This window comes from Plecotus auritus (genome assembly GCF_963455305.1).
Source record: "Plecotus auritus genome assembly, chromosome: 4".
In the NCBI taxonomy this organism is placed as follows: Eukaryota; Metazoa; Chordata; class Mammalia; order Chiroptera; family Vespertilionidae; genus Plecotus; species Plecotus auritus.
In genome coordinates this window covers 85,430,553-85,718,910 of record NC_137775.1, presented here as the reverse complement: position 1 = coordinate 85,718,910, position 288,358 = coordinate 85,430,553, and the positions used below count along the sequence as shown (strand labels likewise).

Here is a 288,358-nt window from a genome sequence, read left to right as displayed (position 1 = left end):
TCACATAGTCATATCAATTGACACAGAAAAAGTGTCAAATTGTCAAAATCCAATACCCTTTCTTGATAAAAACTCGCAGCATGGTGGGAATAGAAGGATCATACCTCAATATCATAAAAGCCATATATGATAAACCCACAGCCAACATAATACTAAATGGGCACAAACTAAAACCATTTCCCCTAAGAACAGGAACAAGACAGGGATGCCCTCTCTCACCACTCCTGTTCGACATAGTACTGGAAGTATTAGCCATTGCAATTAGACAAGAAGAAGAAAGAAAAGGCATCCAAATTGGAAAAGAAGAAGTAAAATTGTCCTTATTTGCAGACAACATGATACTTTACATAGAAAAACCCTAAAGACTCCATCAAAAAATTATTAGACTTAATAAATGAATTCGGCAAGGTAGCAGGATACAAAACTAACTCCAAGAAATCTATGGCATTTCAATACACCAATAGTGAACTTAGAGAAAGAGAGACTAAAAAAGCAATTCCATTTACCATTGTACCAAAAAAAATTAAGATACCTAGGAATAAACTTAACTAAAGAGGTAAAAGACCTATATGCAAAAAACTACAGGATACTGAAATAAGAGATAGAGGAAGATATAAACAGATGGAAGAACACACTGTGTTCATGGATTGGTAGAATCAACATCATTAAAATCTCCAAAATACCCAAAGCAATCTATAGATTCAATGCACTCCCCATTAAAATACCAACAGCATATTTCACAGACCTAGAAAGAACTCTCCAAAAATTCATCTGGAATAAAAAAAGACCCCAAATAGCCACAGCAATCCTGAGAAAGAAGAACAAAGTAGGTGGGATCTCAATATCAGATTTCAAGCTGTATTACAAAGGCACTGGTGTCAAAACAGCCTGGTACTGGTACAAGAACAGACATATAGACCAATGGAATAGAATAGAGAATCCAGATATCAACCCAAACCACTATGCTCAATTAATATTTGACAAAAGGAGGCATGAACATACAATGGAGTCAAGACAGTCTCTTCAATAAATGGTGTTGTGAAAATTGGACAGATACATGCAAAAAAATGAAACTAGACCACCAGCTTATACCATACACAAAAATAAACTCAAAATGGATACAGGACTTAAACATAAGATGGGAAACCATAAAAATACTAGAGGAATCCACAGGCAGAGAAATCTCAGACATATGCCAAAGCAATTTCTTCACCAATACCGCTCCTAGGGCAATGGAAGCTAAAGAGAAAATAAACAAATGGGACTACATCAAAATAAAAAGCTTTTGCACAGCAAAAGAAACCATCAACAAAACAACAAGAAAGCCCACTGCATGGGAGAACATATTTGCAAATGTTATCACTGATAAAGGTTTAATCTCCAACATCTACAGGCAACTTATACAACTTAATAAAAAAAAGGTAAGTGATCCAATAAAAAAATGGCAACGGACCTAAATAGAAACTTATCGAAAGAAGACAGAAGGAAGGCCAAGAGACATATGAAAACATGCTCAAAGTCACTAATTATCCAAGAGATGCAAAGCAAAACGACAATGCGGTACCATCTCACACCTGTCAGAATGGCAATCATCAACAAATCAACAAATGACAAGTGCTGGTGAAGATGTGGAGAAAAATGAACCCTTGTGCACTGCTGGTGGGAATGCAGACTGGTGCAGTCACTGTGGAGAACAGTATGGAGTTTCCTCAAAAAACTAAAAATGGAGCTCCCATTTGACCCAGTAATCCCACTTCTAGGAATATATCCCAAGAAACTAGAAACACCAGTCAGAAAGGATATATGCACCCCTATGTTCATAGCAGCACAATTTACCATAGCTAATATTTGGAAACAGCCTAGGTGCCCGTCAGCAGATGACTGGATCAGAAAACTATGGTACATCTACACAATGGAATACTAAACTGCTATAAAAAAGAAGGAATTCTTTCCATTTGCAGCAGCATGGATGGACCTGAAGAGCTTTATGTTCATTGAAATAAGCCAGGCAATGAAAGAAAAATACCACATGATCTCATTCTTTTATGGAAAATAAAAAACATTATAACCTGATGAATAAAAAGATAGATACAGAGGCAGTAAAGCACCGAACAGACTGTCAAATTACAGCAGGAAGGTTGGGGAGTGTTGGTGAGGGAGGGAAATAGATCAACCAAAGTACTTCTATGCATGCATATAAGCACAACCAATGGACACAAGACCCTGGGGGGTGGGATGAGGGCATGTGACAGGGGGTAGGGGAGGCTGGGGGAAGGTCAATGGGGGATAAAAGGAGATATATGTACTAATATATGTAATACTTTAAACAATAAAAAATATTTTAAAAAATAAAATTAAAAAATGGTCAAAAAAGAGAAAATCAACCAATATAATATACTATAGTAAAAGACAAAATTAGTAAACATTTTGATAAATCATTAGATTAATGAAGAAAAGGCATTTGACAAAATTCAACATTAATTTATAATAAAAACACTCAACAAATAGGAATAAAATGAAGTTACATTAACACAATCAAGGCCATGTAGGAAAAACCTCCAACCAATATCATAATCAATGATGAAAATTTAAAAGCATTCCCTCCAAGATCAGTATAAAGACAATGATGCCCACCTTTGCCACTTGTATTAAACATTGTACTGGACGTCTTAGTCATAGTAATCAGGCAAGAAAAAGAAATAAAAGCATCAAAATAGGAAAGGAAGAAGTGAAATTTATCTGTTTACAAATGACATGAATTCTTATGTAGAAAACCCTAACAACCCCACAAAAAACTTCTAGAATTAATAAACAAATTCACTAAAGTTAAAGGATACAAAATTAACACCCCCAAATCAGTTATATTTCTATAAACTAACAATAAACAATTAAAAATTAAGAAAATAATTCCATTTATAATGTCATCATAAAAAATAAAATACTTAGGAATAAATTTAACCATTGCATTGTTAAGACTTGTACACTAACAAATCCAAAGTATTTCTGAAATTAAGACATAAATAAATGGGAATACATACCATGCTCAGTAATTGGGAAACATACCATGCTACCCAAAGTGATCTACAGATTCAATTCAATCTTTATTAAAATCCTAATGGTAATTTTTTTCAGAAGTAGAAAAGAAACCCTAAAATTTACATGGAATATCAAAGGACTCAATAGTTCACACAATGTTAAGAAAGAAAAACAAAGCTAGAGGCTTCTTACTTCCTGGTTTCAAAAAATGTTACAAAGCTATGCAATCAAAGCAGTATAGACCAATGGAACAGAATAGAGAACACAGAAATAAATGCTCACATACGTTTTCAAATAATCATCTGCAAAGATGTCAAGGATGCATACTCTGCAAAAAATGGTGCTGTTTTCCACTTCTGGGGATATACCCAAAAGAAATGAAAACAGGATTTTGATGAGATATATGCACTCACATTATTATCACAGAATTATTTACATAGCCAAGATATGAAAAAATCTAATTGGCCATCAACAAATGAATGCATTAAAAAGATGTGGTAAATATACACAATGAAATATAATTCAACCATAAGAAGGGAAGGTATTTTCCTATTTGGAGCAACACAGATGGACCTTGAGCACTTTATACTAAGTGAAATAAGTCAAACAGATCCAGAAAAGTACTGTATGATATCGCTTATATGTGAAATATAAAAATGTGAACCATGTAACAATGGTGGTTAACAGCGTATAGAGAGAAGATAAGATTGATAGTGTTTAAGGGTAGAAACTTGTAACAAGCACTAAATAAATAGGCCATAAAGATCTAATGCACAGTATAATAAATATACACAATAATATTATGCTACCCATATATATAAAAGCCTAAGCAACCAAACGACCAGACGACCAGATGACTGGATGACTGGCCAGTAGCTATGATGTGCACTGAACCCCTGGGGGCAGATGCTCAATGCAGAAGCTGCCCCATAGTGGTCCGTGCACTCCCACAGTGGGAGCGCCGCTCAGCTGACCAATGGACACCAGACACCAGGCTCATGGCTGGCAAGTGCCACTGCAGCTGCGTGAGCCTCTCCCTCCTCCGTGGCAGCACTACCAAGCAAAGGCAGTGGCAGGTGCAGTGGGGCTGGGATGAGTGGGAGTGGTGCAGCATCCAGCCTGGGCTTGAGCTCCTCCCCAGCCACCTGCTGCTTTGTGCAATACTACATCCCTCATGGATGTTAGACTGCCAGTTTTGGGCCAAAACCAGCAGTCCAACATCCCCCGGGGATTTTTGGATTGCAAGAGGTTGCAGACCAGGCTGAGGGACCCCACAGGTGCACAAATCCGTGCACCAGGCCTCTAGTAATTATATAATGTGATAAATATTGCTACCTTGGCAAACATATTTCAATATATAAATCTATCAAAGTATTAAACTTACACAATGTTACATGTCAAAATTTTTAAATAAAAAAATGGTGCTGGGAAAACAGAATATATACATGCAAATGAATAAAGTGGAACTTATACCATATACAGAAATTAACTCAGAGTGAATTAAAGACAGACACACAAGATCTAAAGCTATAAAACTGCTAGAAGAAAACACAAGGGAAATATTAATGACATTGGATTGTCAATGATTTCTTGGATACCACAACCAAAGTACATACAACAAAATTTAAAAATAGACAAATGGGACTACATTGAATTTTAAAAGTTTTGCACATCAAAAAGAAAACAATCAACAGAGTGAAAACCCAATCTACAGAATGGGAGACATGTTGGCAAACCCTATATTTGATAAGGTGTTAACATCCAGAATATATATAAAGAAACTCATCAACAACAACAAAAAATAAACAATCCAATTTAAGGCCTACAGGGCAGTAGGGGCAGAGGGGGTCAATGGTGAAAAAAAAGGAGGACATCTGTAATACTTTCAACAATAATGATAACTTAAATTAAAAAAAATAAAAATGGGCAAAGTCTTAAGTAGAAAAATATTAAATAAAATATACAAATGGCCAAGAAGCATAAGAAAAGATACTCAACATCACTAATTATAAAGAAATTCCAATCAAAACCACACTGAGGTATATCACTTCCCCTGACTAGAATGGCTGTTATCAAAAAGCAAAAAATAACAAAGGAAAGGATGTGAAGAAATTGAACCCCTTGTGTACTATTGGTGGGATGTAAAATTATACCCTCCTTGGAAAACAGTATGGAAATTCCTCAAAACATTGAAAATATAACTATTTATTATACAGGGTATCCAAAAAAATGTATACACACTTTAGTAGCTTATAGCTCAATTTTGAAAATGAAATGTATTTTAATAAACACTGCCTTTATAATTATTCGAAGTGCATGCATACAATTTTTAAGACACCCTATATAATAGTTATATTTTTATGTGCTATTCTAGAGGCCTGGTGCACAAAATTTGTGCACAGAGGGGGGTGTCCCTCAACCTGGCCTGCACCCTCTCCAATCTGGGACCCCTCAGGGGATGTCCAACTGCCGGCAGTCAGCCATCCATCCCTCTCACAATCTGGGACTACTGGCTCCTAACCACTCACCTGTCTGCCTGCCTGATTGCCCCTAACCGCTCCCCAGTTGGCCTGATAGATTCCTAACTGCTCCCCTGCCAGCCCGATCGCCCCCAACTGCCCTCCCCTGCTGGCCTGATCGCCCCCAACTGCCCTCCCTGATGGACTGATCTCACCCCCAACTGCCCTCCCCTGCTGGACTGATCTCACCCCTAACTGCCCTCCCCTACTGGACTGATCTCGCCCCCAACTGCCCTCCCCTGATGGCCTGGTCACCCCCAACTGCCCTTCCCTGCCGGCCTGATCACCCACAACTGCCCTCCCCTGCCGACCAACTTGTGGTGATCATCTTGTGATGACATCACGTGAAGGCATTACGCAAGGTCATGACACCACCTAGGCTTTTATTATATAGGATAATAATATGCTAATATGCTAAGTGTCTGGTCAGCCGGTCGGCTGTTCAACCAAAGCGTAATATGCTAATGATATGCTAAGACTGCTCAGCCACTCACTATGACATGCACTGACCACCAGGGGGCAGATGCTCCAACTGGTAGGTTAGCTTGCTGCTGGGGTCTGGCCAATTGGGACTGAGTGAAAAGGCTCGGACACGCCCTAGAGGCCTCCCGCAGTCCCTCACCAGCTGGCCAACTTCCCACATCTCTCCTCGGCCTGCCAGCCCTGATTGGGACTTGGCAAGATGGCCCTGATTGGCCCTAAACAGGACTGGGTGAGACGGGGCCAGATACACCCTGGAGCCCTCCCGTGGTCCCTCCCCAACCCCAATCATGCACCGGTGTGGTCCCTCTGCCTGGCCTGATCCCTCTCGCAATCTGGGACCCCTTGGGTGATGTCAGAGAGCCAGTTTCAGCCTGATCCCGCAGACCAGGCTGAGGGACCTTACTGGTGCATGAATTCATGCACCGGGCCTCTAGTATTATATAATCCAACATTCCCACTTGTACATATAGAATCAAAAGAACTGAAAGCAGAATCTGGAAGAGATATTTGCAAACACATTTAATGGTGTGTTGTGTTTATTGCAGCATTATGTAAAAGAGCCAAGAGGATGAACCATATTAAATGTCTGTCAGCATCTGAATGGATTAAAAAAAAAAAAAAAGTAGTATATATAAAAAGTGAAACATTTTTCAGCCTTAAAAAAAAAAAAGAAAAAGAAATGCTGTCACATGTTAAAACATGGATGAATCTTGAGGACACTATACTAAGTAAAATAAGCCAATCACAAAAAGAGAAATGCTTTATGATTCCACTTATATGAGGTCTCTAAAATAGTCAAACCCTTAGAAACAAAAAGTAGAAAGGCGGTTGTTTGCCAAGTGCTAGGAAGAGGAGAAAAAGAAAAATGAATATTCAATGGATATATAGATCTTCAGTTCTGCAAGATGAAAGAGTTCTAGAGAGCTGTTGCACATTAATGTGGATCTAGTTAACATTACTGTACTGTACATTTAAAAAATGGTTAAGATGATACATTTAATCTTTGTATTCTAACCTCAGTAAAAAATATAAATGAAAATAAGAGCATGGGGAGCACAACGATATGTTGATATATTTACTTTTTTAGAAGTTAGTTTATATGACTCAGCTTAAAATTTGCATGGGAACTAGCTTCCTGCAAAGGAGTCAATGAAATAGGAATACTAATTTTTTTTTGAGCAAACATCATAAAAATTTATTGCATTTTTACTGGTAGATGCAATCATCCTATCTAATAAAGAGGGAATATGCTAATTGACCATCTCTCCGTCACAAAGATGGATGCACCCACAGCTGAGGCCAAGTTCTCATAAGGAGCCTTAATGAGCAATCATCAGGGACCTGAGGCTACGCCCTCCCCCGCCCCTGTGGGGCTTGACAGGGGACCTCAGGCCATGCCCCCCGCCCCAGCACCAGGACGGGGACCTTGATGGGGGACCTCAAGGTGTCTTCCCATCCTGGTGCTGGTCTAGGGGACCTCAGGCTGCTCCCCCCACCCCAGCGCCAGGCCAAGGGACCTCAGGCCACACCCCCCATCAGGTGGGCTTGACAGGGGACTTCAGGCCGTGCCTAGCACCAGGCCGGGGGACCTCAGACTGTACCCCCTGCCCCAGCACCGGTCCAGGGGACCTAAGGCTGCACTCCCCTGCCTGGCTGGGATTGACAGGGGACCTCAGGCATGCCCCCCACCCAGTGGGTCTTGACAGGGGACCTCAAGGTGTACCCCCAGTGCTGGGTCAGGGGAACTCAGGCCATGTCCCCCATCCTGGTGCTGGGCCAGGGGACCTGAGGTTACGCCCCCTGCCCAGCAGGGCTTGACAAGGGTGGGACTGGCTGGGTCTGGATCTAGCCCAATGAGGGGGGTGGGGCAGCTGGGTCTGAGTCTAACACGATTTTGAGGCACATGTGGGTGGGCGGGGACTTGACCCTGGGTCCCGTGGTGAGTCCCAGACTCTGACAGGAGGAAGTTTTTCATATACATTTTACTAATTTTCTTTCATCTCTGACACTTCTATTATAGATAAAGGGCAAATAGCAATATAAATTATTTCCTCTAATGAAACCCCTTTTAATGTGCACGGATTTCATGCACCGGGCCACTAGTAAAAAATAAAACAATAAGCTGCTTCAAGTTTGGACTTTTTAGTTCAAGATGTCCAATAAAAATATATTCTAGCAACTTTTAGACATTTAAAGCTAGAATGTAGGTCAGGGCTAGAGATCATCCATACACAGAGGTCAGAAGAAAGCTTTGGGAGTGAAGGATATAAATAGAGAAGAGCAGAGGGCTAAGGAACCAGACTTGGGAGACATTCAGAACTTGTGGCTCTAATAAAATAAAAGGTAGAGCTAAAAAAAAAGAAAGTTAAAAGGTCACAACATATACTCAGTCACAGCCTTCGCTAAAAGATCATGAGTATTTTCCAAGAAGCATTGAAGGAAAAAAAATTTTTTTCCCACTAAAACAAGTGGCTTTGGTGTCTTGTATTATCTTATTTTAGTCTAAAATAGTACTCAGTTCATTTACAGGGGTCCTCAAACTATGGCCCTCGGGCCACATGCAGCCTGCCGGGTGCCGCTGCCTGTCCTGCTTAGCAGCTGACTCGTCCCGGGCCCACAGTGCGCATAGGAATTTGTTCATAGTTTTTTTTTAAACTATAGTCCGGCCCTCCAACGGTCTGAGGGACAGTGAACTGGCCCCCTGTTTAAAAAGTTTGAGGACCCCTGATAGGACATATTTTCTTCTATATTTTATAAAGCATCATTGATGTTCCACAAATAATACCTTGGGCGGCGGCGGGGGAGGGGGTGTTGGTACCTAAATCCAATTCTAAAGCACAGCTTAATGCAAGTGTTAGAGAATTCTTTTTAAACACGCAATTAAAAAGAACTGATTATTAAAAATCACACAAGACATGAAAAATAAACTATGGAAAATATATTTGGAAAGTTGAACAGATATTAATGCTTTTTAAAAAGTTAGAGTCAATTTCCATCTAATTGTTGTATGGTCAGTTTGCCAAAAGTGACAATTTGCACGTTTAATTTAAAAGAAAACAGCAAGCAGCATCTGAATGCAAATGAGCATTTGGGGTTGTTTCTTTTAATGAGCAGGAAAAACAGTTGCACAGAAGCAAACATTGAGCACAGCGACAGGAACTATCAGTGTTCAATGTAATATTTAGCCAATAATTGTTATAGCAGCCCATAAATATAGATATAAATACTTTGTCAAAAGCAATGCAAACTATCATGAGTAGGAGAGAATGAAAATTTAAGGATGCTAATTTAAAAGCCATAATGGTCCTATTCTCAACTGTTTAGTGAAGATATGATTGATATGCCCATTATTAAGGCTTTAGTGTTAAGTTGTAATATTAAAAGAAAAAAAAAAAGGCTGAATCTGAAGTAGGGATAAGGAACTCTCCCAAAATGATTAAGGCTGGGTGTGGAGTGGATAATTGCTAAAAAAAAAATTTAATTTAGAGACAAGTTAGAAACTTTTTTACTCTGCCTCCCCTCCCCCATCCTGATCTCTTTTTCTAATATTGTTAGGATGCTACAATTACTCTGCCAAGTGGGAACTGGGGAAGTGAAAACACTTTTATTGACATGTGGAGATGCAAGTATAAAATGGCTAAAAATGAACAGATGGAACTGGGATTGAAGGACATTTATTTGGTCTCTGCTCCTTTGCACAAGTTCACATTCCTCTAGCCTTATTCTGTCACCTCGACATTCGTGGGTAAGGAAGCAGCAGCCAGGTGTGACAGAGGTTGGACTCTACCCAACTTAGAGGCGGCAGCCATGCAATGAGGTGGGCCAGTTGCACAATCTGCCACTTCAGTAATCCTGATTGTGGTAGCACCAGCCACAACCTGGCACGATCAGGGGTCCCAGCCTCGTCCTTGCAGCTATCCAACATGTCATGTCCTGTGGCCTCAGCCACCTTGCCCTTCTAACTGGATTGATTACCTTTAACATCACATACAGCTGCTTTCCATAGAATTTGCAAGAAGTAAACCTGTAGGAAATGAGTGTTACAGAAGTGAATCCTTACCAGGAAGGAATCACAGAAGTGAAGGGAAATTTGATTCGGACACCAAGGGCGGGGAAAAAGTCATTTAAGGAAAAAACACACCCCTATGTTTGGAAGCTTATTCCAAAATAAGAAAAAGAGGAATTGAATACTCTGCTGAGAATGACACAGCTGTAAGTGATGAATCAGGATTTAAGGCCAGTGGCCTGACTCTGGTACCTGCTTCTTTAACTGTGAAATTGGACAGCAAGTCCAGGAAGGGACATTTCATGCTCTCTGGGCCCACCTCTGCCATGCCCTTGTCACACATTATTTCCTTATTTATATTTCCTGCTAAAGAGAAAGCTCCTAAAGACAGAGATTGTTTTATCTTTTCATCCAGTCTAGTAATAAGTAACTCTATTTTGTTGTTGTTGTTGTTAATCCTCAAGCTAAGATAATTTTCCATTGATTTTTAGAAAGAGTGGAAGGGAGAGGAAGAGACACACAGAGAGAAATATAGATGTGAGAGAGACACATTGGTTGGTTGCCTTCCGCACAAGCCCCGATCAGGGCCCGGAATCTAGCCTGCAGCCGAGGTACGTGCCCTTGACCAGAATTAAACCCGAAACTCTTCAGTCCACAGGCCTGTGCTCTATCCACTGAGTAAAAACAGCAAGGGCAGGAACTCATTTTTTTTTAAACTAAGTTACTTGTTTTTACCTATTCTTTCCTCAGTCTGGGAAGTTCTAGGACAGCTTTTTCTATTCCCAGCCATGTCCATTTTGGAAATAAATAGTTTTTAGCTATCAAACAGCCTTAAAGCCCATACCAGTGACATGATCCTCCAATTAAAAGAAAAACTATCCTTTACCCATTGCCTAACATATGACTATATTATAAGAACTCAAGATCATTATATTTTATTGTCATAGTCCATATGCCCCGTATATTTTAAAATCACATGGTATTTTTAAAGTTAATGTGCACATATCAATTACTATGTGCTAAGCTTTATTAATTTATATCATGCCCCTGTATTTTAAAATCACATGGTATTTTTAAAGTTAATATGCACATATCAATTACTATGTACTAAGCTTTATTAATTTATATCATTCACACTTATCCTTCACATCAGGTACCATTATTAACACCCTATTATACAGAGGGGAAAACTGAGACAAAGGGGCAGCTGGCAGAGGTGGCATTTCAATCCAGATTACCAACCCCCAGAGTTTTTGCTCTCAACCCTCAACTCGAGCACTATATCCCTTCACTCAGATAAACTCCAGCTGCCAATTTTCACTGAAGAGGCTACAGTGAATTTGAGTTAAACAGTGGCTTTGAGACTGAAGATAAAGTACTCTGGCACAAAATTACTCTGTGAATTTTGATGAGTCACTTAGACTTTCTGGGTTGATTATAATATGTGAGGATTTCCAAGAGGTTTTCTTCTATATATTTACAGCACAATGAGATGCTCTCCACAAAGTATGTAGTACATTTGAGGACCTCAGTAAATGTTAGGTTTTCCAGACTCAAAAATTCTATGACATAGAAATATTGCATCATCCTCATAGACTAAAGAGTTCAGGGGCAAAATAAAATATCCAGTTAAATACAAGTTTCCTAGTTAATACAACATTTTGGGTTCCTGGATCCAGTTTCATTCAACTTGTAGGTTGGGGCTTATAAGGGGTGGGGGTTGCTTCCCATGAAACAAACACCAAGTAGTTCTCAGACACCAGCACGGTGTCTGAGAATTGAACTCAGTTCTGACACTATCTACCTGGATACACACCACATTCCACAGGCTAAAGGCTCAGTCCTACAAGAGGGCCCCACCTGCCCACTTCAGATGCCAGTCACATGTGCAGGTTATATATTACCTGGGCTTCTGACTGAAGGTTCCAATGACTCCCTCCAACTCAGGATACTATTCAAAGTTGAGGTTGTTTCCTGTACTTCTGACCACCTGGCTACAAATAAGAGAGGTTCTCAGGACCACAGGTTTGATTAATTTTCTGGAACAGGGACTAAGTACCAGATTGAATCAAAGAAACCTGTGTTAGATTTATGGCTGTACTTACACACATAGTTTCAGGTTCTGCCATTTGCCAGCTTCGTGTCTTCATCAAGTTAACATCTCTGAACCTCAGTTCACTCCTTTGTAAAATGTAGGTGATAATAGCCCACAGCATTTTTGTAAATATTATACTGATGTATTACAAGTTTTCAGTAGGCACCTTGCAACACAACCCCCTTCACAGAAAGCAGCTACAGAGATTGTCAGATGATCTATTCTCAATTCCACTTCATTCAGTGATTTAATATTTTATTTAATGTTATTATTTCCTAAAGCAAATATGTCTGCTGTCCTTATCAATGAAGGAAATACCTTAAGTGTAACCCTTTTAGAAATCTTGCATCTCACTGTGACTGCTACATTGGGACAATAAACAATCAGTGTGCAGAGAAGACTGACTAGAATCTAGTACCAGCCGTGGGCAAACTACGGCCTGCGGGCCGGATCCGGCTGTTCTATCTGGTTCTCTTGCTCTCCCCTCCGCTCCTTTACTTTGAACTTATATTAGTTCACACAAACACTCCATCCATGCTTTTGTTCCGACCCTCCGGTCCAGTTTAAGAACCCATTGTGGCCCTCGAGTCAAAAAGTTTGCCCACCCCTGACACTAGATGGTGAAAAATAGGAAACCTGGATGTAAATGGAGTGGCTGAAGAACCAAAGAATAGTCAGGTTGAAAAAGTGAAAATGCAGGATGGAGCTGGACATAAAGGCGGCTATGTTCAAATTCTTGAAGGGATGTCATGCAGAAAAGTGAGTCTATTGCTGTAAAGGGCAGAAGTAAGAAAAAAGAGTGAGAGTTACCAAGGGACTGCTTTGAATTTACTATGAAGAGGGATTATTTACTCTAAATAAGAATTTAGAGCTGACAAACAGGGATGAAATGACAATTTGTCAGATGTCCTACAGAGATGTGTTTGCATGGAGCTGGAGGTGACAGTGTTCATTTCTTATACACCATATGTGAATATACATGTATGAAAGTAATTCATTTCCAATTATAAGACTGTGACAGCTACATTGGAACAATAGCTATCATTTCAATGAGTCTATTATTCTATACTAGTGGCCCAGTGCACAAAATTTGTGCACGGCGCTGCGGGGGGGAGTTCCCTCAGTCTAACCTGCACCCTCTCCAATCAAGGACCCCTTGGGGGATGTCTGACTGCCTGTGGGATCGGGCTTAAACCGGCAGTCAGATATCCCTCTCTCAATCTGGGACCACTGGTTCCTAACCACTCTCCTGCCTGCCTGCCTGCCTGATTGCCCCTAACCCCTCTGCCTGCCTGCCTGATTGCCCCTAACTGCCCTCCCCTGCAGGCCTGGTCTCACCCTCAACTGCTCTCCCCTACTGGCCTGATCTCGCTCCCAACTTCCCTCCCCTGCAAGCCTGATCTCGCCCCCAACTGCCCTCCCCTGCCGGCCTGATCTCACCCTCAACTGCCCTCCCCTGCTGGCCTGATCACCCCTAACTGCCTCTGCCTTGGCCCCCAGCATCATGGCTTTGTTTGGAAGGAAGTTAGATGTCCGGAAGATGGCTGGTCTATCTGATCTAATTAGCATATTACCCTTTTATTAGTATAGATAGATGAAAAAGAGATTTTTTTTGAAACTTGCAAAAAAGAAATAATTGAAGGCAATCATAGAATCTCTTTGAATAAATTGAAATACATACTGGTAAATGATATAGCTACTACCACCATTGCTCTCACCTCTAAATAACAGGACCCTAGCCCTCTATCACTGTCTCCAAGCCTTATCTAAGAGTAACTAATAGCAAGCTGCACTTATATTCAATCAGCCACAGATACCACCAGTTTTGTATTATGCTTACTCTCCTGATTTGGCTCACTTGTATGCACATCTACTGAGAAAGCCGGAGTAATCTCACAGTAGTCATCGAAAGTCAGGGAACACCATGTCCAGCCATGAATGGTACCTCTGGAGCTAGCAGAAACAAGACCAGTTTTTACCTCTCTAGGCCATTCTTTGTCTTTTGGGTTCTGCAATCTCTTGGAGTCCCAATTTAATGACATCAGCTTCAGCCTCTGCTACATTATCCCTACTCTATTAGTTCAAGACCAAGCCAAAGGGCCAATTTGGAATATGCTCCACATCTCCATCTCTTTTCTCTATCCTTTCCTTCTTCCTTTTTAACCCCCTGCTCCTGCACAACCCACCCAAGACTAAATCTGTTTTTAGTTTGAAGTAGCTAAATGAAAGTATCAGTGTATGAAACCAGTGGGTTTATATTGGGAATGGAAGAAGGCAGTATGTCAGTAGTAGTATTCAGAAGGAGGGAAATTATTTTTTATTTTAGCAGCAGCTAGCCCAAATGCCTTGTTCCATATTTTTTAAAGGGGAAGGCAGATTGTAAACACTTTTAATATGACTTTAAATACACTAACATTATAAATCCACAAAGAGTTTTCTTTTATACACTACTAGAGGCCAGTGCACAAAATTCATGCATGGTGGGTTCTCTCAGCCCTGCCTGCACCCTCTCCAATCTGGGACCCCTTGGGGGATGTCCAACTGCCGGTTTAGGCCCCATCCCGGGGATCGGGCCTAAATTGGCATCAGACATTCCTCTCACAATCCTGGACTGCTGGCTCCTAATCGCTCCCCTGCCTGCCTGCCTGCCTGGTCGCCCCTAACTGCTCCCCCCCCCCCCGCTTGCCTGGTTGCCCCCAACTGTCCCCCCCTGCTGGCCTGGTCACCCCACGCAGCCTGCTGTTTAGTCGTTTGGTTGGCCCTCACTAACCCCTCTGCTGGCCTGGTCGTAGGCAGCCATCTTTTGAGGGTGTGAGAGTCAATTTACATATTACCTCTTTATTATATAGGATAGTAGAGGCCCAGAGCATGAGTTCATGCATGGGCAGGGTCTGGCCAGCCTGGCCCTGATGGGGGCAGATTGGGGCTGGGCTTGTTGGGGGGAAGGGCCACGGGCAGTTGGCTGGTGGGCCCCACCTGCAGTTGGTGTGTGGGGGCCCATCAGGGGCAGAGCTGGCTGGGGGGAGGGGCCATAGGCCTATTGAGGTGGTTGGGGCTGATCTGGGGTAGGGCCAATTGTGGGGAGTGGTTGTGGGTGGTGGGCCGGCCGGCCCTGCCCCTGAATGGGGTGGGGGGCCAATCAGAGCCAAAGGCCTGGAGGTGGGGCCGTGGGCTGATCGGGGTGGTGGGGGCCCATCAGGGGTGGACTGGCTGGGGCAAAGGTTGCGGGGGTGGGGGGGTGGATGGCCATCCCCACCCCTGATTGGGTCGGTTTGCTGGCTGCAGTGGGTGTCATAGTGATTGGTTGTCCTGGTTGTTACGGCCTTATGGTCTCTGGCTTTTTATATATATAAATAACTAGGACACTAATTAACATGTCTAAAGAATTTCTTAGTAATTGCTTTCTTTAAACATGATTAGTATGGTCAGCCCATGTAACTATAAGAAAAAGGAGGACAAAGTGAATGATCTGATTTTATTTCAATTGTGTATTAGAGAGAAGCAAAGAAGTCTCTTTTAACAGCTATCCCTATATTTTAATCTGGCTTTATAATGTGAAAGTGCAAATTGCATTGACCCTTTCTTAAAGCCTTGATCAGCTTGGTCTCAGGGTGTGGTGGTGTTCTGGTCTTAAATAGAGACTGAAATAAATGTCTCCTGAGAAGAAAGACCTAGAGGTAATATAATTAATATTTCTGTAACAAAGGTATATTACATCCCAGAAATATTACATATTTTCTAATGGCAGCTCTGCTAAGTGCAGATTCTTTAGTGAGATTCCCCATTTGATCAAATTCCTCATGTCCCATCCATAATGTTTAAGTCCTTGAATTGGCTTTAGCAAGACTCTTGGTACATCAGTTTAGTAAGAATCTCCCTACCCTTGATGTCTCCTCTGAGTAGTTTTCCATCCCTGCACCCCTTCAATCTGCTTGTTTGCTATAAATCCCAGCTGTCTTTGCTATTTTCAGAGTTAACCTGATCTAGCTCCCTATTACAATACTCCTATTGCAATAGTCTTGAATAAAGTTTTTCTTGCATTTTAACAATTATCAGAATTTTTCTTTAACATTACTATGTTTGAAGAATCAATGTAAAAAGCTTAAAATATCCGCAGTAAATAGAAAACTCAGGAAAGTGTCATAGTGAATTTGAAAAACAAGAGCTAAAGAGACTCTTGAGCAATGACAAATCAAAGTCACCATAGTCATTTGATTTACCTGTATATGTGTGTCAGGATCCACAAAGCAAATAAAAAATTAATATAACAATGAATTACAGCATGATTATATTACTTGAACCAAATTAGCTGAGTTATCATTGCTTCTTTACAAATCCTTACTAACCATTAACAGCAGGAATCAGAGAGAATTGGAGCAACAGCTGCAGCATGTCAGTTAGAAATGGCCTGCTTCAAGGGTCTCAATAAAAAAAGCGTTTCTCGAAGTATAGTTTAATTCATGGTGTATATAAACTTCTTTGTGATTGTTTCCTTTATTTTTTTTTTAAGTAAAGGTGACTTCACTAAAGAGAGCTCCCACTCATCAATGCACTTGAAGGAAAAGCAGAGGGCATTGTGAGTCAATGAAAGCCAAGCAACAGCTATTGAGAAAACATTAGCATCAGAAAAATCATTTGCCTTCTTATGTGGGTAACAACATAATGTGCTCATAAAACATTTTGTCTTTTCTATACCCATTGCAATATTTGTAGACATTTAGTTCAGGTTGCATCATAATAATAAGTACCATTTATAGAGTGCTTCTAGGTGGCTGTTACTACAGTAGGCATGTTTAAATATATGATTTTTAAAAATCACAAATAGGTAGATGTCATTAACTCTATTAGAAGATAGAGAAACGTAGGCCCAAAGTCACACTTCTAGTTAGTAAAAAATCTGGGATTAAAATTCTGGTATGTTTGACTTCAAAGTACATTCTCATAATCATTATGTTCTCATTTTATTTTTAATTTGCCCCCTTTTATTTTTTTTAAGAAACTATAGGTGCTACACCTGAAAATCATTTTAAAATATGCTGCAGTAATATTTATCAGTCATATTTATTAAGCAGTGAGCTATTTCTATACATTACCCTAATTTTAAAAAATAATAATTTATAGTTCATTAATAATTCATCAATTGATTTCAACATATCAGTCAAATTTCCTTCACTGGTTTCGGTAAGTATGTGGCTAAATTGATTTTTTTAAAAATAGAGATTACTACTTAAAAATATTTCATATTAGAAAGATCATAAATACTGCCAGCATTGATTTATTGGTACTTACTTTAAAAAAAAATAAGCTTTTATTGATTTGAGAGAGAGAGAAACATCGATGAGGAAGAAATATCCATTGGCTGCCTCCTGAATGACACCTACTGGGGATTGAGGCCCAAACCCAAGCATGTGCCCTGACTGGGAATCCAAGTGGCAAACTCTTGGTACATGGGACAACACTCAACCAACTGAGCCACACCAGCTAGGGCTGGTACTTACTTTTAAAAGTTTGAAAATTTAAGCTTGCACTACTAATGTGGAAATCTGAAGAGTCTGTGATTGCCATTTTTGTCCTTGTGCTTCTTCACCTGCCATCATCACTGACAATCGAGTTTCCCACTTCAGGTCGAAGCCTAGAGTAGAGGGATGTATTTGGAGCAGGTCTTGAGAAATTGGGAGGATAATGATCACTTCTTTCCTTTGCCTTCTATTTATGAAATAAAATAAAATAAGAACATTTAATAAATTTGAAAAATTGTGACACCTTGGGAAAAACACTTTTATGAACAGTCCTCATATGAAAAAAAATTCACAAAATTGATTTAGAAGGCAGGGATTTGGATCTCTGAGCATAATTCCCCACTTGACAGAAATTGTTAATGTATGTTGAGCTCCCTAGAGCAGCCTTCAACCTATGTGTAACCCAATGCTATGGAATTTAGAGGTATGAAGTTCCCATACCATGTTGGGGTAGAGATGGGGATGCCTGTTTGAGATTTAAACCAGCTCCCAGGCATCCTCATGATTATAAAGACTCCTAGGTGTTTTTTAAATTAGATTTATTGGGGTGACAATGGTTAATACAATTATATAGGTGTGAGGGATCAGTACTGGGAAAGCCAAGCAGGCAAGTAGAAGAATTGTTTGAAAAGCTCTGGTCGCATTGTCTGAAGAGTTGTCAAAAGGTTCCAGCATTGAGACAAGTCCATTACGAAGTTTGGAATTATCCAACTGCCATGTGTTCATCAGACACCTTAAGTCTGATGAACAGTCAGAACTCAAGAAGACAGTAAATGCCACAGAGGAGACAGGCAAAATTTCAGGGATTATTCTAAACAGCAGATGCCTCCTTTGTGATAGGAGGGTCTTTGCTGAGAGTCTTCTTGTGCACAAGAGCCAGGTTGAACTAATGGACAGGGGTTGACATCACCCTGCTGAGAGAAGAAAGGAATCTGTGAGGTGGTACAGGGTCTCACTACAGCTGTCTCTATGCCTGTCATGACTCCCTCTCACTCTGTCATCACAGACTCTAACAGAAGGAACCTTGGTGTTTTGTTTTCTAACTTCTCTCTCTTTAGTAACAACATTCACACATGGTCTTACAGTCTGATTTAGAATGCTTTTAGAGATGAGAAAGACATTGCTGCTCAATGTGTATCTTTAGCTCATTCATTCATTCTCCCTCAACAAACATTTAGTTATCACCTTGATGTTTAAAGATGCTATGAGATATAAAGACAAAAGAGCATCCCATTCTTTAACAAGTTCACATAACCATATCAAGAATAAGACATAAACCAAAATAATTAAATCTCAGTTAAAGGTTATACTATTTATGGGCTGAATCGTGTCCCTCCAAAATTCCTAACCTTTAGTATTTCATAATGAGATTGTATTTGGAGATAGGGTCATGTAAGAGATAAAATGAGGTCATTAGCATGGGCCATAGTCCAGTATGACTGAAGTCCTTATAAGAAGAGATTAGGACCCTAGATGGTTTGCCTCACTGGATAGGATGTTGGCCCTCAGACAGAAGGATCCTGGGTTTGATCCCAGATGGTTGCAGGCTCAATCAATATGTCCCTCTTACATCGATGTTTCTCTCTCTCTCTCTGTCTCTCCCCCTCCCTTCCACTCTGTCTAAAAATCAATAAAAAAAAATATCTTCAAGTGAGTCATAAGAAAAAAAGAAAAAGAAGTGATTAGGACACAGACAAATAGAGGGAAGACCATGTGAGGACACTAGATGAAGAAGCCCATTTCACATTGAGGAGCAAAGCCCTCAGAATAAGCCAACCCTGCTGAGCTGGGAGGAAATACATCTCTGTTGTTGAAAGTACCCAGCCTACAGTACTTTGTTATGGAAGCCCTAGCAAACCAGTATCTCTACATAAGTAATATACTGACTGAATTAGAAAAGGATAAAAGATACATACACGCACTCACAAACACACATACGATTAAGGTCTAGTGAGTCTTCAGAATCAGCATCTCATTTTAAAACGTTGGAACATTGGTTCACCTCCTTAAACTTCTCTGATTCAGAAAGATTGTCAATGGTGTTCTTGATCACATTTAAAAATTCTTTTCACTACACTAGAATGATCTTTTGGTATGTGAAAACGAAATGCTATTTAAAGGGTCACTGTATTCACTTTATAACTTCTCTCATGTATTGAGTTTCATTTCCCTCTGACACCTTTTTTAAAAAAATAATTTCCTTGTTAAAGAAAAAAAAAATCATTGACTATGTGTGGTGTTTCTGTCAGGGTAACAAAACTGTGCATCTTTCCTAAACAGTTCCTTTCTTGTTCAGCTGATGTTCTTGTCTGCTTTTAGAAAAAAATAATTGTGTTGATCTTCTTTTCATAGATCTCAACACAGTCTGAGCTTTGGGTTATCCTGACCATATTGCTGCAGGCCTCCCTGATCCATGTAAGGCACTCCATCACACTATCAGGTCAGTGATCCTAATGATCACCATGTACCACTTCTTATTTTTTCTTACGTGTTCTTTCAAATGCTGATCTCAGAGCGCTCTGTGTGTAGTCAAGTTGTTCTCTTCTTTTTCTCTTCCATGGAATTATCAAAATTTTGTTAGATCCTATGATTCTTTTGTGTCAAATTTTATTTAAATTTGCCTGGCTGGTGTTGCTTAGTTGACCTATGAACCAGGAGGTCACGGTTTGATTCCCAGTCAGGGCACATTCCTGGGTTGTGGGCTAGATCCCCAGTGTGGGGCATGTAGGAGGCAGCCAATCAATAATTCTCTCTCATCATTGATGTTTCTATCTTTCTCTCCCTCCCCCTTCCTCTCTGAAATCAATAAAAGTATATAGTAAAAATTTTATTTAAATTTGTTTACATAATTAGAAAATAAAATATGGGCTTACTGTAAAACTGTTTTTCAATGATGCAGAAGTTTATAGAACAGAAATATAAACTTCTGCAATGCCTATGCCAATTTCAATCCCATACTTGGATATAGTTGCCACTCATACTTTGATCCAATTATTTTCTAGGAATTTACTGTAGGAGGTCAGCAAAAGGGTGTGCCCTCCAGCTGGCCTGACAGTTCGACCTTCTAGACAGGCTCCTCACCCTCTCCCCTGACCTTGGAATGTAGGTTCCACCCACCATTCCTACACTAGGAGCTGTTTCAAGGACACAGCCTTGAAAGTGTAATGTGTTATTGAGACCATCTGGACTGAATATATGACTTAATCATGACTGAACTTCCAACATTCTGGTAGGCAGGTATGGAGATCTACTCATCCTAAAGTTACCCAAGACAAACTTGGATGTTAGTTCCCTTGCTTACAAAAACTGCCCTCCTCTCCCAATCTAAAGTGGCATGCCTCATTCTTTGGTATCTCCTCGCCCTCTGCATTTCAAATTTTACCTGTGAAAGTCCTGAGTTGTTGAATCAACAGCATTTAAATATGGTAGAAAATATCTGAATGTCTAAACACTGGAAGTTTTTAAGACTTTATCCTCTGTTCTCTGATCATCACTTTATAAACAGAAGTGCCATAAAAGTTGAAGGAATGACAGTGCATGATGCTATTGTGTCAGATTGTGAATGATGGTTGGGGCTGGTACTGCAAATAGGATTCTTGCCATAGAATCTTCTTTCTTTGTGGTACAGCCAGAGGGTGTGGCACCTAAGGAAGGGGTTGCATCAATGTCCCTGTATTACTGCTGGAATGGCATAAGTTGTTTAGGATTTACAGTCGCTTAAGTATTTGAATAGTTAAAGCTCTTTTGAAACCAACGAACTGTCCACATGTGTATTAGATGGTCAGTTGTTTTTCTATTATAGTGTCCTATGGATTTGAAGTATCTACATGTCAGAAACAGCATTAAACCGAAACATAGCAAATCTTGATTGTGGATAAATTATATATGGGTATCTTTTCTTGGTCTTTTTAAAATTTAACATATCCATTGTGGAATCCTATCTAATAAAAGAGTAATATGCAAATTGACCATCACTCTGCTATACCCACAAGCCACGCCCACAAGCCAATCAGGAGCGAATATGCAAATAAACCCAACCAAGATGGCTACAGGCACAGAGAGCAGGAGGGAGGCTTGGGTTTCCCCGGCGATGGAGGAAGCCAAGCTTTCCGCCTGCCCTTGCCGGCCTAGGCCTCCACTCAAGGCTACAAAGTTTCAATGATAGAAGATACATAAATCCAAACAGAAATGGCGGCAACCACGGAACTGGAAAGAGCAGGAGGCTTGGGTTGCCCCTGGCGATGGAGGAAGCCAAGCTTTCCACACACCCTGGCTGGCCCAGGTATCTGCTTAAGGCTACAAAGTTTCAATTATAGAAGATACATAAATCCCAATAGAAATGGCTGCTGCCATGGAGCAAGCAGAAGGCTTGGCTCCGCTCCAGGCTACAAAGTTTCAATTGTAGAAGATAAATAAACCCCAGATACCAGGGCCTCCACTTGGGTCGCCAGGGGGCGTGGCCGGCCTGCACACTACCACAGGCCCCTCGCCCAGGCCGCTTCATGCCCCAAGGGAACCCCCAACCTGATCTGGGATGCCCTTCAGGGCAAACCAGCTGGCCCCCACCCGTGCACCAGGCCTCTATCCTATCTAATAAAAGAGTAATATGCAGATTGACCATCACTCCAACACACAAGATGGCTGCCCCCATGTGGTCAAAGATCCTGCCCCCAAGATGGCCACCACAAGATGGCCAGCAGGGGAGGGCAGTTATGGGCAATCAGGCCAGCAGGGGAGAGCAGTTGGGTGGGACCAGGCCTGCAGGGAAAGGCAGTTGGGGGGGACCCAGGCCTGCAGGGGAGAGCAGTTGGGGGGGACCCAGGCCTGCAGGGGAGAGCAGTTGGGGGGGACCAGGCCTGCAGGGGAGGGCAGTTAGGGGTGACCAGGCCTGCAGGGGAGGGCAGTTAGGGGCAAACAGGCTGGCAGGGGAGCAGTTAGGCATCAAACAGGCTGGCAGGGAAGTGGTTAGGGGGTGATCAGGCTGGCAGGCAGAAGCAGTTAGGGGCAATCAGGAAGGCAGGCAGGTGAGCAGTTGGGAGCCAGCAGTCCTGGATTGTGAGAGGGATGTCCCACTGCCTGTTTAAGCCCAATCCCGGTGGGATCAGACCTCAACAGGCAGTTGGACTTCCCTTGAGGAGTCCCAGATTGTAGAGGGTGCAGGCTGGGCTGAGGGACACACACACCCGTGCATGAATTTCATGCACCGGGCCTCTAGTTGTTTTCATATCAGTGCATCTATTTCTCCTTCACCCCATTTAATATTTGCAGGGCATTGCATAGCTTCTATAACAGTTGTGGTCCCAAAAAGAAACATGAGTGGGCAGAATTAAGGGAAATAGCAGAGGATGCTGAAGTATCACAGGTTTTGTTTTATGTTTTGCATTTTTATTTTTTTACATGTATTTATTTATTTATTATTATTTTTTAAATCTTTATTGTTCAGATTATTACAGTTGTTCCTCTTTTTTCCCCCCATAGCTCCCCTCCACCCAGTTCCCACCCCACCCCATCCCCTTACCCTCCCCCCCCCACTGTCCTGATCCATAGGTGTATGATTTTTGTACAGTCTCTTCCCGCACCCCCCACACCCTTTTCCCCTCCAGGATTGTCAGTCCACTCCCTTTCTATACCCGATTCTATTATATTCACCAGATTATTCTGTTCATCAGATTGTTAATTCACTTGATTTTTAGATTCACTTGTTGATAGATATGTATTTGTTGTTCATAATTTTTATCTTTACCTTTTTCTTCTTCCTCCTCTTCTTAAAGAATACCTTTCAGCATTTCATAAAATACTGGTTTGGCGGTGATGAACTCCTTTAGCTTTTTCTTATCTGTGAAGCTCTTTGTCTGACCTTCAATTCTGAATGATAGCTTTGCTGGGTAGAGTGATCTTGGTTGTAGGTTCTTGCTATTCATCACTTTGAATATTTCCTGCTACTCCCGTCCTGCCTGCATAGTTTCTGTTGAGAAATCAGCTGACAATCGTATGGGTGCTCCATTGTAGGTAACTAACTATTTTTCTATTGCTGCTTTTAATATTCTCTCTTTGTCTTTTGCTCTTGGCATTTTAATTATGATGTGTCTTGGTATGGTCCTCTTTGGATTCCTTTTGTTTGGGGTTCTCTGCATTTCCTGGACTTGTAAGTCTATTTCTTTCACCAGGTGGGGAAATTTTCAGTCATTATTTCTTCAAATAGGTTTTCAGATTCTTGCTCTCTCTCTTCTTCTGGCACCCCCATAATTCTGATGTTGGTATGCTTGAAGTTGTCCCAGAGGCTCCTTACACTATCTTCATATTTTTGGATTCTTTTTTCTGTTTGCTTTTCCGGTTGGGTGTTTTTTGCTTCTTCATATTTCAAATCTTTGACTTGATTCTTGCGATCCTCTAGTCTGCTATTAGATCTCTATATATTATTTTTTTATTTCAGCCAGTGTATGCTTAATTTCTAGTTGGTCCTTTTTCATATCCTCAAGGGTCTCACTAAATTTATCAGCCTTTTCTAGAAAATTCTTTTAAAACCTTGTAACTGTGGTTTTGAACTCTATATACAGTAGTTTGCTTTCCTCCATTTCTTTCATTTGTGATCTGTTTCTTTGTTTCTGCATTTTGGCTGCTTCCCTGAGTTGATAGAGTGGCCTTGTGTGGTAGGTGTCCTATAGGGCCCAGTGGCTCAGCCTCCCCAGTTACCTGAGGTGGACACTCTTGGTGCACCCCTTTGTGGGCTGTGTGCACAGCCTTGTTGTAGTTAAGCCTTGATTTTTGTTGGTATCACTGGGAGGAATTGACCTCCAGGCCAATTGGTTGTGAGGATCAGCTGTGTCTATGGTGGGAGAACTTCTGTGCTAGAGACACCCTTATGGGGCAAGACTTGCTTCAGTGGGGCTTTGGTGCTCACTGAGTCTGCCCCCTGAATGTGTCCCTTATGGATGTGAGGATTTGTAATCTAGATGGTCCTACTCTGACTCCTGGATACACTGGCTCTTGGATCTCCAAGGAGGTGCTAATTTAGTCTCTGCCTGAGGCCACCCAGCAGGAGCTATGGAGAGATCTGCAGATTCCTCTTCTTTGGGTTTTGGAGGAGCCCAGATGAGGCCCAGCTGTGGAGCAATGCAAGCTGCTGTGGGGCCTTAGGCCTTCTTTTGGATGTTCTGGGTCTTTCTGACTCAGCTGCAGTTTGTTAGGTAAGTTTATATTTCAAAGGACCAGGCCATTCATATGCAAAAGCCTCTGTGCACAGTTTGGATGGGGTGGAGTCTCAGGGCGGAGCAAACAGCAATGGCTTCCCATCAGCCCTGCCCTTAGAGGCCCCTGGGTCTCAGTGTCCCTTGATAGTTGCTGCAAGCATCTCTGAGAGAAAGCCGCCCTCGAGTTCTGCCCACTGCCAGACAGTTCAGTTTCTCCCCGTATGAGTCTGGGACCCCAGAGTCTCATCCGGAACTGGAGTTCAGAGCAGTTGGAAGCTTATGTCTCCCTCCCACTTGATAAAGACAGCCGTGTACTCAGTTGCCAGCCCTCTCCACACACGTGCCTCCATATCTCTGCCTTCCATAGTTCCTCTGAGTCTCAGTGTGCTTTTCTCTTCCCTCCTAGTTGTAGAATTTCCACTTAGCCAGCCTTCCTGTGGTTCTGAATGATGTCCGTTTTGTCTTTTAGTTGTAGTTTTGAAGTGGTTGTGCATGGCAGCAAGTTCAGGTGTTTACCTGTGCTGCCATCTTGGATTCTCCATCCCAGGTTTTATTAACAGAAGAAAGTAGCTACCACCTTAAGACCTGAGGAAACAGAGCGAGAATGTTCTTTGTTACTTAAATCAGGAAGAACTGTATCCATGGAGGAGGGTTGTCCAGACTTCCCCACTGGAATGTCTGGCCATAGGTAGTGGGATTCAGTCACTATCAACCACAGTACTGCAGAGAAGTAGCAGAGAGAACTACCAGATATCCCCTCTCACTGTCCAATCCTGTTGCCTGCTTGGGCTGATACAAACTAAAAGCCAGGGGAGAGAGTAAGGTAGCCCCAGGTAAGCTTCCCAGGAATCAGAGCAGGGCAGAGAATGAATAGAGAGGAGCAATCACAGCATGAAGAGCATTCCATATATACAAGACTCATTCTAAGAATACTAACTGAGGACCTGCTTTGTGTCAGGCATTGTTCCAGGAGCAAGGGATACAATAGTGAATGGAACTGACAAATACACTGCTTTCAATGAGCTTACAATTCCAGGATGGGGCGGGAAATAAAACTAACGCATCTAGCTACAAACTGTTTATCAAGCCCCAGCCATTGTTCTAAGTACTTTCCATATGTCACCTACATAAATACATTTGTAGTATACACTTTAGAATATTTCTTTAATGATGGAACATTGTAGGTTGTATCCCATTTTCTTAATTACAAAAATGCCAAGATAAATTGTTTTGAGCATCCTTCCTTGTGACAGACGTGACTCATTGACTCCATGTCCTAAGCCAGTGGTCAGCAAACTCATTAGTCAACAGAGCCAAATATCAACAGTACAACGATTGAAACTTCTTTTGAGAGCCAAATTTTTTAAACTTTAACTTCTTCTAACACCACTTCTTCAAAATAGACTCGCTCAGGCCGTGGTATTTTGTGGAAGAGCCACACTCAAGGGGCCAAAGAGCCGTATGTGGCTCGCGAGCCGCAGTTTGCCAACCACGGTCCTAAGCTCATGTCATAATTATTTCCCTTGGCTGTGAATCTATAAGTGCATTGCTTGGATTATACTAATGAAAACATGGCTAGAGTCAGTGGATTGCTCTTGGATTCTGGGATAACCAGTAGAGACTGTGCTTGTGATTTGTTTTTCACATCTCCTCTCCAGGGTTTTCCTTGTCAGCTAACCTACCCCTCTTTAAATTTTATTTTTTAATGTATTTTTATTGATTTCAGAGAGGAAGAAAGAGGGAGAGAGAGAGATAGAAACATCAATGATGAGAGAGAATCATTGACCAGCCCCTCACTGGGGATCAAGCAACTCAGGCATGTGCCCTTGACCGGAATCAAACCTGGGACCCGTCAGTCTGCAGGCCTATGCTCTATCCACCGAGCCAAACTGGCTAGGACTAACCTATCCTTCTTAAGTATCCCACATTGTTGTTATCCTATTAAATTGGTGCCCTGGACCCAGGATATCATGGAGGGGGAAAAAAGCAAACAGGGTTGAGTCACCTCTGTGACATAGAAAATGCAAACAGTCATGATGCCAAGTTCCAGAAGAGTAGAACTATCAAAGGTGCCATGAAGGCCTGCTTCTATGAGCCTACATGCCCAACCATACTAGTGCCTCCTGGTGCTGGAAGCAGGTGTCCGTTTAAGGAGTGGAAAGATGCAGACTGGTGACCACTATCCAGAGATTCTGAAGTTTGCAAAGCCCTCTCCCAGTGTCCATTAGAAATCTGGATCAGGTCTGCGTCAACTCTGCCAACCTCATTACTGCCAGGAAGGAAGCAGCTTCTCAAATGCAAAAAAGATAAAGAAGCTTCTTTTTCATACCAATTACAGACAAAAGTAGCTGAAATGCTAATTAATATGGAGCAAACTGCTGTGGAGGTCCAGAGCTTGTTTGCAAAAAGAACATGAGATACAATATGCTCTTTACTGAGCATCTCCAATGACTGCACGTTTATAGTGTGATACATCATTTTACTTTCAATTTTTAGTTCTATCATAGAGTGGATGGTAATTCTCATTTCTATTATTTGAACCTTCCTTTTCCTGTAGTCACTCAAGTAAGATAAGGACAGTCTAGAGTTTCTCCAAACCTAGAAAGGATTGGTATTAAAAAGATTACTCTCTTTGTGTGAGCACCAGGGGGTAATAGATAGTATCAAACATAAGTGTGATTTTGCCGAGGGAGGCATCAATTTCATAAATATGAAATTATAGTTACTTATACATTTAGCCTGTACTTATTTCACTTTGAAGCTAAAGTAACTCCTATGTTTGCTTTTTTTTTTCCTTTGCCTCAAAATTGCAGTTCTTCTTGCTGCAATTGTTTTGCAGTGGAAGATGTGACCTTAATGATACTAGAAGATGTTCTCAGTGGTTACTTGCTCCTGGGCTTTTCCTGATGTCTGAGAATGTCAGTTTGGGAGAATGTGGCTGGAAGCCTTAAAAAGGGGTACTGGCCATGCTTACCAAGGTTGTAAGACCGGACTGCTCTGATATGACAGAGAATGTACAGGGACTCGGCTGCTAACCAAGAACTTACATGACTAATGTAACCTCTTCTCTGCTTGCACTGTCTGGTTCTTCTAAAATCAATGTTAAGAGATACCTTCTCCTTCCTGCTTAAGAACTTGGCCAGACTCATCCTGTTTTACATATACCTGCAAAGATGAATTGTTATTATTTGCAGATGGACTAAGCTTCTGTATTTATGATCTCTGATTTCTCCTTCTCCCAGCAAACCTAGATTGTACCATGTACCTCAGTTCAATTTATAATAGCTTCCCATTAAGGGCTTATCTTCCTGGCTGAATTATAAACACTTAGAGGGCAGGATCTCTGTCCTGCTCATCTTATATGCTCTAAGGTTCTGGTCACAAAGTAAGTGCTCATTGAAAACTTGTTGAATTGAACAATTCAAGGACCTAAGGTAGACTTTATAGGAGCAGGTTACATGATACCTTAGAATATTTCTTACTCTGTTATTGGTATTTTCATTAATGGTTTATTAATTGCAAAGGAATGAGCATAATATCTGGAGTTGATAGATTTAAGTTTAAATTCCAAAACTATCATTTATCTATGGCATTATTTAAACTTCTTGAATTTCCATTTCCTTGTGTTTCAAATAGGATAAATGATGCCTTTCATAAGTTTTTTAATAAAAATTAGGTAGGTATAAAACTCCTAATGATTATATTTGTTACATATATGAATTTCCTATCCTAACAAGAAATAAAATTATTTAAATCTTTAGCATGATTGTATTTATGGAAGGTTTTGGATTTAGATCTTATAACAGTCAAAAACAATTGCAAAATTATAGAACAAAATTATAAACCCTAGTAGTTTTCAAACTTACATTGTTGTGGGACACTTTGTTCAAGAAATGTCCTTCTAAAAATCTTACCTTTTGCAACAGCAGGGATGGACCTGGAGAGTATTATGTTAAGTGAAGTATGCCAGCCAGATAAAGACAAATACCATATGATCTCAGTTATATGTTGAATCTAATAAACAAAATAAAATAACAAAAAAAATAGACTCATAAATACAGAGAACAGACTGACAGCTGTCAGAGGGGAGGAGGGTTGGAGGTCTGAGTGAAAAAGGTGAAGGGATCAAGCAAAGCAAAAAACAAACAAACAAACAAACAAAAAAAAAAAACCACACCCAAAGCTCATAGACGCAGACAACATTATGCCGATTACCAGAAGGAAAGGGAAGTAAGGGGAGGTAGAAGATGGGAAGGGGAAGGGGGGATAAATGGTGATGGAAGGAGACTTGACTTTGGGCAGTGAACACACAATACAATATACAGATGACTATTAAAAAAAGAAAATTGTCTCAAAAAACAAAAACTATCCTTCTAAGTGGTCCAAAACTAAACATTAATTAGGATGTTCTGTTTGAAGCAAAGGTAGAGAGAGTTGAGTCTCATCTCTTCAGCTCCCCCCTTTCTCCTACTGGATGAGCATCAGTTAAGGAAATCCAGAATTTCTAGGATTCCTCAAATGCATTTTTGAAACCCCATGCATGGTCTAGAAGTCCCTTTATTTTATAGATGAAAAAAATGTAAGAGTAAGAGGCATCATGGTACACCACCAAGGTCACACAGCTCATTGATATCAGAGTGGTGGCAAGAGCCAGGTTTCCTGGCTTCCAAGGTGGTGCTTTTCCACTCACCATAGGGCTGCATGAGTATTCAGTGCAAAAAGGGCAATTGGTCCCATATTTATCTTTCAGACCAATATACCCAGATAGCACCAACAATAACATTAAAAACATCTAATTTTTATTGAAGGTTTACTGTATATCAAACACTATGCTATGAATTTTAGAATCACTCTTCCATCTAACAATTGCAACAACTCTGTGATTTGAATATTGTTATATCCCCATGTGACAATTGAGAAATTGAGTATCAGAGTGGTTAAATAACTTGCTTAAAGTTACCCAGCAAGAAACTCTCATGGTCTAAGGCTTAATCACAAGGAACAACAACAGCCTGTAATTATTGGAATCGAGAGTCTAAGCTAAACTCAAATCTCAGCATCAAAATCCACATTGAAACAACACTGTACTTATGATACTAAGAAACTAGATATAAATATTGAATAGATCAGTAATCTTTGAAAATGTCAGCCAAACAAAGGCATTATCTGACTCCAGTCAGGGAAAAACATTCATCTAAATACAAGTCTTCCACTCCATGCAACTGAAAAATATCTGATAATTACTCTGCTTTTCTTAAACAAGCAATTTTCTTGATTAAAATCCTTTAATAATCATTACTTTTTAAACTGGTCTTGCATTTCTCAAGCACTTTTAAATTTTACAAGGTTTTATTTCCCAAGAGGAAGCTACATTTAGTCAATTTTTTTTCTAAAAAAGTCTTTGATCTATGGTAATACACTAATATTAAGACTTTAAATTAAATAACAAAGAAATATAATCATGACTTAGCTAATTGCTATAAATTAATATAGATTTACATTACAAAAAAGTAATTTTAACAGGAAAAAATTAGGCACCTTTTTGGTTGCACTCCTGTATCAATTTTTCTTGATATTACTCCAAAATTATTCATTGTAAAGGTCAAATATTTAACCAGTGAATTATATTTTCATTGATTATTTTATTATATTCATTTATTTTTCTTGTCTAGTGCAATGTACATTTATACCAATTTTATATTAATTATATACTTTCATGCTTAAAAATTCTAGTGGTTCCATTATATATAGATTCTTCAGGACAGCATACAAGGCCCATCCCAATATAGCCCCAAACTATTTTCAGATCCATCTTTCAACATTCTCCCACATTTGCTCTCTTCACCAAGCACAACACATTTTAAGCCATCTTCCAAGTACTAGGTCCACTTAGGTCTGTATGCTTTTGCACATGTGTCTTCCATCTTCAATCTTTATACTTTCTTTTCTGCTGAACTTTTTCTTCAAGAACAATTAAAATGTTGCTTCCTCTACTCTCAGGTAATTAGCTGCTTCCTTTTCTGTACTTCTGCTATACTCTGTTCATACATTATTATAAATTTTAAAGTATTTTATGATTGATTTTCATGTCTATCTATTTATCTACCTATATTTCTTTCATTCTTTCTATCTACATACCTATAGGGAGAGAATACAACCCTCAAGAGAAAAAGTATATCTTCTTTATCTTTGTATCTCCATAGCTTTGCACATACCAAAAAAAAAAAAAAAAAAAAAAAAAAAATTCTAAATATTTCTAAATAATTTCATCTTTTGTAAGTAAAGTGTGGCATAGATATGTTATATTCTATTTTGCATGTAATTAAGGTGAGGTTAAGTTTCAAAATCATAGAGTAAACCAAAGCCACTGTTGGCACAAGTAGCAGTCATCCTGACAAGAGGTCCCGGGCCTTTTCTGCTCTACCAGTGAACTACAAAAATACTCTATTTTCCATAGCTATAATAGTTACATTTCTTTTTAAAAATAACTATAAAGTAAGTTTCCCTGTTCCATGAGAAGGGATATCTTGTGTCAGAGGCACATATACTTAGGTGTTACCCAAATTTGCCAAGATTATTATAGACTAGAGGCATGGTGCACGAAATTCGTGCATGAGGGTGGGTGTCCCCTCTGCCCAGTCTGTACCCTCTCCAATCTGGGACCCTCAGGGGATGTCCGACTGCTGGTTTAGGCCCGATCCTGGGGAACAGGCAGTCGGACATCCCTCTCACAATCCGGGACCACTCGCTCCTAACTGCTCACCTGCCTGCCTGCCTGATTGCCCCTAACTGCTCCCCCTGCCAGCCTGATCACCCCTAACCACCTCTGCCTGCCAGCCTGATTGCCCCTAACTGGCCCCTTCCCCATCGGCCTGGTCACCCCTTACTGACCCCCCAGCTGGCCTGGTTGCCCCCAACTTCCCCCCCACCAGTCTGGTTGCCCTTACTGCCCCCCTGGCTGCTGGCTGCCTGGTCACCCCCTACTGCCTCCCTCTGCTGGCCTGGTCACCCCAAGCAGCCTGCTGTTCAGTCATTAGGTCGTCCCTCACTAACCCCCCTGCCAGCCTGGTTGCCCCACACAGACTGCTGTTCAGTTGTTTGGTCATCCCTCACTAACCCCCCCTGCTGGCCTGATCGCCCCATGCACCCTGCTGTTCAGTTGTTTGGTTGTCCCTCACTAACCGCCCTGCCGGCCTGGTCACCCCACACAGCCTGCTATTCGGTCATCCGTCTGGTTGTTCCAGTTGTGACAGCCCCTGGCTTTTTATATATTAGGATTCTCGGTGCAAATAGATCTTCTGTCATTCATGTTATTTTTAAGCTATTTTAATGAAGTTTAATTGGCACACATGAAAATGTACATGTATAAAGTGTACAATTTGATAAGTTTTGTCCTATAAAACTATGTATCAAAATAGTGAACATATCCATAATTTCCCAATGTTTCATTATGCCCCTTTATAATCTACCCTACCCTGCCCCTAGTCCAAGCATCTACTAATCCATTTCTTGGCCCTATAGATTAGTTTGCTTTTTCTAGAGATTTATGTATAAAACCATACAGTATGTGCCGTTTGGGGGCAGAGATGGGGAGCCTGGCATCTTTCACTCAATATAAGTAAATTAAGACTCATCTATGATGTTATATATATCAATAATAAACCCTAAGGTCACTAGTTGTTCTAATCTGCTATAGTTTCAAGGAAGAAAAACCACACTTATCTGTTATATTAAAATATTGCCGTTGTCTACTTACATTTACCATATGACCCTAACTAACTCTTCCTTATTTTCTTAGGCCATCAATCAGAGTTTTTTATTGTGTCTTTTGAGAAAAACATATAGATTCAATCATGTCTCTTGGGGGGAAAAAAGGCTTGAAAGAGCTAGCCCCAAGAATTTAGAGAAGAAAAATCATTTTATGATTTGGTCAAATCCATATATCTTCTAATACTCTGTCAATGATGTTCTTAGTTGATTGTGTTACCCAGCATTCAATGGGGCTTTTGCAGACTTTCTTGTCTTCTAATTTATCTCAATATTTCTCCATTCTCTGTATAACCCTATCTCCCCTTTCTTTACTTTATCCATCAGTCAGCAGTAAATACTCCCAAAATGCTATAAGTTCTCTCAAGTGAAATCTTGTAGTTACCACTAATCATGATTCATATTTTCATTTTATTGCATTATTTTTTTCACAAGTTAGTCCTTTGGCTGCATTCCCTGGGACCTTTTTTCGATTTTTTTTTTGTCTTTTAGGGAAAGAAAAAAAATGATGCTTATGGTAAAATACATTCCTATTTATTTGGAATGCCCTTTCCCAACAACCTCATTTTGCTAACCACTTTGAATTCTTCCCCCAGTCTTCCCAAGTCCATACATTTTGAATTCATATCTATGTCTATGCTCTCCCATAAGTACTTTATTTGCACTATTACACATTTAGTCCCATTAATATTATGGTAGGGTAAAGTATGCTGCCTGTGAACTCTCAAACGGCATCCTTGAATCTTTGAAAATGCTTTGTACCGATGAGATAAATACTATTATCTCAGGAGCTTCTGTGCCATTCTCCTTTCTCTGAACAAATGCAAAAGGTTCCATGATGATCTTCCCACATCTCTCCTTATGGACCAGTAGGTATCTTCATGCTCAATTTCTTTCTTCTCCTTCCCAGCTCCTTGTTTTTTTGTGTGTGTATGTGTGTGTGTGTGTTTTTTTTTCAAATGACAGATGAATCATATAGGGAGGTAGGAAATGTGGGTGACAAAGTAGTAACAGGTGATTGGATGCATCTAGAATTAAAGATGGAAAGAGAGCTTGTCAAATTTGATACAAAGAGATTCATTTCTGGCAATTTCTCCCATCCCATACCTTCAAATTAGGTGAGGAGAAATACCATTGTTTCTTCTAATCACTGGCACACTATATTGTCACTCATTGACATATCAATTTATTATGTAATCTCTGTCCATTTTCCCACTCCTTAGGTCTACCTTCAAAAAGATAGAATGACTTCTTCTCAAGGCTAGTAAGTGCAATTTAAAGTTTAATTTCTACAGTAATTAAGAATGCATTCTCTGCTGTGGCATGGAATTATTCACCTGTTTTGAATTACCATTTTTAAAGAGAGAACTGCTTAGGCAAGTCACTTCACCTTTTGAGATTTCAATTTTTTCACTTGAAAAATCATGATGTGATTTGAAGTGGATGATCTCTGAAGTCCCTTATACCTTTAAGTCTCTATGAATCTTTGGCTCTATAATGTGTGCCTTGCAGAAATTCTATGAGAATTAATGTCTGTAAAGTAATTTAAGATGGAAGGGTGAATGGTTTTATGCTAGGGCCCCAAACTATTTTTATTAAATGAAGCACATCAGGGAAGCCTGCTGTGCCTGAGGATGGCTGCTGTCAGTGTCCCCAACACTGCTTGTGCCCAACACAGCCTTCGAAAGGGTAAGAGGGAACAAGAATTCCACTATTGAAGCCAGAAATCATGGTGAGTGGAGAACACAAATATTCCTAAAATTCAAATCAGGAATTAAGAACCTGTACATGAAGACTAACACTTATGGAAGAAAGTAGTCCATGAAAGGATGTTGCCTTGGTGGCTATACTGAGGCCCATTCACATGCCAGGGAAGAGGCTTGGTGGTATCTCTGTACACCTGCTTACACAACGATCCCCAATAAGATCTCTTCATGCTGAACCTTGCTTTGCCCAACTCCTTGTGCCCCATCAAAGCAAACCCATTTGATGACCCCAGTTTGGCCATATAAGTTAACTGAAGTGATTGGGTGGGAATTCAGGATAACTTAAAATTATTAATTCAAAAATTTTTACATTTCTTATATAAAAAACAGAGCGTCAGAGCAGTCAGTAGCCTATCAAAAATCACAATTAATGTATAGTTATACCAGGGCTGAATAGCAGACTTGCGTCTCATAACCAATGTTTCTTTGACCACAGCTTATGATCTTTTAAATGGATTATAGTCTCCATACTGACTGAGGGAGATGTAAGAGATTCCCTAGCTGCACGTTGACCAAATTTTTAATACTTTAACACAGAAGATTAAATGAAGTAAGTGGATAATCTAACACTTGTCAAGGCCAGTTGAAGAGATATTATACACCACCACTGGAAAAGCTGGCACAAACTCCACCACACCATCTAGGGATAATAAAGGAACCATGGTCAATAGGCTTAGCCCATCAGTGGGTTCCTATTTCAATTCCTCTCTAGGTTTTATTTTCTGTATATACAGAATGGCAAGGTTAGAATTAAAAAGATCAAATTCAGAGAGTCATTTTTGTTTACAACAGATGAGCATCAGCAATTTTAGGACAAGAGACAGACGTAGGGAATAAATTGAAGGTAGTTGTCCAATGAGATCTTTTCCAGGTCTTTGTTTAGTGTGTGCACTACTAGCAGGGGATCTTATCAAATATAATTCCTGCTTCTATAGGCTGGAGTGTGGTCCGCGTTTCTGCACTCAGCTAATGCTGAGGCTACCAGCTGGAGGACCTCGTGTTGAGTAGCAGTGCTCTCTAAAACAGTCTCCTCAAACTTGAGCAGGCAGCAGAATCACCTATGGGGCTTGATTAAACACTGATTGCACAGCCCTACCCCAGCATCTACGCAGAGTTTCTGATTCAGTAGGTCTAGGATGCAGTCTAAGAATTTGCACATATAGCAAACACCCCCGGTAAAGCATGGCAGAATGCTTGAAGGCCATATATTGAGTACCACTGCTCTACACTCTGCCACATGACTTATTCAGTTTTATGATTACTGACACTGGATGTTGAATAATGAAAAATTAATAATGCTTTTGTTTTAGTAAAAGCTACAAAGGTATTAAATGAGCAAAGTAACTAAAATGTGCTAAGATATAAATATTTTGTTTATTCATATTTTCACCTCACTTATCCCAAATTATGTTAATTTTGCCCACATTTATTTTGCTGTTGGATATGATCAACCCAGAAGGATATGATAAGCTTTTCTAATAACATAATCTCCAGAAATTGCTTGATGAGGAATTTTCAGGGAAATTATAATAGAAAAAGTGGTTATGCTAGACACTTTATATAATAAGTTACCAACTGAAAAGTTTGGTGTGAATTAAAGCTGTTAAAAAATAACCATATTTAAGCACCATGATTGCTTCAAAGTTAAGACTGAAGTGGGGCAGTTGATAAATATATCCATGACTTGTTTTAGTGATTGGAACACTTAGGGATTCCACCTAGTTCCTTGTGCTCATTCTACAATATGAGTTATTGTCTGCATTACTGTGTGGCCAGCCCCATGCATAGAGTAATGACAAGTTATAGGGATTCTGCAGCTCTTGGCAGCCTGACTTTCTTATGGAATAATTATATTTTCTTTTTCTGAGATGTTTTTGCTGTCTAGTGTATAAAAATCATAGGTTTTTGAATCAAGCAACCCTCAGTTCAGATCCTAGCATAGATAATATTAACAGGATGACCTTTATGAGCCTGCTCTGAAGAAATGACACTAGAAATGCCTGTTTGGCAGGTTAGTGGTGAGGATTAGAGGCAATATAATTTAAGTAGCCTGCAAAGTGCCCAGCAGATAGCAGCTATTTCCTATGGAGGAGCCATATTTTTATAAACTTCCTGGGAATGACTTTCTCTCCAGTCAAATATCCAATGATCATGTGAAAATGACCCTTGTTAACTTATAGTGATACAAAAGATAGATTATTTAGAACAGTGGTTCTCACCTTTCTAATGCTGCGACCCACCCTTCCAAAGGTACACACAAAAATTCTATCAATGAAGAGCTCTAAAAATACAAACAGTATTTGTTTTGTGTTTTATCAGATGAGCCCAATACTGGATGTTTCCCTGTAAAATTTCTTATAAGAAATGACAAGGAATCTATGATACTGTGTTTCCTTTTGATAGCCTTGTGACCTAACATGCCACCTCAAAAAGTAATTTTTATTTTGAAATAAATATAATTATTAGTTATACTCTCAACTTATTGCAGCCTACTGAGTTATATATCACACAATAAAATTAATATTTTAACCTAGAAGTTATTTTTTTTAATAAATCTTTAATCAGATTATTACAATTGTTTCTCCTTTTTCCCCCCTTAGCTCCCCTCCACCCGGTTCCCACCCCACCTTCTGCCCTTACCTCCCCCCCACTGTCCTCATTCATGGGTGTATGATTTTTGTCCAGTCTCTTCCTGAACCCCCCCATACCCCTTTCCCCCTGAGAATTATCAGTCCACTCCCTTTCTATGCCCCTGATTCTATTATATTCACCAGATTATTCTGTTCCTCAGGTTTTTAATTCACTTGATTTTTAGGTTCACTTGTTGATAGATATGTATTTGTTGTTCATAATTTTTATCTTTACTTTTTTCTTCTTCCTCTTCTTTAAGAATACCTTTCAGCATTTCATATAATACTGGTTTAGTGGTGATGAACTCCTTTAGCTTTTTCTTATCTGTGAAGCTCTTTATCTGCCCTTCAATTCTGAATGATAGCTTTGCTGGGTAGAGTAATCTTGGTTGTAGGTTCTTGCTATTCATCACTTTGAATATTTCTTGCCACTCCCGTTTGGCCTGCATAGTTTCTGTTGAGAAATCCGCTGACAGTCGTATGGGTGCTCCCTTGTAGGTAACTGTTTTTCTCTTGCTGCTTTTAATATTCTCTCTTTGTCTTTTGCTCTTGGCATTTTAATTATGATGTGTCTTGGTGTGGTCCTCTTTGGATTCCTTTTGTTTGGGGTTCTGTGCGCTTCCTGGACTTGTAAGTCTATTTCTTTCACCAGGTGGGGGAAGTTTTTGGTCATTATTTCTTCAAATAGGTTTTCAGATTCTTGCTCTCTCTCTTCTTCTGGCACCCCCATAATTCTGATGTTGGTACGCTTGAAGTTGTCCCAGAGTCTCCTTACACTATCTTCAACTTTTTGGCTTTTTTTTCTTTTTGCTCTTTCGGTTGAGTGTTTTTTGCTTCTTTGTATTTCAGTTCTTTGACTTGATTCTTGTGTTCCTCTAGTCTGTTGTTGGGTCTCTGTATAATATTTTTTATTTCAGTCAGTGTATGTTTAATTTCTAGTTGGTCCTTTTTCATATCTTCGAGGGTCTCGTTATATTTATCGGCCTTTTCTAGGATATTCTTGAAAAGCCTTATAACCGTGGTTTTGAATTCTATATCCAGTTGTTTGTTTTCCACCATTTCTTTCATTTGTGATCTGTTTCTTTGACACCACATTTTCACTGCTTCCCTGAGTTGGTAGGGTAGATTTGTGTGCTAGGTTTCCTATATGGCCCAGTGGGTTGGCCTCCCAGTTAACCTGACGTGGACACTCTTGGTGCACCGCTTTGTGGACTGTGTGTACAGCCTTGTTGTAGTTAAGTCTTGATTGTTGTTGGTATCACTGGGAGGAATTGACCTCCAGGCCAGTTGGCTGTAAGGATCAGCTGTGTCTATGCTGGGAGAAGTTCGGTGCTGGAGACAGCCTTATAGGATTAGACTTGCCAAATTGCAATAGCCTCTGTGCTCAGCTTGGATGGGGTGGAGTCTCAGGGCGGAGCAGACAGTCTTGGCTGTCAGTCAGCCTTGCCCTTGCGCACGTGCGCGCCTGCAGACCTCTGCCTTCCCCGGCTCCCGAGTCTCCGCCCGAGAGTCCAGATTCCCCCCACAAGAGTGTGGGTCCCCAGGGGCTCGCCTGGAACTGGGGTTCAGTGCAGTCAGAACTGGGGCTCAGTGCAGTCAGGAGCTTCTGACTCCCTTCCACTAGGGAAAGCCTGTGGCAACCTCTGCAGCCTTTGTGCACACTGGCATGTGCGAGCCTGCAGACCTCTGCCTTCCCTGCTCCCCAGTCTCTGCCCGAGAGTCCAGATTCCCCCCCGTAAGAGCGTGGGTCCCCAGGGGCTTGCCTGGAACTGGGGTTCACTGCAGTCAGAATTGGGGTTCAGTGCAGTCAGGAGCTTCGGACTCCCTTCTGCTAGGGAAAGCCTGTGGCAACCTCCGCAGCCTTTGTGCACACAGGCGTGCGCGCCTCCAGAACCCTGCCTGCCGGGGCTCCCCCGGGTCTCCCCTGGGTCTCCGAGTCTCCGGGTGCATTTCTTTCTACCTGACAGTCCAGATTCCCCCTGTATGAGCCTGGGTCCATGGGGTTTCGCCCGGAACTGGGGCTCAGTGCAGTCAGAACTGGGGTTCAGTGCGGTCGGGGTCTTCCATCCCCATTCTGTCAGAGAAAGTCAGCCAGGCTCTCAGCCACCCTTCCTCTCTGTGCGCACAAAGACCCTTTGCTGTACCTCCAGTTCTCTGTGAGCTTTTCTCTTTCCTTCTAGTTGTAGAATTTTCACCCAGCCAGCTTTCCTGTGGTTCTGGATGGTGTCCATTCTGTCTTTTAGTTGTAGTTTTGAAATTGTTGTGCGAAGCAGCAGTTTAGGTGCTTACCTATGCCACCATCTTGGTTTCTCCCCTAGAAGTTGTTTTTTTATCAATATGTTCTGTATACCATACACTTTATCTGAGTTAAAATTCTTAAGAGGCTACCATATGGTAATTCCATTGAGCATAGAGATACATAGACGTTATAATTGACCCTGGACTTTGCTGCCTAACTCATTAATTAATAATTGAGAGCTGAATGAAATGATAGATCACACAACAGTAAGCTAATTCTTTTTAATAGTTACAACTTTTTCATTTGCCTTTCTCTCTTAAAAAAATATTTATTGTTGAAAGTATTACATATGTCCCCTTTTTCCTCCCATTGATCCCTTATAGCCCACCCCACCTCCGCCCCAGGCCTTCACCATCCTATTGTCTGTGTCCATGGGTTATGCATATATGCATACAAGTTCTTTGGTTGACCTCTTTTCACCCACCCCCACTCCCACCATCAATACATAGACTTTGGAACAAGACAGATCTGGATTTGAATCCAGGGTCTGCCATCTAGTGGTTATGAGATCTTAAAGTTATTTATCTTGGAGCCTCAATTAATTCCTCTAGAACCCTGTGGCAATTAATACTACTTAGCCAGGACTTTTGTGAGGATTAAATAAAAGTGTAGGCAAAGTTCCCGACTTCAATAAGAGTGCCATAAATGTTAATTATTATGATTAACATCACTGTCAAATTGCTTTATTAATAAATGGTATTATCATAGCACAACTTGTGGCATGTAAAAATTCTAATGTTTGTGTCTATAATTAAAGTTTTATTAGGACACAGCCACACTCATTTTTTTTTTATGCACTGTCTATGGCTGCTTTCATGCTCCAACAGCACAGCTGAGCAGTTGTGACCCAGAGCATATGTTACATACAGTCTCATTACTTCGCACTGCTCTTGGTTCACTACAAAGCACAGTGACAGTTATAATTCTACAACATTTCTGGTGCCATGCATATCACTATACAATAACATTTGTTTTATTTTGTTGCATGTTATGTCAAAATAATAAAAAAGCAAAAAAGTGGAGTTTGAATATTGCAATTGTAGTACACTGGTGAATTATTTTGTTATCAATTTAGGTGGCCAAATATCTTTATTATTATTATTAAGCAATGACACTAGAGCAGCCGTGGGCAAACTACGGCCCGTGGGCCAGATCCGGCCCATTCAGCTGTTCTATCCAGCCAGCGGAGCCGAAAGTGATGAGGGTTCTCTTGCTCTCCCCTCCGCTCTTTCACCAGCAGTAGTGTTAACATGGCAACGTCGGGAAACACGGCCGCAGCTCCTTCTTTTGAGTGGGCGGATTTATATCCGCCCGTTCAGTAGAAGGAACAACCTCTCAATCTTCCAGAGGCTCCTTGTAATGCCCACGGACACGTCTCCCGACATCACCCTGGGAATGCGGAGACATGTTATCGTGGTGATGTAGGGAGACACGCCCCTGGAGAGCACAGTATCAGAGCATTAGCTAAAAAGGAGACCAACAACACTGTTCCCACTGACGTTGATGTTTTAAAGACCAAAAACCTTTCAATCCCGTCTACATTGCCATCTACATCTACATCCCGGGCATAATTTGGAAGTTGCACTAAAGAAAATGTTTAATTTACTGTTTACACATTTTGTTCTTTTCTATTTGTTTTAGTTTTAAATTATTTTATTATATTTAAGTTTAATTTGAAAGGCTTTTGTACCTTTCCTTTGTTAGGCAATTTTATTTTGCCTTTGTCATCTTCAATATAAGGTATGTTATTGTGCTATGATTCCTCCATTTTTTGAAGTTTCAAATTATAATAATTAGTGTTTACATTCTTCTTGTTAAAATGTTTGAAATGAATAAAAAAAAAAAGACCGTACCCTTTTATGTAATGATGTTTACTTTGAATTTATATTAGTTCACACAAACACTCCATCCAAGCTTTTGTTCCGGCCCTCCGGTCCAGTTTAAGAACCCATTGTGGCCCTCAAGTCAAAAAGTTTGCCCACCCCGGCACTAGAGCAATGCCACATAAAAGTTATTACCAGACTATTGCACTGTTTACATCTCCAACTCATAAGAAAACAACAATCAGAAAGGTAGTAAAATTTAAGTAAAATATCACAAAAAGTATTTCTTCACAAAAATAAAAGACAAAAATGAGGCTGCAACTAAACTTCTCAGAAGCTCATTTATTAGCCAAGCAAGAAAATCCATTTACCAATGTTAATTTAGCAATTGAAGAAAAGTGGGCAGGGGAAGTAATTAAAATTATCAACTTCTTGAAAAGAACAGTTTCTCAAAGAGTTGAAAATATCAGAAGCAACATCAATAGTCAATTTAAAAACAATGAACTCCAGGCCCACTCAAGTTGTCCCAAAGGGTAAAATTTCCTTCTTTTTTACAGCTAAGAAGTATTCCAGTGTATAAGTGTACCACAGCTTTTGTATCCACTCATTTACTGATGGACACTTGGGCTTCTTCCAAATCTTGGCTGTTGTAAATAATGCTGCAATGAACATAAGGGTGCATATATTTTTACAAATTAGTGTTTTGGGATTCTTCAGACAAATTCCCAGAAGTGGAATCTTTGTGTCAAAAAGCAATTCCATTTTTAATTTTTCATACCTCTTTTCATATGTGGAACCTAATGAATAAAGTGAACTAACAAGCAAAATAGAGACAGACTCTTAGAGAGCAGGCTGACAGCTGTTGGGGGGTTGTGCTACAGCTGGGTGGGAGGATGGAGGGGTTGGACAAAAAAAGAGGAAAAAAAGAAAGAACTCATAGACTGGGACAACAGTGTGAGGATTGCTGAGGGGAGGTGGGATGGTGGGAAGTGAAGGTAGGTATAAGGGGAATAAATGATGATGAACAGAGACTTGACTTGCAGTGGTGAACACACAATACAGTGTACAGATGATGTTGGAGAATTGTGCACCTGGAACCTTATAATTTTGTGCCACCCCAATAAATTCAATAATAAGGAATAAATAAATAAACACAATGCAAATGATCTTGAGTGTCTTTCCTTGGTTATTGGTAAGTCAAAGGATGTTACCATTACTAGTCAGTTGTTGCTTATTAGAAAAGGTAATGATGAGTTTGAAGTGACTGGAAATTTATCTATGAATAGTCTGTGTGGAACAAATACAGGTGAGAATAATTTCAAAGAAGTTGAGAAAACACTTGAAGTGGAATCTGCTAAGATGTGTTATGACTAATAGTCATAAAAATATGTGTAGAGCAAAAAAGGGTTTAGTTTTTCAAAAATTCATGAAGCTCGTGAAGATGTAAAGTATTTTAAGCCTAAGGTCACTTGCTGTATTAGTCATTAGAAGGTGCTCTGCAGAAGTTACTGATAGAGTCATGTCAACAGTATACTTCATGCACTCTTACGGATTTAACTGTTGTTGGCTGGTAGATTTTGAACTCAAGACCAAGAATGAAATTTTCCTGAATTAGAACTCCTCTCAACCACTACTATCAAATACTGAGCACCTTTTGAAATTAGCTTTTGCTGTGGACTTAATAATGTTCTTTAATGAACATTAAAAAAGGCAGAAGAGTGTTTAATATGTGAAGTGTATACTTCAGTATAGTAATTTCCACAACTGCTATTGTTTGAATCACAAGTAATATATTTTTACAAGGTTTATACTGTCAAAAGTTAAAACAATAAGCTACATCTCCATTTTTAAACAAATTGGTAATGGGCTGAACTATAGTTCTGAGATAAAACTGCAGGTACAGTAGCATTATTCTGATCTTGAAGAAAATGTAAGGGAAACTTTTATATTTTAAAGTTTATTTAACCGTGCAACTGAAGAGCTTCCATCTTACCTTCAATTGGAAGTGATTAATCTGCTATGTAATGATGTGTTAAAAGGCAAATATCAAAAAGAGATTCCAAAGGAAATACATAAATTCCTTCCTAGAGATGAATATATTCAATTAAAATCATATGTCTGTGAATTTCTTCAAGATTTGACAGTGCCAGTGTATGTGAAAAGACATTTCATAGATGAAATATACAAAATCTCATTTCAGCTCAACATTAACAGATGAACATTTGCAACCACTTTTGATGACAGAGAACATTAAATCTGAAAGCCCATGTGTGAGTTTTCTATCACTGCTACAACAATTTACTACAATGTAGTGGCTTAAAACAATACCCATTTAGACTACAACCTCACAGATTGTAAGTCAGAAGTCTGTGTTACAGAAAACCTCAACTGAATTTTCTTAAAGTCTCACAAGGCCAAAATCAAGGTGTCAGCAAAGCAGTGTTTCTCTCTGGAGGGTTTGGAAAAGATCCCACTTTTTAAAAAATATATATTTTATTGATTTTTTTACAGAGAAGAAGGGAGAGGGATAGAGAGTTAGAAACATCGGTGAGAGAGAAACATCAATCAGCTGCCTCCTGCACACTCTCCACTGGGGATGTGCCCGCAACCAAGGTACATGCCCTTGACCTGAATTGAACCTGGGACCCTTGAGCCTGCAGGCTAAGGCTCTATCCACTGAGTCAAACCGGTTAGGGCTGATCCCACTTTTAAGCTCATTCAGGTTATTGAACAAATTTAGTTCCTTTTAGTTATAGAACTGAGGCCCTCATTTCCTGGCTGACTGCCAGTCAGGGGCTGATCATTGCTCCTAAATACTCTCTACATTCTTTCTCATGCCTTCCTTGTGGCCCCTCCACCAACTGTAGGACAAGTCCTTTCATGCTTCTCATCTCTGCAACTTTTCCTTCTGCTGCATCTCTCTAACTTCAGCCTGAGAGCATCCTCTTTACCTTTAAGAGCTCATTTGATTAGACCTGTCCCACTTGGATTAATATATTCTAACCTTCCTATTTTCACATCCACAATCTCAATCATATCTACAACTTCTTTTTTGCTATAAACATATCCAAAGCTCAGAATGTGGGCATATTTGTGGAGGCATATTCTGCCACCAATCCAAGCAAGCAAACTGGTATTCCTCAAAAGAATTCCATTCTTACTAACAGATCTGTGCTACAAAATTAAATTTATTATTATTATTATATTTTGATATTTGTTAAGTAAAATGCATGAAAAGGTATGTTTTATTCTTGTTATATAAATAGCTTTCTAGTTTCTTCAATTTTTCCATTTTGCACATAAATCTAAAATATTTGTTACCTGTCCATTACAGAAAAAGTTCATTAAACCCTGTTTTTGCAGAAATATTAATTGGTGCAGACTCTCTGGAAGGAAATTTAACAATAGATTTCAAAAAAAACACAAACAAACAAAAAATTTGCCAGACATTATATTACTTAGAATTTTTTCTATTACACAAAGTATGTGTGTACTCAAATTTAGCATTAGTTTTTGTTTATTCAGCATCATTTATAAAGGCAGAAACAAGTATGCACCACAAAAGGGATGGTTAAATAAATTAGAGTAAATCCATTCGGTACTAAAATTATATTATAATAACTATAAATACTATTTTTATTGTCATTAATTACATGTATTCTAATGTTTTAAAATAATGCATATTTATTACATTTCAAAGAGATAACTATAATTAAAGTTATTTTTATAAAACTAATTGACTTAATTTTGTGGAAACATTAAGAAAGCAATAAAAAAAGACTTTGGTCTCCAGTGGTTAATCCTGAAGCAGACCTCTATAAATATTGCTTAGCGATATGGAAAAATATTCAATAAGAAAGGGCTAAAAATGATGAATGTTCTTCCTCAGGAGTGGGGCTGAAAGTGAGAAGTGGAGCAGGGATTCTTGCTTTTCATTATAAGGCCAAGGTAGCATTTGACTGAAATATAGTGTTGCGGGGAGCTCTATGGATATACTACCACTAGAAAGAGGAACAAAGGGGTCTTAGAGCAAATTAAGCCTGAACATTACTGGAGGCAAAAATGACAACAAAATTGAAGCTGTCCTACTAAGACCAATTATGAGATGGATTGACTGCATAAAAGAAGCCATAGGCATGAGTCTACAGGAGCTGAGCATCACTGTTAAGGACAGGACACTGTGAATACAGCTCATTCATAGATTTACCCAGAATCAAAGATGACTCAATGGCACATAACACACAGATGCATACACACACACTACTTGATTTTACTTTAATAAAAACAAAAACATATGGAATTGTATATACACATGTGTGTACAATTTATTCTTTTAAGAAATCTATGGTGGAAGCTAACCTTTCTTCAGGAAATCAATATACACCAAAAAACAGAAATGACTAAGGAATTCAGAGTAGAGCTGATTATTAAGGTTACTCCCTATGTTTTATTCATTTAAACTCTGGTAAATGAACCAGAGTTTAAATGAATAAAACATAAATTGAATGAAATCTCACAGGACTTGAAAACAATATTCTGTAGCTCACATTTTTCCTTTTGATTTTCCTCTGTACTCATTTCTTAAAGAGAAGACTTCCAGATTCTGCTGGCTGTAGAAATCCCTCCCTTCCCACCAAGAGAAGGGGAATCTTAAGCAAAGGTCTTAAGGGCAAACCCAACACAAGCAGTAATATTTTTGCTGGATCCATGAGTAGGCAAAGTTAAAAAAAAAAAAAGTCAATAAATAGACAATGCTTCTAAATAAGGGCATATCCAAGATATGCTAAGAACACAGAAAATTCTTCTACTCAGCAGCATGAATACTGGGATGAGCAGGGGTTTTGGGGTCCTCCAGTAATTCTGAGCCCTCTGAACCTCAGTTCTCATCTCTGTAGTGGTAAGTGATATTATGTCACAGTGTTTAAAAATAATTAAACAGTAAATGCAACTAGCAAAATATTTAGTGTAAGATTAAACATAACTAAGCTTTTCTTCCTTTAATTGTATACTTCTCTCACCAAACCATCTTTTTTAGTGTCTACAATTATATACTATTGAAACAGGAATTTTAGGGGTAAAATAGGACAGGTTTAGAAAATTTTAGAAATTTTGGAAATTAAGGGGACCATGGTGGAAGCACAGGGCTGCAGAGCAGCAGAAGGTATATTTCCATAGACTAGGGGAGCTGAAAAGCTGCAACAAATACATTTCCATGGAATGAGGCAGCTGGGAACAGCAAAGGGTCTATATTTACAAAATAAAGAGAAGGAAGCCCTTCATACAGAAGGAGAGGAAGAAAGCACAAAGGGAATAGAAAAACAATAAGGAAGGGGGGGGGGGGGGGCTTTGAGCCCAGGAGTTACTATAGTAACCAGTCTAAGTACTAGTGACCAATCAGAGGGGATATCAAGGCACCAGGATCTGCAGCCTTTAGGGAAGCCATAGGGAAAAGGAACTCAGTGGGACCCTTTACCCCTCCCTACTTGGGAGTCCATTCTGGGGGAGGGACTCTTTCCCTCTCCCCATGTGAGAGTTTGTACTTATTCCTCAATGAATCTCCACCTTTGCTATACCACTTTCTGTCTGTGGATTCATTCTTCGATTCCGGTGGACAAAGAATCCGGGTTCCAGTCCAAAAATTCTGTCTCACTATCTAACGTATCTTTATATGCTTAGGTATAACTATTAAATATATGGAAATTAATTTAATTATATGCTTTACTTTCAAGCAATGATGTATTTCCTTTTATATTTGATAAGTATTTTGAAGGCAAGAACACATCTAATAATTCTTGTCTAACGCCATATAATATGCATCCTATTTCTATTAATGTATTTGAATATTTTCATTCAATATTCCACTTAATCCACACGAAAACTAATGGAGTGTGAGCTTTTATTATCTCACTGTTACAGATGGGAAGGCTAAAGCTTAGAGTGGTTAAATAACCTGTCCAAGGTAACACCTTGGTGACAGAAGAGGGATTTAAGGAATTTGAAACTGGATGTGTCTATGTCATAGGAGACATAAAAACTGGATGTGACTATGTCCAGAGCCTAGACATCTGCGATGTTGTATTGCCCTCACCCATAGAACAGAGTGGGAATGTTACTGTAATAGTTTTTATGCTTATCTTCGTAAGTGCATTCAGGAGGTACACTATCTGTTTTCAGTGTACACATCCACACATAACCCTTCACCAGCTTATACCTATTTTAACTTGTAAACAATTTACAAAGATTCTCATTCCCCGCCATCTCTGCCCTTATTAGCCTGGTTCAAGCTGCTCTTGGCATGGTTCAAACTCTTTTAGCCTCCCAAAGGATCACCCAGTTTTCATTCTCTACACTGGAGCAGTGCTGCAGTCTAAAACCCAGTGTGCTCTTGTAACAATTCATAGCTCCACGTGCTCTCACTCTTTAACTCCCCTTCCAGTGAAAACTCTATGAAAGTAGCAACCCTTTCCAGATTGCAAGGGAGGGTCTTGCACATACTGGTTAATCACTAAGCCTTTGGTCAGTGTGTTGAATGAAGCTTGTTTCCAAGCTTCTTTATATTCTTGCGCCAGTTCATTCCTTCAGGCTCATCTTTTCCTACTCCTGCCATTGATTTACACTCTAGCTATGAAGCATCCATCTTATATAAAAACTGCTGTTTGAAATTTTAACCCTGCTATTTGGCTTCTGTAAATGCTTGCTTAAATAATGAGGAAAATAAGACTACTCCAGAGAGGCCATAAACCTTCCCCAGACGAAGTTGTCAGTGCTGGTGCCAGGCCAAGCCTTTGGCTGAGGTCTCAAAGCCCCAGCACATAGGGCTCTTTAAGAACTTGCAAAGGTGACCAGAAACACCCCATATTTGGGAGACAGAGAAGGTAAAAACATATGAATAGGGAAAGTTCCTCCATGTTGGGGCCCAGAATTTGAGAGACATTTTCCTCTGGGCACGTGCCTAATATTAATAATAAATGTAACTCCATCTCTTTAAGCGTTGCTTGGTTCTTCTCCGGTTTTCTATAACAGCTATAATGAAATTTGTTTAGATCCTGAAAATTGCCAACAAGAGAAACAGTTATTGGAAACACACAGCACTGAAAATGAAGAAGGTGAACTCCAAGATCCAGACAATCTGATACCAGGAGAGCTGGGCCTGGTAGCAGAGTAACTAGGAGGGCCAAACAAAGAGACCCTTGGGAATAAAAGGAAAATGGGGAATGGACACAAAGCAAAGAGGAGTACAGACCCAGGTCACAGCCACAAGGACTAAACCTCTGGTTTAAAAATAGCTTGTTGGGTCTTATCCTTAGTGACATGTATACTTTTCTTACCTTCCTTAGTTACCGTCCTTAGTTTCTTTCATATTTCTCTTACTTTGGGAGAGCCATTCTGGAACGAGTTAAGTAGCTATTGTACTATTATGTGGTTATTAAGTGCCAGGCATCCTGCTAGCACTGAGGGTACAAGGCCGGAGGGTAATAGCCATTGCTCTCATGCAGATTGCAGTCTATGTAGGAGGGAGACACATTTCAACACAATAGAACAAAGACTGAGCTACATTTTACAGCTGCTCAGCAAAGGAGGGGCGCTTGCCAAAGATGAGGGCTCTCTGCTAAAACCAATGAGGAACCAAGATCAGCCTTGAAAATTCCTGGAACAGACAAACCAGTTTAGTTATACAAATAAAACTTAGTTTATTTTGCAAGACTAATTATGGGATTCAGGACAAGTCTCCTCCACATATGCCACTGTATATTGAATTTTGTATGTATAAATATAATTCATATATATACATATATATGTTTATAATTTTGAATTAAAGTTACTTAAGAAACAGCTGGGATAAGAAAAACACTCTCATCCTTCTTTACTTCCTGAAAGCAGGAAATAAATTTTCCATGTGAAAGGTCCCCTCCTTGTACCAAAAGAAAGAGGCATCCTTATCACCAGAGATAGGAAATTCAGGGCCAAGAAGGCAGCAAAAATAAATTTTTGTCCCTTCTTCAATAATTTGCTACTCCAAGCCAGAACTCTTTTGACAATTTTTTCAGGAATAATTGTTTCTCTGTTTAAAAGACATAAAAGTTGCCTAATTTGGTCACTTTTTAAAGCCTCATTCTAAATTTTGATTTCAGTCCTACCAGTTTGCAAACCAGACTTCTGGTGTATGCAAAGTAAATTTTACTCATTACCACTTTAATGATTCATTGGTTTGACTTTTGCTGTTTATGAACCTTTGACACATTGCAGTTTCTTGAATTGTCTATTGATGTTGCCGTGACCACATAACTGAATTTGCAGATGTAGCATCTACATGGATTCTGGAGATGTGTTGTTGTTTATGTATAATAGGTGAATGGTCATAGGAAACTTTCTCATTTTTCCATTTGGACGTCAACTTTGTTTACATTGCTTTTCCTGGCTAAAAGGCTGAACATTTCCCAAAGGTCACAGTGCGATTCCTCACCTTGACAGCCTGAAGAACAAATTTGTTTTGAAGAACAAATTTTTGAATGTCAAATACACTTTTAAACAGTCCGAGTTTGTCTGTTGTCTAATGGCATTTCACTTATGTATCTTCTGTGTTTTCCCCAGCATGAAAACTCAATCTGAAATCAAGCCATAAGCAGGCTGTGCTGCTCCAGGAGTCAGGTTCTTCCATGTCCTTCCACTCCAAGTCTAGACCACTGTGAGGAAAGAAGTCATCTTAAGGGGCAGGGATTATAATCACACGAGGAGAACAATTGCATCTTTCATATTGTGATCCCAGATTGACTGTAAGGCCACCCACATCTTTTCAGCAATATGCAGTACTGCATATGCAAAATGGGAAGTTACTCAGAAATCACACTTGCAACTTCTGGGGGCAGTAAAAGACCAAAGAGAGGTACAGGGGAGGGAGCATGGCGGTGGGAATGCCCCACTGCAGGTATAGGCAATTATAGCATTGGCTGTTGAAAATTTAAACAAACGATAAAACTGATTAAAATCTGATTTTCTTTTAATTGTCACCATATATTGTCAACTCTCTCCCCCAAAAGTCCTCTTCTCAGTACTTATGTCTCTCTTTCTTCATGACCCTACTGAACAAGACCTGCTATTAACAGAGAGAGGGAGTATTGTTATCTTCCATTACTGTTTATAATGATATCAATATGATATCTATGATGCAACAATAAATGTGCAGCTCTAATAAGCTTCCCCATGGCTTCCCCATTTCAGTAGCTCTTCCATGGTGAATCTGATGCTCACATCCACTCCACAGGCAGCTCCATACAATTCTTTATTTTGGGGGGATCTGATTGGGAAAATTGCCTTGTCAGGGAGTAGGATACATATTCATGGTCATGCTTGAAATTAATGAAACCCATCTTTTAGGAGCAGACTTATCTCTGAATGCAGTAACACCACCAAAACCCAGTTTGGTAACCAACAACCCAGTTTGAATATGAACACAAGCTTTTGAAAAATGTATAACTTTGTGACAAATGATATGAAAGCTGTATACCACTGAGCTCATTCAGAAGAAAGAGTATATATCATTTGAAGAAGACCTTGATAGGAACATTTCAGAAAAATGAATTGCTATTGGAAGGAAGGAAAGAAGTAAAGGAGAGAGGAAAGGAAAAAACAATGTAGGCAATCCTTCCACACTTGGATGTAAGAAGAGGAAATGAAATTAAATTAAAAGATGATTTCTTATAAAAGTATGGTCTACTTCTTCTCAAATTCAAAAATGTTTATTTAAATGCTTGAAAATCAAATGTGTCCAGCGCAACATGTCATCTCTATGAGACTCTGTCTGCACTGTGCTGTATTTTGGCAGGCAGTATTTCATCTTCAGTCCAGCTATTCCCCTGTGGCCTCAATATTCCAAGTATCTTTCCAGCCTCTCTTTTTTCCCAGACTAATACCAAAGCTTGCATCTCCTGAGTGCTGGGCCAATCCCAAAGCTCAGTGACTGCGTTTGACACTGTATGAACAGTAACCAGCAAAGGGAGGCTGAGACTTGAGTAGGGAATCAGAGGTTGTTCTTGGTAAATGTAGCAAACTGAGCAAATGAACCCCATTAACTCAAGTTCCAGAAGATCATGAAATAATAGCTGGAGGAAGAGTTAATGATCACTTACTTCAATTCTATTACTTTGTGTTAGTTTACAGGTATACATCTAAGGCAAGTGAGTAAGCAGAAAGATAAACTAACAGAGCAATTAAGCAGAATCCTAATTGTCTGAAATCTCTAGAACTTGCACCATGTTCCACCAGAGGAAAATACTAGTTTTGGCAGAAATTAAGTATTGATGATTCATTTATAAATGGTAGCAATTTATAAATGTACACACTATTGTGTGCCTTTTAAAAATATATACTGTGGATATTTTACTATTAGAATGCTAAAATTCTAATGGTACTTATTTTAGGTTTTAAGCATACAGGATACAACAATATGGTGATGAGACTGAACTGATGAGCCAAATTTGATGCACAACCTTATATAGGATGAATTTAAGTTATCAATCAATGCAAAGACTAACCTAAACTTTTCATAACTTTTATTAAGTCAAGATGACTGCATAAACTCCTCAGGTCAGTCATTTCCACCCCATATGGATATGGTGATCAGTGATAGTAAACTTGTCACAAGAATAATGCTTACATATTTGTATGCTATTGAAATAAAGGTAATTTAAAAAATATCAAATATCATTTTACTTCTTTTGTGTATTGTTGTAAAGCTTTTAGTCTAAAGGAATCACAAATTAGAAAATCAACCCCTCTGTCCAATTATACCTTTATTTTTCATTCAGAAAGCATGGTCTCAATAAATTAATTTGCTTCATACAAAAAGTTCAGCACCAAGGGTAGTGTCAGCTGTCCAATATCCAAACATTCCCACCATCACACCATGTTTCTTCCTAAGGGAACTTGTTTAAAACAAAACACACTAACAAAATAAACCCCACAAAATCCCCCACATGCTCAGAAAGGAGGCTGGCCCCATGTTCTGCCCCCACGTGAGCCCAGATTGGTCTAAGCTGGTTACTGTGTCATCATTCCTCTCACCAGTGATTGGTTTAGACTTAGGCCTGGGGAATGACACTCAAGAACAAGTTTGTTGGGGGTCTTCTGGGAAAAGCTTCTCCACTCTTGGAAGAGATGCACAGAAAAATGCAGCTTCTTCTTCCTCAGGGCCTTGCTTTGCCTGGATGTGTTCCCCACACAAGTATAAAGTGTCTGGTCCCAAATGGGCAAATGAGGATGAGGACCCGGATTTTTAATGACACCCTTGAAGCTCTAAATTGACCAGTTCTATAAATGCTGTTCTCTGGACATCTTATTATGTGAGGTAAGAAATGTCTTTACTATATAACCCGGTTGCAGCTGGAAACATACAAAATGTTAAAGAGCAAAATTGTCTCTAAAACTTTCTCAGATGTGCCCTTCCTGGATACAAGTCTGACCAAGAGCTGTGCAAGTCTGACCAAGAGCTGTGGGTGATCCAATGAGCTATCCTTAAAGCTATCACAAAATGAGCTCCAAGAGCATTTTCTTAAAGCCCAAAAGCCAGCATTGTGCAAATGGCAGTTGCTGAATGAGTGCTGTGTGGAATGAAAAAAGGGCATCTGATGTTCACCTTGAACATATAATAGGGATTTTGGGTAAACAAGGCAAGAAAATGCAAAAAGGGGGTGAGGGATTTTGCCAGCTGATCAGTGAATCCATCCCCTCTTCTCTCTAGGCACATGCCTAAGCTGCATTATTCAGCCTCTGTTTGACTAAGTTCTAATCAGAAGAGGTAAGAGGAACTGACGCATACCACTTTCCAGACCGAGACATAAAAACCTCCCAGGTGTACTCCAGGTTTCCCTCCGTTTCAGCTGGCTAGCTAGGAAATGACCTCAGGAGTGACCTTGGAAACCATGAGATGAAGGTGGATAAATGATTTGTGGAACTGAAGCTTCTGTGTCCTACCTTTATCTGCGAGCAGGAATATGTAAGATGGGCTGTTAACCTTGAACAAGATATACACTTTTATTGTGGTGCCAAGTTTTAGAGGTTTGTTTGTTGCAATTGCTAGTAATACAGCATTAGATGATACAGTAGAGTTAGAGTTCTGGTGAATAGTGATACGAGTGAATTAACAAGTGAATCCAAGTTTATAAATAAGGACACTGTGGATCAGAAAGAGTTGGGTATCTCACCCAAAGCACCAAGGAAGCAACTTCCGGAGCTTTCCTAGAACCCAGCTGCTCTGTATCCGAGCTCATGCTCTTCTGGTGTCCTGTCCTGCAAAAGGACAAGCAGATAAATTCCAACTTGGTTCCAAGTGCTGAGAATGACATTGACCAATATATGTCAGAGAAGGCAAATCCTGTATGAATCAAACACTACAGGTTTTTGTGTTGTTACTGATTGGCCCCTAAATGCATGGCTTTCAGCTTTATATTAAGCTTTTTAAAAAATCTGATTTACTAGAATTATGTGATTGGTATGAACTCCTTGGAGTTTGATTTTAAATGTTGTTAACATTTTACTTCTTTTAAGCATACAATTTATCTTTCTAATGAATGCATAATACTGCTTAGTATTATCCATGTACAATATCAAAATTAAGGATCCGTTTTTTTCTTCTTGCTCTTAAACATTTTTTTCTAATAAAAAATTACTGTTTTTATTATAGAATAGCGATTTAAACATCACCCACTGAGCCAAGTTTTCACCTTTGGAGTGGGAGGTTAAAGGTAAGTAAGGGGAAGAGACGATAATAATCCATGTTGCAATAGATTAGAGTTAGAGACATAAATATAACCTCATATTTAGTTAATAAAGATACAGAGTTATATAAAGAACTATTTACGGATACACATGTACACAGATTAGTATAACCTATTTCCTTGCTTTCAGCTGAGAGGACTTAGAAGCAATAATACCCCTGCAACAAGAAGCACATAAGGGCCCTAACTGGTTTGGCTCAGTGGATAGAGCGTCGGCTTGCGGACTGAAGGGTCCCAGGTTCGATTCCGTTCAAGGGCATGAACCTTGGTTGTGGGTACATCCCCAGTAGGGAGTGTGTAAGAGGCAGCTGAATCGATGTTTCTAACTCTCTATACCTCTCCTTCCCTCTCTGTAAAATATCAATTAAATGTATTAAAAAAATAAAAAAAGCAGCACATAAGGCACCCAGATCTTTGTTTCTAATACCTTTTCCTAATAAACACAAACTAGGGCTCCTTAGAGAAGTGGCTGATTCTAGGACTGGAGCAGGAAAGATACAGATGAGCCTCGTGCAACAAAATAGGGAACAATTTCTTTCAAGTATCCAGCAATAATGGTATATGTCAAAAGGATAGAGGAGCCAATGGGAAGAGCTCCCAATAATAGCCAAAGCTGGAAAAATTTGAGCCACAAAGAAGTATTGAAGTATAACCCCAAATATAAGAAAATGCTTAGAAATGTCCTTGAGTCAGTACTGATATAAATAAAAGACTGAAAGGATGAAACAGAATAGAATAAAACAGAGCGGAATGGAATAGAATAGAAGAGAACGGAGTAGAATAGAATAGGACATATCTCCCATGTCAAAGAATCCCACATAACTTATGTAGACTCCATCTTCAAGGAAGGAGGAGGTGGAGCATGGCTCCCACTCCTTAAGTGTGGGCTCCCATTGTGACTGCCTTCCTTCCAAAGAGGACCCTCTGGAAAGCAGAGTAGAAGAGTAATTGTACAGCGGAGAAAGTTGACAAACACTACTTCAGGCGGGTCATGCAATAGTGATAGACATGTTGCTAGAATGTATCCTTAATATGATATAATAAAAATGGCACTTTACCTCTGTGCTATTCCTCCAGAACTCCTAACCCCAATCTAATAAGACAAGCATCAAACAATTCCCAATTGAGGGGCATTCTTCAAAATACCTGACCATTCCTCCTCAGAGGGGTGGGCCTGGTCCAGTGTTGCCAGGGAAAACAAGAGATCTGAACACTGGTATTAGCTTTGCAAATAACTTGAAGTATATTTAATTTCACTGAACCTTCACAGTTCTTAGTGTCCTTATCTATAAAATCAATCGTCCATTCCTAAAATATAATGATATATATTTTGCAAAAAGACCATTTTTAAGACAATTTTATGTATAAGATATGACCAAACATACTTAACATAATAAAGAGGGTGTAGAAAATAGATGACAGATACATTTTCTCTTTGCTGTGTAGTCAAAAACAATATCCATCATGTTGCACTAATGGAAAACATTATGTGAAATGACATGAAGATCTAACAGTTATGCAAAGGGGACTCTTCCCACTGAAGGAGAGGGAGGACTAGCCTATAAATGCTGCAAGGAGATTGAATTCAGCTAAAAGCAAAGAAGGGGGTGTCTAAAATAGAATGGGCTTTCTAGAAAAATGAGTGGGTTCTTGTATGTGAAGAATTTTGCAGCAAGAGCTTGATGGAGAATCATCAGGGATATTCTGAAGCAATACCTTCCCTTGGTAGGAATTCAAACTGATGGCCTCCAAGTTCACTTTCAATTTTAAAAGGCTAAAATTTTTCTTTAATTTTAGGTACAACACTACCCTTTAGACTATTGCCTGCAAGTACTGCCCCTGATTCTGAGCTCTCTGCTGTCTCTTTGGTCTCTAGATAACGGAAGAATAGATTCCACTAGCAAAAATAAAAAGCATCGAATTATTAAAAGGATGGGTCCTTTGCTTTGTTTGTACACATGGATGGGTACCTCTCTAAGCAGCCAATGAAGAACAAGTCTTTCACTGTTGTTAAGAAGGTGTGAAGAAATCAGCTCTTGAAACTCAATCTTCTATATGAAGTCAAGGCAAAGAGAAGAGAAGCTTTGGAAAGCAGGTCTCCAGTTCACAATCAGACTTTAGAATTTGTCCTCAAGATTTCTTCCAATGCTTTCCAGAATATGAACTTGTGAAAGCCCTGATAGGTAAGAAATCACACACACACACACACACACACACACACACACACACACACACACACACAAGCTTATTAATATGCAAGTTTTTGATGTTGATTTGATGCAGGTGAGAGTTCCTCACCTTCACACTTTCGTGTACTGAGGGAGTTTTGTTTCCTAAATGGTGAAGGTGACTCACTGTTTTACACAGCAAAGGACTCCAATGTACTTCCCCCTACCATCTAGCCCATCAAGCAAAAACTATGTGAGGAATGTCCCAAAATGTGTGCCCCCCCCCGCCCCCGCCCGGAATTCTACTCACAGGAGAAAATTAGATAGCCTCTCATTCGCCCTCATCTCAGCATAAATCAGATGGCTAGAAACCGGTTGGTTTCAGAAATGCGAGGTGAAAGAGAAAATGGGGGAAGAGGGCTGAAACCAGCTTTTAACAACTTTTTCTCCTAAACTTCAAAAGTGCAGAATGGGAACGTAATATTTTATGAGAAACCACATATTGCATGTAGATCTTCACTTCCAACACACACACACACACACACACACACACACACACACACACACACGGCTGCTCTTGGCAATTGTGTCCTCTCCCATCACCAGAGCCAGGAAGGGATTCCTAGAGCCCAAACACCGCCTGCAGGATGGGGTCTCTGGCAGCCCTCGCTGCAGCTGATAATCTGTGGACTGACAGCGTGGTGTTGCAAGGAATCCTTTGCATGCTTTGTGGTATGCTAAAAAATGCAGCATCATCATCTCTGTTCCTTTTCTTCTGCCAAAAAAAAAACAGAATTCGAGGGCAAGGGAACCCGGAGGGGCAAAACTGGCCGCCTGCCTCCAGGAGCTCCCTCCCTGCACCTCCTCCCCGCCTGGCTCGGGCTCTAATTGCCTCCGCTCCAATGGGTCAGCAGCGCCTTCTCCCATTTCCTCTTCCATTCACTCCAGCGGGGAGGAAAGAGGGAAAACAAAACTCTAAAAATAACTGTCAGCATCTTAAGAAAGGAAAAGCTTAGCTGCTCCCCGCTCTCGCCCTTCTACTCCCCTCCAAGCCCCCTCCCGCACCACCCCTCCTCCTCCCTGTTTATGGGGCACATGTCTGCTTCTTACAACACCGAGGCACATGGTTCCCGTTCGGCGCCAAACCCCACCAGGACGGAGAGGAAATCCACATCTGTGGGACGCTCCGCACGGAACCGCCTCCAGCGAGGGAGGCCGGGGGACTGCAGCAGCGAGATGAAGGGCTAGTCCGCGGGATCGCAGCTCGTGCGGTGAGAGGGGGCGCGGAGGCGGGAGGGCGCTGGTAGGCAGGGGAGGGGGTGGGCCCCGCGGTGCCCCCGCAGCGCGCGGTCGCTATTTGCCCGCCTTACTGCAACTTGCTGCAGTGTTTGAAAGAGTAGTGGAGCGCATGGAGGTGGGGCCGGGGAAAGACCGGGCGGAGTGGTCCAGGGTGAGCGCGGAGGGGGCGGGGAGGCGGCGGCGGTGGGAAGGGGGTTTGGTCCCGAGGGGGCGGGATGCGGGAGACTGGGGTAGCCTGGCGCTTACACGTGTCACATGTGCTTTTTAAGACGGCCGGGAGCGCCTGCAAGCTGGATCTGGTGGAGGATGCTGCTGCGGCAGGTGCTTCGCAGAGGGCTCCAGTCGTTCTGCCACAGGCTGGGCTTGTGCGTGAGCCGGCACCCGGTCTTTTTCCTCACCGTGCCCGCCGTCCTGACCATCACCTTCGGCCTCAGCGCGCTCAACCACTTCCAGCCCGAGAGCGACCTGGAGCGCCTGGTCGCTCCCAGCCACAGCCTGGCCAAGATCGAGCGCAGCCTGGCCAGCAGCCTTTTCCCCCTGGACCAGTCCAAAAGCCAGCTCTATTCGGACTTACACACCCCTGGGAGGTATGGCAGGGTGATCCTCCTCTCCCCACCCGGGGACAATATTTTGCTCCATGCTGAGGGGATCCTGCAGACCCACCGAGCCGTGCTGGAAATGAAGGTGAACCACAAGGGCTATAATTATACTTTTTCCCATCTGTGTGTGTTGAGAAATCAGGATAAGAAATGCGTGCTGGATGATATTATTTCAGTGCTAGAGGATCTCAGGCAGGCTGCCGTCTCCAATAAGACAACAGCCAGGGTGCAAGTGAGGTATCCCAACACTAAATTAAAGGTATGCTCCTCCTGCATGCTTCTGCCAGTTAAAGAGGCAGCACTTCATTTCTTGCCCTAAACAAGCAAAGAAAATGCAGAGGTCTCACTCATCCTTAAGACTCAGAAGCTGATGCTTCTTTCATTTGGGGGGAGGGGGGGGAAGATGGGCAACTGAGTGAAGAAAACAGGCAATGAATGGTATGACTAGATATTAAGAATATTCAAAGTCAAACAAAACAAATGCCAAAAAATGAAAAAAAAGGAAAAAAATATTTCTGAGACCCTGCAATTACATCTTTGTTCAGGGTTAATAAATCAGTGAATGGAAGGGGGAGGGGGAATTCTGAACAATTTGGGGGATTTCTTTTCATTATGGGGCTCAATGTATTTCTTATTACTGATTACACATCCACCTGGCGCCATATCCACCTATTTGCATCTTCAGCCTGGCTTGATTTTGACATGCAGGGAGTTTGTGTCTCAGTGCCCGGTGTGAGTCTGTCTGAGAGCAGTGGGTATGAATGCAGTTGGGATTCTAGGAATTGTGTGTATGTGTGTTTGCATTGCAAAAGGAGCAGGGATTTTCTCTGTGTGAAAATGGGAACGTGCAGCTAACTGATGTACTAGTTTACTGAGCCCTGTTATCTTCTTCCCATGAAAATATCCAAACCAAGGCAAGATTATTATAATAGCAAAAGAAAAGAAAAAAGTCCACAATCAGCAAAAATTGCAAAGGATGGTTATTTTAGCACTAAAAATATTGTGCTGTTTAAACGCTCAATTCAAATTGTGTTGCTCCAATGAGATTTCTAAACTCATCCTACACTGTCAGGATTGAGCTGCTGCAGGCAATGAGGCATGCAGTCTCCAGGTGACTGAAGTTTCAGGGACAAATATGACTTCCCAAGAGTCACTGCACCATTTGTATGCTCGACCCTATGCCAGCTCAGAAGCTACACAACCAAGTATTCCTGAGACAGGTGTTTCCCCAGAAGAAGGAATTTTCTTTCTTCTAATGTGTGTGATGATGTGTGTGTGTGTTTCCATAGGGATGATGGAATAGGAGGAACCCCAGGTTCAATAAATGGATGGCCTAAATATAGGAAATTGCTAATATTTCTGTTTATCTGATATAGTCAGCATCTATACACACAAAGTAATTTTCTCATGATTTTTGAGATCAAAAGCCTCTTTTTCCTGAACTGAAGGAGGATTTAATGCACTTAGAAACTAGGGATTCATCAGGAAACCATCACCTGCCTCCTTTTAACATGCTGTCCTTATTTAAGTGCATCCTGAGGCTGGCAGGGTTTCAGCCCCTTGTTTAGTTGAACAGCCCCTTGAGCTTTAGTGAAACTGGGCAGATGATTCATCAGCTTGAAATCTAGGTAAGGGCTTGTCTGCTTCACACTTATTGAAGGGAGTATGATGAATATATGTGGTTGGGCAGCATGCTTTTCATTTTCTGAATCCTTTACATCAGCATTATTGCTTGCTAAACAAAAAGGAGAGTGATCTTTCCAGCTATAGCCTTTTAACTGAGTTCTTTTCTATGGCAACATCTAGTGTAAAGAAAGGTTTGAAACTTCAGTTAGTTTTCCCTATTGAGGCTAGTTTGCAGTTTATTGATATGCTTTCTTAGTTGGGTCCCTGATTTCCTTTATTCAGCAGTATTCTGTAGGTGTAAGAGCTTTGTCCAGTCAGCCACTGTGTATATTTTGTTTATCTGATAATATCATTATGACATTTATAGTACAGACGCCTGAGGCCTTTAATTCACTTATTTAATAATTGTTAGTTGTGCTTCTACGATTTACCAGGTGGTCCTCTCAACACGTGAGATGGAGTTTGAGGTACGAAAGTCAGGGTTCTTACCCTCGTAGGGCTTAAAAGCAGTAGATGTCCGTGTTCCCACCCAGAGTTACCTGTAAGCAGGGACTCTGCAATTTTTGGGTCCATCATTAAGCCAACTCCAATGCTAGGCCTATAAGAGGGGCTCCATCTAAACTTGTTGCCTGATTGGTTGGTTGATCTACGTTTTGGTAGAAGTCAGAAGATAATCATAAAGGAATGGAGTAATAGATTACGAAGGTCAATGTGGTAAAAGTAGAATTATCCACTAACCATAAAAATAACTGAATTATATATTGGTTCTATAAACTGTAAAGCCCTTATTCTGCTATATTCCAATGTCAATGTCTCCTCAAATGTGTTGGCTTGACTCTCCCTGCAGACATCAGTGGTGTCCTTAAGCTTTGTTTGGGTAAATGAATCCTTTAAGAATCTTCTGAGAACAATGGGCCCTCTCAATCATCCAAATGTAATCTCATACAAGCTAATGATATATAAAATATAATTTGTGGAGTACCGTGGATACTTAGAATCCTATCAAAGAGCCTCCGATGACTTTCAGGTTAAGAACTGCCTGGCACACAGCAAAGGGATATGGCCTTTTATTTCAATTGCATGTTATTTGGAAATAATTTTTTAAGTCATGTGTGGCAGTGATATTCAAAGAGTGTCTCTATGATGCTGACACATGCTAAAGTTAGAGACTTTCTGGCCTATGAGGTTGGAGGGAAAATTTTTATATGTACATTTTGTGACCCTCTAATTCATTTGCTTTCTTCTCTCATATTTGGATCACCAATCTTTCCAACTCTGGACAATATGGAAAATTTTAGTGCTGGAAGATATTCTTGGTGGGCAGGGAACCAGAAGTTGAAGAAAAATGCCAAATAAATAGCAGTGGCTGGATAATATGACTAGGAATTGGCATTTTCCTGACATGATATAGCTTAGAGGTAGTCTAAAGATGTCTAAACACTGATTGACAGAATGGAGTGGTCAAACACCTTAGTTATGACAACCATAAGGGCATCTTCCAAATATTATTAATACACCCAAGTAGTCCCGAACACAGAAAGGTTTAGGACTTCTGATAAACATGATTATCTTGACAAGGTGATCCAGACAAGCAGGGACACAGAAAGTTGCTAGTATAGAATTCTAAACAGAGGCTCAGATAAAGCTGGCATGAAAAAAGCAGCAGTCAGCTTAGAATAATACTACAGAAGAAATGAAATATACACATTTTTGAAAGCTGTGTAGACAAGAGGCCAAAATCTGAAATCCCTACACCTATATAATGTGAACTCCATCATTGTGCCTATCATTATAATCTTTATGTTGTTATATCTCTGATTAGGTGCAAAGGCCATGTCTTATATTCCTTCTATATTATTCATATTCCTCCAGCCCAACCTTGTCTGGGTCTATGTAGATAGTAGTCACATCATTGATTAGTAGGTTGATTAATTTGTACATTTATGCTGTATTATCACAAAATCATCATTACTTTTCAAACTTCTGTGACACGCTTTTTTTTTCTTTAAAAAATAGCCATTATCTACATTTTCCTGATTTCTATAAAGTATTTTTGACCCAAATAATTTGGGGGTCTTTTTTTTTTCAACTTTCAAAACATCCATTTTGAAAATTTCAGTTAAATACCTACTTATTGTTGAAACTAGTCTCGTGATTAAAATGAGACTGGCACTCAGAGTCATTAAGCAAGGACTACTCTGAACTTCAAAATGTGTTCTCATTATAATTCAAGGGGCTCAGGTGTTGTAGGTAATATTTTTCTGCCTCTTAGGTAGGCCATCATGACTGCACTTTTCCATCTGGCTAGTTCCAAGAAAGGAAACAATTCCCATATGTCCCCTGTTCTTTATTTTGGCCACAGTGAAAAAACAAATAAAGAAGAAACAGACAAATGTGCTCCATGGCAAATGGTGAGAAAGGAATGACACAGATTTGATTCCCCTGCAGCCTGTTCTTCCAATTAAGTTCCATTAATACCATATCTCTGGACACGTGTTTAAGTGGAGTGTATATTCTTCAATGTACCATATTTAGGAATAGGAACACTTTCTGCTTTTTAATAAAACATAATGTTTCCTTGGATACATATGGAATACATCTTCCCGGTTGTGGAAAATGTTGCCATTAGTTTTTTAGTTCCTATCTCAATGGAAGGACAACTTAAGCCAACATGGAAATTGAACAATAACAATATTTTTAGAGATTGCAAGAAAAGTTATTCCATAGACTTCTTTCCCTAATTCTTTCTGAAACCTCTTAAGACATCCATGTCAGGATCTTCTCTGATTTAGGAAAAAACATGGCTTCCTTACTGAATATTCAGGTTGTGTCCTAAGTGATGTCGGCATTTTATATACAGTCTGTCATGTTTACAAGTCTGAGCCAGAGGGAGTCTTTATTTCCATTTTAGAGGTAAGGAGACTAAAGACCAGGAGATTAAGCGATGTTGAAGTCCCAAGTTAGGGCATTTTGAAGCTGGAACTTAAATCCAGATCTGTCTATACTGACCTTCATATTCTTTTTAAAAGAAAATATTTTTATTGATTTCAGAGAGGACGGGAGAGGGAGAGAGAGATAGAGACATCAATGATGAGAGAGAGTCATTGATTGGCTGCCTCTTGCACGCCCACACTGGAGATTGAGCCCGCAACCCAGGCATATGTCCTGACTGGAAATTAAACTGTGACCTCCTGGTTCATAGGTCTGCACTCAACCATTGAACCATGCTGGCTGGCCCTGACCTTCATATTCTTAACCACAGTGCTATGTTAGGTACTAGTACTTTCTGCATCATTCTCTGTAGCAACAGCCCTTTGTACTAAGGAAGAATCAGGGCTGTAAATCCCAAGCCATGTGAAATCCATGTTAAAAGATCACTAATGCTCTTTTACAGCAGCCCCCCTGCTAAGTCAGAAAGACCAGCCCTGAGGAAGATGAAGTGAGGCTGATCTGCCCATAAGGGAGTAAAGCTTGCAGTCTGGGCCTGGCCGCTTCACGCATCTGCCTTCAGAGTCCCCCAGTCCCCTTAGTCCCCCAGCCTCCCAGGGCCAGCCCGAGGTGCAGGCAAGCCTCGGATGTTGGCTGTCCAGTCACCCAGGGCGGGCCCGAGGGTACAGGCAAGCCGCAGATGGCGGCTGCCCATCTGCCCAGGGCCGCCTGAGACTCAGGTAACCAGGGCCAGCCAAGGCTTGCGCTGCTGGCAGTGGCAGCAGCAGAGGTGTGATGGGGGCATCACCTTCCCCTGATTGCCCGGTCACCTCTCGCCCCTGAGGGCTCCCGGACTGTGAGAGGGGGCAGGCCGGGCTGAGGGAATCCCCTCCAGTGCATGAATTTCCATGCACCGGGCCTCTAGTTATAGTATATTTGGGGATATATTCTAAAATATTTTTCCTTTAGAGTGATGATTTTTCTTGATTAGATTAGAACTATGCTGTTGAATGGTGTTACTCACAGTGTCCTAACTAAATTGTTGCACATATATTTCCTAGTCATTGTAACAGGGTGAGTTTGTTTATGAAATTTTTTAGAGACCAAAGTAGGCAAAAGACTTGCTTGGTATCGGGACTAGATGCTGCTCCTTGGTTTCAACAAAAACTTACTTTAAATGAAATTAAAAATAATTTTTGGAAGTATTTATGTTTCCATTTTTGAAATTCAAGAGTTAAGAGAGGGTTTTAAAAAACAGAACATAAAAAATTCTCTCCATTTTTCTCATTTCCTTACCATCAGCTGAGCTGATGGTGGTTTCCTCAGTGGCTGGTGACCACCAAGGACTTGGGAGTAGGGTAGGGAGAAGGCAAAGACATACAGCATGGTGGAAGTGTGGAAGAGACTAAGGCCACTCCAACTCTCTCCGCCTCCAAACCCCAAAAAAGAAAAGAAAACCACTCCTTTGCCTCTCCTGCTGTGTTAAGCAAGAATTAAAAGTGTGGTTTTTTCCTTTATTGGTTCTACTGTAAACATTATTATAAATGAAACAAGCTGGGATGTGCTTTTCAAAATATACTGTTGGAAGAATATTTTTTATTTTAACCCATTAGCTGTTATACCACGATTGGACCACATTGCTTTTAATACAGTTTCAGAGTTGATCAGCATATGTCCACACTTATTCCAGATATGTCCAGACATTTCTACATATGCTTAATATCAACATTGTTAAAGAGGATGTCTGGAAATTCCAGGATTCTAGATTTACATAAGATAGCTCTAGATGGACAGCAGGTCCATTTCTTCCCTAACTCACCCCAGGGTGGAATCATGGGAGTGACTCATTTCTGTGATCGTTTCTGACCCTGCGAGGTGGATAGAGTTACATTCATCACAGCCCTGGCAAATGGAAACATTTAGGCAATACTTCCGACTTAAAAGCGTGCCAACTTGAATTGCAAGACAAAACTAATTTGCCACAAAACTAATTTTGTTGTGTTCTCTAAGACCATGCTTCTCGTAGTGCTGTGTATGGACCAGCAGCAGCTGCGCCCAGCAGCTTGTTAGAAATGAAAACTCCCCAGGTCTCAGCGCAGACCTATGGACCAGAAACTCATTTTAACAAGCTCCCAAGGAGTTTGAGAAGCTCAGGTCTAAAACAAAGGTTGACCTTGGTATTGCTCATTCACGGCTTGAGTTTTGTTTTGTCTTTTTTAAAAAAATATATTTTTAATGATTTCAAAAAGGAAGAGAGAGGGAAAGAGAGCTAGAAACATCAATGCTGAGACAGAATCATTGATTGGCTGCTTTCTGCATGTTTCCAGCTGGGGTTTGTGCCCCAAATCCGGGCATATGCCTTGACCTGAAATCGAACCATGACCTCCTGGTTCATAGGTTGATGCTCAACCACTGAGCCACACTGGCTGGGCCGTGGCTTGAGTTTAAAATAACAAAAACACCATAAGAAAAAAAAATGAGTAATTGAGCTCATAGCCGTTGAGAGACATTGAAGAAACCCCTGAAGAATTATTAAGCAGCTGTTCCACAGTGAGAAACCTTCATCTCTATCATCTGTAACTGGGCCTGTCACCTGCTTAAACTTAACGCTGATTGCTGTTGTTCAATATTTCCCAAAAATGTTGAAATTAAATCTGTCTCTTTAAGAGAAAAATTAGCAGCATTTTTCTCAAGCCTCTTTGCAGTTATGTCACAATAGTAGCAACATTAAACCGAGTTAGACTAATTATGTTAATATTATGAGAACACAAAGTATGGGAACTATACGTAGGAGCAGGAGTATTTGGGGGAAATGAAACACACAATTACAGTGGTGGGTCTTTTGAAAGGAGCCTTGCAATCCATGCTTTCCTCAGACAGGATTGTTGTGATTATTATGGCGAGCCATTCACTGAAATCAAAGTTATTCTCTGCCATTCAGGGGAATTCATGGCCTCTGAAAGCTACCTGATGAGCAGCACTCAAAATGAATGGACTGTGTTTAGTTACGGGATTTCTGTTAGAACAGCCAGTGTTTTCCTTCCAGAACTACCCTCCCAACATGGAGAGGCCACACTTGGGCCACTCTCCCTTTGCAGTCTCAGAGGCAGAAGGCACAGTACAGGCGCTGGGTTTTGAAAAGCAGAAACATGTTTAAAGGGTTCTCATAGTTTCAGAAGGTCTGAACGCAGCTCCAGGTGTTCCTGGCAGATGGAGGCTTGACGGGCTATTTAGGGTTCAGCCTCAAAGACTACACTTCCCTTTGAATGTTCAGTCTGTTCTCTCACCTCACCGGGTCTCTTGATTACATGGAGGGAGAGAATGTTCAGTTCCGATTGTCACTGCAGGTCATACTAATGTGGGCAAGACATTCATATACACATCTGTTTGGGTAACTATTTTAAGTATCTGTTCAAGATTCAGCAAGGAACAAAGCAGATGTGGTGCTTGCCCTCCAGGAGCTGAAGTCTAGGGAAAAAGACAAAAATCTCATAGGTAAACCCATAACTACAGGTTATCATGGAGGAAAAGTACATGGTGCTGTGAGAGTAGGATATGAAGACTTGGGGGTGTTAGAAATCACTTTCCTGAGGAAGTGACTGTGAGCTGAGACCTGAAGGGAGTCACATTCCTCAAGAGCGGGTTAGATGGTAGAAGCAAGAGTGCAATGGGGAGGACATGGTCACTTAGATGCCTGGAGCAAAAGCCACTGTGGGTGGATGTTAAAGAGTGATGATGGTCAGGGTGCCAAGGGCTATGGTAAGACTCTCTTGCCAGGTGGTGTAACACAAGTTAGAAGAGAGTCTATGAATCTAGATTTTCTAGGTTTATATCTTTCTCCACTGCATTAGCTCTATGACTTTGCACAGTATTTTAACTTTGTAATTTAGTTCCTTCATCATAGCCCCTACCCCTTAGCATTGAGTGGATTAGTGAGCTCATGATACCGAAGCAGTGCTTCTCAAACTCTGTCAGCTGGTGATTCTGAGGCCTCTGGTCCATGAGCCACCCTCTGAGTAAGAAGGGTACATAGCACTTAGAACAGCACCTGGTTCATTGTAAATTCTTACATGCTAGTGGTTTCATTCATTAAGCACTGACACTGTGCCCTTATTCGGAATTGATTAATTGACTTTCTTGTGAACTCATAATTATATGAAGAACCCTTTTTTTCTTCAACCCTCAGAGTTGAAAATCTATGATGTGGTAGTTATTGCTATTTTCTTAGTAAGTGCAACATGAGGGACATAGAGCTCTCTTCTTTTGCACTAAAAAGCTTGAGCTTCCTCCAGGGTTACCGTTATGAATGTGAGGTCTGTTTGCTAAGGACAGTAAAAGGCATATAAGGCAAGTATGGGACCTAGGTTTCGATGGTTACTGGATTTGGAAGTGTCATAGAGGTTGGATTTTTGTGGTAGTCTCAACAGAGCTAGTCTGGACCACTTTCTCTCGGCTTCTGTGACATTTGGTTTTCCTTGTATGTCTCTGATTGTGGCTCACTGCCCTTGTTATTCTCATATTTATAATTATTCCCATGAAACAATCTTTTTCAATGTCTGTTGTCTCAAAATTCTCATTCAAGCCAAACATCTATTTTCTTCCATGTCTAAAACACTTTTAATGGCATCTCTATTCTGTCATGTTCTCAGGCTCAGAATCTGTTACCTGTGATTAACTCCTCCTTTTTTTCCAACCCAGCCAATATATATATACACAAGGTATATCTAATTAACTACCAGGCCCTGATCACTCTGCATCAGACCTTCTCAAAGTGGGGTCCATGTACCAATAGCATCCCCATCACCTGGGAACTTGGTAGACATGTAAATTACCAGAGCTCATTCCAGATCTGTTGAATCTCTGGGGGTGGGGTCCAACAAGCCCTCTAGACTATTCTGATTCCTGCTGGAGTGTGCGAACCACAGTTCTATAGTTTTAGTGCTCCATCGTGGCTGAGGTCAAAGGGAGCTTTGAGAAGACTGATTGCATGAGTCTCATCTCCAGAGATTCTGATTTAATTAGTCTGGAAGTGGCATAGACATGGGGAATTTTTAAACCTCCTCTTTTGATTATAATGGATTACCAAGGTCTCCTTTTCAAATTTATTTTCCTTTAAGCCTTCATTATCTGTTTTATTTATGTGATGATCTAACCTCTCTCATAGTTGGAACCTAGCCTATGTAACAGGATCCTCTGCATTTCTTGGTTATATTTTCCACTAATCAAATCTTTCAAGGGCTTCCCATGGCCTGGAGAAAAAAATTACACACTTTTGACCATGACCACTGAGAACTTTCCTTGGCCAGGCCCCCAATTTTATTTGTAGTTTTAGGTTGCAGTACACCACCTGCTGCAACCAAACCTAAAATAAAATCACCCTGAACTTACTTTTTTCCTCATCTCCATTTATACTTTTCATTTTGCTTGGAATCTCTTTTACACTGTCAAACTCACACACATCTCTTAAAAGCTGAGGCCCCTAAACCACTTCATGTTTCCATGAAGCTTTTGTAAGTGCTTCCCAAGAAAGAAAACATTTCCATACACTTTGGAGGTACTTTGAAGGCAGTGCCCCTAATCATAGTATTATTTGTATTTTGAATTTGCCACAAGTCTTTGCTGAGATATAACTGCATGTGCCTAAGAAACCAATAGGCTGGTAGCCAATAGATTTGCCTGGTAGATGCTAACCAATAAGGAGGAGGTCTGTAGGGCACGCCTTTGGGGAAGTTTCAGGGGAACAGGAAGAAAGCCCATCCCAGTCTCAGTGTGACATTCTCAGGCTGTGCCTGAACCTGAATAAGAGATGTCCACAGAAAGATATTAAAACTATTTTCATGAGTGGTTCTGAGATACCTGAGGCACAAGCAACAAAACTTTGTTCTTAGAGACAAAGAGCCAGCAGAAGCGGCGGGGGGGAAGAGAGAGAGAGAGAGAGAGAGAGACACTTCCCTACAGTACACATGTGACTTCATCTCAGGTGAGGCTGCAGGGAACATAACATGGTTTGGGCATTTGGTAGGGCTGACAGATGTAGCAAATAAAAATACAAGACACCTAATTAAATTTGAATTTTGGATAAGCAAAGAATACTTTTTTAGTACAAGTATGCCCTAAATATTGCATTATTTACCTAAAAGTTAGATTTAATTTGGTGTCCCATATTTTATCAGGCAGCTGAGCACTCTGGGAGTTCAGAGAATCACATCTGACGACCCCAGCAGACTTCAAAGCATCATAGGGATCCACTCCAGTTGTAATTCATAGTGATGGTCATTGGTCAGGGGGCTGGAAGGAAGACCATGAAAGCTCCAGTTGGGAAATAGTAAGGATATTCTAAGGACTCCCAGAAATGAGTGGGTGAGAGTTTGCAGGGGCCAGAGTTCTTGTCTTATTCAAGTGGGGATGCAAGCGAGTGAAATTGAAGTTCCTTTTAATATGTCCTCATGTCTATCCTCTGGCCTTGGGAAGCCCGGGGTACATTATGGTTTTAATAGTTTCAAGTGATTATTTGCGAGTAAAATGAAAATTGAATGAATGAATGGGAAAATTTATCCGAAGAGTACATTCGATCAAGATGCCATTTAACAGAAATGTCTTTGGTTTTATAACTTATCTATGAGAATGTGAAAAATATTTATATACCACAACAATTTAATTAAATAAATTAAGTTGTAGAAAAAATAAGTCCTGAGGAATATAATGTACAACATGGTAATTATAGTTAACAACACTGTATTATATATTTTAAAGTTGTTAAGAGAGAGGTTAACTAAACTTAGTGTTGTCATCATTTCATATTATATACATGCATCAAATAATTATGTTGCACACCTAAAACAATTTTATTTCAATTTGAAAAATTTTAAAAGAAACTGTCCATATTAGGCAGAACTATATCTATATTAAAACAGCCATTTAATGTAAATTAATTAATTTAGGTCAACGCTGTGTGTCTAGAAGTTTTTTTCTTGTATAAGAAAGGATCTATCAGTATTCAGATTTAATAATCATTAGATTGGGGAGAGGGTAGTTTATTTAACTGACCATTGGAATAAGGTAGGATTGAGAATTTCATAAGCAAAACTGAGAGAGGTTATGAAATGTAAAGGAAATTATTTTACTATTTTCATTGAAAATAGATTGAAATTAATTTCTTAAAACACAGAATTGTATAAAGAACAAGAGAACTCCTGCTCCCTATTAAAAAAGGAAGGAAGGAGAAAAGAAGGAAAGAAGGAAGGAAGGGCGGGAGGGAGGGAAGGAGGAAGGGAGGGAGGGAGGTGATGGGTGCAAATTAGTGGAAATTTTTAGGCTGCAAATAGTAGCCAGCTGATATCTGAACCCACAGTGTCTACAGGCTCGGTTCCCCTTCCCATGAATGAAATGTTGCATTGAAACAAAGATGCAGCATGCCAGTAAATAATTGTACAACAGTACCAATAAAAGAGACATGCTATTGAGAACTCATCTTATATTCCTTCAAGATTACAAAGTTTTAAGGGTGTGGATCATATCTTGGTCACATTTCAAGCTTAAAAGAAATGTGGGATAAGTCAAGCCTGTCATTTCTCCCTTCCCAGGAATGAGCCCTTCCTGGGCTCCTACACAAGCCAATTGGGAGGGATTATCTGTGTGAGGCCCATTCCTGGGTGGGTGAGGCAGAGCCTGGGCAAGGCAGCATGAGGACAGCAATAGTGGGGTGCCAGTGAGTGTCCCAGGAGACAGACATGCACCCTGCTAGAGCTCCCAGGGCTGGGAGGGGTGTGAGAAGCTCAAGGTCTGAACTAGTTTATGACCCCTTTTCATAGCTAGAACATGCGTCTCTAAGGGAATAGCACATAAAACTGGCATCAGCAACTTGACTTTTATTTTCATTTCATTCTTTTCAACCATCTTTCCTTTGGGGATTATTTTTTAAGGAATTGGGTTTTTTCTAGACTGAGAAACTTGTGACATTTTTTTTAAACTAACCACATCTTATCAGCATGTCTCTCACTAAACAGTATTCAAGTTTATAATTTAGTTAACATATCTCAAAAATTGTTTATAAACTAATGTGATTCTACTTGTCTTCTTCCTGTTGGAAAAATATTTTGATAATTGACAACTAAATTGACAAGAGATCCTCACTTCTCATCTTTCCCTCAGTTCAGTATCCTGAAACCTTATTGATGTTAAAATTATAAGCATTGACAAGCTGGCCCATTTAGCCTAAAGCAATAAATGTTTTTATTGTGGTGGGGGGTTTAATTTCTTAATGGATTGAGATAGAGGAACTACTTATTGATTGAGTTTCTCTTTTAAAATTTGTAAATAATGGCCCTGGCCAGTAGCTCATTTGGTGAGAGCATTGGCCCAATTGGCCAAGGTTGCGGGTTTGATCCCCAGTCAGGGTACATACAAGAAGCAACTAACCAATGAATGCATACATAAGTGGAACAACAAATCGATGTGCATCTCTCTCTCTCCTTCTCCCTCTCTCTCTCGCTAAAATCAATCAATAAAAATAATAAAGTAAAATTTGTAAATAGTGAAGAAGAGAGTACTAAAAAGGAAACAGACAAACCTATGTTTGAATTTAATTTCTTCATTTACTAGCTGCAGGACTTTAGACATGTTACTTAATGCCTTTGTCCCTGCTTTTTATATGTTAAGAAATGCTATTATTAATATCAATTCTGCTGATTTTTAAAATTTCTGGCACTTTGTAGTTTCTTAATAAATTGTAGCTATTCTTTATATAAACCCAGCATCATAACAACACCAAGGAATGATTAGAATGTCAAGTGAAAAATCACTTACAATCCCACCACCCATTCTATAAACAATTTGTTTTCATCTTTCACTATAAAATACAGTGTATGCCTTTTTTGATCCTGTTTGTTTTCACTTTTTCATAAGCATTTCCAAAATTATTTTATTCCTTGCTCAAAATTCTGGCAAGTGACTCTGGCAGAATTTACTTCACTGTTTATCTTTGGAGTATTTCTGGGGTGGTGTTTTTGAACAATCTTTAACAGGCATAAGGAAGAAAGCAAAATATTCTGGCATGTCAACAGAAGTGGTAGGAAAAGAGCATTTCCTTGTGTGATTTAAATGCCACTTTGGTAAGTATGTGCCCTTATGAAAGCAAGATACAAATATAGGTCAACAAGTTCCAGGGGAGTAGGTGCCCGCAGAAAGGGCTTGGGTAAAAATTAGAAAGACCTGATTTATTTATAGACCCACTCCTACATGCTCTAAATTGCTGTGTGAAGGACCACATCCAAGATTAAGCTTCTAAGAGTACCTTGTGGCTTATCCTACTGCAAAGTAATTTTTCCCTCTTTCCACTTGCTATAGCTCAGTGATTCTCATAAGAAACACTTCAGGAACTTTCCAATTATATGGTGCCTGGGGCCCCTCCACAGACCAAGTGACACATATTCTATGGGGAAAGGATCCAAGAAGTGACATTTCTGAAGCTTCTCATACGATTCCAGTAGATATCCTGATTGAGAAACACTGAAAGCGATCCCCCATCTTACCACCCACTTTGCAGGTGTGTAGGTTGAGAGGATAGGGAATAATCTGCTTTCCCTGAGCCTCAGCTTCAGGCTTAGTCCGGGGTCTCAAAGGGGAGAGCATTTGCCCTGACCACAATCAGTATCACCCGACTAGGTAAACTGCCTCCATGGGAATTCTGTGGCTAAAATCAACAGCTTCATCGTCTTCTGTGATTCCCTAATCTGGGACTGACTGGCCAGAAATATGATATCTTAATCAATTTGCTGTGCTTCAAAGATGTCCTAGATTGCTAGTCATTGGGAAGATATATCCCTTGACACTTTAACAGGCATCATTGCTTAATACATTTCTGCAAGGAGATTAATAAAGGAAACCTTAGGCCCATAGTAAATATTTATTATTATGGTTATAGAGCCAAAGGTAATAAATCTTGGTAACTCCAAGAAGTATAACACTAGGATTTGAAATAGACTCAATTTTTATTAAGCTGTTATTAAGTCCTCAATTTCCAGCAGGATACCTAAATTCTTTCATATACTGAGGTGGTCAGTGTTTGCTAATTTGTAACCAGTTTGTTAATGCTAACCTTAGTTAGCCCATCCTTTTTTTTTAAAGCCTTACCTAAGGATATTTTTCCTATTGATTTTTAGAGAGAGTGGAAGGGAAGGGGAGAGACAGAGAGAAACATCGATGTGAGAGAGACACATTGATTGGTTGCCTTCCACATGCGCCCCAATAGGGGCTGGGGATGGAGCCTGCAACCGAGGTATGTGCCCTTGACTGTAATCGAACCCATGACCATTCAGTCCATGGGCCCATGCGAAAAACCAGCAAGGGCTGTTAGCCCATCCTTTTTGTTTTGTTTTGTTTTTATTGTTTAAAGTATTACATATATTAGTACATATATCTCCTTTTTTTCCCCATTGACCTTCCCCCAGCCTCCCCTAGCCCCTCACATGCCCTCATCCCACCCCCCTAGTGTCTTGTGTCCATTGGTGTGCTTATATGCATGCATACAAGTCCTTTGGTTGATCTATTTCCCCCCTCTCCCCAACACTCCCCAGCTTCCTGCTGTAATTTGACAGTCTGTTCGGTGCTTTACTGCCTCTGTATCTATCTTTTTATTCATCGGGTTATAATGTTCTTTATTTTTTATAAATGAGTGAGATCATGTGGTATTTTTATTTCGTTGACTGCCTTATTTCACTTAACATAATGCTCTCCAGGTCCATCCATGCTGCTGCAAATGGTAAGAATTCCTTCTTTTTTATAGCAGTGTAGTATTCCATTGTGTAGATGTACCATAGTTTTCTAATCCACTCATCTGCTGATGGGCATTTAGGCTGTTTCCAAATCTTAGCTATGGTGAATTGTGCTGTTATGAACATAGGGGTGCATATATCCTTTCTGATTGGTGTTTCTAGTTTCTTGGGATATATTCCTAGAAGTGGGATTATTGGGTCAAATGGGAGCTTCATTTTTAATTTTTTGAGGAAACTCCATACTGTTCTCCACAGTGGCTGCACCAGTCTGCATTCCCACCAGCAGTGCACGAGGGTTCATTTTTCTCCACATCCTCACCAGCACTTGTCCTTTGTTGATGATTGCCATTCTGACAGTGTGAGATGGTACCACATTGTCGTTTTGATTTGCGTCTCTCAGATAATTAGTGACTTTGAGCATGTTTTCTTGTGTCTCTTGGCTTTCTTTCTGTCTTCTTTTGAAAAGATTCTGTTTAGGTCGGTTGCCCATTTTTTTATTGGATCATTTATCTTCCTTTTATTAAGTTGTATAAGTTCCCTGTAGATGTTGGAGATTAAACCTTTATCAGTGATAACATTTGCAAATATGTTCTCCCATATAGTGGGCTTTCTTGTTCTTTTGCTGTGCAAAAGCTTTTTATTTTGATGTAGTCCCATTTGTTTATTTTCTCTTTAGCTTCCATTGCCCTAGGAGCGGTATCGGTGAAGAAATTGCTTCGGCATATGTCTGAGATTTCTCTACCTGTGGATTCCCCTAGTATTTTTATGGTTTCCCGTCTTATGTTTAAGTCCTTTATCCATTTTGAGTTTATTTTTGTGTATGGTGTAAGTTGGTGGTCTAGTTTCATTTTTTTGCATGTATCTGTCCAATTTTCCCAACACCATTTATTGAAGGGACTATCTTGACTCCATTGTATGTTCATGCCTCCTTTGTCAAATATTAATTGAGCATAGTGGCTTGGATCGATATCTGGATTCTCTATTCCATTCCATTTGTCTATATGTCTGTTCTTGTGCCAGTACCAGGCTGTTTTGAGAACAGTGGCTTTGTAATACAGCTTGAAATCTGATATTGAGATCCCACCTACTTTGTTCTTCTTTCTCAAAATTGCTGTGGCTATTCGGGGTCTTTTTTTATTCCAGATGAATTTTTGGAGAGTTCTTTCTAGGTCTGTGAAATATGCCGTTGGTATTTTAATGGGGAGTGCATTGAAGCTTTAGATTGCTTTGGGTAGTATGGACATTTTGATGATGTTGATTCTCCCAATCCATGAACATGGTATGTTCTTCCATCTGTTTACATCTTCCTCTATCTCTTTTTTCAGTGTCCTATAGTTTTCCACGTATAGGTCTTTTACCTCCTTGGTTAAGTTTATTCCTAGGTATCTTAATTTTTTTGGTGCGATGGTAAATGGGATTGCTTTTTTAGTCTCTCTTTCTGTAAATTCACTATTAGTGTATAGAAATGCCATAGATTTCTTGGAGTTAATTTTATATCCTCCTACATTGCCAAATTCATTTATTAAGTCTATTAGTTTTTTGATGGAGTCTTTTGGTTTTTTTATGTACAATATCATGTCATCTGCAAATAGGGACAGCTTTACTTCTTTTCCAATTTGGATGCCTTTTATTTCTTCTTCTTGTCTAATTGCAATGGCTAATACTTCCAGTACTATGTAGAACAGGAGTGGTGAGAGTGGGCATCCCTGTCTTTTTTCTGTTCTTAGGGGAAATGGTTTGAGTTTTTGCCCATTGAGTATGATGTTAGCTGTGGGTTTATCATATATAGCTTTTATTATGTTGAGGTATGATCCTTCTATTCCCACCTTGTTGAGAGTTTTTATCAAGAAAGGGTGTTGGATTTTGTCAAATGCTTTTTCTGCATCAATTGATATGACTATGTGATTTTTATCTCTCAATTTGTTTATGTGATGTATCACATTTATTGATTTGCAGATATTGTACCTTCCTGGCATCCCTGGGATAAATCCTTCTTGGTCATGGTGTATGATCTTTCTGATGTTCTGCTGGATTGATTTGCTAGAATTTTGTTGAGGATTTTGGCATCTATGTTCATGAGGGATATTGGCCTGTAATTCTCTTTCATTGTGTTGTCTTTATCTGTTTTTGGTACTAGGGTGGTGCGGGCTTCATAGAAGGAGCTTGGAAGTGTTCTTTCCTCTTGAATTTTTTGGAATAGTCTGAGGAGGATAAGTTTTAGTTCTTCCTTGAATGTTTGGTAAAACTCCCCTGTGAAGCCATCTGGCCCAGGGCTTTTGTTTGCTGGAAGCTTTTTGATGACTGCTTCAATTTCTTCCATAGTTATTGGCCTATTGAGATGTTTAAATTCTTCCTGATTGAGTTTTGAAAGGTTATATTTTTCTAGGAATATGTCCATTTCCTCCAAGTTGTCCAGTTTGTTGGAATAGAGTTGTTCATAGTATTTTTTAACAATCCTTTGTATTTCGGTGGGGTCTGTTGTTATTTTACCTCTTTCATTTCTGATTTTGTTTATCTGGGTCCTCTCTCTTTGCTTCTTGGTGAGCCTTGCTAGAGGTTCATCAATCATGTTTATCCTTTCAAAGAACCAGCTCTTGGTTTTGTTGATCTTTTGTATTTTTTTTTTTTTTTTGGTCTCAGTGTCGTTTATCTCCTCTCTGATCTTTATTATTTCCTTTCTTCTGCTTACACTGGGCTTTTCTTGTTGCTCTCTTTCTAACTCTTTGAGTTATAGGGTTAGGTAATTTATTACCATTGTTCCTTGTTTTTTGCAGTAGGCTTGTAGAGCTATGAACTTCCCTCTCAAGACTGCTTTCACTGTGTCCCATAGATTTTGGATTGTTGTGTTTTCATTGTCATTTGTTGCCATGATGTTTTTTTATTTCTTCCTTGATTTCTCTGGTAACCCAGTCATTGTTTTAATAGCATGCTGTTTAGTCTCCATGTGTTTGATTTTTCTTGGATTGTTTTTATTGTTGTTGATTTCCAATTTTATGCCACTGTGATCTGAGAATATGCATGATATGATTTCTATCTCCTTGAATTTGAAGATACTTTGCCTATGACCCAACATATGGTCTATCTTTGAAAATGACCCATGTGTACTTGAGAAGAATGTATATCTGTGGCTTTGGGGTGAAATGTTCTGAAGATGTCAATTAATTCCATCTGGTCTAGTGAGTCATTTAGGATTGATGTTTCTTGGCTGATTTTTTCTTTAGAGGATTTGTCCAATGGTGATAGTGAGGTATTAAAGTCTCCTACTATGATTGTATTGCTGTCAATCTCTCCCTTGATATCCTGCAGGAGTTTTTTTATGTATTTGGATGCTCCTGGTTTGGTTGCATATATTTTTACCAGAGTTATTTCTTCTTGTTGCATTGCTCCCTTTAGTATTATGAAGTGGCCTTCCTTATCTCTTGTTATGTCCTTCACTTTGAGATCTAATTTGTCAGCTATAAGTATTGCTACCCCAGCTTTGTTTTCATTTCCATTCGCCTGAAAAACCTTTTTCCATCCCTTTACCCTCAGTCTGGGTGCGTCTTTTTTTCTGAGGTGGGTTTTTGTAGACAGCAGATATATGGGTCATGTTTTCTTATCCAATCCGTTACCCTGTGTCTTTTGATTGGGGCATTTAATCCATTTACATTTAAAGTTATTATTGATAGGTACTTACTTGTCGCCATTTTTTAAAAAATATATTTTATTGATTTTTCACAGAGAGGAAGAGAGAGGGATAGAAATTTAGAAACATCGATGAGAGAGAGACACCGATCAGCTGCCTCCTGCATGCCCCCCACTGGGGATGTGCCCGCAACCCAGGTACATGCCCTTGACCGGAATCGAACCTGGGACCCTTCATTCTGCAGGCCGACGCTCTGTCCACTGAGCCAAACCGGTTAGGGCACTTGTCGCCATTTTTATTCTTTACCCTTGTGTTCCTTCTTCGCTTCCTATTTCTTTTTTTTACAGCAGACCCTTTAGCATTTCTTCCATTGCTGGTTTGGTGGTAATAAATTCCCTTAGTCTTTTTTTGTCTGTGAAGCTCCTGATTTCACCTTCAATTTTGATTGATAGCCTTGCTGGGTATAGTGTTCTTGGATTCAGATCCTTCCTTTGCATGACTTTGTATATATCATTCCATTGCCTTCTGGCCTGATGAGTTTATATTGAGAAATCAGTCGCTAGTCTGATGGGGGTTCCTTTGTATGTAACTTTCTGTCTCTCTCTTGCCGCTTTTAAGATTCTTATTTTGTCATTGGTGTTTGCCAATTTAATTATAATGTGTCTTGGTGTCGGTCTTTTGGGGTTCATTTTGGTTGGGACTCTGTGAGCTTCTTGGATTTGTGTGGGTGTTTTCTTCCCTATATCTGGGAACTTTTCTGTCATTATTTCTTCAAACAGGTTTTCTATTCCTTGCTCCGTTTCCTTTCCTTCTGGAACCCCTATTATGCGGATGTTGTTTTGTTTCGTGTTGTCCCAAAGTTTCCTTAGGCTCTCCTCTAGCTTTTTAATTTTTTTTTCTAGATTCTACTCTACTTGGGTATTTTTTTCTACCTTGTCTTCTAGCTCACTGATGTGGTCCTCTGCTTCTTCTAGTCTACTCTTGATGCTTTCTATTGAGTTCTTTACAGCAGCAATGTCATTTTTCATTTCTTCTTGGTTCTTCTTCATTTCCACTTGGTTCTTACTCATACTGTCGAATTTGTCTTTCATTCTTTTCATCCACCTTATGACCATTTCTCTGAATTCTTTCTATGACAGGTTGCTTGCCTCCATTTCATTTACTTCCTTTTCTGGTGATGCCTGCTTTTCTTTCATATGCGGGCTGTGTCTTTGTCTCCCCATGGTCTCTCTTCTCCGGGTGTCTGGTTATGTAGTTCTCTCTCTCCTGTGTTGATTTAAAGGCACAACATACAACACAACAAGGTACAACACACAATGCACTGAACAAAAATGTATTCACGATATTAATAACCCCAAATAAAGGTGACCACCAGAGAAAGGCAAATTAGGGGATAGGAGAGAATGAGGAAGAGAAAAGAAAAATAAAAAGAAAGGAGTGCCAGAATGTAATTGGGAAAGGGAAAAAAGAAAGTAAGAGAGAAGAGAAAGAGAATAAGAAAGAAAAGAGGAACAAACTATATATATGGGGAGAAAACTCCAGTAGAACAGCCACTAATCCCAACAAATGCCAGCAACGTGTACCTGGAGATGAATACAAACTACAAACAACAACTAATATCGAGCGAGGCAAGGGAAAACAGAAGCAAAAAACAAACAAAAACAAAGCAAACAAATAAAACAAAACAAAAAGAATAAGCAAAACAATCTCACAAACAAGCATAAAAAATCGATATTATCAACCTTCAAGCAAACAACAACAAAAGGACAGAGAGAAGAACAATTTTTTGGATAGTGAAGACAGAGAAGAGAGAGGTGTGTATGGACTTGGAGCAGGGGATTGGAAATTAGATATATAAGTAGGGTGAAATTTTAATAGGGGGTAAAAAGAAATAATAGGGAAAATCTAAAGCAGGAAAAGTGTAAGAGAAACAGGACAACAAAAGGGGAAAAGTTAGGAAGAAAGTGATGGCATAAAGGTAAAGTTGAGATAGAGTAAATTGATGCTAAAGGAAAGAGGAAAATAGAATGTAGAACACTAATTCCAAAGTAAAATGAAGAGAAAATAAAATGACACTTTTTTAAAAGAAAGGTAAAATAGTAGTAGTAATAATACTTATTGAAAATAAAAATGTAATAATTAAAAAGGTAAAATCAATTGAGGAAAAAAGAAAAAAATTAGTTTCTTAAGTAAAAGATGAAAAAGAAAATTAAAAAAATTAAAAAATAAAATAAAATGTGCAGTAGTGAAGATCATTCACTTCCTCTATTGTTCTGTTTGGCATGCCTGTTTCCCAGTCAGGACAGTATTACAGTTCCCTGAGTTCCACTGCTCCTCAGTATTGTAAGCCAGTCCTGATTTTTAAGCAGGCAGTGTGTCTTAATTCTTGTATTCCTTTATTTGTGATTACGCAAGAGTCAATTTGTGATTCAGCCCCTGGGTAGCAGTGTTTCTGGATTGACCTCCAGGTCTATAGGTCCTCTCTAGCCAGTGCTTAGATCCTGCTTTCCCTGTGGCACTCAATACCAGTCTGTGGGAGTGGGTTGCCCCAGAGCTGGTTCTCTGATGGTTATTCCCCACTCTGATCCCCAGGTTCCAGAAAAACACATTTCCCCTGCAGTCTCCTAGGGTGTCCCCAACTGGGTGATCCTATGTATTGGGCTTAGTAATCAGAAGCAAAGATTTAAAGAGGAAAAAGCACAAGTGTGCGAACTCCAGGGCTGTGCGCAAGTCTGTGCAGTCCTTTCTTTTATTTCCCCCCTTGTGTCCAAGCAGCTGGCACACTTTGAAAATTTTTAGGCTGTCCTTCTGCCTCAGATCAAAATGGGTTGCTTTTTAGAGTTCCCCTCTGTTAGCAGATCTGAGGACCCTCTTCCACATTCATGGATCACGCCAGCCCCAACAGGCACAGATTTTCCTAGGTGCAGACTACCCCCGGTCCTCCAGCTCGCGCAGTGCGTGCGCTTCTCTGTCCTGCCGGGACCAGAGACCTCACCTTATCCCAGGCGAAATCTGACCTTTTCCTGGTGGAGTGTAGAGCTCCTCTGAATTTGCGTGTTTGCGCCAATTGAGGACCGGTGTTCTGGGGTTCGCAGCTGTTCGGTGGGTGCCGCAGTTGTAGATTTTCAGGCTTCCAATAACATCCACTTTACCCTTCAAGATGGCGTGGTCTCAGAGTCCGAGCCGGTGGCTCCTAGCCCATCCTTTTGATAAGCACATAGGAGATAAGGAAATACATGCTGAATAAATGGCTTTTAAATTGTCGCATTTTGAGTATTAAAAGTGTGGCATTAAAGAATTCAAAAATACTCCCAGCCTTAGCTTAGCCAAAATTCACTCACTCTATAGCCAACTCCTACATCTCTATCTTTTCACCTGTAAAAATAATATTAACTTCTTTTTTAGGCATATGAGTTCGGGGAAGGTTAAGTACTAATTTTGGCAAGGTTGTGACTTCTAACTCATTCATATAGTAATCCTGGCTTCCCCACATCAGTGTGGCAAGTCAATCCATATTAAAACAGTATTAACACAATGTCTAATTAAAGGAAAAGTATGTTCATTAAAGTGCAATAAATATTTAAAGTAATTTCAGCTACATAGGAGCTATAACAATCTAAGTGCCCTTCTTGGGTCAGCAGAAAGCTTTTCCATTAGCATCCCAGTGGGTTCACAAATCTTATACTCACTCTCTTATTATTTTTAAATGGCAATTATAAATCATGGATACAGTGAGGTGAAAGGATGTGCCCCTAGTCAATGTGAATGATGTGATGTGCACCACTGGCTGCTGGTAACTGGACATCATGCTTTACACAGTGAAAGCCACTTATTTGTTTCCCCAGTACCACCTTTATATTAAATACCTTATTTTGGCAAAAAGTAAAAGCATTTTACAAAGTTGAATCCATACTCGCCTTCTGTTTTGCAGAGCCACACAAAATAGGGAATTGGTTCCTCTTTTATTTACATGTAAAAATCCTATTAAGTAATTGTGACATATCTTAAATGTGTTTGACATAAGCATCATATTATGTGCATATATTTTCACAAGGTGTCAACGAGACAGATTTGGGAAGGTTATCTGATCTACACACTTCAGAAAGCCCTGTTATATATATATTTCATCCATACCTACTCACTGGTGTCTCTCTAGAAGAAAATGATTCTTTTAATCTTTTTAAAACAGGTATTTGATTTGTTCTTTATTTGGTAAAGGGGAACCCTGGTCATTAGCGTCATTTTTGAACCATCCCCTACCTGTGACTTTGGAGATGGTCATTATATTCCCGTGGCTTTCTCTTCTCTGGCTGCATACTCTGCCACACACAGACCTTGTCCTCTCACAGGCCTTCTTGGTTTTAGCCAACATTTAAGGTTGGGAAATTGATATGTCTCCTGAATCTTAAGCACATATGTTCTGTTCTTTATAAAGATATACAGGTATCTTCCCTGCTCCAAACCTCCCCTTCCGGGTGTTTGCCTTATCTCAAGTGAATAGCTTTTCTTAATAGAGATGGGTTCCATGCTTACATTGTTTCAGACCACGGTCTAGGCACTGGAGTTACAGAGATACGTTACAGACCGTCTTTTTCAGCCTACAGTTTAGTGAGGAAGACAAGGAAATGAAAAATTAATACAGCATGTGGACTTGAATCTTAAAATCTCCAACTCTTAATAACCCAGAGTTGGTGCTACATCAAATCCAGCCTCCTTGGGGGCTCTATCATAAAAACCATCACTCTTTACTGGTGGGAGAAGTCTTTCAGAGACATTGATTTTAATCGGTAATAAATGTTTTCTTTTTCCAAAATATACTCATTAAAATTGAGGTCAGTGGAGAGCTGCTCTCCATAAGCAGAGAAATATTTTGCTATGATCAATTACTGTGAAGGTTATGAAGTCAGCATAAAATCCCAATAATGCTATAGACTTAAAAAATGAACACAAAGCAAGAAAATTTTATGGTTATGGACCAAGAAATATCAAGATGAAAAAACATGAGGGTTATAAATTATCCATAAGACCTGGCTAGAAAATTGTTGGATAGTGGAACTTTCCATGACCCCAAATCATCCTACCCTCAGGTCTTTTCTCCCTAGTGTGTAGTAACTGTTAGGATAATTGTGGGATTACCAGCAAAAATGCGGCATATATACAATTATAAAGCATATTTTATAAATTGTGAAGCAACCACAGCTATGAGTCTGAACATTTTTAATAAGAACAAATAATAAAGAGTTATTTCCTACTTTTGTTTACAGCAATGTCTGGTTTCATAAACTCTAATTTAGTGCCCACTTGTGTGATAGATCAACATTTTTATTTCCATTAAACAAATTAGTTTATATCTTTAACAACAGTTCACAATAAATCTATTCTAGAACTGGATGTGTAATTACATTATAATCAACAAAACATATCTCATATCTTTACCGATAGAATGGATGTTTGATGTATGCTTCTGGGCATTAATGTTTATGTAGAAATTGTAGGACTCTAAGTCTCTGTGTTAAGAAACATAAAATGGAAATATCCCTTTTTCTTTTTTTCATAAGGATTATCTATACCAGCAAAGTGAAGTGCAGCATTGAATAATTGCCCAGTGTTTTCAATCATCACAAATAGAAAATCTAGTTATTGTTATCTGTCTTATGGTACCACTTTTATTTTGCTTTTCTTATCTCAGTAATTGTTTCAGTTCTCTTGTTGTTGTTTTCTTTGTTGTTGTTATATGTTTTAATTTAGACATTGTACGACAGCAAGTTAGGAAGTCTCTTTCTTCTAATTTTTTAGAGGCAAGTACAGATGATTGTGCGCCAGATATGGGTCCACAGGAGAAGTTCTACCACAAATGGGGATGTACACTGACACACACTGAGTATTCTGTGTTATTTGGAGCAGGCACTGTTCCAATAAGATACAGGAACTCATCTGGTCCTCACCAATAAGCCAGTGAGCACTACCTTATATTAGCTTTATTTTTACAATGAGGAATCTGAGGCACCGAAGGTTAAGCAACTTGTCAAAGCCCACTTAGACTGGAGTGAAGCCATTATTCTTACTGAAGCACCTACATTTAACTGCTGAACCATTGACCACACATTGACCACATAGGTCATTTGATCTTTAGTTTGGTTGTATGTAATATTTCCAAAGTTATTCCTGATGGTTTCAAGATTAAAAGTGGAAAAGGATTCGCTGTATCATCAAAGTCACCCTTACCCAGGACTAATAAAAGTATAGTCCCTGTAGCATCTTTTTCCAAAGCAATTTAGGCAGTTTTATTAAGTACAATTTATGTGCACCTCATTTAATTGATTGAATTTCTGCCTCTTTTCTTGGAATACTCCTCTCATGCCTAATAAACCTAACTAATATAACGGCACTTCTCTATTATAAAACTATTTCTCTTTATTATGGTATTCTATTATTACTTTTTCTATTAACAACATAGAATGACCCTAAATAATTCTTCTTTTTCTAATAAGTCATGCTGATACCTCGTTCTTATGAAGGCCAGAAATCAAAGTCGTCATCCTGGCTTTGTAGAATAAGAACCACTGTAAATAGAAACGTATTTGATGTAATTTTAAGATGACCTCTTCCTGCCCCAAATTTAGACTGGGGAAAACTGGCAGCCAAAGGCCTTCTAATTTTATTTAATAACCACCAGTCTGAGGGTTCCCAGAATGTATGAAGATGATGAATAAACATTTATAGAGTTTCCACTATGTGCAAGATAATAATTGATTGAGTGTCTCTGAAGCAGTATGAAATACTATGGCTACCAGCAAGGAATTTACAACTCAGTTGATGTGCCACATATATACAGTGAGCATATAAGGCAGTAAGCTCCCAGTGAGGGATGCAGACTCTACTTTCCATGTAAAGGATTTTGGGATGAAGTAGGATTTGAGATAGTTCTAAAAACAAGTGTTGCAATCCATTGGGAAAGTACAGGGACAACACTTGAGACAAAAGAACAACCAGTCTTTAGAGTCTCCCCGTTTGGGTGGTAAATCACCGTTTTTATTGTCATTGAACACACGTGGAGAATTTTTTTATTTCCTAAAACTGACCCAGGTAGGCTAATTAGAGTAATAGAAAGCCCTCTTAAAAGAGTTAATTATAAGGCCCCCCCCCCGCCCCCCCCCCCAGTATGCCAACATTGAAGAGAATTCAAAGTATTTGTAAATTCTCTAGGTCAGGTTTCTTAATCTTAGCACTATTGACATTTTGGGCCTGATAAGTTTCTCTTGCTGTCTTGTGCACTATAGGATGTTTAGCAGCAGCCTGCTCTCTAAGGACACTCATCTTTGTACCTAACCTAAGTCCCGCATATTGCATGCTGTAGCCCCCTTTTGTGTGGCCTCGGGGTGTGTGCTTTTCATGTCGGGAGTACTCAGACCACTTGGCAGGACACGGGGCCACAATCCCTGGAGAATTTCCAGGATGCACAGCAAAAGCCATTAAGAAATGCTCACTAATATCTCTCCTCCATTGGGGAAAAACTCTCTAGTCTTGTTCACTTGTCAAAATCATAGTCCTTTGTAGATTAGAAACCTATTTCACTTGTAAATCCCATTGGTAGGGAAAGCTCAGTGTTTAGGGGAGAGCAGAGCTGGTGCTTCCTGGATGTTAAATAATTTATCTTCCTCATTTTGGAGAGTCAGAGACAGCCGAGCTGAGATGCTAAATCCTGAAGGTAGTATTGCTAAACCTAGTCCCTGGCACTAAGGAGGGAAAGGGCCTACTAAATCACAGGAGCTACCCTGCATAGATGTAGGGGAAGCCGTGGAGAGAATACTGTCGGTTAACTTGATCATTTGCCATTTTGGTAACATGGGGAAGGTAGGCTGCCCTCAGAGAATGTTATGAAACTATGTTACGCACAATCAGCCTTTCTACACATTATATATTACATGCCTATGTCACTCATACATATAGTTCATTTTTCATGTAAAATGCTTTGACCTTTCTGAAAAATACTATTCCCAGAGTTAGAAGATAGTCATGGAACTGGGGAACCACCTTCTCAATTGCAGTTTATAGAAAATAGATGACATTTGGGCAACTGCTTGATGATAAATATTTCTCATAAATATTTTTCACACTTGTCATTTTTTTTAAAGATTTGTTTTAGAGAGAGAAGAATGAGAGGGGGAGAGAGAGAGATACAATGATGTGAGAGTGAAACATTGATCGTCTGCCTCCTTCACTGGGGATCAAGCCCACAGCCTGGGCATGTGCCCTGAGAGGGAATTGAACTGGCCACCTTTCAGTGCATGGGATGACATCCAACCAACTGAGCCACACCGGCCAGGACTACACTTGCCAATTTATTGTATAATCTATTTTAGTCCAAATTGTCCTAGTACCGGTCTCAAGCTCATCTTGGGTTTTCACATGACCATTGAAGCTGCAGTAAATCCTCAGGAATGCATAGCTCCTACAGCAGGGATCCCAAGTAGTTCATTAACACTCTTTCAGGTAGCAATCATCTTAGACCTTTTATTTCTGTGCCCTGAGAGAAGTAACTTTCTTACCAGAATGCCCATTTTTTATCTTAATGATACAATATCTTTTTTTCATATATGACAGGGTCCAAATGCATGCTCCTACACTGTATGCTCAGTTCCACAAAATTTCATTGATTGTGGGGCTCTAATGAGAATTTATAATGCTCAGGGATTGCAGAGAGCTTTATGTTTTAATCTGTGCTGCTAGAGTGGTTGACTCTATGTGATATAAAAATTCAAAACTACCAAACTTCAAATTTTTCCATGAGTCAGGCTCTGCTGTTTTGAGTTTAGCTCCACTGAGAGTAATTGTAGACAGAGGTAAAGCCAATGGAGAAGCCTGCATGCAACCATTGCAATTATCAGACGATACACATTTCTAAATGATAATTTGGTTCTTTACCCATGGGGGTTTCTCAGGGTACATAAAAAGAAAAATATTGAATTCCCCATGAAAACTGGCCTGCTGTGATTTGACATGGGCCTGTTCTATTGAAAAAGATGTAGTCATTAGAACAAGAAAGAAGGGAAGAACAGGAGAGTTCTAATAAACAAAATCTCATTTGGGGTTCATTTATTAAAGACTTTCCTCATCTCATAAGAACAAAGAAGAAAACCATCCTGGTGATCGGGCCCTTGAGTCAGGCAACCCAATATTCATACTCTGACAATGAGTCCAAGAATTCCAACCAATATTCAGCTTATGACATTGGTGCCAGGGGAGGTATTTAGAGCATCCACACATTTTTCCCCCTTCATGACATTTTCTTTGGAAGTTAGCAATGTAGCCTGAGCTATTGTAGTTTCTTAATAACCTCTTACATTAATACCCCAAAGAGGGACATTTACTTCAAGCCAGTCTCCATTTTATTATGTTCCAAAGATGTCTTCCTTGGGAAACCTCATTTTATTTCATTTGAAAATTGACAAGTTGTATCATAAATTGGATGTTATACTACATAAGATATGTATAATTAAATAAGGTGTAGGACCTTTAAAAGTCAGAACAATTGAGAAAGCTGTTGCAATATAGTATCAGGAAGTTTGGAAGCATACAATGGAAGGAAAATAGAAATTACTGGTGTTCACAATGAGGCTTCCTAAAAATAATACAGTTAACACATTTAAACTACTGGCTTATAATAGTAAAAGGCAGACAAAAATCAGCCCATCTTATCAATTAAATGTATACTTGCTTAATTTAAAAATGAAATCATGGTGCTGGGAATATCACAGACAATTTTAAATCTGTCTGAATCCCATTCAGAAGAGACTGGGAGAGTTCATTCAAAATGCTTTGTAGGACTGGGGCTACAACAGAGCTACTTGCATCTTGAATTCTTTTATTTCTAGAAAGGAACAACTCCAATAAGAATGAGATAAACAAATTTAAACATAGGCATGTATCTGAGAATCAACAATATGGGATGAGAATGCCTTAATTATGAGGGAAGACATTGGGAAACTAAAGTAAACTAGTGTTGTGATGGCAAGTTTTAGAGTTATTTTCTCATTTATTCTCCCAAAATAATATATTTATTTGTTCACTGGTATTATTTAATTTGTCAGTGTGAGTATTCCCTTTCTAATTTTTCATTTTCTCTGAATATCTGACTGAGTTGCTCAAACAAATTGTGAAATGGTCAGACTAGCTCAGTCACAGCTAAACCAAGACATAGCAATTGCTAAGGAGATAGCTAACATTTTTACATAGCCTTTAAAACCCTTGTCTAAAATTTGTTTAGCTATTTACTCATTGAACATACATTTTTAGTGAGACTCTCCTACATGGTAGAATGTGTGCTGGACACTGGAGAAACAAAGAGGCAATAAACCCAACCCCTGCCCTCGGAGCTGCAGAGATCAGAGGCAAAAACCCCATCTCTGCGGTCAGCCTGATCTATGATTGCATCCTGACCTTGTCAGGAGCTACGCCATATTGGATAAATGACTAGTTCCTTAAGCCTTGGCTTCTTCAATTTAAAATGGGATAATGATGAAAACCATCTTTTAGGTCACTGGAAAGATTGAAATGAGAAGCACTTTTCAGTGACTTTCAAAATAAGTGATGAGTAGATGTTAGGGTTTATACTCTAAAGGGTAGAAATACATTTTTAAAAAATAAACACAAAAATTAAATTGTAGGAGATCTCTAAAGTGGGGACACCGAGGACCTTTTGGCATCTCAAGAGTAGGAAAAATGTAAATGCACCATTCTATGTGGGTGGAGACATTGCTGGAATAATCAAAAGCACTTTAAATTTGGAAATATGACAACTGAAACATTTTAAAATAATATCAAGGAATTACTCTATTCCTCATCTCTACTGAGTTAGAGGAGGGAATAGAATCAAACTAGAGTAAAAGATAAGGGCTAAGGAAAACTTTCTGATTCTAAAGGTTGTTAGTAAAATGTATCACCCTCACACATGTATTTTTAGAAATACGCCATCCAGCTGCCTTCCCGGGATGATTTGCATGCAGGGTGGACTCGAGCCGGAGAGGAAATCTTTAGGATCTTTCTCCTCCAATGATTGATGTAGGGCTGATGTGCTGAGTTAACAACAGACAATAAACCACTGAGGCAGAGATAGAAACGAGGTGGTAAAAGGTCAGGAGAAATAGGTGGCAGTTACATTTTTCATAAGGAATGGAACATAATCTGCAATGTGTGGAATGGCATGCAAAGTCTTTTGAAAATTTGATGTGGATACACCAACATATAAATTCTGTTTGCAAATTCTGCTTAGAATTGCAGCCTCCAGATTTTATGCTATTGCATGGAAACCTGACAGCATTTCATTTAATAAGTTGCTATTTGACAGGATTTTGAGGACGTTGTCATTTGGAATGCATGTCAAAAATATTTGAAAATTTAAGCCTCAAAATTCCTATGTTCCTTCATTTTCAAAGTTCATATTACTAATTTCAATGAAAAAGGATTCTAAGCACAATAAACTATGGGAGAAAGTAAAATCGTAACATACAGATAACCTGTTTTGCATGCTGTAGAGCAGGTGACTATAAACCTTTCTGTAAAGTGCCAGACAATGCATAAACCAATGTGTGTGTCTACATACCAGTAAAACTTTATTTACAAAACCTGGCAAAGGCCAAATTTGGTTGGTGGTCTATAGTTTGCCAACTCCCAGTTTAAATTTTTTTCAAGCCTATTTTGTTTGTTTTGTGTTTATTTGTTAATTGTCATCTGAGGATGTTTTCCCATTGATTTTTAGAGAGAGTGAAAGGGAAGGGGAGAGACAGAGAGAGAAACATTGATGTGAGAGAGACATATCCATTCATTGCCTCACACTGGCACCCTGACTGGTGCCCTGGGGACTGAGCCTGGGACTGAAGTATGAGCCCTTGTCTGGAATTGAACCTCAACCCTTCATTCCACGGGCCGATGCTCTATCCACTGAGCCAAACTGGCTAGGGCTCAAGCCTTTTTAAAAAAATGAATAATAAAGTTTTCCTCTGCTGAGTATCAGACACCCCCACATCAAATTTGTCTTGTATATCTATAGTCCCCCAATCTTTACATTGGAGTATCTAGAACTGCACTTAGACTAGGAAGACTCAAATATACAAAGGAAATTTGACAAATGTGTCACAAGTTTGTATTACAAACTTGCACTCGATTTAGAAAGAATTTGAAGACACTAAAAGACTGGGTGACAAGGATATAGTTCCTGACGGCATGAGAACATCTTCCTGGTGTGTTAAACTTTCCGGTAGCAGGGAGAAGAAACTGTCATGTTATTTCTCTTCCATGGCTAAAATTGTTCCCTTCATGAAAATGCCTCAGGATGCAAGTACAAAAATTAAAATATTAATGAAAACACATACAACAGCAGCATTAAACTCTCCTTGGGAAAGGCCTCATAAAATGAGACATACTGAGCCCTGCAATCGGGTTCAATCAGGATTAATGAGGTTTTCTTTCCCTTTCGCTGCTTCACCTCAAACCCCTGAGTTTTTGCATTTAATTCTTACATATTAGAGACAGTTTTACTTTAGATTTTGGATCAAGGTTCTGAGCCTGAAAACTAGCTCTACTTGTGCCTCCGGGTTAAATAGCTTCTCTTCTGTGGAGCTGCTAACAATGCATCTGATAAGCTGTATCCCCGAGGAGGCAGACAGCCTCACTATTATAAACACTTGGCATCGGGAAGCACCATTTTCATTTTTGAACATTGTTATGAGCTTGGCACCTATTTTTGGTGGCATTCTTAGAGACATGGTACGTAGTGAGAATAGCAAGCACAGGCATTTGAATTTAAGGAGTGATAACATTTGGAGTTTGAAATCATGTCAATGGTTGGCATGATAGAGCATGCTTTATAGCAAACCTGCGATGTAAGTTATCATGAAATGACTTAATCTAAAAATGAAGAAATGTACAGAAAGTGCCTGTATGTTTGAGACAAAACTTTGAGACTAAGGTGAAAAAAGTGAGGAAATAGAACCTTGACATTCTCAGTCGTAGTCTTTTGATTTGGGACAACAGAAAATGCTGCTTCTTCGCTTGGAAAAAATAATTTAATACTTTTATAGGGAATGAATAATATTTCCCTAGCAGTTCTGTGAGATGTTTGCCTCAGGCATCTGGACATTACTATTATTGTTATAGATATTGGAAAGAACAGTTTGGATTGCAAAATTATAATTATTGCAAAACCACTCTGGGAAAGCTTGGGATTGACATGGAAATTTATTGAAACAAAAGAAAAATTGAAGACCAAAACTGTTGCTTTAGCTGGTTTGGTTCAGTGGATAGAGCATCAGCCTGCAGACTGAAGGGTCTGGGTTTGGATTCCAGTCAAGGGCACATGCCCAGGTTGTGGGCTCGATCCCCCGTAGGGTGCGTGCAGGAGGCAGCCAATCAATGATTCTCTCTCATCACTGATGTTTCTATCTCTCTCTCCCTCTCCCTTCCTCTCTGAAATCAATAAAAATATATTTTATAAAAGACAAAAAAGTGTTTATGCATTTTTATCTAGATAAAAGGCATGTTCATAATGTGAATAGTGAATACATTTAATGTATGTTTGCTTATACTATGAGGTCTTTTTAAAAATGTACTTGTGTTTCCCTAACTTGCTCCAGCTCTAACATTTGTTCCCTCATATTTTCAACTTAGTCCCTAATACTTTCTTATAGTTCAGTACACAATAGAAACTCAACAAATACGTTTGATGCATTAGCGAAGGAAGTAGACCCAACACCACTGACATTCATCAGAAATCAGGGTAGACAGCAAACTGGCAGCCTTTCTCTCTGGCCACTATTCCTTGGGTAAAAATGAAGCAAACGAGAAAATACAGGCAAATGTTTGTGGCGCAGAATTTTGTTGGCAGTTGTTTCTGATTAATTACTGCATTGATTGATGTAATATTTATTAAGTTTTCCATGGTGTCAGATGTCTGCCTGTGTTTTGACTAAGAAACTACAGAAGAGAACTGCAGGGTAGAAAAATAGGGAGGAAGAAACTGCAATGCAGTGGCCTGGAGAAGTCCCTGCAAACAGCAGGCAGAAAAACAAGACAGGGGAGGTGACTGGGTGGGAAAGGGCAGCAGTTCTCATCCTAGTCAGTTTCCATTTCTCTGTCAGAGTACTGAGCTGATATTTCTATCTCACCGTTCAGGGTCAGCCGCTCTGAAAAACTTGTTTTATAAGGCGCAGGGGGCTCTCTAGCCCAGATGTAGTTTTCTATTGGATTGGATTGCATTTACATTTATTTATATTCACGTCTTCAGATCAAATAACTAAGTTTCCTGGAATGAAGTGATTTCTCCAAAGATACAAAACTAGGAGAGAGTGAACTCAAACACAAAACTTATGACTCCCAAGTTCATGGCATTTGCCTTTCTGCACACTGCCTGATAGAAAGCTATGTGGAGCCATTCCTACTCCCAAATAGCAAGCCCCTGTTTATGGGCTTAAGTTTGAGTTAAAAATTACTCAACATGGGTGGTGATAGTAAACACAAAGAATAAAGAAAGAGTGGGGGGTGGTAAGTTTTCTTTTTCTTGAATTTAATTAACGAGAAGAGAAGGAAGTGTTTATCCCTAACCACATATCATTGGCCTCTTGTTAATATCCGTACCATCCACAGACTGTGAACCTTAAGAGCAGACCAGTCTGTTTGGTTCCTACAGTTCTGACCTTGAGCACCAAGATTCTAATCAATCCATCAATATGTTTCTGGGCATGTCTTAAACTATACCAATCAGCAAAGGAATTTTACAGTGCGTTGCCCTTTCTTCCAGCAATCTGAACACTTTGAAATATTTTACTACTTTTAAAAATATTCACAAATAATTTCAGGTGGCTTTTAACAAGATAAGGGAAACAGAATAAAAGAAGAAGATAAAAATGTTTCTACACGTATGCTAGTAATTGTGGTCAAATGGTTCCTAAGCTTCAGCTTCAAATTCCGATCAGTTTTCTGGATGCTAGAAGATATAACTTAAAAAAGCATGACCTGTTCAACAAGGATATGATTCTACTAGTCTATCCTATCACTGAATCTTAAAGGGTTGATATACTAGACCTTACTCCCAGTGACATTTTTGGTAAGCATAGAGGGAAATTGTATGTAGTTGTGACTTTCAGTAAGAGCATAGTGCTAAATATTTTAATGATGGCAGTTCTGTGAGAGAGCTAAACTAAGAGGGCTAGGTCTGTAGACCTCTCCTGTTCTAATGGGTACCAAGGAGAGATTTTAACAAATCTGACAGAGGCAATGGGCAATGAGTCCCTTAGACAATCTCTACCAAGTGTTACTTTATTTAGCTAAACATTTCATAAGAGTTGGATTTCAGAGTGTTTGTAGTCACATGCTTTGACTGGGAACTGAAAAGCTGATGGTCCTACATTACAATATTGGCAGAGTAAACACTTTTGATTACCAGAGGAGATAGTAGCAGGGATGATATTCTATTATGAAAATTGAGGCTCTAATCAGATTATCAACTGGAGAGAGGCCCTCTTCATCGCTATTCTTTATCAATCAGGTTACTCACTAAATTGAATTTGTCCCTAGTAACCAGTTTTTTAAAAAAAACTTACCTCATTGTAATCCAAAGGAGTGGGTAATTTACATGTAAGGGGGTGATATTTGATACTGTATTTTGAATAGGTATTTGCCATAATCATTAACATGGATTTTTATATACAACAAAGATGCAATTTTTAGATATTTCTAAATAACCTAAAATGCATGGTACTTCTCATCCACGCTTCTCCAAGATAATATTTTGCCTCTCTCTAGGAGCTACAAGTAAGGCAGTAAAAGCAGCCAAAAGGGGCACTGTCTTGGATTATAATCTTGACTCCATCCTTTATGAGATTGTTACTTTGGGCAAGCCACTTGCTTTCTTTCTGTAAAATGTAAATAATAATAGTACCCATGCCATAGAGTTATTGATGGAATTAAAGCATAGGAAAGCACCTACCAATGTATCTGGTATATAGCACAAACTTAATAAATAGATTTTATATTTTTTGGTCCTTACTCTAAACCCATTCTTTTCCATGCTATAAATTTGTTCATAAAACACTCATTGGTCATAATTTAGAACTACCCTGTCGGTCCTCAAATTTATAATTGATCATTATGAGAACTAGAAAGCAAGACATGCTTGATTTTTTTCCTTCCTTCTTGACTCCTCTGAGACAAAAGCTAACTTACACTATGGGTGCCAGTAATGAAGGGACCATGTGGCTATGATGCTACTCCATGTGTTATAAGAAAAATGTTAGGATGAATGTTTACCAGGACCCTATTGTTACATTCCAAAATGGATGAAAATAGAATCTTCATAAGTAAAGACGGAAAATGTAAATAACAATGTAAGAGAGAATATGGAAAAAGAGGATGCTTGAATTGACAAACCATCCTCATCACCTTGTGAGTGGCATGGCCTCAATAGCAGGAAATTGACTCATGCATGTACTTAAATTAAGAATTAGAGTTGCCCTGACCTGTTTGGCTCAGTGGATAGAATGTTGGTCTGCAGACTGAAAGTTCTGGGTTTGATTGTGGTCAAGGTCATGTACCTTGGTTGTGGGCTCATTTTCCAGTAGGGGGCGTGCAGAAGGCAGCTGATGGATGTTTATCTCTCATCGATGTTCATACTCTCTAAATATATTTTTAAAAAGATATGCCCAGCCGGTGTAACTCAGTTGAGCATTATCTCATGCACCAAGAGGTCACGGTTGGATTCCCAGTCCTATCATATGGCCAGCTTTCGGGTTTGATCCCCAGTGTGGGGCATATAGGAGGCATCAGATCTGTTTTTTTCTCTTTCTCTCTAAAACCAATAAAGACATATTTTTTTAAAAAAGAGTCATAGCATCATTAAATCTTAGGATTGAGAAGGACTTTAAAAATTGCCTAATTCTTGCTGTTCAAAGTGACATCACTGATCCATAGCAGCTTTATCAGTTGGAACGTGTGAGAAATGCAGAATCTCAGACCCCATGTCAGACATTTTTAATCAAAATCTGCATTTCTTCAAGATTCCCATGTGGTTTCTATGCACACAATAGTTTGGGAAACACCATTCCATTTTCTTGTAAATTTCAAATTTCATATGTATAGCTTGTATTTTCACCGGAGTCTCTGATGAAAAGTGCTCATTGAAACAATGAACAGGATGAAGAACCCTTCACCACACCTCTGAAAAACTCACCCAAACCTAGTCTCAAATCAGTGATTATGTCGTTATCTTGCTCAGTAATACAAATTCACCTAATTAAATATTGTCACCGAAAATATTTCCCTTTTTCTTCTTCACAGTAATATCATGAGAGACATGTTCTCTAGCATTCTAATCGTCTAATATGCCAGACATACAGAAAAACATATGTATATGTTTTAAAAGATATACAGGGTGGGGCAAAAGTAGGTTTACAGTTGAGAGTGTGTGAGAGTTTATTCTTGTATTATTATTTACTAATTACTGTATTATTTTCCATATAGACAACTATAACCCTACATTTTCCCCACCTTGTATGTATAGTTTAAAGGATAATTAACAAGTAAATACCATATAAACACTACCAGGGTTAAAACATAAATCATTGTCAGTAGTTCAGCATTCCTACGGGAGATATCCCCTTTCTCTCCTCTAATGATAATCACCACTAATAGTATGACTGCTATGATAACCACTTTGCCTTGCCTTTATAGCTTTTCCATCTAAGTATACATTCTTAAGTCATATGATTCTGTTCCACCTGTTTTTGACAATTATATAAATAGAGTTAGTTCTATGCTATGCGTTCCTTGCTGACCTCACTTAATTTTATATTTGTGTGGTTAGTGGATTAGTTGTGCTCTAGTTAGTTCCTTTCCTTTTCTATTATGTCATTGAGCACTAATTCACAATGTATTCTAGTGTGCATGAGCTTCTATGTGGTTTGCTATTTGGGGCCATTATGGACAAAGCTTCAATGAATATCTGTGCACCTGTCTCCCAGTATTGGTGCAAAATCTGTCCAGGCTCCCTAGCTAAGAAACCAATCCCAGAGTCTCTGCGTCTTCAGCTTGACTAGATAATGCTGAGGGGTTTCCAAAGTGCTTCTGTTAGTTTACTTCCTACCCAGAAGAATAAAAGAATCCTGTCACTGCCCATAAAAGACTTTTTTAGATGCTGCCTTGATGGAGTCCAGGTACACTAGATCCTCTGTAACTCTTTAATATTACTGTCTGTGACCCTTATTTTTTTAAAGGCCTTTTTATCTTAATTGCTCACCCACCACTGCCTGAAATAGCAGTTCTCACATCAACATCACTCTTTCAGTAGATGCATGTGAGAAAATGCCTTTTTAAACCCAGATTTCATTTGCCCCCGCCCAGGTTTCTGATCCCCCTCTCTTCACTGTGGCTGCACCAGCAGCATCACTGTTGGCAGCTCAGGCTCCTTCTCAGGATCTCTTAGAGCAGTGGGCGGTGGTTAACCCAGTCAGAACACATAATTTAAAGGCATCATTCAACACTGTTTTCGTTATCTTTTATTCTTTCCTCAGCATCCATTCCTTTTCTCCTATGTTTTTAGATAGATAGATAGATAGATAGATAGATAGATAGATAGATAGATTTCAGAGAGGAAGAGTGAGGGAGAGAGAGAGAGATCAGCTGCCTCCTGTCACCCCACAATGGGGATTGAGCCCACAGCCCAGGCATTTGCCCTGACCTGGAATCAAACCATGACCTCCTGGTTCATAGATCGATGCTCAATCACTCAGCGATGCCAGCTGGGCTCTCCTATATTCTTTCCACCCTTCCATTCTCACGGAAAGAGAAGAAAGAAATAAAGTAGCAGCTGTCTTCATTTTTTCTTATTGATCAGCCACCAAGAATTACATTATGAGCCCAAAACAGTGGGCCTATTTCTTCTTTGATCTTCTTGATCCAAAGAAAAACAAGTCAAGTCAAACATAATCTACAACAAACAAAAAGAACTTTTTCTTACATTCAGCATTTGGTGGCTTATTTTAAATTTAGCCTGTAAACACTATTTTTTATACATTGATGTTCTTTTAAATTGTCTTGTTTTTTTTTTAAAAAAAATATTATTATGTAAACTTATCCTTTTAAATGTTAAATGCATTGGAGAAGATTCTGTGCCACCTCATTTTCTGTAGGTTTCTCCCTTTTTTCTTCCTCATTGAAATTACAATTTGTGTAGTACAGTATTTTTAAGACTTTACCCAACTTTGAGCTTGCTTTCTCTGTTATGGAGTTACAAGTCAAAGATTCTGTCAACTTTTCCTTTTATAACTTTGAAGTCTTCCTTTCTGAAGTTCACAGTGCATGTCTGATTAAGCCCCAGCTTGATCAGAATACTTTTTAAACAGAAGAAAAGAAAAAGACACAAATATGTGTATACTTCCTTTCTGATAAAAGACTTCTCGACTTCTTGAAGTTTGTGGACCTCTCCATCTCTTCAGTACAATGTGCCATCTTTAAGTACTTTCTTACTTCTTCCCTTTTTCTCCTGGCTATTCGTGAGCCTCAGTCTGCCTTGTCAGGAAAACCTTTCTCCCTAAACTATATCTCTCATGGTTTTCTACTTTTAACCATCCTTCTGCTGACATACACATACTTAATTTCTTGCAAACAACAACAACTAAAGTTAGACTTCTTACCATGTTTCTGGTGTGAAATTTGACTCATCACCATTAAGCTGACATTTTAAGCACAGAAGTTCTCTGAAGGCAGCGGTTCTCAGACTTGAGCATGCACCAGGTTCACCTGGAGGCTTACTAAAATGCACATTGCTGAGCCCTACTCTGAAGTTTTATTCAAAGAATTGGAATTCAGAGAACTTGCATTTCTACCAAGTTTCCAGGTGAAGTTGATGCTGCTGGTGCAGGGGACACGCTATGAAAACCACTGCGCTAGAGTGAAATATTAGAATTTTCTGAGCTGAATTTTTCTAATTAAGGGTAACCCAACTCATCCTCAGACTTTGTTACTATATTAATGACAGAGTTTGAGCTGTTAGTGTGGATTCACGTGTTTGCCATCTTCTAAGTAAGGGTTTCAGTGGTGTATTATATGTATGAGGAAAAATCATGACATTTCAATGATTTTACCTCTGCAAAATGAAGAGATCATTATTTATCTACCATGGGGATGGTAAGAAAAAGATGACTTTTAAAAGAAAAGAAGTGGTTACAGTTTGCATTTCATATACATTTTCATATACAAGAATAGTGGAGCATCATGAAGAAGAGGTTCAACTCTTTGAGGATTCTGTCTTCCCCTTTTTTAGGTGGGGGAGGGGATGCAGAATGTGTGTAATGGCTATTCCAGAATGGAAGGGAAGTACTTCTCTGTCCCTCATAAGGTAGCTCACTGCCCAGATACCTTAGATCAGCATTTAATCATTAGTCAGCTAGAGGCCCAGTGCACAAATTCATGCATGGGTGGGGTCCTTTGGCCTGGCCAGCTATCGGGGCCAATCTGGGCCGTCACCCAGTCCCAATTGGACTGATGGACTTGGCTGGCTGGGGGGGAGGGGCGGGCAGGGGAGAGGGACCACAGGAGGTTGGAATGGGAGTGCACTGACCACCAGGGGGCAGCTCCTGCATTGAGCATCTGCCCCCTGGTGGTCAGTGCGCATCATAGCTACTGGCTGGTCGTCCGCTTAGGCTTTTATATATATAGATAATTCAAGACATTTTGTCTTCTAATCACTATTTGGGGAATGAGAGGATTAGAGAGCCCAAAGCAACATTTCCATCCACTACAGAGGGAGAATACTCTGATAAGAGATGGTGCCTTCAGTAAATACTAGTAGGTCTGGAGTGATGAACCTGCTGAGGGATCTGGAGAAGTGCACCATATGCCACAGCTCAGAGTGAAGGAGGCAGCACAGGAATAGAGAACAATTAGTCTGAGGACACACTTTCTCCCACTCCAACACTATCCCTCTTATACCTTTCAAGTATTTTTAATATTCCAAACCTCCACTCAAATACTATTATCATCTGAAATCATAAAAATATGAATTTTTATTTTTTAATATTTATTATATGTCCTCCTTTCCCCCCATTGACCCCTTCTATCCCACCCCACCCCCACCCCAGACCTTCACTGCCACATTGTCTTGTGTCCATGGGTTATGTATATATGCATACAAGTTCATTGGTTAATCACTTCCCACTCTCCCTTCCCCTTTCCCTCTGAGATTTGCCAGTCTGTCCCATGCTTTTATGTCTCTGAATCTATTTTATTCATCAGTTTATTTTGTTCATTAGATTCCACATATAAGTGAGATCATGTGATATTTTCCTTTCTCTTACTGGCTTATTTCTCTTAGCATAATACTCTTGAGGTGCCTCTATGCTGTCTCAAAGGGTATGAGATCCTTCTTTTTTACAACTTCATAGTATTCCGTGGTATAAATGTTCCACAGCTTTTTTATCCACTCATTTACTGATGGGCATTTGGGCTGTTTCCAGATCTTAGCCATTGTAAATAGTGCTCCTATAAATATAAGGGTGCATATATTCTTTCTGATTGGTGTTTCACAATTCTTAAGATATATTCCAAGAAATGGATCACTGGGTCAAATGGCATTTTCATTTTTAATTTTTTGAGGAACCTCCATACTGTTTCCACAGAGGCTGCATCAGCCTGTATTCTCACCAGCAGTGTACTAGGGTTCCCTTTTCTCCACAACCTTGCCAACACTTGCCCTTTATTGATTTTAGTCATTCTGGCAGATGTGAGGTCATAACTCATTGATGTCTTAATTTGCATCTCTCTGATGACTAAGACAGTGCAATAGAGGCAACTGCTAATCTTTACTTCTAGGCCCTAATTCTGATCTCTTTTTATTAGGGACTAGGGGCCCAGTGCACGAATTCGTGCACCTTGAAAGAAACTGTGGGCCACAAGGCTGTGGTAGGCACAGGGCCAGGTCTCGGCTCATCCTCTGTGCCCTCGCCCAGCCCCTCCTGCCATGGCCCCCAGTCCCCTGTCTGCCAGCAGCCCCATCCTGCCACTGCTGTTTGGGGCCAGCACCAGCAGCGGGTACAAGCGGCAGCTGCTGGCCCCTATATCCCCTTAGGAGCAGGGGGAGATGGAGAAGCCCTGAGGGGCAATTGCGGCCAGCAGCTGCCATTCACACCCAAGCAATTGGGTGTGAGTGGGACTGGTGCCAGCAGCAGGTGCAAGCGCCAGGCAGGGCTGCAGTGCATGGGAGCAAAGAATTTTCAATAACCACCAGAGGCTTGCCCCGATGGCAGCGACTGGTGCTCCGCCTTGGTCTAATGTCCCCTCTCACCTGCTCCACTATCCCACCATGGACGACACCCACCATGTTCCATGCACACCCCCTGGTGGTCAGCACACGTCATAGTGACCGATTGTAATTTGCATTTTAGCTTTTTATTATATAGGATTAGAATTTCAGGTTCTACCTTGTCAACAGCAACTAGTCACCTAATGACTGTCCTTAGACATCTCTCCTTATTCAAATATGCCATCATTAAGGTCTAAATCTGCTTACTTAAAACTTGCCATTTTAGGTCATTTGTGGAGATTTTTTTGTTTGTTTTCTTTGTTTTTATAAAATAACAATAACTATTACATGTACCACACAACCAGAATTCCTCAGCTAATTTTATTCAAAAGCACAAGCTATCTCATAAATGTAATATCTCCGAGGGCCCACAATTTCTCAAGGGACACCTCATGTGTGACTCCTCAAAGACTGTTTATTTAATGGATCATTCTTTCAGGCCCTTGCTCTGTGCTTTCCAAGGTAACAGAGTTTTGCTCTGAGCTGACCTGCTAGTAAGAAAGAAATAACACTCAAGCTAATCGTTCCCATCCAGATCATTATTCTTAAGAGCGATGTTTGGGGGAATTTTGTCCCCACTTCCTTTGCTGTGTAACACATGAAGTAGTAAGAATTTCAGGCCCAAATAAGTGAAAACAAAGCTATGGCAGTCAATGGGAAAGATATTTGAGAGAAGGCAAAAACCACATGTAAATAGTAAGTACTGCTCCAGCTACCATTTTGACATACAGAGAAAAATATGAATTATCTGGATTCCTTTCATCTGCCTGCTACTTTAATATCTTGCCCTTCTCTAGTGTCATGATCTGGTGTTACAAGTCTCCACACAATTCAAAAAAGAAAAGTTTTTAGCTAAGGTACATATCACTTTGTTAAATGATTTTTGAGAAGATACTATAACTTAGGCAATTGCAAACAAAACAAGCAAACAAACAAAAAAGCACTTAGTCTGACTCCAAGGAGTTCCCAGTAAGGAAAGGGATAAACAAACCTAATGAAAATACCATATAATAGTTATAAATGTCATAGAAGCAATCCAGAAAATATCACACTTCAGAGGAAAGAGCTTTCTCCCAGTTTAAGGTTCTTGAACAATTTTTGTCAGTTTTAACTTTTTACCACAGAAAAAAATTTCTCTTGCAAATGTGTTGACTTATCTCAGATAATTCTGAAATTTCCTCAGAAATGCTGAGTCTTCAATGGTCATTTTGAAAATTTGTCTATTTTACTATTTTATTATATTCAGGAAAATGTATTAAGTTATTAATTTTAATGCAATATGCCATTGCTTCAAAAATTGATCATTTTTGTTAATTCTTTACTATTTAACTTAACTTCTGTCTATTCAAGGCATTACTATGTCAAAATAAATTAGAATTTTGGACCTCCTCTCCTTCCCCTCTCCCCCACAGCTATTCCCTGCTTTAAATATACTGCTGACTCATGTGTCCCTAAATGATCAAATTCCTCTTCGCAAATAATTCTTAATTCAGTGACCTAATCTAACATGACTCTTTCCATGACTAGTTTTGTCTGCACAGATGCCTGTCTTGAAACAGGAAACTCATGAGGTCACCTCTAAGGATATTCTTTACATTATACCCAGCAAAAGGGAGTATTTTTTTTTTCATACTCACTTTCTTTTAACTATGCTTATTTTTTCAATGTCTGAGATAAATTTTCTGGATTGTGCCATTATATGCTGAGCACATGATCCAAAAACGTCTCCCCTTCTATAGAGAATAACCAAGTCAAGGACATAGGGTACATCATTATAATGAAATGCAAATTTCTCATTAAAAGGCAAATCCTTCATCTCAAAAGGTTGAACAGGATGCTACTTCACTTGACTTAATTTCCTATTAAGGCACTGAAAAAAGATTCCAACTACAGACTATTCTTTTGGATCTGAACCACTTTCATTTCAATGAATTGAAACATTTGAGTGTGTTATAAGTCCATATCCTACAAAATTAAACCATGTCAGCAAATGGGTTGTCATATGTTATAATTCTTCCTTTGTTTACTATATTTTTCCCATCAGGGATGGGGAAATGTTTCATCAATATAGACTCTCCAGGAAGTGCTGCTGTTTTTCTGCATTGCTTTGCCTTTTTATGGATTTTCCTGACCTATTTTCCTTATTCCTCTGGATTCCCCTCACAGCTTCTAGTCTTCTCACATTATTCACTTTGTCTGGACAAGTATGGCCTTAGCCACAGTCCATTGGCTGTGTAATACTTTGGATATCTCTAGCTTCTGTCTTAAGCAATCTATTCATAATCTTACTCATTTGTAAGTATCCCCACCTTGATATTTTTCAGGTATCTAAAACTCAATACACAGAGCTCAATTCCAGTTCCCCTAACCCCACACAAATGTGATTTTCATCTCATTGAGTGCCACTATTGACCTTCAGGTTCCTAAGCAACAACTATGGAGTTGTCATCTACTTGTCCTTTCTTGCCTTCATCTCTCACATTCAGTCTGTCACCAAGTTCTATTCTTATACTACTTACACATTCCTTTATTAACTCATTTTCTCTTCTCTCTATTACCACGTGCTCAATTTAGGGATTCATTATCTCTCACCTGGATGTTTAATGGAATCTACTCATCTATTGCTCTGTCAACATTGTCACAAAATCTCAACACACACACATCTCAGACCATTCTTCATAATGCCAGCAGAGGGAACTTCAAACACATATACCTCATCAGGTTACTTCTTGTTTTAGTGATTTTCAATGGCAACTATCTCACTTTCTTTTGGATGATACACAGTCCCTTTTGATGCCTCTCTCGTTCTTCTTTTCTGTTCTGGATGAGCAATAACAAACACCATTGCTCAGACTGCTCTTGGAGGGTGTGGTGGGACTCACTGCCCCTTCACAACAGGAAGAGGCCTTTGTTATTCCAAATTGGCTAGCTCAGTTCTGAGGGCCAGTGCACTCCTTTAGACCCTTACTAGGTATTTCCCTGTAAACAGATCCAATGCTGCCAATCCATTCTAAGATAGTGTTGTTTTCATGTTTGTGTTGCTCTTGATGTTTTCAATAGTGCATTGACATAACGATATGCATATGAAAAGTCTCCCATAATACCTGCTTATATAACTGATTGCAGTGGCTTCACATAGCGCTGATCTTTCCATTGAAGCAGACACCCGCTTAACTAAGTGAATCATGCTTCCACAAAATACCTCCATGTAAACGAAGGATGTCAGGTTGTTTTCTTTACATAAGCCCTGTAAAAAAAAAGAGAGCCTCTCACCTATTCATAAGGGATAGGCATGACATAGTCACCTCCAATTCTCTGACTACTACAAAATTATGCGGAATTAATCTGTGCTGCAGTAAGAGAGTGACAGTGAATGTTCTTAAGGACAATGGGCCAACCTTTTATATTTTTGTGCTTATATTTTGTAAAATAGCCTGTTTGTAGCAGGTGCTCTAAAAAACTAGTTCTTTATTGAGTGTGTAAAGTTGGAAATAATGTCTGTGTGTACTGTTTTAGTATTTCCAATTCTAACTGTATTTTCCCCTTCACTTTAATATAACCAAGTCATTTGGTTGAAGGTATTTGCTATCAATGGGGAAGATGAAATACATCGAATTCATATTAACACTGTGCTAGAAAAAGTATTCTTGCCATTCTTTAGCAAACTTCAGCGATGTCTGTAACATGTTACAGAATAAGAGAACATTTAATATCTATAACAAGCATGAAATATGGTACTGAAACAAATATATTGAAATCAAAGCTTTCTGTAAGTTATTTTGATTACGTTGATTTCCTCTGAACCATCCAGCTGGGTGATCAGATGATGGATCAGAAAATACACGATGAAACCATCTGAGTTTAGAATAACCTCATTTGGCTTTAGCATGCTGCCATTTTATATTTGAAATTAGGCAGGTACATAACCAGGAAGCTAGTGAGGCTCCTTTGTGATTTCTCCAGGTGATTTTAGTTAGAGGACCTTTCCAGGGTAGGGCGGGGGGCGGGTTCTGTACTATGGAATATGCAGGCTTGATTCTCACTTCCATCATTTCCTGGCTGCAGAGAATGCCACAAAGCCACAGGTCCTCTTTCTACCATGAAATTTATCACAACTGGAAGCCCCATCTTTTTGGTACCTAGAATAAAAGCAGATGACAGTGATGCCATACAGGCCTGACTCAATTCCTGAACCCCGTGAGTCCTGGGAAGCCTACAGTGAAGGAGGGTAACCCCAAGAACTCAATTGTCCCAGAAATTGGCTCTGTTATGATATGCACTGTTTTCCAGGTTAGAGAAAGCCCATGTCCAGGTGGTCATTTAAAGGGAAATTTGAATCAGCAATTTTAGATTCCCTCTAAATATACCAGATACAACCTGTCTCCTAAAACTGCATTAAGTTGGGAGCAAGCTTTAGGTTGTATAGAGAGTGGTCCCCCAGGACTGGGACAGGGTGTTAGCACCTTTTGTCCTCCCTTTTAGCTAAATATACCCTAATTAGGAGCCCTGGACCCTTTTTGTATTTGTGGTATAGGTGAGAGTTGATGGAATGTTTTCAGTGCCAAGGGCCATGGCCTGAGTTTATTTCATTTTAAGATAACTGAATTACTCAATCATTATTTTGTTAACTAGAGGCCCAATGCACACAATTGTGCAAGGGCCTTGGCCCTGGCCCCCACCTGCTGCCATTATGGCCGGGGGCCTCTGCCACCTCTGCTGCGGCCCCCACCCACGGCTTTGTCTGGAAGGAAGGACGTCCAGAAGGATGTCCGGTCTAATTAGCATATTATGCTTTTATTATAGATTAGATAATAACTGTTAGTAGAGCCCTTACAAAGTAACACACAGGGTGCCATCCCTCTTCAAATATCATCAAACATTTCTTATAATAAAGCTTATGATCTAGACAGTCCCATTCATGATTAAAGAAAGAAGCTCGGAAGTCTAAGCAACTTTCCAAAAGTCACAGCAGTAATAAGTGATCAAATTACCATTAAAGCCCAAGTTCTCCAAACTTTAAAGCAAACTGCTATTGCCAGCCATATGGCCTGTGATGCTAACGTGGTTTTGCCATCATCACTGTGGTAACCAGGTCCTTTGACTAAGCACTGTAGGTCTTTCCTCTGAAGAATGGGGAGATCTCCATCCATTTCTTTTTTTTTTTTTAATATATTTTATTGATTTTTTACAGAGAGGAAGGGAGAGGGATAGAGGGGATAGAGAGTTAGAAACATCGATGAGAGGGAAACATCGACCAGCTGCCTCCTGCACACTCCCCAGTGGGGATGTGCCCGCAACCAAGGTACATGCCCTTGACCGGAATCGAACCTGGGACCCTCCAATCTGCAGGCCGACGCTCTATCCACTAAGCCAAACCAGTTAGGGCTCCATCCATTTCTTAATACTTCTTAAGAACAGGTTGGATAGAATTCTCTATAGGCTAAAGTTTTGTCCTTTGAAAATAAAGATAGTGACTTAAAAAAAGTCAATTGACTGTCAAAATTATGAGAAATGGGGCTGCTGAATCTTGGCACTATTTTGAAATATTCAGAAGTAAATTGTAACCAACCTGAAACAAGGAGTTCAATTTTGATTAGCAGCATTACCTCCAAACTCCATGAAATAGGGCTAGGTGATATCAGACTGACAGAGCTGAGCGGGATAATTATGTGTGGCTGGAAGTAGCAACAATCATGTTTATGTAGTGGAAGCAATCAAATTCCCAAAGGCTTTAATGTGTGTTGACCCTCTGAAAATTGGCCTGATTCAGAATAGTAAATTCACAGTGATGGTTGCTTTTATCATAATGTGACTCTCTGTCTTAATATTTTTCCCTATTGCATAAAAATCTAAGTAAATCAATCGCCAAAACCTTTTGGGATGATTCATCAATTTTGCTTTTACTCACTGTGACTTATTACCACCTAACTTATTAAGGTTACCATATGTTCCAAACCAAAAATGGATATATGTGGTCAAATGAAAGATTTTAATTAATAAATATTACTAGTTAAAAAAGCTCACATAGATATAAACTAAGAACATTTGTATATAAGTGTTCTATGAATTGTTCTTATTTAAATAATAAGAAAACATGAAATTTAACCTGCCTTACTAAAATAAAAGTCCACAGTTATTCATTACCTTTAATACTAACTTAGCTTTATATTAGCTTCAAACAAAAACAACTTGTATCTTCGCTTTAAAGAAAGATACCAGGCCGGCAATTTTTTTGCTCTCAAGAAACAGACACAAAATTATTTTCTAAATCTTTAAAGATTTATGGAAAATCTTTTGCGGTAAGTTTTAAACTATCATGCAAAAAAAGGTATTTTGCTTATGAGTTAATTTTTCATTTGGGTATATTTTAAAAGTTTTATTAATTTTTAAAAGTTTACCTTCCAAAGGCATCCAGATGTTCCTTCACTAGACACGCAAGAACATATAGTTTAATTCAAAGATGAGCTAATGCACTTACTAAACCATGCCACATCAACACAGAACATGTTAACACACTTGCAAAGGTGAACCTTTCCATCCCCATCTCCTGTGCTGAGAGAAGCAGTATTTAACTCCCACATGGAGCCGCGAGATAGGAGAGTAGTTATTTTCTTGGCTTTATCAAGAGGCTTTCAATTATTTTTATATCTTTGAGGCTGAATATCTTAGTGGTAGTACAGAACAATTGCAGGGGTCTCATTAGAATGTGTATCACACACGATACTTTCAAAGCATGTTTGTCCTTTCAGGGATTAAAAAGAAAAGGTAATTTAGTAAAGATAAAATGGACTTAAGCTCACGTTGGGTTCTTTATCTGGCATTTTACTGACATAGTTCAATAATATTCCTCCCTGTGACTTCAAGGTAGTTGTCTTTCAAATAAAGGAAGGACAGAAAAAGGAGGGGGAAGAGAAGGAGACTGGAGAGAGATCACAGGGGTGGGGGAGATAGGAAAGAAAAGAGAAAGAGCCGGAGAAACTGCTAGGCAGGAAGAGTAGGGGGGCAATGAGGTGGAGCCAGGAAGAGACAGGGAGGTTGTTCATATAAGAATGAGAAACTAAGATCTGATTCATCTTCAGTAGAGATATAAGGGTGCCACTTTGGTTCATCAAAGGGTTAAGATTCTAACGTCATCCACAACTGCATATGAATGCTGCACTTTTGCTCTTGTTTTCACATTCTTTCACAGTGTGTTCCTTCTTGTACGCTTCCCTGAATTATGTGCCCCAAAGTATTTCATTTAGCTTGGGAAAGGTACAGCCTTCATTTCCTACCTTTAGTGAAGCTCTAAGTCTAGTTGGAATGATAAAGCAGATAGCAATGGCAAAGGACAACGTGTATTCATATCAGAAGAGGCCCCTTTGAATGAAAACAAGGTTATAATCTTGGAAATCAAAGCAAAATAGAAATTAGAAAAATGGAGTTCATAAATGGCAGCATTATCTGCAAGCTACACAGATTAATAGCTTATTTCCTGAAAGTTTTAATCAACCTCATAATCTAGACCTTTGCAATTACAATTATCTGGATAATTTAAGAAAGAAATAAACCAGCTTTTACTTAAAATGATGCTTTATGCATACCCTAAATTTTTTTCATTGGGTCAAATAATTTGTCCTTTGTTTTCAAATTAAAGAAAAATAATGCATGGGAAAGAAGGATACAAAGACAAAAATGAAAAAGAACCCCATGAAGGCCAGTGTGGAATTCAAGTTCAATACAAGAAAAGCGATACTGAGCTACCATGGTCCTCAGAATCTTTTATTTGAAAAGAAAACACATAGCCAAGTGCAAGGTCAGATCAGCTCCAGACTTAAGTGTGTGTTAGCATTGTACAATATCCTAGAACCCAAGAATCTGCTGTGGACTAACCTATAACTTCAAGTTCATTCTTCATTACATCTTAATGGACCAAATCACAGTCCTTAATGAAGAATGAACCATCATATCTCAAGTTCACTAAGATGCCACAAGGCAGATTGCTTATTACATAAGCCTGGAAATAAGGGAGTCCTGATTCTTGGCCCTCTCTCATCTCCCAACTGCAGAAGTGACATTTGATTAGTAGTTGTATCTAATTTATCCCTCCCATTCCTCTCTACCCTTTATTCAGTTCCCTTAACACATTTGTTATTTTTTTGTGGATGAGTACCTACGTTTTAAAAAATATATGTAATATAAAATAGCCCAACTAACCACGAAAATAGACACAACCTATAATTTTATACAAAATAAGAGCCAATGTTAAAATGTTGATGATTTCCTTTGAATATTTATATGTGTATATTTATTTTTACATGGCTGAGATCATGCCATATGTAAATAATTCTTGCAGCTCTCAGCAATTATCTTGATTCTTCGGTGATGTCTTCTGTGTTATAATGCTCTATGCTGCTTCATTTTCTTTGCCCTATTATTTCTGTGATTTGTTTCTATAACAAAATTATAAACTCTTCCAGGAGAGAGACTTTATCTTTCATTTATTTGCCCTTCTCTTGTTTTCTACACATAGACTAACAATTCACCTTCCCAAGCTCTCAACACAGATATTGTTTAAATTTATTAGATTTATGGGAATCATTAGAAGAAGTAGACCACTTCCAAATATCCCTGCATGTAAACTGTTCTTCAAGAATTCACCAGCATCCCAGAAGACATGCTGCTTCTGGGTATGGGGAAAATTTATTTTCAGAATAGTGTGCATTCCATAAGATCTGAAAAGTCTTTTTTTTTTTTTTTTTTTGATGCTCATACAATCAGCTAGGTAAGTCTTGGTGTAGACAAAGCTATGAGGAGGGCAAAAAATGACCTCATGCCCCCTATCTAGTGCCCATCTCTATCCTCAATACACACCAAAAGTTTATTCTTCACACTGCTGGTAAAGAGAGCATTTAAATAAGCAAATCTCCATACTCACTACCAGTACCCATCTCCATATCACTGCTTCTCGGTAGCCCCCATTGTATATTTCAGTTACTCTCAAAGTTCCAGGAACTCAACATGCTTACTCTCCTTTCTACACCTTTGCACATATTTTTCCTTCTGTCTGGAAGAAGACCATTCCTCCCCAAGTCCACCAACCAAATTTCCATGTGCACTTGGATAATTGTCACTCATGCTTCAAGTCCCAGCTAATTTGCCACCTTCTTTGGAAAGTCTTCTTAGTCCTTACTAGGCCGGGAATCATTCTTAGTACTACCTTACCATCTTGTGTTAACCAGTACCATACTGTAAATATATATATGATTTTTTAAATGCCTGTCTGCTTATTTATCTTCCCCAATCCCCCACTCCACCCAGAGCCATAGGCTCTTTGAAGGTAAGAACTATAGCTGTTCACCATTCTGTCCTTCATAGCTGGCTGACACAGAGACACAGAGCATGCACTCACTGAATATTTCTTGAGTAAAGGAATACCTTTGCTCTTCTTGCCTGTTTCCATCTGTGTGTCATGTCCTAGGAACTCCAGGAACTCACCACATTAGTGCCTCATGTATATACCTGCAGTGTCTATACCTGTGATTTGCCTTAACTTTCCCATTTCTGTGAGGATGTTTTGAGCTCTGTTCTGAGGTTTGCCTCTATAGGTTGTTAGTCTGATCTACTTTTCCACTCAGAGGCACTGATGGCCCTGATGTCACAGGCCTTAGAGAGTATGTGGTTGTCAATTAGAGTCTTTGTTGGAGAACTTTCTTAACCCACAAGGAAGGCTGTCCTGGAGGAGGAGACTTTCAATCCCTCTATTTAGGGCCTTTCTGCATTCCTGAAATGCTCCCACAAGAGGGATGTATAGTCTTCCTTTATGTAACCAGCATCAGAGTTAAAGGTTCTTAGATATGGACTACTTGCCCATGAATGGTTGCGATTCAGTTATCAGTAGAAATGGAGATCTTGGGGTGTTGTGAAGAAAAGAATTTCCTGAGGTCCCCATGGGAGCATGGGGTTTCCTGGAAAGCTTTATTGGTGATGTAAAATTAGGGGAGCTCCCCTCCAAGGTCCCATCTCTGTTCCTCCCACCATGGAAGAAGTTCAATCTTGTCTTCAGCAGGCCAGAATTAAGGCCACTGCCCATAGTTTCTGTGTCATATTAAAGTCCAGTCCAGTTCAGCATCTGGCTAGCTTAGCTTGTAGTCCATTGCATGTGGGGTCCGCATGGCCTTGCTTAAGGTCACATGTCTACGAAGAGAGAATACCTGAATTCATGGGTGAGTGCTAGTCATGGAGCAAGAGAGAAAAAGGAACAGGAAGAGTGGGAATTCTTTGGGAATTTTAACTTTCCAAGACTTCACTCATTTCTGATGGGGTCTACCCCCTAGCCCCCAGGCTAGACTAATAGCCTAGCACTTTCACTGTATCAGCTCCACTTCACTACACATGTGCCTACCTCCCCCTTCTTCTCCCAACAATCCAACACCAGATTGGGGAAGGGAGGGGAGTTAATCCCCTTGGAGGAATAATGCTGTGTGAAGCTGTAGCTTCCTAGTGAAGCTTCCCAGATGACCCCTTATAATGTCTGGCCTTCCCTATGCTCTCTTCCTTTTATTAATCTTAATATACTAGCTAATTAAATGATAACAATTCCTTTGTGAAAGACACATAAAATAGTAATATTGCTTCTTATGGAAATTTTTGGGATAGAGTCACAGATATGAGGTACAAAGAAACAAAATGTTCACTGTTATATGCCTCACATTTAATGTAAACTCTAGCTCTACTTCCACACATTGTTTCTGAATTTGTGTAAATATTTTACCTAAGTAAGGAGAAATTATAAATATTTATCCTAAGTAAAATCAATACAGGGGAGATGATACTCATAAAATAGAGAACTGAAGCTAAAATGAATTTTACTAAGAAATAAATTAATTCATCTGGGCTACTGAGAGATGATTTACATCTAGGCAAAATGGGGCAAATTCTTGATCTTTTTCTGTTTGATAAGAATTCTCCCTGGAAACTATTCAAAGAAAGAGGGAAAAAAAGCTATTGGGTCCAGATTTAAAGAGAAGAAAACCTTGTTTCTATGGAAATGAACATGGGTCATTCAGTGTTTCTCCTTCCTTCTTATTTCTTTTTTTCTCCCCCTCAGGGCAGATTTCTCCAGCCTACTTTGCAGTGTCTAATGACTTTGCCACAGATGAATCATTAAATACAGAGCTAATAAGACCTTTAGAGAGAATGTAAGCCAAAGCTTTTATTTTGGAGATGAGGGAGTTGGCATTCAGAGAAGTCAACAGCATGTCCCCTGTCGCCCTGATGTAAAGTAGTAGAACTGGAACTTACAACCAGGTGTCCTATTTCAGTCATTTGCTGACAAATGTGGAATAATCTTAGATGGCTAAGTGAATAGACAGTCTCACTCAAATATTTAATTCATGATATATACTAATAAGAATAACACCCAATACTTTCTGAGCACTATTCTAAATGTTTTATGTGTACATGCTTGACCCTCACAATCCCTTAGGATTCTTATGTTAACCAATAATAAACCTGAAGTCCAGAGAGTTTGAGAGAGTTCCACAGTTGTCAGTGTGGACGCTGGGACTCTAAGCAAGACCATTGAACTCTTGAGTCTGTGTGCATAAGTGCTATATGCTTCCTTTTATTCAAGTATATCTATAAATTATTCAAACATATGTTCAGTGGAGTTAAGAGCATGAGCATTGGGAGTCAGAGGAATCAAGTGACCAGCTGTGTCATTTAGGAGCTGTATGACTTCACTCACATTGTTTTCTCTTACTTGGCCCTTGTGGGGGAAGTAGGAGGGAAATACCACCCCCTTTCCCTCATGGTTCTTATGGCTAGTCAAATAATTAAAATGACATAAGGCAGATTAACAAGAGAAACTAAAATTTAATATGTACACATGGGGAACTCACGTAAGCATGAAAATTCCAAAGACAGTAAGGCAAAATGAGGTACATTAAGTCCCTGCTTAACAGTTGATTTTTGGAAAATGTGACTTTAAGTGAAATGATATATAATGAGACCAACTTTACTATAGGCTAATTGATATAAACAAGAATTAGGTTCCTACAGCATATTTCTGTCCACAAAAACATCACCAAACTTTTAAATTAGACCCCAAACATTTCTGATATTAAACATTAAATTATATGTGAGCAATACAACCCTGACAAGCATTGCACACTGGTTAGAACGTTGTCCCTAGCACCAAGGATAGCAAGTTTGATCCCTGTTCAACGGCAGGTACATGGGTTGCAGGTTCTATACCCAGCCCCAGTCAGGGTTGTGCAGGGGACAACCAATCAATGTGTCTCTCTCACATTGATGTTTCTCTCTCTCTCTCCTTCCCTCTCCCCTTTCTCTCTCTTCCCTCCTCCACTCCCATCCACTCTCTCTAAAAATCAATGGAAAAAGTATCCTTGGGTGAAGATTAACAAAAACAAAACAAATAACTGAGAGTAATACATATATTTAAGAAACATTTAAAAAATAAGATAATGATTTTCCTACCCACTTATTCTGGTTCAGAGTCATGGGTGTCTGGAGACCATCTCAGCAGCTCAGGGAGAAAAGTTGGACCCACCCTGGACAGGATGCACTTCCATCGCAGGGCCACTCACACCCACACTCACTCAGACTGGGACAATTTAGACAAGTCCACTCACCTCACTTGCACATCTATGGGATGTGGAAGGAAACCCGAATCCCTGGAGAAAACCCACATAGACATGGGGAGAATGTGCTGACTCCATACAGACAGTGGCCCCAGCTAGGAATTACTTTTTTTTTTTTCATCAATGATATATTGAAATGGCATTGACTAAAATGACATTATTCAAGGACTATTATATATGTGTAACATTCTGGACTAAGGAGAGGAGGTAGGGGTCTGGGACTTCCAAGGAAAATAAGGCAATTCATCTCACCTGGGAGATGAAAATCGTTGCTTAGTAAACAAATGTTTGCTGGAACATCTTGAGACAGTGTGACATAGAAAGGACTTTGATTGAAGGGCCTGGCTAGTTCCCAGACTAAACTATAGTTATCTATGGTGCTAGATCCTCTCTGGACCAGATCTTCTACCTTAAATTTTTTAAGGCAGTTAGAGGTAAGGTCAAAGGTTCTTCCTGAACCTTCTGGACCTTATAAATAACCAACTTAAAATAATCCATATCTCAAAGAGGCATATTTGGGGTGGCAAACTCTGCCCCCTCTTCAGCCTCTGTGTCTTCATTGGTGACTAACCCCTCTGCCTGCCTGCCTGATCACCCCTAACTGCCCTCCCCTGCCAACCTGATTGCCCTTAACTGCTCTCCCCTGCTGGCCTGATCACCCCTAACCACCTCTGCCTCAGCCCCTGCCACCGTGGCTTTGTCTAGAAAGAAGGCAGGACGACCAGAAGATGTCCAGTTGACCTGGTCTAATTAGTATATTACCCTTTTATTAGTATAGATTTCATTTCAGCAACACAGAAACCTTATTTTTTAACCTTCCTCTTTGAATAAAAAAAAAAACACAAAAAATATATGATTGCACTCTCCTAGCTTAATAATATGCATAAGAATTTAATTTATTCTTTATCAGAGCATTTTAATGCCTTAAAGCCTTCATTTTGAACATGACTCTTGATTTTTCTTTTTAACTAAAGATCCTCTAGGAACTTGCTTTCTCCATATTCTCTGTGTTTCTACTAAACATGAAGCTCTAGAGACAAAATTCAAGATGGTTGATGATTTTATTTAATCCCACTTTATGTGTATACTTGATACTGAGAATAAATCAGAGGATAAATTAAGAAATACACACGAGGAAAAATCTTGTTTAAACAAACAAGCAAACAAAAAAGCACACACAAAAAAAACCCATACAATTCCTTTAGAAATATCACTATCTACCATACGTAGGAAGGTATTCTTGTCAACAATAAAGGCAACTGACCATCTAAAAGTTTCTAACACCATTACAGGGTCTACCTCATCAAATATTAATGAAATTTGAATTACAATTGCCTTGGACAGGAGCTGAGTTTCCAAATTGTCTTATAGTCATAGCGAGTATTTTAATGTAAAGTTAGCACATACATTGAGCAGATATGACACTTACTCCCTATAATTTCAAAGCATCACCAAGTAATTTATTTTCTGCACAATTTTTATAGCATTAATGTCTCTTTCCTCTTGTATCTCTTTAAGAATTTATTCTTTGATTATATCTCTGGGAGTTTAATTTTCTTTTCCACTCTGGAAGTGTAGCTTGCATGGGAGTAATTTTAAGAGCTACAAAGTAGTAACTATAAACTAAAAGTAGTAACTATAAACTAAAAAAGACCTAAAGAGCCCAAGATATATTTTTCCCCTGGCATTACTGCTCCTAGAGAGATAATGTGATGAGATGCTTCATGGCGTGAGACAGCATTGTGACCTGTACTTCCACTGATTCACCTTGGGACAATTTACCTACCAGGGACTGACTCAGCTGACATTTTATTCATGCTGCATCAAGAACCAGAAATACTGCAGAGACCTTCTGACTGAGCTCTTTCCTTTAGAGTCATCTGACTCCCTAAATCATGTTCCACAGTGTAAAAGAGTGAGAACTCCCAAAAAGTAAAGCATGCTATACCCCCTGCTTAAAACTCACCAGTGGCTTCCTACCACAGGACAATGAAGTCCAACTCAATATGTCTCCCATGTCCCTTACAGAAAAGACCCTGCTTTCCTCTCTCGTCTCAAATCCCATCATTTCCTTCAGTTCCTTGAACATCTCATGCTGTTCTTTGTCCCAACCATAATGCATACAAATCCTTTTTCTGGCTACTCACTAAGTCCCCCTGTCCATTGAGAAGCTTACTGCACATTATTAATGTGCAGAGGAAGTAGAAGAGGAAAAATATTTAGGGGAAATATTTCACTAAACTAAGCAGATTGAAAAAAAAAGGATAAAGTTTGTTTTCTTCTGTATCATCTCTAATTTCTATGCATACCTCTCTTCATCTGAGGTCCTACTGTCCCCAGATACTTTGAGCTGTCTCTTACTTCTCCAGTTCTTAGCAAAGTAGTATCTAAAAAGTAATATTACCACACCTCTGAGTGAACTCACTGAGTTAAATATTATGACGTGTTTACTATACATCAGCTTTGTTCTAGGCCCAGGGAGATTATCGGTGAGCAAGATAGGAAACATGCCAGCTTTCAATGAGCACACATTCTCCTGGAAGAGACAGAAAAGGAATGATTAAATGATCACAGAAAGGTCACTTCAGGTAGAAATGGTTAGTAGGAAGGAAATAAAATAGGACCATGTGAGGGAATGATTGGTGGGAAGGAGGTGTCTAGTTTATACTACATGATTCAAATAGTTTATTAGAAGCTGAGCTCTCCATGAGGAAGTAGCCATAAGAATAGAGAAAAGCATTCCAGGCGGAGGGGATGGTTGGTGCAAAGGCCATGAAGTGAGAATTAACTTCAAGGAATAGGTGAAAAGGCAGAAAAGCTGGTGCAGAATTCAAGAGTGGAAGAGTAGGAGAAGAGGTCTGTGGGCTCAACCAGCAATGAGCCATGCAGGGCCTTGCAGGCCTGGTAAGCGGTTCTTATTTTATTCCTGGTTCAAGTGGGAGCTATTAGAAGATTTTAAGTGAAGAAATTATGTGATTTCATTTAGAACTGGGGAAATATGTTCCACCTTTAATATGGAAAACATATTGAGGAGGAGTGGAAGTGGTCACAGGATATGACTTGGGGACTCCAATTTATCTCATCCTAATAATGACAGTTCAATTCAGTGAAACACTGAAAAAGGAGAGCATATGAAAGTAATATGCTACCATCTTGTCATATTTTTATTTTAAGATTTATCTTCATTGAGACATAAAAGTGATTCTGCACTCTAAGGAATTTCAGAATTTGTGTAGGAGGTTTCACTGGGAAAGGAGGAAAATGAATCACCATGTGTTAAATGGTTGGCTGTTGGTTTAATGGAGAGGAAAATATTGGGGAAAGGGGATCTTCATGTAAGATAGTTTTAATAATAAAGAACATTTAGTGGAGAATGGGATCCAGCCTGATTTCCCTGAAATCACCCCATAGAACTCTGGAAAGTGCTGGAATTGAGGTTGTCTCAGTTGAGTTGGAACCTTGTATTCATCCCTGTGACTGGCAGATTTGTCTTCTCAGAGCCTCTAGTTGATTATTTAATTAAACAAAACAGTTCTACCCAATGGGTGGAGTAGAATGTAAAAATAATCAATTTATGGCTCTATTAGTTGTAATGATATCATTCTGACATTTAGATCTCTTCAAAGTAGCTTTCTGGACAGTATTTTCATAGAATAACTAGAGGCCTGGTGCACGAAATTCATGTACGATTAGGGTCTCTAGGCTTGGCTGGTGATCAGGGCCAATCAGGTTCCCCGCCTCCCTGCCTTCTCCTTCCCTTGCTCCCTCAGCGCCCCGCTGCCATGTTCCACGCCACCCCCTGGTGGTCAGCCCATGTCATAGTGAGCGATCTAACTCCTGGTCTCATGGTCAAACTCCCTAGGGAGTTTGCATATTAGCCTTCTATATATATGGATAGAGCTGAAAATGTCTTCAGTATCATAAACATTTACTCATATGCTCATATCCACTCACTTTATAAATATGAAAATGGAACGCTAGGAGGGGAAATGAACCAGATAAGGGTTTTTTTTTTTTTTTTATCCAATTAGAATGAGATGCACAGAGTGGTCCAGAGCACATGACTCCTGATTATGTGTTCTCTCTATTAAGCCTACCTACCTTCTTACATGTCCAGAAGATAATTACAACATATGTGATATTCTTTCCTTTTTTCTCCTACATAGAGGCACCTATGAACTGGTTAGTTTAGGAAACTGAATAACTCTTCTGCCACCCCTTACAAAATAATAGAATTCCCTTTACAAATAATGTATAAAAGTATATTTCTCAAGACTGTACTGAGTACGATGATGGCACCAATGGCTTGTCTCCAATGTGAACCATTCAATAGAGCTTTCAATTCAAGGACATCCAAAGACCTTGCTTATTTTGTTCTTGTTCATGGGGTAAAGCAAATTAAGAGAGAGAAACTCATTCTATTTGTTGCTTTGATTTGAATATAATGGAATGAAACCATATTTTTTATGAACTAAAAAAAATGAAAATTAGACCACCTCAAAAGAAGTGTGAACTGTTAGCCAAAGCCAATGAAGATTAGTTATTTAATAATCTGTATTTGCCTTCTTTAAATTTTTACTTTTGTCCAGTTACATTACCTGCACCTTCTTTGATCCACTGTAATCTCCAAATGAGGCCTAAGGGATGAATAAATCTTTGTTCTGCAGCTAAAGATCCCTCAGAAATATTTTTGGTTATGGAAATGAGTAAAGATACATGGAACTGTACATTCTCAAGTGAATACGTACAGCTTTTTTTAAAAAATACATTTTATTGATTTTTTACAGAGAGGAAGGGAGAGGGATAGAGAGTTAGAAACATCAATGAGAGAGAGACATCGATCAGCTGCCTCCTGCACACCCCCCACTGGGGATGTGCCCGCAACCAAGGTATATGCCCTTGACCTGAATCGAACTTGGGACTCTTCAGTCCGCAGGCCGACGCTCTATCCACTGAGCCAAACCGGTTAGGGCAGTACGTACAGCTTTTAAAATAATCTTTCAAATAATCAAAAGCACAACTCAACATCACAGATGGGATTTCAAAGAAGTAGAAACCAAGACTGGAACTTAAAATTATACCAAGCTGAAAACAAAAGTAAACAAGCCTAATTAAGGATCTATGTTTCCTGGACTGAAAGACAGGAAACTATATTTCACAATCTCTCAGTGTGAGTCAGGATTCTCATGCCTTTCTCAAAGCTTTTCCACTTTTTACTGACAGCTCATTGAAGAACACACAGGATTTCATGGAGATAGAGCTTTGTGAACCTACAGCTGGAATTTTAGTTTGATATTTATAAGGAAAAAAGATGACTGGAAGTAAGAGATAAACCAAGCAAAGGAAAAATAAAACTAAATCAAATTCTTATTTAGAAATATATTGTTCATTTACAGCTGGCCAGATTGAGTTAAACAGAAAGATTATTTCTATTGAACATGTGGGGAAAATACGGGTATGTGGAATGACTATGAAATTTTTTTCTCTTAATTCGGGATGATGCTACTAACAACATTTATACTCTCTGTAAATTTCTCAAACTTTTGTGTTGCTTTTGGTGCATGTTAAAAATACAAATACAAACAAGAACATCAGATATAGGTGTCTGTACTAAACAAGTCCATAATAATAGTTTGGTGAAAATAACGATGGTTATGACATTGTTGGTTTATTGCCCTTCTGTACTATCCTTCTAGAAAGATTTGTTTTCTGCTCTGAATCTACTCTTTTATATCCTCATGAGATAAATGGCTTGCCTGATCTAACAGAAACAGTCTATGGCATAAATTGGCCTTCATACATGTGTCCCACTCAGTACCTGAAGCCCATTTTCAATGTTATATTTCATCTTGCAACCAGCTATTGGGTTCAATATTTCATCTGACAGCCATTGGCATTAGAGTAAATGACAATGTGGCAAAAACAAGACAAAACATAGAAAACAAAAACTAACTACTTAAAATGTAATAATGGCTGTCATGAATTTTGTTCTAAGTGGTAAGGGAATCAGTGTCTGCCTCACGAGTACCTGGAACAGGAGGGATAAATATCCTACTCTTATGATCTTGTCTATTCTACCTTATGTGAAATTCTGAAGTTGTGATGATTTTTAACAAACGCACCTAAAATGTTAGTAGTCTCATTTAGGGGGGTTGTCCACTGTATTCTATGGAAAAGAGGTCAACCTACGATAAAACTGAAGCATGTGTTTGGAGGGAAAATTATAATGAGTGAGTAGGTGTTCATATCAGATTTCAAAAAAACATTTCAACACTATAAAATTAATTATAAAAAAACAATATTTACTTCTACTTGTTCTGTGATATGTAGTTGTATTCCCAGAATATAAAGGATGAGTATGGGTATTTGTGTAAAGTTTGTGTGTCTATATGTGTGTGGTGTAGGTGTGTGTGTTAACCCTAAAAAGTTTAGCATATATTTATTAAATGAATAATTAGTTTAACTTTTGAAATATTAACTCATACCATGCTTCATTTTTTGGCTGAAACTGAATCATAAAACTTGATCCTCATTAAGGAATTACAATGGGTTGTTACAGAAGGAAATGGTGGGAATGAGGATATGGATGAGATCAAAATAATAGTTATACACATTTCCTATGCATGTGGCAAGACTTGAAGAGCTTCATAATACTCTTTGCATCTTTTCTAATCCTGATCATCTTGCATGGTATCCCATGTGGCTCCAAAAGGTTAAACATAAAATCTAACATGTCACTCCACCCACATCAGTTCCACAATTGCTAAGGCCCATCTCTGCCTTCTTTGTTCTCCTTCACTTAGAATAAGAAGCTGTTCTCTGGAAAATGCATCTCTCTTGTAACTTATGTCTCCCTTTTTTTCTGTTTTCAAGGATGGGAGGAACAGTTTTATTGGACACCAACTGGGCGGGGTAGTAGAAGTGCCAAACAGCAAGGACCAACGGGTCAAGTCAGCCAGAGCCATTCAAATCACCTACTACCTCCAGACCTATGGCTCTGCCACCCAGGACCTCATAGGGGAGAAGTGGGAGAATGAGTTCTGTAAGCTTATGAGGAAGCTCCAGGAAGAGCACCAGGAACTCCAGCTCTACTCTTTAGCATCCTTTAGCCTCTGGAGAGACTTTCATAAGACCAGCATCCTGGCCAGGAGCAAGGTCCTGGTGAGCCTTGTGCTGATCTTGACTACAGCCACCCTCTCCAGCTCCATGAAGGACTGTTTGCGCAGCAAGCCCTTCCTAGGCCTCCTGGGGGTGCTCACAGTGTGCATCTCCATCGTCACAGCAGCAGGGATCTTCTTCATCACGGATGGGAAGTACAACTCCACCCTGCTGGGAATCCCCTTCTTCGCCATGGGTAACTATCCATCCTTGTGGTAATCGGATTCTTACCTGTTTGGGGCAAGGTAGTACATTTCTTGAATTCTCAGGTGGAAGTCGGATTTAATTTTGTATTGGTGTGTCTGCATGATTCTGTACGATTTTACGTAGGGTGGGTCTGCTTCTCCTTATTGTGCCTCTCAGGAAATTATGGGCTGACCATTTTTCCATTTAGGTTGAAGAACTGAATGCTGTCAAATATTTTAAGTTGCACAATACTGTCATTTTCTACTCAACGTCTTCGAAAATTATAGATCACAGATTATGGAGTACAGATTTAAGGAGACCCAAACCCTTCAATATTTTCAAACAAATTTTTGTAGTTTATATTTATGGGCATTCTCAAGTTGTTGATGATAAAATTTTCATAGGATGGAAATTTTGAGCACTACTGTTATGTTCTCATCTCAAAGAACTTCTTTATTAAATATTAAGTCATTTCAATTTTTTTGTTGGCAATATAATCCATTTCCCTACATCTGTATAAAGAAAACCTTCCAGTTGACACTTAAAAATATGTTCATCTCTGATGAAAAAATTAATCCTTAGTTAAGATTATCCCTTCTTGCAAGTTTTCTGCCAGGGATACATAAATGGTCTAGAAAATGGTGTGTGTGTGTGTGTGTGTGTGTGTGTGTGTGTGTGTGTGTGTTTGCAAAAGACAAGATCAAGTCTTAGAAGAAAAGTGAGTGATGGTTCAGCAACAAAACTGATGGAGCTTATCAGAAAAGAGATGATAATGGGGATAACTATGGTGCTGCAAAAGAGTCCTGTCAGATGTGATATAATTCCCTACATGTAGTGATTTGGAGGATAAGCTGTAAAAATGGCCTCTAGGTGGTGAACTGACATGAGCAAGAGAGCATCAACTCTAAAGTAATTGCTTTTCACTCCCCAGGTTAAAATCAGCTCTAAATTACATTTCTGTTGTTAGATGAAAAAGACACAGGAGTGTGGTCACAAAGTCCTCTAGGTGACTTGGGCCCTTTTTGTTTTCACTTCACATGTGTTTTCAATAACAACGCTGAAAAGTGGATTCATACTGTAGGTACTGAGACCAAACTTCTTCATCTGGAAACCCAACTTCGTTGTGGTCCTATTACGTTAGTCCATCTAATTGAGCCTCAGTAAAATAAGAATAATTATTGTAACATCTTTAAAGATTTGTTTTTTGAGCTTAATAGGCTATACCTAAAGCTAGTAGCGCATAGTAAACATTCAATAAGTATCACTAAATTTTAGTGGTTAAGCTGGTGTGTTAAGTGTAGAGAATTCAGTGATGAATAGGAAACAGCCTTTGGCTTAAATTTAAGTCTTCCTGTATTTTGCATATCATCTTTAAATGCATGTTCATCTTGTTAATAAAAGGGTTTTTCTTTTTCCCAAAGAACTATACAAAAAGAAATTTCGCCAGTGACAAGGATGAGTCTAGATTTGAACCATTTAATACTTGTTACGTTTTTTGAGCTCGGTCTCTTTACTTGAAATAATAATATCAGATTCATAAGAATCATGCAGCATGAATCACAAATGAAATGTGACTCATTCCATATGATTTCACTCATATTTGGGATATACTAGTAAAACTGAAACTTACAGACACAGACAACAGTCTGGTGGTTACCAGATAGAAGAGGACTTGGGGGTGGTAAAAGGTGCCAAATGCATGGTGATGGAAGATGACTTTAGGTGATGGGCACATAATGCAATATACAAATTATGCATCATAGAAATGCATACTTGAAACCTATATGATCCTATTAACAAATGTCACCCAAATACATTTAATTAAAAAAATAAAAATAAATAAATAAATTACTCATTCAAGATTGGAAAATTTGATACCTTAGAGCCTACTATGGCTTTTTTCTAAAACTGGTAGTAATAAAGTAGGCAATGGAAAAGTTTATCAGAAAAGTCTATAATACATCAAAATTTAAATTTCATACAAATAAGAAGAAAGCTTGTTTCTTGTGATGCTGAATTGCAACATAGGCTCTACAAAATCAGAGTGGTGTTTCCATCTCTTAAAGAAATAATAAAAACACTGAAAGCCATGATGAGGGAAAAGGCCTGACATTGCAACACACACTTCTCATGCTCTTTTTCTCTCAGTGACCTGTATGTGAAGAATTTAGGAAGCCTTTCAGTATTTCTGCAGTTTAAACCCTTAAAATATACCAAAAGAAGCTTTTTGTGCTCTGTTCTGAAACATAACAATAGACATGCAAATATATACTTATTTAAATTATTTGCTCTGTCAAGGAGAAGGTTGTTTTGTTGTGTTTTATTTGTTTATAAAGTAAAGATACTAAGATTGAGAACTAGTGAAATGAAAGGAATAACACCCAGCTCCCAGCGCTAGGAAATCTGGGTTTTCATCTCAGCTTTTCCACTATCTTCATATGTTTTATTGCTCAAGTTAGTATAGTCTTTTGCCACTTTGTCTGAGTTCTTCATATATTAAAAGAAAGATTTTGAAGATCCTACAATATTATTCATTTCATTCTTTAACTGAGGTTAGAATTTTATCATTCCTTTATAAAAACATTTAAGGTATATATTATCCTTAAATATATAATCTCCATTCTCCTTTGTTGACTGCTAGTGTGCGTGTTTTGGGGCAGGCACGCATGCAAAGCCTTAGACACACAAAGCTGTGAGACACAAAAAGCACACCTCGATGAAGGTGGTGAGGCTGAATGTGATTTGAGCATCAATAAGTTGAGTTTGGCAGATCTGTAACTTCCAGCGGTACACACAGCATTGGTTAAACTAGTCTTTTAAAGGATTACAGTTAACAAGGTATCAAAACTGCATAATCCAAAATCAGTTATTTGTAAAGGAAAGAAGTCCAATTCCTTTGGTAAGCCTCTATTTCTATTCCCATTTTCCTACAAGGATTTCTTTGAGGCCATGATCATTTGCTCTATTACTAGTATGTTCCAGGATTCCAACCATTCATCCTCATTAGAACTTATTCCTGTAGCTGAATAAATATGTCACTGTTCGGTCATCTTATTTTTGATGACCTCACTTCCTTCTGTACTGCATTTGCTTGTTCTTTTTTGTGATCATTCATCCACTTAATATGCCCAAGGTCACTTCAGAGTCATATATACTGTACCTCTATTTCCTGCATTTTTTAAAGCCTGTATCAATTTTTATATTTTGTCCTAGTGTCCCCATAAGTAAATTTATGTTTGTATAATTGTATATTAGAGATGTAGGTCTAGAAAAGATTATTTTAGGCATATGTATTTTCTCTAGAAAAGATATCAGAAAGAGAAATCCAGGCTTATAGTAATTTTTTGGAACCACCTTAAATTGTCCCATTTAACTACAGCCTAAGGTCCTTTCCCTATATAAGCATAAACTAATGAGGAGAATGCCACTAATTTAATTTATAACCAGTTGTCAGCATTTGTTTTAACCACATTTGCTTCATGTGGATGTGTTTTTTCTTTATGCAAGGAGAAATATGGGCTAATATTGCACACAAATGCCAAGCTGGTTCCTGCTTTATCTTGTTGGTCTTCTGTGGCTAGTTGCCAAGGATATTGGTAGCCTTGGTTCACTTATATTTTTGCTGCCCATCCTGAGTTTGTTTTATATTCTAGGAGCCTTACTTTAGTCAATTTGATGCCTCTGGATGCATGCAGATGACTTGTTTTCTCACATGAACTCAAAGTTTCCAGATATGAGACATATTCATCATCTAAAACTGAGTTTCATATTCATTTATTTATTCAAATATTTATTGAGCACCTACTACCAGTATGTTCCAGATATTTTGGGTTCTATAATAAAAGGCATCAAATAGAACTCATCAAGTTGTTGCCTGTATGGATTTTACGTTCTAGGCCTGCACAAGGCAGGCATCAGACAATAAACACATTTAATATAAACTACTAGAGGCCCGGTGCATGAAATTCATGCACTCAGGGGGTAAGGGGATCCCTCAGCTCAGCCTGTGCCCTCTTGCAGTCCAGGAGACCTTAGAGGATATCCAACTGATGGCTTAGGTCCACAGGCCTAAGCTGTTCGTCAGACATCCTTAGCACTGCTGTGGAGGTGGAAGAGGCTCCCTGGCTCAGGGCTTCTGACTGAGCAGTGCTCCTCCTGTGGGAGTGCACTGACCACCAGGGGGCAGCTCCTGCATTGAGCATCTGCCCCCTGGTGGTCAGTGCGCATCACAGCGACCAGTTGTTCCGCCGTTTGGTCTATCTGCATATTGGCCTTTTATTATATAGGATTTATGTTATTGATAAGTGATACAAAAATAAAACAGGATAATGGATCAAGAGCACAGGTGGCCAGAGAAAAGCTTTTTTTTAAAAAAAAAGATGAACTTGAAGCAGAGAGCTAAATGAAATGAGGAAAGGGCCACATGGCAACCTCAGAAGAGAGTTTCCCTAACATAGAGAGCTATACATGCAAAAACTTTGAGATGAACCTTGCATGGTAAAGTTAAGAAAGAGAAATAAAGGGATTGTGGCTGGAGCAGAGTGGGCAATTGTCTGAGTGTTATGAGAAGGGGTTGGGGGGGTACTGTATAGCCAGGTTATATAGGGCACTTAGTACTTTAGATGGAAAGTTATCTGAAGCATTTGAGACAAGAGAGTGTGATCTGACTTAGACTTTAAAGCATCTTTGAGCCACACATTGTAGCTATTATGTTATAGCATCTTCCACTACAATATGGAAATTAGTCTGTAATAGAACAAGAATGGTTATAGGGAAACTGTAAAAGGTTACTGGAAAATCTTCATGGGATATAATGGTGGCTTGTAATAGTGTGGGAGCTGTGACAGTTGTTAAAAGGGATTAGACTCAGGATACATATTTGAAAATAGAATTGACAGGATTGGCTAAAGGACTGGATATGATGTGTTAGAAAAAGAAGAGTCAAGAATGACCCCAAGTTTTGAGGACTGAATATCTAGTAGAAAGAAATTGCCACTTACTGTCATAGGGAGATTGTGGGAGGAATAAATTGTAGAAAAAAATATCAAGAGTTTAGTTTTGCTTCTGCTAAGATAGAGATGCCTATTAAGCATCCAAGTGGGAAAATGTGGGGTTAGCTATATAAGACAGTATGGAGATCGGGTTCAGAAGTAAAATCTGTGAAAATATAAATTTTGGATTCATCATGGCACAGCTAAAAATGAAAGACATGGATTCTAATGAGATCAACTAGAAAGATAAATACAAATGGAAAATCAAAGACTGAAATCTGATCCTGGGACCATTCTAATGCTTAGAGATTGGGAACATGAGCATGATTCAGAAAAAGACACTAAGAACAACCAGGCAGTGAGATAGCAAAAGAACCAAAACACCAAAAAGCAAAAAAGAACATCGTTCCAGCAGCCAAGGAAGAGTGTGTTTCTAGAAGGAGCACAGGATCAATTGTTCCAAAAGCTGTTAAGAAATTGTGTCCAGTGAGAAATGAGAATTTGTTTTTTATGTGGCAATTTGAAGGTCATTAGTGACTTTGACAATATCTGCTTTGGCAGAGTGCTGAGGGTAATTTCAAGGGATTTGATAACACTTGGCATATATCAAGTGAAGATGATGAATAAAGATAATATATTTCAAGGAGTTTTGCAATAAAGAAAGCTACCAATGATTGCATGGTGATGGGAATGTGCAGTAAAGAAAGAAAGCTTCATAGGAATGCAGAGAGAGAAGGAAAGGAATATCATTGAGTAGGAGAGATGGGACTAGATTCAGAGCTCAAGTAGAGTCATTGGCTTTATATAAGAGCATGGACAGCTCAGCTACAATTAAGAAATGGAAGGCAAAATATATGGACAGATCCAGATAGATTGGCACGTGTGGAAATTTTTTTTCTGTGGTTTCAACTTTGTCAGTAAAATGTTAAGCAAGTCATCAGCTGAGAATAAATTTGGGGAAGGAGGTGTTGATTTGAAGAACGTGAAGGGAGTTTGAAAGAATCATTTTGGAAAATTGGAGAGTGAATTAAAGAAGAAAAATTAAGAGAATAACTAAGAAGCACTAAGGGTCCATTTGAAGTCTGTGTACATGAAATAAAAAAAGAAATCAGTTACCATGGTTGCTTAGTCCCTTCCCCTTTCCACCCAGCCTTATAGTATAGCTGTATCAGGGAAGAGTTGAGTAGGCATTGAGATGAATTTGATGAGGAAAAAAAAAGAGAGGGTTTATAGTGTATGCAGAGTGACTATATTAGAAGATTATGAAAATTATACTGGTTAGGGTTAGCTATACTACCTAGACTATGTTGCAATAACAAGTAATGGCTTTGATTTACATAGCCTAACACAACAAAGATTTATTTCTTGTTCATATTGGAGTTTGGAGTGGGTCAGGAAGCTCTCTTGAGCACCTCTTTATGCCAGGAAGTCAGGGATCCAAGATACCTCCATCTTGCAATTCTGTCTCCTCAGTTTGTGCTCCTAGTCCAAAAGAGAAAAGTTAGAGGAATCATACCTATTTGTAACTGCACCCAAAGTTACATCTCATCATATTTTATTAGCCAGAACTGGACAATAGCCATCACCTAACTTCATGAATGAGTAGAAAAGGTGGAGAGCAAATGGATTATTTTATGAGCATCAATTGCCCCCTTTCATAGAAACTAAACCAAGCAATAAAAGCAAGGAGAATTCATCCTTTATCATCATCATCATAGTAAAAAGCTGATTGGGTCAAAATATTCTCATTTATTGGGGGTCAGAAAATTGCTTTAAGTTGGAGTCTGCACTATCTATTGCTGTAAAACAATCATGAAACTTTGTCATGTAAAACAACAACCATTTCATTATGCTCATGCATTCTGTCGTCAATAATTTGGTAAGGCCACAGTGGTGTCAGCTCTCCCCACCTCTAGGATGTCTAGAGTATCAGCTGATATGGTTTAAATAGCTGAGGGTGACTTGAATGTTGAGGGCTGGGTTAATGGACTAGACCACCCCCTTCCAAGATGGATTCTTTGTTACGTGGTTACCATATCTAGGATTTCTGAAGGACAATCTTGGCTGGAACTGTTGAATACTGCCATCTGAACATGGCATTTTCAACATGGTGTTCTCAGGGTAGTCGGACTTCTTTTATGGTGGCTTCAAGTATGTTTCCAATACTTCAAATAGTACTTGACCTAGGGTAGACAATAAATATATTAGGAATGAATAGATAAATGGTCTCATAGTGTTTCTCAAGTGGGTTATGATCTATTAGAGCAGTGGTTCTCAACCTTTCTAATGCCGCGACCCTTTAATACAGTTCCTCATGTTGTGGTGACCCCCAACCGTAAAATTATTTTTGTTGCTACTTCATAACTGTAATTTTGCTATTGTTAATGAATCGTAATGTAAAAATCTGTGTTTTCCGATGGTCTTGGGCTCTACAGCAGCGGTTCGCCTAAGACCATCGGAAAACACAGATATTTACATTACAATTCATAACAGTAGCAAAATTACAGTTATGAAGTAGCAACAAAAATAATTTTACGTTTGGGGGTCACCACAACCTGAGGAACTGTATTAAAGGTTCGCGGCATTAGAAAGGTTGAGAACCACTGTATTAGAGAGTCATTAAAGTAAATTAATGTATTATAATCCACATTTATATTTTACTTCAAGAATGAAGAATAAAAAGGAATAGGAAATATTAGGGTTGAAGTAATATAGTATTTTTGTGTCAAACTTTTATTTCAACTTAACATATACGTGTATAATGGATCATGATATAAGTTGTATTTCCTAATGTGAGCCACAATAAGTTTTAGAAAAATTACTGTAGAATCTTCTTTGGACTGATGTCTTAAGCAGATTATGCAGATAAGTGGAGATTCATTGATAGGGAGAACTCATCAGAAGCAGGTAGCAGCTCCACTTGGTTCTGCTGGAGGCAGTATCTCAATTTAGAAAGGGACAGGGTAACCAGAGACCAAAGGTGGCTCTTTTGGGGCACTTCTATTCCCAGGTGTGAGCCAAGAAAATAGCATATTGTGGGTCCTCTAAGTCTTGATGGTTAGCTGAAGTTCTTTAATGATTATGTTATAGCATTGGAAATGTTTCTCAACAAATTAATTTTGCCACAGGACCTATTTTAGTTAGGGTCCTTAAACTCATCAAACTCTACCTAAAATAACCCTATTGCTGGAACAGAAATGACCTTATTATGATATCAAGAATGTTCAATTAGAGCTGTTACACAGCCCATTAATTGCAGCCACCTAGCTTTTGGTGATAAAGCTATTTCTTTTGGTGATAAAGTCATTTCCTTTAGAAAAGAGTCCACCAATGATGTGAAAATCCCTGTTTAGAGACTTAGAGTCAGAAGAGTTGGAGTCCAGTTCAGTCCCTTCCTTTTACCTACCAGTGATTTATTCTTTCTGAGTCTACCATGTTTTCTCTTGCAGAAGATGAGGAAGTCGGACTGATTGTTCTTTAACATCTCTTCTACCTTTACTCTTTAATCAGCGAATCATTTATTTGAAGCTTACGCTATATGTCACCTCATCTAGATTTTGGCTCCTTGGGGCCTGGAACTGGTCTACGTGGAATCTTTTCCAGTGTCTAGTCCAAAGTGTGCATGGTATGCATTTTGCAAAACATTGACTTATGGATGGCTTTGTCCTGTTCTTATAACCAGAAAAGTCTAAACTTTTGGTTGTTTCTAGCTTGGATATCTTAATATCCATTTTTTTATGTTATTCTTTAGTTTTAATTTTTTATATTGGTCAGTTCTTCTATTGTGTATGTGAAATGGACCTCCTGAATCAAACATTTTTAATTAGTTAAGACATTGGCTCACTAACTGGTTTCTGTGGACTTTGAAGGAAGTGGGAAGGGAACTGATCTTGGCATAACAAATAAGAAGTTGAATTTTATTTCAAGCATTTGAGGTTGAATTGACTATTATGTAGTTTTTATTGTGTAGCACTGTCCAACATGAGTAGTAATTATATCCTGCCTCCTTAATACTCTGCATTTTCTTTGGAATTAACCTTCATTTTTGTACTTTTTACTGCTAATGAGAGTCTTCCAGTGGTAGCTGGAATTTAGGAATGAGGAAGAGAACTGTTACATAATACAGTTTGACTCAGAGTGAGAGGCATATGGACCCATTTTGGTGATCTTTTTTTATCTCAGGAGTAGTTGATATGCTAGTTTAGACTTTTAAAATGGAAAGATTGATAAATAAGCCATATGCTGCCTAATATGTTCTGCCCTTGCTTCTTACCTCGTAAAATCAGATAATAAATTAGGCTTGAATATTTAAGCAGATGGGGAAATGAGAAAGACATCAATTTATCCAGCACATGGTAGAACTGTTATTTGCTAGGTACTACCACCTCTCTAGCATGGACATCTCAGCCTTCCTCGAATACATGCCTATCACAAGCAAACTTAACTATTCTCATTAATCGGAGTTGACTTGTCACATCAGAACATGCCAAGAAAAACTATTACCAATGCACGGAGCTGCAGTTGCCAATCAGAATGGGATTCTCTGAGGTGCTCCATCAAGGCAAATACTGCATCAAGGAAAATGCTGCAATTTAAGCTCTTGAAACTTGAAGGGTGAAAAGCACCAAGGCTTATGCCATTGCTTTTTTTGAGAAAAGTAAAGTCTCATCTAGATTTTAAAAAAAAGTATTTAAAAACTGGAGACTTACTTCTTAGATTCAGTTATTTTTCAAGACCATATTTTCATACCCAGATATTTAATGAAAAGGAAAATTTGCAGAGAAACATAATACAAATCCTTTGCTAGTTTAAAGATCATAGAGGCCAGCCTTAAGCTTCTGAGAACTGAAGAATCCCTGTGCACCAATTCCCACCTGTCTTCCTGGAACACTATGTTTTACGTACCATACGCATCAAATAACCATACGTCATACAGCTTTTTGTCCAGACCACGGAAAAACTCTATTACTTAAACCTTGGCTTATAGATTTTATGTACTCTGAGAGTTCAACTTAATAGAAAGAAGATGCTGCTATTATTCCTACCGCTTCCCCACATTGACTTGGCCTAAATGAGAATAAGAATATATCCTGGCCAGTGATTGTTTCCATTGTAAGTATAACATCCTCAGCTAAATATTATATTTAGTAATATAAAACAGTCAAGTATTAGTTAATAATATTTACTAATAGTATTTTAAATAATTTAAATAAAATGCATAGAATATAACCATAATAGTAGATGTTATAATGAAGGAAAGGAAATACTTTTATCAGAGAGAACTAGGTATAAGATTAAGTTAAACTACTTTTTAGCAAAAAAACAAAACAAAACAAAAAAACAAAAAAAAACACAAACAAAAACACGAAAAAACAAAGCGGGGAGAGGAGGAAACAGGTTAGATGGCTCATTTCATTGAATATTACCTAGTCAAGATGGCACACGGAAAAGAGAGACTGATGAAAGCTTCCTAACGTGTAGATTTTGGGTGAGTCTGTGAGGAACATAGTGATGACTCATCATAATACTTAACAGTGAATCAACAAATTCACTCTATAATTTTACCACTCTCACTTTTCTTTCCTCTGTCCTGGTTAAGCAAGGAGGCAACTTTATATATTTAACTGTGTTGGCACAATATTTCATGAATAACAAGTGTTCAATACTTATTACTTGAATAAATTACTTGTAGTTTCACTAGGTCACAGCAAAGATAAAGGTTATTTTTTTTATAAATGAATATAAATATGTTATATGAAATTATGTATGTTCTTTTAAAAAATCTAGAACAATGGGTTTTACAGAAAGCCATTGAAAGTGATGATACAATGAGGGGGTTTCGGATTTCCAAATATGAGAATTTATCCTAAACATTGAATCTTTTGTTTGGTGCTTCATGCAACTTCAGAGTATTCCCAGGGCCATTTTATCATAAAACTTGCTTCCTTATTTGTCCAGAAGTAATGAGGGCAACTGCTTCTGTTAAATCAGGAAATAAAGTCACTAGATATTGATGCCCTGAATGGCAAGCTGGGACTCTCCTCACAGGTTCTTGTCCTGCAAAGTTTGAAGAATAAAATTCTTGGACTAAAATATTTTAAGCAAAAGTGTGGAAGTTTATTGCAAGTGTATACAAACTCCTCCTGGCGAGGGGTCCCCTCTCTCTAAAATGGGAAAAGAAAAGAAACCTAAAACTCAGTTCCATGAGTCTCTTTGTCTATGGGTTTATAAACACTCATAGTTTCTTTGCTTGTTCATTCCACTTTCTAATTGGACCTTTCCTTATGTTATGTCTCCCGTTCTTGGCTACTTTCCCCTTTTCCCTGCCTGGTATCAGTTTCAAAGCTTCAAAGCTCACCCAATGGCCCCCTCTTCTTCTCCTTATCTTGTTACCTTCTTATAAACAAGCTGGTAGCTTGGATCTGTATGCATTCATCTCCCATCCCTCCTCCCCCCCCTTTCCCTAACTGCCTCTTTTGTCTCTAAAATCCTTTCAACATGCTGCAGGCATTCTGGGAATCTAGGGAACCGGGTTTGAAACCCACTATGGGTTCTTAACTTTGCACCGGAAAGAATTCAAATGCCAGCCAGCGTAGAGTGTAAAGTGAAAGTGAGTTTATTAGTGAAACAGTGAGACAGAGAGCTAATCCACAGACAGAACAGCCCCCCTTTAGCAGAATTTGCTTCCTTTTTTGAGGTTCCTTTAATTTAATCGGAGGTCGGGTATTCAAGAAGCGGGAGGGCTATTCAGGATCTTCACAGAAGTGGCAGAGATTTCTCAGTGGAGTTTTGTGGACCATTTTGTGTCTTTATACGGGTTTCCCTTCGAAGAAAAAATCAAAAGGAGCCTTCTCACTATATGCTATCCAGAATATGCAGGCTCGAACACATATGAAGAGGCAGCTGTATACATGCAATGTCAGTTTGAAGACCTCAATAAGAGAAAGGACACAAAGGAAATAGACACCCGCTTCACATGCGCCACAGATACTAAGAATGTGCAGGTTGTTTTTTTTTTGTTTTTTTTTTTTTAAAATAAATCTTTATTCAGATTATTACAATTATTTCTCCTTTTTCCCCCCATAGCTCCCCTCCATCCATTTCCCACCCCACCTTCTGCCCTTACCTCCCCCACACTGTCCTCATCCATAGGTGTATGATTTTTGTCCATTCTCTTCATGAACCCCCCATGCCCCTTTCCCCCTGAGAATTATCAGTCCACTCCCTTTCTATGCCCCTGATTCTATTATATTCACCAGATTATTCTGTTCCTCAGGTTTTTAATTCACTTGATTTTTAGGTTCGCTTGTTGATAGATATGTATTTGTTGTTCATAATTTTTCTCTTTACTTTTTTCTTCTTCCTCTTCTTTAAGAATACCTTTCAGCATTTCATATAATACTGGTTTGGTGGTGATGAACTCCTTCAGCTTTTTCTTATCTGTGAAGCTCTTTATCTGCCCTTCAATTCTGAATGATAGCTTTGCTGGGTAGAGTAATCTTGGTTGTAGGTTCTTGCTATTCATCACATTGAAAATTTCTTGCCACTCCCGGCTGGCCTGCATAGTTTCTGTTGAGAAGTCAGCTGACAGTCGTATGGGTGCTCCCTTGTAGGTAATTAACTGTTTTTCTCTTGCTGCTTTTAATATTCTCTCTTTGTCTTTTGCTCTTGGCATTTTAATGATGATGTGTCTTGGTGTGGTCCTCTTTGGATTCCTTTTGTTTGGGGTTCTGTGGGCTTCCTGGACTTGTAAGTCTATTTCTTTCACCAGGTGGGGGAAGTTTTTGGTCATTATTTCTTCAAATAGGTTTTTAGTATCTTGCTCTCTCTCTTCTTCTGGCACCCCCATAATTCTGATGTTGGTACGCTTGAAGTTGTCCCAGAGTCTTCTTACATTATCTTCAACTTTTTGGATTTTTTTTTTTTTGCTTTTTGCTTTTTCGGTTGAGTGTTTTTTGCTTCTTTGTATTTCAATTCTTTGACTTGATTCTTGTGTTCCTCTATTCTGTTTCTGGGTCTCTGTATAATATTTTTTATTTCAGTCAGTGTATGTTTAATTTCTAGTTGGTCCTTTTTCATTTCTTCGAGGGTCTCATTATATTTATCGGCCTTTTCTAGGATATTCTTAAAAAGTCTTATAACCGTGGTTTTGAATTCTATATCCAGTCGTTTGTTTTCCTCCATTTCTTTCGTTTGTGATCTGATTCTTTGACCCCGCATTTTCACTGATTCCCTGAGTTGGTAAGGTAGATATTTGTGCTAGGTTTCCAATATGGCCCAGTGGGTCTGCTTCCCCAGTTAACCTGAGGTGGACACTCTTGGTGCACCCCTTTGTGGACTGTGTGTACACCCTTGTTGTAATTAAGTCTTTATTGTTGTTGGTATCACTGGGAAGAATTGACCTCCGGGCCAGTTGGCTGTAAGGATCAGCAGTGTCTATGCTGGGAGAAGTTCGGTGCTGGAGACAGCCCTATAGGATTAGACTTGCCAAATTGCAATAGCCTCTGTGCTCAGCTTGGATGGGGTGGAGTCCCAGTCTTGGCTTCCTGTCAGCCTTGCCCTTGCGCGCATGTGCGCTTTCAGTCCTCCGCCTTCCCCAGCTCGAGTCTCCGCCTGAGAGTCCAGACTCCCCCCACAAGAGCGTGGGTCCCCAGGGGCTCGCCAGGAACTGGGGTTCACTGCAGTCAGAACTGGGGCTCAGTGCAGTCAGAATCCTCTGACTCCCTTCCACTAGGGAAAGCCTGTGGCAACCTCCACAGCCTTTGTGCGCACTGGCCCGCGTGCGCCTTCAGACTTCTGCCTTTCCCAGCTCGAGTCTCCGCCCGAGAGTCCAGACTCCCCCCGTAAGAGCGTGGGTCCCCAGGGGTTCGCCCGGAACTGGGGTTCAGTGCAGTCAGCACTGGGGTTCAGTGCGGTCGGAGGCTTCCTTCCCCCTTCCGCCAGAGAAAGTCAGCCAGGCTCTCAGCCGCCCTTCCTCTCTGCGTGCACAAAGCCCCTTTGCCGTACCTCCAATTCTCTGTGAGCCTTTCTCTTTCCTTCTAGTTGTAGAATTTTCACTCAGCCAGCTTTCCTGTGGTTCTGGATGGTGTCCGTTCTGTCTTTTAGTTGTAGTTTTGAAACTGTTGTGCGAGGCAGCAGTTTAGGTGTTTACCTATGCTGCCATCTTGGTTTCTCCTGCAGGTTGTTTTTGATGCCGTAACAGATGTCATCATAAAAAATAATCTAAAAGACTGAGTTCTCTTCTAAATTTTGCCGTGAATGGTTGAAACACATCCTCAAACCAAATGAGTACTTATATGTGGATCTCTCTAGACTAGAGTCTTGCAGCAACACAGAATGTAGCACATGGCAAACACATCTGGACCTGACCAAAGTTGCTCTGTTTTGTTTTTTAACCTAAAAAATGTGAAAGGTGGCCTTGCAGTGTGAACCTAAGGGCAGTGTTAAAGCTGGGCTCTAGTGCATTGATGATTTCTGTGTAAGTGCACCTATGCAAATGTATGTATACATGTATTTATAACTTTTGTTTTCCATAATACTTTTAGGTTTTAAGAGTCACAACATATAATGAGGCTAAGGGTTACCCTTAGGTGAAATTAGTTCATGTTGGATCAAGCTGGTCTCTGTTCAGTTTTAAGCCATAAATTCATTTTATCATGAAACTTGCTTCCTTATTTGTCCAGAGGTAATGAGGGCAGCTGCTTCTGTTAAATAAGGAAATAAAGTCACTCGATATTGATTCCCTGAATGGCAAGCTGGGACTCCCCTCAAGGTTCTTGTCCTGTGGGTGAGGGTAGTCTTATTTCCTTGTTAAAGGTTTCTGTAGCTTTTATTGATTACAGCTGTTTCACCACATACCCTATTCTCAAGCATCCACAGAGCCAAGGTAGAAACCTGTATCACGATTTTCCCTCCCAGGTTCCTTGATTCTGTGAGCTGATCTCAACTTGAGCCTGGCGCTCCTTGGGATGCGCTGCGGAACTACAAGCCGTGGTGGAAAGAATTGAGCCAGCAGACCCCTGGCTGTTCCTTCCTGCTTCTGACCATGCACTTCATATTTTTACATGACAATTTTCATAAAGATTTAGTTTGAGGAAAAATTCCGGAGGCTTAAAAAATGTTGAAAACTGCTAGTTCTCTACCATTTTATAGTGCCTCCTTCATAATTTAATGGAAAGTAAAAACTAAACTTGAGATAAACTAAGTTTATTTTACAGCCTGGGTGGCTGTACTTTGTTCGACGGTTATATCCACATACTTCCTGTCATCATTTTACTAAAGTGTTTCTAGAGGTGTGATTTTCCACTTAGGACCTTAAGTTTCTCTGTAGACAAGCCAACCTATTTTTAAGATGCAGAAAATCTAAAGGAATGGAGGCAATGACATCGCAAGGTTGGCAGGGGAAACTGAGTGAGGCTGCCAAGAGACTCCAAAGGGTAGAATTATTTATAATTTTACTGTTTCCAGGTTGGAATGTCTGTCTTACAGGTCAGGAAATTGTCTTGTAAAGGTATAGTGGTAGACCTGGTTTCTCAATGAAAGAAGCCCATTAATTAAGTTGACAAGAGATAATATATTAGTCAAAAATCTCTCTTTTGGTAACCTTTTCAAAAAGTGGTTTACATATATCCCCTAACTAGTTTTTCTCTCTTGATATATATAAAAAAGACCAAGTATTACTCAGAAGGCTATGTGATGAGCATGAATTAGAAAACAGTGATGTCTGATGTTTCCTTGTTCTTCTTAAAGAATGCTGCCAACATGCCTACCCATGACTCCCAGATTCAGTGTAATTCTCCCCTGGAAAGTTCTGCATACACAATACAGTTGTTCACATGCTATACCCTACCATTCTATGTTGGGCATCTTCTTTTGTTGATAAACTTCTAAGATGAGTCAATATCACTATGTTAGTAAATGAACTAAGTAAATAGTGTTTCTGATGGTTCTTCTCTTCCCTCTGTGAGTTTTTGATGATATTTTTCTTTTTGGTTATGTTATTTATTCCAGTCTGTTTATCCCTTGGCCCATTCTGCTAATTCTTCATAATCTTATCCTGAGGGATAAAACCCCTAAAACAGCAGCATGTTGTATGAGCATTTCTGTATTCCCCCACCCTACCCAACCACTACTACCAATGTGCCATCTACTCACTCAGATCAGCACTGCTGTGTTCCTAGAGCAGTCTGTCCAAAGGAGACCCTTCGGATTAGTTGCTGTGTAGCTTCTAATTCCAATTAACCTCACATTCTATACTTGGACCAAACTGCTATATGCCCAAATACACAAGACTGCTTCATCTCTCATGTTTCCCCCCACCCCAACTCCCTGCTTCACATATTTCCTTCTGTCTCTCCATTGTTTTGATTTTCAAGCCTTAAATGTCTTTTGCTCTATGGTGTTTCTTTACCAACTTCCAAACCCAAGAATGACTGATTTCTTGTTTTGTCTTTCCTTCTTTATATTCTTGCCTAGCTTCTATACTGAGCTATAACTCCTTCATTAGAAAGGAGTTACTCTTTTTGTATCCTTAGCAACTAGTAGAGGGGCTGGCCCAATATAGGAAGGGTTTTAAAATTATTTTGGGGTTGACTGAACGAAGGACAGCTCTGACATATTGGCCCACTTTGCATTACTGGCCTCACCTTTGGTTCCTTGTATAACACTTGAGCAGGTTACTCTAGTAATACTGATTACACTAATAGATTTTCTTCTCTACCCTCTCTTCCCTGATTTTTGCACTAAAAAGCTAATTTTTATGGTCTCCATCACCCAGACTCCCTTGGCCTCTAGTTTTTTTCCTGCCCTTTTCCTCCTTATTTTGACACTATTTTTATGGCAACTTCAGCCTCTGACAGGCAGCCACTTCTCCATACCTACAGTTCTTACTGAACCCTGTTGATACTGTTTCCTTCCTTTCTTCCTTTAGACTTAAAGTGCTAACAGCTTCCTGCTCTTGACAGTATGTGTGCACCTCAACATTCCTTGTTGTTGTGCTGGTGGTGGTGGTGTTATTTTAATGGCTCTGCCCATACCTCAGTAAGTAATCTCTCAATTAGGTATTTTTATTTATACTATCTGAAGGATATCTATATCCTATTAATCCTCTCTATCTCTTACAAGATATGATACAGCACCCCAATATCTTGTTGGATTTGATATCCTTCCCTAAAGTCCATCTGCTCGCCTTAAGTTCTGGCCTAACTCTTACCAACCAACCATCTTTCAGGACACGGGTTCCTACTCTCCACCAACCCAACTCCTGGCCCTCCCTAGACCTAGGAGCAGGCTGCATTTGCTTATCTGAATTTGATTATTAACTGACACCTCGATCCCTGCTGCCATATTCTGCTTAACATATCGGACTCCTTCAGTTTACAATATCCTTTGGACATTGTGCATTGTATCAACTTTTAAAGGCGAGCCTTGTGTCAGGATTCATTTCTCCCACTTTTATAATGTCTGCCTTTTCTTTTCCTTTTAATATATTTTATTGATTTTTTACAGAGAGGAAGGGAGAAGGAGAGAGGGTCAGAAACATCGATGGGAGAGAAACATCGATCAGCTGCCTCCTGCACACCTCCTACTGGGGATGTGCCCGCAACCAAGGTACATGCCCTTGACTGGAATTGAACATGGGACCTTTCAGTCCTCAGGCCGACGCTCTATCCTCTGAGCCAAACCAGTTAGGGCTGCACTTTTCTTTCTCAATAAGTTGAACTCTTGAAGGCATGCAAACTTCCTATATAGACTTATTTTTGCATCACGTATGACTACTGTGATATGTCTTTTTTGCGAGAGATAAAAATGTAAATATCCATGTTTTTACCATTACCCTGATAAAACTTGAGGCTGCCATTAATAGAGGCTAAGCACTTTACAAAACCAGAAAGAGAAATTATCCCACTGGAGAATTCCATATTGCCATAATGATTTTTAGGTCATGGTGGCTATTTTCTTCCTTGTACCTAGTTTAAGCTAAAACTAGTTTGCTATATAATTGTTGCCTTACAGTCAGGTTTTCCAAATATATATATATAAAAAGAGGCTGCCTGTCCTTGTTTTGTGCCATGGTGTCTGTGCTTTTGCAACTATAAATAACATTGGCTCTCATTTCTGGCACATAACACTGCAAGCTTCTATCTAATTTGCTGTCCATCCTCACCCTGAAGTCATTTTCAGCATTGCTGCTTTCCAAGTATTTTCTTCTCATTGAGTATCTATGTCTCACTTTCCATAAAGCTATTCATTTTCCATTTTAAGGTTGACACATATCCTTCTACTGAATCCTTTATTCTCTCTAGAAACCCAATTTTCTATTCCTGAGTGGTGGTATTTTTAAATTTTATTTTTCCATTATTACACAAATAATACATATCATAGGAAACAATTGAAAGAAAAAGAATGTATAAAACCACCATCCAGAGATAGTTGTTGATAAAAATTTAATGTATATCTTTGACTACAGCTATAGGTAGATAAATATGTAGATACTACAGGCCCAGTGCACGAATTCATGCACTGGTGGGGTCCCTAGGTCTGGCCTGTGCCCTCTCGCAATCTGGGACCCCCTGGGGGATGTCAGAGAGCTGGTTTCAGCCCAATCACTGCAGGCAGAGGCAGTTATCTTATTTATATTATTATGCAGCATTCCTTTTTATTGAATAACTCAAGAATTTCCATACATACAGAAAACGTTAAAAAACAGTATTATATTATTTTAATAGATATATGATAAAACTTGTGTGAATACTGCTCAGATTAAGAAATAGAACATCACCAGCATTCCAAAAATCTTTGAATATCTCTTTCTATTCACACTCCCCTCCTTTGCAATAAACATTATTTGGACTTTTAAGATAATCAGCTCTTCGTTTTTCTTTATAGTTTTACTACCTATGTTATAATGTGCATACAAGTATATGTTATTATATCTTCTTGAACTAAATATTTTATCAGAATAAACTGATTTTCTATCTCCAGAAATGCTTTTAGCTTTAAAGTTTATTTTCTATTAATTTAGCTTCATCAAAATATTTTCTTCATATTTAAGTATATGCTTTTGCATTCTTTTAGTATCAACCTTTTGGTTTTCTTAGATTTTCTACGTGTCTTGTATATTGTATACATAGTTGAATGTGAAAAATTTTCCAGTATGATGGGAAAATTTTTGTCTTTTAGCTGAACAACTTAGCCCCTTTAATGTAATTTCACATGTCTTTAGATTTAAATCTACCGTTTTATTTTGTGCTTTCTATTTGTTTCACATGTCCCACATATATTACTATCTATATGTTTTTTTCACTCTCTTTTTGGTCATCTTTTGGATTGACTTAATATTTTTTATACCTTTTTTCCCTTTTGCATGTTTCCGATTTATGTGTTTGCTTCTAATTTTGTGATTGATCTAGGGGAATTATAATAATCATACTTATCAAAGTCTGAAATTTATTAAAACTTTCATTTTTCTTCTTATATAATAAAGAAGTTAGATCATTTAATCTTTATTTAGACCCCCTTGTAACTTATATTTTATTTCTGTTTATCATTTTAATTCTAGTGTTTCTATTTAATATCACTAGACATTTTTAAAAAAAAATGTATAGTTCATGGTCTTTTTCATTTACTCACATACTACTTTTTTGATTATCATTTTTTCTTGAATCTCAAATTTTTGGAGGTGGGGCCATTGGAGGTGATTAAGCCATGAGATTGCAGCCTTCATGATTAGGATTAGTGTTCTTATAAAGAGAGCGCAGAGAGCTAGCTCCTCTTCTCTTCCACATGATGAACACAATAAAAAGGGGTCATCTATTTAAATATACCATATTACAAGGTGAAGGAAATACATCATTCTTTTTGTTTAAATATTACCCATATGGTACTGTCACAAATTTACATAGGAACTGGGTAAAAATGCCATTTGGTTCACTGCCAAATGTTTGATATTTCTGATTCATTGTATTTCATAAATGCAAAACTAAAATTACCCTTTTTTACTAGGTCCTAAGATTAGAATGACATGTTAGCCTAGATTATCATAATATTTAGAAGTTCATTTTTTTTTAATTTGAACTTCATAAGCCTTTAAGCTGTAAGCATAGCTAACTAACTTAATTGGTAACTTGCTACATTCTTTATTTTTTCTTAATATGGTAAAATATCTTTAGGCATTTACCAAAATTTTATCCTATTACACTCAAAGACTGAATTTTGATATATGGTCGCACTATAAAAAAAAACTAAATTTAGAAATTCCAGTTATTTACCCTTCAAATCTTGAAATACCAAATGTACCTTCCCAAATATAAAAAATATATATATTTTTATAAAACTTTTATTTTTTTAATTTTTTTAATAAATCTTTATTGTTCAATTACAATTGTTTCTCCTTTTTCCCCCCATAGCTCCCCTCCACCCGGTTCCCACCCCACCCTCTGCCCTTACCTCCCACCACATTGTCCTCATCCATAGGTGTACAATTTCTGTCCAGTCTCTTCTTGCACCCCCCTCATACCCCTTTCCCCCTGAGAATTATCAGTCCACTCCCTTTCTATGCCCCTGATTCTATTATATTCACCAGTTTATTCTGTTCCTCAGATTTTTAATTCACTTGATTTTTAGGTTCACTTGTTGATAGATATGTATTTGTTGTTCATAATTTTTTTCTTTACTTTTTTCTTCTTCCTCTTCTTTAAGAATACCTTTCAGCATTTCATAAAATACTGGTTTGGTGGTGATGAACTCCTTTAGCTTTTTCTTATCTATGAAGCTCTTTATCTGCCCTTCAATTCTGAATAACAGCTTTACTGGGTAGAGTAGTCTTCGTTGTAGGTTCTTGCTGTTCATCACTTTGAATATTTCTTGCCACTCCCGTCTGGCCTGCATAGTTTCTGTTGAGACATCAGCTGACAATTGTATGGGTGCTCCCTTGTAGGTAATTAACTGTTTTTCTCTTGCTGCTTTTAATATTCTCTCTTTGTCTTTTGCTCTTGGCATTTTAATTATGATGTGTCTTGGTGTGGTTCTCTTTGGATTCCTTTTGTTTGGGGTTCTGTGGGCTTCCTGGACTTGTAAGTCTATTTCTTTCACCAGGTGGGGGAAGTTTTCAGTCATTATTTCTTCAAATAGGTTTTTAGTATCTTGCTCTCTCTCTTCTTCTGGCACCCCCATAATTCGGATGTTGGCACGCTTGAAGTTGTCCCAGAGGCTTCTTACACTGTCTTCAACTTTTTGGATTCTTTTTTCTTTTTTTTTGCTTTTTCGGTTGAGTGTTTTTTGCTTCTTTGTATTTCAAATCTTTGACTTGATTCTTGCGTTCTTCTAGTCTGCTGTTGGGTCTCTGTATAATATTTTTTATTTCAGACAGTGTATGTTTAATTTCTAGTTGGTCCTTTTTCATATCTTCGAGGGTCTCGTTATATTTATCAGCCTTTTCTAGGATATTCTTGAAGAGCCTTATAACCGTGGTTTTGAATTCTATATACAGTCATTTGTTTTCCTCCATTTCTTTCGTTTGTGATCTGTTTTTCCGTCTCCCCATTTTTCACTGCTTTGCTGAGTAGCTTTGGTAGAGTAGCTTTGTGTGATAGGTTTCTTATATGGCCCAGTGGGTTGGCCTCCCCAGTTAACCTGAGGTGGACACTCTTGGTGCACCCCTTTGTGGACTGTGTGTACAGCCTTGTTGTAGTTAAGTCTTGATTGTTGTTGGTATCACTGGGAGGAATTGACCTCCAGGCCAGTTGGCTGTGAGGATTAGCTGTGTCTACACTGGGAGATTTTCAGTGCTGGAGACAGCCTTATAGGATTAGCCTTGCCCGATTGCAAAATCCTCTGTGCTCAGCTTGGAAGGGGTGGAGTCTCAGGGCGGGGCAGACAGTCTTGGCTTCCCGTCAGCCCTGCCCTTGCGCGCGAGTCTCCAGACCTCCGCTCTCCGCGGTTCCCGAGTTTCCACCTTACAGTCCAGACTTCCCCGGTAAGAGCATGGGTCCCCAGGGGCTCGCCCGGAACTGTGGTTCAGTGCAGTCGGAACTGGCGTTTAGTGCAGTCAGGAGCCCCCGACTCCCTTCCACCAGGGACAGCCTGTGGTAACCTCCGCAGTCAGTCCCTGTGCACACTTGCGCCTCCAGACCCCTGCCGCCACGGCTCCCCTGAGTCTCCAAGTTTCCGAGTCTCCGGGTGCCTTTCTCTCTACCTGACAGTCCAAACTTTCCCTGTGTGAGCCTGGGTCCACAGGGTTTCGCCCGGAACTGAGGTTCAGTGCAGTCGGACTGGGGTTCAGTGCAGTCGGGGGCTTCTTTCCCACTCCCGCCAGAGAAAGCCAGCCAGGCACTCCACCGCCCTTCCTCTATGCGTGCGCGTCTCCGTACCTCAGCTCTCCTTCTGCATGAGATTTCCTCTTTCCTTCTAGTTGTAGAATTTCCACTCAGCCAGCTTTCCTGTGGTTCTGGATGGTGTCCGTTCTATCTTTTGGTTGTAGTTTTAAAATTGTTGTGCGGGGCAGCAGTTTAGGTGCTTACCTATGCCGCCATCTTGGTTTCTCTATATAAAACTGTTTTAATGTCATGCTTTTATACTACTTTCAGGATGCCTGTCTGGGCTATAGGAAAACTAAATATTCAAACTGCTGAAAATTAAACTTTTCTGAAATTCAAAAACATTTTCATAAATCCAACATTGGCATTATAAGACAGAATGAGAATAACTTCCTTTAGTCTTCTTCTTTTATTATGCTAAAACTAATTTTTCTGTTGCAGAAACAAGCAAAAAATAAAAATAATTCACAAACTTTAGTATCCAAACAACTTTTTACCTTCCTCCATTTTACCTCTTACATAATTCTTTTGCTTTTGTATGTTATTTATTTTACTTAAAAAAAAGATTTTTATTGATTTCAGAGAGAAGAAGGGAAAGGGAGATAGACACATCAATGATGAGAGAGAATCACCAATTAGCCGCCTCCCGAACACCCACTACTGGGGATGGAGCCTGCAACCTGGGCATGCGCCCTGACTGGAAATTGAACCATGACCTCCTGGTTTTTGGGTTGATGCTCAATCACTGAGTCACACTGGCTGGGCTATTTTACTTTTGTTGTCTACATTATTTTATTTTAACTTTTATAAATATGTAATCTATATAAGTATTCTTCCAAATGTACCTCTATATTTAATTATTTTAATTTACTTTAATTTAATTACATTTAATTTTTAATTCAATTCCATTATCAAGGAATTAAGGGCTTATTTACTCTCGGCTGCCATGTACATAATATATATTATTTTATAGTCCTTGTAAAACATTTTCAAAATTACTTACCTTGCTAGGCTTTGGATTCCCTCAAATATAATATAATCTTGTTTGAAAGTAAGTTTATACAACATTCATGAGTTAATTCATTATTTCATTCCATATTTTTATTGAGCATGTATTATCTGCTAGGGATTATGCTATGTAGTGGGGGGAAAGTGGTAGCAAGACTGATGTGATCCCTTCATTCACTGAGATTGAGTTTTCATTTTTATACATATGGAAAAAAAATCAGGACTGATTTAGGATACAATCTGATATATTTTGCAGAGATAAAATAGTAAGCACCAAAAAAGGGGCCATACAGGAGAAAGATCAAATTGTGATTCATTTATTGAAGAAAATTCAAGGGGAGGTGGGACTTCATATCAGTTTCATAGATAGACAAAGCTTCTAATTAGAGATGCTGATACAGACATTTTTAATAGCTTCCCTGCCTTACCAACCACCGAAAGCAACCAAAGAGTCACAACCCCAAGCCATAAATTGAGAATATCTGCTATATTGGAATAAATTGAGAGAGAATGAAAGATTTAACCTGTATCCAGCTCCTTGGTTTTAAGATTCCTTGACTGCTACATGTCATAATTCTGAGGAGAGCTCAAACCATCTTTCTAATATTAGAATGACATGTAGAAGCTGAGGCTGGCCTTGGGAGAGTCCGAGCAATGCCCCATAAGAACTCAGTTTAATGTAAAATGTTAGGAAAGTGGAGCAAAGGAAAGAGTATTCTTTCTTGGTGAAGGAAGGCCTAGGTGAGGACTGGAGGGGGCCATGTGGACTATCCCTCACCGAGGGAGCCCATCCTTTCAGGAGGGTCTCAGCAAGCCATTGGACCTCCTGAGTGCCAAAAGCTAAACGAAGATGCTGGACCAGGATAGAGGACACAGAGAATTTAGTGAGGGAGGTTCTAAGATGTATAGCTCAAACTGAACCTTGAAGATGACAACTGTCACTTCTGCTGACACCCTCTCCAGTTGCCCTAATAGAATCGTCTCCCTTCTGTAACCAGAGAGGTGCCAGGTCATAGAATGAAGGAGAAAAGAATATAAGCAAGATGCAGATTATGGAATTCTACCAGAGGAGTCATTTATCACAGAAAATGAGAAATCTCAAAGCATACTCCATAGAAAATACAGTGATTACAAAAAATGTGAAAAATAGACAAAAGAAAACAGAAAAACTGAAGAGACAGCAAAAAAGAAGAAAAGCAAGCTGGCAGAGCTTGTGGGGGGAATAATGGAAGGAAATAATTAAAACTATTATTGGAACAAAATACAAAATAAAGAAGAGTGAAAATACAGAAACACAGCGCAAACTTGAGAATATCACACAAAATGAAATAAAAAAGAACAAAAATAGAAAAGCAATTAGAGAGATGATTAAGATAGAGACAAAGGGATCAACATAGTGATAAGCTGTAATTCGGAAGAAAAAACGTAGAACTATGGATCAAATAAAATATTCATAATTATCTCAATTTTCTTTCAAGCATTAATATTAAAGATAGATGATCTCTGGTGACTAGCTCAGGGAATAGAGCTAACATGACCTTTTCTTGAAATAGAAGCTCCTTTATAAAATTATCATTAAAAAAGAATCTAAATATAAAGAACTCAGAATTCAGAAACCATGATAAAACTATTTAAATATAGAACCAAAGATACAAATTCCTATAATTACAGATATAGAATTGAATGCAACTATATAAATCTCAAAATTGTAAAACATAGGGTATCCCCAAAAATGTACACACACTTTGAATAAAGGCAGTGTTTATTATAATACATTTCATTTTCAAAATTGAGCTATAAGCTATTAAAGTGCATACACATTTTGGGGGACATCTTCTGTATAATAAACTGGGAAGGAGGAAAGAATTGTGTGTACCTCTTGCCTTTCACAATGGGGAATATACAGATAGTGCTTAGTGTTGAAATATGAAATTTTATAAATGAGCTGATATATTAACTTTTCATAACTTTTTATCATTTTTACTTAGAAGAATTATTTAGAAACTTTATAATTATAAGCATGTCATATGAAGTTTAGCAATTTATTTTGAGGAACATATTTAAAGACAAAATGTGATATTCCATTAAGTTACCAAATCATTCAGCATATGTCATTGATGGCTTAATCATCATCCTATCTAATAAAGAGTGAATATGCTAATTGACCCTCATACCGTCGCAAAGATGGCAGCACCCACAGCCAATAAGGAGGGAATATGCTAATTGACTGCCCTTCCCTCAATGATGGCAACGCCCACAGCCATAAGATGGTAGCGCCCAGTCCCCTTAGTCCCCCAGCCGCCCAGGGCCGGCCCAAGGTGCAGGCAAGCCTCGGATGGCGGCTGCCCAGGGCCGCCCGAGACTCAGGTAACCAGGGCCGGCCGAGGCTTGCGCTGCCAGCAGTGGCAGTAGCAGAGGTGTGTTGGTGCATTGCTTTCCCTTGATTGTCGGGTTGCCTCCCACCCCTGAGGGCTTCCCAACTGTGAGAGGGGGCAGGCCAGGCTGAGGGACCCCCTCCCCCCCCGCCCACCCAGTGCATGAATTTTCATGCACTGGGCCTCCAGTTAGCATAATAATATCCATTTCATAGGGTTACTTTGAGGGATAAATGAGAAAACATATATAAAGTGTTTAACATAATGCAAGGAATATAGGATGGTTGAAATAACTAATAGCTATTATTATCAGTCATTAATATGGATAAGTAATCACAATAAATGTTAACATTTATTAAACTTTGACATGCCACTGTTCTAGGTAAATTAAGTCCTTTAATATTCAAATAAACTATGAAGTAGACACTGTTATTGTCCTCATTTTTACATGAAAGGAATTGAGTTATAAGAGCTTAAGTTACTTTTTCAGATTATACACTAAGTGAATAGAACAAGGTTTCACACTAAAGTAGAATTTTCTTGACCACTAGGTCATACTGCCTCATAGTAGGTTAGTAGTGCTCTGCAGTAAACAGGTGTGAGAGTGGTAGTAGAGTAAGAATTGTGAGTAGCAGTAATAGCAGTAGTGATGGGTTATATTTGGAGAAATGGAAAGAAGCATAAGGGCATCAAATATCTGAGTGGATTAATGAGGAGACTCTACAAAACATGGCAAACTCAAAAGAAGAAAAAGAAGGAGGAGGAGGAGGAGAAGAGGGAAAGGAAGAGGAAGCTGAAAGGGAAGAGGAAGAGGAGAAGGAGGGAGAAGAAAGTGACAAGGCCAACTTTAATCATTTCCTAATTTCCCTATTTCTAGTTATATTAGTAAATTAAGAACTTAAAGAAAAGTGTAATTTTGGAAGTTCCCCAGGCCACACAATACAACTGTTCTGTAGCTGACAGGCCAAAGCAACTTTACCCTCATTGGCTTCATTATGTTAGTTGAACGAGAATAGAAGTTCTAAAATTATCAATTAAAAGATACACGTTTGGTTAAGCTATCTTTCCTTTTCCTTCTGTTTCAGTATGTTTTTATTGTATAAACAAAGTATGCTATTTATAGAAAAACTTCAAAGTAAGAATGAAGCAAAGTTTAAAAGAAGTCATTCTCATTTTCTTAATTATATTGTCTGAAGATAATGCTGTATAAGCCAGCCAGAGAAATACAAATACCATATGATCTCACCTAAATGTGGAATTTAATGAACCAAATTAATGGGCAAACAAAATAGGACCAGAGGAATGAATACATGGAACAGACAGACAAACATCAGAGGAGACGGGGGAGGGAAGGACTGGATGAAAGAAGGTGAAGGGATTAGCCAAAGAGCATTTATGGATGACCCATAGATACAACAGTGTGGTGAGGGCCAGAGGGAAGGTTGGCAGGGACTGCGTGGAGAAGGACAAAGGTGGGGGTGGGGGAATGGGGACATCTGTAATAGTGTCAATAATAACAATAATATTAAAAAAAAATCAGTAAGTATGTTTTAATTATCTCCTGCTGCCTACCTCAAGACTTAACAATTTAAAATAACAACTGTAATCTACAGTTTCTGGGTATGGCTTAGCTGGATCTTCTGTTTCAGGATCTCTTATTAGGCTGGAATTAACTTTTAAACAGGGCAGGATTCCTCCCAAGCTCACTCAGTGATTGTTGTTAAGGTTCAGTTCCTTACAGACTGTTGCTCTGAGGGTCATAGGTCCTCATTAACACTTGGCCAGACTTTCTCGGTTCCTTGTTACATGGAATTCTTCAACACAGCAGCATGCTTCATGCAGTCTGTGAGCGAGATGGAAGCCATTGAACTTCGTAACGTAATAACACAAGTGACATTCCATCACTTTTATTCTAGTTTTACTATTATTATTATTATTATTATTATTATTATTATTTATTATTATTACAAAGCAAATCCCTAAGTCCAGATCATACTCAAAGGTGATAGATTATAAAGGAATGTAAATAGCAGGAGGTGGGATCACTGGGAGTCGCCTTAGAAGTCTGCCTACCACAATAGATACACCCAAAACTTAACAAAACTGATAATAGTCCATAGTACTTGTTTTTCTAACCTATTTTATTCACTCAAAAATATGTTGTGGATATTTTCCAATGCAATCATATATTTAAAAATTTCAAGCCTGTATAACATTTCATCCTATGGATGTGTGATAATGCTATTATCCCCCTATTCTTAGTGACTATGAATAAAGAATCTCGAGCTGGGTTGACTAGATTGGAATCCTGGTTCCACCATTTAGAATCTGTGAGTCTTTGGGCACTTACTTAACTTCTTTATAGCTTAGTTTCTTTATTGATAAAATGGAGCTAATAATAGTAATACCTACCTCATAAAGTTAAGAACAGTGCCTGACCATAGTAAGCACTCAATGAGTGTTATTATTATTGTCATCATCATTATCACTATTATTTCAGTTACTAAAATGCTGATGTGACCATATTGTACATACAATTTTATTCACCTCTCTAATTATTTTCTTATGATAAATTCCTAAAAGTGAAATTGCTAAGTCAAAGGGTATGTGCACTTTTAATAACACTGGCAAATTACTTTTTAACAAGGTTAAGTTAATTATTCTTCTCAGCAGAGCATGACAGTCAATGTCTGTTTCTTCCAATTCTCAGCAATTCTCGATAATTTCATTTTAATAACTGATGAGAACTTAAATAGCAAGAAATGCTATTACAGTTTCATTTTAACTTTTTTTTAAATTATTGAGTTGAACTTTTAAAAAGTAAGGTATAACTGACATAGAACATTGTATTAATTTCAGATGTACAACATAATGATTTGATATTTGTATATGTTGAGAAATGGTACCACAATAAGTCTAGTTAATATCCATCAGAATACTTAGCTATACAGAATATCTTATGAGAATTTTAAAAAATATTTTTATTGATTTCAGAGAGGAAGGGAGAAGGAGAGATAGATAGAAACATCAATGATGAGTGAGAATCATTGATGTGCTGCTTTCTGTAAGCCCCACACTGGGGATAGAGCCCACAACCCCGGGCATGAGCCCTGACCTGGAATTGAACCGTGACTTCCTGATTCATAGGTTGACACTCAACCGTGGAGCCACGCTGCCTGGGCTTGATGAGAATTTTTAAGATTTCTCTCTTAGCAACCTTCAAATATGTAATATAGTATTATTAACTATAGTTGCTATGCTGTACATTATTTCAACATGACTTATTTGTTTTATAACTGGAGGTTTGTACCTTTTAACTCTCTTCACCTATTTAGCTCACTCCTCTATTACTTGTCTCTAGCAACCACCAATATGTTCTCTGTATCTATGACCTTGGGTGTTTTTTGTTGGTTTTTTTTTGTGTTTTTTTTTTCTTTATTTATTTATTCATTCCTTCTTTCCTTCCTTCCTTCTTTCCTTTCTTTTTTCCTTCCTTCCTTCCTTCCTTCCTTCCTTCCTTCCTTCCTTCCTTCCTTCCTTCCTTCCTTCCTTCCTTCCTTTCTTTTTAAAGATTCCACATATAAACAAGATCATGGAGTATTTGTCTTTATCTGTCTGACTTAGTTCACTTAGCATAATCCTTCTAGATCTATCCTACTGCAAAGGGAAAATTACATTCTTTTTTTATGTTGAATAATCTTTCATTGTATATATCTGTACCACATTTTCTTTGCCCAGTCATTCATCTGTGAACATTTAGGTTGTTTCCATATCATGGCTATTGTAAATAATACTGCAATGACCTTGGGTACATTTAACTTTTTTAACTAGTGTTGTTTTGTTGTGTGTTTTTTTTTCATTGCCTTTGGGTAAATAGCCAAAAGTGAAATTGCTAGATCAGATGCTGAACTTTTTAAATCTCCTTATTGGATATTTATATTCTTTGCCATCTTGAAGTGGGACATATTAATTGAACTATTAATTTGTAATGATCCACTTTTATAATATAAATGCCTCTGGAAGTATTGATGCATTGAGACATGAGCAGCCTTGCAGCCAGACAGAATTCACTTCTCACCTGGGAGCAGGAAGCTGAGAAGGCTCTGAGGAAGTTGCCATTTCTCTCTGGGGAGGTAGGATTGTGTGTTCGCTCTTAGAAGATAGACAGGAAAGATTTTATTTTCTAGGTGCTGAACCATACATATTAAGGGCTTTTTAAGGTTGTGGGGACTCCAGCTATAAGCTGAGTGAAGTGTGTAAAATGGCATTGTTTCAGGAAGAGCTTTATCAAGATAAATAACAATAAACTGGAGAGTGATGTCTCTTGTAAAAATCCCAAAATGGTATTGCCAAGTTGGAAGGAAGACAGACAAGACATCTGGGAGATGAATGATGACTTAAAGGGGACAAACAAGAGATCAGACAACAGAGAAGTTGAAGGCTTGTTTGGGGACCAATCTAAAAAATATGATCTATCCCTTCTGGTACCCATCTTGTGTATGAATGACCCAGGATGTCTGTGTAAAATTGAAGTACTATTTGACTCACTATGCACTTTCCAAGAGTATGAGTTTCCCTGTTTATCTTTGTATGCAGAATGCTAAGATTATGCCAAATTCATAACAGGGACATAAGAAATATTACAAGTTTAACTAAAAAAATAGATGTAGTATAACAGTTAGCAAAAGGCCTAGGAAGGTATAGCAATGATGCATGGATGTTTGGAAAAAAAGAGGAATGGAGCTCTTTGCCACATCTACTGTGAGGATGAGAAAATGAGACCGTCGACATCCCAGAAAATGTGGACATCAGTCTGAAGGGACACACAGTTATTGTGAAGGGCGCCAGAGGCACCCTGTGGAAGGACTTCAACCATATCAATGTAGAGCTCAGTCTTGTTGGAAAGAAAAAGAAGAGGCTCCAGGTTGACAAATAGGGAAAGAGAAAGGAACTGGCCATGGTTCTCACTATCTGCAATCATGTACAGAACAGGATCAAAGGTGTTATACTAGGCTTTTGTTAGAAGATGAGGTCTGTGTTCGCTCACTTCCCCATCAACATCGTTATTCAGGAGAATGGCTCTCTTGTTGAAATCAGAAATTACTGCCAAAACCGGTTTGGCTCAGTGGATAGAGCGTCAGCCTGCGGACTGAAAGGTCCCGGGTTCGATTCCGGTCAAGGGCATGTAACTTGGTTGCGGGCACATCCCCAGTAGGAGGTGTGCAAGAGGCAGCTGATCGATGTTTCTCTCTCATCGATGTTTCTGACTATCTATCCCTCTTCCTTCCTCTCTGTAAAAAATCAATAAAATATATTAAAAAAAAAAAAGAAATTACTTGGGTGAAAAATACATCTGCAGAGTTCAGATAAGTTCAGGCTTTGCTTGTTCAGTATCTCAAGCCCACAAAGATGAGTTGGTTCTTGAAGGAAATTACATTGAACTTGTATCAAATTCAGCGGCTTTGATTCAGCAAGCCACAACAGTTAAAAACAAGGATATCAGAAAATTTTTGGATGGGATCTGTTTCTGAAAAAGGAACAGTTCAGCAAGCTGATGAATAGGATATAAGTTGTCCAGCTATAGAAATAGCAAGATGCTGAATGATTTGTCACACTTACTTGCAATATTCTAAAGATGCAATAAAAGTCTTGTATTGAAAAAAAATAGGAATGGAAAGCAATAATTGGGGATGGAATATGGTTATCAAGGTCAACCTCACCAAATAAAAAGGATACACCAAAGGCAAGGCAAGTTTAATAGATAGGCTTAAGAATTGAGAAATCGATGCAAACCAAGAAGATTGGGAATACAGACATTAGAAAACAGCAAAGGGGTATCTTGATATTAGGATGGACATCTGCCTCATATGTGCATCTATATTAGAATCTATAACAAGATACATTTTCCAAGTGGATCAGTCATTCATTTACTTACTCAGTAACTATACATTGAGCACGCATCAAGTGACAGAATATGCTACTCACTGGGCAGATGATGATGAACAAGGTACATTCTATAACTTCAAAAAGCAAACAATTACAACACTATAAGGCTATGATGAGACTATGGATTTTTAAATGAGTTTCTATGGAAAAGCCTAACCCAGCCATGGAGATGATGCAGGCTTCCCAGAGGAGATGAGAAAATAGGGCTATTGTGATAAATGACTAGTTGAGCTGAGGGAGGAGAGTTAGAGAGTAAAGTCCCAAAAGGGGCAGCAGAATGCACCACAATATGGAGTTGAGAAAGATTTGGAGGATTCAGTAGGAAACCTCATGCATTTTGGTGTGCATAAAGCCTGGAGCCTGCACAAGAAGCAGGCATATAACTGATAGGATTTTTAAATTTTTCACCACCAATTGTATCCTTAGTGGCATGACTTAAAATAAGTACAATTCTTAAATATTAGTTTAGAATTGTTGTAAGCACAGTGAGACATAAAAGTCACATTGGCTAGAACATGTTGAGAATGTTTACATTTTACTGGAATATTTGTGTGCAGCCACAGAAATGTAAGTTCCATGACAGGCCAAACTCAACTATTATTTTTTGCCATTGAATCCCCAATTTCTGGAATTATGCCTAGAAAATAAATATTTGTTGATGGAAAGTAAAGGAATGAATGATGCTGCCACAACTTGACAGAATGTTTAACATGAAATGCTTTAAATTCCAGATTGTTTTCTGGCTGATATTTTTGCATTTATTGGCCTACTTCCCTGTTCACCAATAATTTGTGGTCAGCAAATAAAAATCAATGTTAATATTAGCCTACATTAAACACAATTAGCAAGGAAAATCTTCAAGAAATAAAAAACATCATGCCTTCTAAAATCAAATATTTTTCTTAGATTATTTCAGTGTTCTCCACCAGGGACAATATCCCCCTCCCCACCCAACATACACACACACACACACACACACACACACACACACACATACACACACACACACACGTGATATTCAGCAATGTCTGAAGACATTTTTATTGTCAGGACAGGAAGAATGCTACTGGCATCTGGAGGGTAGAAACAGGGATGCTCATAAACATTCTACAATGCACAGGATGGCCCCCACAACAAAAAAAAATATCCATTCCAAAATATCAAAAATGCTAATGTTGAGAACTCTTGGATATTTTATTTTATTTTTTTTAGCAGTCTCAATTTTATTTTATTTCTCTGGCAAATATTTTAATTTAATATTAGTTGAGTAATTTAATATTTTAGGGTTTTTTTGCAGTATGTGTGTACTTTTTAAAAAAATTTCTTTATTGGTTAAGGTATTACATATTTGTCCTCATCTCCTCATTACCTTCTCACCACCCCCCACTCCTGCCCTCACCCCCCTGTTGTCTGTGTCCACCCTTTAAGCTTATATGCATGCATACAAGTCCTTTTGTTGATCTCTCCCCGCTTACCCCCACCCTCCCCTACCTTCCCTCTGAGGTTTGATGCTTCCCTATCTCTAGATCTGTTTTTGATCATTAGTTTATATTGTTCATTATTTCCCATAGATGAGTGAGATCATGTGGTGTTTATCTTTCTCTCACTGGCTTATTTCACTTAGCATAATGCTCTCCAGTTCCATACATGTTGTTGCAAATGGTAAGAATTCCTTCTTTTTTAGTGCAGCATAGTATTCCATCGTGTAGATGTACCACAGTTTTTCAATCCACTCATCTGCTGATGGGCACTTAGGCTGTTTCCAAATCTTAGCTATGGTGAATTGTGCTGCTCTGAACATAGGGGTGCATATATCCTTTCTGATTCGTGTTTCTAGCTTCTTGGGATATATTCCTAGAATTGGAATTACTGGGTCAAATGGGAGATCCATTTTTAGTTTTTTGAGGAAACTCCATACTGTTCTTCACAGTGGCTGCACCAATCTGCATTCCCACCAGCAGTGCACGAGAGTTCCCCTTTCTCCGCATCCTCGCCAGCACTTGTAGTCTGTTGATTTGTTGATGATAGCCATTCTGACAGGTGTGAGATGATACTGCATTGTCATTTTGATTTGCATCTCTCAGATAATTAGTGATTTTGAGCATGTTTTCATATCTCTCTTGGCCTTCTGTCTTCTTTCAAAAAGTTTCTATTTAGGTTCGTTGCCCATTTCTTGATTGGGTTGTTTATCTTCCTTTTGTTGAGTTGTATGAGTTCCCTGTAAATGTTGTAGATTGAACCTTTGTCAGTGATAACATTGGCAAATATGTTCTCCCATGTAGTGGTCTTTCTTGTTGTTTTGTTGATGGTTTCTTTCGCTGTGCAAAAGCTTTTTATTTTGATGTAGTCCCATTTGTTTATTTTCTCTTTCGTTTCCATTGCCCTAGGAGCAGTATCAGTGAAGAAGTTCCTTCGGCATATGTCTGAGATTTTGCTGCCTGTGGATTCCTCTAGTATTTTTATGGTTTCCCATCTTATGTTTAAGCCCTTTATCCATTTTGAGTTTATTTTTGTGTATGTTGTAAGTTGGTGGTCTAGTTTCATTTTTTTGCATGTATCTGTCCATTTTTCCCAACACCATTTATTATAGACACTGTCTTGATTCCATTGTATGTTCATGCCTCTTTTGTCGAATATTAATTGGGCATAGTGGTTTGGGTTGATTTCTGGGTTCTCTATTCTATTCCATTGATATATATGTCTGTTCTAAGGACAGTGGCTTTGTCATACAGCTTGATATCTGGTATTGAGGTCCCACCTACTTTGTTCTTCTTTCTCAGGATTGCTTTAGCTATTCGGGGTCTTTTTTTATTCCAGATGAATTTTTGGAGAGTTCTTTCTAGGTCTGTGAAATATGCCATTGGTATTTTAATGGGGAGTGCATTGAATCTATAGATTGCTTTGGGTAGTATGGACATTTTGATGATGTTGATTCTACCAATCCATGAACAAGGTATGTTCTTCTATCTGTTTATATCTTCCTCTATCTCTTTTTTCAGTGTCCTGTAGTTTTTTGCATATAGGTCTTTTACCTCTTTAGTTAAGTTTATTCCTAGGTATCTTAATTTTTTTAGTACTATGGTAAATGGGATTGCTTTTTTAGTCTCTCTTTCTGTAAGTTCACTACTGGTGTATAGAAATGCCATAGATTTCTTGGCGTTAATTTTGTATCCTGCTACCTTGCCAAATTCATTTATTAAGTCTAATAATTTTTTGATGGAGTCTTTAGGGTTTTCTATGTACAGTATCATGTCGTCTGCAAATAAGTACAGTTTTACTTCTTCTTTTCCTTGGATGCCTTTTATTTCTTCTTCTTGTCTGATAGCAATGGCTAGTACTTCCAGTACTATGTGGAACAGGAGTGGTGAGAGTGGGCATCCCTGTCTTGTTTCTGTTCTTAGGGGAAATGGCTTTAGTTTTTGTCCATTGAGTGTGATGCTGGCTGTGGATTTGTCATATATGGCTTTTATGATGTTGAGGTATGATCCTTCTATTCCCACCTAGCTGAGAGTTTTTAATCAAGAAAGGGTGTTGGATTTTGTCAAATGCTTTTTCTGCATCAATTGATATGACTATGTGATTTTTATCTTTCAATTTGTTTATGTGATGTATCACATTTATTGATTTGCAGATATTGTACCATCCTTGCATTCCTGGGATGAATCCTGCTTGGTCATAGTGTATGATCTTTCTGATGTTCTGCTGGATCGATTTGCTAGAATTTTGTTGAGGATTTTGGCCAATATCCCTCTATGTTCATGAGGGATATTGGCCTGTAATTATCTTTCATTGTGTTGTCTTTATCTGGTTTTGGTATTAGGGTGATGCTGGCTTCATAGAATGAGTTTGGAAGTGTTCCTTCCTCTTGAATTTTTTGGAATAGTCTGAGGAGGATAGGTTTTAGTTCTTCCTTGAATGTTTGGTATAACTCTCCTGTGAAGCCGTCTAGCCCTGGGCTTTTGCTGGCTGGAAGCTTTTTGATGACTGCTTCAATTTCTTCCATAGTTATCGGCCTATTGAGATTTTAGAATCTTCCTGATTGAGTTTTGGAAGGTTATATTTTTCTAGGAATATGTCCATTTCCTCCAGGTTGTCAAGTTTGTTGGAATAGAGTTGTTGATAATATTTTTTAACAATCCTTTGTATTTCTGTGGGGTCTGTTGTTATTTCACCTCTATCAGTTCTGATTTTGTTTACTTGAGTCCTCTCTCTTTGCTTCTTGGTGAGCCTGGCTAGAGGTTCATTAATCTTGTTTATCCTTTCAAAGAACCAGTTCTTGGTTTCATTGATCTTTTTAATTGTTTTTTTTTTTTTGGTCTCAATGTCATTTATTTCTGCTCTGATCTTTATTATCTCCTTCTTTATGCTCACTCTGGGCTTTTCTTGTTGGTCTCTTTCTAATTCTTTGAGTTGTAGCATTAGATGATTTACTACCATTTTTTCTTTTTTTGAGGTAGGGCTGTGGAGCTATAAACTTCCCTCTCAGGACTGCTTTCATTGTGTCCCATAGGTTTTGTATTGTTGTGTTTTTATATTCATTAGTTTCCAGGATGTTTTTAATTTCTTCTTTGATCTCATTGGTAACCCAATCAATATTTAATAACATGCTATTCAGCTTCCAAGTGTTTGAGTGTTTTGGATTGTTTTTATTCTAGTTTATTTCTAATATTATGCCATTGTGGTCTGATATGATGCCTGGTATGATTTCAATCTTCTTGAATTTGGGGAGACATTGCTTGTGACCCAGTATGTGGTCTATTTTTGAAAATGTTCCATGTGCACTTGAGAAGAACGTATATTCTGCAACTTTGGGATGAAATGTTCTGAAGATTTCAATTAAGTCCATCTGATCTAGTGAGTTTTTTATGATTGCTGTTTCTTTGCTGATTTTTTGTTTAGAGCAGTGGTCAGCAAACTCATTAGTCAACAGAGCCAAATATCAACAGTACAATGATTGAAATTTATTTTGAGAGTCAAATTTTTTAAACTTAAACTTCTTCTAATGCCACTTCTTCAAAATAGACTCGCCCAGGCCGTGGTATTTTGTGGAAGAGCCACACTCAAGGAGCCAAAGAGCCTCATGTGGCTCGTGAGCTGCAGTTTGCAGACCACTGGTCTAGAGGATTTATCCATTGATGTCAGTGGTGTATTAAAGTCCTCTACTATGATTGTATTGTTGTCGATCTCTCCTTTGATATCTTCTAGGAGATTTTTTATGTATTTGGGTGCTCCTGCATTGTGTGCATATATATTTTTCAGGGTTATATCCTCTTGTTGTATCGATCCCTTTAGTATTATGAAGTGGCCTTCCTTATCTCTTGTTATGGCCTTCACTTTGAGGTCTATTTTGTCAGATGTAAGTATTCCTACCCCAGCTTTTTTTTCATTTCCATTTGCCTTAAAGATATTTTTCCATCCCTTCACTTTCAGTCTGTGTGAGTCCCTTGTTCTGAGGTGGCACTCTTGTACACAGCATGTATATGGGTCATGTTTTTTTAGCCATTCAGCCACTTGATGTCTTTTGATTGGAGCATTTAGTCCGTTTGCATTTAAAGTTATTATTGAAAGGTACTTGTTTGCAGCCATTTTTATTTTTTGAGGCTATGTTCCTTCTTACCTTTTTGTTTCTTCTTTTTACAGCATTCCCTTTAGCATTTCTTGCATTGCTGGCTTGGTAGTGATAAACTCCCTTAGCCTTTTTTTTTTTTTGTCTGCGAATCTCCTGATTTCCCCTTCAATTTTGATTGGTAGTCTTACTGGATAGAGTATTCTTGGATTCATTCCCTTGCTTTGCATCACTTTGTATATCTCCTTCCATTCTCTTCTAGCTTGATGTGTTTCTGTTGAGAAATCATTTGATAATCTGATGGTAGATCCTTTGTAGGTAACTCTATGTCTCTCTCTTGCAGCCTTTAAGATTCTCTCTTTGTCGATAACATTTGCCATTGTAATTATGGCGTGTCTTGGTGTGGGTCTTTTGGGATTCATCTTGCTTGGGACTCTCTGTACTTGAGTAACTTTTTTCTTCCTCATATCAGGGAAGTTTTCTGTCATTATTTCTTCAAATAGATTTTCTAATTCTTGCTGCTCTTCTTGTCCTTCTGGCAGACCTATTATATGTATGTTATTTCGTTTTGCATTGTCCCAAATCTCCCTTAGGCTCTCCTCCTGCTTTTTAATTTTTTCTCTAGTTGCTGTTCAGATTGGGCTTGTTTCTGTACCTGATCTTCTAACTCGCTGACTTGGTCCTCTGCTTCTTCTAGTCTACTGTTGAAGCCTTCCATGGTGTTTTTGATTGTAGCTATATCATTTTTCATTTCTTCCTGATTTTTGCATAGGTTGTTGATTTTTCTCGTCTATCCGGTGTATGAACAGTATGACCATTACTCTGAATTCTTTTTCTGTCATGTTGCATTCTTCCGTTTCACTTATTTCCTTACTTGGCAATTCCTCCTTTTCTTTCCTCTGGGGATTGCTTCGTTGTCTCCCCATTCTGGCTATCACCAGAAGGTTCAAATGTCAAGTTGCGGGTGCCTGGGCTGTGTGCAGTGGGAGTTTTGCACCCCCCAAGTGTCACTGAAGAGCTCTGACACCAAGACGTGCGGTTGCTGTGGGTTGGTGGGAGCCACACTCGCCCTGGGTCAGAGTCACAGGCGCTTAGTGTGGCCTCATGTGTGCACCTGGAATCAGGGACCCTGCCTGCGCCACGTTGAAACAGAGAACCCACTGATGTGTGCCAAATATCAAAGTCCCCTATCGCGTGTCAGGAGTCAGAGGCTCCCTGTGTCCATGCAGAGAATCGAGTATCAGAGTCTCTGTTGCTTGGTGCTACCTCGCACTGAGAATCAGGGTCCCTATGTGCATATGTGCCAAGAATTGGAGTCACTGGCTCTTAGTGTGAATGTACTAGGAATCAGGGATTCCAGGCGTACGCAATGAGGAACAGGGTCTAGTCACTGGTGCTCTTTGCTGCCTCTTGCGGGGAGACTCAGGGTCCCCGATCTGCTTGGGAGACCAGGTTGCTCAGTCACACTGTGTTGGCAGGAGGTCCACTTCTGCCCTGTGGTAAATAGCCTTCTGTGTGCACTTGCCCTGAATCAAAGTCAGGTGGCACTGCCACTTAGTGTGGGTGTGGGGTCTGGTCACATGGGTGTGCACTGTGGAAAACAAACTCCCCGTGTCCATGCACCCAGGCTCAAATTCAGCGCTGCCTTCCTGTGTGGGCACAGGGTCTGGTCATGGGGAACAAACTCCCTGAGTCCGCACATCCAGGTTCAAATTCAGCGCAGCTTCTCTGCTAAGGAGCAGTGTCTGGTCATGGGAAACAAACTCCCCAGGTTTGCACCCCTAGGCTCAAATTCAGTGCTATCTCCCTGCATGGGCGCAAGATCTGGTCACAGAAAACAATCTCCCCAAGGTCGTGCGCCTATGCTCAAATTCAGGACTGCCTCCCTGCCTGGGCGTGGAGACTAGTTGTGGGAAACAAATTCCCCGAGTTCGCAAGTCCGGGCTCAAGTTCAGTGTTGTCTCCCTGCCCTGTGTGGGTGCGGGATCTGGTCAAAGAAAAATACCTCCCTAGGGATGAGCAGCTAGGCTCAGATTCAACTCAGTCTCCCTGCCTGGGCACGGAGCCTAGTTGCGGGGAAGCAAACTTCCTGTGTCCGACACCAAGGCTCAAAGTCAGGCAGAGTTGCCACTGCTTTGTGTGTGCAGAAAGCCTTATTGTGCAGCTGGGGTCTGATAGTTTCTATGTCACGGCTGCGGGGGCGGCAGGGGAGGGGGATTGGATTTGTGACTCACAGAAATCTGTGGCCAGGTGCCTGGAGTCTTGGTGTCCCTGGGTCTGCAGCTGTGGTGGCAGGTCTTCTACCAGAGTGGCTGTAGGGCCCTGGTTTGCTTTTGAGACCAGACTGGGTGTTGGCGAGGCTAGGATTCTAGTCTCAAGCAGTTCTGTTCTTCAAGATAGCATGGTTTCTGTGCTGCCGGTGTCCTCCCCAGAGTGTTTGTGGCAGCAGCGGGGTTTTGCCGTCTAAGACTTCTGGGATTGGCAGCCCCCTGGAAGAACTGCAGGGTCTAACTGTCCCTATTTCACTCACACACACACCCACACACATCCACAAACACCTCTTTTGCTCCCTCACTCTCTCACACACCCTCCCTGCCTTCCTGCCAGTCGCCATCTTGGTCTCCATTCTTAGATATTTTAAATCAGGGTCTCTACTTATTTGGCACAAATCATCAGTGGTGGTTTTACTTTTATTGCTTAGCACTCTTCTAGCTCTTAAAGTCTGTGTTTTTATTACAGAAAATGCTTTTGACTCTTTAACCTAACAAAATATAGTAGAAGGCATAGATGAGAAAATGGATTTTGGCTCTTGAACAAACTGTGCATGGAAGAGTTAGCTATTTGCCTGCTGCTAAAATGAGATAAAATATTGGAGCCAATTTTTTTCTTGTTTTCTTTCCAGAAAAACAAGATCACTGTATTTTCCATTTTTTAAAGGAAAGATGGTAATACTTTGCCCACAGTTGTTGATAAATAATGGTGAGATTTCAAGCACTGACTTACTAGAGCTCTTTAAAACACATCTTTCACTTTTCCTTTGTTCTTTAAGATTGAATTTTTATATAAACTCTACCTCTGTAAGTATAAGAATTTATAACCAAGGTTGGTCTTCATTTTTGGCTATAGTACCAACAGTAGTTAACCATTGGTAGTTGATAAACTACTAAAACAATTTCTACATCATAGACATAGAGCTTCTGCTCTAAGCCTCCTCACTATTATCCCCAGTGACACAGCCCCATTCCAGACCCTTCTCCATCACCCCACACTTCAGCAATTACAGGGTTAATTAATACCTGCCCCAGTAAGTGCCTCTCAGCTCCAATAGCTTCTGTTCTGATTGGCTGATTCCAACAGCAGTCCCAGCCTCCCCTAGTTGTTAAATACTTTGAATAGTGTTTTGATTATATCACCAGCTACAACCTTGGTCAAGTAGTTTTGTCATTATTATTGGTGGAGGTGGTGCTTATCTTCTTAAATGCCAATAAGTGAAAGTAGGTGAAAAGCTTCTTTTCCTTGATATCTAGGTATCTGTTTAAATGTTTTCAAGGAAAACAGAAAACCTCATATCTGAACCAAAATTTGGTCTTCCACAATATCTTCCTTTAAGTTCCAGGAAATATATCTATATCATTTGGCAAATAAATTATGGTAAAAAAATTCATGGCAAAAATGTGACTATTCTGTTCAGGTTCATTTCAAATGTGCAATACATAGAGAATTATAAATAATAGTATAAATGAAGAACAATTTCTAACTCATAAGAATTAAAAAAGTGACAATGATGTTTGCATGGAGAAAAAAATAGTGAGGAAATGAGCAACATGAAACAAATGGTTTAATTATAGAGTACTAAATCCATATAATGAGAGATTAAATATACAAGCATGATAAAAAGGGAATGACATCATTCAATTTTCAGGCACTAAAATTCATGAAAAGAGATCTCTTCAATTTTAAAATTAAAGATATTTCAATATTAATGTCATTATTATTTTTATAAGTTTAATTAATACAAAAAGTACAAAGACAAAAGTAAAAAATAAGTCTAAGTCTCACCACTCAGAACAATTATCATTAACAACTGGTGAACCTTGATCTACATGTTGCTTAATGTACTTAGGCAGACATGATGGATGGATGGATGGATGTTTATATAGAAAGATAGGTAGATAGATTGAAAAACAAAGTGATATTATACTATGTTTTATTACAAACAATTACATTTTACTTATTCGGAATTTTTAAAAAGCAAAATAATTTTTGGAGTTGAAATTTTTTTCTGAACTTTACACAGAGTTCAAAAATGATAAGAGATAGTCCTTTCTAGAATTTTTATGGATAAGAGAAAAATGCAAAACATTAAGAATTGACATTTTTTAAATATTTGTTTCTCTTTTTAAGGCCATCCTTATATTTTCCTTAATAGGAAACATTTGAAATTAGCAGACTTTCTTATAGCATCCTCTTTCCCAGCTCCTGAACTTTATTACTTATTAATAATTTATTCTAATATAGTCATTATTCCCCAAGTTATTTAGGTTTAGTTCTGCATTTAAATAGAGTCCAGGCTCATCATCAGCCTTTTCACTGAATCCATACATGATGTTTCCATTGTTTCGTGATTGATTTGAGAGTTGTACGTTATCTACCTTCTTTTTATGGAATATGAGGATTTAGCCCATTTATATCAGCTCTGACACACATGTTTGCTCTTCACATTCTCTCATTGTGGTTATATCATCATTTTTATTAAATCAATGGTCAGTGATTATATTAATATGACTACAAAACATTTTTGGAGTTGAGCCATGATTAAATTTCAATCCATACAGATTTTTCCACAAATTAGTGTTTGCTTTGCTTTTCTATGTTAATATTGCTAATTCTTTCTAAACTTAGTATTATTTTCCACATGTCACAATGCTTTAAGTAATGGGTTAGGTTAGGTCAATTGTCTCCTCTCAAAGATGTTGCTTCTAAGGAGCCTTCTGTTCTCCTGAGCCAGTTAACTGACTTCTCTCTAAGGCTGCAGCAACCTTGCCACCTTTGGTTGGATGTGACCCCTTTCTTATATGTCCTATGATTTTGGTCCTATTTCCCAAATCTCTTCTTCTTGTCTACATGGAGCACATTTTGAGTAAAGAGAGCTTGGAGGTAAACATTTGAAACCTTGCATATCTGAAAATGTGGGTTTTTTTTTCATCTTTATTGTTGAAAGTATTACATATGTCCCCATTTTTCCCCCATCAACCCGCTCCAGCCCTCATCTTATGCATTGAAAGGTTGCCAGTTTGATTCCTGGTCAGGTCACGCCTGGGTTATGGGTTTGATCCCCAGTCCCCAATCAAGGCACAACAGAAGGCACCTACTGAAGTCTCTCTCTCTCTCTCTCTCTCTCTCTCTCTCTCTCTCTCTCTCTCTCTCTCTCTCCCCCTTCTCTCTAAGCATGACCTCGAGTGAGGATTAAAAATAATAATAATAAAATAAACAAAAGAAGTTGTGTATCAACTTTCTCAGCTTCTTCTTTTGTTTTATCCTTGACAGTATTTAAGTCACAATTAATACTTGAGTTGCAGCTATCTTCTTGTTTCATTGAGGATAAAGAGTGTTTCCATAATTTTAATTTTCTGTTAATACTGGTAAATTTCAAGGAAGGAGATTGGATTAGAAAATTGTATTCTTCCATCTTCAACTGAAATTCCAGTTACTGAGAATTTTAAATACCTTGAAATTTTATGTAAACTAGCTTGAGATAAAATAAAAATTCTTCAAGATTCCTGAAAATAATCTCTTTCTAATGGCTATGCAATTTTATTATATTTTTAAAAAATATGTTTTTATTGGTTTTAGAGAGAGAGGAAGGGATTGAAAGAGAGAGAGAAAGAATATTAACAAGAGAGAAACATCAGCATCCATCCATGTCCTGCACATGGGCACCTTGGAGAGGCAGGAGAATGCTCTGGGTAAGGTGCCCTCAGGGGAGCTGCTCCTCAGATTAACCTTCCTGAGGCTCTTACCCTCAGAGGCTGGGTGTCCCCGGTGGGGATTGAGCCTGGAACCTGGGCATGTGCCCTGACTGGTAATTGAACCAGTGACCTCCTGGTGCATGGGTCAACATTCAACCACTGAGCAACACTAGCCAGGCTTAATTTATGTTTGTTTGTTTTTTAAATTTTATTCTGGCAAAATTTAATCTTAAATATTTACTGTATAACTTTATCTTTACTAATTCTTGAGCTTTAGAATATTTCAACTTTACATAAAACTATCTATGATAGGTAATGAGTGTAAATTTTTAAAAATATTTTTAAGGATAAGTCAATAATGATACAACATATATTTCCTCAGACTTTTTGCTGTGATGCCTGATAGTATAAGATGTATGACCACTGTTTGTTTGTTATTTTCTTACATTTATTTTTGTAGTTAAAATCATCAAGGCCCTATTAAAACAGTGGTCTTTCCCTGTCTGTAATATTTTGGGCTATTATGAGACCTTTATAAGGACAGTAATATGGAAATACTTCTTTCTCCAGATCCTTTAAAACAGTGGTTCTCAACCTTTCTAATGCTGCAACCCTTTAATACAGTTCCTCATGTTGTGGTGACCCCCAACCATAAAGTTATTTTCGTTGCTACTTCATAACTGTAATTTTGCTACTGTTAATGAACCGTAATGTAAATATCTGTGTTTTCCAATGGTCTTAGGCTCTACAGCAGCAGTTCTCAACCTGTGGATCACGACTCACAGGTTGAGAACCGCTAGCAGGGTTGCCTAAGACCATCGGGAAACACATTACAATTCATAACAGTATCAAAATTACAGTTATGAAGTAGCAACGAAAATAACTGTATGTTTGGGGGTCACCACAACATGAGGAACTGTATTAAAGGGTCGCTGCATTAGAAAGGTTGAGAACCACTACAAAGGTACAAGTTTGCTTTTAAGACTTCTAGAACCACAGTGTTATAAAGTGTAATTCAAAGCCTGCATACCTACAAATGACATCTTGCTTTTGTAACTGCTCTTCATGAAAAATTATTTATCCTTAAATATATTCTAACTAGAGGCCCAATGCATGAAATTCATGCAAGAGTAGGCCTTCCTTCCCCCGGCCGCCGGCACTGGCTTCGCTCTGGCACCTGGGACCCGGGCTTCCCTTGCAGCCCTGGCTTCGTCCAGAAGGATGTCTGGTCTAATTAGCATATTATGCTTTTATTATTATAGATATTTTCTCATTAGTACCACATTTAAAAGGCCTGGAGGAATAATGCTGAGTAGAGGCAGTAATGATGGCCAGGTATTTTCCATCTAATGACTGGCAGGAACTCTATCAGAAATAGAAATGTGTAACAACAGTTATCAACATTATACTATCATACTCCAGAAGAGTTCATTGCAAGTGAGATGCACATTGTTATTTTTAAATCTTCATAATACTGTGCAACATGGCAATGGCGTACTGCATAGCAGAAAAAAAATGTCCTTTCAAACTAAACTTTAGTGTTGGAGTATATTTTGCTAATTATTGCAATGTTATTACAGGTCTCAAACAACCAAACTCTTAAACACAAATGTGGAATGTATAGTGTGGGAAGACTGTATTCGGATTAAACCATTATTTCCAAGGTGAAACTGCTTTAAAAGCAGTGTTGTAGGTATCAAAAGTTAGATAACATATACATAAATGTGGAAATATAGTTGATAATCTAGAACTGTCAGTCTGCATTTTTTCCAAACGGAAAAAAAATAATCTTTCAATAGCAACATGGGATATATTATTGTTAGTCTATGGCAGAGAAACTTATGCTCACCACGCAATTTTCAGCCCCCAATAGTTAAGATCTATGTGAGTAGTTCTGGCTAATTAACTCTCAAAAGGGTTCTGTGTGTCACTTCTGGGCTAAGCCTATGGATACCCATATTTGATTTTTCAGTATTGCTCTTGTTTTGCTGCAGCAGACATGGAGTTCCTAGTGTCTTAATCTCAGAGCTTCAATAGCCTGAGTGCCTGAGTGAAGGAGTGGAGCAAAGTCCCACTAATCTGCAAAGGACATACAGTATGAATAGGAAGGAAACCTTGGCTGTGTTAAGTCACTGGAATTTTGTTGGTACTTGTATCTTTCAACAAACATGTTTATTTCATATAAATTATCTGATTCATTGGCATGAAAATTTTAATAATATTATCATTTCAGTATCTGTAGAATCTGTGGTGATATAACCCCTCTCGCTCCTGAGAATGGTTCATTTTTGTCTTCTCTCCTGTTATATCTAGCTAGAGGTTAATTTATCTGTTTGGTCTTCTCTACAAACAATATTTTGTTTCTATTGATTTTTCTACCTGTTTTAAGTTTTCTACTTAATTGATTTGTACTCTCATGTGCTGTTTTTCTTTTGCTTACTATAGATTGAATTTCATCTTTCTCTAGTTTCTTACAGTAGAAACTGAGATCATTGATTTGAGATCTTTCTTCTTTTCTGACATAAGTGTTTAGTTAATGCTGTGGTCGGCAAACTGTGGCTCGCGAGCCACATGGGGCTCGCAAGCCGTGGTTTGCTGCTCTGTTGACTAATGAGTTTGCCGACCACTGAGTTAGTGCAATAAATCTTCCCCTAAGTATTGATTCAGTGGCACATAGTTTGGTAGTGTGTTTTAATTTTTATTCAGGTCAAAATACTTTCTAATTTTTTTTCTTTGATCCATGGGTTACATATATCACTTAGTTTCCAAGTTTTTAGGGTACCCCAGAGATTCTTATACTATTGCTTTCTAATTTAATTACATTTTGGTTAGAAAACACACTTTGCATGACTTGAAGTCTTTCAAATTTATTGAGACTTGTTTGATGGCCCAGAACATGGTCTATATTGATAAAGATTCCCTGTGCATTCTGCAGTTGGTGCTGCTCCATAAATTTTAGCTGGTTGATAGCATTCTTCCAGTCATCTATCAGCTTACTGATTTTTTAATCTACTTGTTCCAGCAATTATTGAGAGAGGGTTACTGAAATCTGACTGTAATTATGGATCTGACTCTCTTTTTGCAGTTCAATTCTTAAAGCCTTATCATTAGGTACATGAACATTTAGGATTATTATGAACCTCTGATGTACTAACCCAGGAATAATTATGAAATGATCTTCGTTATCCCTGGTAGTATTGTTTATAATGAAATTTGCATTGTTAGATATTAATATAGTCACTCCAGCTTTCATTAGGTTACTGTCAACATGATATGTCTTTCTCTGTTCCTCTTTTAATTGATCTATGTGTTTCCATTTTAAGTGAGTTTCTTGTAGATGCTAAAAATTGGATCCTGCTTTTTTTACTCCCATATGACAATCACTTTTAATTTGGGCATGCAGTGCATTTATATTTCATGTCATCTTGAGGATTCAAGTTAGGTCTATCATTTGCTTATCTATCCTTTGTTGTTGTTTTTTTTTTATTTTCTATCTTCCTTTGGTGTTTTTTATTGGGTGGTTTTTGTTATTCCATCTTATCTCCTTGAGTAACTTATTAGCTATAACTCTTTGAGTTTTTTTATTATTATTTAAATGGTTGCTCTAGAGGTTATAGCATACAGCCTTTTTATTTATCCTTATCCAAGGATATGTTTTACTGATTTGAAAGAGAGAGAGAGAGAGAGAGAGAGAGAGAGAGAGAGAGAGAGACACTCTTATGTGACAGAAACATTGACCAGCTGTCTCTTGCACACACCCAACCAGGGACCAAACCTGCAACCCAGGCAAATGCCCCAACCAGGAATAGAACCCCTGACCCTTCAGTGTACAAGACAATGCTCCAACCAAGTGAGCCACACCAGCCAGGGTTATAGTAAACATCTTGAACATCACAGTTTGCTTTTAAGGGATATTATACCACTGTACAAATAGAATAAGAACTTTATAGTAGTACTAGAGGCCCGGTGCATGAAATTCGTGCATGGGTAGGGTCCTTAGGATCAGGGCCGACCAGGGCCTTCCTTCCTCCAGCTGCAGGCTACCAGCTGGGGCCTTCCTTCATTCCGTGCTGCCCCCTGGTGGTCAGCGCATGTCATAGTGAGCATTCAAACTCCCGGTCAGTCAAACTCCTGAGGGGACAATTTTCATATTTACCTTTTATTATATAGGATACTTCCATTTCTCCCTCTCAGCCTTTTCATTGTTATATATTATTGTTGTCATGTGTTTTACATATGTTACAAACCCTATGCTACATTGTTATTATTTTTAAATAATTAACTTGTAAAATATTTAAATAAGAAAAAAATGTATATTTTCCCATATAACGACAATTTACATTGTCTTTTGTTCTAATATATAGATCCTTATTTCCATCTGTTATCATGTTTTTTCCTTTGAAGGATTTCCTTTAATAATTCTTTAAAAGTGTTTATTTTGCCTTCATTTCTGAAAGGTATTTTTTCTAAATAATAGATTTCTAGATTGGCAGTTTTTTTTTCTTTTTTTTTTTTAATCCTCACCAAGAATAAGTTCTTTTGTTGTTGTTGTTTAATTGATTTTAGAGAGAGAAGAATGGACAGAGAGGGAGAGAGGGACAGAGGGAGAGGAACATCAATGGGCCTCCCATACACCCCTCAATCGGGGATCTAATCTGTGGCCTAGGTATGTGCCCTGACTGGGAATTGAACCTGAACCTTTTGGTGTATGGGATGATGCTCAAACACACTGAGAACCCAGCCAGGGCTTCTTTCAATATTTTAAGATGTTGCTCCATTATCTTTTTGCTTGCATTTTTTCCTCCAATATGACACTTCCTGTCATCTTTATCTTTGTTCCTTTGTATATATCATTTTACTCAGGCTGCTCTTAAAATTTTCTTTTTAAAAAATCTGGTTTTGAACAAAACCTCTTTTTTTACAATTTGATGGTGATGTGCCTTAATGTAGTTTTTGTCATGTTTCTCGCAGTAAGCTTCTTGAGTCTTGGATTTATTTTTTCAACAAATTTGGAAAAAATCTGTCCATTTCTTCAATTATTTTGTCCTTATTCCCCACTTAGGGACTCCAATTCCATATATATCCTACAGATTGCAGTTGCCCCACTGCTCACTGATACTCTGTTCATTTTTTAAACTTTTTTTCTCAATTGAGTTCATTGTAGATTGTTGCTATTCTGGGTCTTAAATTTACTAACCTTTTCTTCTGCAATGTCTAACTGCTATTAATCCCATACAATATATTTTTCATTTCAGAAATCATGGTTTTTATGTCTAGAATTTAGAGTTTGGTCATTTTTACATTCCATATCCCTACTTAAATTTGTGCCCATTTACCAGGGATAACTGTCTTTAACTGTCTCTTATATACTAGTGGCCTGATGCACGAAATTCGTGCAAGGGGCTCAGCCCTTGCAGCCCCAGCTGCCTCAAACCCCGGCTGCCTCGTAGTCCCGTGGCCCCGCCCCTGCCCACTGGTCGTTCTGGAAGTTCATTCTGCCATCTGGTCTAATTAGCATATCAGACCTTTATTAAATAGGATTGTTTTGAAACTATTTAATACCATTTGTCCAGTGCTTTTGGTTGTTTCAGGTTGTGGAGAGATGATAAATAAGGTTGCTGCAATTCTATCTTGTCTAAAGTTAAAGTCTAAGCCACTGGTATTTTGAGATTAATTTGTTACCACAACATACTCTAGTCTATCCTGACTAATATACTGCATATACATTATTACCAAATTAGAAAGACTATTATCAAAGTGGCAGTTAATTTTAAATAAAAACAAAATCCACAGTGATTTAAGACATCTTTAACTTTCTTGTTATATAAGGACATCAGATTTTCTATTAGTAGAAAGAGGACTCTTTCAAAGAGTTAGAATTCTATACAATACACTTTTGGAAAACAATGTCGATTGGGTTCTCTCCAGCTCCCAATGGACAGCATTGCTTAGCATTGGAGTATATAAAGTATGTGGATCTAGTCTTAAACTTAAATAGTGGAAATACATTTACAACATTTCTTGCGATGGAGGGAGTGGGGAGGAAACATTAACTAATTCAGATTAAACTTTATAAGAGATACACCATATGTTACATGGTCTGAAAATTCATAACAGGAATAGAACACACAGCTTTAGCAATAATATTTCTGCATTGTCTCATAAATAATGGAAATTTGACCTGCAATAACAGATGTAGCTTAAGTAATGGCTCAAAGTGGGCTTTGAGAATTCACATCCTATGCAATAACTTATCTTTGTTGAATGAAACTATGCTTGCTTTTTACTCTTAGCTATTAAGTTATTTAAATTTTGTTTTCTTCTCTCTGTTTAAAAGTCATTTAATCCATCGCAATTTAAAAAAATGATAAAAAGTATTCATATTCTCACTATCCTAAAATAATCATTTAAAAATACTTTTATTATCTTTCAATTCTTACGTGTGTGTGTGTGTGTGTGTGTGTGTGTGAGTGTGTAACAGTTTAAATCAAAAGTACATAGCTTAGCATAGTATATGGCATTGTAAGAAATCTCTGGCTTCAAATCCTTGCCCTGCCACTGTCTAGCTCTTTGATTCTGGCCAAATTATTTATATCTCTGTGCCTTTTCCGTGTAATGTGAAAAAACATTACCTACCTCATGAGGATGTTTTGAGGATCGAATGGAATAATATATCTTGAAATACTTAAAATAGAGACTGGCACATACTAAGCCCTCTCTTAATATTAGCTATTGTTATAGATACATGTTTCTATAGTTTCTTCATAATTTTTTTAGGACCACATTTTATCATCTTTTACTAGTAAGTCTGCAATTTACTGAATTAATTCCTAATTTTTATTCAAGTCATTTTTGTGTCATAATAGATAAGGCTACAAAGAAATCTTCACATACATATCTCCAATTCTGTTGAATTATATATCAGAGTAGGGTAATTGTGTGGTATTGTTTGCATGTGATACTCTTTTCCAAAAGGTCTGTACCAAAATACAGTTGGTTTCTTGAATTAGTAATTCTTTTTAAAAAAGAATTGGCATTTTTTTGTAATGATCAACCTAAAGCAGATGGTAGATTGGAAAATCACTTAAAAATCTTAAGTTCTTGAATGCTTCTGTTATAGATTGACAAGCTCTCTATCCACCCATGTGTAACAATATTCTGTCTTGATGAAAAGAATATATCCTTTTGCTGCACTTATTCATCCAGAAACAACATGAATTGGAGCAGAAGTAACATAAAAAGAAGAGCTAAATATACATTCTCACATGTCAGCTAATATATAATGAAACTAACATATAATAAAACTTCATTTTATTGTAATTAAAATACATATCTTTCCTCAAAAAGACACATGCTTCATAAAATATTTAAACAAATGTTTAATTTAGATAAAAGGTGTGAGAAAGTGGGAGATAGTCCTCACACTGTAGGAGTGGCAAGGATCTGGAAGCACATGTAGGACCAGAAATGGTACTGTGGTCATTTTGAGCTATCTACCACATTAATACTTTAGCAATGCAACTAATGCTGGAAAACACTAGTCCTGCCATTTACTGAAAGTATATCAATACTAATACTGCAATGCTTAACATATGCCTTTGGTGGTAACTGCATCACTTGAGTGTGTTCTCTGATTTTCTTTTTCATTGGACACAGGCTGCCTGAAAACAGGATTTGTGTCTTAATCATATTTTATTTCAAAACATAGCACAAGACTTAGTGCAGAACAGGCTCTTAATAGCATGTTTACTGCATGAGTGGAAAGTTTGAATCATCACAACTAAAAATTACAACATAATGTCTTTCTAAAACAATTCTAATTCATTAGTAAACTAGTTACCCTTCAATAGCAAAGTGAAAAAGATTATGTCAAAACTAGAGGCCCGGTGCATGAATTCATGCACCAGTCAGGTCCTTTGGCCTGGCCTGATGGATTGAGCTGAAACCAGCTTTCCAACATTCCCCCCAGGGGTCCTGGATTGCAAGATGGCACAGGCCAGGACGAGGGACCCCACCAGTGCACAATTGAGCCCAGGGAGGGACACGGGAGGTTGTCCAGCTGGAAAGGGACCATGGGAGGGCTCCAGGGTGTGTCCGGCCCATCTCGCTCAGTCCCGATCAGCCAGACCCCAGCAGCAAGCTAACCTACCAGTTAGAGCATCTGCCCCCTGATGGTCAGTGTGTGTCATAGCGACCAGTCGACCAGTTGACTGTCTGCCCCCTAGTGGTCATTGCACGTCATGAGCAGTTGAATGGCCTTAGCATATCATTAGCATATTACACTATATTACACTTTGATTGATTGAACGGACGACCGGACACTTAGCATATTAGGCTTTTATTATATAGGATAGGAAACACAAGGTTTAAAAAAGAAGAACTCTTCTTAAATATTGAATTAGGATGAAAAATCTTTCCCTCAGGAAGTACTAGTGAGGAAATTATACATTTAGAAGATACTATGGTGCTTGGCTTCTGCTCCTGCAATCCATTTTGGTAGACAGCATTCAAAATTGAAGGAAGGTTCCAATTTAGACCAGAGAGTATATATTGCATAATGATATCATTTAAGCAGTCAGTGTTTTCCTGGGAAATTATTTCATAGTCCTTAGTTACATCAATATATCACTCAAATATTCTTTTCTTAATGGAATATTTTTACATGCAAAGCACTTTGGACAAGATTTATGTGGCCTCATTCTATTTCTCCTTTAATGTATTTTATGTGCTTTATGCTTTATATTCTGATTCCAATATTTCAATGACCACCCTGATTTTAATCAAAATCGATATTATGCCATTTTGTATTTATACTAGAATATTTCCTGTAGGGATATCTCAGAGCATTTAACCTGGTGGAATTCTTTTTGAGATGTATAGTACAGGAGTGATTTTATTTATATTCCAATTAAGGTAACAAAGAGTAAAAAAAATATTTATTAAATAAAATATCATCCCAACTTAAATCTCACACTAGCATCCAAGTAGAACATTTTTTCTTAATGATTTTCCCCACATGGCAGAATTATTAACTTTTTTTTTGGTTCCGGACCATTGGAAATGTTGACGAAAGGTAAGGACCTCAGAGTAAAAACAAACAGATCCATACACATAGCTACTCACTATACTAATAATAGCCTAGGTGGTCGTCATGCCCTCACGCATCACGCCCTAATGTCATCACAAGATGGCCGTCACAAGATGGCCACATGCACAAAGGAGGCGGGGCCCGGCAGAGGAGGCAGGGCCCGGCAGAGGAGGTAGGTCACGGCAGGGGAGGGCAGTTGTGGGCGATCAGGCCAGCAGGGGAAGGCAGTTGGGGGCCATCAGGCTGTCAGGGGAGGGCAGTTGGGGGTGATCAGGCCAGCAGAGGAAGGCAGTTGGGGTTGATCAGGTTGGCAGGCAGAAGCGGTTAGGGACAATCAGGCAGGCAGGCAGGCAAGCGGTTAGGAGCCAGCAGTCACGGATTATGAGAGGGATGTCTGGTTTAGGCCCTATCCCTGCAGTCGGACATTCACTGAGGGGTCCCAGATTGGAGAGGGTGCAGGCTGATCTGAGGGACACCCCCCCCCCCGTGCATGAATTTTGTGCACTGGGCCTCTAGTGTATATATATTTTTGCATACAGTTGCCAAAGGTGTCACAACTTTCAGCAGAACATCCATTATCCAGAAGTTAAGATGTGGACTCCTTTTCTAGAAGGTATATTTTATCATTGACATTTTAAATCATCATCATTATCATCATCATCACCACCATCATTATATGTTGTTTCTATAGTAGTTCAGAATGTTCAATGTATGTGAATCTATATTTTTTTTAATTAAACCAGCCAAAGGCAAGCCCATCTTGTCACCCCGAAACCCTTAACCTCTGAATTGTCATCATACAATTTTCTTGATCTAAGAAACAGAGTTACTTGTTTATTTGGTTATTTATTTTCCTAACTTGTTTGTTGTCTGTCTCCCTGGCCAGAATTTGATTTCCAAGTAACTCCAAGAAGGTATTTGGCCTGTTAATTTACTACTGATTTCTAGAGCTTTGAAGTGTAGACTCAATAATTTTTTGTTAAATACATGAACTGCAATGAATTCAATGAGTATGGAGTGAGTTAAAGAAGGGATAGTGGCTGGGCCAGGCATGATTCAGTGGTTGAGCATTGACCTATGAACCAGGAGGTCACGGTTCAATTCTTGGTCAGGACATATGCCCGGGTTGCAGGATCAATCCCCAGTGTGGCACATGCAGGAGGCAGACAATCAATGATTCTCTCATTATTGATGTTTCTATTTATATCTCTCTCTTCCTTCCTCTCCAAAATTTATATATATATTAAAGGAAGAGTGGTGAGATATGCAGTTAGAGAAAGATAAAGTTTTAGGAATAAGCAAGGCAAGGCCTTGGGTGTGGACTTAATCCCCAGGGATATGTGGAGCCATTGAAACTATAATAGCAGAGCCACTCCTTATTTAGATATATAAGGTTGAGAGATCATCAGAACTGCAGTGTAGAGAATGGATTAAAGGGAAGCCAGATTGAAAGCAAGAGACTGGTTAGGAGAATTTAAAGAAATCCAGGCAAAAGACAAAGGAATGGAAAGAGCTCCCTCTCTTGATGCTTTCTGTTTCCCATTTTAAAGTTAAAATTTGCATAAACAGATATAGGAGTAAAACAGAAGAAAACAAATTAATACCACATTTGTAGTAGACAAATTCTACAGTAACCCCCACGTTACCCAACTCTGAATATCCATGCTTTTGTGTTATCCTTCCCCTTCAGGGTGATTACTGGATGTGTGGCTTATTTTAAACCAATGGAATTCAACAAGAATAATGGATGCACAACCATGTATATGTTACATAGGTGTGTGTCCTGTCTAATAAAGAGACTCTCTCCCTTGCTGGCTGAGTCTTAATTCTACAACCACAAAGAACTGAATCTGGTCAACAATGATGTGATGTTAGAAGTGGACCCTTCCCCAGTTCAGCCTTCAGATGAGACCTCAAACCCAGCCAACACCTTGACTGTAACCTCAGGAGTTTCTGAAGTAGAGAAGCCAAGCTATGCCATGCCTAGACTCATGACCCACAGAAACGGTGATGTAATTAATGAGTGATGTTTTAAGCCATTGCATTTCTTGTGGTATAAATATATAGCAATAGATAATTAACACAGCATATTAAAAGAAAAAAGATAAGAAGAAGACCATAGAGACTAAGCATGAAAACTATCTCAGAAGTGGACAATACCCTATGAGTGAATTAAAATAATGGCAAAAGGCTAGCAAGGGCCTGATATTTCTACCCGCAGATTTGGAGTTCATTTTCTTTTATAGTGCTTATCATAATTATAATAAAATCTGGTTTTCCAGTATTTGCTGGATTCCTATCTCTTCCAAAGAGACTTCAAGCTTCCTAATACCGAGGATAGGGGTAACACTTCTTTTGTTTCACACTGTGTCCCAGGATTAGCACAGCCTAGCAGAGTGTTGCCACTCAAAAATACATCTATTTAAAATATTTGATGGGTGAGTGAAAGCGGAAACTGCAGCAAGTTCCTGAGACCTAAGATCTCTGGTCCAAAGTTGTATTTTAAAGACAGCTGACAGAGAGCCCTGAGAATCTGGCTATAGGAGACACATTGACAATTATTTCTTAGAGAAAAGCTGTTCTTATCAACCTAGGCAGATCCTGATGAACTCCAGTCAGTTGCAATTGAAAGACAGCTCACCTGTGACTTTTTTATCTTCTTTTTATCCTTTTCCAGATTTTGCTCCTTTCTGATTTGAGAATCCTTTGTTCACTCCACCCCACCTGTCTTCCAATCCAACATGCATTTTCTCCAAGGATATCATCTTCTGTCTTATAATGTCGAAAAGAAAAAGAAAAAAGTAAAGCATAAAACAGTGCTTCATTAATCATTCCTCACACTCCTTGCTCTGGTGGCAGATGTGTGATCTGCCTTCTGAGGAAGTCCAGTGGCTCTTCAGGTCCCAAAGCAGATTTCCCCATCAAAGCTCTAGGTAAATTGGCACCAGATCTGCAGAGTCAGCCTTTTGCTTCTGCTTATTTCCAAACCCCCAAATGCAACCTTTTTACATCATTTTCTCTCCCAGAGTTTATTCTAAGAATTCTCAGTGTTCAACACCCTGATTTTACCTCTTTGATATTATCTTTTGTCTCTTTTGTCACTTTGATTTTATGCATCTGAGAACATTTACTTTGTTTTTAATTGCCAAAGATGCCATCTACAGCAGTAAGTTTGAAGTTTATTTTATACAACTACTGTTAGGAAATTCAGAGCAAATTTAGTGTTTGTTTAAAATAACCTTCCCCCCCTTTATTACCAAAGCAACATGTAGTCAAAATATGTAGATAAATAACATAGATAAGAAGAAAAGTCTAACGTAAGCAGTAATCACTGTTAGCATCATAGTAATTTTCTTCAGATATTGCTCTGTGGTGGGTAGGAAAGAAAATTGTATTAATCCATTTCTTTTATTCAGAAATATGGCATTTTAGATATTCAAGAAAACATGCAGCACCAACACCTAATAATCCTGTATAATAAAGAGGTAATATGCAAATTGCCCATCACTCCAACACACAAGATGACCGCTCCTATGTGGACACAAGATTGCTGCCACAAGATGGCCGGCAGGGGAGGGCAGTTGTGGGCGATCAGGCCATCGGGGGGGGGGGGCAGTTGGGAGGGACCAGGCCTGCAGGGGAGGGCAGTTAGGGGTGACCAGGCCTGCAGGGGAGGGCAGTTAGGGGCAATCGGGCTGGTAGCAGAGCAGTTAGGCATCAATCAGGCTGGCAGGGGAGTGATTTGGGGGTGATCAGGCTGGCAGGCAGGCGAGCAGTTGCGAGCCAGCAGTCCTGGATTGTGAGAGGGGTCCCAGATTGGAGAGGGTGCAGGCTGGGCTGAGGGACACTCCCCCCATGCACGAATTTCATGCACTGGGCCTCTAGTATTAGATAAACCATTTTGTAAAACTATTTCTTTATAGCAGAGCTGACCTGGCAGTAAAGTAAGGGAAAGAATCAGAGGTTACAAATGACAGGGAAGCTCAAATCCAGAGATGTAACTGTGCCTTGAAATTAGTGTTTGCCCTAAGGGAAACTAGTGGCCCCATGATCAAGGCTTCGGTTTCAATGGGTGAGGCTTGAGTAAGACAGGAGGAAAAGCCTGCAAGTGAGTGGAGTAAGAGACAGAATTTGGATCTCACATATGAGGTGATTTTTTTTAGGTTGAACTGGGAAAAACTGAATCTGCAAGAGTACACGTCTCTTGCTCTTGGTGCCAGGTGAAATGGAAAAAAAGAAAAGAGAGAGAGGGAATTCCTATTTCTAATTCTATGCTCAGAAACAAACATAGATGTTCTTTTAAAAATATATACTTTAGCCGAAACCGGTTTGGCTCAGTGGATAGAGCGTCGGCCTGCGGACTGAAGGGTCCCGGGTTCGATTCCGGTCAAGGGCATATACCTTGGTTGCGGGCACATCCCCAGTGGGAGGTGTGCAGGAGGCAGCTGATCGATGTTTCTAGCTATCTATCCTTCTCCCTTCCTCTCTGTAAAATATCAATAAAATATGTTTAAAATATATATATATATATATATATATATATATATATATATATATACATATATATATATACTTTAGCCCTAGCCGGTTTGGCTCACTGGATAGAGCGTCGGCCTGGGGACTGAAGGGTCCCGTGTTCGATTCTGGTCAAGGGCATGTACCTTGGTTGCAGGCACATCCCCAGTGGGGGGTGTGCAGGAGGCAGCTGATCGATGTTTCTCTCTCATCGATATTTCTAACTCTCTATCTCTCCCCCTTCCTCTCTGTAAAAAAATCAATAAAAAATATATTTAAAAAATATATATACGTTAAGTGCTATCTTCAAATAATTCCAGAAAATAAAGTTTCATATAAAACTCATGATTACAAACAATGATGGACAAGATACAGAGAAAGACAAATATCACATGATCTCACTTATATATGGAATTCCAATGAACAAAATAAGCTGACAAACAAAACAAAAGTAGAGGCATGGATGCATGGCACAGACTGATAGCTGTCAGAGGGGAGCGGAGAGGGGACTGGAAAAAAGAAGGTGAAGGGATTAGCCAAAGAGCATATATGCATAACCCCTAGACACAGACAATGGTGTGATGATGGCCAGAGAGAAGATGGGGAGGGGGCTGGGTAGAAGTGGGCAAATGGGTGGAAAATGGGGATATCTGTAATAGTTTCAACAATATAAAAAAATAAGAAACCGGAGGGGGAAAAAGAGTTACAGAAGGAGAAAACTGTAGAATCAGACTTCAGAGATTACAGATCTTTGTATTATTCAGTATAATAAATAAACTAGGCATATTACACATGTTTCAAAAAGTAAAAAGAGGAGGTTAAAAGAATGATCAAGGGTTTCAAGATTTTCAAAATTGAAAAGCCAGATTTAAGAAAGAACAAATAGAGCTTCTAGAAATAAAAAAAATCAATATAATGATTAAATTTTAAATTCTGTGGGTGAGACCTAGAAAGAAGGCAAACTGGAATACAGAGGTGAATAAATTGCAGAATGCTGCACTTAGAGACAGAGACAAAAATTATGAAAAAACTTTATTCTATACAGGATAGAATGAGAAGATTTAACACACATTTAATCATATTGCCAGAAAAAAAATCCATCAGCAGTTGGTTGAATCTGGGCATGCAAAGTAGCAACTATAGAGTAAAATAGTTCTATGCAGATTTTGGACTGTGCAGTTTCAGCGCCCCTAAAAGTCAACTTTTCTCACTGCCTTGAAGAAGTAAACTAATTCCATCACCTTCGGATTTGTCATTTTATTTGTTTTACCTGCTTATCATTTACTTGTCATAATTATTTCTACTGGATACATGACCCTACAATCACCACATTCTCAAATGTCTCCTGGGTCAATTTCCTTTTTCAGACTTTGAGCAGACGTAAACAAGAAAGGGTGGAAAGACAAGAGCAGGGAAGGAGCAGAGAAAAGTCAGCAAATTCCCACTTCTCTTCAGTTCTGAGGTGACTTACCAGGAAGGACTCTGACACCCTAGCTTAGACCAAGACAGAGCTGCCTGGCATGTTCTTGTAGGATTCTACATTCCCCCACACTCACTACCACGTCATATTTTATTGCAATTGTTCAATGCCTCTCTTCACCCACTTAGGCACCATGAAATGAGGAGCAAGTTTGCCTTATTCTCTATTGTATTTCCTGCTCAGAACTCAGTGCTTGGCAAAAAGTACGATTTCAATAAATGTTTTCTGGATGACAGGAAAGGACAGAGGCTCCCAGTATTCACTAGCAGGCAGTAATGTAATTACAGCAGGCTAAAGAAGAACCAGAGGACTATTCTCCTCTGCCTCCCTCTCCCGCCTCTCTTCTAAATTAGAACTCTACTCTTCTCTGCTCTACTCATTAGTGAAATGCAAGTCCTCCAGCCCTTTCTCAAAAGCCTACATTAAAACTAACCACATGTCTTGATGGGTCATTAAGGCAAGGTAATTTGTAGAAGTAATTCTTGCTATCAGATCTGCTGTTGATTTTTTCTTTCATTCCTCAAGGGCATTTTTTTACCTCATATTCACCTGGTAGAATCTAATGTATGTCAGAGATGGATTGGGAATACTACCACATTATTTTCATTGATTTTTTGAAAGATTTTTGAATAATATATTGTTGGCTGGGGGTTACCCTTAATGTTGCCAGATAAATTCGGGAGACTTGGGTTTTAATGGTGCATTTGCAGTCAGGTTTGTCTCCATCCTTAATTGATTTCCATAAACCATGCTGTGGGTTGGCTCCAGCTGCAGTGCTCTGCTTAATTTTAACCCATGAAATTGTTATTATAGACACATAGAGCCATGGGATATTGGAATTGAAAGGTTTTTTTTGAGATAATTTAATCCCATTCTCTCATTTTATTTATGGCTACCCAGCTCTGTCATTCCCTTTATGAACTGACCAGAGGCCCGTTGCACGAAGATTCGTGCAATAGGCCTTCCTTCCCCTGGCTGCCGGCACTGGTTTTCCTCTGGCACCTGCAGGACCCGGGCCTTCTCTCTGGCTGCCGCCTTCAGTCTTCTCTCTAGCCGGAGCACCGCTCCTGTAGCTCCATCTCCCCTCCCCCTTCCCCCATAGCAGGCGTCCTGCCCCTCTGGGCTGCTCCGCACCGACATGCGTGCTTCCCAGAGGCCCAGAGCGGCTGGGGGGCGGGGCCGCTTACATCTTTGTCCAGTTAATTTGCATACTCACTCCTGATTGGTGTAGTTGAAGTGATGGTCAATTTGCATATTTCTCTTTTATTAGTGTAGATAATATGCAAAAGTAGAATTTGTTTCTGAAGGTTGATCATTTCTGGGTTGGAGATTTTTAGTCTAACCTCGCAAACATTTTTTAAAAAGAAATTTATAGACAATATTTACTACTAATAAATATAAATTTGTTGAAAGCACTTTAAGATACTTATGATTGTCAAAGTTTGATAGGATGAGGTTAAAGGGGTGGTGTTCAGACACCTGATCTACCACTATAAATAATCTAAACCAGTGGGAGGCAAACTTCTCTTAAGGATCAAATTGTGAATATTTTAGGTTTTGCAACTCCTCTCTTTAGCAAGTACTTAGTTCTGTCTTTGTCCTAGAAAGTAACCATAAACAACACATAAATGAATGAGCTTGTCTGCATTCCAATAAAATTTCATTTACAAAAACAAGCAGCACACTGGATTTGGCCAGAAGCCTGATAAGTTGATAAGCCTACCCCTATATCTGTATTCAGCTGGATTGCAATGGACTAATTAACTAGATCATTTCTCTCAGGAAACTCTACCTTCAAAAGCTCAATCCACAAGCAAGTTGCAAGCCGCTGTTTCAGGCTCCAGTATAACCACAGAAAGCTTTCATTCTGGGTTAATGTAAACACCTGAAGAAGTTATTTTTCAGGTGATCTGACATGTTCTTGCTGAATTTCTCAACTGATTACTGAAACACTAAGGAACCAGAGGGAAACTATTTGCACCTATGAGAAAAACCAGACAAATTATTTTGTCCTGTTTCTCCCCTGGCTGGCATCTGCCAGCAACAAAAAGCGTGTCTCAACTTTGCAAAACTGAACAATGTCTGCCAGGAAAAGCATACAAGGGCAAACACTGGTTTACCAGGAAATAGGAGTCCTGCTTTTTGAAATCACATTTTCCCCAAATGGAACTTTTAACTATAAGTCTGCCTAACAGGGCAGTCTTGGCAACCTTCACCAGCTGCCAACAAGAGCAACAGAGAAAGGCCATCACGACCCTGTAGCTTATATTTTCTGTCCTTGAAGCTGTTTTGTGTTATTATTTTGTGTTTCTTTTATTACTGCTGTTGTGTCGTGTTTTGCTATTCTCTATTCTCATGGAAAACCCTGAAAATTTATGAAGGACAACCATCACATACTCATGGGTTTATTATAAAGCAGAAAAATGATTTTTCTTTAAATATATCAGCCAAAGAGTTCTGTCCTTTTCAAGCTATTCTCAGAGGCTACAAGCTTGGGCTAAAGGCAGTGCCATTGTCCAGGTTGCATTTGCAGCTGCTCAGTTGGATCCCTCCAGAGTTTCGGCAACATTGTTTTGAACGCCTTTGAGGGTAGCAATGCTTCATCCTTTGGGAGTGCACTTGAATTTGTATGAACAGTCCTCAGTTATTCAGAACTAAAGTACACGAGCAAGGTGAATCACCAAGTTACATAACACAGTTTGTCAGCCCAAACTGAAAAGGACTTTAGAGATACTGGGGCTTGGGAGTGCCCTACACTGCGAAGCAGAATAGGTCAGTGTCAGAAATTACAGTTTCTCAGGGTGTCACCACAATTTCCAAAAAGTCCTCATTCCAGGAATGTTTGGAGCACTGGAATTAGTGTCTCACTTCCCGAGAAGACTGCTTTTAAGGAAATATCTATGTGTGTATTTTTATTTTTTAAAATATATTTTATTGATTTTTTACAGAGAGGAAGGGAGAGGTATAGAGAGTTAGAAACATCGATCAGCCGCCTCCTGCACACCCCCCAACTGGGGACGTGCCCACAACCAAGGTACATGCCCTTGACCGGAATCAAACCCGGGACCCTTCAGTCCTCAGGCCAATGCTCTATCCACTGAACCAAACCGGCTAGGGCTATGTGTGTATTTTTAAATTCACCGTTCGTTTAACAAAAATCATATGGCGCTAACCATGTGCCATTCCCCGTCCTATGAATTTTGCAAATACTAATGCACTAACATATATAATCCTATGAGGTAGTTAATGCCATTAATTACATTTTACAGATGAGAAAACTTAGGTAATAATTTATACAAAATCATACAGCTAGTTGGTGTTGTGTTTTAATTGTCTCCCACTCAGTATGTTTCTACATGGCCTTAGTTCTACTACTTTATGGCCATGTGTCTATTAGACTTGCCTACAGAGCGTGGATTCCTGTGGTGAACCTCCATCTCTCAATTTCTCTCCTTTCTCCAGTCTGAGTATATCAATAGGTTCCATCAAGAAAATGGGTATTTCAAGCCAGAGGAGATTTACTACAGGGAATCAGGAGCTTCAAAATCCTTAGAAGGGCTAGAGGAAGTAGGACAAGGAAGGGTTTCACAAGCTTCCAGGAGATCAGAACCTGCAGGGCTAGTAGTGTTCTGTCTCCACAATGGATATATCACATCTGACAAAGCGCATGGGTCTTACTTTAGCCGAAGAACACAAGTGTATCTTTTATTCTTCTTTTACCTCCCAGGTATCTTGAAAATCTCTCTGATTGATAGACTCCACTCAGCGAAGTAACCCTGCTAATATAGATTCTGAAAAACATAGTTCCCATGTGTGTACCTCCTGCCTTTCAAGGAGAGAAGAAAATGTGGACCATGGTGACCCTTAAGTTGTCAACAGGCACACTGGAAGTCAGGGAAGGTTTGTTCCCAAACAACTGGTATTGTGTTTCACTAGGAAGATTAGTTAATAAAGGTCTATACATTGGACTCAGTGTCAGAGAATCAATATTTACCAGTTATCTGTTGTGGACCAGTAATGGAATGGATACTATGAGAGATGTTAGACTTACAACTACCTTTTATATTTTAGTATTGATTTGACCATTAGCTTGGGATGGCCAATTTCTTTCTCTTTAATTGGATAGAGAATCATAGAAGGAATGAATAAATAGAAGGGAAAGAAAAATGGAAACATGTAAATTATTTTTTCTCTTCCCTTGTTCTCTGTGTGACTTCTTTTATGCCATATTTTTTCAAAGTGTTCTTTCTCATATAAATAAACACATTGAAGTGGTGAAGAGAAATGACTGTTTTCATCAGCTTTTAAAAAGTATGGAAGTGAAAGCTTTAGGTATTTATGTTTTAATCTAAGGCTCAGATGGCTCAGATGCAATACAGTGACCTAGAAAGGCTAATGCTTTATGGTATACAGTTTGAAAAATATTCAGCTGAATGTCTCTGGGGAACTCCCTTTGGAGATGAAAAAAAATAATTTGTTAAATTGCTACTTTCACTCTCTCTTTCTCTCTCCCTCTCTCCCTCTTTCTCTCCTTTCTCTCATATATTTTATTTTTAAAAAGCATCCACTGGGGGAAAGTACATGAGCAACATGGACCCCAAGCTTACTGAGCAGACACCTAATACTTCTTCCTAAATACATTGCATGGAGCATTATGCAGGAAACATGATATGGGTAATTTAAACTCAATATACAGATAGTTACAGTTGTTACATTGTCCACTGAGATTATATAATGACTTTATAGGTGGTGTTGAAATGTTTCTATATGTTTCTGAATAATTTTATTTGTGATTTTCTTTGTGGTCACCCATGGGATCCAAGACAAAAAGATCCCAAAAGACCTGTGGTCAAATCTATTTCTACACTTGGTGAAAGACCTTTACAGAAAAAAAATTATTATTATAATTGTAGATTATGTCTGTATAATGACAGTGCTTTCATTCTGTGCCAACATCCTTTACATTCCCAGTTCAAAGGAATGAATGTCTAAATCACCAAGTTTCATTTGTTATAGGGAGTCAGCTTTTTAAATGCCAAATAATATTAAGGAAAGTATAGAGTTCTACATCAAACCAGGGCAAAAGATCAGTTTCAGAGCAAGATAGGGGATTTCAGGAGAGCTCATTTAAACAAAGAACATGAAGAAAGGAAGAAATAACAGGTACAATTGTGTTGAATTTGTGATCACCATGAATCACTACTGACTTAGGTGCTAGAACATTTATTAACTCGTTTATTCTCCCAACAACCTTAATGGGTAGGTTTGTTTATTTATTTATTTATTTATTTATTTATTTATTTATTTATTTATTTATACTTTATAGAAGAGGAAACACAGATATAAAGAGGTAATCAACTGGTCCAAGGTCACAGAGCTAATAAAAAGCCAGCCTGACTCTAGAAACCTCAGTTGGAATCACTGATAAAGAGCAGAATGAGAAGAATAAACAAACATTTGCACTGCATGGTAGTCAGATCATTGAGACTGTTTACTGTCAACCTTTGGGTCCTTCTCCTTCCCCTGGTCTGGGCAGTGTTAGCTCCAGACTCAGTGTTGCTCTTTCCCGTATTATTTTTCCCTTAATTCTTGATTTCAATGTACATGTAGGGCATATTTTCTGAATGTAGTGCCCCAACCATTGATATCAACACCACCTAATTCTCAGGCTCCATCCCAGATCAACTGAACTAAAATGTATGAGAGTGGGGCCTAATACTCTGAGTTTTAATGACCCCCTCATAGGATTCTGTTTCAGCTAAAACTTGAGAAGCACTGCTGTGGTGATCCACACCTTGGTCTCAGTTCCCTGAACTCCTCTTCTCAGGGAGCTCCTTCAGCCAACCTCCAGCACTGTCCTGTGGCCACCACCTAGGTCTCTGCCAGTGCACTTCCCTATGATCTCATTCTCTGAACACCACCTACATCTTTCCATCTCACTCCTTCTTATAGAACTCTCTTTCTATCCCGGGGCCTCTAATACATTGATTCTACTAGCTTTCACCATCCCTCATCCTCTTCTTTCTTTACCTTGCTTAAATTACATGGTTACTTATTATAATCACTCTCTTGGGAAGATGCTGAACTCCCTGGCCCTCTCTCATTTTGCTGGCATCACCTGCAAAACTATAATCATAGTTAAATCTAATTCTGCCTACTCTGCACCTGTACCTGTGTAGCAGAACATGCTCAAAGAAAAACACACAAGCACACTGACAATTCTCACTTTAAATTCATTTGCGAACAACTGAAGTTGGCACTAATGCTGCCTGGCAACCATGGTAGTCACCCCCAGTCCATTCACTGCCCCACTCACCTAGATGACTGTGTTACATACACCTTCTCCTCTCTGCTCAAATACTCAACACTTCCTTCCCCATCCATGTTTTCAGCAAATGGCCTTATTTTATATTTCAATGAAAAAATAGAAACACTCAGAAGGAATTTCCTCCAGTTCATTAAAATTCCAAACAATATTAAGGAATGTATAGAGTTCTACATCAAACTAGAAGCAAAAAATCCATTTTTGGAGTGTCCTATGTAATCCAGGATATAGTCATCCTATATCAAATCCTGTTGGATTTACCTTTAAAATATATATCTAAACTCACATGATTCTTATCACCACTATCCTAATTCAAGCCATTATCTTTTTTTTTTTAACCTGGTCACTGCAATAGCCTCCTGTCTTGTCCTGTTGTTCTCTTTAAGGTGTCTTCCCCAGATCACCCTGCATGATGCTATTAAAGGTAAATTAGATAGTCACTCCTCTGCTTCAAATGATCCAGGGGTTTTGCCTCTCACTCATGACAAGACCTCAACTACTTAGTATGGCCTACATGATACATTACATTTCTGACCTTCTCTTCTATGACTTCACTGAAACACCACTGAAGCTCCTGTCTGTTCCTCCAATGATCCAAGCATGCTCCTACCTCAGGGCCTTTGCATTTATTATTTCTTCTCCTGAAATTCCCTTCCCCTTCATATTCACAGGTCTCAATGCCCCTTGCCTCTCTGCTTAAATGTCACTTTATTACCCATATAATAAGATGGCAAGTCCTCCCTCTGAATCACAGTGCCACTAGCACTTTTAGCTCTCCTTATCTGCTTTATTAGCTTTCTTTTTCTCCATAACATTTGTTACTACCTAACATTATATACATATTATTTGTCTGTCTCCCTCATTTAAATGTAATATCAATAAGAATTAGAACTCTTCTTTTTCTGTTGTTATAACCCAGAACCTAAAACCATCTCTGGCACCTAATCAGCAATCTAAGTATTTGTTGAATAAATTAATGGATGAAAGAAATTCATAGTAAAGGCATGATTAAATGCAAGTCTGATATAAGTCAACCAACAATAAAAACCAAGCTAGAATATGCAAATGCATTGGTTGTGATGAATCCCTCTCAAAATGGTTTTTCAGTGTTTGAGGCCTCCCTTGATGTGGTTTTGTATGTGAGGAAGAAAATATTAGGACATTGTTGGAGGTAATATAAACGAAAGGTGACAGAAAGCATAGGGTGTGCCAGCTGATGTTACTCCACTTGAGTTCATGCAGACATCCGAAGAATAAAAAGTGCCCCATAGCAAAGTCTCCTTTTAATAGCATCCAACATATTAATTCCTTCCCTAAATTAGACACACCATAAGAATTAATCTCTAAATACAATTTAAAACTACAAATGAAGAGAAGCATAGGGATGATATACTTCACAGTTGATTTCATAGTTTATGTATTTAACGTAAGAGCAGCCTCACTCTGTAAGGCTGTGTGTGTGCAAGGCATGAGAACAACATAAAAATGAATGGCTTTAATTCTATGACACAAGATTCATTTAAGGATCTGAAATCATCCAGGCCAGTGTGGCTCAGTTGGTTGGGTGTCATCCCATACACCGAAATGTTGCCAGTTTGATTCCCAGTCTGGGCACATGCCTGGGTTTCCAGCTCAGTCATCAATGGGGGGTTAGCAGGAGGCAGACAATCGATGTTTTGCTTTCACATTGATGTTTCTCTCTTTCTCCCTCTCCCTACCTTTCTCTCTAAAATAGCAATCTTTAAAAAAAGATCTGGTATTTAAATCTCTGACACTACCACACAAAAACAACTTGCTAGAAATGAAATATTCACTATAAACAATAATAAATAAGCAGTTATATGATATTTTCAACTGGATTTACTTTGCTACATGAACACAGTCTTCTTTAATTTTAGACTATTAGGTTATTTTTAGAATTAGAATATTAGGATAATTTTAGAATTTTAGAATATTAGGATATTTAGGATATGCACAGTATTATTAACCATGATTCTACATATTCATTTAGAATACTGTGCATATCCAATAATTTCAACTGTTTTATTAAGCCTTAGATATATGAAAATTTATTTAAAATCTCTCTTCTCAAAATTGATATAGGTTTTAGAATTAAGAGCAAACAATATCCACCACCAGAAGATGAAGATAAAAGAGTCAAAATGGGTAAGGGAGGAAATGAATGAAAGTGTAAATTTGGGGGTTTGCGGGGAGTATGGAATGAAGGGCCACCATTCCATTTCAATTCATTCCCAAATGCTTTATGAAGAAGTACAGTTTTAGAAAGAATTCAAGGAAAATATTTTAAAATTAATAATTTTGAAAAGGGAACTAAAGGTCATACTGGTCAAGTTTAATCATTCATATGTGCTGTAGCAAACTAAGTCACCCATGTATTTTTATACTACTAGGTTAAATTACTAGATTAGATCTGTAAAATGTGTTGGAAATCAAACATTCTATTAATCTTTCTTTTTTCTTGGCTTAATTCCCAGAAAGTTTGCTTAAGTAATAGCATTCAATGCAATAATTTTATGAGGACTTTGATTACATGGATATACATGTACATGATGTACACATGAATATTTTTGGTTATGACCAGATGACCATGTTATTCTACAAAGAATTTATAAAGACAACAACCTAAGTGTTTATTGCAATAATCAAATGAAGCATACCAATTTAATCTTTTGACATATCTTATGAATGCATCATCATTTGTTTTATAATGCATGATAATAAAATAAATGGTAAATGGTTCAGGAAAATAATATAATTATAAAGTTAATATTTGTTCAAAACAGAGAAGAAAGGAAGTCCCATTATTTTTGTATTTATTGATAGGGCATTTTCCCTCATAAAGGAGGATCAGTCTCAATAAATAACTGATACTGATGAGTTTTAAAAGAATGAATTTTTATTACTTCTCAAATGCTAAAACCATGATTTTCCAACATTTGATTGACTTGTATCTTACTGCCCTAGATAGCAAGCCAAAACTCAGCTAACTAGAGGGAGATAGCTGAATCCAGTTTACCTTGCAGGATTCGTTAGGAATTTGCAAGCACTTAAAATGCTTTCTAGTTTCTTATTGATATACTAGAGGCCCGATGTACGAAATTTGTGCAAGAGTAGGCCTTCCTTCCCCCAGCTGCCGGCACCGGTTTTCCTCTGGCAACTGGGACCCGGGCTTCCCTCCCAGCCCCAGCTTCGTCCTGAAGGTCGTTTGGAAGGACTTCTGGTCTAATTAGTGTATTATGCTTTTATTATTATAGATACAGTCAGATGGTTAAATATTTATACTCACATTGAAAATTTTCCAAACCAAAATTAGTTAGGCCCATTTCCCTCTATTGCACAGAGCCCAGGCCCTTGAAGATCTGTGTGTATTTTAGTGGACACAGAACTCTTTCCTGAGAAACATTTGGATTCCTCCACAGGTAACCCTGCGTGCTCACAGTGAAGGGATGGCCTTGCATTCACCATGTGCTCAGTTGGGCTCTTGATCTTACATTACAGATGTCAGTTCTGCCTTCTACTTAGTGGATTATCAGGGAATATGGTTCTTCTTTTAATCAACCTTATGAAATTTCTGCAGGCTAAGTTCTTGTCAGAAAGTGTAATCTCAAACTCTCACCTCCTAACTGTGATCCTAAATACCACAGCAAACATGGCATTTATTGTGAGGATCTTAAATTGTGTATAGTCTACCTTCCAGATATTTTAATTTTTTATTTGATTAATAATAACTTAAGCTTTGTGCCAAGGTGCTATTTTCAGGCCTTTACACATATCATCTAATTTAATCCTCGGGAAAAACAACAACAACACAAAACCTTTGAGCTAGATTATATAATTATACCTACTTACTAGATGACTACACTGAACCAGAGAGATAATTTATTCAATGACACATAGCCATAAAGTGGTAAAGTTGAATTCCAAACTTTGGTAATTTGTTTCCAGAGCCCATGTCCTTAACCTTTACATTATACCATGCACAGCTAGCCATGCACCTGTACCACAGCACATCAGCCCCTAAAACTGTGCCTTTCTTTAGCTTTGATTTGGCATTTTCTCTTGTATGGAAGGGCATCTTAAGAAGTAGCCTTATAAAACTCATCATTGAACTTATTCAAAAATATTGCTCTGGACATAGTTCAATCCATCACACCACATACCCTTTAAAAAAAGACATTTTTCTCAGGTGTCAGGACAAATGAACCAAAAACAGTTGTTCTTTTATCATGTAAATATCATTAAATTTATTCTCATAACTTACTGTGGAATCCTCCCCACTATCCCCAGAGTGGCTTTGATTATAATCCCATTTTACAGATGAGGAAATGAAGATTAAGAGAGAATAAGTCACTTGTGGAGGTCTCACAGCTAGCAAGGAGCAGAAAGGCCCTTCACACTCAGTCAGCCTGGCTCCAGAGATGATCTTCTAAACCACCATCACTCACACCTTCCACAATAGAGAATTAGGAGGAAAAAGCTGTGATGGTGGGAAGCAAGAGAGTGTTTCTTGGAGAGAGATTCAGTGTAGAGGTCAATGCCAGAGGGCTAGATGGGAGCGGTTCCCGTGCTGCATGGAATTTAAGGCCCTCTGTTGGGTTTTGTGGCATTACATGGACTTCTACAGTGTCCAGTGGCTCCCTGAGAAGCCCGTTAGGCCCCTCAATTTCCCCATCAATAAATTAGTATGACACTGACTGCCCTTTATCTTCCTCCCAGAGACCTTGGGAGGATTCATGAAGCACCACCTAGGAAAATTCCCTGGCCCCTTAGACATAAGCATTATTATTATTACTAGAGGCCCGGTACACAAAATTCGTGCATGGGCGGGGGTGTCCCTCAATCCAGCCTGCACCCTTTCCAATCTGGGACCCCTCAAGGGATGTCCGACTGCCCGTTTAGGCCCGATCCTACCGGGCCTAAACGGGCAGTCGGACATCCCTCTCACAATCCAGGATTGCTGGCTCCCAACTGCTCGCCTGCCTGCCTTCCTGATTGCTCCTAACCGATTCTGCCTGCCATCCTGATCACCTCCTAACCATTTCCCTGCCAGCCTGATTGATGCCTAACTGCTCCCCTGCCAGCCTGTTTGCCCTAAAAGCCCTCCCCTGCAGGCCTGTGTGCCCCTAACTGCCCTCCACTGCAGGCCTGGTCACCCCTAACTGCCCTCCCCTGCAGACCTGGTCCCCCCTAACTGCTCTCCCCTGCAGGCCTGGGTCCCCCCCAACTGCCCTTCCCTGCAGGCCCATTCGCCCCCAACTTCCCTCCTCTGCCGGCCCGGTGACCCCTAACTGCCCTCCCCTGCATGCTTGATTGCCCCCAACTGCCCTCCCTTGCAGGCCTGGTTCCTCCCAACTGCCCTCCCCTGCTGGCCATCTTGTGATGGCCATCTTGTGTCCACATGGGGGTGGCCATCTTTGACCACATGGGGGCGGCCATTTTGTGTGTTGGAGTGATGGTCAATTTGCATATTACTCTTTTATTAGATAGGATTCCTGCTATTGTTATGCCGGTATTATGCTAATGATGATTTTTATCAGCTTCAGGCCAAAGAAGAATCTGTATGTTTATACAAACCTAAATTAAAATGAGAATGTATTGTTTCTTCATATCCTACTTGACGTATATGCTTAATGACCCAGCAATCCCATTTCTGGGAATATATCCCAAGAAACCTGAAACACTAATTTGAAAGAATAGCATTACTTACAATAGCCAAGATTTGGAAGCATTCCATGTGCCTATCATAGAAGAATTGATTAAAAAACAAACAAACAAACAAAAAAACTGTGGTACATTTACTCAGCTGTAAAAAACAAAGAAATCTTATTTGCTAAAGCATGGATGGACCTAGAGAGTATTATGCTAAGTGAAATAAGCCAGTCAGAGAAAGAAAAATACCATACAATTTTACTTACATGTGGAATCTAATGACAAAATAAACTAACAAACAAAATAGAAGCCGACTCATAGATATAGGGAACAGACTGATAGCTGTCATAGGAGGAGGGTTGGGGGGCTAGTTGAAAAATGCAAAGGGATTAGAAAAAACAAACCACAAAACACTCATAGACACAGACAACAGTGTACTGATTGCCAGAGGAAAAGAAAAAGGGGATGGGGAAGTGGAAGAGGGCAAAGGAGGGATAAATGGTGGCGGAAAGAGATGACATTGGGTGGTGTATAAACATGCATGTTTGTATAACCATGCAAGGCAGTATGCAGATGATGTGTTATAGAGTTATACACTTGAAACCTGTATGGTTTTATTAACCGATGTCATCCCAATAAATTCAATTTAAAAAAAAAAAAAAAAAGTGAATAGCATGTTCACTATATAAGTAAAGGAGGCATTTCATCACTCTTCAAGCAGTAATGATTACACAATTACCTGTTTTTTTCCACTATGAATGTGCTCATTTATTGATGCATTTAATTGGTTGCCTTTCAGCTGCCATTTAAAAGGCTTGGCTTTAACCATGCATCTTCAACACCATGTTCGTCCATCTAGAAACAATTATCTTTCCAAATAAAGAAAAACTCATCAAAGAGAAAGTGCCAAGTGCACATATATCACTTTCCCTGGACCCTGGTGATATTTGCATGCATGATGGTAAGACCAAAAAGCCACTGAGTGACTGGGAACAGGGTGGCTGGTGAATAGAGAGGACTAAGCAGGACACTGTCAGATCTCACATTTAGGAACCTCAGGAGTTGATTAATGAATCTTGTGGGAGAGACAATGTCTTATATAAAGTCAGTGTCAAACCAGAATACACTTCATAAATCATGCAAAGTCAGGATGCTGCCATTTCCAGTAGCCTGACAAAAATCCCATGATGCTCATCAGCTGTCTGTCCTGCTGAATCGAAGAGAAACAAGGACTGCCCGGGGAAAAGTCATCAGATATTACAGTTCTTTCTCTCTCCAGTGCGTGGGCTGACGCTCTATCCATTGAGCCAAACCTGGTAGGGCAGGAGTATAAGTTTTGATAGGACTCTGCATACCTTCTAAGCATACATGGCTCTGATGAATGTTTCATTTTGGGTTTTCTGCAAAGAAAATCTCTTAAAAATATATTTTTTAAATGTATAACATGGATTCCTGAGAATATGTGCCTGGAAATACACAAATATAATAATAGACAGTGATGGCTTATGGGATGCTTTAAGGAGCGATGTTGTGGAGATAAGAAAGAACCTTATTTTGGGCAATTCTACTTTATAAATCCATGTCCCTATTACTGACTTTCTGTCAGATGCCAAACATCTGTGTGCAAAGCAAAATGTTTGTCCAGGTACCTGGATGTGCTTGAAATGGCACTTCAGAATTCTTCTTTAATAGAGGTAGAAAATATGGGTTTATGTCTGGGAAGCATCTGCTCTTTTTTGCTCTTTCGAAGAGTGTCATTGTGCTCAGGACCAAGTGCTGCCTCTCTTCCCACTCACTTCTTTTTTCTGTTTTCCTTCTTTTCTGTCCACCTGAGAAAAATCCTACTGTTTTCTGACAACTGATTAAAGGATGCTGACCCAGCTTCCACCACAGGGCATGGAGCTGGATGAAGCCATTCAAAACAAGGTCCTTACCTAGGACTACACATTCTGTCCCAGAAAAAGCAAACCCAAGAAGGTGTAGCGAAGCTGCCAAACAAAGAGCAGGAGGCATTGCTTCTGTTGGGCTTAGCCTCCCAGTCACTGATCTGTAAGGAGTGTGGGGTGTTTCAGACAGTGTAAAATGAAAAGTGGACCAGAAAGGGGCCACACTCAGCTGCACACAAACACCTGGCAGCGAGCAGGACTGTCACGGTGCTTCCGTTGGCATACGGCTGTACACTCCAAATGTCCATACATCATCTGGGAAATTGCACCAGTGTGTGCAGGACCCCATTTCCCAGGCAATGATTCAAACCCCTTATAGCAGCCTGGAGTTCCTTTCTGGAAATTCACAGTTTTACTTCTATGGCACCGGGGCATCATAAATGAAAATGCAGTTGCGATTTGTCAGAGTTTACAACTCTTTACCTACTGCAAAATGAAAAGGAACAATGTTAGGTTTTCCTCAAAATGGGCAGGGACTCAAAATGCTGGCAAGTTCCATGGAGCGAGAATTAACAATAAATCGCTACAGAATCGTTCCTTTAGGCTTATCAGATACTCTTTCTATTCCGGTTTTATTAATTATAAATGTAAAGAACATAAGTAATGACTTACCACCTGGGTGCAGGTAGGTTCTTGATAATCAGTGACATATTTGAATGTTGTTATTGTTGTTTTTAAATATCTGTTTTACTTCTGTTTAATCTTCTTCCTGAGTTCAACTCCTTAGTTCAAATGAGCATTTTCATTTTGATATGTAAAGTGTCTTTTCTATGTGGACTACTTCACTTACTTTGCCAGCTTTTTTTCATTTTGTACTGTTTATAAAGATGTTGCATATCAAGGTGCTTACAAAGCAGGCACTAGGAATCGACATTAAAATTGTAGAGCTTCAGCTTGTGGACTGAAGGGTCCCAGGTTCGATTCTGGTCAAGGGCATGTACCTTGGTTGCAGGCACATCCCCAATAGGGGGTGGGCAGGAGGCAGCTGATCGATGTTTCTAACTCTCTATCCCTCTCCCTTCCTCTCTGTAAAAAAATCAATTAAATATTTTTTAAAAAATAAAATAAAATAAAATTGTCTAGCTAGCTCTAGCCAGTTTGGCTCAGTGGATAGAGTGTCAGACTGTAGACTGAAGGGTCCTGGGTTCAATTCCGGTCAAGGGCACATACCAGAGTTGCAGGCTCGATCCCCAACAGGGGTTGTGCAGGAGGCAGCCAATCAATGATTCTCTCTCAGCTTTGATGTTTCTATCCCTCTCTCCCTCTTCCTTCCTATTTGAATCAATAAAAATATCTAAAAAAGTAAAATAAATAAATCTGTCTAGCTATTAGAATCAAGTGTTTGGTACCAATTCATAATTTTAACAAGAGCATCATTCTAAATGCATCTTTATTTAGAGCTCTCCTATTTAAAAACACTCTCTATACCCCAGATGTGACTAGATTCAGCTCAAGTCTTATTTTCACTTAGACATTTCCACTCTAAAGTGAAAAGCCCATGATTGCTTGTAGTACTTCTCCCTTCAAGCACCATTATGCATTCCTTATATTAGTACATTACACATTAATTCACTCATTCAGCATTCGAAGCACATGCATTATCAACGGCAACAAGAACTGCCTGAGCCTCTGGAAGGACAAAAATGATTAAGACATGATCCCCGTCTTCAAGGAACTCACAATCAGGTAGAGTAAGCGGAAATGCCAATAGTAATTGGTATGCAATAGGATAGATGCTATGAGGTAATATATGACTTTACATAATAGCATATACCGGTAGTTATATACACAGTAGAGTGCTATACCGAAGATAAAAAAGATTGGTTCTTCATGATTGTGTGAGAATAAACAAGTAATCTTTTGTGTCAAAGAACAGTTTACACAGCCACCATTTTGGACTGCATCATTTGGCAGCCATCATTTTGGCCATATGACTTGCAGCTCCCCTGGGGGCCACCATCTTGAAATGGCAAAGACCAACCCCTCCCTTTGAATTAGCCAATCCAGAAAGACTGTGCACCTGAGCTCCAATCAAGAGTGAGGAACAGGTCACTTGCGTCAGGATTAAAAAGCCGAGCAGACCGCCTGCTCAGTGTGCATGTGCTTCCAGACCACGTGCTGCGTACCCTCCTGCAGGAGTGAAGGTTTTTGCTTTGCTGCCTGGCTCCCCAGTATGTTTTGTGTTCTACCAGGATCCCTGAATTTGGGGGCTCGCCTTATTTTTAACAATTGAGAGTACACAGGGACATCATATTGTTCAGGGTGAATTCTTAAAAGGGGAGATATTAATTAAATGGTAGACCTGTTACTCATTGGTATGATTTAATCCACATCAATGAAGACTAAAGAAAATGCTAAAATGACCTTTAGCCCATTTTCCTCAGTAGTTTAGAAAGACCTTTGTGGAATTTCATTAGGATGAAATTAGAAGTGCTAATTAGAAATGCTAATTCAGCATTTCTTTAGATTTGTTTCTTTCTCACTGACTTTCCTATTTATGAAAATAATTGTCAAAGCCAGTAGTAGAAACTATTCCTTGGTAAACTTGGAATGTAAATATTTTGGACTTTGTTTTTCTTTTTCTTTTTTTTACTGCCATGGGAGCAGTTCTTTAAAACTCAGTCACCTGGAAATATTCACGTGTGTGTGCTTGAGTAAGGCCATGTCCTGGAAAAACAGAGCCACTGAGTGAGGGATTCCCCCTAACTTTACATAGAATATAAATTGTTTATATGAAGAATGGGGAGGAGGCAGGAGTGGGATAAGAGGGGCAATGGGCCTGGGGGAGAAGGGACATCTGTAATACTTTCAATAATAAAGATCAATTTAAAAAATAAAAGAATGGCAGACAATGCAAAACCAAGAAAAGATTAGAAACTTTTTAATTAAAGTGGTATAAGATTTTATGATAGGAAAGATGATGAAATCTATAAATTTTCACAGAAATCTTCAGATTTTTTCATTTCAATGCATATGAGATTTTAAAAATCATCAACTTTTGAAGTGGAAATATCACTTAATCTAGTATTCTTTGCTGTTGTTGTTAATCCTCACCTGAGGATTTTTTTCCATTGCATTTTTACAGAGAGTGGAAGGGAGGGAGAGAGACAGAGAGAGAAACATTCTCTTGACAGGGAATCAAACTTGGACTCTTCAGTCCACAGGCCAATGCTCTAACTACTGATCAAAACAGGCCAGGGCCATTTCAGACATTTCTATAGTATACAGATACAGCAAAAAACTAAAGTCTTTTCCTTCATGAAGACACTGGTGAAGCAGATCACCACTACCAGTAACAAATATCATACACCGCAGGTCCTCCAATAATGTTGTTTTCTTTATAACATTGATGAAAAAAATCAATTCCGGGCTAGGGCCACTGTCTGTGTAAGTTTACATGTTCTCCTCATGCCTGGGTGGGTTTTCTCCAGAGACTCCAGTTTCCTCCCACATCTCCAAAATGTGCTGCGAATTGGCATGTGTATGTTGCCCCAGCCTGAGTGAGTGTGGGTGTGTGTGAGTGGCCCTGCGGTGGAAGGGCATCCTGTCCAGGGTGGGTTCCCACCTGGCACCCTGAGCTGCCAGATGGGCTCTGGTGGCCCATGACCCTGCTCTAAATTAAACAAGTCAGAAAATAATTTTCTCATTTGTTTCTATTCATCTTTCTTAGATATATGTATAGCTCACATTTATTTCAATATTTAATATTAGAAGTGTTTGGGGTCTTTACAGAGAAGTTGGTGATGTTTTTGTGACCAGCAATATGCTGTAGGAACTTAACTCTTGTGTCTATCCATTAGCCTGTGGTAAAATTAGTTTTGTTATATGCCATTTCCTTAAACTCGCAGTATCCAAGAACCTATTGAAAATGTTAAAGTGAGGAACTACTGTATATGATATAATATCTGGTTACAAGTGATATAAAGAAAAACAAATCAAGAGGAAAGAAACTGATGGGAAGTGCCATTTTATAGGAGGTCATCAGAGAGTTTTCTCTAAGGGGGCAACATTTGAGCAGAGGTTTGAATTAAATGAGTAAAGGAAAATAAAAAAAAATACTTAGAGGCAAAGGACTGTATGTGTGCTCTGTACTTGAAAACATATAACAATCTGTTCTCAGCTGCTTTTGAACAAAACCTCAATGAAAATTCCTAGGAGCCCAAGACTGGGGTTTTTGAACCTGTGGGTGAGTGTGAAAGGCATTTAAAATGTCAAGATGCCAATTACAGAATGCATTCCAAGGACCAGGCACTATTGTAAGTGGATCACGGACATTATCTCCTGTAATCCTAACAAGTCTCTAAGGCAGATACCATAATCATTTTAAAAATAAGGTAACTGAGACACGTGGGGTTAAGAAACCAGCCCAAGGTACTCAAAAGCAAGTGTATGCCAGGAGTCATGCCTGGGTTCACCTACTGGACTTATCCTACACCAGCCTCCCTCTTTTTGAAGGCCTCTATGCCACTGAGTTTTAGGTCATCTTAATCTTCATTTTGGTAATAAGCTGAAACAGCCAATTAGACATCTTTTCCTTTGTCCTCCTCCTTTTCTCTCTGGGCTTTTCTAGATAGTCAGGACTCCATCATAATGGGCATCAGAGGCCACTACTGACCAGGAGTGGCCTGGACCAACCGTTTGGCTGAGCAGGTGAGATAGCAGCTCAGGGGCAGGGCAAGGCTCAGAGGACAGGCTTAGTGACAATGACCAAGAGATTGAATTCCATGTAGAAATCACTCAGGGATTAAAAGATTCGGTGGGATGCAGAGCTTAGGTGGGTAGAAATAGAAATATTTAGGGCAGTGTAAATCAACACTGGAAATGCCAGGGAGAGAGCTAACCATCCAAAGATAGATTTTTGCTCTCCATTCACTTAGTGATGCTAGCCTTTGTCCCAGCACTGTGAAGTGTCGCTCAGAAGCCAGGGGACTGTGTTAGATCACTGCCCTTGGCTGGCACAGGGAGCGTGTGCCAAGAATACTGAGGTGACATTATTCCCCTGAGCAAACTCCAGGGAACCTCTTTAACTTTGCAATCAAGCATTCTTACTTGATCAAACTCAAATTTTTTTCATCCAGCAAACAAAAGTAAAGACAAGAAAAACCTAGCAAGGAGCCTATACCATTTACAATGGTTTTGTGGTCACCATTATCTTTAATGTGAAGCATCAATCTCAAACTTGACATCATGTATGTTCTTTGCATTTAGAGCAAGAAAAGAAGCAAGTGAAGGATACAGAAATAATACTGCATGGTTATGCCAAGTGGGGAAATAATAGTAGCATGAGTTCCATTGTTAACAACAAGGGCATCTGGTTGGAAATGACAGAGAGGTCTAGCTTTGGTTTTGTTTTAGATTATGTTCTGTGCTAGCAAAGCTTAAATTTATATGTGAGCACTCTGGAAAAAGAATGCATAAAAAGTCTTGAGGCTATAACTTGGTTAATGACAAGAGGTCTCTGGTTATGTTGGTAAGGAGAGTAGTATGACAATTAGAATTGCTAATAAAATATAGTGTATACTATACTACCAAGTCCCAGAAATTGGAAGGAAAAAAGCTTATAAAGAAAATGAAGCTGCACCCCCTAAAGTACATAGAGAAATCCTGGTATTGAATATTTCAATTTTTCTTCCTTACAGTTTAAATGTGAAGAATGTTTTTAAGGCTCATTTCTGTGATGAAAATATTTTACTAATGGTTAATGGAATAGTCGGCCAACTTAATTAATTTTCCAGTTAATTTTGTTGGTATCTGTTTCCCTGGCCAACACTCGTCTATAAGACATCAGCACAAAAGGAAGATGAGAGTAGAGATGGTAAGAACCAAATATATACTTAGGGCTCAGAAAAACAAAATAAATAACCAGATAAGCCATCACAGGTCATAGGAGCTACCAGAAAACAGTGTCAGTAAGTAGAGATATATGCAGGCAACAAATGAATCTCAGTAGGACTCTGGACTAAAACCAAATAAGGTAAGCAAAGAGAGGCCTTTTTAGGCCTGGAAAACCAATAACAAGAATGACACTTGATGTTGAATCCAAGTGACTGTGCTGTGAACTATGGGGACTCTCATATACTTCTTCACATCAGAGTTGTAGATGAACTGAGCCTGCTAATAAAGGACCGCCCGGCTGCAAACATAGGCATATAGTTCATTGCACAAGGGCACCCAGCCAAGTGAGTGAATAGGGATTGAAATCCAGCCCGGGTTCTGCGTGCCAAACCATATGCTCCGTGTGGGGATGGATCCACCTGGAAGAAGGGATACCTTTTTCAGATTCCTACAATCGGCCTTCTTGCCAGGTTACGAGCTAGTGGAATTGCAGCCTCTCTGAGGATGGCCTCTTTCTAGTTCCTTCAAAGGGGCCAGTTGGGCTAGAAGGAAAGCAGGCACAGACATCCAGAACAGGAAAGTGGTGTTGAGGAAAGAGAAGAATGGGGAGGGGTAGGATGGAAAAAGAAGAGTCAGAGGGAAAAGATCAGGCCAAGATATTCAATCTGGAATTTTTTTCAAATAAGTTTATTTTATCATTTCTTCCGACAACTACCTTGTATGCAAGGAGTCTCTCGAACCTAACATTTATTTTTTTTTAAAAAGTTGAATTTAGTGCCTATATTAAGATCAGGCTTAGTTATGAGGGACAGAAATCTGTAAAATAGCAACTTAAACATAATGAAATCTGTTCTTGTCTCACTTAAAAGTTTGGAGGTAGACAGTCCAGGGCTGGCATAATGACTGTCCTGCCATCTGGAACCCAATGTGCTTCTTGGCAGCCAGTTATAGAGGGTGCCCTTGGTCTTGTGGTCCAAGATGGAGATTCATGCACCATATCCATGTCTTGAGCATCGGAATGGAAGAAGTGGGTAAAGAGTCCATACAACTGTCTCTTGAAGAAATTTGCCTAGCATTTAGTCGCATGGCCATGCTTAGCTATAGTGGAGGCTGAGAAATGTCTGATTTCAAGTGACCGTAAGCATAGCTAAAAATGAGGGGTTCTAAGAGGGAAAATGGACATTTAGATAGGAAAATAGTAGTCTTTAACACAGACACAAAGGTTGGTATTTGAAAACAAAGCCCAAGGATATGCCCAGTTAGTTACAACAGCTCAATATAACTGGGTAGGGTAGCAAATAGGAGGGTAAATGTGTAATGTACTATTATTTACAGGAGTGAAAATTAGGGCAGAGAGGTGGCACTTTCTCTTACCAACTTAACCCCCAAAAAGAGATAAAATTTGCTGAATAGTTTATAGAAAAGTATAAGCATTAACAATAGTTATGTTGGAACAGTGGAACTACAAATGTTTGTGTGTGTTTTTTAAAATAGCTTGTCTTAAATTTAGATAGTGACAATAATAATCTTTTCTTCAGTGTTAGCCAGTTGTTGTTTTTGTTTCTGTTTATGCCTCTTGGTTTAACTTTTGCAGCTAACTTAATTCTTTCTCAGTGACCTAAACCGACAGTGTGGTAAATGGAATTATACTTCAGTGGTCATTTTTTCTTCTTTCTTCTTCTTACAATCTCACAAACAATCTGGACAATCTATTTAGCTGTACTTAAGAGATTTCCAGTTCTCTTGTCTTGTTCTTTTCTTTGACACTTGGGTGGTAGCCATTATTCTCTTAGGAATAGAATTTTAGATGAAAATCCATGTGTCTGTCCATGGCCTAATTCTTCATACTATGTTAACTTGCTTGTCCAAGCTCACTTCTTTCTAATGCTTCTCTCTAATATGATTGCGTGTATGTGTAACTTTATCAGTAGTAAATGAATCTTTATAAGACATTGGTGAGGAGTAGACATGCTTATGAGAAACAGTCTGTTCTGTACTGTGAATGTACATGTTGGTCAATTCAGATCATCTATTGGGTGATGATACCAAAATTTGTCTTTAGCCCTTCCTGCTCTTCTAAGATCAGATTTACACACCCAACATTTTTATTTCAGTGTCTAAGTATCTAAAAATGTATACTAGTCTGGCTAGTGTTGCTCAGTGGTTGAGCATTGACCTATGAACCAGGAGGTCATGGTTGGATTCCTAGTCAGGGCATGTGCCAGTGTTGCGGGCTCGATCCCCAGTAGGTGGGTGTGCAGGAGGCAGCTGATCAATGATTCTCTTTCATCATTGATGTTTCTATCTCTCCCTCTCTCATAATAAATAAATAAAATTACATTTAAGGTAATATCTCATACACATACACACACAGACGTGTGTGTGTGTAAATGTATCATAGGCGTAATAGAAAGCTTAATTCCCCCCATCCTGCAGACAATTGCCCCTTCCCAAGTCTTCTCACCCAACCCCCATGCTTAATAAAATCACAAGCCAAACAATTGTTCAGATTAGAATCCTAAAGAGCCACTTTTTATTTTGTTCATATTCTTGTTATCTCTATCCTGTCCATCAGTATGTCCCATTTGCTCCAATTTCTAATTATGTCCCAAACCCAATCACTTCACAATATCTCCAGTGCTACCTCTTGGTCCAAGCCACTATCACTTCTTGTTCACACTAGCATATTAGCAGTCTGTGTCAATCAGGTTAGGCTGACTGCTTCAGCAAACAATACTCAAACTTTAGTGACTTACCATAATAAAGGATTATTTCTACCAGGAAGGCTCTGCTCCATGCAGTCATTCTGGGTCTCAGTTTCTTAGAGTAGTGGCTCCACCATCACCTAATTCCTCAAAGTGCAGCATCCAACCAGCAGCTGAGGAAAGAGAGGAGTCAAGGAGATTTAAAGGAGACATTTTAGTGTTTTGGTCTTAAAGAAGCCTATATCATTTCCACTCACATCCCACTGGCCAGAAGTTGGTCACGTGGCCACACCTACCTGCAAGGGTTACTGTATAATATAGACTTCATATATGGCCAAGAGGGGAAAAAATATTGTGTTTTGGTAAACTCATAGCATTATTTATTGTTTTTTCACACTTATTTCCTGCTTCTACAACAGTTGAATGATCTTTTCAAATAGATTAAAAATCAGAAAGTATCACCATTCTCTTTGAAACTTTTTAATAGCTCCCCACTGTAATTACATGAAAATGTAAACTTCTTATCCTGTTTGCAAAATCATGTATGATCAAATACCTGTGTGTCTCTCTGACCTGAGATTTTCTTACAGGTCCTTTTGCTTATTATCTTCTTTAAAAAATACATTTTTATTGATTTCAGAGAGGGAAAAGGAGAGAGAGATAGAAACATCAATGATGAGAGAAAATCATTGATCAGCTGCCTCCTGCATGTTCCCCACTGGGATTCAAACCTGCAACCCAGGCATGTCCCCTGACCGCAGATCGAACCATGACCTCCTGGTTCAGAAGTCGATGCTCAACCATTGAGCCATGCTAGCCAGGCTGTTTATTATTTTCTGACTCCCTTTAGCAACTCTAAGCTCACTCTTAGCTTGAGGCTTGGCATATGCTGGCCTCTCTGCTGGAACACTCTTCTTCCATGTATTTTAATATTTAAATCCTTGTTATCATTCTGACCTTATCTTGTCACCTCCTCACAGAAGCTGCTATAATTAACTCATTAAAAGTAGCCCCCTACACACCTAATACCTCACTAGTAGATTACTTTGAGCTATTTTGGTTATAACATTTGTAGTTGTGAGATATTACCTTAAATGTAATTTTAATTATGTATTACCTGATATCCCTCACTCTATTAAGATCAAGGACCTGGTATATTTTGTTCACTGTCAAATCTATCATTAGACTGATATAGAATATGTATAAAATATCAATTTGTTGAGTGAATGAATGAACAAATAACCCATTTCAGTTGGATATGAGTTTGGGTTTAGCTGCTGTAAAAGGGACCCAAAATAACTGTTTAAATCTAATTAAAGTTTATTTCTCTCATAAGTAAATAATCTCTATTATAAAAACCCCTTGGCCGTAACGACCAAAGACTGGTCACCAGGAGGCTGTGTGTGCAGCGAGGTTCGTGCGTGCGGGTGGGCGGGGACTCGACTCTGGGTCCCAGGGCATGGCGGGACTTGATTCTGGGTCTTGGGGCGCAGTGAGAGTCAGTCTGGGTCCCGTGTCACGCCGGCATGGTGGGTCTGGGTCTCACTCGATATTGCGTGCTGAGCCTCTAGTTTTGATATAAGCAGCTCAGATTTAAGCATACCAAGGCTAGTATATCAGCTTCACAATGTCAAAGCATCAGATCCCTTCTTCCTTGTTCTCTGGAAATACTAAGGACTTGCCCTGATTGGTTTACCATGACTCATACCTCATCTACAATCCAGGCAGCAAGTGGGAGGAAAATAGGGTCCAAACTTTTATATCCGGAACTCTTATATTCCATATTCTACTTCCTCTTACATTCCATCTCCCAGAACCTAGTAATGTAATTGTAAGAGTGGATGAAAAATTCAAGCTTAGTCTATGTAGCTATGTGCCAAGATTAAAAATCAGGGTGCTCTTATTATACAAGTAGAGATGATATACCGAGAAAAAAAAATTTTAGCATAATAATTTTTTTTTTTTTTTTTTTTTAGAGAATACTATGGACCAGGGGTCCTCAAACTTTTTTTTTATTATTATTGATATTTTTTACAGAGAGGAAGGGAGAGGGATAGAGAGCTAGAAACATCGATGAGAGAGACACATCTATCAGCTGCCTCCTGCACACCTCCCACTGGGGATGTGCCCGCAACCAAGGTACATGCCCTTGACCGGAATCGAACCCAGGACCCTTCAGTCCGCAGGCCGACGCTCTATCCACTGAGCCAAACCAGTTTCGGCTAGCATAATAATTGAAGTGATTTTTTTTTTCCAATTAGAATTTTATAATGAAAGAAACTCCACTGAAAAGCCCTGAAGCTTCAGTATGGAATGACCTCTATTGTATTTACAGCCATTAATTTAAGTATATTTATAGCAAGCCAATTACAACACCAGAAACTATTCTAGCATTAACTACCAATCCCTTTTCATTTACTTATCTGTGATATCAGCAAAAATAGTATAGGACCATCTCCGTCTTAGTTCGGATTCAACATCTTTGGCATTTGATTGCCCTGGTTCTTGACTCTTACTCATTTCTATATCCCATACTGAGTGATTTCCCCAGGCTGATCTGGATTCTTTCTGGTTTAGAGATACTAGACTAATTGCAAAGAACTCTGATTTCAGGTTTGATCTTTAAAATGCAAAGATATTGCCCTGGCCGGTTTGGCTCAGTGGATAAAAGCATCAGCCTGTGGACTGAAGGTTTCCAGGTTTGATTCCAGCCAAGGGCACATGCCCAGGTTGTGGGCTCGATCCCCAGTAGGGGGCGTGCAGGAGACAGCTGATCAATGATTCTCTCTCATCATTGATGTTTCTGTCTCTCTTCCTCGCTGAAATCAATTAAGAAATATATTTTAAAAAGAATAAAATAAAATGCAAAGATATTGTGTCTTTATTACCTTGACTTTGTCAATGGTCTTTCCATTGCTTTAGCTAGTTCTTTTCTCCTTAGAAAATGTGCTAATTTGTGCAAGTTGAAACTTTGAAAGAGTGGCTTTCTGATGCAAATATGAACTTTCTGGTCCCCAATGTCTGTGAAAGCCCTCTGCAGCTGGGATTGGAGAGCATTGAAGAGGCTTCCCTGGACTTTGTATGGAAAGGTGAATTCTAGTTGGAGTCTAGGCTAGGAAAGGTATACTGAGTTTTTCCTGTCTCTTCTTGGCAAATCATCTCTTTAGTCCCAGCCATCCCCATTCACCATTTATCTTTACTGCTTCAGCAACTTAAGTGAACAGTTATTCCTTGAGATACAATTCTGCTTAACTAGGATTTTAATTTTTCTATTTCATGTACATCTTTAACTGTTAACCATTTAAATGTCTTACCATCTTGCTACTTGGATTTACTTTTAATTTTTAATTTTTCTGTAAGTGCCCTCAGCACTATCAGATAGAAATACATTTTCAGCCACGTCTATCTCCAAAAAAGTAATGAGATCCCTGGAGATAAATTTTTCAAATTTCCAATAACTCTAAACATTCAAAGCATGCACACTGTACATTCATTTGGCAATGTGGGCCTTTAAATCCCTTTCTCCATCAAATGTCTCAACATATTTTAGTTTGAGAAAATTTATAAAAGAATATGTACATAGTAAAATAGAGTCTTTTCTTCAATATTGGTTGATAATGTAAAAGAGTTTTGGCATTCTAAGGATGGAAGGCTAAAAAGAAAAACTTTTAAGCCCAGCACACTGCTGTTTATAGAGTCCAGGTATACATTTGCCTACTTGATTATACGATAATTGAGTATCAGAGTCTTTGTCTGTTTCACTGATACATTTTCATCAGCCTGGCTTTTGTTATTTGAACTGCTGCATAAGCTAAACTGAGCTTAAAACATGACCTTGAGCAATTTTCTTAATTTCTTTGTGGCATAAGAATTTGGAAGGAATGACTAATTCTTTTATTCTGATTCTTTGAAAACATAGTACTCTCTTTACACAAATGTTGTATTATTGAAAAAAAAACTAGTATAAATTAAATTATGAAAAATATCATGCTTTAAAGGCAGAATTGCTCACTCTACATTACTTTATATTATAGTTTTAGTTCAGAGAGTCATTATGAGACAAATAACTGGAGTTTATTTAAATTTTTTAAACCAGAGAATTTCTTTAAATATGTTGAGGGATACAAATGAAACAGGATTTAAATACAGAGTAGTTTTATTTTTCTCCAGTTACTGCCTTCAACATGAGCCTTAACGAATTCCATAATTTCAGGTCAATTCTAGGTATTACAACTCAGCCTCTTTCACTCTAAATGTTTAATTTCCTCTCCTATTAGTCATCAATTAACCCCTTTCCTCCTGAGCCCTTGGAGAGTAGTGTGTGTATGTGGTGATGAGGGTAGGAAGTTTTGGTTCAGAAATACCTGCTTCTGCTCCCTCTTCTAGGTCCACCAGTACCTCTTCTAAAATTGGGAATGGAGAAGAGGAGATGGGGAGGGCAGATCTTCTTAAGCAATTGATTACACATAGGTGGTAGGGAGGAAGACTACTTCTTTGGTTCAAAGTGGTCCCACATGCTGCTGGAGGCATCTATGGTTGTGGTGCTCCCCACATGCATGATGAGGGTGGTTTGGGGAGGATCACCCCAAAGGGGGTTTATAGGGGCTCTCTTCCATTTCGCAGCATGTAGGTTCCTGTTTGGGGTATAATCTTTGTTGGCCCGTTTACGCTCTGCTTGCCTATGTGCTGCCTCCTTTATTAACCTTCCTGCCCCTTCAGTGGACCTAAAGGACCTGCTGAGGTCTTCTTTCACCCATTGGGAGAACCACAAAGACACCGAGGAGGACACCACTACCCTTTCCTCTCAAGCCTCCCTGCTCATTTTGCTGATGTGAGCAACTCCGCCCCCCTTCCAGCACTTTCTGGAATTGGCAGACCAGAAGCAGCCACTAATCTCTTTGTTCACTCTCCCAACTTTGGGACATACACACACATCACACTCCTAGGAAACTCTCCCCACGCACTAGGTGATAGCACACGCATGTGCTTCAAACTGTGCAGCTCAGAAATCTGCCAGCTGCCTTGTGTAAAGGATTATCTTAGAGCATCTCCAGCCAGCCCTGCCTCCAAATCTCTGGCTTTCTTTTTTGTTTTTTTTACATTTCGACACTCAAAACTTTCTTTTAGATTGTGTGACTGATTTTGTGCCGGTTAAGGATCTTCACAAGAACTTTGTGCTTCTTCCCAGTACAGGGCAATTCTGAGGCAACGGGAAAAGTCCCAGTCATTGTTTCTAAGGAACATCATAATTATTAATGCCAACCACTACAGTTTATTACCAAATTCATTACAAATAGAACGGCATCATGAGTAGCCAACTTCTACCTTTTAGTTTTCACTTCTTTTAGCTTAATTTTTCTTATATGCAAAACTTCTGGAAACTTTTTACAACTTTAGTTCCAAAATGATGTAGCTATTATGCCCCTATGAAAGCTGCTTAGGACTTTCAAAGCCAACAGATTATTCTCCTGTATAACTAGGCATTTTCATCATTACAAAGTGATCTCTGTAAAGAACTTTACTCTATTTTGGCATATATTTGAATTCTGACTATGCCTCAATAACAGTAAATATTCCAATATAAACCTAATACATAAATCAATATACCTAATAATGTAAAGAAATGCCAGTGGACTAAATATGTAATTTTTTTAAATAAATAAGAGATAAAAGATTTAACATCAGTTTTTACAATCCATATTGACAAGCAATCTTGGAGATCCTGAGGCAACCCTCTTCATGGCTTTACTTTTTAAGCAGAGAGGTAGCAAAAGGTCTATGACATTTAATTAGGTTTCTTTTTCCTGGAATTACCATTGGAGACCTTTAAATGTGGACAGTTAATCACTACCTTAGGCAGACATAGTTTATTGGCCCAAATTTGAAATGAATTTTAATAAAGGTTTAAGAAGTAACTTTGGGGCATTTTGACAAGGTTGGAGGAAGAGGAGAGGAAAAAGAACTGCATGGTAAATAATGAATCATCTCCATGTTCTCATTAGATAGATTTCTGCTACTCCTTTCTTTCCCTTGTTGATTTACATGACTGCATTAGTCAGGGTTCACTAGCGAAACAGAACCAATGTACCTATAGGAAATAACAAGGAATTGTTTCATGTGATTATGAAGACTAAGATGTCCCACTGTATGCAAGCTGGAAACCCAGGGGAGCTGGGGTGTGGTTCCAGTTCAAGTCTCTATGCCTGAAAACCAGATAAGCCAAAGGTCTAAGCTCCTGTCTAAATGCAGAAGATGTGTTCCAGCTTGGAAATGGTCAGGCAGAGAGGGAACATTCCCTTTTGTCAGGCCTCCACCCACATTGGGAAGAGCAATCAATTGTACTCAGTTTAAGGACTTAAATGTTAATCTCATCCAGAATCATTCTTATAGACACTCTGAATAATGTTTACCAAATATCTTGGCACCCCATGTGATGGTACACATAAAATGAACCATCAGAATGACACTAAGGAGCCCAGGCTGGTTTGGCTCAGTGGATAGAGTGTCAGCCTGTGGACTCAAGGGTCCCAGGTTCGATTCCAGTCAAGGGCACATGCCCGGGTTGCAGGCTCAATCCCCAGTAGGGGGCGTGCAGGAGGCAGATGATCAATGATTCTCTCTCATGATTGATGTTTCTCTCTCCCTTCCTCTCTGAAATCAATAAAAACATATATATATATATATATATATATATATATATATATATATATATATATTAAAAAAAAGAATGACACTAAGGATATATTCTGATGGCCTCTGAATCAAACATGGGACGTACAAATGAAGAAAGAGAAAAAGATTTATCATCCATACAGATATTTTGTGTACACAATACCAAACATTCAGATATTTGAATGTATTTAGAAAATTAACTAAATTTTTTTGTCATTATCCATATTTTGTCCCATGCATCAACAAATAGGAGAGAAAAAAATCAATATCATGTTAACACTTGCAAATATGGGATAATCTGAAATAATCAGAGACCAGCACTCTAGGTACAGAGCATTTGAAAATCTGATCCAGACATGGCCTGCATCAGAATTGCAGAGGTACTTGTTGCAAGTAGAAGTTTCTGAACTCCAAGGCAATCTATAGAAAAATGCCTGGGAAAGGGCATTAAGAGCTACATCTTAACAACTTCTGCAGCATCAGCCGACTGGAGCATGCTACAGTTTGAATCTCTGCTCCTAGACTTTTAAAATAATAATCTCAAGTAACTGGAGCCTAAAAATGGGAAGTGGTGCAGAAGGAATTGGGGTGCTTTTTGTTCTTGAAATCTGGGCCCACTACTGATGGGGAAAGTACTTTACAAAGGGGTGTCTTCTATTTTTACCTTCCCCAGTCTGGTCCAGGATTTTCAATATTCCCCACAATGAGTTCATGATTTCATGCTATCAAGCATCAGTTCACCATGAACGTGTAAAGCTTTTTTCTCGATTCTTCTCTTTCTCTGATTTTTCACTAGAGTGGGGGGAAAATTTGTAACAAAAAAAGAGCAGAATATTGTTTCAGTTTTTGGAAATGAGAATTGAGATTACAGGTCACCCAGACTGAAAAGAAATTAGTGTGAGATACTTGTCCTCATTAGAAGAATGAATAAGATTTTTCTTGGTGGGGAAAGTCATAAGAAATAGTATCTCCGTGGGGAGCACCATAAAAATGAAGTTCACAGAACATGATACCACCAGGATCCTCCACTAATAATAAAGTCTCCTGGTGCCAAGTAGAAGAAAGGAATCTTAAGGAAACAGACAGGAGCTGAGTTAATTATTGCTTCCTGTGAAGTCATTGTTTTGCAAAATTGTGCTTGCTGAGTTGGGTTTAGCTCACTGCTGGGCAAAACTATTGGCCTTTCTCTTGAAAATTTGTGGGACACAGACATCCCAAATTATACCAACTGATACTAAAATCTAAGAGTTTAAATATAACCAAAGGTCATACCCGCAAATTCTTGGTAAACATGAGCAATATTTTCTGAATAGAAACATGTTATTGCATTTGAGGCCTTTCCCATTCATATCACCTCCAATACAACCTATGTAAATATCTCAAACAGGGATTTTAATGTATAAGATTCCATACACAGATGCTGGGAGAATTAGAAGATAAAAAGCAGAAGGAAGGCCCTGGCCTGTATGGCTTAATTGGTTGGGCATCGTCCTGTGCATCAAAAAGTTGCCATTTAATTCCAGGTCAGGCATATGCCAGGGTTGCAGACTTGATTCCCAGTAGGAGGTGTGTGCAGGAGGCAGCTGATGATGTCTGGCTCTCACATTGCTGTTTCTCTTTATCTCCTCTCCCTCCCTATCTAAATAATAATAATAATAATAATAATAATAATAATAACAATAATAATAATAATAATAAAATTAAAAAAGCAGAAGGAAGATCAGTGACTTTGAGTCATCTTTTCATATGTCTGAGTCATCTCTATGTCCTCTTTGGAAAAGTGTCTACTCAGGTCCTCTTCCCATTTATTAATTGGATTGTTTTTTTGTTTTTTTTTGGTGTTGAGTTTTATAAGTTCTTTATGAATTTTGGATATTAACCCCTTATCAGATGTGTTGTTGCGAATAGGTTCTCCATTCAGTGTATTTTTTTTATTTTGTTGATGAACTGCTTTGCTGTGCAAAAATATTCGCGTTTGATGTAGTGCCACCTGTTTATTTTTTTCTTTTGTTTCCATTGCTCAGGTGATACATCAGGAAAAAAAATTCTATGAAAAATGTTCAAGATTTTACTGCCTGTTTTCTTCTAAGATTCTTATGACTTCGAGTGGAATATTTAAGTCTTCAATCCATTTTGAGTTTATACTTGTGCATGGTGTAAAAAGGTGGTCTAATCTAATTTCGCATGTATCTGTCTAAATTTCCCAACACCATTTATTGAATGTGATACCGGACTGGCCTGCAAGAATTCTTCTGTGGGTCGTGTCTCATGGAATCAAAGAATGAAACTGAGGACCAGAGGAGTTCAAATGAGGCAGGAGTTTATTGCAAACACAGGTTCCTGCTCTGGGAGGGAATGCAAATGGATTGCCACCAAAGCATTCTGCTCTTCCCCTTAAATCTCCTAAGGGCTGCTCTTTGTCTATCTGTGCCACTTTCTGATTGGTTCCTGGCTTTTTTGCAACAATTTACTTTGTACTTGCAAGAAAAACATCCTTGTTTGAAGACACCCTGTTTTTCTGCTATCCTGTTTTCTGCAAAACATTTTGTGGTTTCAGCTAGCTCCATAATTCCTCCTTCCACCCCTTACCTTATCTAACTAATTGTGCTTTAACTCCTTTCAAATAGACTATCTGTAGCCCATTGTATGTTTTTACCTCCTTTGTCAAATATTAATTGACAATAAAAGTGTGGGTTTATTTCTGGGCCCTCTATTCTGTCCCATTAATCAATATATCTGTTTTTATGCCAATACCATGCTGTTTCGATTACTGTGGCCTTGTAGTATAGTTTCATATCAGGTAGCGCGATTTCTCCAACTTTGCTCTTTTTTCTCAAGATGGCTGAGGCAATTGTGGTTCCATATACATTTTTAGAATTTTTTTTAGTTCTATGAAATATATGCCATTGGTATTTAAAAAAAAAAAAACATTAATTTTTAGAGAGAGAAAGGGAGAGGGTCAGAGAGAGAAACATCAAAATAAGAGGAAGACATCAATTGGCTGCCTCCTGCATGCCCCCTACAAGGCATCCAGCCTGCAAACCGGGCATGTCCCTGATTGGCAACCTTTCAGTACATGGGACAATGCCCAACCAACTGAGCCAACAAGCCAGGGCTGCCACTGATATCTTGATGTGGATTGTGTTGAATTTATAGATTGATTTGGTTAGTATGGACATTTTAATGATGTTAATTCTTCCTATCCACGAACAAGGTATATGCTTTCAATTATTTGTAACTTCTTCAATTTCTTTTCTTCAGTGTCTTATAATTTTCTAAGTACAGGTCTTTTACATTCTTGGATAAATTTATTCCTAGGAATTCTATTATTTTTGAAGCAATTGTGGATGTGATTGTTTTCTTAGTTTCCTTTTATGATCGTTTATTATTGGTGTATAAAAATGCAACTGATTTCTGGATACTTATTTTGTATCCTGCTACTTTACTGAATTCATTTATCCGTTCTAGTAGGGTTTTTGTTGCTAGAATCTTTAGGATTCTCTATATATAGTATCATGTCACCTGCAAATAATGACAGTTTTACTTCTTCCTTTTCAATCTGGATGCCTTTTATTTCTTCTCATCTGATTGCTGTGATGTGATGCTGCATAAGACTGGTGAAAGTGGACGTCCCTGTTTTGCTCCCAGTATTAGAGGAAATGCTTATAGTTTTTGTCCATTGAGTATGATGTTGTCTGTGGGTTTGTCATATATGGCTTTTATTGTGTTGAGGTACGTTCCTACTATTCCCACTTTGCTGAGAGTTTTTATCATAAATGGGCTGACCTTAGTTAATAAAATTATATAGGTTTCAGGTGTACAATTCTATAATACATCATCTGTATATTGTATTGTGTGTTCACCACCCCAAAACAAATCTCCTTCCATCACCCTTCATTCCCCCTTCCTCCTCTTCTACCTCCCCTCACCCTTCCCTCTGATAATCACCATACTGTTGTCTGTGAACTTTTTGGATGCCACATTCTTCTAATTTGTCCCCTAATTTGGCTGCTTCTTCTCAGTCTATTTTGTTGGATTTTTCTTCAATGTTTGACTTAGAACATTGAATTGCCATCATGATTTTGTTCAAAAGACTCTTTGGTATTTTTCTGCATTTATCCTCTAGATCTCATCCAGTCCCTTGACCTTCCTCTATATCTTAGTGGTTCCTAGAACTCATTTCTAGTCCAGTTTCTCTCCATAACTTTAGATGCACATTTTCAAATGTCTACCTGGCATCTGGATTTAGATGTCTATTAGGCATCTAGAATTTAACCTGTCTGAAATCAACATCTCAATTCCTGCCCATCCATGTAACCCCCTTCATGATCGCTCCTCATCAGGTCTTCTCCACCTTACTCAATGTCATCACTATGCATGTGGTTGATAAGCCTCAAAACCTTGAAGTCATCCTTGGCTTCTTTTTTTCACAATCTATATCCAATCTATGAGCACATTTTCTTGGTTCTACCATCAAGATATACCCTATACGTCCTGTGTCTTGCCATCTCTACCTCCCTCAAATTCCATGTGGGTGTACTGCTGCCTGGGCCTCCTAATTGGTCTTTTCATGCACACTTTTCCCAGAGTCATCAGTTCAATTTACTTTTCTCTCTAATTATTCTGATTAGTTTTATCAGATCTACATGATCTGACATTTCCTTATAGCTCTTTCTTTTCATATTAGGCTTTCATAACACTGGTCTTTTTGCTGTTACTTCTACATGCAAAGCATGTTCCCATCTCAAGTCCTGTACAACTTCAATGTCCTCAGCCCAGAACATTTTCCCCTGAGACATAATCATGGCTAATATCTTCATTTTATCAGAGTGTCTGCCCCAAAGCTATTTTCCCTGATAGGCCTTTCCCAACCACAAAAACAGCATCCTCTACCTGGCCAGCATTGCTTAGTGGTTGAGTGTCAACCTCTGAACTAGTAGATCATGGTTCAATTCCCAGTCAGGGCACATGCCCCAGTGGCGGGCTAAAATCCCAGTATGGGGCATGCAGGAGGCAGCCAATCAGTGATTCTCCCTTATCATTGATGTTTCTTTCTGCCTCTCCCTTTCTCTCTGAAATCAATAAAAATATTTAAAAAACAAAAACAACATCCCCTTCCCTCCTTTTGACCAAAACTAGCTGGAAACCAGAGGACACAGAAATCTTGGAAATACATTTTCTAGAAGGAAGGGCTAAAATGGATCCAAGAGCACTGAGCAAGTTATCACCACAAGTACCAAGCACTAATCACTTTATTTGTACATTCAGAGACTCTTTGGTGTTGTTGCTATTGTTAAAAGTCTGTCTCCCCCATTAGAACATAAACATATATATGCTTTCAGAGAGGAAGGGAGAGGGAGTGAGAGATAGAAATGTCAACAATGAGAGAGAATAATCGATTGGCTGACTCCTGCACATCCCAAACTGGGGATCAAGCCCACATATGCCCAACCAGGAATAGAACTGCAACTCCTGGCTCATAGTTCAATGCTCAACCACTGAGCAACACTGGCCAGGCAAAGATATAAGCTTCTTAAGGAGAAGTACTTGTGCCTTTAACAGTGCCTGGGTGCTGCACTATGTGCGGTTCTTTTTAACTCCCAACGTTTATAACATGCCCCTCTATCCAAAAACTCAATAAGGATCTTATCTTTCTGCAAAACCACTTAACATCTCCAAGCATATAATTATCTCTGACCAAAAGCGTAGACTGCATGTCTCTTTGAATAAAGGCTATTTAGGAAAGGGATGCTCAGCATTGGGAGTGAGAACTGTGAATAAAGTCAAAGTAGAAAAGGTGTGGACTGGTGGTGAGCTTACAGTTCACAAGGGAAATCTTGATTTAGAGAACAAGAGGAGTTTCTAGCACAGCTAAAAGAATGTATTTTTAACACATTCTCATTATTTTATTGAAACATGTAGGAATAGGAAATGAACTTAGACTGAAAAGCTTTTTCTAAAGGTGTCTTTTTTTCAAGTAAAAAGCTTGATTTCAATTACTTATGGAGAAATAGGAAAGAACATAAACACAGATGAAAAATAAAGTTTTGCTTTAAGACCCCAAAGATTCACAAGCAATGTGTCCTGCTGTGTGCTGTGGTTGACCACACTATGAAGGCTGGCCAATACAGGTTTCAACTGATCTGTTCACCATCCTGAGGAAGGAGCTTTGAGTAGCGGCTGATGGCTGCAGACATGTGGGTCAGAAAGGCAGGAAGTATAGTGTCTCTTCTGCTGGCCCACAATATTATCCTTTCTAATAAAAGAAAAACATGCAAATTGACCGTACCTCTGCCACGCCCACGAGCCAATCAGGAGCGAGTATGCAAATTAACCCAATCAAGATGGCAGTTAATTTGCATATCCAGGAGCAGAGCAAAGACTGAAGACAGCGTAGAAGGAAGCCAAGCCTTGCAGAAGGGAGCGAAGCTGCAGAGAAGCAAGCAAGCAGGGTGGCAGAAAAGGGAGGGAAGCAGGCGGGGTGACGGAGAAGGGAGGAAAGCAGACCGCCACAGGAAGCCCTATTGCAGGAATCTTCCTGCAATGGGCCTCTAGTAAAGTGAATAAACAATAAAGGGAAAACACCAAAACATGAGTTAATTGGGCAAGATGACATACTACCAAAGTCTGCAACCAGGGAAGTCCTAGACACAATGGAGGTGCTTTACACATTCCAGAAAGAGCAACAACAATAGTGACAAGACCTTAATGGTCCCACAGTCAGGGCTCTTCACTTCTCACCAGATTTCACAAATATTGATTAGCTATTAATGAGCTTCTGAAAGCAGCAAGATACAAAGCATTTATTTAAATTTTAATTTAACTTATTCAGAGTGCCCTCCCAAAACATTGGAGACATAAACTTAAGATACTGAACGTGACATTTCCCAAGCCACATCAGAGCCAGGGGCTGTACATGTGAATTAGTGTTCCAGAGAAACAGAACTATAGGGTATATACAGATATAGGGGTTGGATGAATGGATAGATAGATAATAGGTGTAAGAGAGCCAATAGAATATTTCAGAGAATTATTACAGGAATTGGCTGATGTCATTATGGAGGCTGAGAAGTTCCACGATCTGCCCTCTGAAAGCTGGAGACCCAGGAAATCTGGTGGTGTGATTGAGTCCTAGTCCAAAGGCCCTACAATTGAAGGGCCAACTGTATAAATTTCTGTCCTGAGTCAAATGTCCCCAAATCCCAGAGCTTAGATGCTGAAAGAAGAGGAAGATGGTTGTCTTAGTTCAAGCAGAGAAAGGGAACTTGCCTTTCTTTGTGTTCTAGTCGAGCCCTCAGTGATCAGATGGTGCCCAGCTGCAGTGGTGAAGGCGATCTTGTTTACTCAGTCAAATGCTAATGTCTTTTGGAATTATCCTCACAGACACACCCAGAAATCATATTTTCCTGGCTATCAGGGTATCCTTTTATCCCAGTCAAGTTGACACATATATTATTTACCACAACATATAATATCCTAATGCCATGCATTAGAAGAGAAGGAAGAAACAGAGGGAAGAAAGTAGAGAAAGAAAGAACAATATTTGCCAAGAAAATATAAAAATGTCAAAACCAAGACAAAAATAAAATTGGGAAGAGATGGAAGAATGAAGTGGATTGCAGAGAGAAATCAGAACAATGGAGAAAGAAGAAAATGGGATTGAGATGTTTGAGTTCACCTGCCCTTGGTTGATGGTGTGGGAGGTAGAATGACTGGTTGTGCCTTTTCTGCTTAAGTCCTTAAACACAGTGACTGAATGTAGGTGTGACAGAATGAGTTTGTCACTGTTAACTCCTGTTGTTTCTAATCCAAGGAAAGCTAGGAATGAGTCCACATGCTTCTGTTTTTGTTTGTTTGTTGTTATTGTTGTTTTCTGAGGTGACCACAGAACAGCCCATCCTAAAGAAAAAGATGTCACAAATGTGCTGTTCATTAATCTTTGTCCTCAGTTTCCAGGACAAAGAAGACATGCTTTGATGGAAAGACAAAGAGACAGTTTACAAATAAATGAAAACCTGACTAACATAAAAAGCAAAACAGCTCTTTTAAACAAACCAGAACATATACCTCTCCCACCCAAATTCTAAGTGACTTACAAAAATTTGGAATGAGTGTGTGTGCATGTATATACATCCATTTGTGCAAAGTGCACTAGACCCCACCCTGACTTTTCAGCTACCCTTCTAGCCACATTGTCAAGGTCTCAATTGGTCCTTCCATTGAATGGAAGAGACCCTCAGAACAAAGAAAGCTGTTGTCTTCTGAGGCTATTTTGGAGATTTTAATACCAGATGTGTTCTTATGCAAAATTCTCAATGTGAACAAAAAGTTCAATCTCACTTGGCCAGAAAGGGGTAGAGCAATTTTTCCTAGTGGAGGAGGATGGCTCACCTCTTATATTCTGAAGAACCATTTCTATTTTTGTTCTGATGTGACACATGTGCAAGGCTCGCCAGTGTTGAAGGGTTGCATGCACCAGATTCTAGTAGGGGTAAGATTTACAGAGTCTAATTACTCATTTATATCTCCATTGCTAACCTTTTGGCCCAATCAGTTAATTGCTAGTGCTTGTTATTCATCTGTAAAAGAAGGGAATTATACTACTGACTCACTTCAAAGAGTCCTAGAGGTGAAATAATAAAGAGTAAAAATGGCAGAGCAATTGAGTTTGAACTATAAGCTAAAATATCATCATTAGACAGATGCTTGAGGCTAACAAAAATATTTGTCATTTGACTTATAGTAAATATTTTCTTCGTTTTAAAACCTTGAACTCTAAACGAAGAATACCATCCTATCCAATAGAGAGGAAATATGCTAATTGACCTTTACACCATCGCAAAAGATGGTGGTGCCCACAGCCAATAAGGAGGGAATATGCTAATTGACTGCCCCGCCCTCAAAGATGGTGGCACCCACAGCTAAAAAGGAGGGAATGTGCTAATTGACTGCCACGCCCTCAAAGATGACGACGCCCACAGCCACAAGATGGTGGCACCCAGCCCCCTCAGCCCCGCTGGGGTGGCAGGCATGCAGCAAGGCTGGGTCCGCATGGCTGCCTCTGGAGTCCCCCAGTTCCCTCAGCGCTCCCAGCCGCCCAGGGCCAGCCCGAGGCTCAGGCAAGCTTTAGATGGCAGCTGCCCAGCTGCCCAGGGCTGCCTGAGGCTCAAGTAACCAGGGCTGGCTGAGGCTTGTGCTGCCTGCAGTGGCAGCAGCAGAGGTGTGATGGGGTATCGCCTTCCCCTGATTGCCGGGTCGCCTCCCACCCCTGAGGGCTCCCGGACTGTGAGAGGGGAAAGGCCAGGCTGAGGCCCCCAGCTCCAGTGCATGAATTTTCATGCACCGGGCCTCTAGTATTTTAATAATAGAAAATATTAAAATCTTTAGTTATATGTAATATTAATATTTTCAACATATGATTATTGTCTTTAATGTAAACATGTTAAGGAAATGTGCCTTTAATTCTTAAGTACAATAGTATCATGTAAGCAAACCTTTTTCATCTCCCTATTAGGTAAGCATTTGATACCACTTAGATGATGTGAACAAAGGTAGTCAAGGAAATGTTTCCCTGAGATTATGGAACTGGGATGGCTTTGCAACACCTGTGTTTTTAAGTGTCTGATATGTATTCTCTCTGATATTTAAGCGTCACAAGGTCACCATCTCAAACTACAATGATAATTTCTAATCTCAAGATTATAGTTTGCTTCTAGATTTCTTTGGCAATCATGATTAAAGTACCATTTGAACTATCCATTAGTGTGAATAAATCATTCAAAACATAATGAAATGTTTTAATTTCAGTAAATATTTATAGTACCACTGTGTATACTAGGCACTCTGCTGGATAGTTTGACACTCAATTCATGTTGCAATCCTGAGAGAGATTTTGAAAATAAGGAAACCATTAGGTCTCAAAAGCATGGGTTATTGAAGAGGTATAGTAATTCCAGCCCAGAATGGGTTGGCAAAGAGTATCATCAGGGTAATGGACCCAGCTTTAGAACACCATTGGGCATATGTCCAAAGAGCCCTCCCCTCCCACCCACACCCACCCCAAAATGGGGCAGCATTATATTTTTATTCAATTGACCCATTCACATAGTTTATTCACTGCTGGGAACATGTGGAACAGAATCAGCTACCGCTTCTGGGAATGTTAGTCAATGTCCTAGAGGCTACAGTTGGAATCAGGGCTCTGAGCTCTAGGCAGGAAAAGAAAGACAAAACTCAAACTCATAGATCATATCAAATGAGCAAGAGCTAAGGCGTACGGGGAATGCGGAGAACTTGCTCATGGCCATTGGAGTGTCCAGGGATTACTCCAGTAACAATAACCAGATATTTGGGGCATCATGTTATCAGATTCTGGATCCTATGCTTCTCATAGCAGAGTTTCTCTTTAAGATCATCATACAGGTCCTGGCCTACTTTTGTGGGATGTGGTTCTGATGACAACTTAGTCTTCACAGCCTGTGCAGTGATGTTCTAGTCCGCTTTCTATGTGGCTACTCAGAGGCCAATATAAAAACTAGAACAGCCCTGGCCAGTTGGTTAAACATAGTCCAGTGCTCCAAGAGGTCACCAGTGTGATTCATGGTTGTGGGCTCAATCCCCAGTAGGGGGCATGCAGGAGGCAACCGATCCTTGTTTCTTGCTCATATCCATGTTTCTCTCTCTCTGAAATCAACAACAACAACAAATATATATATATATATATATATATATATATATATATATATATATATATACTCTGACACTGTATTCTACACTGTATTTATGTCTTAAACATTTTGCAGTGTGATTCTAATCAGTTGCATGTGTGGGTTATTAAAAATGTGCCCAATAAAGTTTTAAAGAAGTCCTTTTTCCAGCTCCCTCCTTTTCAATTTCCCCCCACATTCCTCCTGTCTCTCTAATTGGTAGGGAAAGGAGTGGAGCTTGGGGTGATGTCAGGGAGTCCAGGTTTCCTCCACAGTCTCTGCTGCTCTCCACTTAGCCTCTGCCAGCACCACAGGGGAGTGAGGGAAGAAGGCATGGTCCCCGCCCTCCCCCCCCCACACACACACACATACGATGTTTGGCTGAAGTAGGGTGAATATTTTCAAAAACATTGCCATCCAGTTGGACCACTCATTTCTGGTCTCTTGGTTTAAGAGAGCAGACTATGGAGGGATTTTTTTTTTTTGCGGGGGGGGGGGGCGTGGGGCTATGTCTTCTGGTACCTCCAAGTTAAGGGCTTCTACAGCTCCCAGCCTAGGACGTTAAAAGAAAGTGTAGGGAACTCATCCCGTCTTGATAAAGTCCCAAGGTCTCTAGTTTGTATAGCCATCTTCATTCTACCTTTCAGAGTCTACTTACATTTGTCTTTTGAATAGTGTTCATGGGGTTTATAATTACATTTATCAGGAGGTAGAACAAAAAATGAGTCTTCTCCATCTTGTCCAAATCCAGAACTCTCACTTTAATGACAACATTAATTATTATAATCATTGACAAGAAACATTTTTTCCTGTGGCTGTGCTTTTGGAAACTCAAACTAATGCAAAGTAAGAGCAAGATCATTTTAGTGACAAAATCTTAGGCAATTTTATTGACACATAGGAAAGCAAAGAGACCTCTACTGAGAAAAGTTTCTTAATTCTATCATACAGTTGTTTCCAAAATCCCTTCCCACTGGTTCTATTTGGCTACTACAGGCCTGTAACTACATTCTAGATTTGAAAGTGCATTTGTTTCAAGGGGTATTCTATGTGGAAAGAATAAAATACAGGCATTATATCAAAGCATGCCATTCAAAGTGGCCATGTTTTAGAAAACAAAAATGGGAGGAAATATGTGAGAGTTGAAATTTTTTGTCTTTTTTCTAGACTGACTTATGATTATCAGGTTTCTGCATGAGAAATAATATCATAGCACAATAAACAATAATAGAGTAAATACCACCATAATTCTATAGGTAAAGCCCCAAAATGTCAAGGGCACACTGCTGCAATGTTAATTGAAGTGATGAGGATGAGCCTACCATCGGAAGCTGCCAATCTCCTTATATCCAAAATGTCCACAATGATCCTCATCACCACAGAAATTTAACAACAGCTACCATTTATCCAACACTGGTTTCATGTCAAGATTTATAATAAGGGTTTTATCCTGTTTGGAAGATTTCTTCTTCTATAAATGAAGAAATTAGGATTCATAGCAGATAAGAAATTTGCCCAGTTATATAGCCGGAATATAGAAGAAAAAATGAGCAAATCTAGGCTCCAAATACTTGACTTTAATCAATAGTTTGTCCTGTCTCCTGGAGAGCCATATTCTATGGCCCCAGGCCTAATTCAGGCTCCAACTCTTGGTGAGATGAAGGTTTACAGTATACTCTCTGCCTGAGTTGGCTCATGATGTGTGAGACAGATCCCATAAGTGGAAGTGAGCCTAGCCTGGAGGGCCAGGGAAGAATGGGTTTGGCAGACTCTCATTAGCAGCAGGAAAACACTCTGGAATCTTCTTCACTCTGTGGAATGACTGCTATGAACTGGCTTAACTGAAACTTAATCATAGCTTACTTTGTATTTTTTGATTTGACTAATGTGTGCAAGATGAGAGGTGTAGGACCCTACAGCCCTCATGTAGATCCAAAATGAATCAAATAACTCTGGACCACAATACAAGATAAGCTTATTGGATCCTGGACTTCTGTGAACTAGTTTAACTTTATTTGGCATATTCACTTCTTATTCTTGGCTCCCTTTCACACTGTGAAGCTAGACACAACCAACTGGTTTTGGGCAGAATAAAGGCAAGCAAGCTGTTAGCTCGAGGAGGGGCATAGTTGTCCTGGAAGGATGTCTGATTGTGGCATAAAGTCTGGTGCCAAGGAACAGGCCAATTGATAGCATGCTTGGAAACAATGAACAAGACAAGAGTCCACACATATGATTCATGTCATTCTCCTAATATTTCTCGAGTCTCTATGATGTGTGAGGTACTGAGATACTGTACTTATCATTGGAATACAATGGAGACTAAGTTTTTTCACCAATTAAGCCAGTAGAAATTTTCATTACCTTGGACTCCAATGGTACTCTTTAAGCCATCCAACAGAATTTAGAATTTATCATAGTTGACTACATATAAAAATATTTGCATAATTTTCTTATGCTTTAGAGTTGTATGTCTATTAAAAGCAGAAACAGTCTCCCATTTACCTTTGCTCTACCAACATAGAGCCAAGAGTATTATTTTCATTATGATAAAAATACAATAATTGTCTGTTGAATTAAACTATACACAGAAACTTAGTGTAAGCCACATCATCATTTTTCTCCTGAGTCACTGCAACTCATTTCCTAACTTGTTGCCGGACTTCAATCTATACTCCTCCGACTCACTATAACTTTTTTTGCCTTACATTCTTCAATGGCTCCCCGTTGAACTTACAATAAAATCAAAACTCCTTTAATTGATCTACAAAGCTCAGTATTTTTCAATCCAGACTGTATGTCCAACCCATTCTATGATCTTTTCCTCCAGCCATGATGTCCAGCCATTCATGGGTGTGCATGTACATGGGGTATGTGTGTGTCTGTGTACCTGTGTTTTCTTCCAGATTCTTCCAATTCCATTCTACCACCTTTTTACATCTTGTTCTTGTACATAAAATGCTTCCTCTATCTTTCACTCCCACTCATCCTTCAATCCTTCAGGTCTCAATACAAGTGGTATTTCCATTGACCGCCCCTCATAGAAAATTGTTCTATCCATTAAACCTGATGCTTTCCCTCATGGCACTTGGTGCTTTTGTAATTACTAGTATATATTTACTTGTGTGCTTATTTGATGTATCTCCAGCTCATTAAATTTTGTGATTGCTAAATGTCATTTTTGAAGAATATTTCTTGATTGACTGAATGAATGATAGTCTTTGTTATCTCTTATTGAAAAGCTAATCTTATTTCCATACTGTTCCATTCACTAAAACCCAGATATAATTTTCTCCATCTTCTGCAAAGTGCAAAGACTATATAGAATCATAATGAAGAAAAACAATAGTTGTGCCTATGCTGCTTTGCATATCCGGGGGGCAGTTTTACCACCATAATCCCCCTTCCAGGATATTATAAATCAGAGGTGGGCAGAATTTTTCTGAAAAAGGCCAAATACTAAATATTTTTGACTTTGATAGCCATATGGTCTCATCTGTTGTAGGGGGAGAGCAGCCATATGCAATATGTAAATGAATGAGTGTGTCTGGGTTCCAATAAAGTTTATTCCCAAAACAAGCAGCAAGCTGATTTGAGCCTAGAGGCTATAATTTGCCAACCCCTGCTCCACGTGATCAGAGACATAGCTTTAGATAACACATTTATATTGCCTGCATTATTGCAAAAGCCTCCTTACTGGTTCTGGTGATTTGTCATTTGCACCCCTGCCTTCTGCTTTCATTATAGCAACCAAGGTGAATCTTGTCCAGTGGCCTCCCATCTTACTCGACATGAGAGCCGAAGTCCTCACTGTGATGTACCAGGCTCTCTCTGTTTCTCACCATTTTTTCCCTGAGCTCATCTCCTATCAATCTTCCCTTTCAGTCCCCTCCAGCCATACTGGCCTTGGATGCTCCTTGAACGTGTCAAGCAGGTTCCTGCCTCAGTGCCTTTGCACTTAAGATTTCCTCTGCCTGGAATACTCTTCTTCTGAAGGTCAGAGCTAGCTTTTTCACTTCCTTCTGGACAGCTCTCCAGTCAATTTTAGCCACACGACTTAAAATCTTCCACCCCAAATACTTCTAACCTTTCTTTTCTGCTTAAGTTTTTCCTAATTCACCAGTACACAACACATTATATATTGTGCTTATTTATCTTATTTATTATTTGTCTTCTTCACTAGAAAGTCTATCCTATGAGGGACCTCCTCTGACTTTATCACTGCTGTGTTCCTATTGGCTATAATAGTACTGAACACATAGTACACACTCTGTAAATATGTCTTAGATGAAAGGATAAGTAGATAAGTCCTCTCCCTTTCTGTGCCTGAACCAAGATACCATCACAGGTAATCTTTCATTTTCCTCTTAGTATGCAAGAAAGCTAGTCAAGGTTTTAACTGAAAAAGTCTGTACACATTGTGCTCATCTTTGTGCTCCAATAAAAAATCCTTAATAGTTGCATCTTAGCCACATCTTTTCTTCTGAGCTGACTCTCTCCATTGATGGGATGGAACTAGAAGGAGGAAAATTAAGTTGCAAAACTCAAAAAGATGTACCTTGTTTCCTAATTAGATGCATGCATAGAAACTGGTTATTGAGAAGTTTCTCTTAAATTCTCTGGGTATTCGTGAATGTGCTGACCAGACCTGAAGTCCATGGGTCAAAAAAATGCCAGAAAAACTTTTCTTAGACATCTCTAAGAATGATAATTCATTCTCATAACTTTAAATGGAAAGCGCTATGTGAATATAGGTTTCCTTTGTACTTTAGAACAAAGGAAAACATGAAGTTCTTTTAAGATTCATAAGTATACGTGGATTACTTATGAGTATATGAAATTGGCTCAAGGGAAGATATCTTTAACAATTATCCCATTAAAAGAGAAGAGAAAGATTATAATTTGGGTTTATTTATATGTGATTAAAAGGAAATCAGAGTCAGAAAAATCAGTTGACAGTTTTTAAATTGGCTGCTTTGTTTGAAATGGAAGGGAAACTATTGCTAATTAATCTTCATGTGAAATCATTTTCAATGCCTCCCATTTCTTTAGCAATCCATATTCTCATCTTTCTGAGTCCAGCATCACTTCCTTCATTTCAACTTTCCCATTTGTGTGTTACCCTCAGCTCTTACAGTTTCACTACTAAGAGATATGCAGTGCCTTGAACACCTTAGATAAATAGCAAATGCCTGTTCCCCAGGATTAAAATATTAGGGATTCTTAGTTAAGTATTTCTTAAATACACGTGTTCTCTCAATGAGACTGTAAACCTCTCAAAATAAAAAGCATTTGAACTTCCCTTCCTCTCTAATCCCTAATACCCAGAACATACTAGTTACTGAATAAATACCTGTTGAACTCAGTTATTTTAAAGAAAATTTGATGTATATCTGATATTTAGATATTAAAGGATTATAATTTTACAGCATTTAAAATAAAGTGTTTCAGTAAAGCCTAGTGTTGTGAGGGGAACCAGAAGGTGTTAATTCATCCAGAATCTGGCAGGTTATTCTCTTGTTGCTATTTTTATTGTTGTTTTTATTTTTAAAACATTTAATTCTTCAGTGTTTCACAATCATGAATCAGAAATACAAGTTAAGAAAGTAACATGTACTCTTAATTTTAGTCACAGACTTGATCCTTTTCTTTTTAAGCTATCAATGAATTATTCCCACTTCATTTACCTCAAGCTAGAAGAAAATTTACTTGTAAAAAAAGAAAGGATGGAAGGTGGGGAAAGAAGGTAGGGGGAAGGAGGGAGGGATGAATGGAGGGAGGAAGGGAAGGAGGGAAAAATATCTGGTGGGAAAGAGGGGAAAAAAAGAATATTTGAAAGATTAAACATGAAGAATCCTTTCCTAGAGTCTAAAAGGTAGGGTACAATATCATCATCATCATCATCAGAATGATCTATGAAATACTGAGGTTTTATTCTGGTCTAAAAACCTAGCTCTCTGCTCCACAGAGGTTTTGTGTCCCAGGCCTTCCTTCCCTCCTGTGTTTAACTGCTGCAGTTCTGCAACACACACCATCTGTCTTTTATCTCCCACCTGACTTCTCTCACGGGAAAACTAAATGAGTTTAAATCATGTGGGAGCATTATAAATACTGTTTGGTGATGAGAATAAATTGGTTCAAATCACATGGGTACTTTCCTAAGTACTGACTGATGAGGAAGTTTAGATACGTGTATTTATAAATAAAATGAAGGAGTTTACCTGGCAAGATATGAGAAGTAGGAACAGTTTTTATATTTAATAAATTGAAAACATAGAGAAGGAACACTTTCCAAATCATTCTTTGAGGCCAATATTATCCAGATTCCAAAACTAGACAAAAACAGCATAAGCAAACTATAGACCAATATTTCTTATGAAAATAAATACAAAAAAATCCTTGATAAAATATTAGGAAACCATATTCAACAATATATAAAAACATTATACATTATGATAAAGTGGAGATTATCCTATAAATGCAAAGGTGGTTTAACATCTAAAAATAATGTAACACACCATATCGATTGACTAAAGATAAAAAACTACATGATTATCTCATAGATACAGAAAAAGCACTTGACAGACTTTGACACCCTTTTATAATAATAAAAAAAAATGCTTAACAAACTAGGAATAGATGAGAACTTTCTTAACCTGATAAAAAGCAGGTCTAAAAAACAAAAAGCTAACATCATACTTAATGGTGAATGCATTTTCCCTAAGATCAGGAACAATAAGGATGTCTGCCCTCACCACTTCTCCTCAACATTGTACTGGAACTTCCAACTATAACAATTAGGCAACAAAATGAAATAAAAGACATTCATATTGCAAGGATAAAGCAAAATATCTCTATTTGGAGGTGATAGATCTTACTATAGAAAATCCTAAGATTCACCAAATAATGGTAAGAACTAATAAACAAGTTCAGCAAGGTTACAGGAGGCAAGATCAATATGTAAAAATCAATTATACAAAACTAAGAGAACAATTCTATTGACATTAGTATTAAAAATAATAAAATCCTAAGGAATGAATATTTCAGAATAAGTGTAAAATTGTAGTCTGAAAACTACACAACACTGTGGAAAAAAAACCTTTAAAAGACCTAAGTAAATAGAAAGACGTTCTATGTTCACAGATCAGAAGACTTACACTAAAGCTATAGTAATGGAGGCTTAGTGGCACTTATACAAGGATAGACAGAGAAATCAGTGAAATAGAATTGAGACTTCAGAAATAAATTTTTATTCATGGTCAATTGATTTTTGACAAAGGTGCCTATATAATCCAATGGCACAAGAATAGTCTTTTCAATCAATGATACTGGGACAATTGATTATCCACTGAAAAAGAATGAAATTGGACTTCTTCCTCACAACTTAAATAAAATTTAACTTAAATGAATGATAGACCTAAATGAAAGAGCTAAAATGAGAAATCTCTTCAGAGAAAATATAGGAGTAACTCCTAATGACCCTGGTTAAGCAAAGCCTCCTTAAATATGATATCAAATGCAAAAGCAACAAAAGAAAACATGGATAAATAGAGCTTTCTCAAAATTAAAAACTTTTGTGCTTCAAAAGATAGCATCAATAGACAACTGACAGAATGAGAGAAAATATTTGCAAATCATATATCTGATAAAAGGCTATATCCAGAATATATACAGACATGTTGCAATTTAATAACAAAAAGACAAATAATCCAATTAAAAAGTGAGCAAAAAAATGAATATATATTTATCTTAAGATAAATAAATGGCCAGAAGGTATGAAATATGAGCAACATCATTAGTCAGTAGATAAATGCAAATCAAAACTTTAGTGATCACATCATCTATTAAGATGGCTAAAATTTAAAAGTTGGACAATAACAAGTGTTGATGAGATTGTGGAGGATTAGGACCTTTCATACATTGCTGGAAGCATAAAATTAGACAGTGCTTTAGAAAACAATCTGACAATTCCTAAAAATACTAAATGTAGAATTATTATATGACTCAACAGTTCTACTCATAGGTGTATACCCAAAAGAAATGAAAACTTATGTCCACACAAAAAACTTTTATGCAAATGGTCATAGCACCATATTTATAATAGCCAAAAAGTAAAAACTATCTAAATAAAATGTGATATATTCATACAATAGAATAATATTTGGCCATAAAAACAAATGCAGTACTGATACATGCTACATATATAGCATGTAAAGTTTTTGTAAAGTGAAAGAAGCCAGTTTCAAAAGACTACATCTTGAATGACTCCACTTATATGTAATGTCCAGGAAATTGACAAATCTATAGAGACAGAAAATAGATTATCATTAGTTAGGACTGGTGGATGATGGGATGGATATGGGAAATAAGGAGTGACTGCTAATGAATATGAGGTGATTTTTTTTTGGAGGGGGGGTGATGAAATGTTTTAAAATTGTGGTGATGATTACACAACTCTAATATACTAAGAATTATTGAATTATGCACTTTAAATGGGTGAACTATACAGCACATCTATAATAATAAAAGCGTAATATGCTAATTAGACCAGATGTCCGTCATGACGACCTTCTGGATGAAGCCGGGACTGCAAGGGAAGCCTGGGTCCCAGGTGCCTGCTGGTAGCCAGAGGGAAGCCCAGGTCTCGGGTGCTGGAGAAAAGCCCACGTTCCAGGTGCCAGAGGGAAGCTGATGCCGGCAGCCAGGGGAAGGAAGGCCTACTCTTGCACAAATTTCGTGCATTGGGCCCCTAGTATCTCAATAAAGCTGTTAAGAAACAAAAGGAAGGGGTTCACTTTTCACATTTTTTTTTTCTATTTAATTTGAACACCCCAATTAGGACAACATAAAAAGTTATTTCAGCAAAAGTTTGCTCTCCAGACTCACTTTCTATACCCAATAAAATGAATTCAAACTCAGAAATCTATAACATCTGTACAATATTAAGCCCATGTTATGTTACGAAGCACAATAGAATATTACTGTTTCCACAGCCATTTCACAAATACCATCCCATTTGGTGGCAGTCAGGGGAAATAGTTTATTAAATTTGTCAAAAGCATTTCTTAAGCATCTATGATAATCCTACTACAGTGAAAGCTCAGATGTTTGGAAGCAAAGAAACATAGAATATTATTTTGTGGAGTTAACAAAATACATGAAATGACAATAATAGAGGAGAAATAAAAAAGTATTTAACTAGGTGCATATTATATGGGAGAAATTCTTGTGAGAATCCCAGGGTTTGTGGCATATATGGTAGTATTTTAGAGTCCTGCTATGAAGGGGAAAGGCCCTCCTAGACCTGTATCTACTTTCATGCTCTGCTTTAGTATTTTACCTTTGACTCTGTAGGAGCAAATACTCTTCTGTTAGTGGAGAATCAAACTCCCCTGTCGCCCGTGGGAGCTAGGTGGAGGTTCTTGGGGCGCCGCTGAAATAAGAATTTTCAGAAGCCCCCAAGGGAAGATGGGATGTGGAAAAAGACTTCATTTGTGTGAAGTTACATTTCTCAAGTTCCAAAGACCCCCTGCCCCTTAAACCAGTCCTTGAAAAGGTGCAGCTGGAGTTCCAGCAGAGCCAGAAACCAGGCAGTGCCCAGTGTTTCTGCTCCCTGTTGCAGCTGGGTATGGCTCAGCATCCAAGCTAATTCAAGCCCATTAGTCCATGTGTGAAATCCAACATGGCCATGTGCCATGTGGGCACAGGGGAGAGCAGCCCCATGCCCAGGAGTCACAGGAACCCTGCACCTGGGGGGGAAGGAGAGAGAGAGAGAGAGAGAGGGGTGGGGGGAACTTCCTTTGTTTGGAAGTTCATATATTCAGGTTTGGAGCACTTGCAGTGACCACACCCATCCTGGCCACTAATTTGTTCCCAGGTATGACTGGCAGACAGGTAGGTACCTTTGTACATCACTTAGACCTTACTGGGCATGTGTCTAAATTGTTTTTGTCCAGTCCCTTCCCCTATTGATAGGCTAGGAAAAGACTTGGAGAGCGTTAAATGCGGTTTCCTGGCATAGATGTATAAATGACATGCCTATATTTATCCTGGTAGTCTTCCCTTTCCTCCCTTCCTGTTAAATAATAACCAGTTTATTACAACAGCATCACTTCCACTTATGCATACTTCTAGTCTTCTCCCTGGAGGAGGAATCTAAGGCAAAAAGCTTTGCATTTATTCATACAGTTCTTCACTGGATTGCTTTCTCAGGAAAAGGGTGACATCTTTTTTGATTGGAGAAATAGGGATTATCTGACATCCAATGACCCCAAGACCACTAGGGACCTAGAAAGCAAACCTGTTTCTCTTCCCTTCTTTCTTTCCCTTGTTGGCATCCCTCTTTATTTCCCCACAGTGGCGTGGCCTCCCTCCTCTTGCAAGGGATGTATGTCTTTCTGAAGTGACTTTGTCTTTAACTGGAAGGATGTTTACATCAGGTTGGGAGGTAACAGGCTCCAGTGTCCTCCCATCTAGTTTTCCCACAAGCAAGCTGATAAAGTCGTTGCTGCTTAGCTCAGATTGTGGGATTTACTCTATTTACAAGAGCCCTTGAGAAGAAATTTGACGGTAGCATGTGTCCCAATCTCTGGCACGGCCTAGGAGACTTTCTTCTGCTGACCTCATGCTTCCACTCTTGTTCAAAGAGGAAAATTCCTTAGACACGCTATATGTTTTATAGGGTTTTAAAAATAGTTTTCCTAATTACTGTGTGTAGGGCCAGGTATAATAATGGAAATGGTACTTGTTAAGCAGATTTTTAAAAATTGTTATTAGCCAAAAAGATTCCAGAAGTTACCTAAAATTATAGATACAGGGTTATGATCATTAAAAATGCAGTTTAAAAATGTCAAACGCTGTTTGGGAAGGATGAAGTAATTACAGAAAAAGAAAACTGCAGCTTGAATATGTTGTGTTTATGGCATGCCTACTCTGTCTACTATCAGACTGTTAAATTAGAGATGCTGGTTCACTGATCACCTCATAGGTAATGTCTGGAAATCAGTCATTCAATCAATCAACCTTGCTGGGTTCTACGCAGTGGAGAATATTCATCCAAGAAGCTAAATGAGAGTCAAATTGTCATCCTTATAAATCAGGGGCAGGGCACAACGGGCCTGTGGGCCGTATAAGGTTACAGGTTAGACTCGAAATTCAATAAATCTAGGAGGATTTTTCATAGCCACATACATTTATATTAAGTGAATTAAATAAGTAAATGATGTTATAAATATCCAAATGGTCTTGGCAGAAAAAGGCCCCCCACCCCTGTAAATACAAATGAAGGCACGGCATTTCCCAAAGTTCCTAATAAAGGTGGAATGGTGACCTTAAATGGGACCAGAGGCCAAGGTAGGGATCTCCGCCTAACAAACCCAAAATCTAGATTTCCCCTTGCTACCTGAGATAAGAGGATATTTGGTCCATTTTATGTTTTAGACAGTGTTTTTGTTTTGTTTTCCCCAGTCATAATCATGGAGTGGTCTTAGAGATGTATCCATCTCAGTCACAGAGTGGTCTTATCTGATGCTGTTCTGCCAAACTGTGGTCAATAGGACAGTGTTGAGCCCAGCTGTGAGTACCAGCCCAGCTTTTGGCAAGACCAATGCCTACTTGTCATCATCCAGCTATCAGGACTGCTTTTTTCTTTCTCGGGAATAATGTATATTTATTTCATGAAACTTAAGAGACACAGAAAGCATTGAGAAGAAAATGGAAAGCTTCCTGGTAGTCATTTTCTCCCTGAATGGGGATGCCAGGGAGAGGGAGAAAACAGGAAATCATGCCATCATGTGAGAGCTGGACCTGCTGTAGTGCTTCAGCTCTTGGCAGCCCTGAGGCCCTGCAGCAAGGAAAGCTGAAAAGAGAGTACCATCTCCCTCCCCCTCCCCCCCCCCCCTCCCTGCCCAGCTGGTTCAGCTGTGGTGGTAAAGACAGCAGTAACCAAGCTGCATTCAGAAGGCAGCATTCAAAGTCAAATGATTTGGAAGGTTCTCCATGGCATACATCCTACAATTGCCAGCATTGAGCTTTTCCAGTCAATATAGTCCTTATTGCATACTAAATACATGTGTTAACTTCTCTAAAACTCATCACAATTCTATGAAGTAGGTCTCCTTATTATCTCATTTTATAGATGAGGAAACATATGGAGTGGTTCAAAAAACAATCTGCCCATCATCACAGAGCTAGGAAGTGAAATATATGGAATTTAAATTCAAGCTGTCTGGCTCTGGGGAATGTGCTACTCACCAATATCAAATAGTGTTATTTATCTAGCTGGGTCCACTTTGAGTATTAAAACTTTTATTGTAATAGTTATTAGGTTTCAAAAAACCCTATCACCTCTCTCAATTTCTATCTCTGTTATCTCTCTGTTTCTCTCTCTGTTTCTCTCTCTCTGTTTCTCTCTCTCTCTCTCTCTCTCTCTCTCTCTCTCTCTCTCTCTCTCTCTCTCTCCTAGTACTAGCGTATATATATGGACACATATAAAATGGACTTTAAAAGTTTTTAACTTTTGCCCTAGCTGGTTTGGCTCAGTGTATAGAGCATCAACCTGCGGACTGAGGGGTCCAGGGTTCAGTTTCGGTCAGGGGCACATGCCCCAGTAGGGGGTGTGCAGGAGGCAGCCAATCAATGACTCTCATCATTGATGTTTCTATCTCTTCTCTCCTCTCTGAAATATTAGTAAATAAAACAAAAATATTAAAATATTAAAAATTTTTAACTTTATGTAGAATTACAAAAATGATGGCATGCAAACTATGCCATGAGACTATATGCTCTTTTCTATGCATTAAACTATGTATAAAATATTCAACTGCTCTGAAAAGCATACAATGAGAATCTGTTGCTAAATTCCATTTTTTTAAATAAAGGACCTAATAAAATTCTCCAACCTCCTGCTAAGTGCTAAGGGATGAGTATCTGTTCAGGTTCATTTTTAATTCCTCTTTTTTATGCAATACCCTATCTCTGTGTTTTAGCCTGCCTCATTCTAGACTGGGATGGGGCATCTCAAGAGAAGCCACTTCCTGCTTAAGGGTAATATGATGCTAGACCCGCCCTCATTGCACAATATCATCACAGATTTCTAGGTAAAATCATCAAATGCACCTGGCAAGAGCAGCTTGGAAAATTCTGTTGAATAATTTTCTACCCTATGTCTTTTTCAGCTCTGTAGGTACCAAGAGGCAAAGGCCTTGGCCATCCTTTATGAATGGAGCTTGATAACCACCTATTTATTCCAGATGAGAATTAATTAAAAACTAGAGGCCCGGTGCACAAAATTTGTGCACGGGGGAAGTGTTCCTCAGCCCAGCCTGCACCATCTCCAATCTGGGACCCCTCGAGGATGTCCCACTGGGATCGGGCCTAAACGGGCAGTCGGACATCTCTCTCACAATCCAGGACTGCTGGCTCCCAACTGCTCGCCTGCTTGCCTTCCTGATAGCCCCTAACTGTTTCTGCCTGCCGGCCTGATCACCCCCTAACCACTCCCCTGCCAGCCTGACCGATGCCTAACTGCTCCCCTGCCAGCCTGTTTGCTCCTAACTGCCTTCCCCTGCAGTCCTGGTCACCCCTAACTGCTCTCCCCTGCAGGCCTGGGTCCCCCCCAACTGCCCTTCCCTGCAGACCCAGTCACCCCCAACTTCTCTCCTCTGCCGGCTGGGTCACCCCTAACTGCCCTCCCCAGCAGGCTTGATGGCCCCCAACTGCCCTCCCTGGCAGGCCTGGTCCCTCCCAACTGCCCTCCCCTGCTGGCCATCTTGTGGTGGCCATCTTGTGTCCACATGGGGGCAGGATCTTTGACCACATCGGGGCAGCCATCTTGTGTGTTGGAATGATGGTCAATCTGCATATTACTCTTTTATTAGATAGGATAGAGGCCTGGTGCATGGGTGGGGGCCAGCTGGTTTGCCCTGAAGGGTGTCCGGGATCAGGGTGGGGATTCCCTTGGGGTGTGGGGCAGCCTGGGCGAGGGGCCTGTGGTGGTTTGCAGGCCAGACACATCCCCCGGTGACCCAAGCAGAGGCCCTGGGATCTGGGATTTATTTATCTTCCACAATTGAAACTTTGTAGCCTGGAGTGGAGCCAAGCCTTCTGCTCGCTCCGTGGTGGCAGCCATTTCTATTGGGATTTATGTATCTTCTATAATTGAAACTTTGTAGCCTTAAGAGGAGGCCAAAGCAGGCCAGGGCTGCAGAAGCTTGGCTTCCTCCATTGCCGCGGGCAACCCTAGCCTCCTGCTCTCTCCAGCTCCATGGCTGCCGCCATTTCTGTTGCATTTTATTTATTTTCTATAATTGAAACTTTGTAGCATTGAGTGGAGGCCTGGGCCGGCAAGGACAGGCGGAAAGCTTGGCTTCCTCCATTGCCAGGGAAACCCAAGCCTCCCTCCTGCTCTCTGTGGCTGTAGCCATCTTGGTTGGGTTTATTTGCATATTCCCTCCTGATTGGCTGGTGGGCGTAGCTGGTGGGCGTGGCTTGTGGGTATAGCAGAGGTATGGTCAATTTGCATATTACTCTTTCATTAGATAGGATAAGCATTCTACAAAATACACTATATTCATCACCTTTAGGTTAGACATCAAGGTAATTAGAAAAATGATCAACTCTTAGGCAGCATGAGTGCTTTATGGACCCATTTGTACTCTACCAAATAGCAACTTAGAGCAAATTCTTTCATTTTATATTCCATTTCCTATACACCTTTATAATGCTGAACCAGTCAAATTAATGAATTACATGCTAATTTTGCAATTGGACATCACTGATATACTGTATATCATCACTTCTGCCACAGAATCACTGAGTAACATTCAGCAAGTGTCCTTCTCAGTGAAATGAGGCAAACTACTATATCTGTATTCAAAATCTTACAGTGAATAAAGGACTGTTCATAATAACCACTGCAAAAAAATAAAATATCTTTAAAACTAGACACAGATTATGGCCAATTCTGTGTCACAAACATTTATTAATCACCAGTAATGTGCCAAATAATTTGGACACAAAAATGACAAAGACAAGTGCCTGACCTAGACAGTGAAGACTTATGGACTTACACGAAAGATAGGCCCACCAATGAATAAATTCAGCTGGGTAATAGTCAGCATCATGAAATGTGTTGAAACACAAAAGCGAGACTTCTAAACAACTGAAGAGGGAAAGAGGGGGGGTGTTAGAAATGAGATCGTGATTGAGTGGTATATTTAAAAATCTAAATAGGAATCAGGCAAGTAAAGAGAAGGAACACTGGGTAAGGATCCTGTATAATGCCAAACAAGTGAACAATAACAAAATGCTGATTCAATATCCAGATGTTTTTGTCAGCTGCTTCACTGGTTCCGTTGACTGGGGCTTTATTTTTTCATTCATTATTTATTCATTTTGTTGGCTTTGGGAAGTCACATAGCTTATAGCCCAATAGAAAGTCAAAATGCTCTTCCATCTGAGCCTAGTGGTGATTTCCACAAACACAGGTATATTCACAAGCTTTCATGTATGTTTTCCTTGTTATTGCATAATGCTTCTATTTTCTTTTATTTAGAAAGAAGTTTTCCCAACAAAATACCGAAGTTTTGGAATATTCAATACATGCACATACACACACACAGTCTTTTATTTATATCCATTTTCTCTTTGAATTTTCCCCCAGTTTCAACTCTGTCCAAATCATTTTCTATTTTCTTTCATAAAATTTTGCAAAAGGAAATAATAGTTATTCAATAATGTCCCAACTGAGATACATATTGTATTACTCTGACACCGTTTATAAATTATAATATAGTAGAAAGGAGTCATAATCAAAATTTGTCAGTCATCTTTTGGAACATTAAAATATATGTTTTGAACAATAGCTTTACCTGCCATAACAGCAAGCTAATCTCTGCTGAGCATGCAAAACCGAGTTTATCATTGTATCATTATTTATTGTTTATTATATTATTTATTTGTATTACAACTGTAAACCTAATTTTGCCCCCCCTGTATATACAATGGAATATTACTCATCCATAAAAAAAATGAGATCTTACCATTTGCAACATTATGGATGGACCTAGAGGGTATTATGCTAAGTGAAATAAGTCAGAGAAAGACAAATTCCATATGATTTCACTTATATGTGGAATCTAAAAAAAAATAAATAAATGAACAAACATAACAGAAACAAACTCATAGATACAGAGAACAAATTAATAGTTGCCAGATGGGAGGGAAGCTGGAGGTTGTGGTAAAGAAAAAGGTAAAAGGGATTAAGAAGTACAAATTGCCAGTTATTAAAATAGTCATGGGGATGTAAGGTACAGCATGGGGAATATAGTCAATAACTTTTTAGTAACTCTATATGGTGTCATATGGGTACTAGATGTACCTGAATGATCATTTCATAAGGTAAGTAAATGTTTATTAACTATGTTATACAACTGAAACTAATATAATATGGTATATCAATAGTAATTAGGAAATAAATTAATTTTTACAAAGTATATAACTTCTTGACACAGAAAATAGGATGCTTTAAGTATATTATTTTAATAATGAAGAATAAGTATTTAAAAGATACATACATTTTCTGAATCCAGCTAGAATTACAGTATCCCAGCTGGTGTGGCTCAGTGGTTGAGCACTGACCCATGAACCGAAAGGTCTCTGGTTTGATGCCTGGTCAGGGCACATGCCCAGGAATAGAACTGGCTCAATCCCCAGTGGGGTGTGTACAGGAAGCAGTCAATCAATGTTTCTCTCATCGATATTTCTATCTCTCTAGCCATCTCCTTCCTTTCTCCCTCAAAAAATCAATAAAAAACGTATTTTTAAAAAAGAATTACAGTTGATTTAATTCAATAAGAGGTTCGTGGACATCTCTGGTCATCTATCACTTTGCCAAATGTTCTGCAGAGTATAAATGTAACATAAAATGCATTCTCTGACCTTGAAGAATTTTCAATCTAACCAGAGATTGACCATACCTTGAGAAAGTAATTTTGTTCCAGAGCAAAACAGCCCATGATTGGGTGTTAAAATGAGTTACTAATAGATGCAATAGAGTTTAGGAATCAGAAAAAAATCAATGTGTTTGGAATTTTCAGAGCTAGATTCTTGGCAAAGATGAAAATTGAGCTGACGCTTAACTGTCCAATGATAGAATTTCAATTAAATGACCAGTAATTAGGAGAAGGTGTTATATAAGGCAGAAAAAATAGCATTAACAAAACTAAGAAGATAAGACTAATCACGGGCAGGTTCATGGAGAGAGAAGATTACCCTAACTAAAGCAGGTAAGAGATATGAACTGCTAGGAAGTAACCTAATTATGATGAGAATCAAGTGAGTGAATATTGATAGGAATACCTTGTAAAATACCTAAACCTATGAATGAGATAAAACATGCCATCTCCAAACAAAGTTTGGAAATTGAGTTTTCAGTCTTTATCACACTTAAAGTGATTACTTGATTACTTAACCTAATATAGTTTAGCACATCTTCCTACACATACAGACCTTTGTACTGTATAAAGCAACATGCTGGCCTACATAGTGTACCTAATATTCCATAAAAGTGACCATTAGCAAAGGCAAGCCAAATTTAGCTATAACCCCAGATAGCCTTTCCCCTCCCCTTGTGGCTACAAAGATAGCAAGAGTCCTCATTTCAGAAGAGAAGTTCTCTATTTAAATAATTATTTTAATTAACTTAACTAATATCCTAATATTACATTTTTGTCAAGGGAATAAGAGAACAAGTATCCTGTTTGGTCAAGGAGTCTTGCAGAAGATGGAAATTAACAATTGATGTTAAGAATTATTAGACTTAATTCAGTGATCATATATGTTGGGTTAGTAATTTTTATTAAATTATTTGGGGTGACATTGGTTCATAGGACCATATAGGTTTCAAGTGTACATCTCCAGGACACATAATCTGCACATGGCATTATATGCCCACCACCCAAAGTCAAATCATCTCTGTCACCACCTATTTGGCTCCCTTTACTCTTTGTTGCTCCCCACCCCCTTCCCACTGGTAACCACCATACTGTTGTCTGTGTCTATGAGTTTCAGTTTTATATTCCACATATGAGTGAAATCATATGGGTCTTAGGTTTTTCTGACTGATTTATTTTGCTTAGCATAATAATCTCAAGGTCCCTCCATGTTGTTGCAAATGGCAGTATTTTATCTTTTCTGATGGCTGAGTAGTATTCCATGGTATATATGTACCATATCTTTTTTATCCAATCCTCTATTGAAGGACACTTTGGTGTCTCCAGGTCTTGGCCACTGTGAATAATGTTGCGATGAACAATGCATATGTCTTTGTGAATAAATATTTTTGAGTTTTGGGGTAGTTACCCAGAAGGGAGATTGCTCTCAGAACCCTTTCTACTTGTTTGGTTAAAGGATCTTTCCTGACTGGAGACTCAGAAGCAAGAACTTTGGAGAATAAATAGGTTTTTATTTGGAATAATAATTCCAGTGCAATAACAATTAATAGTTAATAGTAACCCCCAGAATAGGTGGACCAATGTATCTTTAAAATCAAAGATCAGCATTATATACATTTAAACCTGTAAATTCCATGGTCTAACTATAAAGCAAGAATTCTTAGATCCCCATAAAAGAAGTTTGGGTAAGTGTTAACTCACTTACAAAACTTTGTTGGTTAGGATAGGTTCACTTGCATATAACCACCTTACTTACAGCCATTTAGACAAATAGAGATTTGATTTTCTTTAAAGAGAACCCAAGAGGAAGATAGGCTAAGGCTCTTTTTGGTGGCTCCATGATGTCATTTGGGACAAAGCTCCATCTGGTTTTCTAATAAGCATCCTTAAATGACTTCTTCTTACATCACATTGTCCGGAAATATGTCACATGAACCACCCCTAGTTGAAAGGTTGGCTGAGAAATAAAGTTTTTAATTGTGCACATTGTAGTCCCAAATAAAAGTGACAAGGAAGGAAAGGAATTATGTAGGCCACTTAGCAAACTCTATGAACAACACAAAATAAATGATTATAGTGAGACCTCAGCCATGATAATATGTTTGTTAAAGCACTGCTAAGTAAACTGGGTCTGTAACCCAGAACTCCACTCTCTAGGTGCCACACAAAGTCCATTTTCCAGGTTTTCTTAAACTCATTCATTTGGTACCTTTATGCTACATTTTTGTCTAGTGGATTTCTTGGACAATAGCCCAAGCACAGCTTCTGTCCAGGCATAGGAAAGGTTTGTCTGTAGTACTGCTGTGGCTACAAGGGCAAGACTATTTATGAAGATTTCCATTCAGGCAGACAGTTATCGACTGATATATCGTGGCTAATCATTGACAGAGCTAACTCAGGCAAGTGGAAAAAAAAAAAAGAGAGAGAGAGAAACTGCAGATATAGTATGATACCTTTACGGTTTCTGATTTTGTAAGAAAGAAGCAAGTGGTGGTATCTTAAGAGCTGTCAAGTTCCTGAAATAAAACATCTCAGTATCTATTAGCTTCAGACACATAGTAGGTGTTCAAGTAGTATTTTTGAATAAACTTTTTGGTCTATTTTCCCTTATCAAAATGTGCACAGAAGCTGGCTCTAAAAAGAAGCATTTTCTATGTACTTTAATGAGGCAGTCAAACATTTAGTCAGTTTACATCTCTGTGAATAAAGGCTCTCTGAGGAGCCCAGGCGAAATGCTGGCTGTGATCTCTTGCTCTGATGGTCTTGCCTTCTGATAGTCTTGCCTTATCTTTTATATGACCTGGCGGATTTTTTTTTCTTTTTTACTCACATCCAGTGTAAATCAAATCTGTAGGAATTAGTTTCTAAGCCATTTGGCCACCAAGCAGATTATTAACATTGTAAAATCAATTTAAAGCTATTTTTAAGTGTTAAAATCATCTTCTAATTTCCTAAATCAGAATGTAAATCAGCCTGAAATGGAGGTTAGGGACTATCAGTCAATACATCAGTTGATCAAGCACTGAGTTGGTGTTGAAGGGCATTGAAGATGCAAGACTAACAGCCCCTGCTCTTGACAATTTATAATCCATTTAAGGAGACAGTGTGTGTGCAGATAATGCCACATTATATTACAACTTGTCAAATTAATAGAATGGATAATAAATACTTAATTTTTCCAACAAATAAATCTGGACCTTCCTAAAGTGGGAACATGGAGCAAATATGTCCTGCTATGTAACTCAAATTTTGAGATCCTGATAGGAGGATTAGAGTATAAAGTACTGTTTACCTTAGATAACCTATCAGGAATTCATTTGCATTCACATAGGAGAAAATAAAAAAAAACAATTATTCTCTTTCTTCTTTTCTTAAATTAGGTCATGGAACTAAAGGAGTATTTGAGCTTCTGTCTGGATGGCGGAGAACCAGAGAAAATCTGCCCTTCAAAGACAGGGTAGCAGATGCCTATTCTGATGTGATGGTCACCTATACCATGACCAGCTCCCTGTACCTCATTACCTTTGGCATGGGTGCCAGCCCATTCACAAACATAGAGGCTGTCAAGGTCTTCTGTCAGAACATGTGTGTCTCCATTCTGTTAAACTACTTCTACATTTTTTCTTTCTTTGGCTCCTGTCTGGTCTTCGCTGGCCAACTAGAGCAAAACCGCTACCACAGCATCTTTTGCTGTAAAATCCCTTCTGCAGAATACCTGGACCGCAAACCCGTGTGGTTCCAGACAGTGATGAGTGACGGGCATCAGCAGACATCCCATCATGAGACGAACCCCTACCAGCACCACTTTATTCAGCACTTCCTCCGTGAGCATTACAATGAATGGATTACCAACATCTATGTGAAACCCTTTGTTGTCATCCTCTATCTCATTTACTCCTCCTTCTCCTTCATGGGGTGCCTGCAGATCAGCGACAGAGCCAACACCATCAATCTGCTAGCCAGTGATTCCCCAAGTGTTTCCTATGCCATGGTCCAGCAGAAATATTTCAGCAACTACAGCCCCGTGATAGGCTTCTACGTCTACGAGCCCCTCCAGTATTGGAACAGCAGCGTCCAGGAGGACCTGCGGAGACTCTGCAGTGGGTTCACTGCCATGTCCTGGGTGGAGCAGTACTACCAGTTCCTGAAAGTTAGCAACATCAGTGCCAATAACAAGAGCGACTTCATCAGTGTCCTACAGAGTTCATTTCTAAAAAAGCCAGAATTCCAGCATTTTCGCAATGACATCATCTTCTCCAAGGCAGGGGATGAGAACAACATCATTGCTTCTCGCTTGTACCTGGTGGCCAGGACTAGCAGAGACAAGCAGAAAGAAGTCATAGAAGTGTTGGAAAAGCTGAGGCCCCTGTCCCTCTCCAAGAGCATCCGATTCATCGTGTTCAACCCCTCCTTTGTATTCATGGACCATTACGGCTTGTCGGTCACAGTGCCTGTTCTGATTGCAGGCTTTGGTGTTCTCCTGGTGTTAATCTTGACTTTTTTCCTAGTGATCCACCCTCTGGGAAACTTCTGGCTAATCCTTAGTGTCACCTCAATTGAGCTGGGGGTCCTGGGCTTAATGACATTATGGAACGTCGACATGGATTGCATTTCTACCTTGTGCCTTATCTACACTTTAAATTTCGCCATTGACCACTGTGCACCACTGCTTTACACATTTGTATTAGCAACTGAGCACACCCGAACACATTGTATAAAAATCTCCCTGCAAGAGCATGGGACAGCCATTTTGCAAAATATTACTTCTTTTCTTATTGGGTTGGTCCCCCTCCTATTTGTGCCTTCGAACCTGACCTTCACACTGTTCAAATGCTTGCTGCTCACCGGGGGTTGCACACTTCTGCACTGTTTTGTTATCTTACCTGTGTTCCTAACCTTTTTCCCCCCTTCCAAAAAGCACCATAAGAAAAAGAAACGTGCCAAGCGAAAGGAGAGAGAGGAGATTGAATGCATAGAAATTCAAGAGAACCCTGATCACGTCACCACAGTCTGAAGGTGTAACTAATGGATTATTTTTCTTTTCCAGTATTGCACAACGATGCAGGGCGAGTAAAGCTCAGACCTCAGCTGCTTGGGCTGGCCAGGGGTAACAAGGCAAGTCAGATCAAGAGTGAATTCCTCATGACACGTCAAGGTGTCCACTTCTTGGGGGAAAGAGGGAATCAAAGAAGGGGAAACCTTCTTTTCAACCTTGTTCTCCACTAAAGATAAGTTTCTGGATGTGATCTTAGAGCTCTTCCAAGGAATGGATGGGTCAAAGAAGTGTTAAAAGTCCGAAAGAACCAACTGCTTTCAAAAATAAAATGCTTAGGAGAGATGGAGAAGAGAGGGAAGGGGGCCTCCAAATAGGGAAAAAAGACATAGAAAATGTCAAAACTGCCGTGGCACTTTTCATATTTGGTTTTTGAACAGGTTGGTCAAAGGAAACCTATGCACTTGGGAAGTACACATTTAATCCCGTCTAAACCAAAGGACTTCCCGATCCATTTTCTGTGTACATATATGTGTGTGTTTACTGTACATTGGCATTTGTGTGGAGGGAGATGTCCATTTGCAGATAGGCTGGCCTTTCTCTAGAAAGTCAAATCAGCCTTAGCCAAATAAGGAGCCTTCGTGGCCATTCAAAATCAACTCCAGTGTTTCAGCAGCAAGAGTATTATTCAACTGTGTTAAGCAAAATGATCAGAGATGTGACTCTATTAGATTCTACATATCATGTTGTCAGTCTTTGAGATTCTTGCTTTGGAAGACTTAGCAAAAAAACACACAAAGGGCATATGAATTAATTGCCACATGGACAAGGTTTAAAATCTCGTGTTAGAGCTAAATAGTTGACATGGGTTTTTTATTGGCTTTTAATGGTTCTCTGTAATTAAGGAGGCTGATTTGGCTGCTTTCAGAGAGCTCAACCACTGCAAATGAGCTTTTTTATACGTACTGTCTATACATGTGTGTATAAGGGTGCACTAGTTAGTGTGTGTGTGTGTTTGAGAGAGAGAGAGAGAGAGAAAGAGAATGCAATAGTTAAAGTGTTCTCATTTTAGATGGTAAAAATATATTGCCATGGAAGAGAGAAAATTACTATATAAGAAAGGAGGCATAACTAGGCCGCTAGTAGAATGATATGGAGTAAATGGGCCATCATCATTCATCATGCACCATCTACTGGTTCTCAGTGTATTGAAAATACTCTAATCCTATAAAGTCTCTTGCATTCCTTGAGTTGATATTTGGAACATTAACCCAAGCCACAATCACTATAGTGGTGGTCACTGCAACTACTATTTTGTAGCTTCTTGCCGTATCATTGTTTTTGTTACCTGAAAAGTGCTCCTTGGTAGGCCCACCTTCTAGGATGATTGTAGCTTCCCACAGGTGGCAAGTAATTGTAACGGCGGCTGAATCCTCTCTCAAAAAAAAGCTTAAAAGCTGAAGTTTAGAACTGCTCCCCAGCAGATAGACTAAGTCTGTTGGATGCTTACTTGGATTAGTGCTGTGCATCCTGTCACAAATTACTAGAAAATGCCTTTTCCTGTGCCAAGTAGTAGAATAAGTTAATTTTCAGGTAGGACTGAACAAATATCCAATGATTATAAAATCTGTTAGTAAGCTCTTTTACCTGGAAAAGAGCAACTGTTTCCCACTAACTTGGGTTGTATATTTTAATTGAATCTCAAATATTAAATCTAAGAAAAAAAAAAAGGGAAAAACTCAATCTCCTGGACTCAGTTAAGTTCAGGAAAGAGATATAGTAGATGTAGTCTTTGGAAATCAACTTTATGGATGAATGAAGTAACAAAACAGTGTACCTTTTACAAATAAAGAGTTTACCACAAATTAAGAGAAAGGAGAACTGTTTCTAAAATAAAAAAAAAACTTTAGCCAAACTTTATTTTATTAAATGGAGTTTGATTTGTCCTACCTTGACGCAATTGTGTTCCTGTTAGAAATTATGTATGTCTTTTCAATTGTGTTCATCTGGTCACAATATCAATAGATCAAGTATGGAAAATAATTGCCATAAACATAGGGTTATTGTTCTTGCATTATATGTAAAGTCATGTCACAGGTAACCCTAGCCTTTTACCTCCTGAACTGCTCTGCTAGAATGAACTGGTGTTTGGCACTAGTAGACATGCAGACCATGATCTCATATCTGAAGCAGAAATTTCTGAAGAATTGGGTGTGGTTTTGGGGTGGGGGGTGGGGGATGGAGGGCAGGATTCTTCTTTCACAATTTACTCATTATTTGTAAAGATTTGTTTTACCCCTCTTTACATCTCTTTCAAAAGATGAGAGGTAATCACCTGAGGAAATCCATTAATTATCATATCACTCTACTTCTTTCCAGGTCATACCATTATCCCAAGCATTTACCAATTTTTAAAAAGCTTGCCTACTTTTTCCTTAATTACCTACAATTGCACATGCACAGAATGTTGCAGGATGATACATAAAGAAAGAATTGAGCATGCCAGTTGCCAAATGCATATGGGGATAGTTGCATATATCGCCAAACCACTGAAATTTCTAATATCACTTAATAGTGTCTATTTGGAAGAGGGAAAAATAGTTCTTTTGGGGGCTATATCTTCAAGGATTAAAGTGACTAAGATAAATATGAATTTCTCATTGCTCAAGTGACTAGAGGTGTGGAATTTTAGAAGGACATTTTCTTTTCCAGGATACTATGGTACTCTTTAGTGAACTGTAGCAATAAATCACTGAAATGGAATTTCTTGTTCTGGAAGAGTTAATATACCACTCAAAATGCCCTAATAGCCCCAGGCAGTAATTTAAGTCCAGGAAGACTCTAACAGCATCATATGACCTCCCAACCTCACTCTAGAACAGATGTTTCCAAGAATTCCATTTACTGAATGCCAAAATACATTCTAAAATATGAGATCATGATTTGTAGATTAACACCCAACCTCTGCCTTTTTCAATAGCTTGTGTGCAACTCTCCCTGGCTTTTCAAATTTCCTCCTGCTCTTTGTCCACTTGTAAAATAATGATGGTGTCCAAATAAGGAACTTATCTACTGCTAGAAGATGGCCAATCAACTCCTAGAAGAGAAGAAACCTTCAGGAAATGTCTCAGATATGTAGAATATTTTGTTTTGTTGGAACATGTTTTTTCCTTAAAGTGAGAGGTTTCAAGTTTGTTAAAACCACACCTTTTCTTAATTTAAACTGGATGTGAATTTGTTTTCTTCCATCAGAATTTATATTTAAATTGAGAAACCATAAGAGCCTACTCTCCATTATGGTTAATAATGCTTCAAAGAGGTACTCACTTGAATTGTAGAAAGAGATTTGGCTACAAGTTAAATTCTTAACCTATTATACTTAAAGGTAATCATATGCTAACTTCAACCTTACTGACTTTTTTCTAAATGGAGGGTGTACTTAAAGGTCATACCATTAATTCTTTCAGGGACTGTGAACCTCTTTGAAAGTTGTGCATGAATATTCTATGAAAAAATTGTTCTCTACTGTGGTTGTATCATGTGAGTGTTCCTTTCCCATTTAATTCCTGTTTATTCCTACAGAATCTTTGGTTTTACCTTGTGAGCTTAGAAGAATTGTGACAAAAGAAGCTCCTATGATGCTATAATAGCCATTCTTGAATGTTGAATTCAAGAGGGTGAGAGCTTTGTCCACTTTGTAATTACCCATTACACCTTCCCATAATAAGCTAATCTTTCTAGGCTTGTGGTTAGAGCTAGAGATTAACCATTGCCATTCAGAATTAGATGTATTTTTATACGTTGGCTGTAAATATCATAATTACAGCCACATATTTTTATGACCAAATAGTTAATGAATGCCTGGCACTATGCATGTATTGTTACTAATAGTACATAGATTTTTAAAGACACTATTTTCATGGTTATTGCAACTTTTATTAAAATTATCATATCACCTAGTAATAAATGCCTTGTAGGTTTTGGTCCTAGGGCCTAAATTCCATAGAAAGTTCTTTCCCAAGGAGAATAATTGCCTTTCTTGGGTGTCAATGGCAGCAACCTCTTCTAGAATGTCTTCTGGAAAGTCCTAGAGGCTAGGACTTTCAGGTAAAGGACATACCAGATTCTGTGTCAGTCAGTACTTAAGCATCCTTTAATGTCTTGTGTTTGCTCATCTCATGGTGATCCGGAGAATACAATGCCTTGAAACTGGAATTTAGATGGTATCTCCTATTGATTGGAGAATTCAATGATTTGCTTAACCTCTTCCCAGAGGGATCTCTCTGTTCAGTCTATTTTGTTGGTGTTTGCAAATGGCATTAATAATCCTTTCAAATGTGAACCTGAAAATTGTAATTTATTCCAAAAGAGATCTAGAAGCACTTTTATTCCTTAAAAAAAAGGAAAAGAAAAAGACATTTTGCTCTTTCTGTGTCATAAAATATTTTGTGACCAATTTTATGACATTGATTCCAAACCCATCTATAGCTGAATTGCCATGCCCTTGAAATCTCCCCATCTTGAATCTAAATATAAAACTCAGCATCATTACTGTGGCACAGGCATTTATACTAACCCTTTGTAAGCAATGATCTGACAATATATTGTGTAGATGAAAAATGAGCTATTTTTTTTTACTGGTTTATCTCCAAAATCATGACTACAAATATATTTACCCAAATGAAATCAGAAAAATCATAATGAAAGCAACAAAGCCTCTTTGCATCTGGTCCGGCATGGGCGGGACTATATATAGTTATCACAGCAATAAATTACATTGATTTCTAAGCTAAATGGCCAAGATTTGAGTCACCATCATTTTAGATAGAAAGGCAAGAGAACTGTTCTGTGTTTGAAGTTTCCTGGAGTTGGATCAGGCAGCATTTTGAATAAGATTAAAAAGATGTTGAGAAATGAGCCCACATGCTTAGACATTAGGATGTCTGTGAGTAGGCGTGATGGAACAGGTTGGGTAAATTCCATATATTTTACAGTTTAGGATATGGCACAGAGAATTGCATGGTGCATCAAAACTATAGATTTTTAACTGCTAGCAAATTGATTATATGCAAATATATCCCACTTGAATATTTTATTCTCATTTGTCAGATTCATAATCTGATATTTACAGAGAAAGTACTCCTGAATTTCCAAGCATGAACCAGCAAGTATGAGCCATAGATCACTTTTTGGGTGAAAATGGGATACTGGGATACTCCTTGAAAAGAAGATTCAAGCAAGCTCCCAGATAAGCATTATTCATTCCCAGGGATGGCTATTGGCATTGATCTGATTTTGTACATACTTGGGATATAATGAATACTTTTTTATGTTTTCTCTGTACTTAATGAGGACTTCTCTATTGATGATAGAAAAGTCACTTGCTTTTTTCAAAATGAAAAACAACTCAAAGAGAGAAATATATAGGGTTTAAAAATCATATACTAGACTAATACAGATTACTAGCCTACAGATAACATCATATCTCTTTTGCACCTGTAAAGATGCTGTCATAATTAAATGGGCTTGTAACCTAAACTGAGAACTTCTATAAGATACATAATTTTAATGTTTTAAGTATTTATAAAATTATTGCTAAATTTGCACTTTTATAAATTATAGAAAGTCAGTCCCTATTATTTTTCCAGTTACAGGTTTTCCTAAGAAAATTAAATATTTATAAAAATCATTGGTAAATTTTCACTTTTATGAATTATAGAAAGTCAGTCCCTATTATTTTTCCCAGTTATGAAGTCTTAAAACACAGAAAGAAACTTTAGAAACAGGGGAGTAAGAACATCTATTGGTTATGTGTGGCCCCTGCTTCATGTCACGTGTTTGTACTTATCTGAACTGTGATTTTAGGAGACATTTTTAGCTGTGTTCTAGTTTCTCACACGGCTGATGACGTGGCAAGACAGAGGAACAGAAAGGTCTCTTTTTCCTCTATTTTCATGGTTATTAGAGCAACCATATTACCAACAGGGGCTCTGTCAAACCAGTGGAGAAAAGAGAACTTTGCAAAGAATTCGCCAAAGAATTCCCTAGGAGTAACTAAGATAGACTGCCATGTGTAAAAGAAAAGTGGAGATAATTTTGTGTTATTTTCCAGTTGTGTATAATTTATCACCTTGGATTTTGGCACAGGTAGTCGCCAGTATGTTCTGGGAAGCATTTAAGTTATCTAATGTAGGATGGCCAAGAGTATCTTCCCTGGGAAGTGGAAATAGCTTCCATTACTCCATTTGGTTGGTTGGCTGGCTATTGGTAGCCACAGTAAGAGAGCTGGAAAAAGACCAAACTATCATATTCCTGCAAGTCCTGCAGCAGTATGCAGCATCTATTTTGCAGTACAATCAAGAAATTCTGGCACCTTTTCTTCTTAAAGTGCTGGGTACTGAAAAATTATACCTAATATTCATCAATGCAGATATCCCAAAGTTTGGCAGAATTTAAGTAACAACTTTATTATACTTTCTTGTTAGTTATGCATATTTTTCAGCAATAGGCTCTTTTGCTCTTCAGTAGGAAATCTGTCACAGATTGTAAAGGGCAGAGATCTCTCTTAGCTACCTCCTAAGGGTATTTAAAGACAAAATGGCATGCAACTTGTGATTAAATGGCAATATATTAAAGCCACAAAGCAATATGATTTATCACCTCTCCTTCATGCTCTTTCACTTTGTAAATTGAGACCAGGCTAAATGTAAAAGAAATACCCATATGTGCAGTCCTATTAGGGCATTCTGGTTAATAGGACATTCATTAATATATAATCTCTCAGGACAGTTGATTGGTTGTCTCTACAGACATCCCAGAGCACAATGCTTGGTTCAGGAGAATTAACCTGACATTGACTTTGAGGCTACTGAGTGAGGTGCACAATATTCAAATTATCTGTAAATATCTTCAATAAAAATTCCAAGTGAACTTCTTATTCACGGAGGGAAAATTCCATCTACTTGCTCACCCTAAGCAAAAAGAAAGACACAAAGTTACCACAAAGTTATTTGGCATTTTACTTAGCTATTCTTTTCCACTTGATGTCATTACTATTACTTTGGGCTAAATTGGAGTTCTTAAGCAACAGGTCACTGTTGGAAGCTTTAGAATCAGTGAGACAAAAATCACTAGGATGAAACTCTTTTGTCCCATCCATAGACAAGTTGTAAGAATGAAAGTGAAAGTGGAGCATGTTCATTTCTTTTCCAAAACAAAAACCCACTAATTCTTAATCCTGGCTAAATAAAATGCTAATTTCTCTAACAAAGAAGAATGATAAAAAGTATGAAATTATGGGACTCCAGTGTCTTATCAATATGGTCCAATAGCAAACCACCACTTTCAGAAAGATGTCTTTCCATCTAAGAACACTATTTTTTTAATATTCGGTTCTTATATTTCATTCATGAAAACAGCCTCACTTATCACTCCTAAAATAGTGCAAATAAATGAAAAAGCCATTTAAAGCTTTCTGCTTTGTAACTATTTTGGGCTCTAAAACTAAAGATACTTATTGAGGAAAGCTTAACAAAATTTTGAACAAAAATGTCAATATCAAAAATAGTATGTGTTATCTTTTCGTCCCCAAATATGTTCAAAGTAGGGAAATCCCACTCTCTAAGAAGCAAATGAGTCCCTCAAAAATCTCATATGAGCCCCTCAAAAATCTCAAAATTGCTTGTAGTTGGTTCATTTTCAAAATTTTCCTCCATTCTCTAAAAGTGAGGAGACAATTTATAAACCAGGTTTTTCTAACTATACTAAAAATAAAGAAATAACAAATTATTCCTCATAGGTTTGCACATGTAGAGATACATTGAACAATTATATTCATCTCATAACTCAATCAAGAGGAATCAAATATTTCCTTGTTTGTTTCATTTTTATTTTCCTCCCTTGAGGTATGATAATTTTAGTAAAATTCCTCAGGATTATTCTGTTTAAGAAATCTATGATCTGAAGCCTAAAGGTAAAAACCTTAAGAAAAAGAACAATAAAGCCTTAGCTACTTGGAAAAGTGTCATCTCAGTTATATTCACTATAAGGCCACTAGGCAAAGTTATTTACAGCATTTCTGACTATTGTCCTCTTATTTTAACAACAACAAAAATGTAGTTTCATTAGTCACAATAGGGAATAGTTAAATATGAAAATAGTGATAGGTGATACAGGTGTTTACTCTGTAGTTCCTAGGGTCAGTTGACTTTACCAGTTTTTTTCTAAATCACTATCTCAAATACTGCAAGCTGAACTACCCATTCATTCACTGTACTCTCTTTTTCTCTTTCTTTTTTATAAATATGTTTTAATTGACTTTAGAGGAAGAGGAAGGGGGAGGGAGAGAGAGAGAGAGAGAAACATTGATGTGAGAGTGAAACATTGATCAGTTGCCTGCTGCAAGCACACTGACAGGGGATCAAACCCATAACCTGGGCATGTGCCCTGACAGGAAATCAACCTGATGGCCTTATGGTGCAAGAGATGACACTCATCCAAAGGAGCCACACCAGCTAAGGCTCTCCTTCATTTCTTATTGTTAATGTCCCACAGAATGTCATGATATATGACTCCTTCATCTAACATCAGTGGGAACTTTGGGCCTCCTCTCCTTTAGGGATTCTTTTAAACTAGGAATTTAAACTTCTAAAAACATAACATCTCATGACATCACAATGTAACATAATAATCTATATTTCTCTAGTCCTTTATTGAATTGCATTAAAAGTAGTACCATGATAATAGATATCAATTATTCCTACATGATTAAGGAAAATTCAAAATAACTTGGCATTCCTGAGACATATTTTTATGAATTTCTAAGTTCACAAATATCTTTATAAGATAAATTACTACTAAAGTGTTACTGAAATATTTATATGGTCCTTTAAGACCCCTAATAATTGTACTAACTTCAAGTCTACAGAAATTTATAATCAGTTCAAAAAATAATAAAAAAAGCTGTACTTGAAGCTTCTCACTACATTACATTGTATAACTGTAGGAACATTAACAAGAAAAGTGCTTTAACCAACATTTTTTTCCCCTGTGAGAGTTACAGAGATGAGACACTAATAGTCTGGTGGCTTTCAAGCAGTACACAGGCTTACTCACAAAGCATACCCCTTAGTCAGCACCTGAGACAGTTCCAAGGCTGGGTAAAATTAAGCATGAGCTTAATTACCATTTCTAAATATTAAAACAAGAGTGTTAAATCTTTGAATACCCAAGTCCACTATTCTCATTATTGATATGGTCGCATTACAAGGCATACATAAATAACCAACTTTCATAGGATTAAATGCACCTGATGCCAAAATTACATTGAAACTATTTAATAACCCACAATTCACTGTAGGAGCTTTTGTCATTGCAGTCATTGACATAATTTGCATGACCTAGAGAACTCTGCCTAATAACATTTCATTTTATATTGTTTTCCGTATTTTTTAAACAAAAATGCCCAGAATTTTGTGTGGAAATGTTTAGATTTACTTAATAGCCATTTTCCTGTCTAAATTTGATAATTTAATCATTAATTTATTTCATTTTGGTTTCTGTTTAGATATGTTCATTTTTTTTTCATTTATAAAATAATTATCCTTAGAGTAATTAAAATATGTTCTTCCTTTAGGTAAGAAAGAGCATGGCTAGAAAGGCATGAAATAATAAATTAGAAAATTAAACTGGATAGGTGAACATATTTGCAAGCACTAAAGTTTGGGAAAATAATCACTCATTGTGCTGTATATGTGCACCAAGCTGAAATTCCCTGCTGCTTTTAATAATGACAACTGACATGCCAAGCAGTATATATTACTGATCCATCCACTTAGCAGACAGTTGCTGATTATTCAGTGAAGAAATAAATGAAAGAATTCTCCTGCCTCTGACTTGTCTGCCTGTAACCTAATGAAAAGTGAGTTGTTTAATAATCTGAATCTGTGAAGCCCTATATGTGGATGTTTTTATTGTTTTGTCTTATTTTATTTTCTGAAATTCTTCTTGATAACTAGTTACACAGAAATAAGGCCCCATATAAAGGACAAATTTCAGGTATGTTGAAACTAACTATTCTTTTCAATAAGTTGGTATACTAGAGCCTACAGCTATACATATCTTGATAGTGAAATAAAAGGGAATATGATTTAACATGAACAAAAATACCAAAGGGTAGGGATGATAAAAAAAAAAAAAGGTCAATAAGGAAAACCAAAAATACAAATGGGAAACTTTTGAAGAGTAAAATAAACAGCTTAACTAAATTTCTAAAATTTTTATTTGGTTTCTGTTTATTAGCTTATTTGTTTGTTTTAAATAAACACATGGGAAGGGGTCAAAAATGTTGACATATCTAAATCTACAAAAGTGTGTTAGCTGTTAACCCTTTAAAAAATACCAGAAATTCAGTGTATTTTAGGGTCAAGATGGGTTCCTGGAACAGCTCTATATTGCTTGGGATTATGTTCATTTACTCAGCAAATATTTAGGAGGACCAATATTGGTGCTAGGTTCAGAGGAAATACCAGTATTCAAAACTCTTGACCTTGAGGTACCTATGATCTGTTGAGAAAAATTCTGGCTGGGATGTTCCAGGAAGGCATCATGAAATGATCAACATTGAAACTTGAATAAGATTCTATTAGACCAGTGGTTCTCAATCTTTCTAATGCCGTGACCCTTTAACACAGTTCCTCATGTTGTGGTGACCCCCAACCATAAAATTATTTTCGTTGCTACTTCATAACTGTAATTTTGTTACTGTTATGAATCGTAATGTAAATATAATACTGTCTCTAATTTAATACTGTTCCTATGGAATAATTGTCCTGCAAACACTTTGCTTTCATTGTTATACTAGAGGCCTGGTGCACAAAATTCATGCACATGTAGGGTCCCTAGGCCTGGCTGGTGATCAGGGCCGATCTGTGGGACAACCGGCCAGCCCCACCCCCTGTCGCTGCTACCACTAGTTCCTTCCATTTGCAGGCCAACTGGCAGGGTGATGGGGGCCGCCCCCTGCTGGCACCCACCTTGGCTGGCCTGGGGCCTGCAGGATGGGGCAGCTCCTGCATTGAGCGTCTGCCCCCTGGTGGTCAGTGCGTGTCATAGCAACTGGTCGTTCTGCCAGTTTGTCGATTTTCATATTGGGCTTTTATGATATAGGATGCTTTTTAACATTAGCATTAAAATGACCAGAGATAATAATCCATATGAACTCTTTGTAGTGTACAATTTTATTGAACAAAAATGAATGTGCAAGGGAAGCAGGAGCAACTGGCATCTTGAGAAAATGTAAAAACATTTAGACCTTGGAACCCTGATGTCACACCATAGGATCCCAGAGCAGCTCAGTCGTGCACTAGCTTTGTGGTGTACCCAATGGGTCACAGCTTTCACTAGATAACTTTCTGCAAAAACTCCATAATTATCCGTTCACTCAATTCCTCACCCAATCTTTCATTCAACAAACATTTTTAAACATCCTGTATGTGCCAGGCACTGAGAATGAATGCAAAAAACAACAACAAATAAAATAAAAACCTGGTGCAGCTGCTACCACTCATAATTTAGACCAGCAAAGGAAAGGTGAGACAGCTACACATAACTAGAACAAGAGTAAGGGGTATTAATTGAAAGGATTTATTTTCCAGCTTGAGTGTGCACCAAAATCACCTGGAAGGCTTGTTAAAACAAGGATCGCTGGGTCCTGCCTCCGGAGTTGCTGATTCAGTAGGTCTGGAATGAGGCCTGAAAATTTATATTGCAAACAAGTCCTCAGGTGCTAATGCTACTGGTCTGGGGAAGCACACTTGCACTGTGCAAACTGCTGCAGTAGAAGCCTGTGAATGGCTTGGATATTCTGAAGGTGGTTGGATTAAATCTGTCCAGGCGAGGGGATGATGATGAGGGACAGCTTCTCCTCAGGAGTCCTGAAAGGCTGGATCAAAGTACACAAGGATGCTCCAGGCTGAAGAAATGAAACCTGAATTCAAGTCATGTTTACCAAGTTCACCTGTTCATAAACTCACCAGGAAAGCTCGTTAAATTCAAGAGGGGTGAGCCTTAGGAATCTCCCTTTGTAGCAAGTTCCCCAAGAGGATCTTCTCATGAAGAAAATCTAGGAAACATTGAACCAAGGCAAGGTGTATGAAAGAATATATCATTTTCAGAGAAGTTGTGATATAGAATTTTTTTTGATGGTTGTGGGGAGCAGAGAGGTATTAACTCATCTATGACTAGAATACATTGGTTTCCAGTTACATACAGGACATCATAAGTTTGAATTTCAGATAAACAATGAATCATGTGTTGTGTGTGTGTGTGTGTGTGTTTTCAGTATAATATGTCCCATGCAACATTTGGGACATACTAAAAAAAATTATTTGAAATTCAAATTTAACGGAATATCCTATATTTTTATTTGCTAAATCTGTCAACTCTTAAGACTGTAGGGTGTGTGTCATGTGGGAAGAAAGACCAGAAGGGATGAAACTGAAACAATATTATCATGTTAAGTGATAACATATGTAATATTATTTTCCAAGGGGGGTGATACAGATTCAGCATGTAACTAATGGGACTTAAGTTTCAGGATCCTTTGCTTACATGAGTACTTCCAAGGTAGTATGTTCACATTGCCATAGGTTAATATAACATCTGCAAAAGTAAGATAATTTTGTGGTTATTTTCTTACAAAGGGACTCCAAAACTCTATAGGCTTCAGGCCCCACAAAATATTTATCTGCCTCTGCATGTGGGACCATCATTAGTATCAGATAAAACATACAAAGGATATTGGCAAACATTAACTCTAAAGTAAAAATATTAAGTACAATCCATTTGAAGATATTTTTCTTCCTGTCTCATTAAGAGGAACTACTTAAACTCCAAATGGCCTCAACACTGGCCTCCTCAAATTAGCCTAGATGGGTACAATTAATTTCCAAGTGAAGTAGAGAGAAAATTCCACTTTCCATGTATTTGACCATGGTACCCTATGCTCATAGGGCATATTAAAGAACTCATGCTTTGTGGAGCAAACTTTAGGAAATGTCATATTAGAAAGGCTCATCTCTAATACTGGTGTGCAGATGAACATTTAGTAAATTTCTAAGATAAACAGTCTGAACAGGCCTGTATAGAAATTAGTTCTCATTTTCTAAATAATATTGCTGCTTTCTAGATAATCAAATGATTTATGTCCTTACAAAAGAGTATATACTTGAGGGAAAATGACTCATCAACATGGGTAACTTGATTGAGAGTCTGATTTTGCCCTTTGGTTCTAGTAGAAATTCAGAAAATTGGAAGTAAATAAATGGAAACCAAGTTGAAATAAATCAAAAAGAGTAAAATCTGAAGAAAGAAATGTCAAAATGGTGTAGAAAAAAAGGGGTTGGTATTTTTCATCCTTTTGAAAAATGCTATAGCATTCTAAGATAATTGAGAAATTTTGGTCATAAATAAAACATTTGAGTAAGATTATTTCTCTAATAGCTTTTATAACTTTTTCTTTATAAAAAAGAAAAATCTATCAACAAAAACAGTATAGTGTGTTGAAAATGGCTGTACGCAGATTTTTGGTCTCAATATCACAGCTATTGAACTGTGATATACACCAGATTAGGGATAATTTTTTAAGCCATAGTCTAGAAAAAGCAATAATTAACAAATCTATAATTCTTTTTTTTAAAGATCCCCAAAAGGCCACCTTACTTATACAGATAAGATAAAAAGAATTTGTTGAAACTTAAGAGTCACACTCAAAATGCCAACGCAAGACAAAGATCTCTTACCAAATGTGCCAATAGTTTTTCTCTATGTATTTTATCTAAATACTTAGAGCACTTAATTTTGTTTGTTTGATTGTTTGTTTTTCAATAATAGGAAGCCACAAGTATAAGTTGGCAATGATAGAGAATAATTTTTGGTTGGAAGAAATTTTTCAACAACTGGAAACTATGGAAGTAAAATGGCATAATGAACTAACCATATCATTCATTCACTACTCCTCCAGCAAACATTTATTAAGTACTTATAGTGTACCAAGTAATGGACCAGGTGCTGTGCTAGGGACAAAGCAATGTTCAAATAATCCTGAGGAAGGAACATCTTAATGTCTCACAAAAATAAGAAAGTGACTATTTTAACTGAAACTGTTGTGTTATGAAACATTGGCAAGAGCACTTTGCCTGCTGTTAACCTAGTCTAAATGTTGTCCAAAATTTATGCTAATATTTGTTTGCCATAATAAATAAGTTATTCTGTTAATTTTTTCATTTGTTGGAAATGCGTATCATGAGTACTAGTTGTGTTTTGAACAAAACGATAAGGTAGGATGGAAGGACAGGCAAACAATTGAGTAATTTTATTAGCAATGCAGAAAATAAAACCTTGAGGGTATAAATCCTTTTGCTTGTTATTATGCCCTAAAACAAGTTAGTAACATCAGATATAAGCAACTTCCAAAACTCATAATTTGACCCAACGGAAGAAATATTGAGAAATAGACCTGACTCAGGCAAGAACTGAGACACAGATAAGAAACACACAACACACAACACACACACACACACACACACACACACACGGAAATTTGTTTAATGAGAGAACATCAGCAAAAAGGAGTTATTTCCTGCCTTGCTGCCACCTCCACTCACTTTTACTTAGTGTGTCAATGACTAAGGAATATTTAAAAGGATGGCTTAAAGGAAGGAAAAATCATGACTAATTTGGGGAAAAGGAGTTCATATGTGGGTGGAGGAAAACAATATTGTTTCTTCTTAGTGCTAGGTTACAAAGGTCCTATCCAGTTTGACCTTTAGCATTGGGCAGATTGTGAGATCTCAAGCACTGCACGGAGATTGACATATAGTCTTTCACCAAAATAATGGTTTGAGAGGCCTCAAGTAGCACCTTATTTTCTTTGTTCAATTTAGCATGAGACACATCAACATTTAATCCTCTGTTGGACTCTACTATCTTCAAAAAGGAACTGATTAAAATGTATATAAAGGTTTTTCAAGTCCAAAAATTATAAAGATCTTACCTAATAAGAAATAATTAATTTTTATAAAGTGTTTTATCACCCCTGTTAATACCTGACCTAATTAACCCTGCTTAAATAGGTGAATCTCTAGCACATGGTTCAAATAATCTAATGGCCTACTGTATTTTTACCCTGGGAATATTAGGAGTTACCTGGAAACATTTTTTCTATGAAAGTAAAATGGCATAATGAATCAGCCATACCCCCAAAGTGTGTAGCTTTCCTCTCTGGTATATTTATAATGCTCTGCTCCATGAGCAGCCCTGACCCTGCTAAGTAATAATACCCTGGAAAACTGGAGTTAAAAATTGAGAGGAGCCGAAACCGGTTTGGCTCAGTGGATGGAGCGTCGGCCTACGGACTGGGGGGTCCCGGGTTCGATTCCGGTCGGGGGCATGTACCTTGGTTGCGGGCACGTCCCCGGTGGGGGGTGTGCGGGAGGCAGCTGATCGGTGTTTCTCTCTCATCGATGTTTCTAGCTCTCTATCTCTCTCCCTTCCTCTCTGTGAAATATCAATAAAATATATTTAAAAAAAAAATTTAAAAAAAAAAAAATTGAGAGGAAAAAAGAACATAAATGAAGGCAGACAGCAAGGAGAATGGGTAGTAATAATGTGATAAAGAAGAAAAATGGGCCCCACTTTCTGCAGGGGAGTAAGGAGTCTATAAATATATAAATATAAGCTCTATATTAGGATGGGCAGTGACATAAATCAGACAAATCAGAAGAAATTTCTTACCAACTGAGTTCCTATTTTTTTTGTTTGTTTCTGTTTTCATGTTCTCAAAATTCCTTGAATTTCTTGTTTTGTGTTGTGGGTTTCTCTTTTTATTAATTACTAGAGGCCCGGTGCATGAAATTCGTGCATGGGGGCGGGGGGTGTCCCTCAGCCCAGCCTGCACCCTCTCCAATATGGGACCCCTTGAGGGATGTCCGACTTCCCGTTTAAGCCTGATCCCAGTGGGATCGGGCCTAAACGGGAAGCTGGACATCCCTTTCACAATCCAGGACTGCTGGCTCCCAACTGCTCGCCTGCCTGCCTTCCTGATTGCCCCTAACCACTTCTGCCTGCCAGCCTGATCACCCCCTAACCACTCCCCTGCCAGCCTGATTGATGCCTAACTGCTCCCCTGCCAGCCTGTTTGCCCCTAACTGCCCTCCCCTGCAGGCCTGGTCCCCCCCAACTGCTCTCCCCTGCAGGCCTGGGACCCTCCCAACTGCCCTCCCCTGCTGGCCATCTTTTGGTGGCCATCTTGTGTCCACATGGGGGCAGGGTCTTTACATGGGGGCAGCCATCTTGTGTGTTGGAATGATGGTCAATCTGCATATTACTCTTTTATTAGATAGGATAGAGGTCTGGTGCATGGGTGGGGGCCAGCTGGTTTGCCCTGAAGGGTGTCCCAGATCAGGGTGGGGGTTCCCTTGGGGCGTGGGACGGCCTGGGCGAGGGGCCTGTGGTGGTTTGCAGGCCGGCCATGCCCCCTGGTGACCCAAGCAGAGGCCCAGGTATCTGGGGTTTATTTATCTTCTACAATTGAAACTTTGTAGCCTGGGGCAGAGCCAAGCCTGCTTGCTCCGTGGCGGCAGCCATTTTTTTTTGGATTTATGTATCTTCTATAATTGAAACTTTGTAGCCTTAAGTGGAGGCCTGGGCCGGCCAGGGTGTGCGGAAAGCTTGGCTTCCTCCATCGCCGGAGGCAACCCTAGCCTCCTGCTCTTTCCAGCTCCATGGCTGCCGCCATTTCTGTTTGGGTTTATGTATCTTCTATCATTGAAACTTTGTAGCCTTGAGTGGAGGCCTAGGCCGGCAAGGGCAGGCGGAAAGCTTGGCTTCCTCCATTGCCAGGGAAACCCAAGCCTCCCTCCTGCTCTCTGTGGCTGTAGCCATCTTGGTTGGGTTTATTTGCATATTTGCTCCTGATTGGCTTGTGGGCGTGGCTTGTGGGTGTGGCTTGTGGGTGTAGCGGAGTGGTGGTTAATTTGCATATTACTCTTTTATTATATAGGATTACAATTTTTATGTATTTCTTTCATTTATTACCTTCAGCTCAGTTTTATATACTAGAAGGGATAAAGAAAATATATTATGTGGTTTCTACCTTTAAGTTGCTTGAGATTTATTTGAAGATGTTAAAAGAGAAAATAGTCATGAGTGATAAAACACAGAAAATGGTTGATGATAACTTGCATGGTTCATACTTTGGAATTAAGATAATCTGGGTATCAGAGCCTATTGGCTGGCATTAAAGGGGAACCCAGCATAAAAGAAATGCTACTTCCATCAGGCCTTGAAGATGCAATGGATCTGCTTAAGCAAAGGATTCAGTTCTCCAAAGCTGTTAATTCTTATGCAAGAGGTATGACAGAGTGAAGCCCTACCCTATCTGTGTCCTCCACCCACTCTGTCCTCTCTGAACCAAGCATATCCCCTTCCCATACCCCCACTTCCATGGGTCTTTGTGCTTGCTATTCTCACTACCCTGAATGCACCTCTTCCCCATATACCCATAGGTATTCTTCACGATTTATTTTGGTTCTATTTAAATATCATGTCATTAGAAAACCCTTCACAACCATTTTAAAATACAGTCGGCTTCCTTGCCTCCTTGCTATGGTATTTGTTTATTGTCTATCTGTCCTCAGTAGATTGAAAGCTCTATGAGGGCAGTTACTTTTTATTGTTGTTGGTCTATAAAATACTGTAACCCAGGTACCCATGAGGCATGAAATAAATATTTTGGGGAGAAGGGAAGGGAGGGAGGGGGGACATAAGAGCAAAGTATGGACTAATTTCAGAAGGACCTTGAGAGTTCCAAGTGTTTCAGTTACAAAGTTGAAGCCATTAGATGTATCTCATTGTCCAATAAGTAATTCAAGATAGACTTACTAATAAGTTTGAAAATTTCTTGCCTATGAATTCCTTGCCAGGTAATATTAACATCTAGCCTTTCATTTTTATAATATTTATCAGAAGCTTAAATTTTAACAAAAGCCATGGTTTTCTTTGACACGGCAGGAACTGCGTTCCTATCCTAGCTTGAAAGTGGGAAAACGAAAAGGGAATACAGTTGAGAAAATGAAAGATTATCATGCAATTGCTATGCTACTTTTTCTGCTCAGCTAAGAAACTCAAAGATACGGTACCAAGCCATTTTCAGCTGGAATTTTAGAACTATGTACACAAGCACCCAGAGCCAGCCAGACATAAGCATAAGTAAAATATATCATCAGATGCTCAGGAACATTTTCTTCATCCCAGGAAATGAATCATTTATTGGTATTCTACCTGCTGGTTCCAAGCTCACATGAATGATTCATTAATTAGTCTCAAACACAGATGGTTATAATTAAATCACAGGTTCTGTAAGATAATTACCTAGTTTCTTAATGGCTAAAAAAATTAAGGAGACATTTCATAGTTCAAATTCATCAATTCAGGAAGAAATATAGAAAGCATTTTCTATACATTGTGATATTTGTTGTGTTGTTTTCCTTTTTTGTTCATAGTTTCTCATCTTCTTCATTTTTGTTAGTATAGAACTTCTTTGGGAGTCTTTAATGTCAGCAAATTTATTATTTAATTTCAGCCACAGAAATTCTGACTTAGATGGCTAGTGGAGTGAGCCTTGTTGCTTGTCTAAATGTCACTGCTTTTGGTTGCATGCCTTAGGTTATCCATGTTAAATTTTCTCCCAAATAATGTAATTTATGTTGGGGAAGCAGCATTGCACTACTTGTGGCAGAAAATAGTTTATTAATTATACCACATAGGTTTCAGCATCTGCAAAGTTTTCTCTAAGTTTTGTAGATGATAGTTTCTTGACATGATAGTTGATGCGATAACTCTTTTATTTCCATTAATGTTTTCATCTCTGCCTGTTCTCAGCTGAAATAGCTGTTTATATGTATTTTTAGCCAGTTGAATCTTGAAGCTGAGGTAAGCTAAACTGATACATTACTTTATCCTACCTAAAGAATTTATTGATGGAGCAAGATGATAAATATTAGAAACTAAATCAGATTTTTTTATGTTTGACTCAATTTAAAATTTGGGGTGCCTGCTATAAAATTAAGTACACTTCTATCTGAGAACCTTCCTTCTCCAATAATCACTGGGGTCTTTATTCCAGGCTCTCACTTGGTATATAATTTCTAGCAAAACACTTCCTAGGGAAGGTACAACAAGAGGCCTCCTGGACAATGCTCAAGTTTAAATGTCCATAGATGGTCTGCTTCTACCACTCTGGCTTACAAATTGAAACAACTGAAATATTTCAGATGTTTGTGCTTGGTTTTGAGTTTAAGATATGAAATGAATGTCTTCCTTAAATACATTATCCTCAGTCCTCAAGGTACCGATATCAAATTAGTTCTAATTACAGTGTGCTAGGAAATGATCATAATGAAATTAACTTTGGGATGTAAGTGTTAAAGTGCCAGCTTGCAAAAGAATACTTAATGACAACCATCAGTGTGTTTGATATCTGTGGGCTCAGTATAGTGTGCCTTTACTAGATGATTTAATTCACGGCATTTCTAGTGCCATTCTCCAATGAAAATGAGAGTTTACAGTGTTTCTATGTGATTACTATTGCAAAGACACTGCAGCATTTTTAATTGAAACACTGTAAATTACAATGGTTTGTGAATGATATGAAATTGGGTCAGCATTCCAATGTAATATGGAAAAAAAAAAAAGAATGTGATGAAGAAATGTGGCTTATTACATAGGAATGCTTCATGCTACCCAGCCTCCTCATTTCCTGTTTGGACACAAGAGGTATTCTTCCATCTTGCCAAAAGGCAGTGGCCAGGAAAGCGCTGAGATGCTGCCTCGCTCCAGGATGGAAGTTTTAAGAAGGAAGATGTTTTTGAATGATGTAATATTCCAGAACAGAGGTTAGGCCCCGCAGGAAACTGCATATTCATTTGAAACTGTATTGTCAATACGTGTCTGTTCTTATTAGTCTGATTTCCAGTTTACTGTTGATCTGACACCATTTTCTGTAGGCAGCACAATACACCAGCACATGGTTATTACCACTGGTTCAAAACTGTTGAAAGAAAAGAAAAAATGATCGTTCTGAAAATATATAAAGCAACAGTGCTCATACGTCGTCGTATTTTTTCAATACTATACTAGTTCTTGGGTCTAGGTTTTGTCCAAAAGATCATTTGGCTGGATACAGAAGACTCCCAGTTTCCTGAGCAACTCTGATCATAAATTTTATCATGCTTCAGCTTTCGGCAGGTTTGATTCATTGCCTATTACTAACATCATTATTTAAATATGAATATTGTCCCTTCCCATTATGAAAAGCTACTACAAACATATATGGATTTATATAAAGGTTGATGACTATATGCTTTTTTTATATTAGAAAACTGTGTGAAAACAAAATTAATCTCATGAATGCTGTTAATTATTTTAACTTTTTTATTAGGTATAAAATGTTCATAAAATTATTCTCTATATAACTTACCAAGATTTATCAGCTTGTGTAATTTTTATAATCAGAGGAGTCACGTTTTCTAATTAAAGTTTTGTCAAAGAAGATGAATTGTGTGGCTCTTTCCTGTCTTGGAGGCATGTTATTAAGATGCCAGAAATACTGTCCAGGCTTTCTCCATGTGGTATGCAAATGAAATTGTATGCAGCCAATACACCTGGATTTGGGGTTATTTTCAATTCCTGTTACTGGGGAGAAATAAACAAAAGAACAACAACAACAACAAAAAATCACTCTTATGCATATCTGAATATCATTAGAACAAGCTAAAACCAGGAAATCTATGTTGACCACAATGGATTCCTAGTCATTCTTACTTAGAAGTCACTCTTCCTATCTATTCCCAATCTGGGGAAAGCACTAACAAGATTTCCTCAGCTGTCAAATTCTACATCTTGTAAGCCTTAATCATTCCACTCCAAATGCCAAATGAAAAAAAAACAAAACAAAACAAAAAAAACAACTTTACTATTACCAGAAATATAATCACCAAATCTCAGAATATTCTAAGAAATAACGACAAGAGCAACTGTAAAACAAGACAGGCTCTAAATCACACACACTGGCCCTGCCATCGCCAAACTTCCCATGAAACAGAGAAGTGAAAAGGAAAATGTACCAGATATAGCTTTTAGTCAGAAGTTTTCTGCCCCAAGGACCCCATGTTACCAATTTTCTCAGAGCCGATTATATGAGATAAATTGCAAGATTGACAAGCAAGAAAAACATCATCTCCAAAAACATCAATTTCAGGGCCATGTATCATTATAATTTCATTCCTTTGATCTTGAAAGCTTACCATTCTTAACAGTTTTCCATCAAGATGCAAAAGTCTCTGGGGAAGGTGATACTGCAGTCACTAGTGGTAAACATTAAAAGTTTAGTTATACATTTGTTCATTAACACCTTAGCAGGAGTTAGCAAAAATGGGAGTTTTTTGTTTGTTTTTTGTTTTTCATTTTCTTCACTGAGGGATGGAGTGTTATAGTTTCTAACTGGCAGAAAAGGAAAAACTTAAAGTGAGTTAAATTTTACCTCCTTTATTTACCAAAGTTCAGAATTTATTTTTTTAAAAATCAATTAATTGTATTTTTCAACACAAGGGTCACTTATTTCAAAATAACCAAAGCTGCTTGATTAGACAGGACAACGGGCTGCCAAGTGGATATTTTACTATGGAAAACACTATACAAGCTATTAGCCATTAGTATTCACCATATTTAAGAACTGAGCTTATAACCTCTGGGTTTGTACATCATTCCTTGTGTTGATGGCAATTAGGCTCTTTCACAGGATTGTGAGAAAATAATTCCACGAACCCATGCATGGGAGATTGTGGTGTGGCAAGATGATTTATTCAGGTCGAACCAGAAGAGCGCCCCTCCTGGGTTCCCAGTGTCCCATCTCCGTTCATCCCACCGTGGAAAAGGTCCAACCACATCTTCAACAAGGCCAGAACAAAAGCCAGTGTCCAGAGTTTCTGTTTCATGTTAAAGCTTAGTCCTTCGGAGCCCGTGCAATCTGCTGTGGGCCTGGTAGCCGCTACCAGCCTTGGGCAAACTATGGCCCGCGGGCCGGATCCGGCTGTTCTATCCAGTTCTCTTGCTCTCCCCTCCGCTCCTTTACTTTGAATTTATATTAGTTCACACAAACACTCCATCCATGCTTTTGTTCCAGCCCTCCGGTCCAGTTTAAGAACCCATTGTGGCCCTCGAGTCAAAAAGTTTGCCCACCCCTGCCTAGACCCACATAGTCACATGCTCCTGGGCAAGAGAGAATGCCTGAACACACGGGGTGAGTGGGACAGAGAGAGTAAGAGAGAGAGACAGGGAGAGAGAGAGATTTTTTAGAAAAAATTTTTTTATTTCAGAGAGGGAGGGAGAAAGAGAGAGAGACAGAAGCACTGATAATGAGAAAGAATCACTAATAGGCTGCCTCCGGCACACCCCCTATTGGGGATTGAGCCAATAACCTGGGCATGTGCCCTACCTGGGAATCGAACCGTGATGTCCTGGTTCATAGGTCGATACTCAACCACTGAGCCACTCCAGCCAGGTGAGAGAGATTCTTTGTTCACCTGGGATTATAACCAGGAGCTTTTCAAAATAACCAATCAACTACCCAAGCTTTGTGGGCTTGTGATCCCTTCCCCAGGTTAGACTGACAGGCCACTATGGTCAAACACCTCCCCCTGTGCCATTTTGACTTCTATTGATCATGTCCTTACCTCTTCCTACTCCTCCAGACCATCCAATACCAGAGAGGGGGAAGGGAGGGATGTGAATCTTTAGCAGGGCAATGTTATGATCCCCTGGAGTGTATAAAGTTGTAGCTTCCTGGGGGAGCAAACAGGCTTAGTATCTGACGCCCTTTGCTCCCTTTTTATTAATATTTAGCTAACTACAGTAACACTTGTACTTCACATTGTCCACACATGACCAGCAGTGAGTGCTTAGCTAAGCTAAACTGGGCTCATGGTATCCTAATATTTAGGATGAATGGAAATTTTCCCTTAGAGAGTTGATAGCGCAGAAAAAGGAAAGTGGCCTATTGGGCGAAAGATCCCGATAAATGCTATTTGGTAAAGTAGAAGTTAAAGTTTGGTTTTTAAAAAAAGAATCTAGTAGTAAAGATAAAAATAATAAATTTCTAAGCATTCTCAAAAAGAACTGTGAGGACCACACATTGATAAAAATCATTCAAATCAGGCAGGAGAGAAAATGAATATATAAGCAATGTGCTCATGCAGAAAACATTTTAGATAACATTCCAAAAATGTAATTTGCAAATTGCTTGAGCTTTGCACATTCCCAGGGTTGGAAAGCTGACAGTATCAGCAAATGAATAGAAATGAATCTTGCTGAAGGGAGGTGTCATCTGCAGTCCCTAGAGTCAAGCATTGTTTTACATCCTCATCATTGATTCAGAACAGCAATAAACCAAGTGTACAACCAATAATAAAGCAGTCGGTGTTCCTAAGTGTCACAAAGGAAGACACTCAAGCATTACAGGCATAAATATATTAAATATGCAAGCATCAGAAACTCAAACGAATCTTGCTGAGAAACACACAGGGCAATTGATCAGAAACCAGGATTTGGAGGTGGGCTTAGGAGAAACACACACACACACACACACACACACACACAAATAGTTAAGCCAACAGAGCTCAACAAAGCTATGAGAAAGCAAGCTGAGAATGCATATATAGGATTTATAGGAAATAAATAGGCCAGTGCCATTTCGGGTGACATTCAGTAGGATATTGAGAGATGAAAATGTGTTTTATATACTGCTGAAATGAGGGAATTGGCCTTTTTCAATCCCCAAAAATGTTTGGGACAAATTGGAAGGATCAATAGTGAGAGAAAAGATTAGAAGCAGTTAGATTAATACATTCATGAGAATAAGCCATGGCTCAGGAAAATTAGCGCAGTGACACACAGTGGCAAAGCAAGTTAGAGGGAAAATAATACATCTGAGCCAGTAACTCCCAAAATATGTACAGCCTGTTCACTCCCAGTTGGGTTTTTATGGTGATAGGTGGTCCAAAAAGTGGTTGATGGCTTTTTAAGAGGCAGGGAGTGAGTTTCATTATCTCTACTATGGGAACTGCAGGAGATAGAGGAGATGCTATTTGGTATAAACAAGAGTTTCTGAACTTTTAGTTGTGGAATTCTTTTTTCAAACAAAGACCAATGCAAAACTGCATTGCAGAGCGGATGAACACAGCAGCTCTGAGGCCAGGAGCCTGCCACTCCCCCCCCCCCCCCACCCCAACTCCATTTCCAACCCCTCAAGCTACCTGGACAAATTTGGAAACCATTGGCAAGTGAGAAAATCTCTTTTACCTCTGCCCTAAATGACTGCGTGACAACAGTTAGCCTAGCCCAGTGGTCAGCAAACTGCGGCTCGCAAGCCACATGTGGCTCTTTGGCCCCTTGAGTGTGGCTCTTCCACAAAATACTGTACGGGTGCGCACGTACAGTGTGATTGAAACTTCGTGGCCCATGCGCAGAATTCGGTTTTCGGCTCTCAAAAGAAATTTCAATCGTCGTACTGTTGATATTTGGCTCTGTTGACTAATGAGTTTGCCGACCACTGGCCTAGCCTATAGAATGACTGAATTACATTAATGATGTCTAAGGTTTTTTTCCATTTTTCTCTTGTCACTACACGTGACAAGCCTCTGCAAATTTAGCAAATGAAAACTATCATATCTTATCTTAACATGTACTGACTGGACTATGCCAGAAATGGAGACCTTTTTCCTGAATGAACTTACACTCCGCACTACCCAATATTTATTGCCTAACTTCCTACCCAACATTGAAATCTCCTCTACAAGTATGTGGCTTCTGCTCCCAGGCATCTTATATGGAAGGCTTACTCCCTTGTGAGGCGACACCGTTCATCACCAGATAATTGTTAGAAAGCTCCTCTTTACACTGATCTGAAATCTAGGTGCACCCTTTGGCCCATTCAGGATAAATCTAGCTCATCTTTCAGATACAGATCCTCAAGTATTTAATGAGATTGCTCTTATTCCCCTGAGGTCTATTATTACCTTGCAGAAAACAAGAGGAAATAAAATCTCCAGCCCCTTCAACTATTTGCTCAGAGGACACAATTTGCTAGCCCTCTTTTGCTGGGTTGGGTTCCCTGTTTGAATATTCTCCTGCTCACCAGTGACACTCTGGAAGCACCTTGCCCAGAACTGGTCACCGAGTTATAGCTGCAGTCTGATTGCTGCATAGTGAGAAGGAAACTTTATTACCATGCATACAGCTTATGGTCATGTTATCTGTCTCAGTGGCCAAATCACACTGTTGGTCCACTATTATACCAGTAGAGCACTATTATGTCTCAGAAACTCTTCCGCTAACCTCCTTACTGATTGGCCTCTGAGAAGCCACTTCTCTGTGATTTACTGATAGATACAGAGAGCCCTGGGTGGCCATACTGCAGTTAGCTCCTAATTTCTTGAGAAGTTAATGCCAGCCACAGGAGAGAAGCTATTCCCTGCCAGCTTTACTGACTCAGACACTATGTGATGCCCTTCAAAGATTGATCCAGGAGCAATTTCAGTGCCCATAGTTCTATCAGGAGCAAGTCATTTACTCAGGCAGCCAATGTTTATTGCGCATTCCCTCCATTCTTTCATATTTGGGATGTTAATTCCTGATTTGAACAAATATTTCATAACTTCTAGGAGAAAATGAGCACTAGAAAAATCCCACCTTCTATTTCTATTCTATGTTTACGAAATTACAGTACATTCAACCAGTTGTCTCTAAAGCACTACCGTATGCACTTATATCCATCCTTTCATGGGAATCGTTTTTGCACATCGTGCCTCTGCATCTGACACATAGAAGGGGGTTCTGAAGTATTTGTTCCAAGACAGTGAAAGAAGTCATCTTCTATCTCACATGTGAAAAGCTCCCAGGAGACCTTGCCCCTAATGGCATTGGCTTTCTGGAAGACAAGTTGGCCTTTTGAGTCTCCCGGACCTCTGTGCACATCCTGACTCTCCGCAAACCATGCTGTATCTCACAAATTGCCTAACAACATAGGTTTTCAATAATTATGTCCCTAGAATTTGATGTTCTCTTACTTCTTTCTTCATTTCTGCTACCTGGAATTTGATCTCTCAGTGCAGTTTAATCAGCTGACGTGCATATATCATTACAGACTTCATGGACTAAAGGCACTGCTATGAAATTTCAGATGTTTCCCTCACAGCCCCTCTGAAGCCTCTCGTGGCCACAGCTGGGCTGTACCACGTGGAAAAGCACTGTAACCACCACACACCAGCTCCCGGGACTGCTGGTTCCTGGTCCTTGGAGTTGCTGTGCTGAAATATTTGTTCAGTTTTTCATTTAGTTGTCTACACTCAGCAATAATTAACTGAGCACCTACTTCATGCTAGGTCCTGGGATAAGTACTAAGCATACATGGTAGCAGGGGAGTCTAACATGATTTCTAAAAGTGCTTAAAGGAATGATATATTATCTGTTTGAAGTCTGTACAAAGTGGAGAAGAGCATAAAGGAAAGAATGTTCAATTCTACGTGATTGGAGGTAAGGAGTGAGAATGAGTAAAACTTCACAGAAAACATTTCTCAGCTAGACCATACATTCTGGGAGGAGAGAGACCTGTTGTCTTGATTGCTATTGCTCTCCCTAGAGCCTAGCAGAGAGTTCAAGTAACAGGAGATTGAGACCAAATTTGTCTACAGTTCTAAGCAAAGTTATAAGGAAATGGAAACAAAAGACTCTTAACAGAAGACATGGAGCTTGTGACTCTTCTCACAGGGAGAGGCTGGGAAACTGACTGTCAGGGTCTAGTTAGAATAAACCTAGTGTAGCTCCTGCCACTGATTTCACCTCCAAATCTCACCACCCTGCCACCTAGCAGGGAGGGCTGCCTCAGGAACACAAGTTTTCTTTGGTGAACTTGGATTCAAAAAGTTAAGGAAACTGTGTGGTCTGAGGGATATTTCCCTCAGGCTATGCGAGAATTGGCTGGGCCACCATCTGTCAATCAAAGTAAAGCAAAGTGTTACTTGGATGTCAGCTGCTCCTGAATGTATGTATCCTTTGTTCTCACTCAGGCTGAGTCTGAAGTAGGGTCAGCACACCTTTCATTCCTCATAAGTAAAAAATGTATGGACTAAGACATCAGTGAGTGCTCTAGTATTGAGGGGAGATTTAAAAAGCAAGATGACGGCACATTATGCTCAAAATTTCATAATTCATAACCCTGGGATGCCCTGAGTAATATGCCTTTTCTTCCAAGCCCTGTTGGTTAGTGGTGCCCACCTGGAGTTTTCTTTCTCAGCCACTCCCCAAGGGGGCTCCCATCCCAAATTCTGGTCTTGACTCAGACCTTTCTTTAAAATTATTGGGGTGACATTGGTTAATAAGATCATATAGGTTTCAAGTGTACATTTCTCTGGTACATGATCTGTATATTGCATTGTGTGCCCACCACCCAAAGTCAAATTATCTTCTATGACCTCCTTTACTCTTTACTACTTCCCCAGCCCCTTCAATCCTTTACTTTTTCAAAATCTCCCTGCCATATCCTACAAATTTACCAACTCTAACCCAACCGCAGACCTAAAAAGAATCTTCTGGCTAGCCGAGCCCATCCATCTTAGAAGGCAATTGGAGGTTATAAATAACATTCATAAGGAAAGTGTGTTTATCATATGCTACTGAATAACACTGTAAATTTGCTTGACAAAGCTTTCTTTTTACAGTATTTCTTACTTCTATATTTCCATCACTGCAGTATGTCACTATCAGCTATAGCTTAGGGATTAAATGCATGAAGTTTGGAATTGGAAATAATCTGGATTCATTTTAAATCTCATATCTGCCACTCACCTTGGGGGAGACATTTCACTTCTTAATTGCCTTAGTTTTCTAATGTCCTAAAGTGGGAATGTATTGATTAAAAAATTATATATGTGTTGAGAGATCACTATCATTTGTTTGTTCACTTATTAATTCATCAAATATTAATTCCATACATACTTAATGGTGTTCATGGGTTTGTTTGAAGTGATTCATGTAAAACTCTTAATACAGGCTTTATCACATAAGTGTCGAGTAAGCCATTGTCGAGTAAGCCACTATTATTGTTACTTCCATTCTTGAGAAAAGGCCTACAAAAATTTCCATTACTTAGAAAACCTATTCCTGTGGATCATTGAACGTGTATCCATATAATCAGTTTGCCTCTGTTTTTGCCTCTCTGTTCTTCCTAGCCTCAATCTTGAGAAAATCAGGTATTTTAAATTTTTTGACTACTTGAACTTGACAATTCTTCCTATACTATCAAAGAGTTAGGAACTAATGACTCTCATTTAACATCAAAACTCTACTAATTATAGAGCTATCTTTCTTTAGTACCTTGAAGCCATAAGTGGAACTCCAGTTATCACGTTCTTGTGGAAACTTGGAAGTTGAGCTCTCTAGTTGATAAAATCAGATTGATTTTATTGTCCATGTTTATCAGGAAGTAACATATTTTATCAGTAGTTATGATGAGTAATTATTTGAATAATTCCAAAAATTGCCCTAGCCAGTTTTGCTCAGTGGTTAGAGTATTGGTCCTTGGACTGAGTTCTCTGGTTCAATTTTGGTCAAGGGCAGGCAAATACTTCCGTTGCAGACTTGATTCTCCACACAGGTAGGGAGGCAACCAAACGATATGTCTCTCTCACATCAATGTTTCTCTCTCTGTGTCTCTCCCCCTCGCTTCCACTCTCTCTAAAAATATCAATGGAAAAAATATCCTCAGGTGAAGATTAACACAAACAATTCCAAAAACTCAGTTAGAATTTCCCTTCCTTTTAACTTATCTTTCTATAGCACCCCCTTAAGTCAACCCAGATAATGCTGGCTGGAGCCAAGATCAGTTTTCTTCATGATTCCTGAGAAAAATAAATTATTATTGTTTTAAACCATTAAGTTTTGGGATGATTGTTATGCAATAATAGATAACCAGAACACCATTACACTATAATATCTAAAATCATACAAAGCAGAATACCAGGATTGAAATACACTCTGGAGGATATCAAGGCAGTATTTTACTCTTCATAAATCCCGTTAGTAGGCTCAAAGAAGTGGCTTGTCTATTATCAAGGAGATAGAACTTACATAACTAGAACATATATGACTCCCCTTTTTATTAATTTAGGAACTTTTTAATTGGTTGTCTCCATGGTTCATATCTTCTTTTGTTTTCTGGAATAAATTTCACTTTTTAAAATCTTCTTTTCCCCTAAATAATTCAAGATATATTTTTATCCCAGTTAAATGTTTATAAAAGGAACAATACAGGGTGGGGTAAAAGTAGATTTGCAGTTGTTCATATGGAAGACAATACAATAATTAATAAGTAATAATACAAGAATAAACTCTGTGTTTTGTGTACTTACAACTGTAAACCTACTTTTCCCCACCCTGCGTATTGGTATGGCACCCTGCGTATTGGTGTGTGTGTGTGTGTTTTAAACTTTGGTGATCCATAGTTACGACCTGTTCTGCATCATCTACACCAAAGCCAAAACTGGCAGAGGAAGGCTTCTTTACATAGTTTCAAGTCAATACTTTTTTACCCTTAAGACAAATTCATGACAATTTTCTCAAGAGGGAATTATGACAAAGGGGAAATACCCTGACAGAAAGTGAGAAGCAGGGAAACCCTGCCTTTTCTAGGTTAATTGGGTGTAGAGAAAGGCAAAGGTAGAGGAAGGTCTTGAGAAACTTGTGTCCTACCTTCCCTTCTCTGTGCCAAAATTCCAGTTGGGAAAGGTATTTTACATAAGCTTAGGGAAAACTGAAAGCCAAGGAGTTTTCTTCTGTTCTACTTTGAAATCTTGGGAAGAGCTTGCTGAAATGATTGGCTCAAAGCCAATATGAGCTACCATGGCACAACAGAGCAGCTCGCATAGCCTGCCCAGGGTATGTGGAGACAGAGAAGCTCCTGAGTGCCTTGGGGGTGGAATAAAGAGACATTGAGGGGCCAGTGGTCTGATGGAGCCTGGAAATTGGGCCCAAATAACAGAATATTCACTATGGATAGCAAATGTGAGATGGAACAGCAGTCAGTGTGAGATGGAACAATTTAGAACTCTACAGTCACTAGTCCAAGAGCCAAACCAGACCAACCACCCCACAGCAAAGGCCCAAGAGGATACTATATGAATCCCAAGTCTCCCATCACGCACTCAGAGGCCATATTACAGAAAGAAGAAAGGGAAACATCTTAAAGACTGAATATATATATATATTTCAAAGAGATCATTTTAAACTGACATTGATAGGAAGTTAACTGTATTGAACATTTGACCATAGTAAGCTATATCGGCTAGACTCGCAGCCGTAGGCAAACTACGGCCCGCGGGCCAGATCCGGCCCGTTCGGCTGTTCTATCCGGCCGTGGAGCCGAAAGAGCGGAGGGTTCTCTTGCTCTCCCCTCCGCTCCTTTACTTTGAATTTATATTAGTTCACACAAACACTCCATCCATGCTTTTGTTCTGGCCCTCCGGTCCAGTTTAAGAACCCATTGTGGCCCTTGAGTCAAAAAGTTTGCCCACCCCTGGGCTAGAGACACTGACATAATGAGTCAATGTATTCTGCTTTACAGTGAGGCATGAATTCACTAAGAAGATCACAGACAATAAAAGACCACATTTCAGATTAAACATAGTGTGTTTATCATACTGGTTATTAATTCTTCTTCTTTGAACCTAAAAACAAATGAGACATTGAGGAATAAAGAAGGCACATGCACACAAGGGCAAGTGGGACCAGACAGGCAACTACAGCAGACAGATGTCCACAAAATTTGCAAACAGATGGAAATATGATTGCTGATAGTAAGATAAAGTAAGGTGGAGAGCTAAGATTGTAACAAAGGCAATTAACAAGAAGAAAACTGACTTTTAGCATAGAACTCTAGAAAATTCAAGTTTGAAGGTGCAGGTAACTGCAACCTGGTGGTGTGAAGTGGGTCTAAAAGCAACACTTGAAACATTCACCCACAGACACCCAGTCATTCTCCAATAGACCAGAGCTTTCCACTCCCTATGGGGAGATTAGCACCCAGTTGATAACAGATGACAGGGAAGGCATAAATGTATGGCCTTCCCAGATTCCTTAAACTCCCTGAGCCTGAATTATTTCCTGGGCAAGTGAAATGTATATATGCATTCCACTACACATAGAGTAGATATAAAAATTAAATGAAAGTGTTGGGAAATATTTATATGCTCAAGCCCATGAGGAGGGGCATAGAATAATACATGGGACCCAAATCACCTGAATCAAAACAACCTGAGACAAACATTAAGATGGAATAAAGATATCAAGTGTTAAGAGTCATGGACCTCTGGAGGGAAGAGCAGGCAGGGAGAGCTTTGGTGGGTACTGTGTGAGGGTTCTTGTGTGAGGAAGAAACCACCTGGCTTGGGAAATGGGTACAATTAGGACAGAGAGTTAAGGGAAGATTCCAGGCACACTAATCTTTCATTTTCCTTCTCTTTGTCATTCCCTTTTGAGAGATAATGGGAATCCGTTGGGCCCTCTTACACGTGGTTCTTTGCTCTGAGTATCTCAGAATGATGGCTCCTTTATCATGCTCACATTTTCTCTGGATCTATCTCCAGACCTAATTAGTTCAGCACTTCAAAGCCAAAACGGCTGGTCTCTGTGCTCTTTGAACATCCAAACATCTACCAGGAAATTTCTCTCTTACACATCACTTTTTTCATCTATTTTTTCATTGATGTCTCATTAGAGATACATTTTCCATTAATGAATTAAGAGAATTTAATGTTGAATTTATTATAGAAGGACATTTGGTTTCAAATTAAAAACCAATTAGGGCTATAAAGGTAAAAGAAAATCCTCAAATATTTATTTCAAAACTCTTTTCATTTTTCTCTCTTTGTAGTTCATGATTGAATAAAAAATAACTACCTCCTGTTTAGAGCTAAGTGCCAACCACTGGAGGAAATGCTTCCCACATCTCATTTAAATTAATCTTTACAAACACACCATGAGGTAAATACTTCTCTTACCTCTATTTTCCTGGTTAAGAAATTGAGCTTCTGAGAGGTTAAGTAACTTGCCAAGATCACACAGCTGGGCAGAGGTAGAGATGAGGCTAAAACCCAGAGCTGATACCCAAGCCTATTCTCTTAACCATGCTATACTGTTTGAGATTTGGTACCAGTTGTGAAAATATGAGCCCCTGTTGGACACCTATGAGTTAAAGTAAATATATTCTTGAATCCACAGACAATCAAGATAAACTTTCCAGATATTTGAGGCTTTGAATGTTTGAATTGACAGGTCAAAACAAAGAATGATGAAGGGTGACTTGAGGAAAATTAATGGAGGAGCCACTTGATCTTTTAATATATGCTGTAAGGCATCATTAAAAAAAATCACAGCCATGATGAAGGACATTGGTTCCTGTCATTATTTTTCTAATATATTTTAAAGCCAGTTGGAAGGTAATACCTCAAATAAAATTACAAACAAAATCCTTGGGAGAACATTTTGCTTTGCATCTGAGATCAGACCTACAAAAGCAGTGTGATGCATGCATTAGGCTCATTCTTCTGAGTAGAAAAGAGAAATCTAGTTACGATGGGCCCTGAAACTTTTGGATCTGCTATCTGGCAGGCAATTTTGCTTTCTTAAGCATTTTGATAAGCAAAGTTAACTTTGCTCTCCTGCCAAAAGGCCTCTTCTGAGAACACCCAGTTATTAGTACAAATCCAAGGAGCAAAGTACAAATCCCTGTCCTATTTTCAATTGAACTTGACCTTGAAGAAATATTAAGTATGGCTTGTTTAGGGGAGAACAAGAGAATTACTTCACTCTCCTGCCTCTGTCAGCTCTTCTTAATCAGAGGAATTTCACACCAAGAGAAACCTGTGACTTATTGAATTACTAAAGTGGGAAATCCTCCAGAGGTACATTGCTGCTTCAACTTTTTGGGATTGAAAATGTACTACTGTAAATAGATTTTCATAAGACATCCCCTGTCACTTTGCCTAGTGAAATAAAGTGATTTCCCCATCACTGAATATTTAGATTGGACATAGAATGACAGAGAGAAAATGCTTGGGTCTTTTTATAAGGGAAGCTTGTTATTATAGTTCACCTTCAACTTGATCTTCAAATCACAAGAAATCCATATTACTTAATTTTATAATACAAATATAAGAAGGTGGCAATTTTATTGGCCAAAGATGCATCTATTTTTTTAGGTAATATTTCATTTAGGATTTGTCAAACTCTGCCTAAGATCCCTCTGTGGAGAGCTAAATGGCCTGATCATCTTTCGGGATCCTCCACATTGTATACATATCAACTCTCTTTTTGTTTAGTCACCAAGGACAATGTCTCCAAGTCATTGATTCTATTCTCTCCTTTATTCAGTATATCAAGTCAGCCCTCTGTTCCCCTCATATTTTTTTAAATATGCCTCTAACCTATCTTTTCATGCTCATTTCCTATTTGATCACCCTTTTCCTGGCACTGCTCTATGCAATGACTGTGCATAGACCTTCTGAGCATTTACAGTAGTAGTTTCTCATTACTATGAGGATAAAGTGCCAATCCCTCAAAAGCCCTTACAAAGCCCATGGTATTGACTCAAGTTCCATGCCAGCTTGATCTCCTACTTCTCCAGGGTCTCAAATTCTGTTCCTATTTGCCACAATTCTGAACTGCTAGTTTTAGTTAATTTTGCACACTAAATTGCCAATCACTTATATTCTTTCTTCCTGGTACATCCCCATCCCCCTTCACTCCGGACATCTATCCCTGTAATAGCTTTCCCAGTTGCCCCCAACCAGCATGCCTAGGGTTGAGGCACCCCTTTGTACTCCTGTAGCTTTTGTGATGCCCCTGGATTAGGATGTTCCAACTGGTGCTGCAGCCTTGCTCACTGTCTAGTTCCCCAGATAGATTCTAAGGCTGACAAGGAAAGGAAAGGGGGTTGGTTTTGTTTATTTATTTTATTTTGTTTTTTCCATACTTTTATTCTTAGGGCCTGGCTCAATGCCAGAATTCACAGCAGGCACACAATTTATATTTCCTAAAGGAAATAAATGAATAAATGGACTTAATAAATTCATTATCTACTACCTAAAATGCTCTCCTGCCAGTTTTCTCTTGGTATCTGTAATAGGGAGAATAATGACCCCCATTGTTCTCAATCACCAGAACCAATGAATGTGTTACATTATTAACCTCACAGATGGAAGTAAGCTTGATAATCATTAAACTGACCTTAAGATAAAGAACTTATTCTGACTTGTTCAGATGAGCCCAATATTACAAGAAGATCAAGTGGGAAAGAGGAAGACAGGGGCATCGGAACTAGAGAGATGGCATCATGAGGAAGACTCAACCATCCACTGCTGGCTTTAAACATGGAGGAGGAGACCCATGAGACAAGGACTGCGGTCAGCCTTGAGACATCAGAAAAGGCAAGAAAACATTTTCCCCTGGGGCCTCTAGAAAAGAATGAGGCCCTGCTGAAACCTTGATTTTAGCCCATTTAAGATTGTTGACTTTCGGAACTATAAGATAATAAATTGTGTTGTTTTAAGGTACTAATTGTAATTGGATTTGGTAAGTGCTATGGCTCTGTGTAAATGACACTACATTTTTATTGGGTTAAAATATTGAGATTAGGAGGATTTTTGTGTAAGAGTGTCAATTTGCACTTTTCTGAATGAGAGCAGCCATCATGGTCATTGACATGGACACACATTGAGAATGACACAGCAACAAGATAGAGGGAGCCTGGGTCCCTGATCAGACTGAATCCATGCATCAGAGCAGCACCAGACCTCCTATCAGAGAAATAAACATGTCACTTATTTGACCCACTATTATTTATGAAGCATAGTGGTCCCTCCTTTGGAAAAACTGCTGTTTGAAACTGCTGTTTGAACTACTCTCTTATTCTTAAACAGTTTCTTATTCCGTGGGTCAACTCTGTTATTTTTAGACTGTAAAATAAGTTTGTTTTTTGCTTGAGTAGAAAAGATAAACTTAATTGTCTGACCTTGCAAGCTAGCCATCCAAAGGGGCTGATACACTATATTAATTCATATATTCTGCCAAGTGTTTGCTCATCCAAGGTTACAGGTGTTTGATTAGATATAATATGTATTCAAAGTTACAAGTTGTCTGCATAGATATTACAGGTGTTTGATTAGATATAATATGTATTCAAGGTTACAAGCTGTCTTACACAAAGAACTAAAAGGATATAAAAAGGAAATACTCCCTCCTATGTTTGTTCAGAATTTGACAGAGGTAATCTGCTCTGAACCTGCACACAATAAAGATGACTCCTAACTAATTGGCTCATTAGGCGTCTTGTCCAGCTCGCCAATTTGCGATACAACACTTATAGTCTCTATTTTAGGTGCTGTAAAAGAAATATTGTGAGGCAAGTTGATGGCTATATCTACAGGTCTACCACTTAAATAATATTTATCCCCTACTACATTTTATCAAGGACTTAAAATGACTTGCAATAATATTAAGAGTTGATATTTTCACTGGTGCCAACCAATAAAACAAAACCACCACCACCACTTGTGTCCATATTCAACAAAATCATTTAATTTTCCTCTTGGACACACAGGAAGACTCATTCTTCCATAGTTGTTGCAGTTGGGTTGGGCCATATGACTCAGTTCTGGCCAATGGAATGTGGGTAGAAGTGATGCATTAACACTTACTGGAATGATCCATAAAATCTCACCTCTTGAACCTCCACACTCACTTCCTCCTCCTGCAGTGACCTTGGAGATGGCATTTTATAGAAGGAGTTGTCACAGAATGGAAGGAGTGACAACTGACCCAAAGGAGTGGAGTGCCTCTGCCCATTGTCATTGGATTGTGACATAAACAAGCAACACATTTTTATTGGGTTAAAATACTGAGATTAGGGGGATTTTTGTGTAAGTGTCATTTTCTGCAGCATACCATAGCTTTGTTTTAATAAAACATCAATAGGAACAGTTTAGAAGGTTTTATTTTTATTTAAAATAATATTTTAATTTTTATTTTTTTTCAATTACAGTTTACATTTAATAATATTTTGTATTAATTTCAGGTGTACAACATAGTGGTTAGATAATCATATACTTTACAAAGTGAACCCCCTGATGTTTTCAGTACCCACCTGGCACCATACATAGACATTACAATATTATTGACTATATTTCCTATACTGTGAGAAGGCTAAAAAGGGCTAATTCCAATTTAACCCTGATATTTGGAGGCTAGTGATCTGAATCCATACCAGCAAGCTCAGTGTACATTCTTGATAACCTATAATTAAGTCACTGCCTCCTTCCCAGATACTGGTCTTGCAGAACCTGTTACTGTGAACAGTGCACTGCCCCAGAGGGAGGGTTATTAACACTGGTGCCAGGCCAGACCATCATATATGACCTGGAGACCCCCAACACCTGGGGGCCTTCTTGCAAGGACAGCGAAAAGGATAGGAAGCATAATCCATATTTGCGGGACAAAGACCACAGGGAGATATAAAGGAAAGCCCCATGCATGTTCCTTCAGATTTGGAAGGCTGTTCCCTGAGTCTGCCGGTGTATTAAACAGTGTCCCTCCTCTTCTTTGAAGCGTCCTTGGTTTTCTTTGGTCTTCTGCAACACTGTACTTTACATCCCCATGACTATTCTGTAACTACCAATCTGTACTTCTCAACCCCTTCACCTTTAATATTTTTAAAAGTTTTAAAATATGGCTGTCACTACACAAATGCTTATTTATGTCTGTCCGTGTTAATCCTTCTTCTCTCTCTCTCTCTCTCTTTCACACACACACACACACACACACACACACACACACACACACACATCCTCTTTTATCTTTTTATTTCTTTGCTTCAATATTATTTCCCATGTTTTTGTTGTTTTTCTTAAATGTCCATAATATAGAATTGAGATGTTTGCTGTGATGTTGGGCTTATTGGACCGTATGTCTCTCTAAATTTCTGGGACCCCTGTTGAAATATGCAATGACTGCTCTACTTGTAGTCAGTTGCAGAACCAGCTTTTCTAACTAGACAGTACTGCCTTCTAAGATGAAGGCAGAAAGGATATAATAGAAGAATTATGTAATTTTTCAATCGTTAGAGTGTGACCTTGGGGGATTTGTTTTGGTTTAGACAAGGCAATCAGTGATATAGCTTAGAAATGTTCTAAGTTGTTTGGATAACTCCCAGTGCAACTAAATGTTCAGAAATATTTATAACCAGCAAGCATTTTTTGCTAAAACCTTGTGGTTTTAGAGAAGTCTACACAAATCACCATAATGAACAAATAGAGAGTTACTGAATGGTGCGATTTGACTAGTCCCTTTAATCTAAGGTACCCTTATTTTAGTTCTGTCAAAGCCTCTCATTTGTCACCCACTATGCTGCTGAATCTTTAGATTTAAAAAAGAAAACAATACCAACAAGCCAAAATGACTCAGAATGTCAATGCAATATATTTTCTTTATTGAAAAAAATGCACTCAAATAACACAGCTGTGGCTTAAAAAGAAAAGAAAGAGAAATTATTTAAAATGTGTGGATAAAGAGAAACTGACAGTGATGAAAAGGACTAATCCATTTTTCCCAGTGTGGTAGTCAAATGAATCTTTCAGTTCAACACACAATTGGGCTAGAGATAATGAATCAGAAGCTATAACAATTTCTGCATATTCTCATAGAGAGTACTTAAAAATGCTTTATACAAGTTGATTTGGCAGACATGCTCCTAGAAGTTTCCCAGATAAATATTCAGAATTCTAATAGGAAGAATTAATTGGTGGTTTTCAGGACATTTTTGCAATAATAAATGCATCAAGAAGCTCAATGGCTATCACAATGAAAGAAAAGCTTAAGCTCCCTGTTGACTTCCTATTGTGTAGAATGTCCTTACTATCTCGGGTCATTGTTTCTTAGTCATCTATGAAGACTGAAGAGTGCGTATTTAACAATACTTGTAACATACTGATGACTAAGCTTCAATACTTCAGCTAGCATTGGCCATACACTATCTCAAGATTAAAAAATTAAGTAACACACTAATATTTTAATTTTAAAATATATACTAGAAGTTGATAATTTTTCTGAAGCTCTGCTAAACAGTGTAGGATTTCTTAGCCTCAGAATATAGGTTCCTATTTCTTGCCATAGTCACCATTATTACCATGACTCTCTTTTTCAATTCACGAATACCAGTAAATTTGTACCTGCTCTGTGTATGGAGCAATAACATTTTTGAGGTGCAACATATCCATTTGATTTTAATCTCTTTTTTACAGCTTCTCATTCCTATTCACAGAGGGCAGAACAATATGGACACTATAATCTTTGTGCTGTATTCTCTGAGGCTAGACTCTCATTTATTATTTATTTATACACATCTCAGCCATGGACACTTGGGTGGAGATGAAGAGTTGTTTGATTTTTTTTTTTTACAAAGCAACACATTTACTGCTTGCCTTCAGTACTTTCAGATAAATCCCAAGATGGAAAACAGACAGAGCTCCAAAGGTAGTGTCCAAACACAGTTGGACTTATAAAGAGAATGGCTCATTGTATTGTGTCCCACTAAGAAATGTGTACTATTTCTAAACTAAGAAATTACTGCTAAGCTTTCTGTACATAAAACCAATTGTCACAAGAGTAAGAAATGCACATTTTTCCCATTTCAAAGAATACTAGAAATAATGCAATTATTACTCGTTACAATCTTTACAAAAACTTTTGGATGAGAAATAGGCCTATTGTATGCAGGCATACATATAAGTGTATTAAAATAGCCACACAAACACAAATAGGATTATAGATAGATTGACAGACAGACAGATAGTTTCCTCAAATTCTCCCATGGAGTAGACAAAAACATTATGTAACTATAATGGTATTTATTATTTTACAATTTGGATAACACACTGCAAGTCAAAGGCCCCAAAGGGATAACTTAGGTATAATGGGACTATGCTCCATTAGATTCAGATTGAAGTTTTATCTCTGTGTAATAAAAGTACCTTTCATTCCAGCAGTTCCCTGTGTTATAGTCACTGGGCAAAAGCAGCTGCATGTCTGGAATTGAGGTAGCTACTCCTCTCCAGACGCATCTTGTCCAAATATGTACCTACTCCAGATCCTCCTCACTCACCATTCCACACACAGCAACTGTATCAAGTCCTTGGCTCATTCTTCTACTTACTTGTTCACCTCTCTCTAGGCCTTTGGTTTCTCTTTCCGGGCTCTAAAAGTCAGGATCATGTCTCTTTAGGTATATTTTCTAACCTTCACACCAAACTACCCTGCCCACAAAAATGCATATTAAATGCATTTGGTGATGAAAGCTCTTCTAAGGATATGTGACAGTCACCAATTGCCATGTCATCATATACTTCTTTCTGTGAAGTTTACTTAAGGAAATGGGGGGTAAGGGTCGAGGGGAGGAGTCTAGTATCTAGGATTCTGCTCAGGGCTAATGCTCTAGAAATAACTTCTGGGTTTACTTCTCTCAGTGCCCCTTTATGACCTCTGCCTGATTCTAGACCTAAAGCCTTCAGTCTAGTGTCTTTCATAATAAGATTCAACCCCACAAAAGATAGTCTGGTTGTCTCTGATTTTGCTGAAAAGTCTCAAGCTTTTTGAGATTCTCTAGTGCTAAGATGTTGTCTTTTTAAACAGTCTTTGCATATCCATGAATAAGGATGGCTATCACACCATTAACACCTCAGTGTTAACATAACATTGGAGAAAAGGTGATCAGTTATCTTTGCTTTTATTCATCTTTGTGCAATCTTTGTCAATTGTTCCAATGAGATTGTATTACTATTTTAATTTTTAAATACAAAAAAATTTTAAAAATTCTTTTTACTATTTTTTTCCGTAGTCTCTTTAGGATGAACAGAAATCTGTCTACATGTTCTGTCATTTTGACATCATAACATAAGAGACATTATAACATAACATTATTACAGAGGAAATAAATTTCTCCCAACAATTCAACTTGCCACTCAAAATATATGTAATCTATAAAAGGTTTGATCTGAAAAAAAAAATAACTGGAAGTTTTCCCTTTGGGCATTTAGCAATGGAGTATCAAATGGCAAATTTACCCTGAATAGTATGAGGACAACAAAAGGACAGTTACTGGCAATGGAAATGCTGGAGCCTATTCTAAGACCACAAAGGTCTCCTTTCAGCCCTAACTTAAATGAAATTCCCCACAGTGCCAACTAACTCACCTTCCACCTCCTACCCTTTCCACCTCCCCATCAAGTTAAGATGCATTCTCCCACTGCTAACCTTGTGTGCCCCCTGGTCTTTCCAGTGAGGCATCATTTCTTTTTAATTTGGAAAGATTATATATCCCACCTACTTATTTAGAAAGCAATTACCACAGACCTTCTCTGTTCTTTTACCAGATCTCCACAAACACCTCTTAAAGTTATCCTCGGCATGTCCCAGAAACTTCTACCCACCCTTGCTATGTTGTTTTTTGGTTTTGTTTTGTTTTTATTGATTTCAGAAAGGAAGGGAGAGGGTGAGAGAAATAGAAACATCAATGATGAGAGAGAATCATTGATTGGCTGCTTCCTGCACGCCCCACACTGGGGATCGAGCCCACAATCCGGGTATGTGCCCTTGGCCGATGTATCCACTGAGCCAAACCGGCTAGGGCACTATGTTTTTTCTTAATGAAACTCTCTTTGTGAAATAACAGACATGCTCAGGATATTTTACAAAACACTCTTATAACTTCCAGCAGATAAAGCTGGCGGAAGAGCCTTGAACCACACAGGCTCCTTTCGCTCTGTAGCTAGCTGTCTGCCTTTTACGCACCTCTGGGGCTGGCTCTCTGCATCTAACACCTCCAGAAGTGAAACACGGAAGGCTGACTGATTTCCTAGGGCAAGGAGTGTTTTAAACGTGCATTGATTTGGAAGTTTGGAGTTAGAGGGAACTCCCTAGGAGCATGAAATGGGCATTTTTCATTCTGGATTATCACAACCTAAATAAACCAACCAGAAAATAAACAAGATATACACTCTCACATCTCAATAAACATTGACTATCATGACACATACTTGGATAAGGAACAAGGTGGCCAAAGCAGGGAAAAAAACATACCTTTCCTTCTAGTGTCTCAGATCTCAAGGCCATTACTTACTGTATCTCTCAGGCTGATGCTTAGTGTGTGGTTGGCTCTTCTGTTCTTCCCTGATCACTGCTCTTGGGCTGGCTGATCTCTTTCTCATGGCTGAGCCCAGAGGCAGCCCGACACACTCCTGTTTGCACACACACATACACCACCTCTTACAGGGGACTCTGTTGTTGTTTATTGCTGCCTTCCTGCTCTGGCTTTATTGCACCCAGTTTAAAAACCATCATTATTAATAATTTGGTTAGGATATTTCAGGTTCATATGTCATATTATTATCCCCAGAAAAACATTTTAAAGGTTTATTATCATTTCTATTTTCAAACAAGCAAGCCAAGGCTCAAAGAAATTAAATTATTTTCCCAATGCCACGTTGTTGAAAGTACAATTAATTTCCTAACCCTGGTTTTTTAATCCAAGGACCAAAGCTCTTTTTGTATATCATGGTTCCTCCACATTTTTAATAAGTTTTAAGTTTATACCTTCCTTACGTATGAGAGGGAATATAATAATAATGAGATCATGGTTCTTTACTCTGTAATCTCTCCCCTTGTAATTTATCCAGAGACATGTATTTTAATCACCTGCAATGAATTATTATTTATTATATAATTTTATGGTCCAGATACAGGACTAAAACTACCGAATTGCCCTTGGTAATTATAGCATGTGGGGGGGAAAAAAACACCTATCACATTTGCTTACCTTGACCTACCTTAATGAAGTGATAATGTTCACTATTAGCAGCTGCACATGCAAATGCTTCCTATCTCCATGCAAGAGTGTCTGAGCCACAATAAATGCCCTGTTAATCAGAGGTGCTTTGTCTCAGTAAAGCTCTAATAATACTGGTGCTTAATTCTGTGTAGCTATTACGCAACTGCCTTTCTTCCCATGATATATCTGAAGATAACTGCAGAATTTTTAGCTTTCTGTATAAATTTGTACCAGGGGAGAATGCACCAAACATGTATTCTAGGAAGCAATATGTTGAGCTTGACAAGAAAAGTGATATGGATGTTAAATAGATGCTCATTGCTCTTCCCGGCTAACTCATGGACACCTCCTCGAAGGAACCACTGTGTGGTCCACAGAGCTCCTCCCATCACTGATGGGACATGGACAAGAGTTTCCAAAACAGGTTGGGGGTGGGGGTTGGGCTGGAATCACAATGAGCATTGGAAGAGCTTCCCTGATCTAAAGGAGCAAAGGGATATGATGGTATGCGCAGATTGTCCTATGAAAACTAAATCTTTATATACCCCCCTACCACACTAAAAAATGAGAAGCATGATTTAGATGCTGAAGGAATCACCAGACTTTGCCTCTAGAATATTTTGAAAAAAGCATTACCACTGGTGGACACTCTACTCTTTTTTTTTTTTAATATATTTTATTGATTTTTTACAGAGAGGAAGGAAGAGGGATAGAGAGTCAGAAACATCGATGAGAGAGAAACATCGATCAGTTGCCTCTTGCACACCTCCTACTGGGGATGTGCCCGCAACCAAGTTACATGCCCTTGACCGGAATCAAACCTGGGACCTTTCAGTCCGCAGGCTGACGTGTTATCCACTGAGCCAAACCGGTTTTGGCAAGGACACTCTACTCTTGAGTAGTTGTGGATGAAGGCAGTCTCCCCACCTCCCTTTGCTTTGCCTTCCAGTTTACCTCAACCAGAACAAGCCAGGAGTCAGGGGCACACCCCATTCGTCAATGCAGTCAAAAGAAAATGTACCAGACATCAATACCTAGGTTCTAATTCCAGTTCTGTAATGAACTTGTGACCTTGGGTAAGACCTGTACCTTCTCTGTGCCTTGTTGTCTCAGTAGAAATAATGCTGACTCTATACTTTCCCTAAGGCTTTGTGAAGTTTTTCTAAAATAATTGATATGAGAATAATCTAAAAAGTATACAGCACAATAGAAATAGACAAATATTATTATACAAAATCATTAGCAGGATGACTTATAAAGTATATTGGACCTTTGTTTTTCTTGTCAAGAGAAAACGGGAGTATATCAAGGCCACTAGACAATGCTCATTTTATCAGGTATAGCTACCCCTCCTCTCCAAATGTATAGCATGGTGGTTGAGATCTCAGGTTTTGGTGTCACACAGATGTGGGTGTAAATCTTGCCCCTGTCTCTTAAATGCTATGTAACCTTTATCAAGTTATTTCCTATTTCTGAGCTTCTACTTCTTCATCTGAAAATGAGGTAATATAGTCATCTCAATGGATTATCATAAGGATTAATGATAGAATGCATATAAACTATAGTTTACAGAAAGCCTGGCACATAGTGAGTGCCTAGTAAATGCTGTAAATATTATCTTAGTATTTTTTTCCATAGGATGTAAATAGGATCTCCTGAAAATAGAGTCCCAAACCCAGTTCAGTTTAAAGAATACTGGTTTAAATGAGTTCTAAGAAGCAGACTTCTCAGAACCATTCATGTGTTAACAGGACAGCTCTTCACAAGAGAAATGGTGTCTAGCATTTGCTCAAAGTATTTGTTTAGAATGCTTTATAATTGCAGTCGTCTTGCAGAACACTGTTTCTGTGGATTATATTTTGGAAAATCTTGTTCTCACAAATGAAGCATTCATAAAATTGTGGTGAAATCACTGGGTATTATTCATTTCAAAATAATGAGCAGGGAAGGGAAAGAGGGAATTAGATATACATGCAGTAAAATAAGCCATGTGTAGATCATATTGGGCAATGGATACATAGGACTTCTTTCTCCTTTGTATATGTTTGAAAAATTCCATAAACATTTTTGAAAATATATTAAGCAAATCAGAAAACACACACACGCACACAAAGTCTAAGAGGAATGGTTAATCGCCTAAGTTTCACAGACGCACTCAAGAAAAGGCAAATTAACTGCTTCTCTCACTAACTTGGACATGAAGTTCTTCACACCTGAAGAGGTCACCTGTAGTGACAGCATCAATGAGAACCCGGCTGGCTTCTTTTTTTTTTTTTTTATATGCCTGTCAGATATGCTACTACATTCCAAACCAATCAAAGGTTGGGCAGGAAGAAAACCAGAATCAGCCTCTGGGTAACAGAGAACTGAACACATCAAACATTCAATGGAGCTGCTGCAATAAGTAGTAGGCTGGACTTGAAGACGCATACACATCTTTCCTTTCAGCAAGAATGCTAAGGTTTCCAGCTGCCAGGGAGTCCAAGGGACTTGCAGTTGGCCTAGAACCTATTTCTCTTGGCAGAGGGCCCAATTTATTATATTAAGAGATTTATCTTTACTGATAACAATGAAGTCACCAAACAAATATTACTTTCTGGCTGCATAGGCAACTTTTTCCTAACTGCTCTCTTGTTTTAAATGTCATTATTTTAAGCATACCTCCTTACTTTTAATTATGCCCAATTAAAGATACTTGCATATTTGCATCACGTATTTAATGATTCAAACTCACTCTGGAGCAGTAACAAAATCCTGTTATTGTTCACTTAACCTTTAGAAAGTTCACATATAGCTAACCCACTTGTCACCAAGATTTGTGTTCATGCATTAGTCATTTCCTAAGGAGAACATTTCATAGTCTCTTAGTGGACTGATTTTATTAATCTCTTGTGTGTTTACAATCCACTCAAAATTTATAAGGTGCTTAAGTTTGTTTCCATCCTCTAAATTTCTTGTTTCCACTCTCTCTCTGGCCATGCATAATGACCTTCTTCACCTAAGAGTTAGCCTTGAAATTAAAGTAACACTTCTTATTTGTTTCTATTGTATAGTCCAAGTAAGAAAAAATGAAAGAAATCTATTCTACTGAATTATAGTAATAATGGGTTTCCAGTCTTCTTTTTGCAAAATATTGATTCAAGTTGCCCCACTTTGACTTCTTATTCCCCTCAGACTTCTAATAGGGGTGTTCCCAAGATCCTTAAGCAAGAAAAAAAGAGGAGGAAGTAATTTAATTGCAAGAATTGGGCAGTTTCTGACTACATGGGACCCACATCTGGGAACCTGAACCTGGGACGGGGCAAGCACCTACACATGAACTGTAATGAGTGGGCACCTTCTGAACATAGAAAGCCCACACTATCCTCACTGAAATTGGAGTTGGCCTGAAACCCCAGAGAGGTGCTCAGATACTGAGTAAAGGCATCAGGACCAAACCCTCCCTCCTAATCAGATGACCCTTCCTATTAGTAGAAGAATCTTTTGCGTTGCTTTGTCAGTTATAGAAAAATATATTTTCACCAATTCACACTTGCCTCTGCCCAGCATTTCATCTATAAGAGAACAAGTCAAATTACAGATAAGGGGTGCAGTTACCCCAGATTGAGATGCAGTCTGACCTCCTTTAGCCAGCACTATGTACAGACCAGCTTTCAAAAGCCCAAGTTCTGTAATAAGTGAGTCCCTTACTCAGACTGAGGGATGCATTGGAGGATGTTGAAAGCCCAGGTTTCTAACACTATAGTTGGTAACTCTACCATTATACTAGAACTAGAGGCCCGTTGCACGAAGATTCGTGCAATAGGCCTTCCTTCCCCTGGCTGCCAGCAACAGTTTTCCTCTGGCACCTGGGACCCGGGCCGCAGCAGAGCCAAGCCTTCAGCCTTCAGCAGAGCCAAGCCTTCAGCATTCAGGTTTGGCTCTGGCCGCAGCGGAGCCTTCAGTCTTCAGTCTTAGTCTTCAGTCTTCAGTCTTCAGTCTTCGCTCAGGCGGAGCCTTCAGTCTTAGTGCCGTGCCTGTGTATGCAAATTAGCCTGCCATTTTGTTGGGTTAATTTGCATACACATGCCTGATTGGCTGGTGAGCATCATGGAGATATGGTTAATTTGCATATTTCTCTTTTATTAGTGTAGATGGGATATTTAGCTAACATAATTGACTTCAATATTCCTAGGGTGCCTCATTATTTTGATATTCTTTGCTAATTAGTTTTCTTCTAATAGGGTGGGAATGGGAGGTGAGATCAGAGAACTAACATTTGTAAGCTACCTTTCCAGTATGGCCAGACACTACCTGAGCACTTTAGAGGCACTCTTCTCAACCCATAATTTTGTTATTCACATTGTTAAGAAGTAAAAATGAGCTTCAGAAAGAAGCAAACTTCCTGTAAATGGAAAGATTCCAAAACTACATTTAGATCCTAATCATACCACACATACCTATGCCAGAAGGACATGCATTAGGAATTGGGATGGACATTATACAGTTTCTCTGGGAATTCCTTTCTCCCTTTTTCCAGATGTAATTCGTTCTGCAAATTTGAACTTTCCAGATGTATCTCATCCCTTTCCTTCCTGGATATTCTAATGGGAACTATTCTAGTTCAGAACTCCTTTCTTGTCTATCATATCTGCAACACTCTCCCAACCCATGTCTTTGTCTTTATGCCTACATATTACCTAGAATGAAATGCAACCTCCTAAGACTAACCTATAAGGCCCTCTTGGATCTGCTCCCTATTCATCGGCACAGTCTAACTTTCTCCTACCTGGTGGAGGTCATCTGTTCCCAATAGTTCTCAGAGACTTCACAACACACTGTGCCCTTCCACATATGGTGTGCCCTTCCTCACAAAGCCCTGTCAGGTTTTAGAGAGCCTCCCAGCAATTCCTTCCATCCAACTCCTCACAGGGATTTCCTCTTCCAGGAATGTCCGGGGTCCCATCTCCTTTACGTACAAATCTGGTTTAGGAGAAGCCTTATATGCTCTTACAGCTCCCTGTGCCACCTCTATCATAGCACTTCTTACGATGTTTTGAAATCATCTGCTTACTCATCTCGTTTTCCACCAGATAATAATCTCTTTTCATATAAGTAGCAGGCCTTATTTTTTGTCTAGCCTCCTCTATAGGAAGCACTTGTTAAATAATGTTTACTTGAATTTGCTCTCACTTGCATCACCTCAACACATGCCCATATGACTTGTCCCCATATAACAAAAATGGACTAGAAATTATTTATTTCACATTCCGCTTGTAAATCAGGCAAGGGAGTAGAATTACTATAAGAAACCTAGAACAGGATGCTAAAGCAAGCAGGATAAAATCTAAACACAGAATAAATATCTGTCAGTCCCTACAGTAGTCAGAGGCACAGGCTTTTAAGGCAGCCAGAAAGAGATGGAAACCCAGCTCTTCCACTGACAAGCTGTGTGAATTTGAGCAGGTTGGTGAAGCAGCCATAGACAATATGTAAACCAATGAGTGTGGTTGTGTCCCAATAAAACTTTATTTACAAAAACAGGCAGTGGGTCTGATTTGACCTGAGGACTGGAGTTTGCTGGCCTCTGCACTAGAACAATGTTTGCAGAGGTTAAACTTAATATTATTGCAGCTGTTATTACTTTCCTTGGAGAAATTTACTATCTGGTATGTGATTCAAGTTTTGACCTTTCATATAACCTTTCAATCATGTAGCTCCCCCTATAATAAGAATACATCTCACCTATTTGTATTAACTGGAATCAATACAAAATGGGCTAGAGTCTGAGACTCATGATCTCAAGTGATTTCCCACCACTCTTCATTTACATGATAAATTATGTTAATTAATAATCATGCTAAATTAAATTAAGATGACATCAAATGAAACCAAGCTACTAAACTGCTGAATATGTAATAAATCACTCTATTTCTTCCCTCCCGGATCATATTGGTACTTATAATATATATATACACACACACACATATATATGTATATATATGTGTGTGTGTGTATATATATATATATATATATATATATATATATATATATATATATATATTTCCCTCAGCACTATCTGATTAGCTAGTCATGGCATTTATACCACAAACTAGGAAATTAATGGTGACCAAGGGGTGAGGCAACAGCTATGTGTTCTAGCCATGGTGCTTGTGATGCTAATTTGTTAGTAGAATGATTTAATTACCTCTGGTATTTTTTCCAGGAGCTAACTATAAATAAACACATTTTTAAATGAATGTCTGCCTCCTTTTTATATCCACTTTTGCAAGCAAATATATTTTGTAGAGTTTCCCCAGAAGAAGTCATTATCTCCTCTGCTCACATAGTCCCCTCAGCGTATTAGATCCTCCAAACATATGTGTCTACCTGCAAGGCCTGGACCAGAAGTGGCTGCTTCAACTCAGCATGAGACAGGAAATTCTCTTGCTCTTTCACTCTCTCAGTGTAGCTCCAATCTCCCTCTCAATTCTGCCTTACCCACTTGACCCCAGCTCCCTGCTTTTACACCAGCTGCCCGTTGGCTGGGGTACTAATTGTTACCACATCCGATTTCATATCCACATCAATCTTAACTATTGGTGTATTTCTGTAACATAACCACTGACTAGGCCAAATTTGATGGACATGCAAATCACCTTGTAAAATTGCAGATTCTGATTCAGTAGGTCAGGGTTGAGGCCCAAGTTCTGTGTACCTAACCAGCTCCAAAGAAATACCCAGGATTTAGGTCTAAAGAATACACTCCCCAGGTTTTGACACTTGTAACAAACTACTTTGAGTCGGTTGCTTCTTACAGCACTTACCTGGTCTCCTGACTCCCAGGCTGACCTGAATGCTGATTTCCAGACTGTCATACTCCCAGCTCACACCTTCCATTGCAAACTCCTCATGGGTATCTGTCCAGCTGTCTCAGCTAACGATAACAGGAAAAGTCTCCAAAGAAATGGGTGGGGGAATTCTCTCACCTTGAGGCATCTTCCCCTTCTTTGGAGAGGTATC

General features: G+C 38.9%; 1 protein-coding gene and 1 pseudogene across 5 annotated transcripts; both read left to right on the top strand.

Moving 5' to 3' along the window:
* Window positions 1–57,230: 57,230 nt before the first annotated feature.
* On the top strand, window positions 57,231–243,704 carry PTCHD4 (patched domain containing 4; the record flags this gene model as incomplete). Of its 4 annotated transcripts, none has more annotated exons than XM_080667000.1 (4): window positions 57,231–57,345; window positions 57,643–58,057; window positions 118,789–119,269; window positions 237,704–243,704. In XM_080667000.1, 3 exons carry the CDS (start codon window positions 57,680–57,682, stop codon window positions 239,335–239,337), a joined length of 2,493 nt encoding a protein of 830 aa, XP_080523126.1. In that variant the 3' UTR covers window positions 239,338–243,704. The 4 variants fall into 4 exon arrangements, with proteins under 4 accessions (XP_080523126.1, XP_080523124.1, XP_080523125.1 ...); XM_080666998.1 differs by having other exon boundaries at window positions 57,643–58,231; XM_080666999.1 differs by lacking the exon at window positions 57,231–57,345 and having other exon boundaries at window positions 57,629–58,057.
* Window positions 146,755–150,510, top strand: LOC308245931 (large ribosomal subunit protein uL6-like; annotated as a pseudogene). Its single transcript has 3 exons — window positions 146,755–146,821; window positions 149,721–150,063; window positions 150,278–150,510. The product of its transcript is annotated as a large ribosomal subunit protein uL6-like (transcript).
* Window positions 243,705–288,358: the final 44,654 nt, after the last annotated feature.